Genomic DNA, 265,876 nt, shown 5'->3' on the forward strand with positions numbered 1-265,876 from the left:
ATTGCTGTTTTACATTCTCTCCATCCTTTTTTTTCAGGTTTACGTTTCACTTTCTTCTCTTAAGGACACGGGTAAAGCCCCGCGTTGCTTTGAGCAGGGTAGACCCTTTGTGTTTCGTTTCACTGCATTTGACGTACGCGCAAGCGCCGTCTCCAGAAACACGGAATGCTATGTTAAAGGTCGTTTTCCAGGTTGCCTTTTGAAGGTCCCTGAAACTTGAGTGCGCAGGTAAAGTATGGGCGCTGCGGGTGACGTAATCGCGCAGATGGGGCACGGTGATGTGCAGAAAGCCAGGCAGTAAAACTTTTTCTCTTCTAATATTGTACGCATGAAAATGTGCATATGTGACATTTATGAAAAACATTCGTATATATAGTGACTCTGTCAGGAATCATAACACCAACCAGCCACATCATAATAATTATGCTGTAATACAAAGAAAAACCTCACTCCTTTTCCAGATTCTCCTTTTCGAGTTGTTTTAGTATGAATAGAAATTGGTGGTCACCTGAGTTCCTATAGACATACCCAAACATACCATGTAAGAATTCACATTCCACAGATGTTACCAACTTGCTCGCTGTACTGCCTCCTATAGGCACTTCATTGCCGTCAATAGGTGAGTGTCTTACGACCCCCATCATTATTTGATCCACCAACCTGGGACACTGTGATTTTATCTAAATATTATTTTATTGTATCTGTCCCATGACCTCAATATGTTTAACATGTTAAATTCACAACTTCCAGTTACATCTCTTCCAAGACGTCTGTCCAATGTGGATGAAAAGGCCAAAATAGCACCATGAGTAAATCGTTTCAGAGCTGTGCCTTTACATTTAATTTAAAAATGCATGTTTTATATCATGATATAAGCAACATTTCATTTCTTACGAATAATGGAAACGGTGATCATTGCCATTCTTAGCTCTAATGGATTTGATCAAAATGCATAGTCTAAGTAACCAATTTTAATGTTGGCATGAAGGTATAATTGGCCACTTCAAACAAGAGTGGTGATCTGGCCACATTTAAACAACCACTTAGCTATTTACATATCAATAGGTACATCTCTTCTTCAATATCTTTGATGCTGCGTATTGCAAGTCGTAAATAGCGGCTACAGATGTTTAAAATTGTAGCGATCTTCAAATACATTTCCCTTCAAGCCAAGGTATAACCTTCAGCTCAGCAAAATGCTCGTGAGAGACCTGAATGGTTGTTAAGGCCAGGGAACCTTTGAAATTAGGGATAATAGTAAAAATAAAGAGACACATTTTGGAGCTGCTCGGAGGAGCATGGTATTTGGTCCAGTTGAGATGCGAAGATGTCTTCTGATTTTATTTTCTAGCGCCTTTATGAGCAGCTTCAGGTCCTGTGTTTATCCCATAAATAAATAATATTCAATAAAAGAGTGTAAATAACATGTGGTTAGAGTTAAAGTGTTTCCAATGAGGCAATGCTCACCTCTGATGGTGACCCTAAGGGGAATTTCCCCATCCCAGTGGTAAGAGGCAGCCTCTCAATAGCACATTGCCTTAAACAAAATGCCTGCGTCATAACTTAGAAATAGTTTGAAGGCTTACCATCATCCTTATCCATTGTCTCTCCACTGCTGAATGAAGGCCTAGACATGCCTTTGCCATCAGTCACATTCCTGTGATGCCACAATACAGTACAATTATATAATGCAATATGGATGTATATATCACAGGGATGAAAACAGAGGTGTTTAAAGCTTCCGTGACTGCAGGGATTCATATTCTTGGTTCTTTCGGTAAAGTCACATAGAAGGGAAACAATAAAATAATAAAAAGAAAACAATACAATTATCACGACGTTTCGATTGCAACACAAGCAATCATCATCAGGTGTGAAAACCACAGCAAGAACATTTAAAAATATATATTGCTGTGGTTTTCACACCTGATGATGATTGCTTGTGTTGCAATCGAAACGTCGTGATAATTTCATTGTTATATTTTTTTATTATTTCCATTCTACGTGACTTTACCGAAATAACCAAGAATAAGAGGTGTTTATGTCGTATAAGCAATGTGCGATCGTAATCATGCAATATGTACCACTACATAAAGCAACAAGATTATGGTACACTCTTATTTTTTCATTGAAGTTAAAACACCAATAATGTAGGTTCTGGTGCGTATCACGTTAAAATCTGCATGTAAATTATACTAATACATTTCCTGAACATTAATGGATCTCATCACTTCATCTCCACAATGGTCATCCTCTCGGGTGAGTCGCATCCTCTGGATGCAATTATCCCTTTGGTCTGCCTCAAAGAAGATCCAGTACTCTTCAGTCACATTCCAAATGGAAAAATAACCAATGCAATAGTTGTAAAATCAATCTCTTTGTTGGTTGTTATTAAACACAAATTATCATGAGAGAAAATACTATCCCCTTAATGCCGAGAGAGGCAAAGTGGAATTATGAATGACACTGTGCATCCCTACCATTAAGATACGCGAGTCGCAGCATTAAATATACGTGACAGAATTGTCATCCATGTATACACATACATACACTAATACAGTGTAATTCCAATGTCCATGTATAGATTAATTTAATGGAATGAAGTAGAAATCCCATTGAAATTGATTATCTAATTTAAAAGGTATGCATACGTAGTATTGTAAGAGGTGGTACAGGGGCGGGTCCTGAAATTGCTCGCCCATGCCATTGCTCGTGGGAAGGACCTCCACTCGAGGCAAATCTAGAGAGCGCCACTGAAGGATGTTTTAGCCTACTCTTCCACACTGGCCAGCTATCTTGGAAGAGGTGAGAGTATCCACACGTTATCCAACCACACGTGACCTTCTGATCGACTGTGGTCGACTCATATTTACTACTGGGTGGACAGAGGCAATGGGAATTTAGAAACTTGCACAATTGTTTCTAAAACACAATGGCTTGTTGATGCCTAAGCTATAGAGATCTCTGCAAAAACTTGAAAACATGATTCTAACGACATCCAGTATATATCAACAACCGCCATTCGCCACTAAGTGGCGGTGACGTCACCACGACGCTTGTGCCAGGCCATGTGCACCTTGAGGCCACGTGAAGTGTCGAACGCCCGCTGGCAGGAGGTCACGGGGCAGACCCAGGTGCCACTCAAACACCTACACGGCAATGATATGGTATTCATTAAAACAAATGCACATTTCAGATGTGGCATTGGCACATGTAATGCATGGTATGTACCTATGGGCACTGTGACCCAGTCGAGCAGACAGATCTAAAACCCAGATGTAGGGAATACATAGCTTAGCTTTCCTGTGTGTACAGAACGTTCCTAATGGTCAGCTTCCTACCGATTAGGGCTGCATTTCATTACCTTTAACAGCATGTTCTCATTTTTTTCATGTAGCTACAGTACCCTGTGCCTAAAGCTTGCCATTCAAGTTACAATCCTGGTCAGGGTCGACTCTGGCTAGCATTGCTTTGGGTTTGATAAAATCAGTAGCACCGCTTAGTTTTAAGTCAAGAGTGATCCCCTCTATAGACTGTCCCCCCCCCATCCCCCACCATGGGAATGTGAAATTTGCACCGCGGATGTTGTTGGAGATGATTTCATCATTGAAAAGGGACGTACTGTCTTGTTATTTAATTTATACGATACAATTGTTTTGTTTAAATATTCATTCAATATGTATTTGCTATTCTGGCGATTTTCTAAGAATTTCAAAAAGTGCCGTGAGAATGCAGTAAATGCATCACATAAGGACATTCCTATCTAACGCAAGTCCATAGGGTAAGTTGCTTGCTATTGTTGCTGATGTATAGTGAATAGTTGTACCCTGATGAAATATATTCATTTGATTACAAAGCATAAACATACCAAAAGGCAAAACGTTTCCTTCCAAGTTTAGTTAGGTTTTTAAGACCTCAAATATGGAGATGTCTGGGTGATGCAATGGGTTCATAATGGCCGTGCCACATGACTACGTCAAGACTGCTGAGACCCTAGGCTTGAATGTTGGTTTCAGCGACTGGCGATTAGTAAGGTTCCCAAGTCTTAGCGCAAAGTCAAAGCATCTTCTTGTTGAAACAAATAATACGGTGCTTATATCCACTGTCGGCTTCTTTCACATGCACCTCTTTCTATCAACCTTAGAAAGATTAACATTTTTCACGTTGTGCATTTGTTGTAATTATAGTATATACAATAAAAATAAGCATTGGTTGAAGTGGTTCACAACATCATGCTCTGATCCCGGCCGTCAGGGCCCAATTCCTGACCATAAGCATTTACCAGTGCTTGGTTGGGATCCGAACCTGGCCTCAGACTTCCCCAAGTCGAGGCAGCACTAAATGAGTACCCGGTGCGGTGTGTAAATGCAAATAATGTGGAGACAAAGGAATTCGTGTTTGTATTGGGGCTTACCGCACCACCTTATTATGGCCTGCGGTGACCTTAATGGGTTGTTCACTTACATCACTTAATTTACTGTGTGGCACTGTATTTTGAGAATGCTGCTTTAAATCTAAATATGTACCATTTTGTGGAAAGTCAAACAGTGCTTGTCCAATGGAGTAAATGACACAGAAGTTCGTCCACCAGGCCTTGACTGAAAATATAAATGAGCACTGCTCTAGGATAATTTGATATATTGAATGACTTTGTATTTTAAATAGTACTTGCTCTGACAGCCTGCAAGGTTAAAGTAATACACATTGTCTCTTGTATATGTATATTTGTAATAATCTGAGTTGTCATGGGTGACCTGTGAGCCCTTACCCAGCACAATCACATCCAATTACTATGTGCGCATACAACCAAATTGTGATTGTACGTACATGGGGTCATTAAATGTATCCAATTTAAATGAATTGATATAAATACACCATTTAGACACCACATATAGTTGTCTGCGAGCATGCACAAACGATGGCTGAGAGACATTCAAATGTGCCAATGAAGCTGCTGCCAGTAGTTAAAGAGTAAATGCCACCACATGCTGAATAGATTGGCCAAGTAGATTAAAGGCTGTTTCGCATTTGTAATTGCAAAATACCCAGCAGGTATGATTGCCTCAAAGCTGCAAGACATTCACGTTTCGATTAAAGTACACAATTAACAGAATAGTGGAGTGGTAGCGATGACCTTCAAAGCCAGCGACAGTTTGATTTCCAGCCATAGCTAACATCAGGGAGAGTGATGTTTGGACTGGTGCTCGGTTAACTCACACTAACCAGCATAGTGATGTGTAATAAAAGACTTCCACGACTATGCTTGTCAGAGTGCTTCTTTAATTAACGGTAGTACGGCACAGCTCAGCTCCCTCCCCCTCCGCGTGATTCCCCTCTTCTCAACACCGTAGACGAGGCGTCCCTCTCCGAGTACCTCTGTGGCTCGCTCCACTATCCCGGCCTGACTGACGGCGTGCCGGAAGGAGGGGTGAGCTCCGTTGGAGGATCCGTCACGTGGCCCTTGGCAAGGAGCAGAGATGCGGTCCAGAACCCAGGAATTCCCCCTTAATGAAAAGACTAGCCGTCCCAGCTAGAGATGAACCCAATATAAGTAATGAGGAAATGCAAGCGTGGGAAGCATGTGGTGTGTGTGCAGAGGGGTTACACCCAATAGGCTGAGGGCCCATAACAACATATAACCATGAACAAGAGATAAAACAGAACAAAGGCAGCAAAACAAGGGCATAAGAACAATGCGTGGGGAATTCAACGTAATCGAAGCGTCTTGGAGCGAGTCCGTGATGCTGGACCGGCGACAGAAACTGCCTCCTGCTCTTCCGTGGTCGGCACGCCGGGCGGCAGGGTAAGCGATGGCGGAGCAGAGGGCTCCTTTGCAGCAGGGTCAGCCCGGCCGGGGTCGCAGTTCACGTCGGCAGTCAGGGGCTCGGATACTGTGGGCGGGAAAACAGAGCCATTCGGGCGATCATCACGTCACCCCAGGTTCGTCAGACATGTCAGACTTCGGGAGTCCAATTTGTGAAGATGAAGAAGCAAGTCGAGGAGGGACAAACGGCTTCAACTGCGAGGGGTGGACGAACCAACGACGGTGGCCCGCCCGGATACACACACACTGTGGACGTTTGATTTCGACCACCTCCACAGGTCCATGCCAGGGCTTATTGCAGCTTAGGGGAGGTGCCAACGGGCACTTGAGGGCAATGTAGCCAAGCCCTGTCGCCGATGTTCTGATTTTCTTAGTGCCCAAAGCATCGCAGACCTCGCGCAACAATTTAGAGGAGAAGTTCCGACCCTGGTCCGTAAGCAGCTGTTCGGGAGCATCCTTATCCATAACATACCAGTTCAAAAACGCGTCGGCAATGGAGGCCGCCGACTGGTCCGGTAGCGGCCAAGCCATCAGCCAGCGATAAAAATATTCAACACCCACCAAAAGGAATGTATTCCCTCTAGATGTGACTGGAAAGGGCCCTAAGACATCGAGTGCCACGAACTCGTTGATACGCGAGACCGAAATTGATTGCAGCGGCCGGCGACATTTCTGCTGTGGCGGTTTCCTCCGAGCACCTGCCGTACAAGATTGCATCCATTTGGAGACATCAGCTGCCATCCCCGGCCAATAATAATCCTGTTGCAATGTCAACAGTGACTTCTGAACTTCAAGGTGTAAACATTTCTCCCTATGCAGCGCAAGAACCAACCTGGCCCGGAGGACAAGAGGAACAACAAGCCGCCAACGATCCAACGTTTCCTCCCTCCACATCAAAAGGCCATCATGAAGAATCAACCAACCACCCTCGCCAGAAGCAGAAGTCACCTGTGCATGCCCTTTCCGACGCCGCAGATCCCCTAAGGAGTCGTCAAGCAGCTGCTTGCGCATCCATATGGCACGAGGAAGCTGCAATACGCTGTCAACCGGTGCACCCGTGTCTAGAGGCTCAGAAGTGGCGACAGCAGACATTGCCGTACGCGCCTGTAAGGCAAGGGGTCCACAACGACTCGTCCCAGACAAACACAGACAACGAGGTGGTTGTGGCAGTCGCGATAAAGCATCCGCATTGGAATGGCGAGAGCCTGTACGGTAAACGACGCTGAAAAATAATTCCTGCGTAATTTCTAGCCAACGAGAGAGTTGGCCAGCTGGCAGCTAGATTTTCAAGAAGTATTGAAGAGCCGCATGATCAGTGCAGACAACTCCCTGCCATAAAGGTAAGGCCTGCATTTGCGGACGAAATATATCATGGCCAAAAATTCCCTCCGGGTAACACAATAACGACATTCCGCAGGCGAAAGGACACGGCTGCCGTACGCGACCACCTTTTCCATACCGTTCTTAATTTGAGACAGGACAGCGCCGATGCCCGTATTGCTAGCGTTGGTGTCAAGGAGAAATGGCAGCAAAAAATCAGGATACTTGAGCATGGGCGCGTTATCCAGCTGTTCATGGAGGGCAGAAAATGCAGCCTCTTCCTCCGGACCCTATCTAAACCTCTGATTTTTAGCAGTCAACACATGCAATGGTCTAGCGACCGTAGCGAAGTGCGGCATGAATCTATGATAGTATGACGGAAATCCCATGAAGCTGCACACATCCCCCAAACTCGTGGGGGTCGGCCAATCGCGGACACAGGCAGTCTTTTCAGGGTCCGTGGTGATGCCCTCAGAACTAACGATATGACCCAAATAGCGTACCGAATTCTGCAGCAAGTGACATTTGGCCGGCTTAAATTTCAAGTTAGCAGAGCGCATTCTATCGAAAATGGAGCGCAATCGCCGCAGATGTTCATCAAAAGTGCGACTGAACACAATAACGTCGTCCAAGTAAATGAGACAAGTGTCCCACTGTAAGCCGGTCAAAATGAGCTCCATTAACCACTGAAAGGTGGCCAGTGCCGAATTCAAGCCCATCGGAAGGCAGTTGAACTGGAAGAGACCTTGATGCTTGTGAAACGCAGTCTTGGGTTTGGACGAGTCGTCCAGGGGTAGCTGCCAAAACCCCAAAGACAGATCAAGAGTGGAAAAATATTGTGTGCCGGACAAGGCATCTAGAGAGTCATCCATACGTGGGAGTGGATATGCGTTGGCCACAGAAACTTTATTCAGCTTGCGGAAATCAACGCAGAATCTGAGGCTACCGTCCTTTTTGACAAGCACAACGGGCGCGCCCAAAGGGCTATTAGACGGGGAGATAATATCGGCGGCCAGCATGTCGTTGACCACCCATTGCACGCGTTCCTTCTCCACCGGGCTCAACCAGTGTCGAATAGGGCTGGACTCACCCATATCAATATGGTTGGACAACAGGGTTGTGCGCCCCAGATCGAATTTTTCCCAACAAAAAACGTCTGAAAATTCAAATAGAAGGGCACGCAATCTACTCCGTTGGTCGGAGGACAAGGATGCATTCTCCCTACACAACGCGGCAACCCATCGCTCATCCGGCACATGGCAGGGCTGAGCCGCTCCCACCAACTGCCGCGACTCAACCTCGTCATGGAAAACACGGTGGTGGCATGAGCCAACACTGTACCAGCGGGAACTATCACAACGTCCGGCCCCCGTTGAGTACCTGCAAGAATGGGGCCTGCTCGAAGCGATGGATTGTCTGTGTGCCAGAAAGTGCCAGACCTCGAGCTGCGCTATTAGACAAGGTCAAAAGGACCCCAGCCTTCGAATCAACACACCCAATCCCCTTATGATAGCGCAATGGCACAAGCATCTGGGAATCTTGACATCAACGAGGGCCTGAACTGCAGCGCCCGGTGGCGAAAGCAGCAATGGGGAGGGCAAAAAATGCAATTTGCGACCCGAAGGCATCTCCAAGCAACCTTGATCGACCAGGATCTTAATGGGCATACGTCAAAGAAAATCAGTACCCAACAAACAGGGCACAGCTAACGACCTAGAGATCAAAACCGGTCCTGATACGGCAACATCACCAATAACAATGAGGGAATCCACCTGGCCAATGATACCCACGCTGCCCCCATTAGCTGCAACACAAGCATCAACAACCGGCCTTATTTGAGTAACGGGAATTGACAACAATTGAAAAATGACATCCGAAATAATCGTAGCTAAAGCCCCCGTGTCCACCAAGATGCGAATGCTCACTCCCTGTATGGAACCGGGCACCGTCGAGGATCCCGCAGCCGCCGCGACCACACGACGCGCCAATTTCTTCCATTGTGTGAGCGAATTGGGCCAATTCCGTGTCACCGAACCCGAATGGCCGGAATTAACAACCGAATCTTGCTGTTAGCGAACAGGCACCGTGACCTGAGATGCATGAGGTTTCAAAATGGGCCGTGTATCCGACGTGTACCGACTGGCCTGCGGGTTCGGAGGATGAACTGTCGGAGGGGCAGCAGGAGCCGCAGCCGAAGATGGAGAACGAGGACGACTCCGGCATTCCCTCGCGAAGTGACCCAGCCGGCCGCATTGGTAGTAGGTGACAGCCTGCCTTTGTGACCCCCGGTCATCACAGGGACGTGGTCCTTCGGACCCCCGGCGATGAGCAGCATCACCCAGTTTCCGATCCCATTGATAAGCCGCAGCTGCTAGATCGCCGTCAGGAGACTCGTCCCCAGGCGGAATGCCGACAACCTTAGCCGGTGACCAGCCCTGTGGTTCCCCGTCACTACTAGGATCACCCGTCCACGCCGCCATCTACGACCACCGCTGCAGATTCTCGTGTGCATGAAGGCATCTAGCAGCCCATCGGGATGATTGCATCTCGTGGCCGCATGCAGGTAGAACTACTCCCATGTCCCTTGCCAGCGCTAGCATACGGTCAATTATAAGAAAGTCGAGGGCCTCCTGTTTACATCGGGGTAGGCGGCCACGGCCAACGCCATCAAAGCACTACGGTAGGCAAGGGGAGATTCTGAACTACCTCGCTTACGCTGCATAAACTTCCTCCATTTGTCTGAAGGTGGCTCATAAACTTCCTCCATCTCGGCATACGCACTTTGCAACGTTGCTTTCTTTTCCGGAGGAATAGACCTGAAGACCACCAGAGCGTCGTCATCTGACACAGTCGGTAGAGCGACTAGCGCATCCTCCTCCGTCCAGTGGACCGAACGGAACGCCGCCTCGAAACGCCAGGTGAAGGTGCTCCAGTCGCCGCCGGCCGCAATGAATTCTTTAACATGAAGAAGTCGACGGCCGCGATCGGCACTGCCCCGTATGGCAGCAGCGGCTGCCGCACCCTCCACAGCACGTGGCCCTTCGGAAATGGCGGGCTCCGCCTTCGCCGCACTGTCCAAGATGGCGGCGTCCAGCCGCGCGGGCGACTCCACGCGCGTAATGGTGGGCTGCCCCACTGCGTGAGCAATGGCGGACGACTCCTCCACGCGCGCAATAGCGGACACCCCCTCTGCATGTGCGATGGCGGACCTCACCTCAGCCGGGGAACCCGTCGGAATTGCCGCCTTAGACCCCCGATCGACGCTTCCCGAGGACGATTCAAGCGGATGCCCCACCACCGTGGACGTAGCGATGAGCGAGATCAGCTGGAGAAGTACGCCCCGCAACATCTCAAGCTGCTCCTCCACCCTTTTCGAGCCGTCGTCGACACATGAAGAAGGAGGTGCCACGACCGCGCCGCCCACCTCTGGAGCAGCAATTTCCCCTTCCGTGGCGCTTGTGACCGGGACCACGGATCCCAGGGTCGGCAGGTCCTGGGTCTCCGCCTCCTCGTCGTCAGAAGACGCAACAGGTGGGGTCTTCTTCCTGAGGTTTTTAGACGTACTTCACACTTGGTAACGTCTTGTCTTGAACGGCCACCTCTGACACCAAATGTAATAAAAGACTTCCACGACGATGCTTGTCAGAGTGCTTCTTTAATTAACGGTAGTACGGCACAGCTCAGCTCCCTCCCCCTCCGGGTGATTCCCCTCTTCTCAACACCGTAGACGAGGCATCCCTCTCCGAGTACCTCCGTGGCTCACTCCACTCTCCCGGCCTCGCCGCTGACTGACCGCGTGCCGGAAGGAGGAGTGAGCTCCGTTGGAGGATCCGCCATGTGGCCCGTGGTGAGGAGGGGATGAGCAGTGATGCGGTCCGGAACCCAGGCTTCCCACACCGACCTCGAGTCCTACCCCTCCCTCTCCTTATATCCACCCCGGCGGAGCTAGGCTCTGCTTCTAGCCACGCCCCCTCGTGGAACCTTTCCGATGGTTCCAGAACCTCTCTGTGCGACTCTGCCCGTCCTCCCTGGCCCAGATATTATCCCCCCCTTCAGATTGGATGCTGATTACATAATGGTGCCTGTCCCCATTACTCTCTGGCACCCCCCCGATGGTGCTCTCTCATTACAGATGTATGGTTAAACACCTCCGTGACCAACGTGGTATGAGGATAACTGCATCCAGCAGTGGATTTTAAAAGGGCTGTACATTATAGTCATATATTGGACAATCTAAGGTTGAGATTACAGTATGTACCAGGCAGATTAAAGTAAGTGTCCCCATGCTCAAATAAGTTGTTGTGGCACTCATTTCTGTTGGTAGCCCTGAGGCTCTGGTACATATTACAAATTCACACCAACGGGTCTAGTAACTCCTTCGGACGATCATCCTTGACATACCACAAGGTGGTATTTATTTGATTGACCCTGGAGGAATGATGGTCTGAGTCAACTCCAGGCAAGATTGTACCCACATCCTTACACACATGAGTAGGATGCTGAACCAAATTTCCATTCTGCCAATCCACATTATCAATAAAAACATATGCGATCAATACACTACCACAAGTAATGTAATGGTGTGCACAACAAAAGGTCACTGGAGCATTTGCACTTAAGCCTGTCATCTAAAAAGACCATTAATGAATACTCGCATAGATAATGATTCTGGTACCATCTATGTCCTTGGCGTACATTATTTAGAGATAAATTTCACTTTTGACTTAAAGCTTTCGTGACTGTAGGAATTCATGTTCTTGGGTCTTTCGGTAAAGTCACGTAGATAGGTTCAAATAAATATTTTTTGTTATTTTCTTTGAACCTATCTACGTGACTTTACCGAAAGACCCAAGAATATACATTTCACTCGTTATAATAGAACTCTCATCGAAGCAAGATCATCATTCTCAAATGTTTTTCGATTCTAAATTACTTTTGGGCACTTAATTAGAAAACAACAAGAGTTTCTAATAAACGTAATTGCCTTCATTGCAAAAAAATCAATGAATCAATGTCCTCCAGAATTGAGCGTGCTCTTTAAGAGATCGTCGCTGCATAGCGATGCAGCAACACGTATTATTGCTTTACTAGAGAAACTACATAGGCTCTCAGTCTCAGCTCCTATTGAAATTCAGGTCCTCATTATAAATATTTCCATTATTATGACCTATGATCCAGTCTCGAGGCGCTGGTCACAACCGTGAGTTCAAAGCTCAGTCAAGGGTCAGTTCAGCTTAGGCTTATCTCTTAGGGGTTGTGATAATGAATGTGCATGTATGTTAACTTATTTCGCACCGTACGTAGCCAACTATGCTATCGTTGTTTTGTGGGAAGTCTAAAGCGGTAATTTGTGTAATGGAATTGGCGCTTCCCATTAGGATGTTGAATGTCCACCTACTGGCTGAGGGCTACCACTTTAAATGGGCAATGCACCCACACGTATTTGAGCGGAGAGACGACCTATTGGCCTATTTTATCACCATAACACAGAGTATATACATGTGAAAATAACATTTCTGCATGGCACAATATTATATGATTAGTTGTAGCATTCACGGCCTTTGGCCAGGAAAGTCACAAAAATTGCACACGAACGACGCATTCCCGCAAACACCCGATGCTCCGTTTCGAAGTTTTATCTCATATTATTATATTATTCATCATAGAAATACAGATAAACTTGCAATGGAACGTCTGTGCCTGCGATTTGTTGATTGTGATATCGTATGCGGGGGGAATGGGAAACTGTCGTCATCGCAAAACAAATGGCAAAGTCGTGTCGGTGGGGGGCCCAAGTCGATTCTAGGGAATCGACACCGAATCGCCTCGTTCTGCAGATCGACACCAACGTAATCGAACGTCTGTCCGTGCGCCTGGCGTCGTTTTAAACCTACGCGCCCCCTGCATGAAAACGCCGGGAAAGTGCAGCGTTCGTCACAGATACAGTTCGGCGTTTATATTTATACACAACGCAAGTGTGTGTTACGGTTAAGGGAAAGGTCAAAAGGACGACATGGACGATGCCGTTAATGCCACCACTCATCATCACTTCATTCACAGTCGACACCCAATCTCCAAGGCCTAGCTTATACAGGTCTCATCACCACCATCAGCTATTAGGTCTTCCCCTTGGTAAAGTAATCACAACCTCCTCATCCCCGTTATGCCTAGAGTGCTTTTTTTGCCACATTCTATCGTGAATGTTCACTTTGCTTAACCTCTCCTGTCAATGCAATTATGAGCATCCTTCACAAGCGCCTACAAGGTCCAGAAGCATGTTTTTTCTCATTCTATTGCTAAAATTCCAGCTTTCTGAACCATACAGTAACACAAACATTATGCTTCCGTCTCAAACGCTGTTGTTATGAGGAAAATAATTAAATACAAATCTTCTACATTTGAAAGAAGCCGGAATCATTTGATTTCCCCCCCCCCCCCCCCCATGGCAATCTAACCTGGAGTCATGGCTTATGTCTGATGAATAGATAATGCGGTCTGAACATGTGCTGATGTATTAAGGACTAATTAAAGGAAGTCATGATTGTTATCAGAACAGACAATAAACCCATCCATGTCTACTTGTGGGATTTTATTTTAAAGATAAGAGGGGGTGGTGGGGGGGGATGCAATGACCTAAGGAAAAAACTAACACTGACAAGTCGGAAAGCAGAAGAATTGCGCTGACTTTAAGGATTTGCAGACATGGCATAAAACATTTGTGATCATTATTTAATACAGCTTTCCACAACAAGCTTGTTTAACGCCAGATTTTGTTGCGATGTAATGTACACAACACTATTAATAAACGTTTGTGTTTGTGTTCTTTGTTTCTTTCGGTAAAGTCACGTAGATAGAAAATCATTTTTATTTTTTTATTATTTTTATTTTATGATTTTCTATCTACGTGACTTTACCGAAACAACCAAAGAATATGAATTCATGCGGTCATGAAAGTTTTAAGTAAAAATTTTGTTTGTGTTTTAGACTATGAGTAAAACAATACAGTGTTGGGAGGTGCACTTCTTCATTGATGGTCCTAAACCAGTGTTGAAGATTCCACATTTATAATGTAGGGAAACGTCTCTAAAAGGAAAACACACATTATTCTGCATTGTATATTAAAACCAATAACGTTTAAACAAGTGCTTGGTGGTGTTTATTTTCATTGGCACCGACTAAGCGCATGAACCTCACATTTTGTGAATTTCTTTCTTGGACATCCAGGACATCCCAAGGTCTTTAACATCGACATTGCATCTCATTTGGTGGGGGGGGGGGGGCAATGGCACAGTAGATAGCACACTGCACTATTAACCCACCACCTGAGTTAGTTTCTTGGCCATGGCTAACATCAATGGCGAGTGATATTTGACCAGTCCTGACCCCCACTCTCTTCACCAACCCACACTGACCTGCATGGTGAAATATGGTCAAATAACCCCATGGCTAACACAGCATGGGGAAGTCTTCAATCAGCAGTGTATTGACAAAGAGCTAATAATGTAATTATAATTAATCGACTTTGGTTATTGCCAACAGCTATGACTTAGTGATGATCTGAATTAATAATCAGTTTTGTGCAGAGCAGCCCAGTGGCAATAATGCCTGTGCAGTGTGAAAGAGTAACACTGTTACAAGTATCATGGGACCTCCTTTGCCAGTACCAAAATATGAGAATAGGTTTCCCCCTTTTTCTGGCAACAAAATAGGTGTTGAGATGTTACAACACCAAACTAAAACCTTTTGTAAGGAATCATGTCTGCACAGTCACATAGTCACTTTAAGATGTTTTCCTGTTCATGTTTTTGTTTTTTGTTTGTTGCGGTTGCACCCGATTCTAGAGCCGAATGGCTCACAGGGCTATACCAAATAAATGGAATGAATGGAAATGGAATTAACCACAATACTTGTGGTCAGAATGCAAGCTAAAAGCATACTCTGATAATATATACATTTTTTTAATATATGCATTGTCTTTTAAACTAATTTGAGACGAGGCTCAAAAGAAAGTTGTGTCTGGTGTGGACCGATCAATTTCAAAGACAATGCATATATTATCAGAGTATGTTTTTTGTTTGCATTCTGACCACAAGTATTGTAGTTAATGCAGACATGATTCCTTGTAAAAGGTTTCAGTTTGGTGTTTTAACATCTCAACACCTGTTTTGTTGCCAGGAAAGGGGAAAACCTATTCTCATGTTACAAGTAATGCATGACTGATCAAATAACAAAAGGCAGGCTTAAGTAATTCTAAATTATATTATTATTTTGTTTTCAATATATAATCAGAGTACAGTTACACACAATGTACTGAATGATTATAAAAGTAGCTCGAGTTAATTGAAGGACAGCAAAATAAATATACCGGGCTCTTAGGCTGTGTAGCTCACACTACAAAGCCTAACATCACAATATATTGATGCCAGGGGGGTGACAGGGTAGACAATTGTCACCACCGAAAAAAAATAAAAAATCGAAAATCTGAAACATTCTGCGTATAAGTGTACGACACTCTGTCTGGCGGACTCCGTGCAACTGCATTGTCAGAGTGTGTCGCCAACCGATGGCGTCTAGTTCAACAGCCTGACTCTCTAATCATTTTTTAAATTAAAATTTGTTGAATGTCACCCCGGACTGAAAATCCTGGCTCCGCCCCTGATTGATACGCATGTTACATCGAAGAGTTATTATATATAAAATTATCCAATTAAGCCTGTTACGTTATTTTATATACCATTCACAATTTCGTCACATTACTTAAAAACCTAGACACCAATTACTTTCCAAAAGTAAACACTGCTGCTGTGACCAGGATATTCAGCCCCACTGCATCTACAGCATGGAATGCTGCCTGACTCCGAAATGTCCTCTCTCCATTTATTACCTGTCCTTACTTAATTACATGTCCCCTGAAGCGCCACTGTTTGCCCTGTGACCCAAATCCAGAAGTGACCCTTAGGAGATTTACAATTGGACCTTTTTGCAACGTAACCACAGCCAGTGGCCCCTGAGCCACGTGATTGTCTGCCCAGAGAGTAAATCTTTTCTCAGCAGCAATTGTGCCGCCTTTACAAGTGAGGCAGGCTTATCGCTGATGTTGCTTTGATTAAAAGTTAATACAAAGTTAACATGTCACCTTGTTCTACGTTAAATGTTGTATCATTGTAAAGAGTATACATAACCTTCATATATTTGTCCCTCCACATACAAAATATATGGTTTTACACATCGCATCAGCCACACGGCCTTCTGGGAGTGCGTAACCCCATCATCATTGGTTCAACACAAGCAAACTCATTACCAGTTTAAACACAGTGTCTCATCAGCAGAGCCAATCTTGTTTGACAATACACTGGTGAACTGTCAGATGTTTACCCTCGCTTTAAGATATGGGTTATTGTTCAACACATAATTATATTGTTTTCTGGCTAATGTGATGTATAGAAAAAATACTATATTTTTTTTATGTGGAGGGACGTATATATAAAGTAGGCATATTATCTGCTTATTTATTTCGTTTCTTCTTCTAAGGAATATTAGGGCTGGGCTATTTATCTACAACCAACTCACCCAAAACGGACCTGATCGTATCAGACCTCGGAAGCTAAACCTCGTTATTACTCAGACTATAGGCCACCGGTGTTGTAGGTGTGGGACTATGAGGAAACCGGGAGATAGATTTTCATGGCAAACACCCATGGCCAAGCATTACAATACAAAACTTTCCTGAAAATAATTATATTAAAGCTTTGTTGGCAAATAATTTGAATGACACTGTTGGTGGCCTTGAAACAGTGGCATATAATTCAATATCACGTCGAAAACAGGGACCAGTCTCTTCCAAAGGAAAACAATCGTATGATCTTACAAAATGGTGTTCACTTCCTTCACCCGCAGCAGAATATATTGTAGGCCTTACTGTATTTGAATATTAATATGTTTTACACTATATCTGTTTTTTTCGAAAATCATTACCATCCCTTCTGCGCAAATGAAAAGTGTATTACTTGTAGAGGCTATACTCTTTGGTTCTTTCGGTGAAGTCACGTAGGTAGAAAAATAAAATAAAAAAATAATATATCAAATCAAGATTGTAGAGGCTATACCACAACGGAGTCAGATATTCAACAATATTTCTGTATTTTTTCATAATTATCCCTGTCATAGGAACGTAGCATTTCCACAACTGAGTTCATGGCTGTCATTGGAGATGAGAACCACGCAATGCAAATCTGAGCAAGGGGACACTTTGAATTCGGTTATCAGCTCACACATTAACATTGGCAGTATCGTTTCACATCCTTGAAGCGCTTTCTCTGTCTGCCTCTTGAACGCACACCCCAACTAAGCTGGGTGTAGAAAACTTGCTTTGGGAGTCGGGAGTTGGGCATATGGACGACGTGGACGGCCCAGCGAAGCTGATGTTGGATGATCATGGCCTCAATGCTCGTGGTGTTTGTTTCGCGAGAGGACACTGATGTTAGTGCGTCTGTCTTCCCACCTGATTTTAAGGATATTCTGCAGGCAGCGATTATTATACTTCTCTCGCACTTTGAGATGTCTCCTATATGTTACCCACATCTCAGCTCTGTACAGTAAGGTAGAGATTATGACTGCTTGATAAACCTTGATCTTAGTTTTGGACCTGATGTCACGTTCATCAAACACCCTTTTCCTCAGCCGACCGAAAGCTGCACTTGCACATTTCAGACCTTTTTTTAGATGTATTTGTCGATGTCAGCATTCTGAGAAAGAAGGCTTCTGAGTTACGGGAGATGCTCAACATTTTTGCAGTCTCACTGTGGATGTAGATTGTCGGTGTTGGGGACTACTCATTGAAAACTGGTCGATGGAGGACCTTAGTATTTGAAATAAGAAGCGTCAGTTCCATTTTCTCATATGCCTCAGTAAGTACAACTACTTTGTATCATCAAACCTATGTATTTCTTAACATCATAAACATTTTAACGATTGAAAACCAAAGCGTTGCAAGGATGCAGTAAAGGTTAAGAACCACTGATCTAGAGAAATAGAAAAAACCAAAGTATATCTTCACTCAAATAAACAACGTAGCTCTGCACATTTCCATTGATAGCGCCGAGTCAATGGTGTAAATACATATTTTATGGCAGGGTGCAAAGCCCCGAGAAAAAAAATGCTAATTGAAAGCAAAGCTACGTACTTTAATGATTATCATTGTTTATACAGAGGGCAGCTGTATTGTTTGAACTGGGATGTACGAGGAGTATTTGAGTTGAATTTATTTCAAAGCAAGAGGCAGTGAACGATTGTTTAAGACCGTGCATTGAGTGTCAAAGTAAAAACATTTGGGGTTTATTGAGTGCTCAGTAACAAACTGTAAATATGTGTATTATTGAAGAGCCTCTAGAAATAAATGTTGTACTTTAACGTGCGTGATAATATTGGTGTTATATACATGTATTAACGTAGGAACAAATTAGTTTATGCCATGGACAATTCAACGTGTCTCCATATTGATATTAGCATTCTTTGGTTCTGTAGTGTTTATAATGACGAATCAACTTCTTATGAGGCACACTCTGTTTATTGTAATACTTCACTTTACACAGTCCCTAACACACAAAGGGGTATACGGTCCCCTCACCCGATACCCTAAGAAGGTACAGCCTCCGGACTTAGCTGGACCTACACACAGGTCTCTTGCTAACCTAAGGAGGTACAGCCTCCTATCTTGGCGGGACTTACACGTCTACCGCTATCCTAGAGTCCTCCAGCTGGGACCTAGGGGAGGCTATCTGACCCACCGCTGGCCCGGCGGGTCTTGACCACTGGATGCGCCGAGCTTTAGCCCTCAGAAGGACTGGAAGGCCGGGTCCAGGGGCCTGTCTATCTTCAGCCCAGGCTTCGGTCTTCATGTAGGGAGAGAACTCCCAGCGCTCTGCGCGGTCACCCTTCTTATATCCGTTTGTGGCCAGGTCTAACCAATCCCACATTCACACGTGGAACTATCTGATTGGTTCTTACCAAACTGTGGCTACGATCCACTTCACCTCGTCTGACCCCAACCGTTATTCACACAGAGAGGTAACGCTGCACTGCCCCTTTGATACCTAGTGGCAATGCAGGTTACCGAACAGTGAGTAGTTAACACCTCTACAGTTCTTTCGGTAAAGTCACGTAGAAAGAAATTAAATTAAATAATGATAGAATACGACGTTTCGATTGCAACACAAGCAACCATCATCAGGTACAAATGAATGACGAAACAAACATAGTAAACTTGGAAATATAATGCAATACAACACAGAGAGTCGACCAACACAAGAGTCAACTCCCCACCCGGTTCATTACGTTCTTCCAAAGATTTCTAAATTTGAAAGACAAAACATAGACATGGAGACACACATCCAGACACACAAGCAGAGAGAGACCCACACAGAGACAAACAGAGAGAGAAACACGCACATAGGCACACAGGATATTAGCGTTGGGCAGTGTTTATCACCACGAATGGCCCCTCAGCCAAAATATAGAAATTCGACCAGTCCCAGAGGAAGGCAGTCTCTCTCCAGAAGAGGACTCAATCCACTCTTGCCTTCCCACAAAGTGGGTCTAATTTTTATCCACCATGGTAGGATGATTAAAACACCATCAGCAAACAGGGACATTTCCTAAAAAAAAACACACACACACAGGTTGGCAATGCGCGCAGAGACCCCTGTGTCCCCCAGGGAGTCTAAGCTGTGGCAGCTGCCCCCTCGCTGAGAGGTTACTGATGACGCACCTCTCCCAGTAGCCATGGTGACACAGCATGCCACCCTATGTCATTTACAGCAAAAGCACGCTGCAGCCTAATTATGGGACCAGTTAAAATTAACACAAAGACAAACGATATCCCATTCATTCTCAAAGACCACAGGGGCAAGTGCTGTTAGCGAGTGCCTATTATGACTGGCAGGGCGCACAAGAGGGATTATGTGGCCAGCACCCACACGACCGATCGCCTCTGCTTCCCCAGTACTCTCAACCACACATTACACAACGGACTTATTTTAGGCTAAGATGACCTAGGGGAGGCCCACGGTGGGTTAAAATATATGTCCGCGTACCACGGATACTGTGCATGGCCGGGGATGGAATCCAAGCTGCCCAGCTCTGTCGTGCAGAATACACACCACGGCATCATCGTCCCCCATTCAAAAACCAGACATGCACACACAAACACATGCATAGGCATGTGCTCACTGTACCAATAAATGCAAAAGCCCTCAATCATAACACGAGTGTCAAAAAGCCAATGTAGCCACTTGCTGAAAAGCAGTATTAGGCGGTTCTCATTTCCATTGGCGATCCTGAGCCAGTGGTGAAATCTCCACATTGCTATGGCAGGACACCAGTCCACCTATAAGACAGCTGGAGCAAGAATGATGTATATGCATGTGTATATTTTACGTCCATTGTGTTCTTGTTTTATGAATAATTGTGTAACGCTTCATGATGCGATTTCACAATAACGTTCTAGTGCCCATGATTTAGAACCAGATGAGAGTACATTGAAACAACAATTATCTTTTGAAAGGGAGATCTGAAGTACAAAATAATAACATAAATTCAGCACAGACATCCAAATATAAAGATACACAATATGTATGGGAATTGTTTTCCTGTAAAATCAATGAAGCGTAGAATCTTAATATGCGGTGATAATTATGCCATTTAATAAATATAAACTAATTTAAAGTTGTTGCATGTTAACATAAATAAATATGTAAAATATCATGGGACCTCCTTTGCCAGTACAATACTTGTGGTCAGAATGCAAACAAAAACCATACTCTGATAATATATACATTATCTTTGGAACTCATTGGTCCACCACACCTAGTCTCAGACGGTGTTAAACCAGAGGACGCCAAAGTATGCGTGGTTAATGCAGACATGATTCCTTGTAAAAGGTTTCAGTTTGGTGTTTTAACATCTTAACACCTGTTTTGTTTCCAGAAAAAAGGGGAAAACCTATTCTCAAAGATGTAAAACATTTTATTGATTTTAAAATGAGTTTGCTAACTATATATACTGACGGTTTTAACATGGATTACATAACTATCTTGCATCCAACGTGTACTGTAAGTATGCATTTCAATGCTTCAGAATATGTACTGTACTCCGAGAGTGCATTTTAACATAAAAACCTGCCATAATCATGATGTGTTTATCATTATTATTATTCGTTCTTGTATACGTCAATCAAACGGCATAGGCTGTGACACTGAAAGCCAGGTCGTGTGTGAACATGCCATTTACAAACTGCCATCTGTTTGGTGCCTGCCCGAAGCCCAAGGTGCCATATATGTGTGTGTTTATGCAGTGTGATGACTGATAAGGGAATAATTGAAGTGTATCGTGACACCACATTGATGGGTGGTTTACAGCAGTGGGAGCACTAGACTTCCAATAGGAAGGTTGTGAGTTCAAATCCCAGTAAAGTATTGACTGAGTCTACTTTCGTGGGGTTGATAAAATTAGTACAATGTTATGTATTGTACTCTGGAGAGAATTGGATAATGTGGAATTTCCCCCATTGGTTCTGGGACAGAAATGGAGACAAATGTCGCTCCACGATCATCTGAGCAAAGGAGTGTGGGAGGCACTTTGATGTTGATCATAAGTGTGTGGAAGGTCCTTCCTCCATCAAATCACCGCTCCGCAAATAGCAGTGTAATTAACTGCAAAATGGTCCAGCATTTGTGAACACATGCGTGACTTCATACAGACTAATGTTGACATGCAAGTGCGATTGGTGATTACGGCGTGTGGGTTTTACCCCCAGGCTACAATCCGACTTGAAAATTTGCTTTTATATTGCATCATCTATAGATACTACAATGGTGGCTATGTCGTGCTCTCGTATTATCTGGCCCTTTCATTTGCTATTTTTATACGAGCGAGGGAGTGGAGGTTTGCAGTGCTCCCTGCTGTAAACTAAATGTCATCATGGTTGACACGATTCATGGAATCACACCTTGCCATCACTTTTTTCTTCCTGCTAGCTCTCACAACTGTTACATAGTCGATGCCCGACATCCGAGATATTCTCTTAGTGTGACATCATCTATCAATAATAATAATACTACATAATTTACTTATTTATCCAGGAAAGCCACGCTGAGTTGTCGGACTCTTTTTTCAGGAGGGTCCTGCTTTGGAGTTTGACTTTAACATTTTTTTTTACAGCCAATTAATGAGTGTTTATACACGTGGAAGGAAATCGGATCACCTGGAGAAACCCCACGTGTGCAAGGGGAAAACACTGTATTCCCAAACAGATGGCAGTTAGTTCATTTTCTGTATTGTCTTCTCCTGGTGAGCCATGGTATGGCACTTTGGAACCCACGGGAATGAAGATTCACCTCATTTGTACGATCCAGCAACCCTCACTTCCACAGTGCTGGATTGCAGGTGTACGCTACCACCAATCTCTATTTCGGTCTTGCTCTAGGTGACTGATTAGTTGGGAGCCCATTCCAATGCCTCTCTCCATGTGTCTTATGCTAAATTTCCACGGCCATTCGAAATCAGACCCCAACAATTATGGAGCCGTGTGGCTCTGTGGCATTGGTCCCTCCCGCTCCACCCTCCATCATTCCCCCACCCCGTCCCCCTCTCTTCTCTCCGTGGCTGGATGGAAACGACCAAAATATTATATTAGCAACGTTGAACATACACTTGGGTTAGGTTATACTATCACATGTTTGAAATTGTGTTTACTTGTGTAAACACATTTTTTTTCATTAGAAAAACACACGACTGACATTGACTTATGTGAGAAGACGCTTTGACCCTGCAATGTCACGCCTTCTTCCATGAGCAGCTTGGCTCACGCAGCCTCAGCAAGGTGAGCAACGTGGCCCACTACAAGTGGGCTGGATTGCTTAGTTGCAAGTGGTTTAGCACAAGCAAAGCTTGTCCAGCGAATCCAGGCCCAACCGAATTGCCTAACTAGTTCACAAACTGGACATTTTTAAGTTGTCACCAGAACATGGCATCAGCAACCTTCTCACATCCATCCTGTATGCATGCCCAACTCACCTCTACTCTTTTGCATAATAACGCTTTGTAGCCATGTCCTAGTCCAAACTTACAAGTTTCTGACCTTATCCTGCCATAACATTTCTGGCATTCTCCACATGCAACTATGCGCAATATATATTCATATATATTATATATATTATGTACACTTTATCATCACAACTTTGTCATGATGTATACTAACACTACAACATCAACTTCTAGGTTACTATTAATAACAAACCCAAGGTTCCGAGTAAACCTAATATATATTTTCAACTTTCAACTTGACACTTTCTTGAGTGTCTGTCACATTGTCGGTACCAATTGCCTTGGCCCCGTGAACGTCTTTTGTGTTTTCTTTTTTTCTCCACGAAGTAAATCGGTGGTATACAACGTCCCCACCGATGTTCACCTACAGGGTGGCCACCATTACTCATATTAGCCATTAATACAGTGAAACTTCTCTTATCTGCCTATCAATTATCTACTCTCCCTAGATTCTGAGCAAACCTAAAATATCTATTGCTCGTGCCTATTCTATGTTTTATCTCCGTATCAAGTGGTCGCAGCAAATTCTTTATCTTTCCCACACGTATGTGCGGATAGTCACATAGATAAGAGAAGTACCATCTGTGAATAAAATAACTGTAGATAAACACGGATAATAGGATCTGCCAATAATATCCTCATAACTCAACATTTCCCTTTGTGTTTACAATGAATAATGTAGATATGCATACAAATTAATGCATATAAGCATTATTGAGTACCATGTTGTAGCGGGGGGGGGGGGGGGGGTCACTCGTGGTTGTAGTCTGGAGACCTGCAAAATATGAAATTTCGCCCATTGGTTCAGAGCCAGAAATGGAGACAAGTGTCGTTCCCCGCTCATCTGAGCAGAGTTTGGGAGGCACTTTGATTTTGATAATAAGAGCGCGGAAAGCCCTTTCTTCTCTATCAAATCACTGCTCCGCAAATAGCAGTGTAATGAACTGCTAAATGGTTCAACAGTTTTGAACAGAAAGGCAGATGATATTCCAATTGCAGTAAAAATTATGAGACAATGTAAATAACATAAAATGCAATGCTCCGAAAACTCTGCAAATAGTGCCCAGATTGGGTGATAACAAAATACAGTGAGTTTTTTTACACCGCAAACAATTACATTCATTACAAAAAAGGTTACACTGTTTAATATTCAATATGCAAAATACATTCAAGGGACTATGATTGCACATCCTATGAGAGGCTATAGCTTCAAAACACACATGAATTGGATCTCTGATATGCGCTGTCCAAACACTATTGGCACACAGGTTCCCAGTGTTAAACAGAGACCAGAGGATTTAGTCATCAGGCTTGCAACGACGGAGTAAATATGCAAAGGGTTGAAGAGGTTGAATTTGACCTTCATCTGTAATCTAGCTCTGCCCTTTGTCACAATTCATGTTTTAAACATTCACACACGAGAAGCAAAACTCACTGCTACATTCAAAAGCGCATAGGAATGTGTGTATTTAAAAAGCATTATACTTCGGTGGGTTGAGTGTCCTAATCAAGGCACCCGCCTGCTGGATTTGATGTGGTTTGCGATCAAAAATAGAACAAATTATTCCCTGAAAGCATGAGGATGATGAGCTGAGAAAATCGCTGATTGAGATTTGAACTCCTAACCTTTCAGACTGCCGCCCAACTGATGTTATACCAATAAGATGACATTTCTAAAACGAGTACACAATTAATACATACAAGGCCACATTTGCTTTTTAAAACTCATAGAAAATGTTATATTAACTTATATGTTGTCTGGTGGCTTTTTTATGATACGATGTAATATATATGCGACCTTAATACGTGTTATTTTAGATAAGTTATTTATTATAATAACAATATCTTTTATTTATTAACAAAAGCCTCAAGGCCTTTTTTCAGGAGGATCTTGCCTTTGGATATGTGTGGCCAATTGATTTTTAAGTGTTTTTCATGTAGAAGAAAATCAGAATATCCAGAGAAATCTCTTGCAATCTCCAAAACCAGCAACCCACTTGTTGTGGTACAGCTTTCTTCTGGACAAATTGCAGCCAAGCGGTAAAAGAGTCTCAAGTGCATGTAGATCTCTGCATGACCCCGCAACCCCGCTTGAAAAGTGCCGATTATAACCGACGTAAGAGACCCCTACTTGTAGCATGCAGAGCGTGTCACATATGTCTTTAATACAGTAACCAAATGGGGAGAGTACTAGACTCACATTCAGAAATTTGTGAATGCTAGTGTCATTTCAGCTCATCCCTGAATAAAACGAGTGCGACTTTGTGGGAAGTCAGCAGTGGTCTTAGTGAAAAACTGGGCCCCATAATTAGAATTATAGATTTCCACCACTGGCTAATTTCTGCCAATAGAGATGAGTGGCAAACAATGCTCGCTAGAGGAGAAAGTAAAAAAAAAATACTTTCATTTTAAGGCAATATTTAAACATTTTGGACCTGGTTCATTAATTTTGTTGATAACGATCAATTGTTGGCACTTTGTCGTTAGTTTGATAGATATATTTTTGCCTATCATATTGAGTGAATTCCACTCTATCAAAGCCCGCTTGATCATTGATCAATAAAACAATCAATTGTGCTATTTTGCGTGTGCTTTAAGAACGTAAATGAGGTGAACTTTCCACCACTTATCTGTCTATCTCTTTATAGCTCATTGCAAGGTCACTTCCCAAGAGCTTTTTAGTGGATTCACTCTGGGTCACTGCTGTTTTGGCCATAAACAAAAGCCAGGGTTGTCGCTTGTTTTGAATGAGCGGCTTTGAGTCTTCCTGGGTCACTTATTTTTTTTCTGTTTAACAAAACATTCATGGATGTAATCAGTTTAAACAATACCTTGCCTGCTTTATCTAAATTCAAAAATTCAAGCACCCAACTGCATAGCATGGTCAGCAGCCTTTGGATAAGATTGGTGGCAGAATAGCAAGTAAAAGAGACAGATTGATGAGATTCTCTAATGCAGATAAGTGAGATGCATTGTGGCATCACAAGTCCCTGAAGGATGGCGATGACATGAGAATGCCTTCATCCAGCAGTGGATATATCCTGGGTGCTGATGATGTTATTCACAACAAACAGTCAATAACATTTTGATTTAAAGCTTTCGTGACTGCAGTAATTCATATTCTTAGTTTTTTCGGTAAAGTCACGTTGAAGAGAAACAACAAAATAACAAAATATATATAAAACAATAAAAAATTCTCACGACGTTTCGAGTTATGGTCGAAACGTCGTGAGAATTTTGTTATTTTGTTGTTTCTCTTCAACGTGACTTTACCGAAAAAACTAAGAATATGAATTACTGCAGTCACGAAAGCTTTAAATCAAAATGTTATTGACTGTTTGTTGTGAATAACATCAGTTATGGTCGAAACGTCGTGAGAATTTTTTATTGTTTTATATATATTTTGTTGTTTCTCTTCAACGTGACTTTACCGAAAAAACTAAGAATAGTCAATAACATTTCAAGTTACGTAACTTAAGTAAATTTACATATATATTTTAATAACTTGTATTGGAAAATCCTCACTCAGTCTCAAGTTTCCTTTTCAAGGGGTCCTGCTTGGGATGTCAGGCAGTGTGTTTTGTATTTTGTGTGTGCGATGTATCTCATGCACAGGACAGAATAAGACCTAAACTCTGCAATTAGCAACCTACTTTCTGTACTTCTAATGAAGCATGTCGCCGACCCTTCCAAAAGCAAGTTGAGCGCTCTGTCACAATATCACCTGGCTGGATACAATATAGAAAACCACCCAGAAAGCAATTTGTATTACCAATTTGTCTTAACAAACTGACCTCTGGCATAGAAATGTGGAATTTCCACCACAGGCTCAGGGCCTCTAAGATGAGTACTCCTCCATATTTGTTTCAGCAAGGACACTCATGAAACAAGTCCTACTACCACAGAAGGGCTCTTGCTACAATATGAGGCGATTTAGAAGCATTTGTGAAGCAGGCCATGCTTTGCTGATGAAAATCAAAGGAAAAACAAGTCAATAATTTGCCTGATTGTACAAATCTTCCTGGAAAACATCGTTTCGGAGAGCTCAAAGGCTTACTAACCAAATTGTTAGAAATCTACTTATTTGTAAAAAGAAAATATGACCCACATTCGATCACTTTGCAGGCTCCGTTCAATCGCATTAAAATTGTGAAAAAGTGTCTGTTATCACAGGCACGTGACACTCAGTGACCAGACCTGTTTATTTCCTTAGCTGACTGCCTTGAGGGATCTGGAGCCTCTGTTTATAGCTTGAGCTAGCGCTGCCTGCTTCAGAGAGCCTCCAATATCCTTTCCCTTCCCGTGGGAACGCGTCACTAAAAAACATTCACCCTCGTAATACTGTCTCCTTGTGTAGTGACATCGCTGGATGTCACCATGCTGTGGGTGCAGTACCGGCCCTTTGGGGCACGGTGTGTGTTTAATAATAGCGCTGGATGGCACCATGCTGGAAGTGCAGTTGCGGCCCCATATACCACGGTGTGGTCATGTGAGGCCATGGCACTCTGGTTGACCCGAGACAACACGTGATCGGTTAAGTTGACAGAGGGGCCCCAAGAGGGGGCTAAGGGAGGTCACGTGATTGGGACCCAGGTCCTTCCGGAGGGTTTTGGAAGGTGGGCGTGGCCAAGGGCGGAGCCCGCCATGCCACAGAGAATATAAGCTGGGTCCCGAGAGGGACTGGGGTTGGTTCATCCTGGGAAGCAACCCTTTGTTCTCGATCTACATTCTACGAGTCTTCCAGCACGTGGACCCGGGCAGATGCTGTTGGTCCCGGGTCTGTAGTAACATTTACGTGGTAACTAGTGTAGTTAGCCGGGTGGTCACAACCCTATGTTGTTATGCTGTTAAGGGGAAGTTGTGTGTTGGAACTAAATAAAAAGCGCTGCCTCCAAAGACTACGTCTGCGACTCAGTTGAACCCACTACGCTTGCATCATAAACACCAGCACAAATGTGTTCCTCCACATAATAACAATAGCTTACGGTTCATTAAAGAAGTTGGACTTTGAGACCTCCTAATGGCCCAAATTTTGTCAATATATTACCCCCCCCCCCCAACTTTGCTGCACCGATTCTCGAAATGCGTATGTGTTTGCTTACATGGCGAAGCACACATTTAACACTGTTCTGTTAAGTATTATGGACCTGATCCACTTTTTGGTGAATCTGCCAATTTATTCATCTACAACTGGAAACATCACCTACGTGGTATATTTTTGGCCGTTTCATTGTTGTATGAATCTAGCCAAGCATATTTAGTCAGGCGGCAAGTAGCACAATGCCAGAGCAGGATTTGTTAACCAGGCAACATTTATATTCTTGGTTCTTTCAGTAAAGTCACATATAAGGGAAACAATAAAATAATTTTTAAAAATAAAAATGTAAAACAATAAAATTCTCACGGCGTTTCGACTGCAACACAATCAATCATCATCATCAGGTGTGAAACCCACAGCAAGAAAATTTGAAAAAGTGGCGGTTATTTTTAATGTTAGCACCACGGAGAGCGATTTGACAGTTTGTTCAGATGGACGAGTCCATCTATGTTCGGAAAAGAGGAGGGGGAGACGAAATAATGGATGCGGTCTGAAAGCCACCATAAGCGTGAACAATCAATTAAGACCCGAAATGGTTTATCAAATCCTTCCAATGATTGCTAAGCCAGAATCCATCTTCTCGGTTGAAATTGTCTCTGTGTTTGTATATGTGGATAGCCTCATGAACGAATCTCTCATGGTAGCCAGATGGCTTGCAAAGAACCTCTGTCTTGGAGAAGTCAATGTCATGTGAGCCTACTGAATTATAACTGTGATCTGCCATGGCCGAGGTGTTGGTCCTATTGTGTTTTAGGGCCTGCTTTGTGTTCACGAATGCGGTCCGAGACATATCGTTTGGTTTCTCCAATGTAACTACTACCACAGAGGCAGCTTAGTTTGTAGACGCCAGGGTACTGTATGTCCGGAATCACATCTTTTACAGACGGAACCAGATCACGAATTTTATGTAATGTGTTGAATCGGACCTGGATCTTGCAACATTTGTTGAAGGAACTTTCGAATTTGTATGACATTTGGAGCTCAGAATTTCAGGTGGCGGTCGACTCACCCAATTACAGTATCCTCATCCAGGGTGTATTTTGTGGGAGATCAACAGTAGTTTCTTTGTTTAACACATAGGCTTTAGCGTCCAATATCATTTATAATAGAGGTTTTTTTGGATTAGATTGCGTAAATATATAAATGTCTCGTTAAAACCCGCCACCACCCGACACAGCCAACTAGTAAGGCTTTGTCACGTAAACAAAACATGCCCATTCGTTACTAGTACAGCACACCCGTGTATTGGAGAGCCAAGCCACAACATTTACAATCTGAGTACAATGTTTTTCCAGTAATTACAGCTAGCTTCATCAGGCGACAGCCAGATTTGTGGAGAAGTCCACCTGTTTCATTCCTTATATGGAGGCATAGATGTGGTGACCACACTTCTGCGCTCTTGCGCAAAGTGGGGGGGGGGGGGGGATTACTGAGTAAACGTACATTATGCATGTGCATTTTGCAAGTCCTTTGATCTTGTCAGACCTGTCTATTGTGTGTATGAAAATAGCCGTGTAGTGAGTGTACTTGTCACTGTGTGGTGCCGGGACTTGCGAAGTCACGGCCGGTAATGTTGTCATTACGGGCAGCCCGGGTTACAGGGTGTAATACCTGCCCTAGCGGTGGTTGGGTGAGCGCTGGTTAGCACAGAGACACCGCGAGCAGCGTGCGGTGCCGGCTCCCAGTGAGGGAGCGAGCGTCAGCCAGCCAGGGTTACTCTGGGGCATGACACTCTGGCTGACCTGTTGTCACGTGACCGAACGATACTGGAGGAGGGCCACCGGTGGACGGGGTCCGAGGGGGCGGTCACGTGGTCCCGGAGAGCTCTCGGCAACATTCGAGAAGGAGCTCGAGAAGCCTGGAAGGTGGGCGGGGCTAAGGGCGGGGCTAAAGGCTGAGCCAGCCCCAGCCCGGGAGCGTTTAACGAGAGCTCCGTGAGGAGCTCGGGGTTCTTCAAGTGTTGGTGTTGGGAGATCCACGTCGGGGAGAAGAAGCCTCTAGCCACGCGGTCCGGGACCCAGCTCGTGGTCCGGACCGGGATAGCGAACCGTGTCTAGTTCTGCCGTAGCGTGGCTAGATGGGCATTCGAGACCCGAGCGTAGGTTGTGTTATGTTGGTGCTGTTGTGTTAAATAGTGTTGCTCCCAAGTTAATGTCTGCGACTCAGTTGGACTCACTACAGCCATACCAATGGTAATCCCTATTGAAGTATGCTGCCCTTTATAGGCATGCATTTAAATAATGGATTATTTGATGATTCGCTTCCACGCAGCACTAAGGCGGTAGCTATCCAAATGGTTAAAATAAAAAAAAATGTTTCTTTCAATTTCGAAATATTCTCTAATTGGTCTTGGCCAGTAGTAGCTAGTTTTGCACAGAATTTCAATATTATCAAAATAAATTGAGTGTCCTTGTTGGCACGCGTGTTCTGCTACTGCTGACAGTTGTATTTTGGATTATTTAATATTTCTATGATGTTCTTTTAGTCTCGTGCTGATCATTCGTCCTGTTTGCCCAACATAACATTTACCACACGTGCAGTTAATCCTGTACACACCTTAACCCTGTATACACCTTCTGGCGATACATCGTACTCAGATTGTAAATGGTGTGGCTTGGCTCTCCAACACACCGGTGTGCTGTACTAGTGACGAATTGGCATGTTCTGTTTACGTGACAACCCTTACTATTTGGCTGTGTCGAGTGGTGACGGCTTTTCACGACACATTTATATATTTACGTGATCTAGCCCAAAAAACCTCTATTATGGAAGTACAGTAGCTGCTTTATGAAGAGAATGATCCCTACCATGGAAATGTGGAAATGTCTACCCCATGCTTAGGGCTGCAAACAGAGATGAGCAATGCCCAACACACCTGTCAAACATAGACTGATTAACCTTTGTCATGCCCTGAATCCAATTAAAGTATGCTCGGCAATGAGACGGCATTTAAATGAAGCTGTCACACCACATAATGTGCATTAGGTTTGCATGTAGTTGTAAATACATAAATAAATTAAGCACAAAAAAGCATTATTTTGGCTCCATGTACATGTACAAATTTAATTCAAAGTGTCTCTTATCGATATAGGAAATGGAATTGCAAAATTCTCCATTGACTGCCTGACCAAGTGGATATTTTTCATTACAGCCACCATAGTGCTTTCATTACAATATAATATGTTAATTACTAGAAAGCAATCATGAAACTAATAAAAAAAGATTCAATAATTTTCCATGTAAGGAATAACATTACATTACTTTCAAAACATAAAGTAGTCAATAATCATAGACCGATAATTATTTTCCAAAAGTATCGCTCTCAATACTGCTAAATAGATGTGAAAAGCCTGGGAACACATATCTTTCATTACTGTAGACATATTGCTCTTATTGCCATGAAACATAAACATGTGAAATATTGTTTGCAGACCGCTTTTTTCAGCACGCACTATTGAACACTCACGCTGTTTCATTTCATCCTCATTACGGTGCCTGGTTGTGGCTTTATGAAGCTTGTACATTATCTACAAATGGCAATAAAACTAGGAAAGCTCGTGTAATTTAACTCCTAAATAATTTAGGGTGGCTTTAAAAACTGGGCAACATCCGTTGATCACAAGCATTAGGATCTATGGTGAGCCACTATAGGCCACTGGGAGCATTTTGTGCTTACACAGATTCATGCTAATAGAGCAATGAAGGGTTAACGAATGTTAAATAATTGATGTTATGACAGCGGCTGCCCCTTTAACAGAAGTAGAACATATTGAGTGCAGTAATGTCAGCACTCTAAATGTGGTCTACTCAGCCGGGTGGCGCTGCGGTTGGAGCTTGTGAGTTCAATTCCGGGTCTGGGTTTGATGCAGTGTCCCCCTAGAGTTGATAAGTCATCAGTAGTTCATTTGTAGGAAGTCCACAGTGATTGGATAGGCTCAAAGCCCTCACCACATGACTATGGAATGCTCATTTCAGCACAAGGAGGCACTTTGACTTTTATTCATAAATGTCCAATTTGATAGCCTCACCGGTTATTTATTAATTTATTATTATTATTGTTTATTATTTACTTGTTAAAATAATTATAGTGTACAAATTGTATTGATCTTGAAAAGATGATGAGCTTTGTTGAGCTCTAACTGGGATGTGATCTTGAAATCCGCTGATTGTAGACTAGTGCTCAGAATAATATGAGCGGATAGCTCCAGGTGGATAACTCAGTGTTAATCAGCCAAGCAAATCAAACACCCTAAAAATAGCAATGGTGTTTCTTAACACCACGTTATTCCCCTGTCACACTTTTTACCTATGGTTGCTGAGCCTAATCAATGAGCTTAATGTGCAAGTTACATGAGGCTATTTTTGTATAATGAATTAAATCTGCAGTAAACCAAAAAATAAAGATAATTTTCATTAATTTGCATAACGTATATGCAGCGCTGCCTGTTATCAATTCAAGATCTGTGTTGAGGCAGCACTCAAGGTTAAATAATGAACCAAAGCATCTCCATAGCGGTAGGCATATTCTCATTAAATATCTATACGATAGCAATACATGCATTTGTGATTTATGGCCTCTGTACATATAGAGACTGAGGAGGGTGATTTGTGCCTGAAAGTTGAAATTATTACCAATTAAGTGTCATCATAAATTAATGTTGGTATAACGAGCAGTAGGAAAAATCGACCAACTGTTAAAAAGAGCAGTGGAAAGTCTGCAATTACCATCTGAAGGACACGAGTCAACTTTGATCTAAACAGCATTTCAAGATGCGATTTCATTTATATTCCATGTATGTCCAAATCGTATCATATTCTGTCTACTCTCCAGGGTGTCCATAAAGGTAGTATACAGTATATTATTGAATGATTATGTTTCGATTTAAAGCTTTCGTGGCTGCAATGATTCATCTTCTTTGGTTCTTTCGGTAAAGTCACGTAGAATGAGAATAAAATAATACATTGATAAAATAAAATAACACAATAATATTCTCACGACGTTTCGGCCACAACACAAGCGGCCTTCATCAGGTGAAGGGACGAGACTGTCTGGTAGGACAGCGCTGGAGTGAAAGAGCCACGTTCAGATCACGACTTTTAAGCTGTGTGAGAGGAAACAAAGCGCCTTGACAAAGGAATTAGCATATAATTTAGCATTGAAATGGCTGAGTGATTAGCTTGTGACTGGTCACAGAAATAGCTATGTTAAAAGTTAAAGCATACAGATCCGCAGAGGCACCCCTTGACAAAGGAATTAGCATAGAATTTAGCATTGAAATAGCTAAGTTAAAGCATACACATCCGCAGAGGCACCCCTTGACAAAGGAATTAGCATAGAATTTAGCATTGAAATAGCTGAGTGATTAGCTTGTAACTGGTCACAGAAATAGCTACGTTAAAGTCAGAGCATACACATTCACCGAGGCACTTAGTACAAATCAAACAGGAGAATTTAGTATTGAAATAACTAGGCGAATTTAGCATTGAAATAACTGAGTGATTAGCTAGTGACTGGTCACAGAAATGACTATGTTGAAGTCAAGGCCTACACATCTGAGCTATTCACAGTACTACATAGTGAACCAATAAAAAACTAAAATATAAATTACCTTAATGTTATCAATAAACTCTATATTCTCCAATCAGCTAAGCTACCAACAATAAGTCGTTATATATCACAATGCTATATGGCGAAAAAATGGGTGGATTCTTACCCTCAACTTCAGCACCACGGATAGCTACGGGCCCCGTTCAGACGAACGAGTTCATCCATGGTCGGAACAGAGGAGGGGGAGAGAGACAGCTGCGAGGCACTATTATACTCCATGCTGTAAACCATACCATTAACCGTGGTGTGAGAGGTATTAAGAGTCAATGCTGGCGAAAGAGCTGCGGTCTGAAGGTCATCGTAAAATACAATTAATTAAGAACAGAAATGGTTTAAAACATCTTTCCAATGGTTACTAAGCCAGAATCCATCTTCTCGGTTGAAATTGTCTCTGTGCTTGTATATGTGAATGGCCTCATGAACGAATCTCTCATGGTAGCCGGTTGGTTTGCAAAGAACCTCCGTCTTGGAGAAGTCAATGTCATGTGAGCCCACTGAATTATAACAGTGATCTGCCACGGCAGAGGAGTTCGTCCTACCGTGTTTCAAGTCTGCTTTATGTTCGCGGATGCGGTCCGAGATATGTCGTTTGGTTTCTCCAATGTAGCTACTACCACAGAGGCACTTTAGTTTGTAAACGCCCGGGTACTGTATGTCTGGAACAGCATCTTTTACAGATGGAACTAAATCACGGATTTTATGTACTGTGTTGAATCGGACCTGGATCTTGTGTTTATTCAGGATTTTGGAGATCTTTTTAGTGACCCCTGCAATGTAGGGTAAGTTGATGGTTTTGAGTGGCTCCACAAGAGGATCCTTCTTCATGACTGGAGTGATGGCTTTGCGGATTGTGTAGTCGGAGTAACCATTAGCCCTGAGAGCCTGGTGTACGTGCTTGAGTTCACTGGTAATGTGTTCCTGGTCGGAAATGCATTGGGCTCTACGGTATAGAGTCTTGATGAGGGAGTTCTTCTGGGATGGATGGTGGTGGGAATCCGGTTTCAAGTAAGCATCTGTATGGGTAGCTTTCCTGTAGACAGAGTGGCTCATTGAACCATCATGTCTCCTTTTAATTAAGACATCCAAAAAGGGTAGTTGGCCATTTTTTTCGACCTCCATGGTAAATCTGATGGCTGGGTGTATGGAATTGATGTGGTCGTGGAATTGGTCTAGAGCAGGCTAGCCATGTGGCCAGATGACAAAGGTGTCATCAACGTACCTCTTCCATAAGGTCGGGTGTAGAGTGGCAGTCTGGATGGCGTCAGTTTCAAATGTTTCCATGAATACGTTGGCTACAACCGGAGATAGGGGGGAGCCCATTGGGGTGCCCTCAGTTTGTTTGTAGAAAGTTCCATTCCAGGTGAAGAATGTGTTGGTTAAGCAATGTCTCACCAGGGGGGGTACATCAGTATGCAGTCCTTGATGAACCAGGTCTTCAATGATAGCGATGGTGTCAGGTACCGATACACCTGGTATCGACAATCAAAGGCATTTCCCTGTCCCCAGACGACCTGCTTGTCAGTTTTGATGTGGTGTCCTTGTTCACCAAAGTCCCGGTACCTGACACCATCGCTATCATTGAAGACCTGGTTCATCAAAGACTGCATACTGATGTACCCCCCCTGGTGAGACATTGCTTAACCAACACATACTTCACCTGGAATGGAACTTTCTACAAACAAACTGAGGGCACACCAATGGGCTCCCCCCTATCTCCGGTTGTAGCCAACGTATTCATGGAAAAATTTGAAACTGACGCCATCCAGACTGCCACTCTACACCCGACCTTATGGAAAAGGTACATTGATGACACCTTTGTCATCTGGCCACATGGCCAGCCTGCTCTAGACCAATTCCGCGACCACATCAATTCCATACACTCAGCCATCAGATTTACCATGGAGGTCGAAAAAGATGGCAAACTACCCTTTTTGGATGTCTTAATTAAAAGGAGACATGATGGTTCAATGAGCCACTCTGTCTACAGGAAAGCTACCCATACAGATGCTTACTTGAAACCGGATTCCCACCACCATCCATCCCAGAAGAACTCCCTCATCAAGACTCTATACCATAGAGCCCAATGCATTTCCGACCAGGAACACATTACCAGTGAACTCAAGCACGTACACCAGGCTCTCAGGGCTAATGGTTACTCCGACTACACAATCCGCAAAGCCATCACTCCAGTCATGAAGAAGGATCCTCTTGTGGAGCCACTCAAAACCATCACTCTACCCTACATTACAGGGGTCACTAAAAAGATCTCCAAAATCCTGAATAAACACAAGATCCAGGTCCGATTCAACACAGTACATAAAATCCGTGATTTAGTTCCATCTGTAAAAGATGCTGTTCCAGACATACAGTACCCGGGCGTTTACAAACTAAAGTGCCTCTGTGGTAGTAGCTACATTGGAGAAACCAAACGACATATCTCGGACCGCATCCGCGAACATAAAGCAGACTTGAAACACGGTAGGACGAACTCCTCTGCCGTGGCAGATCACTGTTATAATTCAGTGGGCTCACATGACATTGACTTCTCCAAGACGGAGGTTCTTTGCAAACCAACCGGCTACCATGAGAGATTCGTTCATGAGGCCATTCACATATACAAGCACAGAGACAATTTCAACCGAGAAGATGGATTCTGGCTTAGTAGCCATTGGAAAGATGTTTTAAACCATTTCTGTTCTTAATTAATTGTATTTTACGATGATCTTCAGACCGCAGCTCTTTCGCCAGCATTGACTCTTAATACCTCTCACACCACGGTTAATGGTATGGTTTACAACATGGAGTATAATAGCGCCTCGCAGCTGTCTCTCTCCCCCTCCTCTGTTCTGACCATGGATTAACTCGTCCGTCTGAACAGGGCCCGTAGCTATCCGTGGTGCCTAAGTTGAGGGTAAGAATCCACCCATTTTTTCGCCATATAGCATTGTGATATATAACGACTTATTGTTGGTAGCTTAGCTGATTGGAGAATATAGAGTTTATTGATAACATTAAGGTAATTTATATTTTAGTTTTATATTGGTTCACTATATAGTACTGTGAATAGCTCAGATGTGTAGGCCTTGACTTCAACATAGTCATTTCTGTGACCAGTCACTAGCTAATCACTCAGTTATTTCAATGCTAAATTCGCCTAGTTATTTCAATGCTAAATTCTCCTGTTTGATTTGTACTAAGTGCCTCGGTGAATGTGTATGCTCTGACTTTAACGTAGCTATTTCTGTGACCAGTTACAAGCTAATCACTCAGCTATTTCGATGCTAAATTCTATGCTAATTCCTTTGTCAAGGGGTGCCTCTGCGGATGTGTATGCTTTAACTTAGCTATTTCAATGCTAAATTCTATGCTAATTCCTTTGTCAAGGGGTGCCTCTGCGGATGTGTATGCTTTAACTTTTAACATAGCTATTTCTGTGACCAGTCACAAGCTAATCACTCAGCCATTTCAATGCTAAATTATATGCTAATTCCTTTGTCAAGGCGCTTTGTTTCCTCTCACACAGCTTAAAAGTCGTGATCTGAACGTGGCTCTTTCACTCCAGCGCTGTCCTACCAGACAGTCTCGTCCCTTCACCTGATGAAGGCCGCTTGTGTTGTGGCCGAAACGTCGTGAGAATATTATTGTGTTATTTTATTTTATCAATTTATTATTTTATTCTCATTCTACGTGACTTCACCGAAAGAACCAAAGAAGATAAATGATTATGGTTTGACAAAAGCTTGAACTGCGTCTTTGAAATGTTGGCAAGACATTCCTTTAAGACTTAAGTTTTTTTTTACACTTGAGTGATCCTTAACAGCACAGTAATGGAACCGTTTGAAACAATCCCACCTGAGATGGTGGCAGAGACCTGGAAGTCTCAAATCTTGATATAATTTGTAAAGATTTCGAGAGATGAAACTCACACCGTAATATCTCCTGAATACCGCCAAGCGTGTGCGGATATAGTTGAATCAACCTGGCTCAAGCTGCTGTCTAGCTATATATATACGTTTAATTTCGGATAATACCCCATGATCACCCTGTATATTCTCTCAATACGTCAATATCTAATTTGAGCATATTTGAAAAGCGATTTCATTGATAGGGTTGCTGAAATACTTCAGATAAACGATGACATCTGCAGGAATGCAATACTGCATATAAATGGAAAAGTCAGATGGTGCTGTTGGCATAGTACTTTTTGTGTATTTAGTTTGTTGCCCTTCCCCCGCACCTCCGATTAGCACGGTGAGCTACGTACATTGCAAAAGAAGTTCAACATGCATACATACAGCACTCCACTGGAATCGGAAGGGTTGAGAGTCCTAAGTCTGGCCGGTGGTCAATCCAGCGCTTCATCCCAGTGAGTACCGACTTTCAGTAAGGCAATAGTGGCCATCTTATTTGGAAATTGGCCCCCCACCATAAAAGTATGGAATTTTCATCAAAGGTTCAGGGCCACAGCAGAGACACTCCGACACTGAGTAGAGAGACACATTCTTGTTTACAATCATGTTTTCCTGTGATCTTGTTGGGATCACGGGCTATTGTTTGCAGGTATGTGCAGCTATAGCGTGGGTTGTCTCAGGAGGCACAGGTGCAGGCCGCTCCTAGGTTGACTCAGTATTAAATTAGTATCCGGTGCAATGCATCAATGACACAAGCGTTTTTACAGAAAACGGTGGGGGTTGGTGAATGGTGCAGTTATCACCTTGTGCTGTGAAACCACGGGCTGCCAAGTGACTGCCAGGCTGCCAGGTGGCTGGGAGGTGGAAGTACATCAAGCAGGCTGCTTATTTCCTTGTATGAGTGGGCTTTCTCTAGGAACTCTGGTTTCCTCCCACGTGCAAAGCATTGGCGAAACATTCAAAGACTCCTGACAGTGAGTGAGGCTACTCATGATAAATCGGGAATATCATTAGTTGTTATACTGTGAATGCTTTGTGTTAACAGTTACCATGATAGCATCAGGTTCTAATATTCATTTTTACTTCCCTATCACTGTGCTTGTATATGTTGAGACATTAGACGCCATACAAATCCAAACTGTATAGTGTGGAGCACCGATATCTTAATGAATGCCATTTGTCTCTGCTACAATGCCTGAACAATACGTAACGTGGACCCCCCCCCCCCCTAATGGAACATCTTTGCCGGTTAGAAACATTTAGGCTAGCCTGCCTACGATCCATCCTGGGTTTAACCAGGCTGGATTGTGTGAGGAGCTCACAAATCCTTGAAAGATCTGGGCAAGGTCCCATCGGTGAGCTCCTCCGGCAGGCAAGGCTGCGTTGGCTGGGTCATGCAGCCCGCATGCCCAGCCACCGCATGCCGAAACAGCTTTTGTTCAGCCGGATCGAGGGGGCTAAAAGGGCGCGGCACAGGCTGGAGAAGAGATGGAGTGATGTGGTACAGGAGGACGTGGAGCTGAGTGGACTTGCCGATGACTGGTACCAGCGGTGTCAAGATCGGCCTCTGTGGAGGAGGCTCGTGAAGGATGCTACTGGGCAGTTGGAGGCAGTTGCCCTCAAACAACAACGGAGGGCGGAGGAGCGAGGCTCACAACAACAAGCGGAGCGCCGGGTGGCTAAAGCACAGCAGGTTGGCACAGTAGGGGGCACAGGTGGTGCATCAGCCAGTCATCTCAGTCATCTTAGTCAGTCGACCCGTGGCACTTGAGTCTGCCCCGTGACCTCCTGCCAGCGGGCGTTCGACACTTCACGTGGCCTCAAGGTGCACATGGCCTGGCACAAGCGTCGTGGTGACGTCACCGCCACTTAGTGGCGAATGGCGGTTGTTGTTGAACAATACGTGCTATTAATCACTGCAACAATGCCTTCATGCTGCATGATAGTGCACTTGAGATATTGCACAACGTGTGATCAAAGCTACAAAACAGCCACTGAAAATGTCCAAGTCAATAAGTCTTCTTGCTCGAACAACAGTGGAGTGATGTTCATATTTTTTTCTCTCATTTCTGAGTGAATAGTGGCAATTACAGGTGCCAGCCTATCCATAGGACAGCCGCTGTTGAATGTATCGACCCTAGATGGATTATTAGGACAGCTGACACCCGACCGGAATTTGAACTCCTTCTGGACTGCGAGTAATCATGCACTTTTACTAGAATGCCCACCAATAAGATGCATACTCCTAATGATGCAGTAATAATACTATTGGCATAGATTGGCCGGATTAATTCATAAGATAAACTTTTAAGAACAATTTTACATTAGGTGTTGTAACATAATGCTTACATCTGATGTGATTGAAATAAGCGGGAAAAGGAGGTGAAGCTGGGATTTTAAGCATCTGCATCACACATGTGCCACTGCCCTGTAAACTGCTGCCTTTTAAATGTTTCAAAACATTCCAGGCTTGCTCATCTCCAGGCGCAACGCACATGTGAGTGGGGATTACTAACAGGAGGGTGCGTGTGGGGTGTACCTTTTGAATGTGAGAGTGCACACTCAGTGGATTGTGTGCAATGTATTAACAGGGACAGAAGTGCGGTGATGTTTACCGGCATCTACTGGTAGGAGGCCAGCACATGGACAACTGATCTCTTTGAAATGAGTGGCAACATCAGTAATAATCAGTACAAAATTAAGTCTCACCGCTCACACAAGTGTAATGACAGTAGAGTCTACATTCTGTGAGTGAACTAGTGGCCACGGGAGGTAATAACAGGGGAGTCAGCCTACAGTGCGAATGCACTAGTGGCCACGGGAGGTAATAACAGGGGAGTCAGCCTACAGTGCGAATGCACTAGTGGCCACGGGAGGTAATGACAGGAGTGTCAGCTGTGAGTGCGAAAGGGACTGGTGGCTACGGTAATTATCGAGAAGGGGAGCGCGGTCAGGTGACGGAAGAGGACGTTAGAATCTGCCGGCGGAGCGAGTGTCCAGAGTCAGCCGAGAAGATTCGACAAGGGGGGCGTGGCCTCAGGTCGTATATCAGGGGGATGTGAGGGAGACTCGGCGTTCGTGCAGTGGGGTGTCCGCCTGTGCCAAGGGAACGTGTCTTCAATAAAGAGCCATTTCAAGAGAAGTGTGTCAAGTTGGAACTCATCTGCATTGGCACCCTGTGCCACTGGTGGGAATTCTGAATTCCTGGCAAGGGACCAATCTGTCCATAGAGTAACTGTTAACTTCCCAGAAAGTGGCACTCATTTTATAATACTGTACTAAAAGGATGATTGGCTCAACCAGTCCTTGATAGAGAGTTTAAATCATGCCCTTGCAATTTGAGAGCCAAGCACTCTGACATAGGTGCCACCACGCAGAATATATTAAAAAAAACTGACATACAGCATGAAACATTGCTTTCCACGTGAATCGAGCAAGTCATGGTGTGTAAGACTGTGGCATACCAAAAATATTGTATCAATTTATCTTTGTAAGTTGTTGCTGGGCATGTTAACCGCTGCTGAGATTACTCTGTTATAGCTGTCATAGCGATTATCGTTTTCGATGAAACCCATACACAAGGAGATAAACTGTAAAGTTCCTGAAAATGTTTCAAATATTATCTGACCAAGTGACATTGTGATTAGATTACTCAAGACCCACTTAAAAAGTCCAAGTAAAAATCCTGGTCAGGGGGTCTTATTTAATCACCGTTGATTAAAGGAGTTGAATTTTTGCACATTAGTCATCCTGTGGCGAGGCTGGCCCCTGCTATTGGTGGGATTTATACCACTGGCACAATCAGGCCTGCCCGCGTACATGGGCACCCACTCACAACGGCAGGGCGACGCATTGACCTGACATTGACCTGACTCAATTTGTAACTGTCATCACACATTTATCCTCAAACTAGACAATTAGCAGATACAAGTATGAAAGTCCAAAATTCCACTTTGTTCCAATAACAGCTTCAACTTGCAGGGTTTAACCCCTTTCCTAAGCTACTCAAATAAATTAAATTTCCCACGTGTTTAAGGCACTGCAATAACTTCTAACTGTCCTCTTGCCCGTATTTAATGTCATCTCCAGAGCCTCGCAATCAGATTACCATGATTTTTTTCCAATGCCGTGTTGCAAGTGTGATTGCCTTGGTTTTCCTAAAGAGATGCTGAAGGAATGTAATCTGGAGAGCACGAGCTGGCGTGCAATCAGGTGTCTGTGTGAGTGTCTGCGTAATCAGACACTCACACAGACACACCTCATTGTCCCATACATTGGCTTATCTGTGACAAAGGCTACAATGAAATGGGAGGCAAAAACTCAGTACAGACACCTCACTGATACACGCGACAACCCAATAACCTATCGTGAAAGTATATATCCAAGAATAATGCTGTATTTTTTTAAATTAAAAAATGAAAACTAATGTGACAGTAGAAAATAAAGTCACCGTTTTTCCGTGAGCATGAAGCAATGCTCAGTCCTGGTTAACTATACTGAGCTATTGGTGGAAATTCTATATTCCTTTACCAGGAACCAATATATCTCTAAGATAACCACTCTTGGCTTTCCACAATGTAGAACTCGTTTTATTAACCCCAGAGATGATGGGCCAAATTTAACCTCTGACTGGGATTTGAACTGAAAACCATCCTGTCAGTCTAGCTTAATAATTGCAGTTCCACCTAAATAGATTAATGTACACGTCATATGTACTTTTATAATCGGTACTTTGTTGCCAATCATGTATTAAAGTGTGTCCTTCATACAAAATGTTTCCCCTTACATTTACAATGAAGATAATGCAACGCAGTGCATTTATCCATCACAAAAGGTAAGCTTCGAGTTATGCAAGGTCACTTAAAAATGGATCGTTGTTCCACATGTGCACTTGACAGACTGCACACGATCCAGAATGGTTAAACTACGTCTATTTGGATGAGTGCATACATGCATTTAATTAATACTGCATGTGTTCAGACGCATTAGCTTGGCGAGACGGACCAAACACTCATTGGTTGATTACGTTCTCCCAAAGATTGAAAGAGAGAAACCGCAGAGAGGTTTGAGATTGGGATTGGTCAGACGGTGGTGGCGTTGTCAGTCTGATGTGGCAACAACGAAAAGCGACGAGCAAAATAACAGCGAGGAGCAATATTGACGTTCACCTTCACAATACAGTAATCATGCTAATGCACTGTAGATGTATTGTTATCGTAACCCCTTTTAACATGATGAAAAATACATCACCCTATTTGGTATTTTTTTAACTGCCTCATTAAGGTGTATTCTAACTTGGAATGCTGCGAGGTAAGTCATTGTACAATAATTTCGTTGCACGTTAATTATTTAGTTTTCCTTTCATGAAATTTACTTTGAAGATACCAATAAGGAATTTTTGAGGGCAATATCAATTTTGAAATGAGTACTGGTGCACTGCTGGAATACAATGCCAAATGCTGAGCCACGAATGTAAATTCCACATTCCTACGGTGATGTTCAGTCTATGCTTCAGACAAGTAGTCACACGTAACAAGGGGAGTAATGATCCACTCTAAGCAGCCGGCGATTTTATACATTGTTGTGATCAGGAGTCGTGCTGCAGGTGTTTTCGTCGCCATCTCCGTCTTCACCATCTTGGCATCGTCAGTCAGGCAATCTGCCAGCTGTCCTGATTGGGAACTGTAGTTACTAAGTGTGAACTATTAGGCCGTGTTAGTAAACAGAGCCTCCTACTCTCAGTGTCTCCGAGTCAGTCACTACACATGCAAATACGAATCTAAAAAGATTAATCGTTACACGTACAATGCAATGCGGATGTAACGGGACCTAAAATCGTATTGATCGATGTATCATCACACCCGTAGATATTGAAGTAAGTTTATGCATTCCTAAAACAAAGAGAATGAATCAAAATAGTTAAACAAGCAGCAAAAGGTGTTTTCGATAAGAGCATTGGCATTCTTAATTTTAGATCATAAACACCACATAAGGTATTTATATTTATTATTGATATTGTTATTTTCACGTTTCGTATGACAATTAAAACAGACATGTTTAGAAAAAAAATTGCCCAAAAGGTGTCATGATTAATCTTCACTCAAAGTAGTGTTTTTTCCCCAAATACTGGGTAACGCACTTGATCTTCTCAAGGCACGCACATGGAATATAAATGCACGTCTAGAGTGCCTTCAAACATGCAGCCCATATTGTGGCTGTAGCAAATGATATTGACATCTGTACATGATGAGAAACCCCATCATAACAGGAACAGGGTAGGTACTGATTAAGCAAAGCCCCATTAAGGGCCGGTGTGAAGAGCAACATCAGCTAGAGCCGATCAGCTAGAGCTGATGTTGAGATGATGAGAACACCAAACCAGTTACTCGTTCAAAACTGAGCCTACATAAAATAGGTCCAAGGCAGATGCGTCGTGGCTAGGAAGCCACTACGACATCAATCTCATACATACACGCCCACTAAGGTCCCCTGTAGAATATAGTCACACAGACTCTTGGGGAGAGTGCTGAAAGGGTGGTGTGGTCAGTGCCATGCCTGGCCACTTTTGTCTACACTATGCTGATGTTTACACACTGCACGAGAAATGCATTTAATTCCAAGTTGACCTACCGGAGACCCAGCACAAGTTCCGATATCACTTGTTACTGATGTTACCGATGGCTGATAATCAAACCCTCTTCGCTATTTTCGGAGTGCAGTGTGGTAATTAATACACCATCACTCCATTTATATGAAGACAAAAAAGGACAAAGATCCCCCGTATAGCCTTAACAGGCTGTTGGGGCGCCTAAAAAGGCCGGCACAGCACACAAGGGGGTGGATGGCCAGCACCACGCCTGACCATCTTTGTCTCCCTAGCGGCAATGTTTACACATCGCATCAGGTACAGTACTCATTTGAGGCGGAGTCTACCTAGGGGAGCCCAAGGACCAGTTCTAATTTAGTCACTGGTGTTGGCCGCGAGCAAGAATCTAACTCGGGTGTCCGGGTCTGCAGCGCAGCGCGCTAACCGCTACACTACTGCACGTACACAAATAAAAACTGGTTCCTGTTAATAATAATTGCGTTCATAAAATACCCCATTGCTACAAGAAAGGGAGGGAGATACAGTGGGTTGGTAATCATTAGGTCACACATTTCAAAGAGTCTACTCGGCTTCAGAAGTTAAAATAAATACAAAAAAAACAGACCTGTCTAGAACTAATAGTAATACTTCAAAACACAAAATAATAACGTGGCATCTCTTCATAAAAAAAAAAAAATACATATTCACACAAACCATCAGCTCCACATCATCCCGGCAGTATATAATTTCAGCGCACATTGGTTCAATACAAGGAAACTTTGGGACCGGTGTCAATACATTTGTCTCATCGGCAGAATCAGGCTTGCTTCAATCAATGCCAGATGTTACAGGCAAGGACCCTCGCTTTCAGATATGGGTCCGAGGGATGATAAACGTCTCCTTCACATATCGGTCTCTCTGCGTACTAAAAAAAAAAAACATGTATTTTTTTTAAAACGAGATTCGAAGCTTTCGTGACTGCAGGAATTACTCTTTGGTTCGTTCGGTAAAGTCACGTAGAGAGAAATAAAATAATAATAATAATAATAGAATACGACGTTTCGATTGCAACACAAGCAATCATCATCAGGTACGAATGAAAGAGAAAACAAACCTAGTGAACTTAGAAATATAATGCAATACAACACAGAGAGTCGGCTAACATAACAGTCAACACCCTACCTGGTTGATTACGTTCTTCCAAAGATTGCTAAATTTGAGAGAGAGACAAAACACAGACACGTAGACACACAGACACACAAGCAGAGAGAGAGACAACGCAGAGATACACACAGAGAGAGAGAGACACACACATAGACAAACAGAAAGACAACGCCTCTGTGTCGAGGCCTTAAATAGAGGGGGGGGGCAGAGAGAGAGGGGGGGATTGGGGTAGAGAACAATGAGAGAGTTGTGTGGAATTCCTGCCTATAGCGGCCGGAGGAGAGACAATGGACTTATAAACAAACAAGCACGGCAACATTCAGAGAGAGAAATAGGAAGTTTGAGAAAACAAAGTAAAATTAGGAAATGTTCTGCAATGCAACACAGAAAGTCGGTTAACACACAGTCAACGCACAGTCAACGCATAGCCTGGATGATTACGTTCTCCCAAAGATTGCTAAATTAGAAGTTAAGTGTGAGTTGTGAGGGAATGCTCCCCGTAGAGGTGGTTCAAACTACATTCAAAGCTTTCGTGACTGCAGGAATAACTCCTTGGTTCTTTCGGTACCAAAGAGTAATGGGCAGGAATTCCACGCAACTATCTCACCGCTCCGTGCCGTCTCCCCTCCGGCCGCCACGGGCAGGAACTCCACACGACTCCCCCACCACCCTCCACCCCAATGTATTTTTTCAAAACAACCTATTGGCCCTACGGCCCCATGGCAGTGCATTATTTCAGCAGCATTGATTCAGTCCAAGCAACCCCTCTCACCGTATTGTTGGTCACCATCCACAGTGCCCTCCCAGCACAGTGAGACATACAAATAAAAGGGTTTCTCTCATCTTCCCCAGTGCCTACCTTCTAGCCCCAATCAGCATGGGCATTTTTCCTGTCTCCCACACACTCCTTTCTCTCTGTGTTAAGCCAAAAGCAACCCACTTGCAATGTGCTAACAGCATGACGTGGCTATGAATAAATGAACTATCATTTGAAGAAGCCAGCCCTGAGGAAATTCAACCATCAACATGGTGACCTTTGCAAAGGAAAACATTAATGATCTCATCAGAGCATGCTGTAATTAATTTTCCTAACATGTTTGGCATTCAGTGCTTCTAAGTGCGTACCTTCAGAGTACACATTGCATAATAAAACACGTGCAACTCAAATCATAAATAGTCCGAAATAGAGGAAGAATTTTGATTTAAAGCTTTCGTGACTGCAGGGATTCATATTCTTGGTTATTTCGGTAAAGTCACGTAGAAGGGAAAAAATAAAATAATAAAAATATAAAACAATAAAAGTATCACGACGTTTCGACTGCAACGCAAGCAATCATCAAGAAAATGTTCTTGCTGTGGTTTTCACACCTGATGATGATTGCTTGTGTTGCAGTCGAAACGTCGTGAGAATTTTATTTTTTATATATTTTTTATTATTTTATTGTTTCCCTTCTACGTGACTTTACCGAAAGAACCAAGAATATAGAGGAATAATTCTTCATGGCATACATTTCTGTCACGAAGGAAAGGGGGGAATGCATAGGTTTCTTGGAAGGGATATAAAGCCAATCTCACACATGCATTGCAAAGTCCCTTTTGTAAGTTCATGAAGTGTATGCAAAAACTAAGAATTTCATTCCAGTAAACCCCATTAAACCACAATCGTCACAAAACATCCTTGGATAATTAAAAAAGTTTAAGCATCTCGCTGCTCAGATGACAATGGGGGATCGCTTATCTCCATTGTTAACCCTGAATCAGTTGTGGGAAATTCACATTTTATGGTGTGGACGAAGTCTTATCCAAGGTAATCACTATTGGCTTCCCACAGAGGGTTACTTATTTTGTTGACAGAGACAAAGTGTCAGAAAAAAACTTTTTTTAAAATTTGGTATATACAGTACGTAAAAAAATGTAACTTTAAAAACTATTTTCCCTATACATTCCCATGTGTCGCCAGACTTTGTTTTGCAATGAATTGTCCTTACATCATTACACTAGCTTTAAGAAATGCATGAAAACACAGCAACATTTATCAGTGTTATTGTAAGTGTGTGAGAGAATCAGCAATGCACCACAGATATTTTAAGACCGCTGGCAAACTCGTCATGAATGTAATGACTGAAGGTGTCTATTGTTATGACTATTCTGCAAATACTGTATATGGGGCCTGATATTTTTTAATGTTGGACTATTTAAAGTTTCTCGTGAGTATTTTGCAAGAATGCTGTTGGTTTTTGTCATGAAATCAATAAATGTATATTCGTAATTCCAAAATTGACCAGTTGCATTTCACCATTTTGGAGAATGACATCCAGCAGATGACATCACAACATAATTTCTGATGTCACCTCAGTCGACTTCTCTTATCCAAACAAGTAGGCGTGCTTTTTACACGTGCAGAGTGCTAGTTCACAGACACTAGTAGGAAGTGCTGTCTCTTTTATTCCGGCCTTCACAGCCTGAGGGGATAACTATCTACCGGGTCGGGACAGCCAACATGCTGCCAGACCCACATGCTGCCGACCAGTTCCACTCCAGATAGCAGCCGCCCCGACTGTGAGTCTGAGCTCGCCTTATATCCTGAACAGCGTGGCCAGGATACGCCCTCGGCCCTGCACCCCTCTGGATCCCCCAGAGGGCCCCGTGCCTTGCCCGCAGATGCAATTGGTAGAACGGGCTGTTACCCCTAATTCTATTGTCTACCATTCTCCCAGTGGCACGCTCTACAGTGACTCATTCCATGTTACTACATCATCCACCCCACCCCCCCCTCCCGTGAAAAAAACCAGCAGTCCCGGCTGACCTCCATACATCGCGTAGCGGGATGACGAACACTGCCATATCCAGGCAACATTTCGCAATGCATGGCAACAATCCAGCCCCTAAAATAACAGCAACCAAACGACGAGTAGTGGCTGTCATCTGAACCGAACCGTCTTGAACGGGTCCTTGTTGCCGGTCCCTCGTAAGGGCCTGGCACGTGTCCCCCAGGGACTCCGGGGGTGACGAGCAGCTGGTCCAACGGGCGCGGTCCCCCCTGGGACGAAGACGGAGGAGAGGAAGAAGCGGGTGGCGGTTGTACCATCCATCCCGGTCCGCCTGTGGGCGGCACTCGCCGGCAGTTCCATGAGGCGTCAAGCCCTGGGATCCTGCGGACGGAGGAACAGAGTCTCGCAAAGGCGCAACCTCCGTAAACGTACGTCCGTCCCCGTCGGACACATCACACACCCAGTTATCAGATGGTGGAGATGAATTTCCCTCATAAGGTGGAAAATATGGTTTCAGTCGTGACGGGTGCACATACCAATGCCTGCGACCAACCTGGATCTGTACACACTGTGGCCTCCTAACCTCAATTACCTCCACCGGGCCTATGTAATTTAGGAGATGTGCCAACGGGCACCTGGGGGCAATGCAGCCATGCCCTCTCCCCAGGTTTCCACGATTTCCGATTCCTTAAGCCCAACCAATTTTTCATTTGCAGCCTGACGTTTGGCTGAATTTCCCCGGGACTCCTCCCATGCTTCCGCCAACCGCTTTAGGGTGATGCTCATCAGTCCCGGCACAGCGACTCTTTTTGCTTGGCTCAATATTTAACTGGGCTTCCATGGGGAGGAAAGGGGGGGGGGGGGTCGCATTCTCTCCCGTACATCAAAAAAACCAGGGAGAATCTGGTAGAGAAATGAGGGGCCATCCTATAGGCTGCAAGAATTCCCTGAACGTGTAGGTCCCAATCAGACTGTACTTCCGAGCTCTCTCCGAGCTTACATTTACATGCAAATTTCATCTCTAGCCACTCCCACTGACCCTTGGGCTACACTCATCGCAAACCTTTATAACTCCTTATCTTAGCAGCGCTCCCACCATATATTCTCAACAGCTCTCCCGTGATATTTCTCACCTGACGACGATTGCTTGTGTTGCAGTCGAAACGTCGTGATAATGTTATTATTTTAATTATTTTTTATTACTTGCTTTATCTACATGGCTTTACCGAAAGACCCAAAGAATATATATTCATCTTGTTCTATTTAAGACCGGAAGCAGGTGGATTGCTTCACTCTTCTGGCAAATCGCCACATGATGCTGGTTAATGAATTAAACCGGTGAAACAAAATTGGAAATTGTTGTGGATTCACTCTCCAAACCACAACGGTGGGCTGAATATAGTAATTAATTGGTGAGTTGTTTATGTGACAAACCTTACTGGCTGTGTCGGGTGGTGGAGGGTCACGACACATTTATACTTACGCGATCTAACCCAAAAACCTGTTATGAATTCTCATCGTGAACATCTCAGATTTTTTTAGAAGAAATTGAATGTGACTACATAATTTAAAACTATAGGGGGCGCTGTGGTGGAGAGATGTTAACTCCCTCGACTGGTATGCAGGAGGTCGTGGGTTCAATCGCGACCCTGACACGCCTGTATATTTGGAGTTTGCATGTTCTCCCCGTGGCTGAATTGATTTTTCTCCGGGTCCTCCGGTTTTTCCCTCCACATTTAGAAACATGCGTTTAGAGTATTTGGCTGCTATAATTTCCACGTTATAAGCCACTTCGTTGAGCAATCATTTGTGGCCAACTCTAAAAAAAGAGCTATATAGCTCAGTGGGCCTTACCTGGTCAAATAAAGCATAGCTTAGATATTGTGTGGTTTGTAGTTGTGGTTATGATGCATTGTTCATCAAGGAAGAGCAGGGATCATTAACAAAAGTAATTTTTCTAAAGTTTAATTGATGGCATCTATAAGTGAACTTACCTCAACAGGAAGATGACATTGTTGATTTCCATTAATTTCATTTACCCTAAAAAAGGGGAACTAACTGTTGAATTACTGAATATGAGCATAAATACTGGAAATTCAAAGTTAGCACTCAATCCTCGCCTGAGTCATGTCTAAATACTCGTTAAGATCCACAAGGTTCAGAGGGAAGTTTCGTGCTCCATGGAATTGTTTTGGCAGCATGGATGCATTAAAAAAAAACAGAAGGCTTGGGCAGGGGCATTCCAGATATTCACCTGTGTAATAATTGTTGTGCTAAAGTTCTCCAATAATTAGGACGCTGACCAGTTGCATTCGCATCCAAATGTGTGATCTCCTGTCACATGCCACTATTTGATTGGCTTCCAGGCCGCATTCTAAGTTGAGGAAGCTGTTTTTTTCACGACCCCAGACATTCATATCTTGCCAAGTGGCAACATATACGAGTTGCAGATTTCCAATCAGAAGGTCACAAGTTAAAATCTTATTCTGGAATCCACTCAGTCCATCATCAATTCACTGTGGATATTAAAATGACTATCCCAATTGTGATAGCTAAGGCTATTACCGTGATAATGTAGAATGTGGAATATCTACAACTGGATTAGAGCTATCAATGGAGATGAGTAGTGGTACAATGCTGATTTAAGCACGGAGACCATTTGCCTTTTAAAAATATGACCCAATATTAGGGAACCTTTTTTTACTGAAGGCAATATTCCCAACTTTTCCAAAGTACTACATTATATAATTATGTTTAGAAATGTAATTTGATATGTTTTGTTACACATAGAGTGCAGTGCTTCCTTCTGTGATCAGGCAGTATTAATAATGACAGTGGTGAGATGTTTGTGGATTATTGTTTTTATGTTAGTAACATGCCAACCAGAGCATTCCAAACAGAGTTTGGAGTGTAATCAATTTACGTAATAAATGCGAATGTTAAAACAAAGTGTTGAAAGGGCTGAGTGCTTGCACGGATTCCACTTGTCATGTTCACTAATGGCGTTAATGGATTTTTTTCCTGCAGCACCCATTATCCACATTCCACTGGCACAATGTACTGCAAGCATATTTACAGCCCACGACATTAAAAAGTACATTAAACTGCGCTTTTATCCTACTATAGCGCAGCACTCAGGTGGAAAATGTAACATCATAATTTCATTAGGCCGTAAAATTTGTTTTGTAACTTCAAATAACCATTCATCACTCAGATTGTGTTATTATTTAAATCTGCTCTTATTCCAGTCTCACTTGCTTTCAAAGTATAATTCATCATGTAAGATATCACAAAAGGTTCAAGTGTCTTCTACCTAAAACATTTATTGCAGCTGCATTCATCGTCATGTTTTGCCCTGCCCCAGAGGTATAAATTCGACAATTGATAAACGATAGTTCTCAGAGCTTACCAAGACTAAATAAAGTTTAAAAAACTACATTTTATTTGATTATTACCATGAGTGACAGAAACCCGGAGTCGAACCCAGAAATTCCATCTCTGTGCACTGGCATGCCACATGACCATCCAGCGTTGTCTTAGTCATACAATTAAGAGGCTTTCAAACATTGACCGAGAACATTTTAATTCTAAGATTCTGACAACAATGAATATGTACCAAACTACATTGCACAAGGTGTCTCTAATCAGAGTTAGCAGAAATATGAAGAAAAATACCCATCGTCTTATACCATTTCATAACCCCTTGAAAATAACATTATTTATAAAAACAACATTCCAATGGCAGCCCCCACTGCCTTATACCCCTTGAATGGTGGCAGATGCATCCATGGAAACGGTTGCTCAGTTTATCCCAGACTCTGTGCCGTGACCAGTAGAGATGGCTCGGCTAATTGAGTGGTCGGGGTGCTACAAACACCCCAGAGGTTATTCTGTAAGGTAAAGGTTCTCTGTATAAGCAGATATGGTTATTTTCACAGTCTCAAATTTTTTACTGTGTGCACGGGCACACGTACACCCCAGACGTGGTGCCTATAAGTCGCAATTTATTTGCCTACCCTTGAAAGCTGTTCAAATCAGTCCCAAGTCTCTTTTTTATCAGAATAGGTCCTTTGTATACTTGGTCCGTTTTTTTACTTGTTTTATATATATCTTTTGCAATGCACTTATGAGGCTGCTCAACGCACAATTGTAAGATCATGAATATGCATGCAGCCCGTCGTTCCTCCTCAGTGCTTAAAAGTACCACTTGAGGAAACATAAAGAGTGGCCGTTTCCAGAGATACATGTTCTGCCATGATTATGTAATGACAATAGAGCCTGCATGCGGTATGAGGGGACTAGTGGCCACGGGAGGTGATGACAGGGAAGGCAGCCTACAGTACGAGTGCACTAGTGGCCACGGGAGCTAATGACAGGGGTATCAGTTGTGAGTGTGAAGGGACTGGTAGCTACGGGAATGTACGAGAAGAGAGCGTGGTCAGGTGACGGAAGAGGATGGTAGAGTCTGCCAGTAGATGGAGTGTCCAGAGTCAGCGAGAATGATCAAGAAGGGGGGCGTGGCCTCGTTTAGAGATACAAGGGAGATGCGAGGGAGACTCGGGGCTGTTGCAGTGGGATCTCCGCCTGATGCCAAGTGAACGTGTCTTCAATAAAGTGCCATCTCAAGAGAAGTGTGTCGAGTCGTCATTACACAAGCAACAGTTGGAACTCATCTTCATTGGGAGAACAGCCAAAGGAGTTCACCCAATGCCCAATGCTTATTTGAGCCGGGAGCCATGGACATTTTCTCGTGGAAAGTCCGTGCCCAAAGAAAACCCAAACAAGTGGAGGAAAAATGCTCAAACACTGCTATACAACTAGGTCAGAAACCGACTTGCTGTACTGGCTCACACATGGCTGCCCAGCAATTGCTTTTACCCATGGTCAGACCAGGAATTATTTTAAAAGTGGTGCTTCAACACAGGAGCTCTGGTACAGGTGCCGCGGCATGGACGCCACTTTTTACATTGCGTGAACAGCCGGAACCTCAGCACCACTCCAGTTACGGTGCAGGTCCGGTAGATTTAAAATTGGTCGTGAAAATGAGCTGAAATATCCTGGAATGTATTGGTCGTGAAAATGAGCTGAAATATCCTGGAATGTATTGTCCTAAGTCTCAGCAGAGATGTGACAGCATCCCCTCTCTCGCGTTTGCTCGTGCATTCTGCATAAACAGAATAGCTCCACGTTTAACTACAGGAAACTATCCTTTCAAGGGCGAGCAGTTCTCTATCACAGTCATGTGAGCTTTGGCCAGGAATTAAGAATACAACTAAAGTGCTCTTGATATGGGCTGAGTTTTGGGCATTAATATTGAACGTTAAGAATATTAAAGGTGCCTTATTTTTCCCTGATGTGACTTCACTGTCCACGGCTCACACATGCATGCACACAGTTTGAAAAACCCCGCACGCGTTACTCCACTACACATGAAATGCTATGAGTTGAAATTCATAGATAGTGGACGTAGCTGGGGTGCTGTAACAGAGGGAAGAGGAAATGGCTGCATTGGTGTACAGAGGGCAAGGGAATGGGAGTGGAGTGACATGAAAAGGTAGAGGTATGTAAGAGTGAGATCATCGAGTATCCTGAAAAGGCTTAGTAAAAATCTTGTCATCAATTCAGAATTGTGTTGGAAGCATGTGGAGAGATCCCAATATTGCAGTGGTGTGGGGGTGTAGGTGTGTATTCTCGACCGCGTGTGTTCCTTGTGTCCCCTGACACACATTTTTGTTAATTTGCTTTTTGCATCCCAGTGCGGCATGAGGTGGTGCATGGATTACCGGCTCCCAGAGCAACACCGCGTTTATTTTACTTTATATTTATTTATTTTTTGGGAAAAGTGTACAGAAACCCAGAGCATCCATTAATCACAGAGGCAAGTGCAACCTTGCCTGCCAAGGTTACACTTACAGGATAATCAAACAACTATTGTGGGCCATTCCCTTGACGGTATTGGCCAGCACCCAGCAATCACTGTTGCCCCTCTGGGACCACAAGACGTTGGATTTATATAGAACTAGCGGGAAGTACCCGGCGTTGCCCAGGTCTTAAAAATATTTCAAAACTACTCTTAAAAATCTAACAGCAATGCGTACTGACTGTGGTGGTACCTGCTATGATTACAGCAGTGCATACCGACTGTGGTGGAACCTGCTATCACTACAGTAGTACATGCTGACTCTATAGCCGTAATTATCGACTCTATAGCACAAAGTACTCACCTGACAGAGTGGCATGGTGAGGCCTAGTCCCGTGCAGAGCCTCCGGCCTCGCCTAGATTGTCCAGCCGGCCAAGGTGGCACCTTGGCAGGCTGGGGCTGGGCTGCTGCCCCCCCCCCCCCCCCCCCCCCGCAGCCACGATCTCCCCGGCCGCTCTGCAGTAATAGCTACGGCCTATAGTGGTAGCATCTAGCGACTGTATAGTGGTAACTACACACATCGGGGTGGGGGGGACATCACACAGTGAAGAATGTACCTGAGCGTTTAGTGTATTTTTAAAGCATTTTCAACGCGAAAGAAAATGTCCCCCTCACTCCCACCGAAGGCGTGCGACTTGGCATGGGCCACCACCACCCCCCCCCCCCCCCCCCGCCACGAAAGGCGCGTGAGTTGGTACGGTCGTGTGCGCGGGATAGAGGAATACCGCTTGCTCACCGCGGGGCTTACGGCGTGGTACCTGACTTTGTTTTTACGTAAACCCCACCGTTGGAGAGCCAAGCGCGCGACCACACACAAACCCACAAACCCCGCCACAATATTTCACTTTGATATAGAGAGATAATACACAAAGATGGCCATATACGGTTTACACGCTGAAGTAAGCAATATAGACTGTTGGGGCAAGTGCTGTTAGTAAACACTTATTTATTACTAAACTTTTTTTATTTTAATAGGTAAAGCCCACTGAGCTATGAAGCTCTTTTCCAGAAGCGACCTGGCCACAAATTGCAATTCAACGAAGTGGCGTATCACGTGGAAACTTAAAGGAGCCAAATACTCTAAATCCATTTTTCTAAATGTGGAGGGAAAACACGAGGAGCCAGAGAAAAAGCCATGCGACCATGGAGAGAACATGCAAACTCCAAATATACAGGTGTACACACTGTACTGGGTGTTGGTATATTACAGTTCACCTGGGAAAGTCTAGTTTTGGGTCAGATTCAATTTTCCACTTGTGTTGTGCATCTTAATCTGGATCTCCAGGATTGTAATGCTGTGTGTAAACCACAATACTGCCACTGGCGGGCAGAAGAGCAGGGCTACATATCGTGAAATTATTAGTTAAATATTGTGCTAAGACGACTCAGTGCCATCATAAAATGCATTTACAATTTGGATTAATATAGGATCCAAATATAACCGCATCTCAAAATGCAACTGTCATCATCATCCTCTCTCTGTTGTCAGTCACATGATGAGGCTGCTGCACCACTTTGTGGGAATTCAACAGTGGAGGGACCGGTTATGAGCACTGCCTGAGGCTCATTTGCACAGTTATGAGCACTGCTCATTTGCACAGGGGACACTTTGACCTTCTTATGTATCACAAGGAATCTGGGTAGTTGAGCAGTCAAAATAAGCTCCCCTTTGCCACAGTTCAATTCAAAATGCAGCCAACTTGTGATTTATGCGACGCTATACCAAGGGACATCTTCTGCTGTAAAGTGCATGTTAAAGACTCCGTTCATATGTAACATATACTGTTGTGTAATTTGTGGAAATGTTTGGTAGCTTTTGCCGATGTAGATTTTAATATCAATTGTAATCTAATTTAGCAAAATGTGTATGCCATTTTTTTAGGCCATCTAGAAGTACTAGCAGGAATCTTGAAATTTTGACACGCTTGACCAATATGCTCTGATATGTTGGCACTTATCTGCTTTTGTAGGAGATGGATTACTTAAATTTCAATTGAACATGTATTTATATGACAGAGGACTAAAGTAGGATTTCATTGTTGATAATATCAACTGCAAATGTAGATATAGAATTGAAAGTTGCTGCCAAATGATCCACGTCAATACGGTATTTAAAATATTTTCTTTAGATCTAATTGCCTTTAACAAATATAAGTTGACCATCTCTGGGGAAGTTAAACAAGTTGGAGATATAATGGATGAGTAAAACTGATTAATCACACTTAAACATAAGTTTAAATCACCGAACAGACATAAATAAGATGTAAATGTATCCAATCGTTAGAAACTATTCGTTCTGGATGTTCATTAAAAATGGTTATTTGGTGGACATTTAGAATTTCATGTCTATTTTTTTATCTGAGATATATATTACATGCTTTTCTTTATCCTTTAAATAAAGGGTTAACAACTTAATCTGATGTACTTTGTCTCCTCCAAGGACAAATGGATGCTAATATATAACATATATAGTACACGCATGGCAACATTTAAGATGGCCACAAGGCTTTCCATGTGTTGGGGTCATGCCACTGTGAGGTGGTCAGTTGGTGGAAGTGCTGAATGTTACTCCCGTGTATGTATGGGTTTTCTCTGGGTATTATATATATATTTTCCCCCACATGCCAAACAAATCATTAAGGGAATTGGCCAATCATCCTAACGCAAGACCCCCTCAATAAAGAGTGTTTGGCTTTAAATAGTTGGCGTTAAAATTAGTATTTGTATCACTTTGTTCAAATAAAGAAGCAAAGTATCACAATGTATAAACAAGTATGAGACTGCCAGTCATAGCCATTGCTGGCCATGAACTAGCGATTAAAATTCCATATTCCTATGGTGAGAGCCAAGCTTCATGAAGCAACCCATGTTGACTTTCCACAGAGTGGTATGCACTCATTTTATCAATAATGGATAGATGATGTTCTAAGTCAACCCCTGATGTGGATTTAAATCGATAATGTTCTTATTGTGAATCTAGTGTTCCAACCACAGTGCCACTTGTATGGATGGTTGGATGGTTATATGAAGGACATTGAGAAGTGTTTTGAGAGAATATAAATACACCTAGGACACACTCTTACAATTTGCACATGGTTCACTGATTTGACTTACATTCTATTCTGTACAGGACAGGCGGAGTGTCTTCACCATGTTATGCGGGAGTTTGATAACGTCACAAGTCATCCCATATGGCAGCACATTTGACTCATACAAATGAAATAGCTTTGTTGAGGGATATGCATGACTTGACATTCAAATCGCAATAATTTGATGTTTATGATAGAACCTAGATTCGCAGATGGAAGATTTATTTACGTATGCCCAGGTGAGCACCCACTGAACTCTCTTTTGCAAGAAGAATCTGAAGTAAAATACTTGAAGATGGTGGAACAATTTTGCGGATTAAATAATTCAAAATAAAAGGTTTGCAAATGTATTGCAAATTGTTGGAAACGTTTCTAAGCAATACAGTAATTGTAAGCTTGCCAGGTCATATCCTGGCCATGGATTGACAGCCCATCATCCCTCTGTGTTTGTTGAGTTCCACTTGGTGGAACTTGTTGATATTGAATACCACTTGGTCGTACTCAATAACCATTGGTAATCCTATGGAGAGATTGCTCCCTATTATAAAAAAGGTGGAATTTCCACCACTGTAGCACAGGCCTGCCAACAGAGATGAACGGGACTCAGGAGGCATTGAGAATAGAGACACAGTGTGACTCATGCAGTTGGTCACCCAAACGCTGCGACTCCTCAAGTTATCAACACTGTATTACAAGGGCGATGTTGAAAAGCTGCAGTCAACCTTGCGAAAGTTGATCTCGGGGTTTTTTGCACGTTCGGCATGATGCTCTGAGGACCAACACAAAATCCGGTGTCGTGGAAATCCCTGACTGATGACTCTCGCGGGACGCCAATTACGCAGCCGTCCTTTTCGACCGGGGAGCCTGGGCTGCCCGTGCTTCTTTGCACCCTGGGCCGTGCTCTCGCTCACCACCCATCTCCTCCCTCCCAGGGCCCAGGGGGCTCATACATAACCCTGAAGCCAGCAGAGAATGACCGGAGGCGCAGGTGGCTGAGTGGAGAAAGAACGCTGCTCCCCGAGATTGCCCGCCGTACATCGAGGAACCATCTGCTGCTATTCCTCCATTAGTTTAGGACGTAACCTGTTACTAGTAATACATACCTGTAATCATATTACTATAGGCAGCCGTAATCCTGCATTACTATATTTTAGCGTATGTTCATATTTGTGATACTTAGCGTGCAATGGCTGATTGCTTTTTTATGATTAGGTTGATTTCCTTTCAATGTTTTAGTCTTCCAAAAAGAACTAAAAGGGGAAATTATTGCCAGCAGCTGGTGTTAATATGACAGCAGCCAATACATAAAGCTCAACCTACAATTCCTACACAGGGCTTTTATTTTTCATGTTAAATAATAACCAAGTATATATCAACATGAATTCAGTCATCACACAGCAGTAATCAAGTAATCAGACTACATTTCTTGGAAAATGACTAATGCATCTTCTTGGTTCTTTCGGTAAAGTCACGTAGAATGGAAATAAAATAATAAAACTCAAACATAATAAAATAATATTCTCACGACGTTTCGACCACAACACAAGTAGCCTTCCTCAGGTGAAGAAACAGAACTGTCGGGAAGAGAGCGCTGTCTTCCCGACAGTTCTGTTTCTTCACCTGAGGAAGGCTACTTGTGTTGTGGCCGAAACGTCGTGAGAATTTTATTTTATTATGTTTTATTTTTATTATTTTATTTCCATTCTACGTGACTTTACCGAAAGAACCAAGAAGATGAATCCCTGCAGTCACGAAAGCTTTAAATCGAAAAATAACTAATGCAGTCATAAGACACTGCTTCATTTTCAAAAGCAGCCCTCCCAAAACTCAAATAAAATATTCTGAAATGGCTTAACGGGTTTCCATGCTGTTCAATACGACTCCAAAAGGATACCTCACAACCTTTCTCTAAAGCCCAGTTCGCTTTTAAGCAACAATTTGTTTGCTAGAGAATGATGCGCTTTCCTTGCTTACGAATACAATTTTACAGTGATTACACAAACGCATTTTGAGGTGTTCACAAAAGCCAAATTAAATCACTATAATCTGCTAATATTTTGGCCTCTGAAAACAATTTAAATGTTTCATTATTGTTAATTGTTTTGCACATTTACCACATACATATACGCATTTAGAAACTTTTTTTCTCAAAATAGCGACCAAAAAATTCCCAGTCTCAGATTTTATAATGTTTCGAAACATGTTATGGCTGTTACTTTACAGTAGCTTTACAGATTTCTTGGTAGGGCTGACAAAAGTTCCTCAAGAGAACAATGCTAATTTGAAAGGGTCGTGGGTATGGGTTAGCAATCATATGGGACACGTGACCACCATGAAAGACCAGCTCACTGTATCACAAAGCCAACTATGGTGTAAGCGTAGGGAAAACCACATCGAACAATGTTCTTGTGCTGTTATTGGTAACTAGGTTGACCCCATCAACTCACTCACCCTGCTTGTCAACTCAGATTAATCAAAGGCGGTTGCCCAGACTCAAACTCATGATATTTGCAGTGCCAGCTGAGTGTGTTGAAAGTATATTTCCCCTCTGAAGCACACAGCGAGCGCATTTGAAAGCAATAACTATTTGTGCATCAAGTATTGACCATGCAAGAATTAACTTGTTAGCATTATTTTGACAATCAAATCTCATTTGCAATTTGTGCAAAGTTAATCTAACATAACTTCCCCAACACTCCTATCTGTACTGTTAATGTGCGTGAGTGTGGAATTAAATATTTAAATACAAGCAACACCAAAATACCACCAGAATCACATTGAAATTTTTATTCAGTTTTTCAGTTTATTTATTTTGGTATAGCCCTGTGAGCCATTCGGCTCTTGAATCGGGTGCGACCACAACAAAAACAAAAACGCGAACAAGAAACGGTGCACCTCAGCTGCGTGGTACAACTAGCTTATTTCAATTAATAAATGATCTGGCCGGTGAAAGCGGACAGGATTTTCATCCCACACTTAGAAGATCAGTCGTAAGTGGAACAGGGCCATTATGGCGGCTGACCTGTGCCCACACTGTGCTGAACTGGGCCGGATTTTTCCATTTCCCTCCCACACAAGCGCACCTTCCCCCTTTCCACATTCATCGTGACCTAGTTTCGGACAGCAGGAGGACACGCACACCCCTGCAGGGCAAAAATCTAAACGAAATGTTTGGTGGTAGGGTCAGCAACCAATATTTGAAGCACTTTGATTAAAAAAAGTTTAGCGCATACATTTGCTCGTGTTTCGTTGAAAATGTTATTTTTAATTTTTTAATTTTCGTTAAACGAGCGAACAAGGTGGGTTACGTCACGATGCGAGGTTTTCGTCGCCGCAGTGAACTCGCGATATTGTGACCGGTTCTCGAGTCAATGTTCAGCAACACGACCAGGAGTGTCCCGTCAAAGCGAGGCTATTGCACATGGCATCGTGCCTTCACATCGTGGGGACGCAGCAGCAGCAGCAGCACAGAAGCGGCCTGGGAAGAGCCTGGGATTGACGTGCAATTAACGTGCCACGGTCACGAGTCACCATAAACCTTCCCAGCGCCAAGTGGTCATGCAGTGATTAAGGAGAGGGTACCTTTTTTCAAACCCCTCCCATCTCCAAGCCGAACATAAATCACTTAAAATTATTGATAACGTGAAGCCATTTTTCAAACGTGGATGAATGTACTTAGATTTTGCCGCAATTTATCTTTAAAGATTTGCCATTAATCTGAGCAGTTAATTTCATGTCTTTCACTGTTATCCTTTATTAAAACACCATCTGGCTGAGATGCAGCTCAGCTGGCAGAGAAGAATGGATTTCAATCACAAGATTGTGATTTCAAATCCCGACAACAGTGTATTCGACCCCATCACCATTGGTACTCAGGGGTCGCTAAAATGAGCATCACTTTGTGAAGCAATGTTCTGTATTCGTTCTACGCATTAAATAGTACCCGCCATAGAAATTTGTAAGTTAAACCATTACCCCAGGGCTACTAAAGGAGTTGTGCACCAACGAATGTTAATTTTTGCTTTTTTTCCATTTGTAAAATGTGCTACTTGTATAAAGTGCCATGGTCCACAACGTCACCTTTTGCATATGAGTTATTTTAAAGCAGTGTGTATTGAAGCGTGGGTTCTGTTTTTACCTTCATTAAATGGACAAGTGATTATAATGAAACTTAAAACATCCGTTGATAGCACTGCCTGAAAAAGAAATATGTAAAATTTGGTTACGCTTTGGACAATGGCCCTTCTTCATAGCACAGAGAGGCCAGAGAGGTAGGAAGCTGATTACAGGTTCACTTAAAAGTGCTGCGATTTTATTGTTAACTGCAGTACAGCATTGGCCAGTGGCACTGTGGTCACAGTACACAACTCGCAATCAGCCCATCACCGCCTCGGGGTCAATAATATGATATTCCACTTTGTACCAAGTCACAGAGATGCTGCCGTGGTGTACCAGTTAGCACACTTTAACCGACAATCCAAAGTCATCGGTTCGATTTCATTTCCTGGCAGGGCAGTTGAAACAATGGGCAATCTTATTTTGTCTCCACCAAGCACCACTTCTGTCCACCCAGCAGTATGAACCACATTCGATCTGCAGGTCACAAGTGGTGGGGGCAATTGTGGGTACTCCGACCTCTTCTAAGATGTCTGGCCAGCGTAGAAGGATAGGCCAAATACCTTCTTTCTAGGGCTCCCTCTAGTGGAAGCTCTTCCGCCAGTGGTGGCGTGAACAAAACATTTCAGGTCTTCTTTGACCATTACCAAGCAAGCCAAGAGTAGCCATCCTTTGGAAAGACTGGTTCCCATCATGAGAATATGAAATTTACACAAACGGACTCGGGTCCATGATTAGCGGCGAGCGCTGCACCGTTGGTCAATTGAGCAGCAGGGGAACACTTTGGGTCTCGATTAATGTTGAGCTTGTTTTTTTGCACGTTTGCGGAATTCCGAGGTTGTGTGGAAATTCCGCAAAAAATATTTTGTGGATCACATGGAGATTTATGAATCTCTCAAACCCACTGGGGGCTGTGAGAGGGCCAGGAAAATACAGTGCAACAATGACCTGGAATTGATTTTCTGAGGTACTCCAGTGTTTTTTCTTTGCCGATGCCAAATAAACTTTAAAAAACGAGTCTAAGTACTCAGTGCATCTTTCCCAGGGACACTGCCTCCACTGCATCGTCTTTGTCTCCATCATCGGTTGCAAAAAAAAAATGGCACAAGCAACCACAACAGTAGCCTAACTATCATCATCATAACCATCGTCACCTGCAGAAGTAGAAGCAGCATCCATTTATCATAATCGGCACTCATATATCACCATTGATATAATAATCATTCACATCGTTATCCTCATCACCGTGCCATCTTCGTGTGTGTTTTTGTGAGTGGGCCTCATTGCAGCAAAATGTGATTAAAGCTTTCAGTATATATGAAGAACATTTTCGGAAATTGAGGTACCAAACATGCCCGTGAAATGTAATGGCATTGGCCACCATGCTCTCAGTGCTTCTCAAACGAGCCACGCCTTTACATCGTGATTGCTGCGATTCCGGAAATTTGCAAACAATTGTGCGCAAATACACCATGCAAAATGTTCCCACCAACATCAGCTCAGCCCAAACCCTGCCAACTTCGGGCCATTCTGCAATGGGGTCATGATTGAGGGTGAAATCGTTCTGTTTTTGTACAGAATCAGTTATATTTGAGTTGAAATGTTTTTACGTTTCTGATTTTATCAATTGCCATTGCACCAAAAGTGAGGGAATTATGGCAAAATATAGCTAATAAGTTGCAGTGATGTTTACGAAGCCCCAGAACTGTTGCTCAGGGTCGCTGCTCATCGTGGCTGTTAAACCTATCTGTGCGTGTCTGCTGTTCAATGCGAGTATGTTAAATGACATAACGCCTCAAGGCAAAGTTACTTCTGAGATATTAGAGGATGTCTTTATCAGGTGGGTGTAAAAAATGTGAAGTGCTAAAGCAGGGCTGAAAACCTTTTTGAAACATGTGCAAGCTGTATAATTGCTGCTGTTTGTGTGTTTGTTACACGATTGGAATATAACAATTTCAAATAAAGGTTGGGGGTCCATCAATCTTGTCATTCCACTTGGGTTGATAAAATGAATGGTAACAAGGAACAGTAAAATGGAGTTATGGTACCTGCCATGTGAATGTGGAATTTTCACCAATGACTCAATGGCACAAATCGAGGTGTGTGCCACCTGTTGCTCGTTTGGGTATGGAGAGATTTTGACTTGATTGAATGTATCAGCATTTATTCATGATAGATGTTTGTATCTTTCCCCAAATTTGAACTCATTGTGCTGTCGGTGTTGTGTCACGAGACAAAGGTCTCCAGTGTGATCGCAGTTGTCATTGCAACCCTCCATGTTAGAGAATGACCAGTGTAAATAGATATTGCAGAACTACATGTGAGAACCATTCAAGTGACCTCAAATCCACATTGTAGGGGGTAGCATTTCCCCACTTGCCCTGCTACAATTCTCCAGAGCTGAACAAAAGTGAACCAGATCTTACTTATTCTTGGTTCTTTCGGTAAAGTCACGTAGAAGGGAAACAATTAAATAATAAAAATATAAAACGATACAATTCTCACGACGTTTCGACTGCAACACAAGCAATCATCAAGAAAATGTTCTTGCTGTGGTTTTCACACCTGATGATGATTGCTTGTGTTGCAGTCGAAACGTCGTGAGAATTTAATTGTTTTATATTTTTATTATTTTAATGTTTCCCTTCTACGTGACTTTACCGAAAGAACCCAGAATAGTAATCCCTGCAGTCACGAAAGCTTTAAATCAAAATTCAAATCTTACTTGATTAATGAGAACCGGGTTTAATCACAGACAGCTGCCTGGATTTGAACCGAGAGCCTCAGCCGTGGCAGCTCAGTGCTCTGACCTCTGCGCCACCTGGCCTCTTAATAATAAACTTATTTTTAAAGGAAAGGCAGGGATGGGAGGCAAGACGCTTTTTTTTTTACAAAATTGGATTGTAGTGTACAATGACGTTATATTACATGCAATTACATTTAAATTATATATTCATCTTGACTTCAATTGAATTGCACAATTTAAATTAATTACATGCAGTTTAAATTGACTTGTGATAACCATAGCAACTAAAATAACATTATTTTATTATTTTATTGTTTCCCTTTAACGTGACTTTACCGAAAGAACTAAGAATAAGAATTACTGCAGTCACGAAAGCTTTAAATCAAATTTTAAAATAAAATTGTTTCCGTTTAAAGCTCCAAAATCGTAGCTGTCATCGATGAAAATATCTACAAGTGTTTCAGACATTTCGACGGTGTACTATTGGTTTTGCTTTATTTTTGAAACACATTCTACTCCAGTACTGTTCTGTGTACTAACAATGATCGTACTTTCTTGTGATGGTGTTGTAAATGTAAGGGATAACACGATCGGGCATTTTCATGCACTCTTGAGCCGAGAGGTGCCATGCGCATCTCCTTCTGTGGGACTGATTGTATGCTGGATCATTCTACTCTCCTATGGCAGGGGCAGTCTACCCACAGGACAACCACTGGTTGACTTTCCATAAAAGTGGTACTCATTTTATATCGATCAAGAAGGGATGATGGGACTGAGCAAAACTCTGACCTCCAAATGTGGAAAAGGGACTGTGATATAAATTGATCATCGTGCAGAACAAAATTGGAGGATCAATGAGTCTTGTGACACAGATTCATAAGACCAAGAGCCTTGTTGTCAAGCCAATTTTGTGGATCAAACGAATTCGATTTAATAGTGATGTCACCGTCAGACTCACATGGTTTTTCCGACGTGGTTCCAGGATTCAATTACATTATAATCTCTCTGGCTGATGAAGAATAACTACAACCGCTTTTGAGACGTGACCACGAAAATAGACCATTAACAAACTCAGCGTATTTGTTGGATTTATTCATACAAACAAGACTTGACTGTGGGTGCTGTGAAATATGAGCACCACTTTGAGGGAAGTCAACTAACTGTATTTGGTGGTTATTCTATGAACAGACAGGTTCTAGCTATACGATTGTGGTGTTCCCACCACTGACTCAGGCAACCAATGGAGCTGGGGCCGCATTCGAAGCATTACAGCTCTGCTGCTGCTAACTGCTGGACGTATTTGAGTCTATGATTTTATGGCCTTAAGTCAACGGAGCTCAACCTCTCTTGGGCCTGCTCCTTCTTTTTTAGGCCCCGCCCTATTCTATTTAAGCTCCACCCCTTAATTTGAGAAGAGGAAGACTTTGACTTTGAAGAGCCCTTGAGATAGAATGTTCTTTTTATTTGATGACTTTTTTCAGTGGAAAATCTCAAGACAACAAAAAAAACAAGAGAGTTCTGCCCACTGGAAGTAATTTCTCAAATGTTCACCATATCAAGTTATATTTTATTCACATAAATGTTGGTTGCAATGTCTCAAATTAATTGATTCTTCTCCGAAAAACGTCAACTATCCTCATCTAAAAGTCACATAATCTCCTTCCTTAATTAAGTGGGGGGTGAATTTCCTATCTCTATTTGCAGGCCTTAAAATTGTCACAAGTGGTGACAATATTCCACATTCCTATGATGAGGACCATTCCATAGGACAACTACTGTTGCCAACCACTTCCCTTATGGAGGTGACCTGTCCTTGGTTGATGAAGGTGGTCCGATTGACTCTGTTTCAATCAGTGCCAAGTTAAGAAGGTGAGCCAAGGTCTGTAAACAAAGATGCACATGTTTTTCACGGTGAGCTAAGGAGATGTAAATGGCAGAAGTGATTCACTTTGGAATGTGTGGCGCGTGCCTTTCCCAGGTGCAGTTTTTTTTTCCAGGTTATTGACTTTCTGGCCAAATTTTCTGTCCTGTTAAACATCATTCATTCGTGTTATTCGTTCCTTTTGTTTATTCATAAAGGCTCGTTATTTTATATTCTTTTATCAGTGGCCATACTTGCACGCTTCAGCACACCAAACATGTTATACCAGCACTTTTCAGAACATTTTTAACCGAAAGCAACACGAGTATTTCTGAGAAGAAATGGCAGTCCGCGTGGGCCGCAGGACAAATCGTTTCACAGTGGTAGTGACAAATCCATGTTGGCCACTGACTATTACTCTCTTATGAGAATGCTACCAAATCCCTTTCTAGCTAAACTCTCACGACAAAAAGATTCGTGTGTGGGAATGGCCCCAGACGACAATGTGATTCATGAATTGAGAGACCTAATTTTACGTAACACCTTTATTTGCGTGCTGTATAAAAGTCACAAGGGTGACAATCCACTTTGTCACACTTGAGAATGAAGATTAATCACGGTTGAACCCAGATTCTCGGCGAACTTTTGTCGTAGGCCACACCGCTGTCCTACATCGCACTTCCACTGTGACCCAAAGGCATTTTCAGTCAAGCAAACATTCCCAACAATTCATTCAGACTAACACACCTGGTGGTAAGAGATAACTCAGATGATACCCACTTTCTTGATATCATCACTTACCTTTGCCCCTAAATCCCTGAATACTTTTGTTAGGTCAGCCTGGTCTCTTACATTCAGATATGCACATTCCTGGCATCTTATGTTTCATCATCATTGATCTACTAACTGCTCGATTAAGACATCTACACGCCATCATCAATGCAACAATCCAAAGAATCTCCTGAATACGAGCTTATGCCAGCACTCCATCTGCGGGGATGTGTTTCCTCCTTTGGCTGCCACTCTGCAATTAGTCTCAATCACCAGGCATCATCCACTTAGCGATGTGTCCTTACCAAGACCATTTACATTTCTTAATAGTCAATATGACCTCTAACTTACATTTGTTCTTTAATCCATATGATCCTCTTCTTGTCTCTCAGTGTAAAGTAACTGCAAACGTGCACCTCTTCATGCTTCCTTGTGCACTTTTCAGGTTCTATTGAATGTTCTTTGTCAATGTCCATGGTGTTCACCGCTTTACTCTTACATGCAAAACATACTCAGTCAGGGATTGGTCACACATCCTAGGCAGTCCCCTCGTAAAAAAATAATCTTGAAACTAAGTGAGCATGTACAGGGAAAATAAAGAACTATCGCTGATATTATATGCTGGTGATATACAAGAATATGTTCTTGGAATAGTAACATTTCTAATTATTTCAAGAGAGAACAAGGACTACCATCATTATAATGCACCTGTATTTGAATACCATTCCAAATGAAAATGCACCACAACATTCAAATAATCTCCAACCTGGTTGCTTTTTTGCGGATAGCATAGGAGACTCACAATTGTAAGTTCCAAGTCTTAGTCGTTGTCGGGGCCGGTTGAAAGAGCAGATCATTGCTCTAGGTTTCATAAATTTAGTACGACTTAATGGGGCCTCAACAGTGGTTGTCCTATGTAGGGAATCGTCCTGACTTGCTGGAATGTGTAATGGCCACATTTGGTTCCTACCAATCAATAAACGTATATAATTAAGCCGACACAGCTATGCTCACCAAACGTGTAATTTTCATATGGATACAAAAGGCTGGTTGATGTTGAATGCTGAGCAGTGGGGCATGTTGAAGGCCAGAGGTTAACAGACCGTGTGCTCAATAATAACAAAAACAGGACAAACGAATGGAAACACTAACTCTGCTGAACATAATTTAAACGATTTACGAGGCATAAAATTGGACAGTAAAACCGCATTTACTGGAATTGAAATCTGATAACCTATTTCCAATTCAACCATAAAAACATATACTTTAAATAATATTGTGCATCTTCAAAATGTTTGCCTCGTGTTATTAATCTCTAAAAGAGTTAGGTGCGTAAATGCCACTTTTTTAATCTTGGATAAAGTACCTTACTTTTGACCGTGACTTTTCTTTCACCACTTCACTTCAAATGAAATACTGGATAATGCAGGATTTTTTTTTAAATCAGTGATCATATCCATATTATTGGGTCTTTCGGTAAAGTCACGTAGATAGTTTTATCTCGATTTAAAGCTTTCATGACTGCAGGGATTCATATTCTTGGTTCTTTCGGTAAAGTCACGTAGAAGGGAAATAAGAAACTAATATAAATAAAACACGTAGATAGGTTCAAATAAAATAACAAAAAAATTACGAAAAATGACGACGTTTCGATCGCATCACAAGCGATCGAAACGTCGTGGGTTTTTTTTGTTATTTTCTTTGAACCTACCCACGTCACTTTACTGAAAGACCCAAGAATATGAATTCCTGCAGTAGCGAAAGCTTTAAGTCAAGATTTGATCATATCCACTTAGTTGCTGGATTAACAGCAGAATTGTTGCGTGCATTTTAAGACTCAATCCAACCACTCAGTGCTTTGCAGGATTATGATGGTAAATAAAAAAAAATACATATTGCGGTACACATAGTACAGTGATGGTAAATAACAAAACATGTACTGTGGTACACATACAAAAACACAATAACACACACGTAGAAAGAGGCTACGTGATGGCATTTAGATGTAAACACAGCAATTAGGGAGGGGTGTTGATCTGTCTATACTGACCTTTGAGTGTCTTCTTTGATTGCTGCTAATTTTCTTTGATTATCGTGACATCTCCAAATTGGGAATAGGACAAACATCCCCTCCTAAACAATTCTGAAACACAGGATTTTTCCGTATTGAAAAGTATTTTTTAAATACTGACATGTTTTACCAATGGTGCCATAGTTGTTTATATCGGATGTAAACAAATATCCTAAGCAGAGTGCAAGCTCATCTCAGAGAAGGACCCAAGAAGATGACACTAGAGAATTACCCCGGAGGCCACTTCAATAGGCCTCTCTCAACACTGGTCGATGCTCCTTCATGCTTTGTCGGGTAAGGTTTGCACATGCAGGGCATCTGCTACACACAAATCAAAGTGTCACCATTTTCAAAAATGCACGAGACGGTTCTTATCTCAATTGAAGGCCCTGAGCTAGAAGGTGGAAATTCCACATTTTTATTGGCAGGCTCCAGTCTCTGCATAGGATGACTATTCTATTCTATTTAGGATTTATACAGTGCCCTTTCCAGGCTCCTTCCAAATGGTTCATATTTTTATCAACACCGAATGGATGAAAGATCCAAGCGCTCTATTCAACAGATACACATTTTTAAACTACTGTATTTAACACTTTTAGTCTCGATTCCATGAGGGCCAATGTTAAATTATGTCGATCAGTAAAGTTCAATAGCAAAAATGAATGCATCAACTGAATTGCATCATGATGCTAAACACACAGCCACAACATTTAACGCATTGAATGTGCAGCAGAGGCCCTCAAAATGCATTCAGACACATTCATAAGATAAGGTTGACTAAGATCCATCCATAAAATTTCACCAACTGGGGTCTGTAAACCAGCACACAAACCAAACCATGTCCTGCACTTTGCCCTAGGGAAACATCAGTACAATCGGGTAGTCATTCGATTATATTTTGCGTGAAAGGGCTGTTATGTGTCGTGGAGGATATCTTGTCAGGGTGAGTATATTTTTACGTATTAGGTGATGCTGATGACATGTGATATTTTCATAACACTTGAGGCTTGGTGAGCTGTTTAAATCCTATGACCTCACCACTAACAGTAATCATCTCTCTCCCTTGCTTCAGGCCATTGGGTATTTCATATATACATCTCAATTATGACATTATTAATGCAGTGAATTACAGCACTATATGGAATATATATTGCTCATCATAACTGGCTGGTTATCTTGAACTAGAAAGTTGGGACTTCAAATTCCAGTTAAAGTCAACTAAATCAATTATACCCCTGGAGTCTATATATATATTGTATTTAGTTTGTTGTCCTTCCCCCGAAACTCCGATTAGCATGGTTGCATACATACCGTGCGAAAGAAGTTCAACATACATACATACATAATAAGAATGATACAAATCATGAGAATAACGTGAATGATGTTGTCCAGAATAGCCTCCTTGAGTCTCAATATATTTTGTTTAGGAAACTGCATTGGGATGTTGTGATAATGAAATTTAGAAGTGTTTCTAAATGTGGGAGGAAACCTGAGTACCTGGAGAAAAATTGGGCATTTGAGGGAATAACAAAGCTTTTCACAGATGGATTCAATAATGCACGTGTTGTACTGCTTACTCTTGCACTAGATTATTAGTATGCACCACCAGAGCCGACTGACATATCGGGGAGAGTAAATATCAGATGTCTTGTTGATAAACTTGGTCCGACCGTAGGAATGTGGAATTTGCATCACGAGCTCAGGATTGCCACATAGTGCTTTTCTTCGATTTTAACATTCACTATCAACTTTCACCATTGTTATTACTTGTTATTGATCATTGGCTGCACGGATGTGAAACTCGTATAATTATAATTTATGCATTTAGATTGTGAGTTCTGACTATAGTGCCACCTGGCAAGGTAAGGTGTGTATCGAGCCAAAAGGCTTACATTTGATGCATGCACGGACAGGCATTGAGTAGTATCCATTTGTTGACGGCCTTGAACCACTTGTGGAAAATCCACGTTCAAATAGCAAGGGCTGCCCAATGTTAACTTAGGAAAATTAGTAATTGTATTGACCTCAGTAGGATGAAGGGCTGAGTCGACCTCCAACCAGGATTTCAACTCAAGATATTTGATTTGTCAGTCAAGCACTCGTACCACAGCTAAACGCCAGATAAAGAGTCAATAATATGACAAGCTTTTATTGAATTTTAAACGTACATCAATATATATTACAACATATATGGTAAACGATCTTTATTTGTTGAAAATCTCCTTTTACTACTGCTTCATCAAAGTGAATTAAGTTGTCAAGTTACTTTTTATTTTATTTTTTTTACTCTCCCAGCTCTCAGAGGCCACGCCGTTCGATCCACAAACCAGCACACCTCACGCCAACTCTGGAGCCTTGCGTCGACTGTTCTGTTAAACTGATTATCACAGCAGTAAATTGAGGCCAAATAGCATTATCTGTCTCATCAAGGACGTCCTGATGTGTGCCCGTTCCCCAGTGATGGCCTCAGCTGAGGCTTTTGTTCACGATAATCACATTTTCTGTGACTTAATGTGCAGCAACGATCCATCTGCAAGGCCGTTGCTAAAGCAATCAGTCGTTGCCATGGTCACTGAAACAAAACAAATGATGGAATAAACGATACGGGCTTGTTCCGAGAGATTGTAGTTATCCTTTCTAAATGCTACTGCCGGTCTTAATGGAATAATTGGTACAATTGAGAGTCACTAAGTGTTGGTAAGGGTTGCTTGAGAGGGATTACTGATTTCACTATGTAGCACCATTTGTGCTCATAGGTAGTGTTATTTCGTAATTGCTTATGCTGAAAAAGAATAGAAAATGGCTATTATTCCCCACAAACTTTGCTTTTGTGACCAGGACAGTGATATTTTGAAATTTACCTATTTTCAATGAGAAAACGGGCGAATATGTATATATTCGTTCACAAAGTCAGAAAAAACATGGATCAAAATTTACATGTATTTATACTAAAGTAATACAAAAATGACTACAAAAGATTTAGAAGTGAGTAGTTTTTCGATATTTACGATTACACTGTAAATCACTTTCACGAATCAGCCCCCAAATGTAGTCTCCCATCATGTTCTCGTTAAACTGTCCTTGGTAGCGGCGTTCAAAGTCCAGTATATCCTGGTGGAAGCGCTCGCCTTGCTCCTCCGAGTAGGCTCCCATGAATTTATCAAGATGAGCATCAAGGATATGGACTTTAAGGGACATCCTACAGCCCATTGTGCCGTAGTTCTTCACCAGTCTCAACCAGCTCCACATAGTTTCCGACCTTGTGATTGCCCAGGAAGCCACGAACCACTGCGACAAAGCTGTTCCAAGTCGCTTTCTCCTTACTAGTGAGCTTCTTGGGGAATTTATTGCACTCCAGGATCTTCTTCATCTGTGGTCTGACGAAGACACCGGCTTTGACTTTTGCCTCAGACAGCTTAGGGAAGAAGTCTTGAAAGTACTTGAAAGCTGCCTACTCCTTGTCTACAACTCTGACAAATTGTTTCATAAGGTCCGATTTGATGTGCAGTGGTGGCATCAGCACCTTCCGGGGGTCCACCAGTGGCTCCCGCTTGACATTGTTCCTCCTCACAGAGAATTTGGTCCGCTGTGGCCAGTCCCGCCTGTGGTAGTGCGCCTTGGTGTACCTGCTGTCCCAAAGGCAAAGATGGCAGGGAAACTTGGTAAAACTGCCTTGGAGACTCATCAGGAATGCCACCATTTTCAAGTCTCCGATGACGTCCCAGCCGTACTCATACTTCAAGGCGTCCAGCAAGGTCTTGATGCTGTTGTCATCCTCTTTGAGGTGCACTGAGTGAGCCAGGGGAAGAGACGGGCACTTATACCATTATGGAGCAGCACGGCTTTGAGGCTCCTGGATGAGCTGTCAATGAAGATGCGCCAATCATTCTGGTTACCGGCGATACCGATTGCCTCAAACAGACTGGTCACATTGTGGCAGAAGTAGAGCCCATCTTTACGGGTGAAGAAGCTGCAAAAAGGTTGGTGACGCTTCATCTGATCTGCGACTTGCACACTTTCATCCAACAAGTTCCACTGCTTGAGCCTAGACGTCAAAAGCTCGGCATTGGACTTGGTGAGACCAAAATCTCTGATCAAGTCGTTGAGGTCTTTTTGGTTGGGGTAGTATGGGTTTCTCTCCTCAGCTCTACTTCTGAAATTGTCACCTGGATCTACAACGTCTTCCTCGCTCTCTGATTTGCTGCTCTCTTCTAAAGACGGCTGCTCTCTCTCTGGAGGAGTGGGTACGGGGAGCTCATGGCAGTGTGGCACCGGGGCGATGGATGAAGGAAGGTCCGGATACGTGATAGCAGGTGCATTCTTACCAGTCCGACGTTTGGAAGGGTCCACCATGCAGAAGTAGCAGTTGCTTGAGTGGTCAGTGGGTTCCAGCCAAATTCTTGGGATAGTGAACTTCATGGCTCTCTTTTCCCCTCTGTACCATCCTACAAAAATACATTTATTTCACCCATGACTAATGTGTCAGAGATTCTCGCAACATTTTTCATTTCTGATATATTTTTTCAATAACATTGAAAATTGTAAAACATTTAAAAATAAAAAAAAGTTTTACAATTTACATTTTTTTTAAAAAATTTTAAAACATAAAATTTCGAGCAACAATTGTCCATCTTACCTTCCAGAGGTTTTTTTGCATTGCTCGCAGGTGAAATGAGGTGCCCAGGGTTTGTCTTAATCCCCAACAGGCATGCCAAAAAATGCCTTGTAGGCCTCAACCATCTTAGCAGATGCTTCCACAGAGTACTTTGTCGCTCTTGTCTTGATAAATTGGCCGCAGACATAGCAAAATGCGTCTGCCGGATGCTTGCAGCCTCTTGATGCCATCTCAGAAAAAATCAGATATGTATTCACTTAGGCAGCTGGAACTAAACTGAACTGGTGGGCTTAAGGCCCCTGTATTTATACTACTATTTATATTACTGGAAAGTTCTAGAATGTTCTAGACGTTACTCAGCACTGAATCTATCTGGAATGTTCTGGAAAATAGGTAAATTTCAAAATATCACTGTCCTGGTCACAAAAGCAAAGTTTATGGGAAATAATAGCCATTTTCTGTACTTTTGAGGCATAAGCAATTAGGAAATAACACTTACTACCCAGGAACAAAAAAGAAACAAAAATTGTTACAGTGTTATAACTTGCGGCTGTAGAAGTAATGGGACGTAATAGGCGTTTTCAAAGGAAAGTAATCTGATTACTCGATCACTTTCATAGCGCTTGAAACATTCGGTTTGTTTAAAACAAGTCATAATTGCATTCTTTTGTGATTGCGTAATTGGCATTGTAGCTTGAACTACAGTATATACATTGGCATCAGCTGTCTTGTCACTTATTAGTGGCATTTTAAATAACGTTTCACTTCATATTAAGTTTAGAAAATCGTTAAACGTATTCAACTGGTACTTTTGATTTAAAGCTTTCGTGACTGCAGTCATTCATATTCTTAGCTCTTTCGGTAAAGTCACGTTGAAGGGAAACAATAAAATAATAATATATATAACAATAAATGACGACCGTTTGTGTTATGGTCGAAACGTCGTGAGAATTTTTACTGTTTTATATATATGTTATTATTTTATTGTTTCCCTTCAACGTGACTTTACCGAAAGCACTAAGAATATCAACTGGTACTTGTTAAGTAATTGTAACATGATTACAAAATGCAAATCGAGTAATAATACAGGATTGCCAGAATCTGCCTTTGGTAAATCTGATTACAGTGACGTGTTACTTTGCGATGTGTTGCTCTCCGACACGGCACGCAGCACCGCTAGCGACACGCAGAGCACGTGATCATCGCACACGAAGAGGTGTGGACTGGGCGACTCGGCACAACTTATGCATTTCCATCTTAAGCTGGTCCAGGAGATGGACCACCACATTCAGCCCAATTTAAATTGTTCCCCGGATCACTGAAGTTGAGATATAAGTTGGGCCGATAACGAGTTGGCACAAGCGCCAGTCTGGTATACTGAGCAAATGCCTTGTTGCTCAATGGCTCAGTTTAGCCCTGACGATGCAACGTGTCCATTTACTTTTATTTTACCCAAGAAAGCCTCACTGAGTCTGAGGACATTTTTTTCTTCTTCCAGAGGGGCCTAAATTGTAATGTTCACCAAATTCCCGAATGAGTCAACAGCACCAACACTTTCGATATACTGGATTACCTGGAAAAAGTCCACACACACACACGCAACAAAAGTCACGTAGACTTTCGGTAAAGTCTACGTGACTTTACCGAAAAAAACAAAGATTAATTCCTGCAGTCACGAAGCACCAAATCTAGTTTGAACTTTGTATTGCTCAAAAAGCAATAAGAATAGGTCAACAACCTTCCTGATTTACTGCCACTGACAACCCCCAATTTATGCTTTTGGACTATAGTGGAAACACCTGTTCATAAAAGCACGTAATAAATCCAGAATGGCATATGAAGAGGTGGTGTGGTGGCTAGCAACTATGTCCAAGAGGCTACCTTTGTCTCCCTAGTGCTGATATTTACACACCACACCGGGTACTCCTTTAAGACTAAGTTGACCTAGGAAAGGCATATAACTGTTTTCTATACCGATTACAACGGATTTCTGCATGGCCAGGAATCCAACTCAGATTGTTGGGAATAGTAGCACAGCACACTGACACACGTGGCCTGCACATACAGGAATACGGGCACACTTCTAAGCCTCTTCTCTTTATGCGTCACCTGCAACCAGGTGAAATCCTAATCCACATACACAATGCGACAGGTACATTCTACAAGAAATACTTGTCACCTGCGTAGCAGAGTGAATGAGTGGGTGAACTGGAGTGGAATAAGTCATGAGTCGCAAGGGTTGGTGTGGCATAACTCCTTTAGAGAGTGTTTTCTTTTCTAAGGACTGGGTGTGTGAATGGGTAGTTTAAAATATGAGAAGGTGTCTTGCAGTTATGGATGAGACAAGTAAAATTGCGTAACATTCGAGTGCGTGCAGAACTCATATATTTTGATAAGCGTTTATTTTATAAACATAGCCAAGTCAAAGTGAGTATTTATCTTCATGCTCAAATGCACAATGGGGGTAGTATTTATCCCTATCGGCAGCCCTGAATAACTAGTGTAAGCTATTATTATTTCTATTAAAATATTTCAATTGCGAAATCCATTGAGATGGAACATCTCGTTTGCAAGGTTGTCGATTGACACATACATTGCAAACCTGTACAGTGGTGACATTCCATTTTTTTTACATATAAATAATACGGAATGCAGTCATACAGTGAATATCACAGTCAGTCAAAGACATACGCAGCATATTGCTACATAAATAATTCAATTTGGCACACCGCTGGTTCGTGTCGGAAAAATATTTCAAAGGCAACGTTTCAGGCAATGGCCCTCGTGTTGAGTTTTTCGTTTGATTTGTGCAACACCAACAATGCAGCAGCATCGCCGAAGGATCGGTTCCTGCAGATTGTAGCCGAGTTGTAACAGTCGCAAATTCCACCACTCGGCATTACCACTGTTGAGGAATCGGCATCGCAAAACATGTTACAAATTTTGACTGATTAGAGGGATGTGTTTGGAATTTGTATTTTCAGCTTTGTGAGCTACGTGAGCACGAACTAAAACAGCAACAAAAATCATCAAAAGTAAAACAAAAATACAGCTGCATAGAGTGATTATCTAAAACACACAAAAAAGCATAAACATATTGCAAGCAAAACTCAAATTTACAACATACGTAATTCCATGCTGATTACATTAAAAATCGCTCAAAGCGTCGTGAGCTTTACGCATTTCGCATATGCCGTATATTTTTGACTGAGGCTTTTGTTATCTGGCTGGCAAGTTGCATTTATTTTTCACGTCTCCAGAAGAAGCCGCTGTGAACGCTGCTGCTTGGCACGCTGCAAGCACGAACGTTTCACTAAAGCTGAGTGGATTAATCAATGTATGCTGCAGATATGGCCTGCTGGCAGGCAGTGCAACTGCATTCCCGAACGCGCAAGCGTGTACCTGTCTGTGTGGGACTGTGGGTTCCCTTGAAGGAACACTGCATACCTCCCGGAGGCACGGGGCATGGGTCAAAGGGAGGAATTTAAGATTGGGGTGGTTGTTGTCAGTGGCGTATCTGAGAGAAGGTGCCATATTGAATCTAGGAGCCAATTAATCTCAATGGGGTTTTAATTTTAATTCTTGCTTTCGGTGAAGCGAGGTGTGGATTGCTTCGTCACGTAAGAGTGGCATCTCATTTTTTTCGTGTTTTTTTAAATAATCCGTGCCGTAATTTAATGATAATTGGGCATCACTAAGATTATTGTGGCCCAGGATAGGTGTTAATTAGGAAACACCTCAAAACAGCAAGCATATGCTTTTAATCAAGATATTGAAGCATGCGCTATTAATATGTAAGGCACAGAAAGCATCAGCATTGTTAAATTATATGAACAAGTGGTCTTATTCTTCATACATAATTGTGTATATGATGTTAGTGTATGGATGGTGTGTGCGTGGTACAGTGGTTATCTCACTGTTCAACGCTTTAGCAAACTGAGTTCCATACATGGATGCGCACTTTCAGTGGCAATTGCTGGCTAAACCTGTCTTTGGCCTCCAGCAGGTCAACTCAGACTTAAATGAATACATGATACAGATGACCAGGCATAATGATAGCCCTCCCCCTCATTTGCTTGCCAGCCTTCATAAGTGCATGCTAACAGCATGTGTATAGTCACTATAAACTATGTGTTATGAATTACATTTTGGATATTTCTTCATTTGCAATCTTAATATTTATTTCAAATCCCAGTCAAGTTCAAATCCCAGTCAAGAGTTGATTCAGCTATCATCCATCTGGGGCCTATAAAATGAGGACTACTTTGTTTTGTGAGGCGTCAACGGTGGTTATCCTACAGGTGAAGTAATGTTCACATCATGGGGATGTGGAAGTTCCACTGCTGCCTCAGGCCTACTAATAAAAGAAAGCACAGTTTCGTGCACATTTCACTCGTCCTGAATGAACGTATTTCATGTTCAATATTCCTGTGAATCTCATTAATTTCAAACAACACACAGGAACGTGTAAAAAGCACTCGGCTTTTGTGCATTATGCAAGAGCCAGATTCATTTTCTTAAGAAACGCGTCATGGTCCTCTTATGTTCGGAACCTCATTGCAGATAAGCAAAGCTCCCACACAAGCACTTTAAAAAGGACACATGGATGTTGTAGCAAGTGTATATCACTAATACATAAGCACATCCTGAGATTAGGAGAGGTAGCATGCAAGTTACCTTGCGTGCCGTAGAGCAGCTCGCTGATGTGCGCTTGCTTCAGGTGCAACTCATTACTGATTAACCATTCATTGCTGATCTATTCTTAAGTTAGCCTAATGTTTAATTATGAATCAAAATCCTGGCCTGGCTCAGCTGTTGGTGAGTGAAGGCCCCACATAGCTATAGTGGGGGGGGGTCAGTCTCCCCAAAGGAGTCTCATTCTTCTTGACGGGGAGCAAGAACTGCAATTTTACATTGAGATGGTTTAGCCAGACATTTGCGTCAGGATGCCTCCTTCGTGTTTGTGAATCGGGAATCGAGTTCCATGGACTGTTCTGGGTGACCACCGGAGGTTTTATAATTTTCCATTTGTTCCTCAAGTATCCACATCTGCCTTTCCAAAGACAAAGGAGAGGTATGCAACTCAGTTGGGGCCCTGAGCAATGAGTGTAAATTCCACATTTCTCCTGAGGACAACCACTCTTCGTTGATTTATAAATATGGTACTCAATTTGTCGACCTTCGAAAGGATGATAAAATGGGCTGAGTTGATTCCAACTGGGATTTGACATTGCGATCTTCTGTTTGTGAGTGAAGAGATTTAATACCAACTCCACTTAGCCAGATGGGAGGTAAAGTGGCCAATTCAAACATCATTAGAGAGGTGGCTTGGACATTCAGCAATCCCTCCTAATTGTGTTCCTTAGCATGGCAGCAGAACGTTAAGCCTGTATTTATGTGCACAGTCATGAACACTCTATGTTATGCAAGAGCGAGTGGCATGGCATGTACTTTTCTGCTGATGAATGCTAACCAGCTGCATTTAGCTGGAAATCATCCAACAACCAATCCATCCTTGACAAGGCCTTCTATACATTTAGCGAGTGAAAAGGCGAGGGACCATGCGTGTAACTGAGTTAGCGAGTTTAGTGAACAAGAACATTATACCTATTTTCCAACGTGCAAGTAAGCCATGCCAGGTCCATGCCAAACCAGACTTGCTCGGCTCTTGAGGCGTCAATTTGTTTGTTTTTTTCCCGCTGCAGAAGCCGATCCCGTGCAGCTAATGTCTCGTGAATGAGAAAAGACGCATATAGATAACGTGATGACGCTGTTTCTTCACGGCGCAGTGATTGATGTCACACGCAATGAACACGTCACTAGCCGAACCCTGACCCTGTTTGACCCTGAGCCAGATTCAGATTTTTTTTGTAGAGCGAGCATTTCTGTTTGGTTCCAGCTCTACATTGAAAATAGCCGTTGGTAAACTATCTATACCGTAAGGGCCCTGTCGCTGGTGTGATGGAAAAAAGGGGCATTAGTGAATGAAAAAGCAAGAGAGCAAGTAAGCATTTGAGTGAGTGGGTTAGTGAGTGAGTAGATGAGTGAGTTAGTGAGTGAGTAAGTAGATGAGTGAGTGGGTTAGTGAGTGAATAGATGAGTGAGTTAGTGAGTGAGTCGATGAGTGAGTGAGTTAGTGAGTAGATGAGTGAGTGGGTTAGTGAGTGAGTAAATGAGTGAGTTAGTGAGTGAGTAGATGAGTGAGTGGGTTAGTGAGTGAGTAGATGAGTGAGTTAGTTAGTGAGTAGATGAGTGAGTGGGTTAATGAGTGAGTAAATGAGTGAGTTAGTGAGTGAGTAGATGAGTGAGTGAGTTAGTGAGTGAGTAAATGAGTGAGTTAGTGAGTGAGTAGATGAGTGAGTGAGTTAGTGAGTGAGTAGATGAGTGAGTGGGTTAGTGAGTGAGTAGATGAGTGAGTGGGTTAGTGAGTGAGTAGATGAGTGAGTGGGTTAGTGAGTGAGTAGATGAGTGAGTGGGTTAGTGAGTGAGTAAATGAGTGAGTTAGTGAGTGAGTGAGTCAAAATGAACTAGGCCATGATTGGTATACTATTATCTATCATTCGTTGTAATGAAGGTAGAAACACATTTTCTTTTATTTTGTAAGCCATACTGGGTTTGGTAGCACATTGTCTGCAATGCAGCACTGAGTTGAGCTTAGTGCTGTGCGACTCAATGTGGCTCTGAATAAGAGTGGTGCAGCAATTCAGTTTCTGTCTATGCTATTCTGTCATATGCCTGGGTGTTTTTTTTTAGATAAATTCTGGTTTCTTTCAGTGTGCAATTCATAAATAAGGAAATCTATAACTATTCAAATGAAATGGATCGACCGCACATCTCAACATACGACCCTCATGAAAAAAAAAATCTTTAGACCCGGTTTGTGCGATTCTTGGTTAACCAAACTAGTATGGAAAACATTCTGTGATTAATGTTCAACCCCAATGGGTACACAGTGTTGGAGAGTAAATATTACCAAAGCAGATTAGGGGCTGTCCATAAATGACGTCACGCACCTGGGGGGGGGGGTCAGACATTTGTGACGATGTGTGACGATGGGGGGGGGGGGGGGTTGAGAAATGTGACGTCACATCAAAATGCCCAACTTTAAATAAATATAGAAAACACGTTCTACTTAATTGAATAGACTTTTTTTTAAATAAATGTTTTCTCCTACAACATCAGAGTGCAGCGCCACATTAAATACGCAACTACAATGACAATAGTTTAAAGCGATTTGAAGCAAGTGTTTTTTGTGGGGGGGGGGCAGAGCTTTGTGACGTCATATTTGAGGGGGAGGGGGTCTGACTTTTTGTGACGCCGTGTGACGAAGGGGGGAGGGGGGTCAAAAATCGTCGAAAATCGCGTGACGTCATTTATGGACGGCCCATTATGGTGTTCTTTGCACACAGCCTCCTATCTACAAACAAGTTTCATTTTGAAGAACCGGCCATACAATCCTGCTGCAGGGTACTCCCGAAAAATAATATTGAGACTCGGCGCAGCCTGATTGCTTTGATAGGGGACATAAATATAACAACCGGGCTGTATAAGCCTCTGAGGCATGATGGACCTCATGCCTGCTAATGCAGTGGGCCAAACGGGAATGCACTCAAAAGGAGTTGCAGAAACGTTTTGATGCCAGCATGATGTACGCATAGGCACTGTGCTGTACCCGAGTGGCAATGTCTGTTTCCATTTTGCATGTGTTAGATATGGCAATGAAAGTCCAGATGCGGTAGAGGGTTGAGGGGAGATTTGGTGGTGCAGTAGTTAGAGAGCTCAGCTCGCATTGACTTCAGGGTAACAGCAATTAATCACCTCCAAGATTAGTAAAAATGAGTACCACTTTGTTAGAAGTCAAAGGTGGCCTACCTCTGGGTCAACTAATAGACGAGTTGTACTATGCTATTCCTGGCGTGAGTCACGGAACAATTACAATTTTAAACAATTCGAGTCTTGATTGGTATCTTAAGATGTTTTTTTTTCACCGATTTACCTGTGTGTCTATACTCTGTCATCATTATCATCATCATCATCGGGCATGATGATAATGATGATAATGATGATAATGAAAACGTGACAGGAAGCCAGTATGCGTAGACAAAGCCAAAATATACAAGAGAATAGCAGCGAAAATCCAGATAGATCAGCAGCCTACTCGCTGCACGACATTGCAGTCCTCCAAGTGGTTGGTTGCCTCTCACACAAGGTGGTTCCATTCGTGTATGATCTGTTAACCTCGCCACCGGATGCAAGTTTTCACACCTGACACACAAATACAAATAAATCCTCCGTTGAGCCTTTGTGGTCCCCAGCGGCGATGTGTACACGTTGCACCAGGTACTCATTTGAGGCCGAGTCGACCTAGAGGGGGGGGAGGGGCCCAGGACCCTGTTCAGACAATCGTCACCGGTGTTGGCCGTGAGCGGGAATCAAATTAGAGTCGCCGGGTTCGTAGCGCGGCGCAATAACCACGCCACCACCGCTCCCCACCTGATACACAACACGCAACACGCACGCGGAAAAATGCTTGAAAATAATAATAAAAAATATTTCCCCCCCAAACAGTTTAAAAACACATTCTTATTAGCATTCACCATCACCCCCCAAAAAACTCTCCCCATTGAGCTCTCACCTAACAGTCATGCTGGACAGAATGTAAGCCCCCCCCCCTCGTCACAAAAAGTCAGACCCCCCCCTCTCAAATATGACGTCACAAAGCTCTGCCCCCCCAAAAAAAAATATAAAACATGCTTCAAATCGCTTTAGTCTATTGTCATTGTAGTGCGTATTTAATGTGGCGCTGCACTCTGATGTTGTAGGAGAAAACATTTATTAAAAAGTCTATTTAATTAAGTAGAACGTGTTGTGTCTATATTTATTTAAAGTTGCGCATTATGATGTGACGTCACATTTCTCAACCCACCCCCCCCCCCTCGTATTCTTGGTTCTTTCGGTAAAGCCACGTTGAAGGGAAACAACAAAATAATAAAATATAAATAACATTGTTTTATATTTTTATTATTTTATAAAATATAAATAACATTGTTTTATATTTTTATTATTTTATTGTTTCCCTTCAACGTGACTTTACCGAAAGAACCAAGATTATGTATCACTGCAGTCACGAAAGCTTTAAATCACCCCCCCCGCCCCCTCGTCACACATCGTCACAAACGTCTGACTCCCCCCCCCCCGCCCCGCCCCCCCTAGGTGCGTGACGTCACTTATGGACGGCCCTCAAGTCTTGAAGAGTTCCAAGTGGAAGCGCCGCTGGCGTGCTGCGGCGCGTGCCGCTCTGTCGCGCAGTGTGCTCATCGTCGTGTGTTGGGGGGGGGGGGGAAAGCGTCATCAATTTTCATGGTTCCTCAGCTGTGCCACGGCGAGCGGGCAGGAAGGACCCACAAGAGAAGGAAATCCTGTGAGCAAAAAAACAGATGCCTCGCCAGTTCGTGCAAAGTTGGTTTCACTAATGCGAAGTTGGCCGCTTTCTGGTAGACCATCGGCTGTCCCCCATCCTGCCATTGTCCGTGAATTGAGGAGGCAGTGAGCTACAGTGTGTGTGTGTGTCGAGGTTATATTGTTAAGGGGGTGTCAGGCCAGTTTCCTCTTTTGGGCATCCGTTGAGATATGAGTACATTTTTGCACTTTATCTGCTTAGTAATTCCCGTTTGTACTTGAATTTTGCGCTCGAGTCAACTTCACACATGTTGAACATTTATCCAGCTGCGTCGTACTATGGAAGACTGCCAAACATCTTAGTGAAAAGGTTACAAGTTCAATTGTGTGTATGGATCGACCCAGATGAATATTACTGCCATGCAATAAACCTTTTTTTTGTGTATTAGGGTGTGTGGGAACGTGCACCCCCTAGTGTGTGTGTGTGGATGAGGTCACTTCAATGGATCTCAAAGTAAGTCTGTGGTATCTCCTTCTGTGGGACTCTCTAAGAGGTCACTTCAATGGATCTCAAAGTAAGTCTGTGGTATCTCCTTCTGTGGGACTCTCTGAGACGTAGGGTGACCCATTGCTCTGAGAACTCCGTCTAATGACATATCACCAATAGTATATTCAAGATAAAATTGGAAAATAGACATAAAATGCTTGTATCACTTTGTGGTAAGCAAACAGTATTTACCATACGGAAAAGAACGGTTCACCGAGTTGCAATGTGGAATGACCAACAGTGACCGAGGGGCACTAATGGAGATGAGTGCCTCCTGACACTCACATTAAATTTGTTTTGAGGAGGCTCTGAGTAAGAATGGCTCGCACGGAAGCAACCGTTGGCATCGTGATGTGATGTTTGTCCCCAAGTACAGCGAAAACATAGTCCTGTTAACTCGGTATTTAGTCTATAAAGGGCCCGAAAGGCAGAACAAAATCTCCTTGGTTTGATAGGGTATGTGCACATGGAGCAAAAATTGGCTCGTCGCCGAAATATATCCAAATGCCAATAACTGGGATTCTTGTTTGGACGGCCCCAGCCTTGACGAGGTCATTTCAAGCATGCCAGGAAAGTTATGAGCATATGAGTTACACCCACAGTACTAACGCCAGCACCAGCTGTAAATATTGACTATGTAAACACACACATAGGCATCGAGAGAGTTGTGTTCAAATGTAGTTGCATTTGTGATCTTAAAAAAGTAGGTAAAATGCATAAGTGGATGTTAGAAATGAGTCCTCCGTGAGTTTTTCGAGCTTGGTATTTTCGAAATGCATATAAATTCAATTAGAACAAAAGAAATATAGTCTTAATAAAACCTCAACCAGTATGTACGACGTGTATACATGCATAAATAAAGGTATCTTCCTGCTCAACTGAACATTCAGCAATACTCATTTTTGCTGGCAGCCCTGAATCAATAGTGGAAATTCCATATGCCTACGACAGGAACCAGTCTCTCCATAGGAAAGTCACTATTTACATGCCACGAGAAGTGCAGCCTTTATCAGGTATCGTACTAATTTTATCTCCCATGGAAGACTGACAATGATGATGACTGTGGTGAGTTCACTCAGAACGGTGGTAGAAGTTGCACATTTCTATGGCAGGGCGCATCCCTGCACAAGGCAACCACTGTTGACTCAATATGATGTATAATTGCACCCAGTATCGATAAAGACTTGAGTGCAAGTTAAGTCACGTAAGAAAGTATAATCTGTACATGCTGAGGCAAGTAGGTCCCTTTTTGGGAATGAGTCACCAGAAAATGAGGCTCGACATTTTTTTTTTTCCTGAATAACCAAACAATTTTACGACCTCACCATTTCTCACGTTCGTGCAGCCTTCGGAAACACAGAACACGTCCAAATGCACACGAAGCATTTTGTCATTCTGAGTCAGACAACAAATTTATGGATGGCTGTCATTAGGCATGGCCTTTTGCCTGCATGTGGATTTTCATGGACTTTTTCTTCCTGTGGGGAATAGACTAAACATTTGGTGCACTGGTGCATCCCTATTGCGCAGCCTAGTGGGGTATTTTATGTCCTGGGGCAGCCTAAATGCCCTAATGTGTTATATTTTTTACGTGTACTCCCATGCTCTACCCTACCAAGGAATGTCCTTGAATGTCCTACAGCTCCCACTGCCCTGGTGTGTCCTGGCATGGCCGATGGTGTCCTTAAATATCCAGTGTCCCTTCATATTTCCCTATTGTATAATGCAGCTTGCATCCCAGAGAGGACTAGTTTATGCCATGTGGGGAGGGATACTCTTTGCAAAGCATGAGTCTTTGATCGAGTTTTTATCCAATATTTGATGTATTTAAAGTAATCTGAGTCGTGATATATATTTTTTTGTTCTAATGAAAACATATTGAGTTGGTCTAACCTCAAAAATGCTACGCTTTGCAGCAGATCTGTATTCTGCGGTCTCAGTATTAACTCAACTGCTGACAACAGCATGCTCCCTTTAAATTTATATTTGGAATTGTTTTTTTATATATTTAATCGAAATGAAAGTAATCCTACAATGAATTACCCAATGTATGCTGAGCAAATAGTAATCTGGTTGCATACTGAAATTGGAAGAGTAATAATACAGAATTAGTAATGCACGCTCAGAATACAACTCTCCAACACTGGGTGTATGCCTCATGGAATCTGCAGAACGAAGCTCATTATGTTGTCTATGTATATATAAAGTCACCATTTTGTTCCACCAAGTCTCAACTGTCATAACTGAAAGTGGTTCTTATTCAAAATCACTTTGATCAGCACTTGCAGCACAAACCTTCGGTTCCTCTATCGTGAATTCCACTGTATTACAGCGAAGCCAAAAGTGAGAATCAAAAATTGTATTTATCTATGAGAAATTCAATGAGCCTATGTAGCTCTTTTTCACATATGTCCAGTAGGGGTGGGTCAGAAAGTTACAAATTCAAGTGTCTCCCAGTTCAAATGAGCTTGCTGGCAGGGCAGTATTTTGATGAAAGAAGCCAGCAAGTTGAGCTCATGGAACTGACTCAATGTAAAGCATTGGCGCCCAGACACTGCATACAGCAGGGTCTATCTCTGTGCCGCTTTGTAGAAGAAGAAGAATATTATCCATACGTACGGACTTCAACTGAACTAAACTATCTTTATTTACCAGGTAAGGCCCTCTGAGATATATAGCTCTTTTTTCAGAAGCGACCTGGCCACATAAGTGGCTAATCACGTGGAAATATAACGCAGCCAAATACTCTAAACGCACGTTTCTACATGTGGAGAGAAAAACCGGACGACCCGGAGAAAATCCACACGACCACGAAGAGAACACGAAAACTCCAAATATACAGGCGTCAGGGTCAGGATCGAACCCACAACCTCCTGTATGCCAGGCGAGGTAGTTAAAATCTCGCCACCGCTGCACTCCCGATTAGCTAACACTTGATTAGTTAACACTTGATTGGTGGACACTGTTACCATGAGAACCACATCACGCGCAGATGAGATAACCCCACTACCGAGGCTACCAGTTCTCTGAAACATCCCACCCCACCAAAAGCTGGCCACCAAGCTGCATGCGGCACCAGAGCTACTGCTTCACATCGACATCTTTAAGCCCTCCGCCCTTGCGTCTGAAGTCCTAATGCCCGTTTGCACTGCTGGGGTGAGGAATGGAGACACATGGATGTGCCTAACAAGGACCTCATTAGTGATCCGCCAATGCAGGTGCCCAGCTTCGACCTCCCAAGGCATCGGTGGATTCAGTTGAACCGCTACTGCCGTGACCACGGGGTGTGCGCAGATGTGGAACACCGATGGGGCCTACAGTGAGGGAAAAAAGTATTTGATCCCCTGCTGATTTTTTTTTTACGTTTGCCCACTGACAAAGAAATGATCAGTCTATAATTTTAATGGTAGGTTTATTTGAACAGTGAGAGACAGAATAACAACAAGAAAATGCAGAAAAACGCATGTCAAAAATGTTCTAAATTGATTTGCATTTGAATGAGGGAAATAAGTATTTGACCCCTCTACAAAACATGACTTAGTACTTGGTGGCAAAACCCTTGCTGACAATCACAGGAGCACTCCCTTTAAGAGTGTGCTCTTAAGCTCAGCTCGTTACCTGTATAAAAGACACCTGGGAGCCAGAAATCTTTCTGATTGAGAGGGGGTCAAATACTTATTTCCCTCATTAAAATGCAAATCAATTTATAACATTTTTGACATGCGTTTTTCTGGATTTTTTTGTGGTCATTCTATCTCTCACTGTTCAAATAAACCTACCATTAAAATTATAGACTGATCATTTCTTTGTCAGTGGGCAAACGTACAAAATCAGCAGGGGATCAAATACTTTTTTCCCTCACTGTACGTGACAGCTGCCTACTGTGTGAATGTGGGGAGCAGGAGACTACATCACACGCCGTGTCTGGATGTGAAGTGTGATGACAGGGCGCACAGGGAAGTCTTGCTGCACTGCATGCTCTAGAGGAGGAGGAAGAGGCTGTATTGTGGCTCTGTGGCCACGTGGGCTGACGTCCACTCAGAGGTCATTGTTTAATGCTGTGTGACTGTGCAGTCACGTGTAACAGCATTCTCTAAATAAATATGCAGTGCTCATCACCATTTGTGATACTTCGTCAACGGTGGGAATTCCATATTACAGAGAGTGTTTCCCCTTTGGGTAAACATCAGAAAATAACTGTTATTTTCTCACAAATTTGCCTAATTTTATCAAACCTGAATTCGGATGCTGATGCGCTGATGTGCAACCCCTAACTGGGATTTAAATATATGCAATATATCCTCCTTTAAATGCATTCAAATTCATATATATTAAAATGCCAGCTGAGTGCACCTTTACATCTACATGTATTAAAACACACACACACACTTTTACCTCCCCTTCTCATCCAAAACGTATGAAAATGTATTCTCTATAAGGCGCAATCTGCTGCTATGGCCTGGGGTTCATTGGCCCCGTCTGCCTCATCGGGGGAGAGGTTGGTGGGGAGAAATTTGTCATCAGAGCCAACATGACAAGACATGTAGACACAATTACTCACCAAGCACCCCCGGCATGCGAGCCTGCCCATGCACACACCTCAGGAATTAAATTAAATAAAATGAGACGCACACTTACCACTCCTGCACATACAATTTGTACTAAAATGTTCACGGCAATATATGGGAATTTGCAAAGAGATGCTGCTGTGTGCACGTGTTTGTGTGTGCGCACATGTATTTGTACATGTGCAGTGGGGTGTCGTGTTGCAGTGGCTCTCACAAGGCACTACAATCCTAGATAAGTATGATCAAACAACCCCCATGGCTATTATGGCATGGGAAGGCCTTCATCCAGCACTGGATTGACAAAGGGCTTTACAAAAACAAAGATCCCCCGTATAGCCTTACAAGACTGTTGGGGCGAGTGCTGTTAACGAGCACCTAAGAAGGCCGGCAGCCACACGAGGGGATGGGTGGCCAGCACCATCCCTGATGACCGCCTTTGTCTCCCCAGTGGCGATGTTTGCACACTGCACCAGGTGCTCATTTGAGGCTGAGTCGACCTAGGCGAGGCCCAGGACCGATTCAGATCATCGTCACCGGTGTTCGTGGCGGCACGCTAACCGTTGCGCTACAGCTCCCCACTAAAGGGCTGTACATAGACACATGCACGCACGTGCACATTGCAGTTAAAGTCATATCGAAGGGGGATCCCTGCTCAAACGAGCATTTGCATGGTGCTCATCTCCGTTGGGGGCCCTGGGACAGCAGTTAATATTCCACATTCATACTGAGAGAGCCAGTCCTCTCCAATGGACATCCATTCCACGGAATTCACACAGTGATTCTCATTTGCTTCACCTTGGAGAGTTGATGAACTTAGCGACCCCCTGTCTGGGGTTTAACCTCATGACCACCAAATGTGAGTCAAGTGCTATAACCACAGCAGTGCCCGGCCAGATGAATGCAAATTCACAAAGTTTTGTATGAAATACGATTAATGAAGTGGAAACAGGAAATGATAAATACCTGCATTTTGGAAATCCCATTACTTTTTAAACAAATATATAGAGTATATTAGTCTTGAAATCCTTCCGAACAGATAACAGCGATTTTTGCCAATAAATGAAGGGCATTTTTTACTCCTGATAAAATGCTGTGATTTGTTTTTATGCCGTTGACCTGAACAAACCACGTTTGTGTCCCTTGCAATAAGGCAAACAAGTGCGTGCATGCATACATGCATGTAGATGTGTGTATCATGAGACCTCCTTTGCCAGTACCAAAATATCAGAATAGGTTTTTCCCCTTTTTTCTGGCAACAAAACTGAAACCTTTTTACGAGGAATCATGTCTGCATTAACCACAATACTCGTGGTCAGAATGCAAACATAAAACACACTCTGCTAATATATGCATTGTCCTTGAAACTGACCAATCAAACTGACCAATCAGTTTCAAGGACAATGCATATGTTATCAGTGTGTTTTTGTTTGCATTTTGACAAGTATTGTGGTTAATGCAGATATGATTCCTTGTAAAAAAAAAAAGTTTCAGTTTTGTTGCCGGAAAAAAAGGGGAAAATCCTATTCATTAGATGTGTGTACATGTGCTTCATAGGTGCTCGCAAAACAGCACTTGCCCGAGCAGTCTGTTTAAGGCTATACGGGGGATATTTGTCTTTGCACGTGTCTGTGTGCACGCTTGCATATATCCGTGTGTGTTTTGTGTGCGATCGTGACGATGTTCAGGCGAAAGTAATGGATTTGAAGGGAAACCACACAACCCGCCGGCACAGTCATGTAGGGGCTTGGTTGCTGTCAGGGTGAGTAACTGATGATAGCTATTTCCCAATTCTAAAGATGCCCCCTGGGATACGGTCTGAGCTTTGTTGATGCGTGTGACAACCACTGGGCCCAGGGGCTTCTATCAGCTAAAGCTGTGCACACATTGGGCATATTCGCAAAGGTGCTTAGAGTCACAACCCACAACATGTACTGCATGTCCTGAGTCCCATCGCCTGCTCTCCAACCCATAAACGTCCCAAAACCAGAAATACCATGTCCTCCTCATCCAAATTTAAATATAACTAAACCCATCGCACTGCCCGCACAAGTGCGTAGCTTGATGGCTTTTTTAAAGCAGAGATGTGCAGCGTTATGGGGAGTGACTTCTGAAAGGCGCTTGGTATCGGATTACTGATGAGGCAAGGTTTCAGAAGTGATGTAACAACAACCCTGTCGTTGGTATTTTCTATGTTATCTAATAGAACCACTTTTGTTATGTTTCTGCAAGTTAACTGCATTAGATGTTTTTTTTTTTAACTATGGGATTAGTACCACTGCAGATTTGAGGTATAACAGTGTGGGATCTACACAGTATGCTTTGACTTTTGCTGCACTTGCATGAATCTAAGCTGCTTACATGATGATCATTTACCCACTCTAAGTTTGTTGGAGTAAGTTACTTATTAAATAAGAAAGAATACAAATGATTCAACTGGTCTATGTCACGTAAATTAATCTGATAACACACTCAATTGGGGTATTATGTACAGTCATGGAATAAGCATTACCTGCTGTAATTTTATGACTTAAATACACTACTCTTTGGATGTCTATTGTTCCAATTTGACTATTATCAAGATCAAACACTGTACATTTCATTTCAAACACTGAACATGTGTGTAGTCATGAATGCAATCGTTCTTATAACGCATGTTAAATTAATTCACGACAATTGCCCCAGGTATTTTAAACTGAACTAGAGTGCAGTATTACGTTTTACTACTACTATTGGTACGGCATTGCAATGTAAACAAGTTTATTGTTTATTTGCGCACTGTTTTTTTGTACTCTTAGTATTTACGGCTGGATTGCACAGTTGGTCCATCAACTCGCGAACGGAAGCGGCCGAGGCCAAATCCCAGCCGAGGGTTGACTCACCCCTCTGGGGGTCGATTATATCGGTACCACTTCGTCGGGAAAGTCAACCAAAAATACTTTTCCTGTCATGGGAATGTGAACTTTTCACCAATGCCTTACATCTTAACGGGGATGCACTTTGAGTTGATGTTCATGCGAATATTTTGAAGACCATCTTAGTTATACTATTTATACAATGCTTACATGCGGAACGGTGATTGTTCAATCGAAACTTGACCCATAAATATAATCAGAATCTGTTCCAAATCTGTACAGACAGCTGCAGTTTTACAGGGCAGCATATATACATTTACACTCAAGTTGTTTTAAAGAAAAAAATACATTTAGTTTGGGAATAACCACAATTTTACGAGTGAGTTATCAAATTTAGATGCAAGTTGATATTCTCAAGTAAACACTGGGGGTTTCAGGACCTCAATCTTCACTGAAGCCTTGAATCAGTCTAAACGCAAGTAATGCATAACCCGGTAAGAGCCCAATTCACATGGCTTGGAAAACATAACAACTGGGCCGATGCCAGCTTCAACGTTCTTACGTCTGTTAACCAAAAAAAGAATCAACGCCTGCCAATGCAGCATCACCAACTAATTATTATTTTTCACACATTGCTGCTGGTACATCGGCATGATTGGCTCAGCAGAGGCGCAGGTGGTGTTTGTGAGTGGCAGCACCACTTCCCAACTGAATAATTCTGGTACCAAACAAGCAAATCTGAAATTTCTGAATGTTCTCGTCTTTCATTAGAACCACACTAATTACTCCCATTCAGCTGTTGTTGTTGGTTTGAGGCTCCACACCACACCTTACTGGGTCTTTCCCACGTCATTACTTGTGGGTACATGGGCGTACTGTTCTAAAAACCCCAGGGCTTTGACGAGATTGGGGTTTTGTTTGATTTTATTATTTATTTTCATGAGACGATTAGACGTACACACACATACCTTAACGTGCACTTCATAGTATGTTCATGTGTATTTGAAATGCTATTGTTTGCATATTAGTATGGTTTCTAAAGGAAGAGAATGCTGCGTAAATTATCCCCAAAGACTTTTCCTGATCTATGCTTCTCACAAACGAATGTGTTTTTGATTAAGAATGTATACCTATTTTTGATATCACAGTTTTAGCATCAACTGAAAAATCAACAAATTAACGTGCACACATATCAAAATATGTATACACACAATCTCCGTCCACGCTCATACATTTGTCGTGACATCGCTGGATGTCAACAGGCTGTGGGTGCAGTACCGGCCCTAGAGGGGCCCGGTGTGTGCTGAACAATAGCGCTGGATGGCACCACGCCTTAAGTGCAGTGCCGACCCCTACAGGACGGGGTGTGTGGGTGCCGACCGAAGGATGAGGTTGTGTGAGGCCATGGCACTCTGGTTGACCCGGGAGGACACGTGACTGGTTAAGTTGACAAAGGGGCCCCAAAAGGGGGCTAGGGGGCGAGGTCACGTGATTGGGACCCAGATCCTTCCCGAGGATTCTGGAAGGTGGACATGGCCAAGGGCGGAGCCGACTACGCCACAGATAATATAAGCCGGGCCCCAAGAGGGACCAGGGTTGTTCATCCTGGAAGAAACCTTTCGTCAACGTTCTCAGTTCAACGAGTCTCCAAAACGTGAACCCGAGCCGAAGTCATTGGTCCCGGTCCGTAGTAGCAGTTGCGTTGTAACTAGTGTAGTTAGCCTGGTGGTCACCACCAGGTTAACTACACCAGTCACGTGGTAACTAGTGTAGCTAGCCTGGTGGTCACCACCCGGCTAACTACAGCAGTCACGTTGTAACTAGTGTAATAACTAGTGTAGTTAGCCTGGTGGTCACCACCAGGCTAACTATACCAGTCACTTGGTAACTAGTGTAGTTAGCCTGGTGGTCACCACCTGGCTAACTACACCAGTCACGTGGTAACTAGTGTAGCTAGCCTGGTGGTCACCACCTGGCTAACTACACCAGTCACGTGGTAACTAGTGTAGCTAGCTAGGTGGTGGTCACCACCTGGCTAACTACACCAGTCACGTGGTAACTAGTGTAGTTAGCCTGGTGGTCACCACCTGGCTAACAACACCAGTCACGTGGTAACTAGTGTAGTTAGCCTGGTGGTCACCACCTGGCTAACTACACAAGTCACGTGGTAACTAGTGTAGTTAGCCTGGTGGTCACCACCTGGCTAACAACACCAGTCACGTGGTAACTAGTGTAGTAATGTAGTAACTAGTGTAGTTAGCCTGGTGGTCACCACCTGGCTAACTATACCAGTCACGTGGTAACTAGTGTAGTTAGCCGGGTGGTCACCACCTGGCTAACTACACCAGTCACGTTATAACTAGTGTAGTAACTAGTGTAGTAGTAGCTAGTGTAGTAACTAGTGTAGTAGCTAGTGTAGTAACTAGTGTAGTAGCTAGTATAGTAACTAGTGTAGTAACTAGTGTAGTTAGCCTGGTGGTCACCACCTTAGGTTGTTATTCTGTTAAGGGGAAGTTACCCCGTGTGTTGGAACTGAATAAATGTGTTGCCTCCAAGTCTACGTCTGCGACTCAGTTGAACCCACTACACATTTAAACATACAGCAACATTACTGCCTTTCGCCAATAATTATCGGTGAGATCACCACAACATTTGTGCTATTCTAGGTACACTCTGAGGCTGATCGGAGTGGAGAGTGTTGGCATGAGTGTACAACACACATGCTCAAATGTGTAGTGAGTCCAACTGAGTCACAGACGTTAACTTGGAAGCAACACTATTTATTAACACGACAAGAACGAACATAACACAACACTATGCTCGGGTCTCGAATGCCCATCTAGCCACGCTACGGCAGAACTAGACACGGTTCGCTATCCCGGTCCGGACCACGAGCTGGGTCCCAGACCGCGTGGCTAGAGGCTTCTTCTCCCCGACGTGGATCTCCCAACACCAACACTTGAAGAACCCCGAGCTCCTCACGGAGCTCTCGTTAAACGCTCCCGGGCTGGGGCTGGCTCAGCCCTTAGCCCCGCCCTTAGCCCCGCCCACCTTCCAGGCTTCTCGAGCTCCTTCTCGAATGTTGCCGAGAGCTCTCCGGGACCACGTGACCGCCCCCTCGGACCCCGTCCACCGGTGGCCCCCCTCCAGTATCGTCCGGTCACGTGACAACAGGTCAGCCAGAGTATCATGCCCCAGAGTAACCCTGGCTGGCTGACGTTCCCTCCCTCACTGGGAGCCGGCACCGCACGCTGCTCGCGGTGCCTCGGCGCTAACCAGCGCTCACCCAACGACCGCTAGGGCAGGTACTACACCCCGTAACCCGGGCTGCCCGTAATGACAACATTACCGGCTTCGCAAGTCCCGGCACCACACAGTGACAAGTACAGTCACTACACATGCATACACACAATGCACATACATACACGCATACACATTGCACGTATTCGCCCACATACGCGCACACTGTGCTAAGGCGCAAAATGTTAAAAAATTAATATTTTCAAATCTTTAAGTTTATTTATGGATATTATTCAAGAAATATCCCAGTTAACTCATATTGTAAAAATACAAGTGTATAACCGATTTAGCCCTCGCTAAGGGAATGTGGAATTTCCATCACTGGCTCAGTTCCACCAAGAGAGACGAGCGATCTTCCAGTCAGCTTGAGCATGGTGACACGTTGACCTTTGCTTTTCACTTATAGTCTGTTGTCGCATTTTCACTCAATGCATGACAGCTTCACCATGATTGGGGATGTCTCAAAGCCACAATAGGATTGAAAAAAATTGGACTGCGTTGTAATGATTATTTAATCATTATAATCATTTTCTGATCTGCGACTTGCACACTTTGATCCAACAAGTTCCACTGCTTGAGTCTACACGTCAAAAGCTCGGCATTGGACTTGGTGCGACCAAGATCTCTGATCAAGTCGTTGAGGTCATTTTGGTTGGGGTAGTATGGGTTTCTCTCCTCAGCTCTACTTCTGAAATTGTCATCTGGATCTACAATGTCTCCCTCGCTCTCTGACTTGCTGCTCTCTTCTAAAGACGGCTGCTCTCTCTCCGGAGGAGTGGGTACGGAGAGCTCATGGCAATGTGGCACCGGGGCGATGGATGAAGGTCCGGAAAATGTGATAGCAGGTGCATTCTTGCCAGTCCGACGTTTGGAAGGGTCCACCATGCAGAAGTAGCAGTTGCTTGAGTGGTCAGTGGGTTCACGCCAAATTCTTGAGATAGCGAACTTCATGGCTCTCTTTTCCCTTCTGTACCATCCTACAAAAACACATTTATTTCACCCATGACTAATGTGTCAGAGATTCTCGCAACATTTTTCAAATATGATATTTTTTTAAATAACATTAAAATTGTAAAAAAAAAACTTTTACAATTTAAAATTTTTAACAAATTTTATAACGTAAAATTCCGAGTAAGAATTGTCCATCTTACCTTCCAGAGTTTTTTTTCCATAGCTCGCAGGTGAAATGAGGTGCCCAGGGTTTGTCTTGATCCCCGACAGGCATGCCGAAATATGCCTTGTAGGCCTCACACATCTTAGCAGATGCTTCCACAGAGTACTTTTTCACTCGTCTTGATACATTGGCCACAGCAAAATGCATCTGCCGGTTGCTTGCAGTCTCTTGATGCCATATCAGAAAAATGCAGATATGTATCCACTTAGACAGCTGGAATTAAACTGAACTGGTGGGCTTAAGGCCCCTGTATTTATACTATTTATATTACTGGAAAATTCTAGAATGTTCTAGAAGTTACTCCAAGTTTACTCAGCACTGAATCTATCTGGAATGTTCTGGAAAATATGTAAATTTCAAAATATCACTGTCCTGGTCACAAAAGCAAAGTTAGTGGGGAATAATAGCCATTTTCTGTACTTTTGAGGCATAAGCAATTAGGAAATAACACTTACTACCCAGGAACAACAAACAATTGTTAAACAGTGTTATCCCTAATAAGGGTGAAACCGGTTCAGTTGTCTCTCTCTTATGCCTCAATCTTAAAAGGCCTTTTCAAGATCCAATTTCGTGTTGGATATACATCTCTTTTGATTTAAAGCTTTCGTGACTGCAGTAATTCATATTCTTAGCTCTTTCGTTAAAGTCACGTTGAAGGGAAACAAGAAAATAATAATAAAATAATAATAAAATATATATATTTTATTGTTTCCCTTCAACGTGACTTTACCGAAAGAACTAAGAATATACATCTCTTGTACAGGGTGATGAAACGTCTCTATGCAATAAATGGCTCCGCACACAACCTTCAAACCATGAACTGAAGTGAATATGAAAAGATCCCATTTTACAACACAATACATGCAGAAGAACTGAATAGTGCATCTCAGGACATGTGTTGAGGGTGGATGGTCAAAGGCTCCAAAAGTTTGCAAATATTGTGAATCTGTAAAAAAAAACCTGTTGTGCTGCACACTACTGTCTCCTTGTGCATTGCCGAGTTTACGAATGGTGGTGGATCACGCCGAAATGGAGCCATAATCTGCATGAAAATTACGTGCTATGTGAAAATATTTTATGTTACCAGGTAAGGCCCACTAAGATGGACAGCTCTTTTTCAGAAGCGACCTGGCCACAAATGACAGCCCAATGAAGTGGCTTATCACGTGGACATGTATAGAAGCCAAATACCCGAAGCGCATGTTTCTTCAATGTGGAAGGAAAAAAACCGGACGACCCGGAGAAAAATCCACACGCCAACGGAGAGACCATGCAAACTCCAAATTTAAAGGCGTCAGGGTTCAGGATCAAACCCACGGACTCCTGCATACCAGGCGAGGTAGTTAACGCCTCGCCAAGGCAGTATAGCAAGTATGTTTCTTATGTTCTTACTTGGTACGTGTTTTATCAGGGGCGTTCAACTTCCACCAATGTGTGTCGATAAAAAATGGGACAATCCGAATCAGAATCCTCCATTCTCTTTGGTTCTTTCGGTAAAGTCACGTAGGTATATATATAAATAGACGTAGGTATATTTTATATCTACGTGACTTTACCGAAAGAACCAAAGAGTATGGATTCCTGCAGTCACGAACGCTTCAAATCAAGATAGAATCATCCATATACAGGAGACTTGAGACTCAATGAGAACATTCCTGTCCTGAGCAACAAGAGTCGCTCACTCATCACACACGCTAATGATGACGCTACGGTTATAAAAATAAGATGGTCCCAACAACAGAATTGTTAACTTCACAACATTTATTACTACAACTTCGCAACAAAGGAGTTCTCGTACACAAACACACCACATGCTACATGTACAATCCACTGACACATCAGCGCCACATTTCAATGCAGCTGTGCACCGCCCCCCCCCCTCTACAAATTAACGCCTGCTTTTAAAAACTAAGCCCCCTTTAAATAAAGTTGTTAATCAACAGGATCCTGTGTTCTATCTATTTTAAGCAGTACATTGAGCAAGTGCACAAGCCGGATTGGAACACCAAACACAACTTACTGGATTATTGCGTCACTTCGTCTGTGTATCGTTTACAGGCTTGGGTTGGGGTATTTGAAGGATGAATTAGTTTAGGATAATTTACACACGAGCACTACAGGCTTAATGCTATTGCGATATATCAGATGCACGTGCTATGACTGTGACTACCACTAGCAAGCAACACATTGCTGACAACTCACAAGATACGGTGGTAAAGTGCACTAGATAGTGAAAATATCAGCAAATACTAATTCCTATTTCGTTCTTTTTATCATCTTCATTTAAGCACTAAGTCTGGACTGTATTGCAGAATTAAGAGTTACTTTTTTTGCACAGAAACAGATTTGTTGCCCAACGTTGGCAAAGCTTTGTGTTTCTCTTGGAAAGGTAAAAGGTAAAATAGATTTGCTGGGCTTGCACGTGCTAAATTGTGTTTTCTTTTTTATCAACAGGAGGGTGGGATTTCCCCCAAAAACAAATACTTTGCATGGGTCCTTAATCTTCCTTTTGTCCCCAGCTTTCTTTGCAGCTTTGCCGCTTGCTTCACCAAACCGACCTTTTGTTAAGAGCAAAACGGCTTCTTTTTTTCATCCTGCTACAAAGCAAAAAAAATACCTGGAAAATTCGACACAATCACAGAATTCAATAGATTCCCAGCCACCTCAGTGGTCAACAGAGCACCTGAGGCTTCAGAAAATTACGACACGGAGGCTGCATTTGACGAACAGTTGTCTGCTACAGAGCAACGATGTAAAAGCAGAAATGTGGAATACATGACTAAAGCAAACACAGCAGCAGGGAATTGCCTATAAACGGCAGATAATTTGAAAATTAATGCAATAAAACTCTTTCAATATTGAAGCTCTCTTTTGAGGAATGTTTCTACTTTTGATCATGCGACCACAAGCAGCCAATCAAAAATCTGTCTGCCTTCACATTTGAATACGAATTTTTTTAAATACTGGGGATGCTTTTATATTCAAGCTGGCTGCAGGGATTGAATGGCCACCTCAAAACACAAGCACCGAGTCTGTACCAGCGAGATCCTTGATTCTAAACCAGGCATTAACCATCTGTGAATAAGGTCAAGTATGCATGCATGCATGTTAAACTTTTTTCACACCGTACATAGCCCACGGTGCTAATCGGAGGTAGCGAGTTGGATTCATCTCGGTCATCAAGGAGTGCATAAGAAACCCTGTGCTGCGTATTAAATTACGTTTCAATTTAACTCAGCCTCGTCCAGCTCTGAGGACTACATTTTATTGTAATCAAATGTGACAAGCACTCTTCAGAGACATTATGAAGTGGGCATGGGTATTAGGTTAGCAAAGCTTGTTGAAGTGAATCCATAAGAAATGCTGCAATGTCATCTTCTGGTGCATATCCTAACACTTTCAAATTCAAAACATCTATTCGACTAATGACTCAACTCCAACGGTACTATTTATGGTTATATTTGGCCATAGAAATACACCAAAAATGGCTTAGAAGCCAGAGACTCCACAGCATGCAGTTTGCCAAACTTCTTGACATCAACTGTAAGGAGACTCTCAATGTTCTGAGGTCTTAAGTACAACCCATATTCTAGAAATCAAAGTCAATGTTATTGGAGGTTGGCTACAGTTAGAGCGAAGATGACCACAAATTGAGGAAATCGGGTTCAGTGACTGGAGGGAAATGTGAAAATTACTTATTTTCCTGGCAAAAATCACGATTAATGTTGACACTATGGCAAGGCAATATTGACAAATACGAAATCGTGCCAGGAACTTTGTTTCGTGGATAGATTAATGTATGCTTAACAAATAAATAAATGTCCATACTTATTTATGCAATAAATATACTTACTGCTTAGGGAAGCTGTGGTTAGAGTGGCTGGCCTCCATCATAAGGTTTTGAATTTAAATCCAGTCGGGTGTCAACTCAAATGTTTTCCAAATTCATTATCATCCTCAGCCATGATCTATCCATTGTTGGAAATGAGCACTGGAGTGAAAATTACCACTTCTGCCTATCATGATTTGTTGAGGCTTACAATGCCAGGTAAAGGATGTGTGAACAAGGATGTGCGAATAGAACCACATGGCCCTATATGGGCTAGAGGATGGATACGGTTTGGCCTGAGATTATGGTAAGGTCAAGGGTGTTCCTTGCATCACAATTATTTTGAACCGGCAGTATTTTGTTCAGCAGTGCTGCCCCATTTTCTTCATTTGATCGTGGAGATACTTTGATTTGTGAAATAATAAGATAAAATTAACTGAATACCTTTCCCTTGTTTGAAAATTATCACATCAGTTTTACTCAAACTTCAGCCTCATATTCACATGAAGTGGTATGCCAAATGTGGCAACAAAGCACAGCGATTAGCCCAGAAACATAATAAGTATGGTTTGTTTGAATGACTTGCATGCCAACACTTGAAACAGGGTGATTACCGGAGAGAGTCTGAACCAGAGATACTGAATACCGGGTGTCTTTCTGTTCATATCACATTCTATAACAAAGAACTGTTGCAAAGTATAGCCAGCATTTATCATGAACTCAAACTCTGCTGGGCACAACTCAGGTAATTTACTCTGTCGGGACATCGGGCAGCAAATGTAAGAAGAATACACGAGGCAACTTTAATTCTGACAAGAGCTTCAAAATCTTATCCTCAAAGCTGCGACTAGCGACCACTGCAATCTGTCCACAGGTCACCTCAACAAATCACCAGTTGTATCTGTGGTCACTGCAACCTAGTGATCCACTGCAATCAAAATAGTCAAGGAAATACATAAGGGCATACTGATACAATGTGCCACGTGTCCCATCTGCTCTAAAAAAAAAACAAGATAGCATGCTAAAGCAATGATACACGAAAAATTGCATTCGAATGAGGACTTTTTAGACAGACAGCTATAGATTGTTGCTGTGGCTCTTTAAAGATGGCAAATGTGAAGATTTATGTAGCCGTGTTAACAGCTGCACGCATGTCAAATCTTTAAAAAAAAAAAGGCACATCACGAGAAACATATGGCCCAGCACAATCTGTGATCGTAGCAGCACAAACGACTGGAGCGTTACTATCGGGTTTAGTGGTAGGGGTGTTCGCTATGTCGAGCATAACACTGCCAACACAGCCCAGCATCTCACATGCAAAAAAAGGTGATACAGCAGTGCAGGTAATATCCACATGGAGTTAAGCATGAATAAACGTGGAGCAGTGATAGTTAAGCCACCAGTAATGGAACGGCATCGTGAAGCGAACCAGTTAAGCGCTCCTATCTCCACCCTTCCATGTACAGTGCTGTATTTAATTACCAAGCCTAATTAAACGGAGGTCTATTTCTTTCGTTTCCAACAAAAGCAAACATTCCCTCATTTGTGAAACATGTATGCTGTCACTGGCAAATTAATCAATCAACAAATATTTTTTTTGCGCGTGAAACAAAAGAATTGCATAGCAACCCCTGTAACTGCACTCACATTTAGGTGCTCAGTGTTCAGCATATACTGAGAATGTTGAGGTTTTTTTACATTTACAGGGATCACCATGGAGTAAATGACTCATGTAGAATAAATAATTAGTTAATGTTGTGTGGCGCAAAAAAAATTTTACCGGACAATAATTTTAAATCATCCCTCGACCTGTTTGTTTTTGATGATTTAGGAAATGAGAGGAACTGAGTGACCCCTAAAATGGTGGCAGGTAATGATGCGCATATGAAGCAGATATCAGTGATCACATTCCTCGTAGCTTCGTTCTTTCCTTAATCAAATTGCTTGTGGCCTTTATTGAGTTTGTTAGCATCTCACGGTGCTCACATCTTAACACAATTGACCATTCAAAATAAAAGCACCGTGCAAGTTAACTTTTAAGTCACTCTCCTCTGCTTCAAATTGGGCTGTGATTTTAAACGACAGCCACCACTTCTTCCATCTGTTCGAATTTTTAGTGAAACGGGGAAGAGACTGTGTGCTTCCAAGTTCCCATTTCATTTATTTGTGTGTGAAACCCACGGCATAAAATTTAAGGAAAACATTTAACAGTGCTTTTTTGGTAACCACCTAATCAATCAATGCTTTGCATTAATTCAAGACAGCCTCGACGCCCACCAATACATCTATATATTGTGCTTTGGCCCATCTGTGCTCCGGGTTTAAACATCCATTTATTGAGCTCGATGCTAATTTTAGAACTATCCTGCTAATTACGTGCATTAGCATCGCATCTGCACCGCATCACGGTGTGGCAATCCAGAATAACTAAAACAGTTTGCACGCAGAGAGCGCTGTCCAATGGCTCGCGTAACCTCCGTGTGGGATACGTGTAATAAGACGAAACGGTGGCCTTTAAATTACGCAATATCGATTTCAAAACATTTATATCACATGGCGTTAGGGTTGTAGTCAGGCATAGGACTAAGTGACCGGAATACAGAAGCTGCGGTGGCATCTAGGTTATGTTTAGAGGTTAGTGTGTGGCTCAGGTTAAGGTCGATTCAAATTAAATATTGGGTTAAGTTTAGTTCACAAGACAATGCATCTGCAGAAACTAGTTAATGCCAGGCAAGGTTACTGTTCATATCACATTCAGCACACTTGTCTTTTGCTTATTAAAGGTCCAAACGTGGCTGTTCCTGCATAATTCCAAGGCTCTACACAATTATTTCTTCATTTAACAAATGTGAGTCTGCATTATAGGAGGTCATGACTGTATCAGACAATTAGCCCTTAGACTATGGGGTTCGCCTTCTCTGTTGTTTATAATTTTAGATGAAACCAGGTTCTAATGTTTGGGTAATTCTTGGTATTTTTTATGTATATACGACTGCACGAAAATATTCCCAAGAGACACGTTATACAAATTTATATTGTTTCATTGAATGTGGCCTAGTCCACCATGAGGAATAATTTTAGGCTAGTGCATTTGGATTGCATCGGTAATTGTTAGCATCAGATCGGATGGTAAGATGCTGTGTCTATCGCGCATGACTCACTATTGAGAGTTCAAATTCTGGTTAGGAGTAAACCGAACACATAACCATTATTCCATGATCAAATCAGCGGTGGGTTCTCCAGGAAACCAGCCTGTAATGTGGAATTTCCACTCCTGTCTCAGGATCCACAACTGAGATGAACACCATCCCCTTTCCTCGTTTGAGCAGGCATATACTTTGACTTGACTGATCTGCTTAGTATCAGGGTTACGCTACCTGGAGGCCAGTGTTATAGGGTGAATGTATGGTGTAAGACTTAATAGGGCTTTAATATTCGACTACGTTGCCGACAGGAATGAGCTTAGAACTTGGGTGCCTCAGCAGCCCGCCGAGCTGCCACATGCTCCAGGTGCCCCTCAAGGTCCGAGATGTCGTAGCTGGTGCGGTACTTGGCCAGGATCTTGAGCATGGGTCTCAACTTCAGCCACCACTGCTCAGCTGGGATGCGTCGTCTGTGAAGGCATAGATCACCTGTTAGGCTTCAAGAGAAAAAAATATATTATAGGATATTTTTCAGAAAATGGCTCTTTTTCACAGCACATTGATCAGCAACCTGCTTATTGTACTAAAATAAACACTCATGTTAATTCTGTATCACCAGATAAAAAAATAAATGTTCAGTTTACTGGCCTGTTCGTTTTCCTAGACTTGTGTGAACCAGCATATTTGTTTAAGCAACCATTTTTTAGAATGGTCACGACCTTCTGGGTCTCATCAGCAAAGTAGGACAGAGTTAACATAAGTCGAGAGAAGCCAGCAGGCTGATATCTTTATTTGGAGATACAAAGGGGGAGATCGATATGTTAATTTTACTACCCATAACGTTCCACAATAGCGCAGAAAAGTGTTGTTTATGCTTATTGTACGGTCTTGCACAGACCACTTGACAGACCTGCACTTTGATGTCTTAGGCATATGATGAGCTCAGCGTGACCCACCAATCGGATTGTTCAAGAGCTGGATTAGAGGCCAGCATGCATCTGCACATGGTGGTATTAAATTATATAGGTGTTTGGTGACATTTTAAAGCCTCTGACCCTCATCACAATGGGTAAGGTTGAGAACAAATATTGCCTCTGTACACAGTGAACTAAGTAGCAAGGAGTTTATTGATGCAATTTTGCTTCTGGAGGCAAAATAAAACAATTTGTTCCAATGACGGGAGACAGAGCATGCTCATTTGAAGGTCAGCAAATACAATCTCATACTCACGCACATAAAAACAGACTCTCATCCCAAGAAGCAAACAATATGCGTAAAATAAATGCTCACAAGACCAACTCTCATCACGAGGACACCGCTCGCCTTTGGCATCTGTCCAGCTAACTGTTGCTCTAAGGATCTATAAAGCTGTTCATAAATGCCACTGGTGGATTTTATTTGCTTAAGAGTTAAACAGCAAAACCAATGGAGATAATGCCGAGAATTTATCTTTGAATTATATTAACGAGTTTGTATCAAACTTCTGCCTGTGGCAGTCGGACAGATGGATGGATCATAAAGATGTGTCAAAACCACGGTGCCCGAGATCTTGAGTTTGAATTTGGGTTTCAGCCACCTGTGACTCAGCTGCGTTCTCAAGTGCAGTTAGTTGATTTCTATTCTATTTTGTATTCATAAATCGCCTTCCACCAAGGCGCTTAACAATGCTTGCTGATTACAGTACAAAATGGCAAGATAAGGGATGGGGATCGGGTAGTCACTGGGGAGACTAGGGTGGAGGGAGCGTGGTGGAGGCTGCGGCGGTGGAGGCATTAAGGGCGTTAGGTGGTGCTGGTAGGGGTAGCGGAAGAGGAGGTGAAAAGGCAAGAGAAAAGAGATAGGACCTGAGGGCAGTGCGAAAAGAGGAAAGCGAGGGTGAGAGTCGGATGTGGAGAGGGAGTTTGTCCCAGTGTAAGGGGGCAAGCAGAGAGAATGAGCGAAAGCGAGATTGGGCGCAGGGTGGAGGAACAGCAAGAAGATGAGAAGCTTGTGACCGGAGCGGGCATGATGGGACATATAAGAAAACAAGAGAAGACAGGTAAGAGGGGCCAGTTCATGCAAAGTTTTGAAAACGGAGGTGAGTAATTTAAATAGGCGGAGGTGATAGATAGAAGGAGAGGGAAGCAATGAGAGGAGAATGGGAGGTTAAAGACAGCGGTGTGTGCGACTGAGTTTAATTTGTTGTCGAGGGGCAAGGGCGTAGGCAGGGAGACCGATCAGGACGAGTGAAGAATAAGGGGAGTGCACAAAAAGCTTGACGGCGGTGATGATGATGATGAGGGGCCGAATTTTCCTGATATTGAAAAGATGGAAGCGGCATGTGCGAGCGGTGTTGGCCATGTGGGAAGCGAAGGAAAGAGAGGAATCAAAGGTGACGCCAAGAATTTGGACGGAAGCAATCGGAGTTGGACTGAGCAGAGGGAAAGATACGGATGGGGGATGAGGAGAGCGAGAGGCGGGAAAGTGGTCTGGTCACAAATTACTAAAAAATCTCATGAAAATTAATTTGTGCTTGCACAGATTCCAAGTCTAAAATCCCCTCAAAATTGTTTTTTTTTTATTCTGACACACCGTAAGACACGTGAGGCTATGCCCACCGAGTGTGGATCCGAGCTTACTGAAGTGACTTAATTCGAGGTTTTTGTGGAAGATATTTTCTGGGGCAGTTGCTTGACATGATGTCATGCCACAATGCTCACTGGCAAAATTCCAGATAATATTTTCTCATTGCGAGCAATGACACAAATGACAGAAATATTATACAATTGGAATATTTTTTTATATATTTCACTCAAAATCACAGCTCCTGTGCCCATGTACATACACTCACTGGCTTCCAATTGCATGCAGTGTGCGCATTGCTATTCCTCACCTAGAAGCATGACAAATACATATTACATAACTCTGAAAAAAAACTGGAGCCAAGTTACAACTGCTATGGATTAGAATACTTCTAATTTGTGCAATTGCTTGCACGCAAACACAAAGATCCAGATTTCACCTCAGATTAGCACGGTTGGCTAGGTACGTTGCAAAATAAGTTCAATAGACATGCAGTTTATTTAGTCTTGCAGACTGTCAGGGTAAGTGCTTTCCAAATTAAAATGTCTTACTGATGAAACAAGCACGGTTGGAAATTCCACATGGCCAAAATGCAGGCCAGTATGTCCTGAAAGGAAACTAGTGTCGATTTCTGACAAAGTGGTAGTCATTTTACCAACCCTGGAGAAAATATGGGCTGTGTTGATCTGCAACTACAACTTAAAACCTTCCATTTGTAAGACGAGCATTCTGCTACAGCCTCATTGAGCCAAGCATGCAGTCAAATGGTTCTCAGATATATCCATCTCAAACCTTCCCAGTGTTTTAAATACAACACATATATATAACGAGATCGTCAACAGTTTCTGGCTATTACCTTCGCCTAGAACAGCCATTGGCCAAAACGTTGTGTACTGTTATATTATTTGGTTAAAATCAATGTGAACAAGCTGCTGAAACCAAGTATATTTAATTTTCCCTCTACAATTAATATAGCCGCCACTTCCAGATTATTTTACTGATAAATGCGTCCAATTGTTTACGCATATATATTACACTAGCAGGTGTACCCGTTCTTCACAACGGAAAATAATCAGTTTATTCCTAGTTTAAAGTTTATTCAATGAACGAATAAAGATGATGATGTTGCATGGTTCTTTGCGTTACCCGAAAAACAACGCAGAGTTGACCATGCGTCGTTTCTTATGGGGAGTTAGATTTGTTACGGCAGGCCCTCTTGACTACTGCCGTGTTTGAGAATTGTAATGTATGGGGAGTTATGGGGAGTTATATTTCTCCCGGAAGGCCCCCTTTGGCTACTGGCATCATTGGTATACCATTATCCCTAAAGCAATGCTTCTTTGTAGACAATATTGCTAGTCTTTCCTGTAGGAGCTAGTATGAACAAATTGTCTTTGTCACTAACTCTAGAGCAAGCCACACAAAGATGACCATGAGAAAAGCATGAATGCCGTAAATCGATTCCAGCTACTTTGAATGACTGTCCCTGAGCTTTGGTAATAGTCATTGCCAAACAGGATTTAACCAGGAACTGCATACGCTTGAACTCAAAAGGGTAATCACTTGGAATAAGTGGTATGCGAGGTATGAATACGCATTGTCCTGCAGCACAGCCACTTAATATTGTCGACTCTATGACATAAGGTTTTAAGCTGCGCACTTGTAGCCTGGTTCCATTACAAAGAGTTGGAGCGTTGAGATTTCGCAGCAACATAATTGGGGTCCCGTGCTTGAGTTTTAGTCTGTGAGGGGGCAGGCCTGGTGGATTCAAGGAGTTAACAAACTCTACAGGGCAGTTAACAGCGTAGTCTTCTTTCAATGCAGTGTCTACTGACTCGTAGATCTTCTCCTCTCCTGGAATCTCACTTATTATAAAACACAATCAAATCGCAGATATCCGATTTTTGAAAGCTGTTCTGAGGGCTATTATGCCACCCATTTGTGCGGGAAACATGGCCTACGCGGAGGGCTGGGGAGGGATGACGTCAGCAGGCACATTGCGTAACGCTGCCGCATGCGGGTGACATCACAGATGTGACGTGAGCGCTCACTTTCCTTGCAAAATATATACATTATTGCGCTCCCCACCCCCCCTCCCCAAAATACAAAAATGTATTTTTAGACTTGTAGCATTGCGTACGGTCTGTACGCTACCCACATGCGAATTTAAAAGTTTGTAGCATGTTGGGAAGTATGCAAAACGATACAGGTAACTCCGGAAGGGAATGACGCGAGAGCTGAAAATTGTCGCGTTCCCTTAGAAATTCCAGACAGCGTAAGCTGTGAAAATTCCATGACGTCTGAGCTCAGCGTTGGAGAGTTTTTGCTGCTTCACACAAACAGATGTATTTTCTGCTTTATATTTAATAGAGAGCTGAAAATAGCCGCGTTGACTTAGAAAATCGAGACAGCTACGTACCGCACATTTGTGCAGGAGACACAGGCCTATGCGGAGGGGTTGGGGGGGGGGGATGCGGGACGTCAGCAGGCACACTGCGTAACGCTGCCGCATGTGTGTGACATCACAGTTGTGACGTCACCCGCTCACTTACCATGCAAAATATATCCATTATTGCGCCCCCCCCCCCACCAAAAAAATTACAAAAATCTATTTTTATAATTGTTGCATTGTGTACAGTTTGGAAACTACCCACATCCAAAATTTCAAGTTTGTTGCATGCATGTCAGGAAGTATGCTAAACATTTCGAACACACACACATTCACAAATTTCCCTTTCATATATATAAATAATGGTGATGTGTGATTTTAAGGTATGACATATAAGGTAAACCAGCGGTGCAATGTGAAACTACTCACTACAAATAGTGGTATGGCTTCTGCATATGCTTCAAACGCAAATAAAATATAAATATCACACGGCATTGCTCTCAATTCATTTGCACATAATGCAGAATATCTGTAACGGCGAGTCTCTGTTTACTACACAAACACGCCGAGCTTTTAGTTTCAATAAACCTGCCCCAAAATAGAGCTGGGCAAAATGCGTGCACTGTGACCAAGTGAACACAAGACAAATAAATGCCCTATGACCACACAAATTCTGGGGAAAAAACACACCCCCTGTGACCTCTCTGTCTTGGGGCAAACACGAGCCCCCATGAATGCATTGTCCTGGAGCAAATACATGTCATGTGACCACCTCTACCTTCAAGGCAAATGCATGCCCTATGACCTTGCAATCGTGTCTCAACACATTGCTAGAATCACTGCGTAAATACATGGAAGTGGAATACAAGATGTCGCCACCCCACCCATAGCAGCAAAGCAGGAAACAATGTAATAATTCAACTTAACTGCCAGCAGTAAACAATTTCATATTTGAATATACTTACATAAGAGAGAACAGTCGTCAAATGTCATGCTGTATTGAAAATCACAGAACTGTGAATGGAGAGGCATATTACATGGAAAGCATTTTTTTTACACAAAGACCCTAAATTCATATGGAACAGAATGCACACATACAAATACGCCCAATAAGCCCTATAGGATATAGCAGTCAGTGCTGTTAGCAAGCATCTATTTAGGGCCACACATCACAGTGGGGTCAGTGACCAGCAACATGCCCTTTTCTATCATCGTCTCGCTAGTGCTGAGATTCACACATTCGTCCTTGTTCTTGTTTAAGGCTGAACTAATAATGCAAGAGAGGCCGGGCAAGGTTTCAGATGCCACTTTCCACTGCGATGTGCCACATGGCCATAAATCAGAACTGGACCGCTGCGATTCTGATTGTAGCCCAGTGCAGAAACCATTATACCTGTTGAGATAAATACACATATAAGCAGGCAGCTCAATTCCAGTGAGTAATTGGGACTGTATACTAGACACAAGCATCTATGGATAACAAGACTCATTACCTACATAGGATATGGTGCATGACATGTAAATGTCATAATGTGACCATAAATACGATTAAACACATTGATGATTCATCCTTCAACAGGTGTTGGCAACTACAACATTTTGCAATTCATCTTGATGCCAACTTCAGTAGCATGTCTTTATTTGCAAAAGTGTATAAAGTACAGTTGGCGATGACATGTCCCAGCGGTAATGCATTTTTATTCACCGCTTGTTGCAGAGGCTCTCGGTTCGAATACAGCGGCCGCCCTGGTTATGACTGAAGCTACGCGTGCTGTCCGCTTCACAGCGGATATTAAAATTCCCGTAACGTGGGGCATCGGGCCCCATTTCCCTTTGTTCTTTCCTTTTCATGTGGTTCCACCGCACCAGAATGGGTGTCCGCGGATTTTTTGTATCCTGTTACTGGAACTTTTTAGCGTGGTATGTCGGCCCGAATATTGTTGGAATAAAAACCTTTTTTTTTTATTCCTGTGATGTCTTTCGCAAAAGTGGCCCATTGCGTCCCGCGTCATTGTCCAAATAAAAAAAATTACCTGCAAATTACTCAATGGACGTGAAACATATAGTTGATATTGTTTGACTTGCCTCACACTGGGATTTTTGCACACAGCGTTGTAATACGGTGTGGGGGGGGGGGGGGTTCTGGAAGATTTGCTGGTTTATCCCAGGATGTTTCTGTTGCGCGTCGTCGCTTAAAGATGTTTCTCTGTTCATATTTTGTTTGTTGCGGTTGCACCCGGCTCAAGAGCCGCATGGCTCACAGGGCTATACCTAATAAATTAAACTTGAAAACTTGAAAAAGTATCACCCACTTCCTGACAAACTACAATGTGTGGGCAATTATTAGACCAGCTTCTGACCGCCTTCCCACTCTAACAAGCGAGATGGACTGAACGGCCTCCTCTTGGTAGCAACCTTTCGGATGTCAGTGATACCTTTGACCCCATTTACAATCTGGAAAAGTCGACAGCGACTGACGTGACGTAAATACTAGCTACAGGAATGTGGAACCTCCACCTCTGGTTCAGGACAAATGTTGAAGATGAGCACATTTAGATGCTTTGGTTTAAAAAAAGTATGTCATTATGTAATCACTTGTGTAAGTTCTAGCATAGTGGCGGAGCTGGTGGACAATGCTGTGTACTACACTGGAGTGGTATGTTACGATGCACGAGACAAATATCTCCCATTCGCCTGAACAGACTTTTATGGCTGTTAGCAAGTAGTACCTATGAAGGCTGACATGGCACACAACGGGGAAGGTGGCTAGCACCACGCCTAGCCACCTTTGTCTCCCTACTGACAATGTTTACACACCACACCAGATACTCATTTGAAGCTGAGTCAACGTACGGGAGGCCCTGTTTCAGATAATCGCCGTAAGCGGAAATCTAACTCGGGGTCACTGGGTTTGTAGCACAGTGCGCTAATCACTGCACCACCACTCCCCACAAGCCACAGGCATCCTAGGTGTGCTAGCGTGAACTGTGGTTAACTGCATACTCTGTTTAAGTGCATACCATCAACCTGGCCCTGAAGCTATCCAGATAACTGCAGATGGCTCCACTTGCTTACTGTGGCTTGTGCACACATTTGTCATTACCAGAGCACAAAACCCATCAGGACAGCGAATTAAAAAGTATCAAGTGGGGCATCACCAAAACGTCAAAACAACAAATTCGAACTGGGACGTGTTAACGTGGTTGTAACACCAGTCACAATGCTGCTCGATTTGAACTCGTTCTTCGGTGACTTAAGCAATATTTTTTTTCAGTTTAAATCAATGAACGGAGCCAAACTTAATCGAGAGCACTCGTCCGCTAAAAAGAAGCGATCTGCACGTCACTGCTGCTCCTGGTCTTCATGGCGGGAAGCATTTCAATCACACGGACAAACCAACAAATTGGGTTAACACGTACCCGCACATGAACGCCTCCGGCAAAACAGTAGGTAGAGGCTAGGCATTCGACAATGCATCGAATTGTCAATTAAAATACATTTTTATGCTGGTGATACATGCAAACAAATTGTGTGCATGGAAAGTTATTTTTTTCGATTCATGTAAATCCTCTAGCCACTACAGATTCTACACATACCACAATGGCAATACAATTATTGATCACTTGAATGAATCGTGACAAGTGAAAAAAATCACGGGACGGGCCAATCATTACATGATTAGCATGCACCATACAAACTAAACTTAACACAGTTGTCCTTTAATAATAATGGTGGCAATATCACCTTGTCAAAAAAGATCCCCCCCCCCCCGTTTGAACAATTGGATGTTGGCAAAAACCTATTCAGGAGGATAATAGGTGGGGCATGCACAGACGCCTTTGTTTCACCGGTACTAGTGTTATATACACACCACCACCGCCACCACTGCCACCACCGTGATCATTTCCATACACTGCACCAAGTATCATTTGAAGCTGCATCAAATGTGAGGTGGCCCAGGCCAGATGCGGACAGTGAATTGTCACTGGTGCTGTGCACGGCCATAAATTAGCATTGTGGTATTTGCACCACTTACTTAGGGCTGTCAGAAGTAAAGATCAGTTTAACACATCGGCTTTCGTGACCAATATAATCCATAATACAGGGTTTTTTTGGGTTAGATCGCGTAAATATATAAATGTGGCTGTCGCCTGATGAAGCTGGTTGTAATTACTGGCGAAACATCGTACTCAGATTTTAAATGTTGTGGCTTCGCTCTCCAACACAACGGTGTGCTATACTAGTGACGAATTGGCATGTTCTGTTTACGTGACAACCCTTACTAGTTGGCTGTGTCGGGTGGTAGCAGGTTTAACGACACATTTAAATATTTACACGCTCTAACCCAAAAAAAAACGGTATTATAGAAGTGAAGATCACTGACAGATACGGCGGGATGCTTTACAACTTCATACAATGAAACAAGATGGGCTTTTAATCTAAACAAAGCAGGAATGGCCCCCTTTTGTACTTCACAGATGAAAGATGATTTTTTTCTTTCAGTTGAGTACAAGAAGGCCTACTGAATCATGTTATTTCCCACTGATCAAGAGTAATGGGAGAATTATACGCAGCAACATGTGCACATACGGACAACGTTGCTTTAAGGTTTAACCGACAACATGCATGTAGAACATACTGTAACTGACTACACCTGTAGCAAACAACAAAGGCTGCCTTTCTTTAATGTTGGGATTGGTCTCTGGTGATGAACGGCACTGGTAAAAACAGAGTAAATGTTTGATATCATTCACGCTGTGTATACCTTACTTGAAAATATATTCGAAACAAGGGTCATGTTTTAATTTTAAGTACTCAGCCAATTCAAGGAATCCTGTTGAGAATATCAAAAGCATCAGGAGATATACTACACTCCATCTTGGCCAGCTGCGTTCTTAACACTTTCCAACTAAGATTGAAATACATAAGTTACTTGTATTGCTCTCCTTACAATTTTGCATTCGTTGTGTCCATCAGCCTTTAGCATGGGGTCAATGTTACTCATAAAGATGATCTTACGTGAATGAAATGTGAGTCAAAATCCTGTTGTTATTTGGGACTCACCCGATAGAAAACCAGCCAAATTGATCAAAACCTTCCCAAAAAAATGGGGCTTAGAAAACCAGTGACAAGGGGACAACCCTTTGCTTGCCAAGGCAATAACATCACACACCACGCACACACTTTTCGGTGCATTTCTTTTACGATAAAAACAATATTTATTTCACCAGGTAAGGCCCACTGAGCTAAATAACTCATTTTCAGTAGCAACCTGGCCACAAATGATAGCTCAATAAAGTGGCTTATCAAGTGGAAATGTACAGCAGCAAATACTCTTCACGCATGTTTATAAGTGTGGAGAGAAAAACCGGTGGACCCGGAGAAAATCCACACAACCACAGGGAGAACATGCAAACTTCAAATATACAGACGTCAGGATCGGGATTGAGCCCATGACCTCCTGTATACCACGCGAGCGAGTTAACATCTCGCCACCATGCCACCATGGCAATGACTTTTCAAAGGGGGTCCTCCCACCGCTGCTCACCCGGCACACTCGCAGAGCACACGGTATGGCAAAACAAACCCCACCAGCGTCGCACGTGTTCGTCGAGGGTCAAGTCACGACCCAGCAATTTATTTTCCACGGCCACGTTCCAAATGAGTACCGCAACCCCAGCGCAAGGTGTGCATGTGTGCAGAGAGGGAGGGTAAAAAAAGCGCAGCGTCCAAGTCATCGCTCTTCAATTCCGACCGTTCCGCTCCTCGCAGACGTTGAACGTGATGGAATTAAGCATAGGACGCAAAGGGGGAAAATAATATTCACGGCGATTCGTAGCATGCATACGGGATGACTACACACTGAGCAACACCCTCGGTGCAGAGATTAGGCCAAGGACTCGATGGCCCATCCCATGAACATCACAGCAATGCAATCAGTCTTAGATTGCGTGTTTAGGGTGGGGTGTAAAGAAGCATTATTATTATGTCAATTGAAATTCATTCTTATGCTCACAATACATGCACCTAATTACGTGCATGAACTGGTGATATCTGATTTCGAAGCCTTGTATGTTATGTATGTAGAACTTCTTTCGCATCATACACAGCCAACCATGTTGTAAGAGTGAACTAAACATGAAAGAATTTGCCGCAACAAGAGGCTGCTATATTCAAAACAAAGTTTTAAAGAATCTACTCTTCAAATGAACTGCAACCCATTGAATCTTGGTTCACTGAAATACGAAGGAATACATCGTTACAGGCAATATGTTGCGGCAATAATGTGCACCTCTCTGGGTGTTGAGTGAAGGCCGTCTGGAACGCGTTATTGTGTTTGAATTAAGGTATATATTTTGGACTAAATAACCCCCTTTGTAAGGTTAAACAGGTCAACCGTAGTGTTAAAAGATGGGTGTTTCAGACATGAGTAAAGTTTGTATTTCTGTCCAGGTCAGGGAGCAGGAATTCAACAAAAAAACTGAAAAAAGGCTTCTGAGCACTGAATATGGGGGCATGCAGAGGATGAAGTTTGGAATAGAATGTCACAAAAACCATTGCAGATTTAATTATGAACCAGATGTTGCGATGAGTGGGGCATGAATACAGTACGGAGAGATAGATGTTTACTGAAACAGGCATCAAAGAGACATCATGAAGTTGGCAACCAAGGGAAAGATGAGACTGGGATAGCAGACCATGGAGTTTGGTTGTCCACTGTGCAAAAGTTGCAGGATCTAAGAAAAGGAAGGCATCCATGGTATGGTGTGTGTCCCTACCACGGCATATCCTATTAATGTGACGTTGAGTAGTGTCAAGCACAGTTTTGGCGATATGCTGTAAATCTGGACAGATGGCTGTGTTAAACACCTTCAGCCAGTCGAGATACTGGATGTGAATGTTGGTTTCCAACACCTTTGATTGACTGATGATCATGCATTGTGTAAGGTGGTATATTAACCCTTGGATATTCTACAGAGGTGACAGGGGTTTGATTGAGAGCTTATAAATATTTGACTTTTATTTCAGTAAACAAAAACCCACAAATAAGGTGAAATAACACTAAAAAAAACAGATACCTTCTGTACCGCATTCTCAGGGGCCACCACGCAGCCCACGTTCCCGTACGGTGTTCAAGATCAACAAAGGTACGAGTGAGGGCTCCCGATTAACAGGTTCAAGAGAAAGACACGAACCAGTGGATTTGATAACATCGACCCCAGGATAAAAGGGGGCTCAGGGGGCCCATTCACGGGACTGCATGGGGGCGCACGCTAGGAGCGTCGCTTTAACTCGACCCCCCCCCCCCCCCCCCGTTCGCAACTCACTCAAAGTCGGTGCGCTCCTTCAGCGAGTTGACGGGCTGGAACACGATGGCTCGGCGCTGCATTCCCAGTAGACACACCGAGTCGTCAGAGTTGGCAAACACTCGACCTGCACACGCAAAGGCACGCGCGTGCGCACACAGAGAGCACCTGTTCAGGGCGGCATGGCACACGATGGGGGAGGTGCAATCGGCACCTTGCACGCCACGCCGCCCCAGCGAATGCGTTCACGCAATGCGTTCACATAAGGGTATGTTGACCTACGCGAGGCGCAGAGCAGGTTTGATTCCAATCAACACAAATCGCATATAGTGGCTGGGATGATCTTGCAAAGTGCGCGAGCCGTTGAACCACGATCACCCATCACACACGTACACAATACATAGACCAGAGGCGCAGTGCTGTGCCATGAGTCTGACAATCAGCGTTCAATAGACGACCACGGCTAAGATCCGTGCAGAGTTGTATCTTAATTGGTCCTGAACCCCTGCTTCACATCAACCAGGTACTGACGACCGTGGGGAAGTATGGTCAAACAACCCCCCATGCATGACTATGCATAGGCGAGACTTTTATCCAGCAGGGGGTTGACAATGGGCTGCGAATAATTATGACATTATACACACGTACGAGCAAAACACACGGGCAGACGCACCCGGTTATGTTAACTATATACGCACACGTGTGTACACGCACACGAGTGTACAAGCCGACACACGCGCATGGGCGTATGACAACATTCGCACAAACACTGTCATTATGCTCTGCAACTTATATTAAATTTACCCTATAGACAAAGATCCCCCATATAGACTTTAACAGACGGTTAGGGCAAGTGCTGTTAGCGAGCACCTATGAAGGCCGGCACAGCACACGAGGGGGTGGGTGGCCAACACCAAGCACCGGGTGCTCATTTGAGGCCGAGTTGACTTATACGTTATGCACACACACACACTGAGTACATCAACAAAGGGCACATCCCTGCAACTACAAACACATGTGGGCGTAGGCAGGAATGCCCACATGCTGGTAAAATCACCCAGCTGCACGGTTATACTGGTAGGAACCTCCTGGTTACACCACCAGCCCACAGGGGATTATTGTGTCCGTCCGTCCTGCATCCAAAAATGGGAGGGGAGGGGCTGGGTGGAGAGGGGAGGGTGGGGAGGGGCTGGGTGGGGAGGGTGGGGCTGGGTGGGGAGGGGAGGGTGGGGGGCTGGGTGGGGCTGGGTGGGGAGGGTGGGGCTGGGTGGAGGGTGGGAGGGGTGGGGAGGGGCTGGGTGGGGAGGGGAGGGTGGGGAGGGGCTGGGTGGGGAGGGTGGGGAGGGGCTGGGTGGGGAGGGTGGGGAGGGGCTGGGTGGGGAGGGTGGGGCTGAGTGGAGGGTGGGAGGGGTGGGGCTGGGTGGGGAGGGGCTGGTCACCCCGTGGTGCCCTTATAAAACTCAACGTTTAACCTACTCACGCCGGCTTGTGCCCGACCTCACAGTCGGGCATATTTGCGGAATACACCACACCGCCGTTGACCCTGGCCATTGACCGAGCAACCCAACGTTCCTACCAGCTCCCTCCGCAGGAATGTGTTGTTTCCTTGCATCTTTGACACTTTATTTTCTCAAAAAAAATCCACATTCCTAGGGTGAGGGCCAGTGTTTTCCAAAGGGCGATCACTGTTGACTTTTCACGGGGTACTTTTTTTGCTTTATCAACTTCAGAAGGACGACGGTTAGAGTTGACCTCCACAAGGAATTTAAACTTGCAGCCTTCCGATTACAAGTCAAGCACCACACGGGCAGGATTACGCACGTGTATATCCAGCATGCATTTAATGATGTAACGAATACCGCAATACCTATATAAACAAAGTAGATGCGTTCCTGGAGCTTCGTTAGAACATTTAAACTTCGTCTGTTGCATTACTTATAGCATTAGTACTATGATGATGCGTTCCCAGCCTTCGTAACTAACCATTTCATACTATGAACACTTCATATCATACCAATCATATTGTAAACAAATGCAATGTAAATTAAGAAATATAAATTTTATACTGTATAGTACTGAAATGAAACAAAACTGACATGATTAAAATAAAACAGTGCACTCTACTGTCAAATATATTTACACCACCAGTGGAGTCTTCAGGTTGCATTGCCCACCAGACACTACAGCTCCATAAAGTACTGCTCTGCTACACGCCGACTGGCCAAGACAAATGTAAACAAACAGTCTTACGGCCCATCGTGATGCACAGCACTCAAAAAACGTAGCTTATTATCATTTGATTCTTTATTTATGAAGGACTGTAGATGGGCAATCGTTAATTTCTGTTTGTGTCATTTTTTTTTACCGTGAAAATAATGGTCACAACATCCGAAGTTCCTTACACTGAAACTCCGCACCTCAAATATTCGAATATCGAGGTTATTACTGTCATCAATTTAAATAGATTCTTAAGCTCATGATGCATTCATAAAATGCGCGAGTAACAATACATTATTTACGAGCTGTGCAAATTATACGGAATTATATGCTGAAAAAAAAAACCGAGGCTAACATTAAATATCGATTTAAAGCTTTGTGTGACTGCAAGGATTCATCTTCTTTGGTTCTTTCGGTAAAGTCACGTAGAATGAGAACAATAGAAAAAATAAGATAATAAAATTCTCACGACGTTTCAGGCAACAACACACAGAGCTGTCGGCCCGACAGTTCTGTTCCTTCACCTGAAGAAGGCTACTTGTGTCGTGGCCGAAACGTCGTGAGAATGTTATCGTCTTAGTTTGTTTTATTCTCATTCTACGTGACTTTACCGAAAGGACCAAGAAGATAGGCTAACATTGCAAACAAAACCTGCCGAACAAACAACACAGACACACTGACAAACAATGCAGATGAGATTGTAAAATTAGACAAAAAGATTAGTTTACAACAAAAAAAACCCTACCCTCAATCACAACATAATGTATTGTACAAGACTGTACAAGCATGACAAGCATGATTCAATTAAGGGTACACGCGTTATAATTAAGTGGGAGGTGGGGGGGGCACTCCGATAGGGACGGGGCCGAGCGAGGTACGAGGTCGGGGTACTTGCTCGGGGACTAGGGGGACGACCAGAGGTGGACGACATCGGGGGCCCGACTGTTCGAGATCACCAAAGTGGAAACCTTGGGGGGTTTTACCGTTCAAGGCTCAACTTGGTGAAAACCACGAGGGCCGGTGATAGCCGTAGCAATTACGAGTGTGGCGGTCGTTACACTCGGACTCTATATACGTTCGGAGAAAATAAAGCTCTCCTCTGAAAATGGATGTCACCAAGGAACTTCTTTACACATGTAATCGTCAGGGTAAGGGGGTCTCTCTCTCTCTCCCCCGTCTATGCACGTGTAAGATACGGACGGCATGTTCGCATGCCACGCGCGCGTCTGCTTGCTGTGTGCAGGCGTGTGCGCGTTCACATAAACAAACTCAAAACGATGCACCGCCGCTCCAGTCAACCCGCGTCTGTTGACGGTGAAAATAAGCAGCATATGCACACGAAAATATGATCACAAAATTCCATTCACACCGTGTATACATTTTTTTTTTACGCGCGAAAGCTAAGCGGACATTTAATGAATTTAAAAAATGAAAACATGGAAATGTCAAACAGATTTTTGATTGCTACGGCAAAGAACAAGTATAAAGCAATGTTTTCTGAGTAACATGGCACGGTAATCAAAGCTACAGCGAGCGCTCGAGTTGAGCATTCCGGGCGAAACATTAAGTAAATAACCTTCCATTCTAAATTAAGCATGACAATAAAATATATATATTCCAGGTGGCCTTCCAGACCTGTTTATCAAAGAGATTTTGTTTAAAAGTGAAAACTCCGGATCAGTTTTGCCCTCAATGGGCTCATCAGCAATCAGTTGAGCCGAACAACTATTGCTGGTTTTCCAGAATTTGCTAAAACCTTGTCTGGTAAAAAAAAAAAAGTATTTCCACGTTTCTGGAATACTGTACCCTTGCCACTCATCTAGAGCTTGGTTCTCTCCCTTCACTCCCCCTCTTTATGTCCCTGTTAGAACAAAACACAGCGCATACTTGCACCTGTACAAACTTTATTCTGGCGCCAATTGCTCCCACATGATTGCACTGGGTTTTTTTTACACAATTTGTATGTGTTTATGTCACTTAGATTAAAATATAGAACTTAACTTGCGCATGTAACTACATTTCTCTTTCTACCTCTTGCTGTCATTCTATACTTGGGGGGGGGGGGTTTATTAGTCTGTGCTTTGTTTACGACCATTGACTACCTCGTTTTGTTAGTTGTGCAATATTAAGAAGGACTCGTTGTGTGCAATGTTTATGTGTTTTGTCGGTGCTGCTATGCTCATGCACCACGGATCTTCCTTGTAAAATATCCGGGCAACTAGCTAAACAGGATCATCCGTGTAACAAATGAAATAAACCCAATCTCAAGAGATGATTTATTTGCTTTGTTGCAAGTAATCAGATTTGCAAAGGCAAGTATAGATAATCGTTGTGATTTCTTCCATTTCAATGTATAATCAGATGCTCATTACTTACCAAGGAAGAGTTGATTACTTTCCATGGGTACTTCGCTGTTTTAAAACTCATGATTCATTTCCACAGAGTGGATAAATGCAAGGACATCCACAGTCGATGGCATTACAGATCACCCAACAAAGCCCTACACAGCACGAGTACCATTTTGTGGAATGTCAGAGTTGCAACCATCATTGAAATGTGGGGGCAGGTGAAATAACCCAGCAGTTGCATGTGGCAGGGGTTCGCATCACGATTGGAATCCAACAGGCCACCGTGGTTAATACTGCAGAAGTGGTTAATACTGCAGAAGTATTAACCACACAATACATGTCTGCATCACAGCGGGTGTTAACGATCCCAGGTTGCCATTTCAAGAACAGTAGGCCATTGAATGCTGGCATCACTCAACATTTGCCAAATTAAAAAAAGCCTTGTAAAATACTTAATTGAGAAACACAAACCAATAGCCAACTCCGACTGCAAATCAACTTGGCAGGATCCTCCAAAAAAGGGTATTGACGCTCAGTGGGGCTTTTCTGGGTAAGCAATAATAATGACTTCGGGCTCCAATAGAATTCCATTATGCCCCACTGAGCATGCTTCAAATTTAACCTTTAAATCATGTAATGCTTGAAAATACCAAATAAAAAAGTTTTGCAAGACTTTGAAAACCTAGAGTAATACTTAATTATAATCAGAGACCAATTACTTTTAAAAAGTAACCTTTCCAACACTGAGTGTAATACACCACAAAGAGTGAATAAACACGCTATGTAAATTACTCTTTGGTTTTTTCGGTAAAGTCATGTATAAATAAGAAATAATAAAATAACATAATAGCGTACGACGTTTCGGTTGCAACACAAGCAGCCGTCATCAGGTACAGAAGAGCTAAATTTACGAGAGAGGGGAAACACATAACCTCAGATGTATATACAGACACCCAAGTAGGGGGAACTAACACAGATACAACAGGGGACACAGAGAGAGAAGCATACCAAACAGACAGGGTTTAGCAAAATTTGGAAACCATATAAAACAACACAGACGGTCGGTCAAAACACAATTAACGCATAGTCCAGTTGATCACGCTATTTCAAAGATTGCTAAATTGCAAGTTAAGTATGAAACTCAAAATACAGACCGCACACACACACACAGACATCCAAGTAGAGCGAACCAGCACAGAGACAAGCACACAGTGAAGTCGCCTTAAATAGGCAGAGAAGGTAAGGCTGAGAGACAATGGGACAAAATTAGCATGAGGTATGCATGGAACAAAGTGGGCGAGCGGCAGCACACAATGGGACAAATCAGCATGAGGTATGCATGGAGCAAAGTGGGGTGCGGCAGCACCCACTCGGAAACAACAAGGCCCACACACAGGCAGAGACAGCACAGAGACACAAATCCAAGCCAAGACACAAAGGCAGATACACAAGCAGAGACAACACAAGCTTTCGTGGGGAGCGATAGTGTAGCGGTTAGCGCGCTGCACTATGAACCTGGCGACCCGGGTTCGATTCCCGCTGACGGCCAACACCAGTGACTATTATCTAAACCGGTCCCGGGCCTCCCCTAGGTCGACTCAGTGTGTAAACATCGCCACTAGGGAGACAAAGGCGGTCGGGCGTGGTGCTGGCCACCCACCCCCTCGTGTACCGTTCCGGCCTTCATAGGTGCTCGCTAACTGCACTTGCACCTACAGTTTGTTAAGGCTATATGGGGGATCTTTGTCTATTATCTTTGGTCTGTATTTTGAGTTTCATACTTAACTTGCAATTTAGCAATCTTTGAAATAGCGTGATCAACCGGACTATGCGTTAATTGTGTTTTGACCGACCGTCTGTGTTGCTTTATATGGTTTACAAGTTTTGCTAAACCCTGTTTGTTTGGTATGCTTCTCTCTGTGTCCCCTGTTGTATCTGTGTTAGTTCCCCCTACTTGGGTGTCTGTATATACATCTGGGGTTATGTGTTTCCCCTCTCTCGTAAATTTAGCTCTTCTGTACCTGATGATGGCTGCTTGTGTTGCAACCGAAACGTCGTACGCTATTATGTTATCATATCATTTCTTATTTATACGTGACTTTACCGAAAAAAAAACAAAGAGTAATTCCTGCAGTCACGAAAGCTTCAAATCACGCTATGCAAAGCCCATTCCATTGCAGTGTTTATCACATGAAATATTGGCCCCCGTACTTACATCAAGCCATCTCCTTCACCGCCTCGATTATATAACGCCTAAAAGCTAACATGTGTCCTGCACAGCTCTCAACAAATTGTAACTCGGTTGACAAAACCAGCCGGTGATCTGCTCGTGTAGAGTTCCCTCTTGGACCAGCACACCATTGGCAGCAGCATACTGCAGGGGTTTTTTTTTTTAAACAATTTCACTTGCCAAACATCAACATAGAAACAAAAACAATACGCTTGTACATCGCGCCGTGTTTGCGAGGTTGGCATCTGCCTTCAGCGTTCATTGAATGGACAAATTTAGTCTCCCTTCTTTTTTTTAATTATGTATTTATTATTGTTAAACTTCGTTCACACCGTACGTTAACCAAACGCGCTAATCAGAGGCACGCAGGAAGGACGACAAACAAAACACAAGGAGGAGTTTGCAATCTGCGGCGAGCCAAAAGCCGCTGCAAGGATTACAGGAGTTCGCGTGATGGTTTATGCTCCTTGACCAAATCGGCAAGGTATTGTGGTTCATTTAAACTATTGAGCGGAGGGGAAGGGGGGAAGACGGGGATGAGAAGGGGGATTTGTTGGGAGTCTGCGTGAGGGGCAGAGCGAGTGCCCATCTGTTGTTTCTCTGGTTACTTGTGTTACAGCGTATTGGCCCGGTGAGTGAAGGGTTGATTCGTGGAATTTCCAGGTGTGTGGGATTGTATCTTGGGTAGTGATGCTAACGATTTTGAGGATTATGTTTTGCTGCAAATTTAGTCCTTGTGGTTTCAGGCATATTTCTGTGGTGGGTGAGAGTGAGGTAGTATTGCTTCGGTTGAAATATTTTATTATTTGTATTATTCACGAATTAAATTCCTGAATGTCTAGACAGGACCAGTGTGTTTTGGTCAAACGTCTCTCTCTTCTGCACAGTGGGATATGATCCATGTAAACATGAAATTGTATGAAGTGGAGCGGTGGATACGTTCTTCTCCAAACGTCATTTCAGTGTGTGTTCTTCGTAGCGAGGATGGGGGAATTGTATTTCGGAAAGTTTTTTTCTGTGTTTGGTCTAAGAGGCTTATTCCATCTAACCAGGATTTTCAAATCTTATGCAATAGCTGTGCAGCTATTACATTGAGAGATGTTGCGTGTGGTTTGATGTTTTTCTCACACCTGTTCAGCACGCTCCTGATATGAAGGCATTTGTCGAAGTGTTGATGGGAGATATTGTATAGGTCTAATAGGTTTTGAAATGTCTTCATAACTCCATGTGTGTGAATGAGGTCTCCTATTTTCTGTCTTCATGCGTTGGGATCAGGGAGAGTACGATTAGCTTTTGGAGATTTCTCCACATCCAGATTGTACCGTATATGGTCCAGAGGGTATTGGTCGCGAAAGCATACGTGTTAAACTGGTCCAGAGGGGTTTCAGTCCGTGGTGTTTATATTTGCGATGGAGAATACTACTTCCTGCTCGGCTCCATGAGGATACATAGGCTTCCTCCCAATTTTACCATGTGCTCTTGAGTTCTTATAATAGCTAACCATGGATCGTGTGGAACTCCCATTGCAAAGTAAAATTGCTAAAAGTCTGGTGGTGATAGCCCCACCTCTGGCTTTCGCTTAAGTGAGTGTTTCTTTGTCTGTCATTTTGTGGCCCCAATGGAATGAAGATATGCCAGAGTGTAGTTGGGCAAAGGAGTGTTTAGATGTTCGTGTAAGGTCGCATAATGTAGTTTTACCAGACTTTGGTTTTCTTTTTAGAACATGTACATGTTTTCTTCATTTAATGTTGTTAACCACTGGTGGCAAGTGATGGTATTTGAACAATATGCTAGTTATGGTCCATAGCAGATAGGTATCCATTAACTGTTTTTTTTCCCCCCAGATGCAAATCTGAGAATGAGACATGTCATAACAAAAGGTTTCCTCAAACTATTCAGAGATGTGAAGCCCAGACTATAGCACATACACATGTGAAGCATCGCCTCTCTGTACAGCCGTGCACCTGTCTGTTTTCTTGATGAGTTCTCGCCATATACAGTGCGTGGGGTGGTGGTATTCACTCCTATATAGCGCCAATGACCCACGAATGTGTCATGAGTAAATGTTAATAAATAATCATGCATTTCCCTTACCTTGGAAAACCCCACTCGGTGAAGACTCTTTTTCAGGAGGCTTCAACAATTGAATGTTTTGGGCAATTCCATTAATGAATGATTGGCATGTTAGAAGATTACCCAGATAAACCCCATACATAAGAAGGGAGCATTCAAATCTGCACAATCACAGTTTCAAGAATCCATTGCTATATTCCAACCTTCTGCCTAGTCCACAGCAAAACTCTACCACAATTCCTGATATTCCTGGGAAATCTCCCAGCCAAGTCTGTCTCTGCTTAGCATCTGAGATCTGATATCAAGTACATTCAGAGCCATTTGGTCATCAGCAAACGATCAAGGAATGCTAGACAAATGTAGAAATCTGTCATGAGCAGGACTTCACTGAAAAATACATCAGAATTTAGACTATATTGAGTTTTTTTATATATTGAAAACCAATGCTACAATTTCTGAATAGGTGGTGCTGTGGTCAGAATGTTTAACAATTGGAAGGTTGTGACTTCCAATCCTTCAAGGGGGTCAAACTCAGCAGCATTATCCCTAAGGGCTCAATAAAACGATAACCACTTTGTAGGAAGCAGACCATGGAGATGCCAGGAAATGAGAATGTGGAATGTCTACAACTGGCTTAAGGCCAAGAGATGTTGACTTGATGTTTTTGCTCATCATCATTACTCTTTAGTGAAATGAGCACCTCGTGGAGAGATTACACCTTTCGATGGTCAACAGAATACTGCCATAGCAATGTGGAATTTTCACAATTAGCTCAAGACCACCAATGGAGATGAGCACCACCAACAGTTCTATGAGTATCAGGACACTCTGGTTTGATCATACAACAACCACGTTTTTATTCGTGTTTGAAGTGTAGAAAACACTGTTACTACCCTAAAAAATGTGACTCGCACACTGCATCCCGTCACATCAGAAACACGCATAAGATCCACCCACCAGACCACACTGCAGCTGATCAATAGAGAATAAGAATTCCATTGCAGAAACAGCAAGCTCCCATGTTTTTAACCAGGTCTGCATTTATAATGAGACGTTACATTCTAATGATTATTACGGCTAGGTCTCTGATGTAAAGGAACATTTTATTAGCCGACATTTAGAGGAGAATATGCAGCATACAGACGAACATTTGTGCTTTGATACTGTAAAAATCTGGCTTTCTGGTCGCAATCACGATCGAGCTTGAGGCAGCTTTCATTTCTCCCCAAACCTTGCGTTTGGGAGTGCGAGTAAAATGGCCATCACTGAAATTGGCATCGGAGATTCCGAGAATGATGTGAGGAGTTTGCTCCTTTGCTCCATCCGCAATAATATGCACATTTTATACGTATGTATGTTGAACGTCTATCGCATCATACATGGCCAGCTATGCTAATCGGAGGTGCGGGGGAAGGACAACAAACTAAATACAAAAACCGAATTATAAAGAAATTAGTTTTCAATCTAGATTTAAAAGTGCATAGCTCCAGTGGCTTCCTAATATTTTTTTTACAAAGGCAGCTTCAAAAGTCACAGCGTATGTGAATTACTTAATCTATGGGAAAAAATCTACCTGAATTGGCCCAAATTTTCCAGATCTAGATAGCCAGCGAGGTTTCAGCTTGGTTAGCACTTATAAGAGAGACTACCCTGTGTAGTCAGGTGGGCTATAAAGGCGGTGAGGCAATGGCAGTACAGCGATGGTTACCTGAAACCATGTGTATAGTGTTTTGAGTGCTGTCCCTTTGTAAGCATTGGTTTTCTCTGGGTTATTACAATCCAATTTACATAGCACCAATCGGCTTCAAGACAATATCCTAATGTAACATTATTGGCTATCATTTACCCACATGTTGTTTCTGCACCATTTGTAACTGCACCTTATTGCTAATGTTACGGGAAAAAATAAATGCCAGATGTGTTGTTTGGGGCAGCACTGGGGCAGCATGCATCCTTGTAAACTAGGCCACCCTGAGGGTTTCGTGGCCGAAGGATTTGTAATTAAGGTTAACTTATTACTGGGGGAATTCCTTATAAATTGCAGATGGGAAAACTTAAAAAAGGCCGTGAGAAAAATCCAGTAATTTAAAAACCACTCAGCCACGCCAGCATTTTAAGTAAAGGCCCCAGGCAGTGTGTGCTCCACCCTCCTGGTACTGCAGACACATACTTCTGCACACTACTGCTGCAGACACCAAGGGAAGTCTAGGCCCTTTGACCACTGCTTTTAATTGAAATTGAATTCCACTGCAATCATACATTAACAATACATCTGCACTACGTGTAATCAATGGATCATGCAGAGATCATCTTGTGCTGCGATACTTGGTTTCCTCCCACAAGCAATCACTCTCACTGAAGTGGCTAAACATAACAATGTAGAACACTCCATGAAATAAATGATTGAGAATGAGCTAGGCTTTCCTTGATATAGGATACTGTTTACTTGCACTAATTTATCACGCAAAGCTGTTTGCAAACGGTTTACTTCCTTCTGTACACTTCTTTGTAATAATTTATATATACTGTATATAATTTTATTGTGTGTATAAGCTTCTAGGCCTAGAAAAAAGAACAATTATTGACAAGTGGTATAATTCTAACCAGAATGACTAGTGTAAGGATATAGGGAAATAATATGGGCTGACTGACCTTACACCTTCAGGGAATGGTAAATCTTTAAAGCTTTCGTGACTGCAGGGATTCATATTATTGGTTCTTTCGGTAAAATCACGTATAAGGGAAACAATAAAATAATAAAAAATATAAAACAATAAAATTTTCACGACGTTTCGACTGCAACACAAGCAATCATCATCTGGTGTGAAAACCACAGCAAGAAAATTTTCTTGAGAATTTTATTGTTTTATATTTTTATTATTTTATTGTTTCCCTTATACGTGACTTTACCGAATGAACCAAGAATAAGAATAATGGTACTCAATGGAGTTTACAAACTTGTGCCCCATAGTGTGGAAAAGCAACCGGAAAATTAACACTTGCTCAGCGTGAAACTGTGACATTTTACTCGTAAATAAAGGCGACTAAAGTAGGGTTCTTCCTTCACAGCCTCAATTCAGCACCTGGCAAAACTAAAAATGCACGTGCTCTTTTAAATGACAGCGCACCCCACGATGAAAGTTGGAGATAAGAGAATAAAATTATGCGGTCCTGTGCTCATGATGAAACGCCGCACAGAAGCGCTGTCAAACATAATGAATGCACATGATTAGGAAAGATGTAAAAACATGGGAAGCAATATTACCTACAAAGGTTTGCTACAAAGGTAATGGATTGTGGCACAAATGACAGCTCTTTAAGGGTCAGCACTGGCACCCGATGCATTTCTCATTTGTTGACGCCAAATATGTTTCCGGTGCCATTTTGAAAGTGGCATTTAGCTGGGAGGTGGTGGTTCACCATACAAGTACACAACGAAACACGGCGAGTGGTTCTGCCACGATTTGCATGCGAGAATGAAAAATGGTAAATTGGAGTTTAAATAAAAAATTACAATGACTATTTGACAATGTTTTTCAGTCTCGCCACAGTGAAGGAATTCTGATGAATATGTCAATCAAAGGTTTAAAACGAGTCTCGTGATTATGAAAATAGTATTGCTCTATCCCTTGAATGTTATTTTGAATAAACAGCAGGTGCTGATGCCAGACAGTTCAAGGCACAGCCAATGGCCAGTCATATTTTGCTTATACAACACTGTTATCTTTACAGACATGATACCTTGTGACTAACAAATTATCGTTATTTCCCTCTTTACTGCAAATAGTATAATGTGATAATGGTTAATGCGTTGCACAGCACATTCTTTTCTGACTGCAGTCCAAAATGCGAAGTTGATCTCCTTTATTTAACCAGATGATGAATGAAACCCACTGAGGCTCGTGAAATATTGCCTCCTGCAAGGGTGACATGGCAATGTACTGTGCCTTCGGTTGATGCTTGCCAAGTGCAATAATTATTGCAAGCTTGAGGTTTTTTGACCATTGTTGTCCTTCCCCCGTGCCTCCGATTAACACGGTTGGCTACGTACGGTGCAAAAGAAGTTCTACATGCGTACACGAATAAACCACGCGTGAAAATAATGACGGAAACATGGTTCCCCCCCCAGTACTCTTCATGATCTCGCCCTCCATAGTGATCTTAGCGCTTCTTCCTACGTGCGCTGTGCGGATGTTGTAAAACATTGGTCCAGACGCTGGGAAGGAGCGCCACCTACTGCACCTCAAGTGTTGGACGTGTTGAGTGAAACGAGCACGAATCTACCTCGACCAAAGAAAAGCAAAGCACGCGCACACACGCACACAAAGCGCGTAGGTGGACACGTGGCTCAACAGCTCATAACCCTCATGTCAGAACACTAAACAGGTTAATATCTACATCCTTAGTTTTTTCGGTAAAGTCACGTTGAAGAGAAACAACAAAATAATAAAATATATATAAAAAATAAAAAAATTCTCACGACGTTTCGACCATAACTCAAACGGTCGTCTTCAGGTGTGTTGGTTCGCATAAATTAATTTTTAAACGGCGCATTTATTTATTTATTTTAAAAAACGTTTGCGCCACGCGCAACGATTTGGCAGTTTACCCAGGACTAGTCCATCTATATTCTGAAAAGAGGAGGGGGGAGACGAAATTTTTTTATAATGTATGCTGTCTGAAAGCCACTGTAAGCGTGAACAATCAATTAAGACCTGAAATGGTTTATCAAATCTTTCCAATGATTGCTAAGATAGAATCCATCTTCTTGGTTTTATATATATTTTATTATTTTGTTGTTTCTCTTCAACGTGACTTTACCGAAAAAAACTAAGGATATGAATTACTGCAGTCACGAAAGCTTTAAATCAAAAGGTTAATATCTGGCTGTCAGCTGCTCGCAAGTCCCTTATTTCTCAAGTCCTATGTTGTTGATGGTCACCGATGACTGCAAAAACAACAACAACAAAAAGTCACCATGTAAAATGTGGCTTTTCAATAGCATTTGCATGTTGGATTTCTAAGTTCCCTAGGATTAAGGCACACTTTTCAGGGCACGCGAGGGCCCTGCATCCACTGTTCTACTGAAACAAGATTATGAACTGGCTCATTGTAAAACAGCTCTGAGAAGGAAATGTTTTTCCCATGAAGTGACACTGACAGCACAAATAACATTTTCTTTCAACAGTTAAAAGGCAATTAAAGTTGTAATCCCAAATACTGCCCAGTTAAACACGCCACTAATAATAGGGCTGAATAAATGCCCCTTTTTCTCAAGCGAGTGAAGCGTTTACACAGTGCTTGCTCCTCTGCTTCGCCCCTCATAAATGTCAACACTGAAAGCAGCTTATGTTAATATGGAATTGTTCACTCCTGTCCTGGGACTCCTAAATTAGAGGATCTCTGTTCCATCAAAGACAAAAGTATTTTTTTTTTTACAAATCAAACGCAGTCATAAAGATCCTTCATGATGCTCAGTTATCAAAGACTAACACCCCCAAAGGACTAAAGAAAACAATTTACATAGTTTGTTTACAGTGGACTGCAGGGAAAGGGTTTTGCAAAAACCACTCAGCTGCACTATATCACGAGCAATATATGCAACAAATGACCTTCCATTAACATCTGTGGACTTTTTAGACTGTTTTGGTTTTGCGCTGAAGGCCCATGCTGTAAGGATAAGGCAATTGCCAATAAACACCTTGTAAAACCAGCAATGTTAGTCAGCATGCCTTACTACGAATGTGCCCCCAGAACGATGAAACTAGTCCAGAGTTAACGTTAACGTATGCAAGCAAACGATGCTGATTTACTAATGGAAAGACCACTATGCCAATAAGCTGAAGCCTTTTCATTTAGATCATGCTAAATACATATTGTTTTTTGGAGGCGTGGATACAAGGTGATTTACTTATTTTATTAACCAGAATGTTCTACTGGAGCATTAGATAAGATGTCCTCCAGTATCTCTAAAGTTGGGTTGCAAGTTAAGTGCCATTGATGTAAGTGCATGACCCAGATTTGCCCTGTGAATGCGGGCTAAACAAACCTGCGGGCAGGTTCACAATGGCCTGCAATTCTAGTAAACAACAGAGCCCAGGTGTAATGTGAGTTGAGTAAATTAATAGTCAAACACGTTCTATAGTGTTTAAATGACAATAGAAGTGCAAGTTATGGCATCACAATACTAACTAAAAGGCCTACAAGGCTCAGGGCTGTGGAATCTAGAATACAAACGTGGGTAGGATCTCAGGAAAGGAGACGGAGTAGGAACGGGACATTAACTTTTAGAGTAAATTCCAGACAACTATAAATTTGCATTGCCACAGATATAATCTTTATGATGACAGGCTGCCCAGATACTCAAACTAAGTTAAAGGGCAGCTGAAAAGAAGTTGATATTATTTTGGGTAACAATTTCACAAAAATGCTTACACAAATGCACATGTTAAAATAAGTAATCACCTGTACTTAAACCAACCACTGGACACTGAACTTTGAAATAAAGTTTGCCCTATTTTCACACTGAACAAATGAGCAGTGGGATGTGGAACACCAACATCTTACCCCCAACCACACCCACACATATAGTGGTGTCATCTGAGGGTAACCTACGAACAACACGCAACAACCTCAACGCACCACACTGACACACTAATCTATAAGCACAACATAAAATAATCATTCAGCATCATTGTGGGAAATTTAAATTAATAAAATAAATAACACCTCCTTCCCAATATTTGTCTCCCCATTTAAAATATTTAAACTATTTCAACCATTTTTATTTTACCAGGTAAGGCCCACAGAGCTATATAGCTCTTTTTCAGAAGCAACCTGGCCACAAATGAGCGCTCAAGAAAGTGGCTCATCACGTGGAAATTTAGAGCAGCCTAATACTCTAAATGCGTGTCGATTCTAATTGTGGAGGGGAAAACCAAAATACCTGTAGAAAAATCCACACGACCACGGCGAGAACATGCAAACTCAAAATATACGCGTGTCAGGGTCGAGAACGAACCCACTATCTCCTTTATACCAGGCGAATTAGTTAACATCTCACCATCCTGGCGTCCTACACTTCACTATGTTTCAAGACTTTGATTAGTTATTTGTTACATAACCAATTGGCAACACTACAAGTAAGCTTACACAAATCTACCTACATACACAAAGAAATGGGTTTAAGTTTCTGCAAATTGCAAAACATTCCGCTAAGTTTCCACAATTGTCTCATTGCTCAACGTTCGCTCAGCAGCAAGTGGCATTGTAAAGATGTTATCTTCACCAATGCAAATTAGGAGCTGCCTGGAATTTCCCTTCCACTTGAGTGCACCTTTATCCTTCCTCCTCCCCTCCCCCATTGCCACAAACCCCCATTCCACATTTCACAACCACTCGTAAAATACAAGTTCTGCTCAACAAAAGCACAGAGATCAGATTTTCTGCAAAACAATGAGAAAACGTGTGTGGCACGACCAACAGAACATATTTCGTGAAAAAATTTAAGTTTAGACGTAAAATAGTTTAAGTCCATGAAGGCATTATGGGAGAGAAAAACAACGTGTTCATATATTAACACATCCTTATAACAGCAACATATATAAATACACTGACGTTTCAGTCAATGGTCCTTGTTCAGAGCAGCGATTTAAGAAGTTATGTGGTTCTCTATGTGTTTCAAAGATTTATGTGATCAGGTCGTTCAATAGCAGAACACTCAACTCATAATGAAAAGGCCAAGCGTTTAAATTCTGATCCAAGGCCCACTCAGTCCTTCATTTCTCTGGGGTAGAAAATAGAACCTCTTTCTGGGAGATCAACTATGGTTGTCCTGCCCAATGTTCATTTGAGTGCAGCGACACTCTGACTTGTTTCTTTTACTCACTGCAGAAATGTTTTTTTTAGATCAACCACATTTGGTCACGTGACCAGAAAACAAAAAACAGACAATATAGGGCATTTGATTTTCAAGACCACAAAGCTTGAAAAGTCATATACAACTGTGCATATAAATCGGTAGCTACATCCTGTGCTCAAATATGTAAGAGACCCCCCCCCCCCCACCTACTTAGTGCCTTCACAAACACATGCTCCATGTCATTTTACACAATCTTCTTATGCAACCCCTGCAATGTGTAACTCCAATAAAATACAACCCCATGCTGCTGCCAAAACCATGGGCTTTATGAGATATTGCCTCCAATTGAGCACAGTGGCAATGTGACTTCGTAGCGTATAGACGGGTCAGTGCATACATTGCATGTTAGCACATCTTGCTCCCTTCGTATGGAACTGAGTAAATAAAAAACACCATCTATACAAAAAAAATCCTCATTAAATGTGCCTGCGCCCGAGCTTCTGCTGCCACAGAAATTCTCAAACATTGAAAAATGTGATCTCAGAATCAGAAAGCCCGAAGTGTATAAGTAAACGATATTGGCTAGTCGACCTTACATGGCCAAGTGATAGATGTTTATGACAACTCACGAGGAAACCCACAACTCAAACATTAGAACAAAGCCCAGTGGTCATCCTATGCAGTTACTGGCCCCAGATACAGGAATGTGTAATTTCCACCACTGGCTCTGAGTAGGGTCACACATTTAAATCCCGGACATAACACTCTGGCCAATGAGAATGCAAAAATAGCCCACTGCTTCTCTGTTCATTTCGCTAAACTCAGACAGAAACACCGGGAGAGCGACACATATAAACAGAAGACAGAAATTAGTTGAATCTGAAGTCGACTTACATTTCTGCTCCATAAGCAAACCGATTTCCAAGTATAGCTGTGGAGAGGGTGGAGCGTGCACAGGCAGCGGGCTATGTACAGTGAGGTAAAAAAGTATTTGATCCCCTGTTGATTTTGTAAGTTTTCCCACTGACAAAGAAATGATTAGTCTATAATTTTAATGATAAGTTTATTTGAACAGTGAGAGACAGAATAACAACAAAAAAATCCAGAAAAATGCATGTCAAAAATGTTATGAATTGATTTGCATTTTAATGAGGGAAATAAGTATTTGACCCCTCTGCAAAACATGACTTAGTACTTGGTCGCAAAAACCCTTGTTGGCAATCACAGAGGTCAGACGTTCTTGTAGTTGGCCACCAGGTTTGCACACATCTCAGGAGGGATTTTGTCCCACTCCTCTTTGCAGATCTTCTTCAAGTCATTAAGGTTTCGAGGCTGACGTTTGGCAACTCGAACCTTCAGCTCCCTCCACAGATTTTCTATGGGATTAAGGTCTGGAGACTGGCTAGGCCACTCCAGGACCTTAATGTGCTTCTTCTTGAGCCACTCCTTTGTTGCCTTGGCCGTGTGTTTTGGGTCATTGTCATGCTGGAATACCCATCCACGACCCATTTTCAATGCCCTGGCTGAGGGAAGGAGGTTCTCACCCAAGATTTGACGGTACATGGCCCCGTCCATTGTCCCTTTGATGCGGTGAAGTTGCCCTGTCCCCTTAGCAGAAAAACACCCCCAAAGCATGTTTCGACCTCCATGTTTGATGGTGGGGATGGTGTTCTTGGGGTCATAGGCAGCATTCCTCCACCTCCAAACACGGCGAGTTGAGTTGATGCAAAAGAGCTCCATTTTGGTCTCATCTTTCACCCAGTTGTCCTCTGAATCATTCAGATGTTCATTGGAAAACTTCAGACAGGCATGTGTATGTGCTTTCTTGAGCAGGGGGACCTTGCGGGCGCTGCATGATTTCAGTCCTTCACGGCGTAGTGTTACCAATTGTTTTCTTGGTGACTATGGTCCCAGCTGCCTTGAGATCATTGACAAGATCCTCCCGTGTAGTTCTGGGCTGATTCCTCACCGTTCTCGTCATGATCATTGCAACTCTACGAGGTGAGATCTTGCATGGAGCCCCAGGCCGAGGGAGATTGACAGTTCTTTGGTGTTTCTTCAATTTGCGAATAATCGCACCAACTGTTGTCACCTTCTCACCAAGCTGCTTGGCAATGGTCTTGTAGCCCATTCCAGCCTTGTGTAGGTCTACAATCTTGTCCCTGACATCCTTGGAGGGCTCTTGGGTCTTGGCCATGGTGGAGAGTTTGGAATCTGATTGATTGATTTCTTCTGTGGACAGATGCCTTTTATACAGGTAACAAGCTGAGATGAGGAGCACTCCCTTTAAGAGTGTGCTCCTAATCTCAGCTCGTTACCTGTATAAAAGACACCTGGGAGCCAGAAATCTCTGATTGAGAGGGGGTCAAATACTTATTTCCCTCATTAAAATGCAAATCAATTTATAACATTTTCTGACATGCGTTTTTCTGGATTTTTTTGTTGTCATTCTGTCTCTCACTGTTTCAAATAAACCTACCATTAAAATTATAGACTGATCATTTCTTTGTCAGTGGGCAAACGTACAAAATCAGCGGGGGATCAAATACTTTTTTCCCCTCACTGTAACAGGAGGGATGGCGCTCCTTCAGCTCTGGCCGAAGCTGATGCCGGCACGACTGCGAGCTGCTTGCCACAAGGAAACGTCAGGACACGCACCTTGCCTGTAGCACTCCTGCAGCTTCTTGGAGACCCACTGCACACCCTTGGCAGCAATCTTGGTGCCGAAGTTCCTGTCAAATGGGGAGGGACAGCCGCCCTGCCAGCACGAACACAGCAGCAGTGGAAACAACAGGAAGGTATCTTTAATGGCCCTTTAACAAACACCAGCTGGCATGGTGATGCACCCCTGTCGGAAACTTTTGGAGGCTGGGTTGGTGAACCTCACAAATGTCATCCTGTGCTGATAAACTCCCAACCAACTGGGCTATGAGGTTGTTTGGTGATGGCCGTAAAACAAGTGGAGTTATAACCCTTTGGGTGTGGACTTTTGAATGTATTCCCTTTGTATGCATGGATTTCTTTTCCAGGAATGGCAGTTTCGCCCAAAGTTGAAAAACAGTCATGATAATGGAAATAACCAAACATCCCAAGGAAAGTTTTGAAAACAGTGAGGCTTGTAAATATGAAGTAAATATTTAATGGTAATTTCATTTGGTTGTAACACTATCTCCACTTGTGGACTTAATCATTACAAATGATGTACTGCTTTGTTTCAGGTAATATACCCTACTCTTTATTATTTTAATGTTGGCTGAATTTCAGTGAACAACTTTTATAGGGCAGAGTGCCATCTAGGGCCACCAACGTAGATGAGCCATGAACACACGTTGACTCTTTGTATGTGATCAAACAAATACCCGAACCCATAAATTAATGTATTTTGTAGTATAATTCACCGGTTAGGTGGCTCAGCAGTATAGCAAATGGCTCGCAATCTGAAAGTTGCGAGTTCTAATCCTGGTATTGCATTGATCCTTCCCATCATCTTTCTGGAGTCGATAAAAAAAGTAGCAATTCTTGGAGAAATCAACAGTGGTTGTTCTATGGATAAACTCACCCCCATCATGGGAATGAGGAATTTCCACCATTAGCTCAGGGTTGCCTTCATGCTTATTTTAGCAGAATATAACCAAACAGCTGTGTAGCTCATTTGGGGCGATCCAAAGTTTCTGATATATATAACACAAAATAATCACTAGCGTCATGGTGGAAAACATAAATAACGTAAAAAATGTGTGCTTTTCATATAGCTGTCTCTCCACAAAGAATGTGTTTTTTTTTTACACAAGCCATCGGGTCCCAAAGGTTATCATAATAACTGAAGGGGGAGTGGTTAGAATGAGCAGCATTGTCCACGTGTGTGTGTGTGCTTCACCTGCTGCATGTGCCCCAGCACATTCTTCCGGCAGTCAAACACCCCTTTCCCTTCAGCCGAGTACAGGTGGTAGATGAAATCTGTCGTGTAGTTGGGGTTGCAGTTCTCGTTTCTGGTTGGATATTCAGACAGCAAACGGCACACGGCAATTGCATTGAAAATCTTCAACACTCATTCAGAAGAAGGCGGCGGTAGTGTGTTTTATTGTGTAGGTTCAAGAGCCGGAACTTGACAGGGCAACGAGAGAAGACGTTTGTTTCTGGCCTTTGGGCATAGGTAATATGTGGAGGGGGCGCTAAGGATTTTGTGACAAAACAGAGGAAGCCATTTGAGGTCAGGAATAGAATGCAGATGTACAAATAAGAAACGGTGGCAAAAGTTTGATAACCAGGGAAGTAAAAGGTAACCTTATAATAAAGAAATGTACGTAAATCATGCAACAGTTGAAAGAAGGACTGCAAGGTGTAGCGAGATAAAAAGCAATGGCTACAATGACCTCTTCATTACCGCTACTCGATTCCCTTACAGTGATGATTCCCTAATGTCAATGACAACACTTAAGGCAAAGCGGATCTCACCGAATTACGAGCCCACGGTGAATGTTCCCTTTCATCTTCTCCGTCAGATGCTCCACATTCATCTGCAGACGAAGGCACAGAAAACACCCGGTACTGGGTTTGAAGACATTGTGCACACTTAAGTGAGATTCAACAGCACTCGCAAAACTCCAACATGTGCCATGGAACACGCAGACAGATATTACCCATTGGCCCAATCATACAAAACAAAGACAAAGATTGCTCAGATATCACTCACCACTGATGTTAGCAATGGCCGGGTATCGAAGCCATGTGACCGAGTTCGTCAATCAATCAAGTCTTTGTTTCTATAGCACTATTTCGTGCAAAAGGATGCCATTTAAAGTGCGGTACAGATTAAAAAAAAAAAACATTGTTCATTGACTAAATCACAAGAATAAAAGCAAATTCCATACAAAACAAAAGAACATTATAATAAATTACTGTTGAAGGAATATAAGAAAATAACACTATCAAAGAATCTTAAGTAAAAGCAAGTTTTAAAAGGTGAGTTTTAGGATTTAACTTAAAACTGCTTAATGATTGTGAAGCCCTCAGATCCCCTGGCAAACTGTTCCACCAGGCGAAGACCATACACACTAAAGGCCGCTTCTCCATGAGTTTTGGTCCTGGCCCTTGGGATGACTAAAAGACCGGAACCGGATAATCTGAGGGATCTTGTTGGTTCATATCTACAAAGCATAGAAGACATGTATGCTGGTGCCAAACCATTCAACGATTTAAAAACCCATAACAGAATTTTACAATTAATCCGATGACTGACTGGCAGCCAGTGCAAGGACCGTAAAATAGGTGTTAGATGGGAGCTCTTCCTGGTTTCTGTGACCACCTGTGCTGCTGCATTCTGAATCAGTTGTAGGTGACACATTGCCTTTTTCGGAAGACCGGAAAAAAGAGCATTGCTGTAGTCAAGTCTGCTGGTAATAAAAGCATGAATCAGTTTCTCAGTAGTTAACCGAAAGAGAAAATGTTTAGCTATATTTTTAACATGATAAAATGCCGTTTTGGTGATATATTTGATGTGAGCTTCAAAGTTAAAATCCTGATCAAACAAAATACCTAAGTTTTTAACCTGCAGTTTGCCATTTTCTGTCAGCGAGCAAACATTTGTGAGCAGTTTATCTCTTTGGGCTTTTGCTCCAATTACCAGGACCTCTGCTTTGTCTTTGTTAAGTGCCAGGAAATTCAGTGCCATCCACATTTTAATATCATCAATGCAATTCATAAGGGTATCGATGCGGCTTACATCAATCGGAGATACCGAAATGTATAGTTGCGTATTGTAGGCATAGCAATGAAAATCAATCTCATGTTTCCTGATGATATCGCCTCGTGGTAGCATATAGAGACTGAATAAAACAGGTCCCAGAATGGAGCCATGTGGAACACGACACATAATTTATGTCTTTTAGGACGACAGATCACCTATGGATACGAATGGATACGAATGGATACGAATTGCTCTCTGCTGGTCAAATAGCTCTAATACCAATTTGCAACTGTACCGGAGAGGCCGACCCATCTCTTGAATCTGTCAAAAATAATATTGTGATCAACCGTGTCAAACGCTGCGCTAAGGTCCGAAAGCACAAGGACGGATATTTTTTTGTCATCAGTGTTTAATCTTAAATCATTAACAACCTTAATAAGTGCAGTTTTCAGTTCACACTGGAGTGTGCTAATCACTGAACCACCATTCCACAAGAACAACAGTCGCCATTTACCACTAAGTGGCAGTGACATCACCACAGTTCTTGTGCCAGGCAAAATGAACTTTGAGGCCATGTGAAGATCTAAGGCTCACTCCACACGACATGCAAGATAAGATAAAGACCCCCTCATAGCCGTAACAGACTTTTGGAGCGAATGCTGTTAGCGATCACCTATGAAGGCCAGCACGGTACGCAAGGGGGTGGGTGGCCAGCAACCACGCCCGACCGCCTTTATCTCCCCAGTGGTGAGCTTTACACACTGCACCAAGTACCCCTTTGAGGCTGAAACGACCTAGGGGAGGCCCCAGGACCGGTTCAGATAATCGTCACTGGTGTTGGATGTGAGCAGCAAAGTGAACTTGGGTCACCGGGTTCATAGCACAGTGTGCTAACCGCTACGGTACCGCTCCCCACTACGCACACACACGCGTCAACCGACTCCCCGCCCTCTGCTCCAGCAACCAAGGCCTCCTGCGAAATCCCCCAGTCAAACTCCTTTCAATGGGAAACCAACACACACACACACATAGCAGCGGAGGCTGCACCGCACACCTGCAGGTCTCGGATGCTGAAGGGCTCCTCGTAGATGTAGGCGGCGTCCGCTCCAGCAGCCAGGCCGCTCATGGTGGCCAGGTACCCGCAGTAGCCACCCATCGTCTCGATGATGAACACGCGGTGCTTCGTGCCGCTCGCCGACTGCTTGATGCGGTCGCACGTCTGCTCCCAGCAGGGCGGTCGCACGCAGGAAACGAGGAACTCAGCGGCCATTTTTTCCCCGCGGGGTGCCCCCCCCCCCTCCCCTCCCATTGAACCTTGCTGTGAATTGAGCTGAAACATCTCAAGCCTAAGCAGCCTCTTATTCGTGCGACCCAAAGGAACTTCTCTCGGATTTGCACTAATGCCTCTGCTAATGTAGACCTTTCTGAAGTTAGGAAGTCACTGGAGTTATGCACTTTTAATTATGCTAATTTCTTTTCACCGATTTTTGTGTTTAGTTTGCTTAACTTCCCCCCCCCGCAACTTCGATTAGTGTGGTTGGCTACGTACAGTGCAAAAGAAGTTAAACATAATACATACTCCAAGAAATGCAAGTTCCTCTCTTGAGCAAAGCCAATGTGATTATCAAACAGCAACTGCTAAAACTCTTTACACCATTAGACATCCCAGCAATGCAGCGCTACATCCACATTTGGGGTGATGTACCAGTCAACTTTAACACTTTTTGATTGAATCCAATTAAAAAAAAAGCTCTTTGCCCTATTCAAGGACTACATGTGTCTACTTTTCTTGGCCCTCCTATCTCACTGCTGCACTGGTGAAGATGCACCACTTAGTGGAAACTCAACAGTGCCCATTCTATTGGGAGACTGTGCTCTAGAACGGCAGCTCGGTGTTTGCAGACGTACGTGCACCTTGTTTAACCATGGGGACACGTTGAGTTCTCTTGAGCCAAACGTGGTGGTGCACTGCTGAGGACAGGAGTTGGTAACTCATGCAGATTTGTCAAACTCCCAGCTTGCTGAGCTATGAGATGGCTAGCAGAAGGCAAAACAAGCAAGTGGACTTGTTGCAGACCTTTAAATATTATAGCCTAGTATGCTTTGGTTCAGTCTCGTTTCCTCGTAATACTTATAAAAAAAGAAATTTGGCAAACATCCAAATTGAAGACTGTCCTAATAAGTAATATTTAAAACAAACTTTTTTTTTAACACGCTTTAATCAAATTTACCGTACTAGCAATGTAAGAACTCCACGACTCCAGGAAGTGGCCCCGAAGCTTGCCATAACGTAAGGGGACCGTGGTGATTTACAGCCAACGTCAGTTGAGCGTGGACAATTATTACACCCAAGCCGAAACATAACATATAAAAAATTATGTTTAAAAATATATTTGATTTTTAATGATAGAATATAGTATTGTCATCACTATGACATAAGTATACCAAGTTTGCAGTCGATACCACATTGGGAAATGGGTAAAAATCGAGTTACAAGATTTGAGGATACAACAGACAGAGTGGGTTAATAAAAAGCGTGTAATAAAAATAGTTTGCGACTCGGTGAGGCTCTCCTGGATAGAGCGTTCCACCCCTTCACTCGTTTCCCCGTCTCTCCCCGCAGGCCCCCCACCTCCACGATGGCATTGAGGGCCGTGTCTGTGCCGATGGAGAAGTCCGTGCCGGGCACGTTGTTGCTGATGGTGGCGGGAATGACGCACATGGGGATGCACAGTTCCTCAAACTTGCTCCGCCCGCTCGCCAGCTGCATGGCTCCTTCAAGGGCCTGGAAAGTATGCCATTTAGCACATTAGCTTGAGTCCGTTTATTAAATTCTCCACGTTCAAGCAGCAGCTGAGTTATGTACGGGATTTGGGAGCAGCGTGAAAGCAGATATGTTGTCAGGATGAAGTTACTCAATCGCATTGATTTTCCTCAACGTGAAAATTAATCTGTAAAAGCAAAATAATTTCAAGGATAGCAAATAGAAAATGTGTTGTCTTATTTCTTGAAAAAAATGTCTGTTCTGCCCCATGGCAGGTATGGGGGTGTTGATTACACACACCTCTGCAAGTAAAGAACTCGACCTGTTGGTGAAATGGTTAGGAAACGAATATGCAGAGTACGCAAAGAGGATCTGGTTGGCAAACATAGACGACCCTGCCTCAAGCCTGCATGCGGTGTGGGAGAGGCTCTCGGAATGCTATGGTAGCCCAGAAACCATTGAGAAAGCTCTCTTCAAAAAGTTGCAGAACTTTCCAAAAAAATCTCTGGTCGAGAGAATAAAAGATTCCGAGAGCTTGGAGATCTTCTGATGGAGCTTGAATCAACCCAGGCTGACCCCTACTTACCATGTCTCATTTTTTTGAATACCTACCATGGAGTGAATCCCATTGTAGAGAAATTGCCATTCGACGTGCAGGAAAAATGGATAACAGAGGGTTCAAGATACAAGTCAGAGCATCAGGTTGCATTCCCCCCATTCTCTTTTTTCTCAAAGTTTATCCGCAACTGGCTAGGACCAGAAATGACCCGAGTTTCATATTTGGCACCACGGGGCTCTCCAGTCCAGATCTCCCAAAAATTGAAAGAGCAACTTCGAGTCGAGAAACAGCGAGAGTGCCAATCTCCGTACACAAGACCGAGGTCTCTCCTACGATATTTGCAAACTTTGTCCAGGCAACCATCACAAAGAAGAAGAAAGAAGATCCAGAAAGGCAATCCCCATTGCATAATAAACCTCACTCCCTCCAATAAATGCTGTGAGTTCAGGAAGAAGCCACTGAAAGAGTGGAAGAATATCCTGAAATAATTTGGAGTGTGCTTAAAATGCTGTGCTTCTACAAACCACCTTGCAAGGGATTGCAAGGCAGATATCAAGTGTGAGGAATGTGGCAGCGACAAACACACAACTGCTCTGCACACATTTTACTCCAAACCTGGTGGCACTAAGGCTTCCGATCCCGAAGCAGAGCACGGCGGGGAGCAAGGTGAGACTTCGTCAGTCACAACCAAATGCACAGACAACTGTGGAGAAGGCTTCAAAGGAAATCTTGCTCAAAGATATGCCTCGTCCGAGTGTATCACAAAGGACATCCTGAAAGGGCAGTAAGGATGTACGCCATAATGGACGATCAGAGCAACAAGTCTTTGGCAAGGTCAGAGGTTCTTTGATCAGCTAAGCGTAGGTGGGAATTCCTTTCCATACACGCTCAGAACATGCTCAGGACTGATGGAGACAGCAGAAAGAAGAGCGAGTGGCCTCATGGTGGAAACCATGGATAGCACCATGAAGCTGGCCCTTCCTGCGGTGATCGAGTGCAATGAGATACCGGACGACAGGAGCGAGATTCCCACGCTCGAAGTCGCACGTCACCACCCACACCTGAAGCCCATAGCAGAGTTCATCCCGCCATTGGATCACGGGGCAGATTTTACTTCTGCTTGGCAGGGACATGCTGAGAGTGCACAAGGTTCGCGATCATCGCAACGGACCTCACGAGGCTCCCTATATGCCCAGAGACTTGACCTTGGATGGGTCATCGTAGGTGATGTCCGTCTCAATGTAACACACAAACCAGACCGCATTAGCACGTTCAGGGCGAGTGTGCTCAAGAATGGACGCACGTCGCTCTTCAAGACGTGCCCCAACCACTTCACGATGAAAGAGAAACAGGAAGAGAGAAGTCAAAGGCTGTACCATGCGGACTTACGAAGAAACCTCCACGCTGGAAACACAAGAAGATGATGTTGGACATACGGCGTTCGTGACAACGAAGGACGACGACAAACCTGCTCCATCGCTAGAGGATAAAGAATTCTTGAAAATAATGGACAGAGGGTTCTTCCAAGATGAGTCAAACAGCTGGATTGCCCTTCTGGCATTTCATAATCCCAGATGCCGGTTACCCAACAATAGAGAGCAAGCCCTCTCACGGCTCAACTCGTTGCGCCGTACCTTGGACAAGAAACCAGAGATGAAAACTAATTTTGTATCCTTCATGAAAAACATATTTCACAGTGGTCATGCTGAAGCAGCCCCTCCTCTAGAAGAAAGAGTGGAATTGCTAGTACTTACCAATCTTTGGTGTTTATCACCCGAAGAAGCCTGATCAGATCAGAGTGGTGTTCGATTCCAGTGCTCAATTTAAGGGCGTTCCCTTGAACAACGTAATGCTCACCGGACCGGACTTGACCAACAGTCTCCTAGGATTACTCATCCGTTTCAGAAAGGAGTCAATCCCTGTAACAGCCGACATTAAACAAATGTTCCACTGCTTCATTGTCTTGAGAAGACAGAAATTCTCAGATTTCTGTGGTACCGCAATAACGTTGATGATCGAATTGTTGAATATAGAATGAAGGTACATGTCTTCGGCAACAGCCAATTCCCAGCGGTAGCCACCTATGGACTTAGGAGGACCGCGCAAGAAGGAGAACGGGAATTTGGGGAAGATGCCAAGGCATTTGTAGAGCTAGATTTCTACGTTGACGATGCACTCAAATCAATGCCCACGGCCTCAGAAGCCATCAATCTGCTCCAAAGGACGCAAGGAATGTTAGCTACTACTAACCTGAGACTTCACAAGATAGCGTCCAGCAACGCAGAAGTGATTAAAGAGTTTCTTTCAGACGATCATTCAAAGGACTTGAAAGACTTGGACCTTAACGTCGACACACCACCAATCCAACGCAGCCTTGGACTGAGTTGGGACTCGAAAGCGGACACATTCACATTCTGAGCAGCAATTGGAGAGAAGCCTAACACTCGACGTATTATCTTTATCGATGGTAAACAGCCTGTATGTTCCACTAGGATTTTTAGCGCTGGTCACCATTCAAGGCCATTGGATACTCAGGGATCTTTGTGCTGATATACAAGACTGGGATATCCCATTGCCTGAGGAAAGGCAACAAGAATGGGAAACTTGGGGAAGTTCCTTAGAGGCACTTGAGCAGCTACAGATTCCGCGTTCCTACACGCCGACATACCTTTCCGTAACCCAACATAAGGAGCTACATGTGTTTGCAGATGCTTCTATGATGGCCGTAGCCGCCGTAGCTTACCTAAAAACCACAAGTGCAGAAGGGATCCAGCACGTTGGGTTCATCTTAGGCAAGGCCAAATTGGCCCCGCAACCAGAAAATACCATCCCAAAGCTTGAGCTGTGTGGAACCGTTCTAGCTAGAGAAGTGACGGAACTGATCTTAGACGAATTAGACATTAAACTGGATGTGGTTAAGTCCTACACGGACAGCAAGGTCGTACTAGGCTACATAAACAACCAAACCAGAAGGTCCTACACCTACATCAGCAACAGGGTGGAACGCATCAGGAGGTCGAAGCAGCCGGAGCAATGGAATTACGTTCCAACTGAACAGAATCCATCAGATCTCGCAACTAGGTCCGTCCCTGCATCTCTGCTGAAGCAAACCATCTGGCCGACGGGTCCAGCGTTCCTCTTACGACGTGACGGTGGCCCATGTACTACCAAAGAGACTTTTGGACTCGTAGAGCCCGAGTCAGACAAGGAGATTCGTCCTCAAGTGACAACTTTTGTCACAAATGTGCCACCAAGAAGTCCACTGAGTCCACACCATTTTGATCATTTCTCTAAATGGACGACGCTCATGCGAGCGATAGCACATCTAATGCATATCGCAGACTGCCTCCATTGCCCGATGAGAGGCACCACTGGTAGCTGCAATGGGTGGCATCACTGCACAGTGCCACGCACCGAAGATGAGCTTTCCAGAACAAGGAAATTAATCTTCCGTTGTGTGCAACATGCAGCTTATGCAAGTGAGATCAAGTCCATCAACGAGGAAAAAGACCTCCCTAGGGTCAGCTCCCTCAGGAAGTTAAACCCCAGGATGGACAAAGACGGCTTGCTCAGGATCGGTGATCGGCTAGGGAATGAAAAATTAGATGAGAATGAACGAAACCCCCTCATAATCCCAAGCCAGAGCCACATCGCAATTTTACTTGTGCGCTACTACCACGAGAAGGTCAAGCACCAAGGTCGGCACTTCACAGAAGGCGCAATCCGATCTGCAGGGTTGTGGATCGTTGGAGCAAAGAGGTGCATCACCAGCACAATTCACAAATGTATTAGGTGTCACAAGCTACGTGAAAAACAGGAAGAAAAAAATGACAGACCTCCCAGCTGATCAACTCAGTATGGAACCTCCCTTCACCTCTGTAGGGATCGACGTGTTTGGACCGTGAAAAGTCATCTCCTGATGCACCAGAGGAGGGCTCGCGAACAGCAAACGTTGGGCAGTGCTGTTCACCTGTATGAGTACACGAGCAGTACACATCGAAGTAATCGACTCCATGGACTCTTTGAGCTTTATAAACGCACTCCAGAGATTCTTTGCCATCAGAGGGCCGGCCAAGCAACTCCATTCTGATTGTGGAACAAATTTCACCGGAGCATGTAAAGAGCTGAAGATCAATACAGAAAATGTTGAAGATGATTCTGTAGGGAAATACCTTAGTGACCAGGGCTGCACATGGATCTTCAATCCTCCTCACTCTTCGCATAAAGGCGGAGCCTGGGAACGCATGAGCGGGATTGCTCGACTCCATGCTGTGTGATGTCAGGTCCACACGGCTCTCTCACGAGGTCTTGACCACTCTCACGGCCGAGGTCTCAGCTATAATTAACTCAAGACCCCTGATCCCCGTCTCAACCGACCCGGAGTCACCATTCATTTTGACTCCTGCTACACTTCTTACCCAGAAGACAGACGTGCTCACAGCACCCACCGAGGAGGCCAGCATTACAGACATCTACAGACGTCAATGGAGATAAGTGCAGAGCTTCGCCAACATGTTCTGGCGTCGCTGGAAAAACTAGTACCTTGCGAGACTTCAAGTGCGCAGCAAGAGGCAGTCGAGCAGACCAGACATCCAAGAAGGTGACCTTGTCCTACTGAAGGACAACCAAGTCAAACGGAATGAGTGGCCAATGGGCTGCATCCTCAAGACGATTCCCAAAGCTGATGGGAAAGTTTGAAAGGTTGAGGTTATGATAGCGAAGCAAGGTGTCGCAAGAACTTTCGTCAGGCCTATAGCTGAGACGGTGTTACTTCTCTCTCGCAAAGATATGGCCAAATAAGTTGACCCGTTGAAGTTTGTTGTACATTTGTTTATGAGATAGGAAAATAAATGGTGGTATCTCCTAGATACCAGACGGGGAGTGTTCTGCCCCATGGCAGGTATGGGGGTGTTACACAGGAACTTCCTGATATGGTGTTGAGTTTGGTCACGTGACCAGGAAGTTACGATTTAAGATTCTCTAAGCCATGAGGCAGGGTGTCAGCCACTACACAGAGTACAAAATGGAGGCACAAATAGCGTCTCGGTGAAGACAGGTGCATCTGTTCATTGTGGGACTTTAAGAAGCATTGTCTGTAAGTTTGTTTATGTTCTTATAATACGGGGAATGCTGTTATAATGTTAGGATTGCCGTTATAATGCTGTAAATGCCTTCATAATGCTGTTAAATTGTTATGATAAATATGAGGCCTAGTTAACAACGAAGCCTGCCACTTGCATTATTGTGAATGTTACTTTAAAATGGATAAGTCAAGTCAGACTTGTACCCATGTAACTTTAATGCGATCTTTAGAGCAAGGATGAAGAAGTATCTCATCCACAGTTCAGTGTTATGTGCAGCGCTGTACATTTAGGCTGCAGTATGGTGATTACACGATGTGACCTTATTTAACACAGTAGCTTATTCTCTTGTGTAGATATTCAGTTCTATGTAGGTGCCTGGTCCATTCAGGACCTATTGTTGAGTTTCATGTTATCTAAGACAATGTTATGATGCTCCTTGTGTTCATTCATTGTATCGATATTGCAAGTATTAACAGATGCTGTATTTTGTGCTGTGTTTTTCCATCAGTTTTACTTCATTCTATTAATTAAATACGTTTGGAGTCGGATGTTCACCCTGGCTCTGAAGGTTTATTGAATGCGAGGTTATCTACTCGGATAGTGGTGCAACGCAGCACACAGCGAGGCTGAGAGAATGTCACTTGACCAAGTCCCTCTCTTGAGTGATATTCTATTAAAATACCCCACCCATTGGATTAGAATAATTGAGCTGATTGAACTCAAATCGAAAAACACAAGAGGTGGATTTAAAGTTTGAGAAGGGGACACGTGGTCTAAGAAATAATTGAATGAGAATATGAATAATCCACGGTGCAAGCTTTCAAAGCCAATGCTTTAAAATAATTATACCAGTCTTCCATTCAACCCCCACAATGGATAAGACATGAGGGAGAATTCAAGCGCATTCTGCAGCCCTTACCTCAAATCCACCAATGATCAGTAGGGCAGATATGGAGTGTTTTTGGATCTGTTCGACGATTTTGTCCAAAAACTTGTTAGGAAGGGTCCTGTGGAACATACACAAAGCACCCGTGCTCCTTCATCATTCCAGAGTATTCACTTCCCATAAAAGTATCGTGCATGGAATTCCAAACCTGCATTTCATAGCATTCCAACTCCGGGCCACACACGGTTCAGTACATTACGGTAGTTTTGTGTTAATATCTGGCTGGGTGACGGGATGATTGGTACAATTGGCTCAGATTCACAATGTAGTGTGTTCAAATTCTGACCATGAGTAAACACCCCATCATACTCTCAGGGTCAATCAGTGGTTATCATTTGAAGAGACTGGCCTTAACCACGGTAATGTGGAAATATGACCGAGTCTCAGGGCCATGAATGGAGAAGAGTGCCACACCATTGCTAAGTTGAGCATGAAGACGATTGCATTTCACTTTCAATGATATCACCAAGTATATCCCAAATAATACTATTGGATATTTATATTCTTGGTTCTATTGGAGTCAAGTTATGAGGCGAAAAATAAAGTTTTGAAATTTCAAAGACATTAGTATGTATGTAGATCTGGTCCCTTCACCTGATGAAGGCCGCTTGTGTTGTGGCCGAAACGTCGTGATTTTTGTTGTTTTATTTTTTTACCTACGTGGCTTTACCGAATAGAACCAAAGAGTATGTATGTAGAACTTATTTTGCACCATACGAAGCCAACCGTGTTAATCGAAGGTAAGGGAGAAGGACAACAAACTAAACACAGTTCTAAAGATATTAGTTTTCAATTTTTTAATTTTTAAAAAATTGCATTGTATCACGTGAATGAACAGTTTCCGAAAGACCACTCTGTGTTTCCCACGTGTCGTTGCAGTAATGGCAGAAAGCCGTGCCATCACTTCGAGTGAGTGTTGGTTTAGCGTGCTGTGGAACTCACCGTTTGGTGCCCAGCGTAGCGCCTCCACGTCCAGTCCATCCACCAACATCACCCCAACCAAACTCCTCCACCTATGTTCACACACAACACTTGATTGTGTTCAAATCGTTGCATTCAAGTCGAATTGTCTTAAGGAGAGAGACACTTTTTTGGAAAAATTACAACAAAAAGCAGAACCATCACATAGTATCAGAGAACAGCCCGTGGAAGGCTGCAGTAGTCACTTAAACAATGCTCTCTGATCAAACATCAAGCAGTGCACTCTTACAAGCCCTGCAAAGTGAGTTTGTCACATGGAAAACCAGAACTTTAGTCCTCAGAGCTGCAATAAACAACATTTCATATGGTGGGGGATATCCCTGCAGTCCTCGGTTTCCCGGTTTTGACTATCAACTTCCTCCACTTGAGAACCACTTTTAATTACACGTGGCTGTAACATGGACACAAACCAAGTATCGCATCAACAACGGCTCAATGTTTCATTGTCACATAGCCATAATGAACCCTCTCCGCCAACCGGCTAGTTCTAACACACGTAAGATAGTGTTTATGTATGTTGAACTTCCTTCACACCGTAAATAGCCAACCGTGCTAATAAGAGGTGTGGGAAATCCAGAGGTCCATTCACCATTTGGATACCGGTGGCTATTATTGGGGGGGGGGGGCATGAAGGCTAATGGTTCCATGGGAAATCAACCAATGGTTAAGGAGGGTCTTGTGATGGCAAAGGAGATGGCGCGGGGTGGTACCTGTCCCTTGGCGAGACCCTCAAAGCCATCGTGTACCGCGTACATGCGGTGGCCCTCCGAGATGCCCACCCGGATCGCCGCACGGACTGCCGCATTCATGCCGGCCGCGGGAGCACCCACGCACAGCACTGCCACGGAGAAGCCGCTCTGCGCACACACGGACCGGCACACAGGGTAGAGCAAGCGACGGGAGGTACCAGAGCAGTGGCAGAGGGAATATCAGAATAAGAATATTTATTTATACTGGAGGAATCCGGTGAGCTCTAAAGCTATTTTTCACAGATGTTCTGTAGGAACGTTACAACAACAAACAGTACAACAACACGTGATAGTAGTACATAGTACAAGAGGGGTAAACAAATTACCTAAACACATACAAATAAAACTAAACCATTCCCTTCCTACCAGGCAAAGCCCAGTGAGGTATTTTTCAGAAGCGACCTGGCCACAGATGATAGCTCAACAAATTGGCCCATCATTTTGACATTTATAGCACCAAAATAATCTAAATAATGTCAATGCATATAACAAAGTGTATAACAGTTAAATTTCGATTTAAAGCTTTCGTGACTGCAAGGATTCATCTTCTTTGGTTCTTTCGGTAAAGTCACGTAGAATGAGAATAAAATAATAAATTGATAAAATAACACAAAATTCTCACGACGTTTCGGCCACAACACAAGCAGCCTTCATCAGGTGAAGGGACGAGACTGTCTGGAGGACAGCGCTGGAGCGAACACAGCCAAGCTCATTCTACGTGACTTTATCGAAAGAACCAAAGAAGATGTATAACAGTTATTGGTCTCAGTGCTGCCAAGCAGTACTAAAAAGTACTGTATGATAGGTTCCCACGATATGTTAAAAGCAGGCCAGAGATATGCACACGCGAGAACCGTGCCATTCCAAAGCACAGTCTCATTTCCTTCTTATTGTTTACACTGTCCATCAGTTGTACCATCCACATAACCTCTCGCTTTCTACAGCCCCGTCAACTTCATCTCCCTACCTCTCTGCGGCTTCGTGACTGACCGTCTTGAAGACAGAAATCTAGGTGAGGTCAGCTCGGTGATGGTGGTCAGAAATCTGCGTTTTCAAATGATCTTGTAAACAAAGTTGAGTGCTATCTTGGATGCAAAGTTAAAGTGCCTTCATGCTCAAAGTGCCTTCATGAGAAATGGGTAGTACACATTTTCATTGGCAGCCCTCAGTTCGTGGTTAAAATTCCACACTTTCACATTCTCTGACGTGGCGCGATGATATACGTTTTCACTTCCCCAAGGGAAATCAGAGCATCTCTAAAAATGCAATGTAAAAACATTGAAACCTTAAAGAACCATGATCAGTGTTGCAAAATAGATATGTTTGATTAAAATCTTTAGTCATGAAAAGAAAACCCACCATGTAAGTAAAATATACTGAGATGTTATTGTCCAAAGGCAAGCAGAACAACAAACCTTCTTGATCTCCGATTTCTTGTGCGCCAACAAGCGGTATATGTTCAGGTTATTCTCAAAGCTCCTAAGGAGACAAAGAGAGAAGATACAGATCATAGCTGGGATGATTAGCCGATTACAGGGACTTCTCTACTTACGAACCAGTGAGTTTCCAGAGGTCTGTTCGTAAGTCGATTTGTTCATAAGCCCAACTTTACTCCTGTCGATTCCAAACATGTTGTACGGCATGTACATTAAACATGGGGAATGGCTTGAACAGTTGTATAATCTCCTGTAAATGTAGATGCCACTGGTTCTTCATGTTCTGCAGATGTAGATTTCACTGGTTCCTTTATGTTCTGCAGATGGAGATGCAAATTCCCTTTGGTGCTCGTGTTTCCTCTCTACTCTCTTGAACAAAATTACCAAAAGATGTGTGCACAGTTGCTCTCTTCTTCTCTTCATACATCAACTTGTAACAGGCAATAGCATCGTGAAAGCTGCCAACACCTCCGTAAACCTCTCAGTGTTTCGGTCCCGAGACTCAAAACAAGCCAGTGCTCGACACCGAACAACCACCGCCATGTATTGCGCGGCGGTTGAATTTACGACTCTATCTTTTGATCTTATCTCTGAAAGCTCGCAAGTTGAATGTTCGTAAGTAGAAGAGTCCCCTCTATATCAATTTGTCGACTAAAAATGATAATTTACTAATTGCAGCTGTCACTACATTCTGTCGCCCGAAGGTGAGAAACTCCTACAAGCCATATAAAGCATGACGCGGGTAATGATATCGATGAGATCACCATCCTCAGCTCATCACTTTCCGTCCAGCAGCACATTTTTGAAACAGAGGTAAGACTTTTTTCACCCCAACATTTATTTTGAAAGGTCGATTGATAGATCCAATTATCTGTACAGTAATCGTTCACCAGCCCAAAGACATTGAAGGTGATGAGCACGACAACATTACTTGCTTGAGCAGAGACACACTGTAAATGTCATATTTCTCTCATCTCCTAACAGCAGTTGAATTTTCATCTCATTCTGGGTTATAATGTTACACATTACACCACAGACAGCAATTATACATGAGCATGTTACCATATCCCTGAGTGCTATTGGCTGAAGTGCACAGGTCTTGTGGTGATGCCACGAGAAAATAACACCAATCCTAATTGATTCTGTGTAAGCAACCCTGAAACCTGGTCGTCTGCATGCAGTTCTTCAAACTGCTGATCCATAAAATGTGCTGTGGCCTTTGTGTCTTCCGGGTATCAAGATAACAGATGTAAAGGAACAGCCAGATCGGGGCTATTTTCACTTATTTCCGGAGCACTCCCAAGGACCATTACACCCGATGAGACGTCTCCTGCCATAAAAGCAGCCACCCATTACGAATTTGATTGGCATCTGCAGATCGAATGGAAATATAATAAGCTAGACACAACAGCCAATTACACATGATTTCATACAATTCGCTTCACTCGATGGAAATTAACCACTACTTCACATTGTGATGTAAGGAAGTCAGAAACATTCTTTTTTTTTATCACGTACTCTTATGAGTCCAGTCCATCACAAATGCGTGCAAAATTGTGAATCCATAATAAATGCGAGCGCAATAGAAATTCATTGAGCAGCCAAGCATGCCGTATTTTCTCAAATTTTTTTTAAATCAACCTCTCGTGTTTTATGTTGTCTTTCAAAAGGTGATGAATTCAACTCCTGATCAATGGTGAACTCAGTCAAATCATCCCTGCCAAATTGATCAAAGGAGTACACTATAGGAATAGGTTTTACCCTTTTAACTGGCACAAAAACTGACACCTTTATTCAAGGCATCATGTTTGCAATAACCACAAAACAAGCAGTCAAAATGCAAACAAAAAAGACAACTCTGATAATAATAATAATATGCACTGTCCTTGAATTTGATTGGTCCACACCCGAGACGGCTTTTCTTAGAGCCTAGTCTCCATTGGTGTTGGACCAGAAGACGCCAAAAGGCGTACAACTCAAAAACAGCGCACTACGAGCCCTCAATACTCTGATAGTGCGCTGTTTTTGAGTTGTACGCCTTTTGGTGTCTTCTGGTCCAACACCAATGGAGACTAGGCTCTAAGAAAAGCCGTCTCGGGTATGGACCAATCAAATTCAAGGACAGTGCATATTATTATTATTATCAGAGTTGTCTTTTTTTTGCATTTTGACTGCTTGTGTTGTGGTTATTGCAAACATGATGCCTTGAATAAAGGTGTCAGTTTTTGTGCCAGTTAAAAGGGTAAAACCTATCCCTATATCTTGTTACTGGCAAAGGAGGTCTCATAAGGAGTACACTACTTTGTGAGAAGGTAATAGTGGGTTGTACTCGCTCAGGGGCTGCCAATGTAGAGGGGACCATTCCACAATGGAAAGTTCTCAAATAGCAGTGTCCTCATAGCTGAACAGAAGAAAATGTAAGAAAACACACAAGGTGGCCAACAGTCACACTTGCAATGGGTACTACTTTATGAAATGAGCTTGATGGGAAACATGGACACGCACACATACCTGCCACGCAGCTTGACAGCCTCGTCAAACCTGCATTCGTCCATCGCTTTCTGCACATCTTTAGTCTGTGGGGGAGGGGGCGGAGGATGAAAGGGGAGCACTGTAATCATTGCAATCTTTTACATTCAAGAAACCTTCTCCCCCACCCGATAGATCACCAATCAACAAGACTTAGAGCGGAAAAATTGAGTCTCATGTCTCTTCAGCATGTTTAGAATATGCAACATTAGTTAAAAATAGGGTTTTGCATGCTGATAAATGTAATACGTTACAGGTAGTTCACAACATGGGAGACACAGATGTATTTCATCCTCATAAAGGCTCATCAGAATGCCACGGATAGTGCACAATGTCATACCCATAACACGATGGCCATTTTTTATGGGATGAGTTTTTTGTGCAGTCGTCAGTGATGTAAACTTGAGAAATCGGTTTAAATATGTGTAAGAAACCCAGATTCAAACTCAGCATCTCATAAGTGCCAGCTCAGTGCTCTAACAGCCATGATGAGCCCCCTTTAATCATCTGGCCACCTCACTTTTCGAAGCAATTCACGGGCATATCTTCGTAAAAAACCAATGCGTCTCCATGCTGAAATCAATTTAATGTTGAGTGGCGCTCATCTTTGTAGATGGCTCAGAGCCAGTGCTAGAAATTACGTGTTCCTATGGTAGGAACCAGTTACACTATAAGTAAAGCACTGTTGAAATCTTACAAAGTGTTAAATTCCCCATTTATCAACCACGGGATGGGATGTTGGGGACGAATTTGCCACCAATCTGGACTCGCACTTGCAATGTTGCGATTGCGAGCCGAGTGCGCCGATCACGGTGCGACGCCACGCGACCGGATTGCAGCGAGCCCACGTGTCCTACGAGTGCCGCCCAGACGAACGGGCACGTAGCAGGGTCCAGCGCCGTCCCCTACCATCTCAACGCACTCCATGAGGGGCAGCCGCACCGCCTGGTTCCCGGAGAGCGACACCACACAGGCAGGCGTGTCCGCGGCGGCCTCCAACAACGCCAGCACGGCCTCCACGCCCATGCGGCTGCCCTGTAGCCATGGATGCACACGCGCGCGCGCGCACACATGAACACGCACATGCAAAGGTCGGTATTTTTTTGGCGCTTTAAAACTTTCCACATCGCCATACAGAGAACGGAATCGGGACGCCGCCTCATGTCAGGTCAGCAATCGTACCAGGATGCGGTCGAAGGCGGAAGGCGTCCCCCCACGCTGCACGTGTCCTAGGATGGTCACCCGCGTGTCAAAGCCCAGACACTTTTTAATCAGCTGTAGAGAAGATTACACAGCAAGCAACATCCAGAGTTTATTTCAGAAAAACAGACTCTAACCCATAAATTAGTTATTCTATGTCAAAGAAAACGTTTCCCACTTGTCAGACAAGCCTCTTGAGGGCACTCTTTTTTGCAGATGAGCCTGAGCTCATGATACAAATTCCACATTCCCAAGGTAGGGGTCAGGCTCGCTCCTTACGATAACCACTGCTGACTTCCCACAATTAATCACAAAGGGTTTATCGGCTGAGTCAAGTTAAAATCACAGCTGGGAACCGAGTTCTGATTATTATAACAACTAAAATTATGTTTGTGATTCTACCCTGAACCACAGCACCACTTTTCAGTTCCGTGAGTGGGAAATGAGAATTAATCAAAAGACTTGGCGACAAAACGTTCAGGCGTGCAGCCAAAGTGCCCTCTGGCGACATCACAGCCACTTGCATTCTCAATGTGAAAACCCTGCCTAGATCATCACACAAGATGCATTGTTGGGAGTCTCTCCATCTGGAAATTCACCTCAATGCACTGAGGTGAATTTGAAAGAGGCACACTGTTCTGTGGCTACTTTTGCTATTTTGGTGCCATGTTTTTTTTTTAAGCACCAAGGGTCTGATGCTTATAATTAACTTCGTACATATATATTCAGCAGTGTGGCTAAAAAAAGTGTTCAGCTTTGCTACAGAGGTGTAATACCATCCATGGAACCACAATGCCCCCTCCTCGCCTGTCGGATGGAGTCGGAGGTGATGGGCTTGCCGTGCCGGTCAATGGCCCCCTCCGCCACGATGACGATGTTCAGTCGCACTCCGCGGCCCCGCGTCTGCAGCAAAAATTGAGATGTACCAACGTACTGTATGTACAGTGAGGGGAAAACAAGTATTTGATGACCCTGCTGATTTTGTACGTTTGCCCACTGACAAAGAAACGATCGGTCTATCATTTTAATGGTAGGTTTATTTGAACAGTGAGAGACAGAATGACAACAAACAAAATCCAGAAAAACGCATGTCAAAAATGTTATACATTGATGTGTCCACAGAGGATACCTTAGACCATAACGATTGGTCTCGAACTTAAAATGAAATGCAATATTAAATGTCCGTGGCAAGGATGCTTTACTCTTTTTTCTGATAACATCCCTTGTCAGCTGGACAAGACTGATAGGGCATGTGCTGTTAGTGAGCACCTACTGATGCTGGCATTGCACAGCGATCGTTCAAATTACGATCGGGCATTCCATGCACAGCCCCGCCTAACCCACTCTGTGTTTACGGGCCGGCACTAATCTGCTCTGACGTTCGTGTGGTGCTCACATCAGACAGCGTACTGCACATTTTGTCCTCCCATCCATCCTCAGGAGGGCACTCAGGAATAAAAGTCCAGTCAGCACCACACACCAGCGCTGTCACCAGTGCCAGGTACCTGCGCATACACAAACACAGAAGACAAATGCAATAAAATGCCATTTAGCCCGGAACACTATTATCGTGTTATTAGTGAGCACCAATGAAGGCTGGCACGATACACCAGATAATAGTGTGGCCAGCATCATGCTCAGCAGCCTTGAACTCCTAATTTTTTATGTTCAAACACCGCACCAGATAAAATCATTTGTGTTTGACTGAACCTAGGAAAGGCCCACATGGTGCTTTCCACATTTCTTATCTACTGCCTGGAAATGAACCCAGATGATTGGATTGTAGCACAGTGCACTAACTACTGCTCCACACATGCACGCACACATGTGCTTACATTGTACACGTACGATTAAACATACCAAAAAACTAAATTGGCCAAACTTCCAAAGAGGAATCCTCTTGGAAAATAATCCTGCAAGACTCGGTGATTAAAAGACTATAATGTAAGTATGTATGTTGAACTTCTTTGGCACCGTACATTAAGAACCGTGCTAATCAGTTCAGCTCATTAATCGGAGGTGCGGGTGAAGGACAACAAACTAAACACAAAAAGCAGTTCTAAAGAAATAAGTTTTCAATCTAGATTCAAAATTGCATAGCTCCAGTGGCTTCTTAATATCGGAAGAGCATTCTAGACGGCCGCAGAAGCATACCTGAAAGCGCACGATGTAGTGATTGTCTTTGTTCGATGGTTCACCAAAAGCTGCTGCGAGGATAACCAAAATTTGCGTGATGGTTTATGCACATAATAAGCACATGCACATGTATCTTGCATGCATGCAGGCACTCATACCTACCCGCAGTGTCTGCCCATCACCTCCAGGACAAAGGAGCGCTGGTGGCTGTAAACAAATAAAAACATTTGTTAGTCACATGGAAATAAACTTTTTTTCCCAATATGCAGTGCACACCCATTGTGAATCGTTATTAGTATAAAGTAAAAACACGTTTTTTGGGCCAAGCTACAGCAGCGCCTGACTCCAGTTTAAGTCCTGGTCAGAAGTCAACTCTATTTCTTCATCTCTCCAGCGTCCATTAAAAAGGTACCACTTTGTAGGATTTCAAACAGTGGTTGTCCAATAGATAACATCGCTACTTCTATAGGAATATACAGTTTCAACCATTGGTTACAAACGGTTGGCCGTAGGAGATGAGCACTGCCATAAGATTTTCTGATATCCGAGAGAAGGCATAAGACTTGTTGAACGGAGCCTCTCGACCATCTCCTCCACTGCATCTGAAGACACAATTGGATTCAGATGCTCAAAGGAAGACGCAACCAAGAAAACTGCTCTTGATTTTAGATTGATGATATCCGAGCTTCAAACATGAAGGGATTCCCTTTAATGAGAAAAAACTGAAATCCGTGATCAATTATGTTATGGCGCCCTCTAGTGGCATAACTAATGTGTGGAGTGGAAGATGGCGGCCTTCACAAAGCCCTCTGTTGAGCGGGAAATCACGACGAAATGCCGTGAACGCGGCGGCCGAAAATCGATCATCGATCTCAGAGTCTCCAGAGCAACAAGACAGGCCACGAACACCACTATTGTGTGACTTCCATAAATTTCAATGAGATGGAGGCTTGGAACACGACGACGCCACGGATGTGCAACGCATGGTGGAACCCAGCCATACTAAGCCAAAGTAAATTCAGCATCATGCCTATTAAGTTTTAAACCCATGACGGCTGTGCTCATTCTTTGAATGACATAGATGGATTTTCATATGATTTAGCATCGATTTCTGAAGCAGCAAATTTTAACTGACACTTTACCACAGATTGGTCTTATTTTGGTAAAACTAAAACAACCCAAACAACAATTTGATTGTCTGCCCACACAGATCTCAAACTGCATTGTACTGTATCCAGCCTACATGAATATGCATTTTAGTGCACACATGTGATGAACTCAATCTTCATTTGCACTGAGTGCTGTGCTAAGGGTTGGCATCAACATGGTGACGAACTCGTGTGATGGGTTGTGAGCTGTGCTTAGGTCTGAATTTATTCATCCGTGAGTGTGTGAGCGATGCATTAGAACCGGATTGCGTTGGATGCTGCACCCCAATCTCCGTAAACTAGCGCGCGTCCATGCGTACGTTACCTCTGCGCTGTGGTTGTGATAGCGTCCACCACCTCGATGATGCGGTGCAGTGCCGAGTCCGTGCCGATCGTCATGTCGGTGCCGCAGAAGTCATTGTCGATGGAGCCGACCATTCCCACGATGTTGAGGTGCGTGAACTTCTGTGCCATCTCCCCCGTTATCTGGTCTGCCCGTGGGGAAAGCAGCAGAAGCAATATGACCTCCTTTCTGCCACAACTTACGGGACCCCCACTGCGATTCAGTTCTATTGCCCAGACTTCGCAGTCTGCGGCTGGGCAGATTGTTGCTAAACTAAGACAAACATCAAGGTGTTTCCATGATCAAATGAGTGAGGAACAGTGCGCATCCCCATTGGCAGCCCACAGCTAGCCATAGAAATGTCAAGACTCTTTTGGCAGGGATGAGAACAATCTTCAAGCGGTATTAAACAAGGACCTATATTATAGTCTGAGCTCTACTTGATAGTCTGTTGTTTTAATTAAAAATGTGCTCAATATATTACCAAATTACTAAAAAATACAAGATCTGGCATTTAGTTTATTTGAACATAAAATGCAAGTGTTATTAGAAAACACTTATTAAAGCCAACGTTCGATACAGAGGCGTGGTGTGACCAGAACCAACACCCAGCTACCTTGGCCTTTCCAGTGTGAATATTTCCCACCACACCAGGCACACATTTAAGACAGTCCACTGGGGGGAGACACAGAACAGCCTGAGACACAACGTACCAATGATGCCACTGATGTTATCCATGACCAGGAAGTTAACCAAATGTTTAGGCAATTTGCTAAACAATAAACCACCACACCTTACATACATGTAGTGTCATTTATGTGGGTACCGTTGTGTAGCGACAGTACCATGTGGGTGGTACTGTATGGGCAGAGCCTCTCCCTGGCACCAGATGGGCATACCAGGGGAGAGGCTGGGTAAACAGGAAGGGGCACGTGACGGGATGAGGTGCGAACGAGGTCCAGGGTTGAGGATGAGAGGAACACATGAGGTGGGCCCTGAACCCTCACGAAGGATCTGGAAGAGAGGCGTGGCCAAGGGCGGGCCTGGCCACACCGTAAGGATAAAGGCCGAGCCCCGGGGGGGACTGGGGCTCGTCCTGGCTGAGATGAAACCTTCGTCGTCATGGTCTTCGGTCTCCGGGCGTCGCACACGTGGACCAGGCAGCGTGTTGGCTGACCTGGTCCGATTTAGTAGTTGCCCCGTCCAGAATGTAAATAGCCATCTACTCCAAGTGTACATAGCTAAGTGTAGGAACGGTGGGTTACCACCTTATGTCGTTATCCCGTTAAGAGTAATGTGATGTTAGTTAATAAACGTGTTGCCTCCCAATTTCTGGTGTGCGCCCTGATTGAACCCATTACACATATACTGTATACACACACATGAGTATACATACAAAGATTTGTAATACAGGAAAGTGCTGTTAGCAAGCACCTGCATGCAATACCCAGCCATAAAGATTATAAGTGGGCCGTTTCATCTTAACATACATTAGGACTCCCCTACAGTATCTCGTTCATAAAATGAGTATCAGCCAGGTACGTGCTTAGATCCGTGGTATTTTTGAGACGTGCTATAGCACGCTACAGATAGTCATACCAGGCAGAGAAAGCTAGCCAAAAGCAAGGCTAGTTCTGGCCATACTTCCCCTAAGAGAGCAACGCCGACCTTAGCATACACTCACTGATGCAAACTTCCGCACACGCACGCACGCGCACAACACGCTTGCTCGCGCTCTCCCACCGTTGTTGACCAGCTCCTCGAGCAGACCGCTCCACTCCTCGCGGAAGAGGTTGGCCCCCGTGAGGCTGCCATCACCGCCGATCACACAGAGGTTTGAGATGCCGCGCTGCACCAGGTTCAATGCCGCCTTCAGCCGCCCCTCGCGCTCGCGGAAGTCCTTGCAGCGAGCGCTGCCGATCACCGTGCCACCCTGCAGTCCGCACACACATGCGCGCGCGCCCATACGTACGCAAAACAAAGACAACGTTCCCCCCCCCCCCCCCCCCATAGAGCCTTAACAAGACTGTGGGGGCAAGTGATGTTAGCGACCACCTATGAAGGCCGGCATGGCGCATGAGGGGGTGGTTTGCCATCACCACGCCCGGTCACCTTTGTCTCCCCAATGCTCATGCTTACACGCCGCACAGGGTACTCATTTAAGGTTGAGTCGACCTCGGGGAGGCCCTGGACTGGTTCAGATATATCGCCACTGTTATTAGTTGTGAACAGAAACCAAACTCGGTTTACGGGATTGATTGCGCAACGTGCGAACAACTGCGCCACCACTCCCCGCCCGCAAAGCCAAAGATCCCAATATAGCCTGTGCAGATTGTTGGGGCAGATGCTGTTAGCGAGCACCTTTGAAGGCTGGCATGACAAACGAGGGGGTGGGTGGGCAGCACCACGCCCGACCACCTTTGTCTCCCGAGTGGCGATATTTACACACCATTGCAACAAGGAACTCATTTGAGGCCAAATCGGCCTAGGAGAGGCCCAGGACCGGTTCAGATATTTGTCACAGTGTTGGCTATGAGCGGGAATCAAACTCTGGCAGCTGGGTTCATAGTGCAGCGTGCTAACCGCTACACCACTGCTCCTCACAAAGACAAATATCCCCGTATAGCCTCAGCAGACTGTTGGGACAAGTGCTGTTAGCGAGCACCTACATACATACACGCATATATTCACAGAAACATGTGCATATATACACACAAACATGGGCATCTGTACTGGGGAAAGGGAGGCCAGGTAAAGGGATTTACAGACTGTATGGATAACAGAGGAGGAGAATGAGCAATCTTCCACAACAAGCCAAATGCTGACTGGGGGGACTTCAACACAAAACGTTGTTTTGTCAAGCAGAGAGCGTGCATGCGGGGGGGGGGGGGTAAAGTGGCTTGAGTGGGGGAAAGGTATGACCGTGTGGAGGAGAATAAAGTGAGATGAGGGGGGAGAGGTAGGCAGGAGCGAGTCCACAGATGATCGTGAAGATGATGTATATATGCATGTTGAACTTCTTTCGCACCATATGAGGTGCAGGGGAAGGACAACAAACGAACCACAAATGTATCCAGGATTGGATTGAGATCAGTATAGTCAGGCGATCTGGAGTTAAGGTATTGTGGGAGACTGTAGATGAGAGTTACATTTGTCGTGTCCGGATGTGGTAACAGGTGTCACGATGGGAATCTGAATATTAGAGGCATGTGCACGTTCATGGAATGGTAGCGACATTCCCATACAATCTAACTTTAATCACAGGTCAGCCACTACTCATTAATTTTCATACCAATGTCCCTGCGCAATAAGCATTGGCATATTGCTCATGGCTCAGGCACTTGTGCAAGTATTTCTAGACGAAGTCTGTGGGGGCCATGGTGTGGATACCGCGTGCGAGCATGTATTGGTACCAGTTGCAGGATGCTGGAGACACGGTCCCACGAAGCCTCCTGGATATGCTCCCCTCCATCCACCATACCCTGGTAGCCCTGCCGATCACAAATACACAGACAGACAGACAAAGGTCCCCCATTAACTTTATGGACTTTTGGAGCAAGTGCTGCTAGGGAACAAGTAGTAAGGCTAGTACGACATTCAAGCGAGCCATGTGGCTAAACCCACGTTCGGGACTTCTTCATGCCGACGTTCACACATTTAAGACCAAGTCAACTTAAAGGAGACCCATTACAGGTTTAGTTATCACCTGTCAACAAATATGTACTGCATGGCCGGTAATCAAATAACGATGATCAGGATCATAACGCGTACACAAATTACTATACCAACGTTCGTCCACATACAGGAGCAGCCGCCATTCATCACAAAGTGAGGGTGACGTCGCAACAGCGCTTGTGCCAGGCGAGGTGCACTTTTAAGGCCGTGTGAAGTGTTGAAGGCTCAGTGGCATGTCACAGGACAGACCCGGGTATCATGGGTTAATGACTGGCAAATGCAACGCCTATGCTCCCCAATATGCTAGCTTTAAGTAATTTAGTCACCCGGTACTCTGCTCATTTTTGTGAATGTTGCTCCTCTGCCCTCCATTGTTGTTGGAGGGCGACTGCCTCCAACTGTCCAATAGCATCGTTCTCAGGACCCCTCTACAGAAGCTGACACTGCTTCGTACCAGTCATTAGGAAGTTCAATCAGTTTCAAATCCTCCGATATACATCAGCCCATCTCCCTTCCAGCCTGTACCATGCCTGTTTAGCCCCCTCTATCAGAAACCGCTTGGCTCGGGACGCTGGCCAACACAACCTCGCCTGCCGGAGGAATTCACTGATATATCAAAGATGTGTGAACTCATAACACAATGTAGCCCGATGAATCCCAAGATTAAATTAATGTTTAAGTTGGCACAAGTATTATTTTAAAGGGGTCCATGTTTTTGAAGTATAAAAAAGAGAGGGCATAATTTTAGTAGAGACCCAAAAATGTATGCGGAGCACGAGGCTAGGAGCTTCCACACAGTATTACACAGACAATGAAAAGATAATGCTGATCGACTGATTCAAAGCGATATCTCTGCTGTCCAACAGGAACTGGTCATGAGCACACTGCCAAGGTAAAGGCACTCCTCCACTCTCTCCACAACTGCCCCAGTGTGCATGGAGAGTTCAGCGTGTGGAGTGTTTGATGACATTCCAAAAAGACCCAGACAGGTGCTTTGTGCTCCTGAACGTGAAAGGGCTCCACCTCTCCGCGGGAGACCTATCTTGGACGCAGTACTTCTCCTGACCGCCGTGCCCATAACTGTTCTCAATCAATGGCCATCATCACTTCTTGGAACGAGTCCTGTCAATGCCAGTACAATATGTGTCTTTAACATGTGCGCGTACTTTCATCCATGTGCTCTTCTTTCTCTCGGTCAATGTAATTCCAGGCATGCATCTCTCCCTGCTTTTTTGCACATTTTTCCTTTTCGATCCATACGTCGTAATAAGCAAAAAATTTTAACTGATTAAAACACTGCTGTCTCTTCCAAATGTGTCACTCTGACATATTTCCGATTAATTAACGAATATGTTTTAGGGACCTTTTGCTTTGTTCATAGTCATTCTGCATGTAGCTTTGCAACTTCATTAATTATTATACATTTCTTTTTTATTTAAAGCTTTTGTGACTGCAGGGATTCATATTCTTGGTTCTTGATGACATTCCAAATATAAAACAATAATTTTATTGTTTTATATTTGTATAATTTTATTGTTTCCCTTCTACGTGACTTTACCGAAAGAACCAAGAATATTATACATTTCCATACGCGCAGCCAACATGATTGATTTGTATACGTTTTTTGGATGCAATTGTCAATAACATTAAAACAATCTAATGACATGAACAATCCGAATATAAATCTAAGCTATAAGGACTCGTGCTTATAGTAACCAATTTAGAGCCACTATACAAATCTCTAAAAATACAGGCTAATTGGGATCCTTGGCCGCATTAATGAAGCTTGACCTATTCCTAGAAAGGTCACAAGCGACAGTACAAATTAAAAACCATATTGTACAAACCGCACATTCATGGTGAGATCCAAGCGTAGCACTACAATGTTACACAAAGAAACCAACAGTTCCCTAGGTTACATAAAAACATAGGTTTGTGTGTAACCTTTGGGAGGTGTCCATTTGCTAGTCACGAAACGCCCCCCCCGCCCCCCATATTCAAGGTCATTTCTGAATATAATAATATATCTGTCTATGACAAAAATACAACAGAGGTTAGGCCAGGACAGTGATCATCACAAAAATGGGATTGCATCATTCTGAGCAGGCACAGTGGTAAGGATGTGAGGTGCATACTAATAAATCCGTTTTGTTAAACCAACGTGCAGCGCCCAATTCGTCGGGAAGAATGCGGCATGACGTCAACCATGAATATATTCTCACGTAAATAAATTAGCATATCGACACAGAAGCTGTTATATTATAATTTGAATCCTGCTACTGTACTGCCAGGAAATGCCACTGCCAGGAACTATGCTCAACGAAACAGAGTGCAGAAATGCCTTTAATTACCTGACAATCCAGTTTCCATGACATTTTGCTCGCAAATGCCAAGTTACGGCTCAGAAAAAAAAACGAAGCCAAGTTTTCACAAAATCCCCTGCATTGTTCATGAAGGCGAACGCTCAGGCAAATTAAATACATTCCATTCACTCCACTTGGTCTTAACTGATTACGAAGTCAGAAAGCTTGAATGCAACCTGACCTTACTGGAGTCAACAAAGGAACGCATTCGAGCTCAGCTGCAAACAGAATATCCTCATCAAAAGGACAGAATTGGCTCAAGTGTAGACTTTTTCAAGTCAAAGTAGATTTTCACATGAAAGTAGGAAATATGTTCAAGCATCTGACCTCGAAAGCCCAATAGCATGTTATGAACTTCATGGCAGGATAGCGTAAGCAACTTGAAAATTTGGAACGCATTCTTTGGCTCTCTCGGTAAAAGCCATGTAGATATGTAGATATGTGGCTTTACCGAAAGACCCAAAGAATAGGAATTCCTGCAGTCACGAAAAGCTTTGAGTCAAGTTTGGAACACGATAAGAAAATAAAGTAAACACTACAACAAGTCGGGCACATTCATACAATGCAGAAGAGCAGCTTACGAGGAAAGGCAGAGACACAGCATAATTTTCACAAATGTTACACACAAAAACGTCAGCAACTCCAATACATATAACCCTGTGGCCATCACACATTATAATGAGCGAGTCGCATACCGTTACAACTTTTAGAGGTCCCATAATACATTTGCGACACTCTCGCTTACATAAAACGCCGCGTTCTCCTTGGTAGTCTGCAGCTCGGTACGACTCACCGATGAGCCTTTGTGAGGGTGAAACCTATTCCTATTTCCCACACTGTGAACAGCCAATTACATTTCTGCAGGGCTTATCATCTGAAAGATTGAACTGTGTTCGTCCGTAAGTGAAGGTCAGCTCTTTATTGAATCTATTTATTCTAGATTTGAAGTTTTCGTGACTGCAATGGTCCATACTCTTTGGTTCTTTCGGTAAAAGTCACGTAGGTAAAAATAAAGATTAATTTTATTTGTATTTTTACCTACGTGACTTTACCGAAAGAACCAATCTATTTATTGTTTATAAATCTCACTGAAGCAACATTCAAAGTGTTTCCCTTCAGAAACAAAAATGGGGTGAAATTGGTATATTTGAGTTGCAGTAGAACACCCATATTCCCATGGCAGGGGGCTCATTCCTTCATAATGCAACCGCTATCAACTTCTCATCACGTGGAACGTAAAAGGTTAACTCTGGGGGAGGGGGGGGTACAGCTTTAGAAGACTCCTAACGAGAACTAGAATTATTATCACTCTGATTGTGAGTCAAACGCTCTTACCACGGCACCACGTGGTCGGATTCATGGGGGGGGGGGTTGTTCCACTGTAACAGGAAAGAGGATTTGTTTAGCAAGTAGTGTCTACAGTTCCTGAGCAGGCACATCCGCTTATATTGCTGTTCTTTCTGAGTCCCTGAATTTCCAATAATTGTAAATCAGCCATGCAATATCCAATGTTGGGTGCACCATCGATTTTGATGTAAAGTCGAAAGTGCAATGCAATGTAACTTTCAGTTGACATTGGTTGTGAGAGAATTTAATTAAAGACGTATTTCCAATCTAAATCTGGAACGGTTGTGCTGTGTTCAGAGCACATGATTCGCAATCATGACATAGCCAGTTCAAATCCAGGCCTTGCACTGACTCAGCCTATCATTAATTCCCTTCCAGATTGCTAAAATGAATACCACTTTGTAGGGATTGAACAACACCTCGTTTTGCACCTCTGATTATCACGGTTGGCTACATATGGTGTGAACGAAGTTCAACATACATGCAACAGTTGTAATTTTGAATAGACTGATCCATTCCATGGGAATGTGAAATGTTTAACAAATCACCGCAGTGCTTATCTGAGCAGACTATTTGACTTCACTAATGCAGTAAAATTCCACTCCATAAAATAACAATTCTTGCTTCCTTTCAAACTCGATCATTATCTAACACGACCGTCGTTACAAGTCTACTTGCCTTCAACCACAAGAAAACCCACTTCCGCCATACCACAGCAAAATATAACTTGACCGATTCATTATGAGATCATGCCAACTGTTTGGCAGTGCACTACTAATGACTTTCAAAAGGTAAGACTAGAAGCAAACCCACCAGTGCTATTTATAATGCCACTCAAAGACAGTCCGTTTACACTTTTAAGCGCAGCTTGCTCTCCAAACCAATTCAATGGATAAGGATCATTGATTTGTATCACAAATGAAGGCGAAAGCAGCCAGTCTACGTGTAAATGTGCACATCTTCTTGGTAGAGCCAGAGCGTGCTCCAAGTTGAACAGCAACACTGTAGATGTTTTATGTCTATTGTGGTACTTTTAAGGCCCTGTGTCCAGTTGCATAACACTTCCTGAAGTGAAATTGCTCCATTAAAGGGCACACCAATTTACATTGCAAATTAGGGGAAAATATCACTTCAGATATAATTATGCAACCGACCACTGGTGTTTTGTCAATCCTCAGAGAGTTTCACACAGTTCTTGGGAGCTTAAAACTCCCGATAATAAATTCAAGGAAGCGGATCTCACAGATAAATCACCCAGAGGTGATTAAATGCTGGTTACCAAAGGGATTGGTCAAAACAATATTTATTTTTCAACACCTGGTCTATTGGGTGAATCACAGTACTCACAAGGACTGCGCAGGATAGACGGAGTAGGTATCAGAGACCACTGGCTCAAATCTGGGAGCCAGCTAAATTTAAATCAGATTCTCAAATGTGGAGTTAATTGTCTCAGCCCAATTACGAATTACTTCACTAAATATTTATTTTTTAGGATATTATAGACTGTGATGTTTTAGTTCATAACTGAACGCTCGATTACAATTTAAAATATTGAAGGACTAACGCGTGTGTAGCCATCGTTAAACAAGAGAACGAACGAGTGCCATCCAGTGATGAGCAATGGCAAACCACTCGTCACTCTAACACATGACTCTACATTTACGTAACCTTTCCACAAAATACCCCACATATTCAGTTGACAATTAATAATACACAATATAATCACTGCCCATGTACCATATTTACGTTTTAATACTTATTTCAAAGTATTACCGCAAGGTTTAATCCGAGTCCATCATCACGGAGTAGAGGTGCAAGGCTCAGGCTTGTGGATGTGGAAGGCTGAAGAGATATTCTAATCGGCTTGAAGAGTTAAAACATTTTTCGCAAAATGTGAAAACAAGAGAGAGAGAGAGCGCAAGCCTTGGCAGAGCAATGTGCAACGACCAAGTCATCCACTCCTGTGGGTTCACCGAATTCCATACAGCAGATAAATATATACCATACAGCAAGTGTACAATTGCATGTCAATTGTATTTTTTACACTGGTTGCGAATAACTGATTACATTTCCCGGTGTTAATTAGCGCATCTAAAATGTCCTTACACATGGTTAACACAGTGCACTATGGTCGACTCGTGTAATCAGAATGAATGGGTACACGGTGGCTCTCCAGCACGCAGCTTTGTCTCTGAACTGCTCATGTTTCCATTTCGTGTTGCCTTTGTCTACACAATGCCTTTAACATTTACCATAGAGTATTGCACTTTGAAAACACGAGCATAACGCACCGCTTGCATCCTCTACAAGTTTATCAGTAGAAATACACAATAGCTGGAATTTCATATCAGTAGCATACATGTACGAATTCAGAATGACCTTCATTATAACGGTTGACAATTCATGTGTAGAAATGTACACAAATACCAAGTGACAAGTGAAAGAATCAAAGGTAAACTTCATAATAGAACAAGTAGAACTTTAATAAAGTCCAGGAAAGAACCAAAAAGAAAATACTACTTATCGCTGCCAGAGCGATAGCTTATCCAACCGGATGGAACAGTGGCCAGAACACACGACTCACGGACGTGCCAAGTTCAAAACCTGGTCAGGGTCCAAATAAATGTTTTACCGTCACGGAGTTAATAGAGTCAGTAGCATGTTGTAATAAGTTAATGGCACTCCATGGTATGACTGCATCACAGGAATATGGAATATCACGAGCAGGTCAGGTAACCAACATGGACGAGCAGTACTGATTTGCTCATTTGTACCGGGAGAAGCTTGACTTTCAGGGCTCTTTGCCAGTAGTGGGAATTCGATTTTATTATCATGTGGACAATAACCCTCAAATAATAACAATTGCTACTATGTGAGTATTGGATCCACATGCCTCGGTGGAAGGGTTCATTGTGCTCATTTGCACACACAACAAACACAACTGATAATGGAGACGTGGCCACCCGAGAACCCATACTTGTCAGAGGCCAAGATTTTCACAGTACCTCGTAGATGAAGTAGACCTTTGCTCCAACGTAGATGCCCATCCGCACCACCGCCCTCACTGCAGCATTCATCCCTGCACAGCGTTAAACACACACACAGATTCCTCAATTCACCGTTTGGACTGTAAAGCCAATACAGTTATAGAGGACCTGTTACGTCCAGTCGTCAAACACCCAAAAGCCTTTGAGCTCCCGATTGCCGACGCTTAAACACCGTACCAGGTATTCACTTTAGGCCGAGTCGACCTAAAGGAAAACCACTTTTTTCCACAGGCTTCGGATTCTCACAGCCAACATGTCTCAAGTCGAGAGCCACTGTATTCTGCCAAGGATATCTGAGAATGCAGATGCACTGGCCTTCTTCAAACAACCCCAAAGTGGCACTTTCCCAGTATGCCCATCTTGCTACTGGGTATCTTGCAAATCTTGCAACACCAGCTTCGTATGCTCCTTTTTGAGCATCTGTTTCCAGTTGCTGGAAAAGTCTTTTAGGCCCGAGAGATGTTCTTTCTCTCAGATATTATATTGAAAGGATTTCTGGATCTCAGATGCAATGGAAACTTAATATTGTAAATTAAAATTAACTGTTCATTACTCCATTTGTTTCAACAACACCATGTATGCAGTTATACCTGTTCTTATTGCTTGGTTATTTGGACTAAATGGGAGTAAATGTCAACGTGCATTTTTTTTCTTTTTTGTAAAAAATATCATTGCTGCAGCATTACTGTACCGTTATTGAACAACGCAGCACGAAAGCAATCCTACTTTCAGCGAACAATGCTGCTCTGACTGTGATTTTGGTCAAGTGCCCCATGTTAAAGAGTGCACCACCACACCCTGCACACACCCTTACACAGTGAGTACACGCGCGGTCACGTCTAAAACTCTAAGAACCACCAACTCGTAAGTCAAGTCGGCCGTCGGTTTCAATTTTCTAATCAAATAAATAATGAATGGTGCGCAAGCATGCGCGAATGCACATTCGCACACGATGTCAGCAGACAGCCGACTGGGTTGGGAGAGGCTGGGCTGGGACTGGGTGCAAGTGTAAACCCCAAGGGGTCCCAGAAAATGACTATAGGTCATTCAATGCGTGCGCATAATAAGTTACCGCTTTTCCGCACAAATAGAAATGTCTTGCAAAAACAAACATTTTACGTACTCAAAAAATTCACGACGTTTCGGCCACAACACAAGTGGCCTTCATCAGGTGAAGGGACCAGACTGTCTAGAGGGCAGCGCTAGACAGTCTGGTCCCTTCACCTGATGAAGGCCACTTGTGTTGTGGCCGAAACGTCGTGAATTTTGTTTTATTTTTTACCTACGTGACTTTACCGAATAGAACCAAAGAGTATGGATCCATGTGCATTGGGACATTGGACCCACATGGATGTAGGGTGGTCATAAAAATACAATACAGCAAGTAGGACACTGTGCTACCATCACGTACTTTTGAATCTAATTCCATGCGTGTGTGAGATTTCTCCAAACATGCCAAAAACAGTTAATAAACCAGCCATTGGCCAAATATCCAAATGCAGGACCTTCTTCAGGAAATCAGTCTTAAAGGACAATGAGGTTTTCCTGGTATAATTGAATGAAGGATATTATTCGTAGGAAATGTTTCGTGCCACTGGTGCAGCCAAGAGGTTCAAAAACAGAGAATGATTCAGTCCATTCATTGTCCCTCTCCAGAGCTTGGCACCACTTTTGCTCGCACTCAACTGTTCTGCCTAAGGCTTTTGAAGCCAGTCTACGTAACAAATGTGTCCATGGAAAACCATGCCTTTTACAAAATGTTTCAAACACATTTCACTTCTACCCCAGGTCTATATAGACTGAAAAACTTTGGGAATCATAATAAGCCATGATCCGTCCACTGCTGGATGAAATATATAAATGTGTCGTTAAAAACCGCCACTACCCGATATAGCCAACTAGTAAGGGTTGTCAGGTAAACAGAACATGCCAATTCGTCACTCGTACAGCACACCGGTGTGTTGGAGAGCCAAGCCACAACATTTAAAATCGGAGTACGACGTTTCGTCAGTAATCACAACTAGCTTCATCAGACGAAAGCCAGATTTGTGGATAAATCTTACTGTTTCGTTCCTTATATAGAGGCGTAGATGTGGTGACCACGCTTCTGCGCTCTTGCACAATGTGGGGGGGGGGGGGGTGATTACTGAGGCAAAGTACATGATGCATTATGCGAGCCCTTTGAACTTGTACTTCCTGTATATTGTGTTTATTAAAATAGGCCTACCAACGGTAATCCCTAATGAAGTACGCTGCCCTTTGTAGGCATGCATTTAAATAATGTATTATTTGATTATTCGCTTCCATGCAGCACTAAGGCAGTAGCTATCCTAACGGTTAAAGTTATTTTGATTTATTTCGATTTCGATAGATTCTCTAATTAGTCTTGGCCAGTCGTAGCTAGTTTTGCACAAAACTTCAACATTATCAAAATCAATTGAGTGTCCTTGTTGGCACGCGTGTTCTGCTACTGATGACAGTTGTATTTGGAAGAATTTAATATTTCTCTGATGTTATTTTAGTCTCGTGCTGATCATTCGTCCCGTTTGCCCAACATAACATTGCCACACGTGCAGTACACACCTTCTGTTGATAGCTTCAGTAATACATATTTTGTACCAGATATTAATTTCTGTATTTTATGTACCGTGCCAAATCTGACTCGGATGTTTTGTTTTTCCAAATATCTGGCTAGTTTATCAGTTACTCCCGCAATGTACGGTATTTTGATCGTTTTAATTACTTGGGCAGTTTCAATGCTGTTGATATTGGATTTGGTTTTGGTATTCAATGTCCTGTTGAATTGTGTATCATTGTAACTGTTCATTTGCAGCGCTTCTTTAACATGTTGAATTTCACTTCTCAGACTGTCACCATCTGACACTTTCTTAGCTCGATGAATGAGGGTCTTGATAAGAGCAGATTTCTATGCAGGGTGATGGTGTGACTGCATTCAGATAGGCGTCAGTATGCGTTTTCTTTCGGTAAACACTTTGTGTTATTTTACCATTTCGACTCCGTCCGAGCAGAATATCCAGAAATGGTAGAGTTCTGTCGGCTTCCACTTCCATGGTGAACTGGATGGATGGGTTTTGCGAGTTGAGATGATTTAGAAATGCGTTCAGTGTATCTTTGCCGTGTGGCCAGACCGCCAATGGGTCATCCACATATCTAAACCAAGCAGAAGGTTTTAGTGTGCTTGAAGCTATTGCTTTTCTTTCATAATCTTCCACGTACAAATTCGCTATCACAGAAGACAAAGGAGAGCCCATTGCTGCTCCTTTCTTTTGTTTATAGAAGTCACCTCGCCACAAGAAATGTAACACATTTTAGAAATATATTTTTAAGCACAATGTTTATTTCTTTTCGTTAAGTTCAGCAGTTCAGCAGTGTACATCTCCATGTCCATTTTTTTATTTTACTGTACATTTGATGAACCTCCATGGTGTGCTTAAAACAGCACACTAAAGAGGCTGTGTTAAGTTAGGCCCTTAAAATATCTTAAGCAAAAGCCTACATCAATTTTCTTCGGGTTCTCCGGGTTTTCCTTCCACATTTAGAATCAACATGCGTTTAGTATTTGGATTATATACATTTACACGTGATTGGCCATTTCGTTGAGCTGTCATTTGTGGCCAGGTCGCTTCTGAAAAAGAGTAGCTCAGTGGGCCTTACCTGGTAAGATAAAAAGTTTAGCACCAGTAGCACATTCTGTGAAAAGAAATCTAAATTCCATTTCCAATCATGGGCGTTTTTACTTTGAGCTGGGCCCAACTAAATAGGGCCATATGTGTACAATAAATATTTACTGATTGAAGGAAACAACACTGATCACTCTCCAAAGAGTGAAGAAGCATCGTAAGGGTAGAGATTATTGTTCTGACCATTGTTCTGTACCAGCATCCTCTAGGAGTTACAAAAACAGGTCCTGTGTTGCTTAATATAATTGTGAAATTGCAATCTCGCATTGGACAGCCCAGGATACACTGCCTTACTTCGTCTATATCTACAAACAATAGCTACTTGGGGGTGGGCAGGGGGGTTGGCAGCATTGTCCTTGTTACCTCAGAAGAAAATGTACAAGTTCAATCAAGACCAGAAGGACAGCACCAGATAAATACAGTGGTCGAACAAGGGCATACAACGTCACCGAGCTCGCTCTCAACACAGCAACAATGCTGTACTGTATGCGTCGCCATTCCTCCAAACAGTGTGTGCACAGCAGGCAGGGTTGCCGTGGCACAGTGGGGGGGAAATTGCTGCAGACTTTGTGTATTGGTTCAAAAGGCTTAAAAGCAGGGGTCGGCAGCAGCCCGCGGCTCCTTAAGGACTGTTTCGTGACTCGTATTCGCATGCATTGCGGCTCTAGAAACATTCAGCTTTTCACCGAATCTGAAAAATGCCTCTTCCTGTCAATTTTTGGTTCCCGACCCCTGGCTTTTGAAAGAGGCAGGACAATGTTTCCATGCAATCTACAGAAGAAATGTTGTCCATGTTTGATCATGTTCACAACTTGGTAACGTTTAAAGTATGCACGTGAATGGTTGCAATGATTTCAGAATGGTTTCCATTAGTTATGGACTCAATTTCAGGTTTAAAATGCATTTCCCACTTACGTGAAAGTCAACTGAATGTAAAATTAATTGCATTTGTAATATCAGTGCCCTTTATTTACGGCACAGCGTCTTTTATTTGAAGATCTCAAACCGTCTATATGAACATTTATTCATGCTATGATAGCTACAATTCCGACCAAGTTTCATTGACAAAGATTGACACTGATAACAATACAAATACAAATTATCCAAATAAAAGCATCCACATCAGTGGAAATACACTGCAATGTCTTATTTTTCATGGAATATCAAGTGTCTGCAGTTGCCTCTTATCTGGTTTGCAATACATAACCTAATTGAATTGCATTTTATTTAGATTACTGTGTATCCATTATGTGCAGATTTAATTTGCTTGTAAATTGATATGAACGCAGTTTTTCAAGTGTCAGTACCACATAGGTCAGGACAGTTCCTGCCAGCGCCAAGGGTGTACTTGGGTCATAGGTCACCTTGCCATAATCCGATCAGGCACCAATGTCTTAAAGGTCTGACAGCAGCTCAACTCCCATCATGGGTTCAAGGCCTCTTAAAGTTAGTGACACTCTCACACTCATTGAACTGGGGCTTGGCAATGTATAAGCTGCCTAGGGGCCTGTTTTAGGCACCCAGGTACACACTTGTGTGATGTGTCGGCCTTTAATAGGTGCCTGCTAAAGCACTTGCCCCAACAGTATGTTAAAGGCTACACGGGATATCTTTGTCTTTGGAACCATAAATAACAAATGTAAAAACTGAACCAAAGACTGAAAATGGGGGCGAGTTAAGTTTGAGAGGTGGCATTAGGGTCAAATTTATGGGCAGGGATAGGGCTATTAAGGATATGGGATAGGGCTATTGTTAAGGATATGGGATAGGGCTAAAGGCTAGGTTGTGCACTCTGCCACTTAACATTTGCCCAGACACATACCGCCCAGTATGGCCTCTTCACTTTTTTCCCCACTTTCTCTTCTGATGTATAAGCAGCTGGCAAGCTTTCGTGCAGCCCCAGAATGATGCAAATGGGCCTTTACACTGATGTACAGTGCAGCGCTGTGAGTGCACTCCAATAGGAGAAATGGAGCTAAATGAATGTGCAGTGCAAAACATGTGAATTGTGCCTTGCACATGAAAGATGTTACCTCAGTTCTGTTTAATTTATGTTCGTGCGCGTTTTAATCCAACAAGTGTCACATTATTTAAATCTCTCTCTTTCAACATTGCACAAATTCAGAGGTAACCTACATTGTAGCAATCCGGCTTTAGAAAATGGTTTCCAATCCAATAATTCTATTCACTAAGCTATATTATTAAATCTAGGAATACAAATTTCAGGGTATTCTACGATTCTAAGGAGACACATTCATTTATTCAACTTCAAAATAAGTGATTCACTGTGTTAACCTTTACGGTCTGCAAACTAATAGACTACATTGGCCATGGCACGGACAGTAGTTTAATTATTTAAAATCATCCTTAAGCCCAGGGGGATGTACTCTATAAAGCCCTGTCTGGTGTACTGGCAGATGTCACCTCTGTGCGTACCATGGAATATTGCGGACGGCAAATCTTTGCTGCACACAAAGGAATGTAATGTTTATTTAGTGCACGGTCAAAGAGGGAACATCTAAACCAATGCAAGCAACTGTTGCAAATGCTTTTGTGGTGGTTATGCACGCCTGTGATCCAGCACTGTGGAGGCGAGCTGAGGCCGATCACAATTGTTGTGAAAACTCCCTTCCCGTGGACAATCGAGGTGCCATACCCTGACTTACCAAGAGAATGCAGTACAGAAAATGAAGACTTCACCTGTTCTAATCCGTATGAGTGTTGCCTCTTCATACACGTGGGTTTTCTCCGGGAGCTCTGCTTTCCTTCCGCATGTAAACACTCATTCATTGGCCGATAACATACACACACGGAGGATCGCAGAGTTTGGGGTGGAATGTGAATACAGCTCACCGCGGCTGCCTTGCCCGCTCGTTTGTAGTTCCTCGCGCCTCGGACTCATTCTCTCTCATCGAGTGTGAGCAAATACCTCTACAGCGCGTCGCAAGTCGAAATTCCAAATAACCTAAGAACAGAATCCATAGCCGAACCACTTAATAAGACGTCACCAAAAGCATATTTTACGGCGACTATTCGACTGTGATAAGATTTTGATTACCTTCTTTACCGAAAGAACCAAAGAAGATGAATCATTGCAGTCACGAAAGCTTTAAATCGAAATTTTGATTACCGTGCACGTTCTGCTGATTCATGAATTCTGAGATTGTTTCCTCCATACCATGTCGCCACGCCACGTGTGTGTGCAGTTTCACAACTAAGCACAGTGGGGTGGGGATGCCAAGATTCTTTGAGATCGGTCTGGGCATACGAGGACAACGATAGGTGTTTATATATAGTTGTATATACAGCTGCTATTTCCGGTATGAAAAGCAGCTTGCAGGTGTAACAATCCTTGCTGGGGGTTTAGTGCAAAGTGCTGCATCTGCGAATCATGCACCCATGGCACGGGATCGTATATCCATTGGATAAAAGTGGTACTTATCTACTACCGGAGAACGATGGGCTCAGTCAACCATGGCCAAGATTTGAATTCCCAACCTTTCGATTGTGCTAAAGGCGATCAAACAGTATCAGAGAGACTGATTCCCTTGCTGTGGCTGTTCCACCTGATGAAGATTGCTTGTGTTGCGATCGAAACGTCGTGACTCCTTTTATTTTATTTCTACCCACGTGACTTTACCTAAAGAACCAAAGAGTATGATTCCCTTGGGTTGAGACAATGTTAAAACGGAGTACAGTACCCGTAACGTGTGGTCTATCTCAAGTGTGGACACTCCACATGGTGGGATAGGGTGGTCAGAACCAAGCTAAATTGGTCCTCATTAACAGGACTTGTCCAAACAGTCCTCGCAAGGCTGAAAATGTCTGCATGTGTTCCAGAGTTTGTGTGTTTGTCTTTGTTCAATAGTGTCTTGTGTGCTCCAGAGCCTGTGTGTTGGAGGTATGTGTGTGTGGGGCCGGAGCGGTAGTGTAGCGGTTAGCGCGCTGCACTGCGAACCCGAGTTCAACGAATTCAATTCCCACTCATGACCAATACCAGTGACGATTATCTGTACCGGTCCTGAGCCTCCCCTAAGTCGACTTAGCCTCATATGAGTTCCTGGTCCGTGCGTGGTGCTGGCCACCCACCCCGTCGTGTGTCGTGCCGGCCTTCATAGACGCTCGATAACAGAACTTGCCACAACACTCTGTTAAGGCTATACAGGGCCTCTTTGTCTTTGGTATACATGTGGCTGGAAAACGTGCCCATTCACAACCACGAAACCGCCACCACACCCTTGTTAAATACAGCTGCACTGCTAAGCCAAAACGTTTCACTGCTGCTGCTGCATAAGATTTCCAGAAGGATTAACCAGCTGAGCAAACGCAACGGCTGCAATCGCAGCCACTGTAATAACAATAGAGGCAGCCACTGTAATAACAATAGTGGCAGGCGTAGAAGAGGGCACACGTTATGCTGCGGCATGAAGCCGGCACCATTGCGCACCAGACGCATCGTCACGTGCCGCTGGACTTTTATTCGGGAAGCATGCAGAGGGGATGCATTGTGGACATCGTTTAATAAGGCAAATTCATATGGGAAGATGTATGCACACAAGCCTGCGCGTTGCATTAAGCATGCAACATTTTTGTTGGTCTTAATAGTTGCGTTATGCATATACCTTAACATTCGGTAATATAAGGTGATGTGTTAAATTACTGAATTATCACGGTGCTACTGCACTTCACCACATTGTACCATACATTAACGATGCATTCTCGAGAAACCGTGATATTTTGCCACGTGAATCATGCCCACTCACGTAGGAACAGGTTTGACCTGTAAACATTCAAACAACTGCAAACATGAAAATCCAGATGACTAATCGATTCGCATTTTCGTGCTCCAGTGGACTTACAGATTATTTCACTCGTACTGTACCTCTCGCATAAAGAACTTCCTGCTGCTCCACCCATAAACCACGCCAGGGATATGACACAAAACACAATTCTCGACACGCTTCAGGAACTCTTGTTGCGAATTTTGATCTCTCTGCTCTCATAATGGTAGACCTGCAACTTTTACAATGTGGCCCTCTGGATATGCAACAGAGGGTTTCTCTGCGACATCCGTTGACCTCCACTCTGTGTTCGGCAGACCTCAATTCTCAGACGACTGATACTCCTGTTCAAAAATACTAACCTCTTCGCCCCAACCACGAACTTCTGTTGCGACCGAGGGCCTGTGCGTTTCAACTACAGAAAAAGCTCCCAGCGTGGGAAATCTCAACTTCAACCACGGAACTTATTTCAAACACGGATCGTTATTCTATATGGGCCCCTGGTGTACGTGTGTATACTACCTGTCGACCCATACGGGTTTACCCCGTATTCTTGTACAAGGGAATTGAGTTTTCAGGTCCATACGGCGTACATCTGTTTCGATACGGGCAAATCATATTTTTTACATCATGAGACTTTGTCGGATGTACGTTGGGATTTATGAGTGCACGGGATGACCAAAAAGGTCTGAATTGGTCACAAAAATAAGGTAGGCACTGATAAAGGGGTTGCCGGGTATGCATGTGTACGTGTCTTTTCCACCGTGCAAATCGCACCACATGCGTCATTAAAAACCACATTTCTCATTCACCCAAGCACGGACATCACATTTACAACTCTGAACATCTCTCTCTCTGCACCGCAGATCTCCCTCGTTCAGCCATTTGACCGCTCCGCTCAAAGCACAGAACCTCCCCGGGGGCTCCAATCCGCCCTCTTTTTTACAAAACGCATGCTTCGGTTAAGTCTAACGGCACACCCTCCAGGAAGAGACAACAAAAAAAACACCCGCTCTTCTTCAACCATGGACCTCTGTGCGAGTCGCGCCGCACCCAACCAAGAAGACCATCGCTTCTGGGTCCCGAAAACATCGTAAACCGCGTGGGTCAAAAGTGAGAGCGTCCACCGATCAACAGCAACACGCATCGCCACAGATCTCACCTTGGGCATCTCCTCCGCTTGTCAGCACCCCGATCGCCCGTCCAGCCCCAGAGAGGCTCTCAAGGAACTTCTTATCGCTGGGAGCCATCTCCTCGAAATGTCCTTCCTACGAACGCGGCGACGGCGGCGGCGACTGCAACGCTCTGAATGAACGCCCGTGAGAGGTGTGCACTTGGGATCCTCGACCGAACCTAATGCCTACATGAAACCCACCCACCACCACCCACCACCCCCCCAAAGAAAACACAATACTGTGTGATAGCGCACCAGACGGCTCTCTCTCTGGCTCTCTCTCTCTGTCTCTCTTGCTGGCCTAATGAGAAGATGGGAGAGACGAACGGCGAAGAAGGTCGCGGCCGCCAAACAGAGGAGGTTTGCGGTACGACGCCGATCCGCAGTGGTGGACGCACCGAGACCCGCCACATCAGCTGTCTGCGGCGGTGACGTCACACTCGGCGTGCTGCCCCCTGCTGGCTGACGTCACGGGATGCGCACGCAAGCCTGGAACCACCAGGTGTCTCGTGACCCACGATTAATTGACCCCCCCCCCGCCCCCCACAACGTGTTATTTTTTTCCTCCAGAATGCATGTTAATTTCTGTTTTAAATCACCCTTACTGAAGAAGAAGATTAAGAAGAAGATGATGAAGAAGAAGAGGAAGAAGAAGACGAAGAAGTTAATAGTTTCATTTATTTTGGTATAGCCATGTGAGCCATTCGGCTCTTGAATCGGGTGCAACCGCAACAAACAACAAACATGAACAAGAAAACATCTTAAAGTGACTATGTGACTGTGCAAACAGAAAATCCAGGAAAAAACATCTAAATACTCCTGAAATAGCACCGTACACCAACGCTGTGTGCAAAAATCCCAGTGGGATGCAAGTCAAAATAACAACAACCACAAGACAACTAAGATTAAGGCCATCAGTCTAACTCCGTACTACAATAAACAAAAACATGGCCAAACCAAAAAACTTTTAGAAATCACCAAAATAAAGCCATAAATGCAATGTAACAGTTATCATAGGTACTGTGACCGAATTTTTTTTACAATAAACTACATAAAGAGGGAGAAGACGCAATACGTTTTACATAATTAAAATCGGGGGTCACTTCGACATCGGGAACCAATCTGTAGTTTAAGGAGAGCCGGGTTGTGGTGGTGATTGTGGTTGATGGTGGTGTTGGTGGGGAGTGGTGGTGTAGCGGTGAGCACGCTGCGATACGAACCCCTTCACGGCCAACACCAGTGACGAATTATCTGAACCGGTCATGGTCCTTCCCTAGGTCGACTCAGCCTCAAATGAATACCTGGTGGGGTGCGTAAACATCGCCATTAGGGAGACAAAGGCGGTCGGGCGTGGTGCTGGCCACTCACCCCCTCGTGTACCGTTTCGACCTTCACAGATGCTCACTAACGGCACTTGCTCCTACAGTCTGTTAAATACTATATGGGGGGGGGGGTATTTGTCTTTATTACATAATAGTATTTGGAGAGATGACAATTTGAGGGAAGCCTTCATCCAGTTGTAGATTGATCATGGCTGATGATGGTGGTGAATTTGGCATGCAGAAAATATGAATACTGTACAGTATAAAGTCGGGTGAAAGTGTCTCCTTGTTCGTGATGAATGACCATTGCGTGCATCATAATCAGTGCTTGTTGCAAGCCCATCTGGGAACAATATGGGAAAACGTGTTTTACGGCCCTCGAAATGATCCATTCCTGGTAATGTGACAGACGAGATCTAGTCAAGAGACAACGATTTAGTGAGACGACATGGGAAAAGAGATTTAGTGATATGAAAGGTGAGATATGTAGTGAAATTATAAGATACAGAGATGGCATCAGATGAGAGTAGGTACATGTCGTGAAGATAGAGATGTAGAAATTATCGATACAAGTTTTAGTGGTTTAGAGACAGTAAGGCAACATGGATATAGATATATTCAGACAAGAATTGAGAAGTATGGTAGGATATTTCCAAGATGAGTTAAGGGAAATGAAAAATATATTCTTCAGCCACAGGAGACTGAGGAATAATTCAGATGAGATGGGAGAGATTACATGAGCTAGATGTATTGAGATGAGAGAAATATGTATACATACGGTAAGAGAAAGGTATCATAGGAGATGCAACAAGATGAGAGATGTATTTTGTAGTAAAACAGGAGAGATACGTTTTCAAAAGAGATATGACAGACAGCAAAGATATATTTGGAGAATGGCAGGAGGATACTCTACTCACAATGCCATCGGATATCGTTAGTTACAAGGATTCAGTCCCCACCCTCAGCGATGACCACCTCCAGTAGATCACATGACTACTAGACAAGCTACATAACGTATTTATATCAGAGTTATATCAAATACATAACGTTTAATACTTAACGGAATAAAATAATATCTATCGTGTCATTATAATCATTTGATGTTTATATCGATTAGGCTGTGAATTTGAACACATTTTTGGTGCATTGCTACATTTTCCCTAATCTGCAGCCCCTGATCTACTTGGGGCCCTACAATGTTACTTTGTTAATGCCTTGCATTGCCACGGACCATAACTACCACCGTCATCAACACCATGGACTGTGAGATGGTGGCTTCAATGGTGGAAGATTTACATACCCATTCCCACATAGGCAAACTACTTTTGACTTCCCACGAAATTGTGCTCGTTATATAAACTTTTTGAGGAATTATGGGCTACTTGCTGCTGACCTGGAGGTGAAAACTTTATAAAATACGAAATAGCATTCGTGTATTACAGTGAGGGAAAAAAGTATTTGATCCCCTGCTGATTTTGTACGTTTGCCCACTGACAAAGAAATGATCAGTCTGTAATTTTAATGGTAGGTTTATTTGAACAGTGAGAGACAGAATAACAACAACAAAATTCAGAAAAACGCATGTCAAAAATGTTTCAAATTGATTTGCATTTTAATGAGGGAAATAAGTATTTGACCCCTCTGCAAAACATGACTTAGTACTTGGTGGCAAACTCCGTGTTGGCAATCACAGAGGTCAGACGTTTCTTGTAGTTGGCCACCAGGTTTGCACACATCTCAGGAGGGATTTTGTCCCACTCCTCTTTGCAGATCTTCTCCAAGTCATTAAGGTTTCGAGGCTGACTTTTGGCAACTCGAACCTTCAGCTCCCTCCACAGATTTTCTATGGGATTAAGGTTTGGAGACTGGCTAGGCTACTCCAGGACCTTAATGTGCTTCTTCTAGAGCCACTCCTTTGTTGCCTTGGCCATGTAGTTTGGGTCATTGTCATGCTGGAATACCCATCCACGACCCATTTTCAATTCCCTGGCTGACGGAAGGAGGTTCTCACCCAAGATTTGACAGTACATGGCCCCGTCCATCGTCCCTTTGATGTGGTGAAGTTGTCCTATCCCCTTAGCAGAAAAACACCCCCAAAGCATAATGTTTCCACCTCCATGTTTGACGGTGGGGATGGTGTTCTTGGGGTCATAGGCAGCATTCCTCCTCCTCCAAACACGGCGAGTTGAGTTGATGCCAAAGAGCTCCATTTTGGTCTCATCTGACCACAACACTTTCACCAAGTTGTCTTCTGAATCATTCAGATGTTCATTGGCAAACTTCAGACGGGCATGTATATATGCATTCTTGAGCAGGGGGACCTTGCGGGCGCTGCAGGATTTCAGTCCTTCATGGCATAGTGTGTTACCAATTGTTTTCTTGGTGACTATGGTCCCAGCTGCCTTGAGATCATTGACAAGATCCTCCCGTGTAGTTCTGGGCTGATTCCTCACCGTTTTCATGATCATTGCAACTCCACGAGGTGAGATCTTGCATGGAGCCCCAGGCCGAGGGAGATTGACAGTTCTTTTGTGTTTCTTCCATTTGCGAATAATCGCACCAATTGTTGTCACCTTCTCACCATGCTGCTTGGCAATGGTCTTGTAGCCCATTCCAGCCTTGTGTAGGTCTACAATCTTGTCCCTGACATCCTTATGAGAGCTCTTTGGTCTTGGCCTTGGTGGTGGAATCTGATTGATTGCTTCTGTGGACAGGTGTCTTTTATACAGGTAACAAGCTGAGATTTGGAGCACTCCCTTTAATAGTGTGCTCCTAATCTCAGCTCGTTACCTGTATAAAAGGCACCTGGGAGCCAGAAATCTTTCTGATTGAGAGGAGGTCAAATACTTATTTCCCTCATTAAAATGCAAATCAATTTATAACATTTTTGACATGCGTTTTTCTGAATTGTTTTTGTTGTTATTCTGTCTCTCACTGTTCAAATAAACCTACAATTAAAATTACAGACTGATCATTTATTTGTCAGTGGGTAAACGTACAAAATCAGCAGGGGATCAAATACTTTTTTCGCTCACTGTATGTTGAACTTCTTTTTGCACCATACATTGCCAACCGTGCTAATGGGAGATGTAATTCATCAGCATTCCAGAGGCATAAGGGACAAGACGGTAAACACAGCAGATTATTTCCCTTCACACCAACATTTGTAAACTCCCCCCCGCCCCCGTGCCGGTCCTCTACAGCATTTTATGCTAATTCCTTTGTCAAGGCGTTTTTTTTGTTTCCTCTCACACAGCTTAAAGGACGCGACCTGGGCTTGGCTGTCTTCACTCCAACGCTGTCCTCTGGACAGTACGGTCCCTTCACCTGATGAAGGCCAATTCTGTTGTGGCCGAAACGTCGTGATTTTTGTTGTTTTATTTTTTACCTACGTGACTTTACCGAATTGAACCAAAGAGTAAAGACGGTAAACCTCATATTAACAATAGGTAAAAACACAGCAGAAATAAAACATTATTGGCAAGTGGTATACTCCATGCATGAAAATTGTATTTGGGAGCACGTGGAGGAGTGGTTATCTATTACAACATAAAGAGTGGTTTAACATAACATGGTGTGATATGGAAGGCAACGACATACTTTTCTTCCAAATTATATGATATTCTATTATCGGCTTCAGGTAATGATGTGAAAACATTCCCTTTTGGAACTCTCCCAGCTAGCATTGCAACCACCCCCTTTCAGACAGAGGCCCCAGGTGTACGGTTTTTTTTCACATCACATCACATCATTTTATGAGCAAAACTGGATTGTTGATACCCTGCAAGGTGGTATTTGGCTGAGCTGACATGCCAAGTGGGATTGCAACTCACGACATTCTGATTTCGAGCTGCCCACTAATCACAGCCCCATCCAGCCAATTTATGAGAACGAATGGATTGTTGTTACAAATACGCATATAATTTTCACATACTGTAATTGTGTACATTGCATTAACAAACACGGTTTATTCAACAGCATGTAATGTTTCATGCTAAAACAATGCATTTTTTATTCGTGTGATTTTCGCAGGTTCACAATACTGTACTGCAGTGCCATATAATAATCTCAATGCATTCAAATGATCTCAGAAAGGATTATACGCGACATGTCTTTCATTTTGCTCAGTAATACATGAAGTGCAGTATTCATGTAAGTGATCAGAAACTACAGCAGAATACCAATTCTCGTTTCGGTCAGTCACGCTGACAACAATTTCCTCTGCCCAGCCCATTTAAAGCGTCAGACATTAATCGGACATGAGCATATTTAAATCATGCAATCATTTGACTTGCACTTACAAGCTAAAGTGCACACAGTACATTTTGTACAGTACATTTTGGCAGAACAGTGTCAGTTTGTATACAGTATAGCAAACACAGAAACGTTCTGTGCTGGTCCTTTACATTTTCAAAGCAGTGTGGGCAACGGAGTCACGTCAAATATAAGACTAGGTAGTCTCCCTACGTAAGCAAACAAGGAATGGTGCTCATAACCATCAGCGGCCCTGAGTCAGTAATGGGCAGTCCACATTCCCAAATTAGACTTGTGTCTCCATGTACACGATACCCAAATGGTGTCCCCTAAAGAACAAGATAGAACCACAATATATTATTCAGACAGAATGTGACATTGTTTACAGTTTCATACAAATCTCTCAACAAAAATCACATATCCCAGTATTCCCACCGTTCCTCAGATGACGAGGAAGTTCCAGATGTCACACTTCCCTCATAGTATATGCGACTAGGTTGAAACATAATTAGCAAACCTATTTAGTAAATTTCGATTTAAAGCTTTCGTGACTGCAAGGATTCATCTTCTTTGGTTCTTTCGGTAAAGTCATGTAGAATGAGAATAAAATAATAAATTGATAAAATAAAATATCACAATAAAATTCTCACGACGTTTCGGCCACAACACAAGCGGCCTTCGTCAGGTGAAGCGCTGTCCTCCAGACAGTCTCGTCCCTTCACCTGACGAAGGCCGCTTGTGTTGTGGCCGAAACGTCGTGAGAATTTTATTGTGTTATTTTATTTTATCAATTTATTGTTTTATTCTCATTCTACGTGACTCTATTTAGTAAATGTTTATATGGATATGAAATACCGCAATCATATAATGATGCCTCAATTATTCTATGAAAAAAGTAATACAATTGACTTGAAGTATGTGCGAATGTCATGGTCCAAATGTACTCAATTGGAATATACTGTACATAACAATCACTGCCCCCTCCTGCAAAGATTTGGCAGGGCTTTAAAAAGAGTCGTGATACAGAGTGAGGCTTTCATGGGTAAAATAAGCGTTATACTGTAATAATTAAAGGTGTCAGAATTTAAATGAAGTGCTTACGTATATGTATGTAGATTGAACTTCTTTCGCAGCGTACATAGCCAACCGTGCTAATCGAAGGTGCGGGGCAAGGACAATAGACTACACACACACAACGTACCCACTCCAATGCTGCAACCCTCTGGAAATTCCAGAGAATCGTGGAAATTATACGTCTCCACATCCACCAGGATCTCAGTAACGTCGCTTGCCACTGCTTGAATTCGCAAAGCCCTTTCGGCCCACGAGGTTAACCATGAACAATACAACTTCAACCCTGATCATGATGCATGGAAAGTCAAATGGAGTTCAAAAGGAGTCACAAACACCCCTGTGAAAGACCCGACGCAGAAGTTCCCTGGCTTCGATCTTTGCTAATCTTATAAGCCACAACCATTAAACCGCATCCACACGAACCCTGGCAGATACGGATACTTAATGCACAAAATGGAACATTAACAAATCTCTGGTGTGCGACTGCGATCACCCAGAACCGACCATAGAACATATAACGACTCAATGGCCGATTCATCATCACAGCGATGCACTATACTGCTCCAGCATGATGCAATAATTATCTGGCTCAAACACCTCATGGAAAATTAGAGTTGTTGCTCTACTTTAAGATCAGCCTTACGAGAAACACAGAGTTAGGCCACAAGGTGGCGGCTCATGTCGATAATTCTCAAATATGCGAATGAATGCTGAATGTAGGCTAGCTTCGATCTTCTACGGGCACCAACAAGCACAATCCCCACCACAGCCACCGTCAATCATCATCACTACTATGCTCACCATCATCACTTATATTCTCACCAAAGACTAAGATTCCCGATATAGCCTTTTAACAGACTGTCAGGGCAAGTGCTGTTGTGAAGGTCGGAACGGCACACGAGGAGATAAATGGCCAACACCACTCCCTCCCCCAGTGGCAATGCAGGGTGCTTCAAAAAAATGTTAACACTCATTATGGGACTACCGTTTTTAATGGAAACCTGAACGGATAAGACACTGTAACGTGACAACAAATGTATGTTAATAGCTTCACAGATGCGTTTTTTCTTATGTGGGCCGAGTGAGGCGTGGGGTGCATAGGACTGAGTTATGACTATGCTTTTTACGTTGCAGGCCACTTGAGTACATGAATACATATTCTTGGTTCTTTCGGTAAAGTCACGTAGAAGGGAAACAATAAAATAATAAAACATTTCACACCTGATGTTAATTGCTTGTGTTGCATTCGAAACGTCGTGAGAATTTTAATGTTTAATATCTTTATTATTTTATTGTTTCCCTTCTACGTGACTTTACCGAAAGAACCAAGAATATGAATCACTGCAGTCACGAAAGCTTTAAATAAAAATGTTACATGAATACATTTCGATTTAAATCTGTCGTGACTGCAGGGATTCATATTCTTCGTTCTTTCGGTAGAGTGATGAAGGAAGCTTGTGTTGCCTCCGAAACGTCGTGATTTAATTTAGTTGCTTTTATATATTTATTTACCTACATGACTTTACCGAAAGAACCAAAAAGTATGGATCCTTGCAGTCACGAAAACTTAAAATCTAGAATAAAAATAAAACACATGTTTTTTTTCCCTTCTACGTGACTTTACCGAAAGAACCAAGTACATGAATACATTTCGATTTAAAGCTTTCGTGACTGCAAGGATTCATCTTCTTTAGTTCTTTCGGTAAAGTCACGTAGAATGATAATTTTATTGTGTTATTTTATTTTATTATTTTATTATTTTATTCTCATTCTACGTGACTTTACCGAAAGAACCAAAGAAGATACATGATTACAGCTTTCCACTGATGCTCGCCCGGGTTTATCGGTAGAAAGTGAAATCTGAAACGGAACTAGGCCACCTTCAACGGAATGTCAAGAGGTCGTGAGATTTGATTCACCACACTGGTCAGTTGCAGGTTGACGGAATGAGGCATTCTTGCATGAGTGGATTGAAAAAGAGCTGTACAGGTGCACTCTTTGTGATTGTTAGGGATGAGATGTCATTAAAAAAATGATACAGTTTCTCGAACCATCTTTGTTCTTTTTTAATATAAACGTCAAAATACACTAAAATATCGGGGGCCTGGGGGAGGACTTTAGTGATTTTTCGATGTGTTTTATTTATTAACGATTTACAGGATATAGATATTCAAAAGCCTATGCTTATTATCGAAGAAAATAATTTATCATAAAATACCAAAAACTGAAAATCGAAAGGCACAAACACAGCAGCAAACGTGCAATTTTGGGCCAACATTGGCGTGTGTTTGGAACTATTGGACAAACGTTGGCCCAATGTTCCATGTTTACCGGGCAGTTGCAGAGTCAACTCTCAACGTCTACTTTCCAATATTAACTTCATGTGCCTGTCAACGACGTCTGCTGGCTCCTTTTAAGCAGCCGCGTGTGAGCATTTTACGCGAGTCTTTATAACGCCGCATATCTCACGTACGTCGTATGGGGGACTCATATCATGCCTCCGCGTGAGTTGTTACTCTGGAGACAAGGGGATCCGTTGATCGATGTTCGCTCCCTGCGTTAACGACATTGGTTGTGATTTTTCACGAAAGGGTGTGTGAATGAACGCTTGCCATTTTCCACTGCAGCTCGGCCTCGGCAGACGAGCGCGGAAACGAGAACGCAGCAAGTGGACAGCTGTGAGAAACGGAAGCGTGGGGCCGACAAGAATTGCGAAGGTTGGGATATTTTGTATATTTAGGACTTTTATTTCGTGTGAGAAAAATACAGCATCGTTAAAGCAAAACACGCACGTGCCGATGTCAAAACACCAACTTGCAACCAAGACGACATCGAAGTTACCGATCATTCATTGTATTCCCCTCCCCACCACCCCCATTCCAATTGTCAATGGCATTCCTCGTGTTTGAAGAGGTGAGCGTTCACTGGTTGTTTGCCTGGCTTCGCACGTACGATGCCGCAGCCTTAAAAGCGAAGGGCGGAACTCAGCGTGCTCACTCCGTTCCCACCCGAGGGCAAAATCCCTCGCCACAATTCACACAACCCTTACGTTGTGCAGACTGATAGGCAGGTGAATAGCTGAACGTACATATAGGCGCATCGACAGACACACACACACACAGGCGGACAGACGGACACACAGTCGGATTGATTAATATAGAGGTGGACAGATAGATGGACGCGCAGTGAATATTCACGCAGGCAGATTATTTGAAGATCTGACTAGTGGACACACACGTGTGGACAGGAGTATTTATAGACATACCGGAGGGTGGATATACACAGCAAAATTACACGCGTGGTGAGAAGTGGAGACTTACACAGACCGGCACTCAACATATTCAGACAGCTGGCCAGAGAGACAAATACAGCCGGACTCAGACAGGTGGACAGGGAGAAAAGTTGCGAGTTAGTAAGTGTGGCATATTGCCAGACACAGACAATGATAAGAATAACCTTTTATTTATAGTTAACCAGCTAACTATAAACAAAACCCACATAAACAGTCTACCTAGCAGAAATACAGTCCACAAGGGCAGACAGTAAGAAGAGTCTGTCTAACCAAGACTCATATAGACCTTAGTCATCCTACACGACCTTCATATATACATACATTCATAAAGACAGCCTCAACAGCATCTAGACAATTTACAAATACTGCAGTAGACAGTATACCGAAGTCATATAGACAGCCGACATAACAGCCACATCGACAGCTCGACTACGTGACAATCATATCATACAGACAGGCAAACAAACCACGCAGTCATATAGGACATTCGAACAAGGCAGTAAAGACATAGCAATCATATAGACAGCCGGCATGCCCAACATCAGCCTCGGCAGCATAGCGTGGCCCTCACCCTCCTGCTGTGACAATAAATCCGACAACGCATCCATCCCCACGGCGGATCCTTACCAGGGTTCAGGGTACCTAATCTACCAGGTAAGAACCACTGTGATATCGCCATTAATGTATCCATGAGACCTTCATTCATTTTAAAGAGGGTCCTGAATTGAAATGGTTGTAAAACGCGTGAGTGTTTCGTAATTGATTTGTTATTTCTTTGCCAAGAGGTTGTGGCAGGGAAACCGTAATCTTGTACCAGCGGCGTGCCATGAACTTGAAGTTACCAGCCAACCTTGCAATCTACGAAAGTTTCACAGGATGAAAGGAATCGGACGGCCGTTATCCTCTCAAAATTCGAAACACGCTGGTGGCAGATTGGACCACAAACCGCGATCCCTAGAAGTGGACAGGGCTAATGGAGAGCTGCAGTAAAACAAAAGAGGCTGCAGAGAGAGAAAAGTTGAGCTGCAGATCGACAGGGGGAGATGGAATGGGAAAAGCAGAGCTCTGGAGGGGAAACGGAGATGCCGAGTAAAAACTGTATGCACGGAGGGAAAACGTAGCGGCAGAGCTGCAGGGAAAATCGGAAGTAAAAATCCTTTTATTTTACAATATATTTATGTTATACAAACTAGTTGTGTATACTCTTTGGTTCTATTCGGTAAAGTCACGTAGGTAAAAAAATAAAACAAAAATCACGACGTTTCGGCCACAACACAAGTAGCCTTCTTCAGGTGAAGGAACAGAACTGTCGGGACGACTGTGGCTGTTATGTCGGCTGTCTATATGACTTCGGTATACTGTCTACTGCAGTATTTGTAAATTGTCTAGATGCTGTTGAGTAGTAGGCTGTCTTTATGAATGTATGTATATATGAAGGTCGTGTAAGATGACTAAGGTTTATGAGTCTTGGTTAGACAGAACAGAACTGTCGGAACGACTGTTCCTTCACCTGAAGAAGGCTACTTGTGTTGTGGCCGAAACGTCGTGATTTTTGTTGTTTTATTTTTTTACCTACGTGACTTTACCGAATAGAACCAAAGAGTATGGATCCTTGCAGTCACGAAAGCTTCAAATCTAGAATAAACTAGTTGTGGTTACTTGGTTTGTTGAGCAGAAAAGTAAATTAGTTTTTTTGTTACTTGAATAACATAGACCCATTTGGCAAATGTGCCGTTTGGGTTTTTAGAAAACATCGTCTCGTATAAACCATATATCTTTTTGCAGGTTAATCAAGTAACGAGTCAATTGCCTTGCTTCCCGTGCATTAGAGCCGTGGGGCTTATTACTCCAAAAAATCCGCAGCGCACTGCGTTGGTGCCAATTTTCTTTTTGCGCATCATATCAGAATCAAAATCTTCGTTTTGACTGGAGGAATCCGATGAGATTCGAAGACCGTTTTCACAGATGTCCAGGATGGGCGGGTCAGCGAGTTACAGGAGCAGGACTAACCTCAGGTGCACTGTGGATCACATGATCCACGATGTGGTCCGCCTATACAGTATCAACTCGGATTTTTGGATTCCTACTGCACAGTTGATCAGTTCAACTCGTACAACAATTTTACAGCAGAGCTTGTGGGAAAGTGCACACCTTACCGTGTAAAGAATAGAAAGGCCGCTTTAAAATGTAAAAAGTCCCGTGAACAATGTCTTCTGTGGGCTGTTCTCTGACATACGAGGCTCGCTTATGTATGTTGAACTTCTTTCGCACTGCACGTAGCCAATCGTGCTAATTATAGATGCGGGCATTATATTTTAAAATTGAGTCTTCATTTCAACATGCAGACAGCACCGATGGAATACATTGGAGGGAGGGAGGGGGGAACTATGATTGATTACATTATAAGGCGTAATTTTATTGCATATGTGCCTATAATCAAGGTCAAGTAATGTACTATTATCCACTTGTGAACAGATTGTGCTAATTTCATCAACCATCTTCAGTCCTTCCCAAGTCATTATCTCTCAGTAATCCAGGGTAAAATACCACTGAGCACTTGCAAATGACCCGATTTCATCGCTGTACTTCGCCGTTGTTTACAAACCACGTGTCATAACAGATAGTACTTGTTTACGTAACATAACAACTATGAAGTATAACAGGAGAATTGAAAGTAGTAATTATTTCTAATTACTATATAAGAAAACGCCCTTCCAATATGTATGTTGAACTTCTTTTTCATCATACGCAGCCAACCGTACTAATCGGTGGTGCAAAATTCTGTGTTGTAACATCTTAAATGTCTAAAATGTATAACATTACTTGTTGTGGAACTGGCTCCCACCACAGATATTAAAAATACGAATAACCATGGAATGAAGGCTGCTAGTGGAGATAGCCATGGCCCGTTGCCCACTAGAACAGAATTGTTCTGACATCTGACGTGCACGTTCCTTGCAGACAGAGCAGCTTATCACGCTGTGGGTCCTCTTTGTGCTCGTGATGTGCGGGAATGTTGTGGTGCTCCTTCTCGCCATACCTGCTCGTCAAGCAAAGCCACGGATGACCTTCTTTGCCATAAACCTGGCAATCACTGGTAGGACTTTCCCGCAACAGCACAGTTACTGATACAGCCCGAGGGGCGTTGGGGTGGGTGGAGGTTGTTTCATAAGAAAAAGGGGACCAGATCCTCCTGTTCACCATCAGTGATCCCTGCGACAGAGACCCTAGGCATTTGGTGTTGGATATCTCTTGCATAAAGGTTGTTTTTAATAATAACTCAAGGCATGCGTTACCATAAATAGTTCATCTTACGATCTCTCCAATATCAGCCAAGTCAGCACAGGAGTGGTTCACTCTAGGCTCTACTGTGTATGACAAATATGAATGTGGGAATCTAAAATCTGAGTTTCGTGCACTAACTAAAATATATCACATACTAGCGAGAAGTACACGGCGTTGTCCGTGGGAAAAATATATTTCAAAACTTATCTTAAAAACATAACATATACATTCACAAATACGAAGCTATTGTGAAAGCCCAGCGTGCTGTTTGTCTGTCCATTTGTCCGTCAACAAAATTATAAGAGGTTTGCAGAAGTCCAAAAAGTTATAGAAAGTGGGGGGTAAATAGTTGATCTAAAAGGTTTCCGAAAATTGTCGACCCACCCCCCCTCAAAAATATTTTTTACCCCCGCGTAGGCATATATACCTATACACCCAACATAAAATAGTGTGAGTAGTATGTAGTGACTATAGTAGTATCTGACTCTGCAGTAGTATCTGGCTCTACAGTAGTATCTACTGACTCTATAGTAGTGTTGTGCAGTAGAACCACGCGGAGACGAGGAATACTATAAGGGCTGTTGCCATTTATTAAATCACTGTCACACTCGACATCTTACGCTCACACCAGTGTAGGTGTACTCTATCTCGGTCCTTTAGCCCGGACACTGAATACTATTTGGGTCCTACCCTCGGCTAACCCTTGGCTCTCCCACTCGTCTGCCCGGAGCGGGGATTCAGCCAACACCGCTCCGCGATGGGGAGGGAGAGAACCCCTGCAGCCGATCCTTACCCTGGCTCCCCATGATGACCAAGCCTTCGTCACAGGGTCCCCCTTAAGAACTCCTTGGGCGGCTCCTCCCCCCAGCTTGGACCCGCCCCTGTTTCCGAAAGTGCTCTCCGAAGCCCCCTACGCAACCCGAAACGTTACGTCATCCTTGACTGTCAACCCGCTCGCACCTTCTTCTGTTCGCCCCCTCATTGGTTACTCACAATACTTCTCTACAGTAGTATCTACTGACTCTATAGTAGTATCTACTGACTGTACAGTATTATCTATTGAGCCCAGTGGTAGCTACTGACTGTATAGTAGTATCTACTGACTGTAGCAGTAACTAATGACCGTAGTAGTATCTACTGACCCTAAAGTAGTATCTACCAACTCTATAGTAGTAACTACTAAATGTATAGTAGTACCTGCTGACTCTATAGTAGTATCTACTGACTATAGTAGTAACTACTGACTCCATAGTAGTATCTGCTGACTCTATAGTAGCATCTGCAGACTCTAGAGCAGTATCTACTGACTCTATAGTCATATCTACCGACTCTGCAGCAATATATTCTGACTATAGTGGTATCTACTGACTGTAGTATTATCTACTGACTATAGTAGTATCTACCGACCCCTACGGTAGTATCTACTGACTCTATAGAAGCATCTACTGACTCAATAGCATCTACCGACTCAATAGTAGTAACTACTGATGGTAGTAGTATCCACTGACTATTGTAGTAACTACTAACTATACAGTAGTATCTACTGACTCTATAGTAGTATCTACTGACTGTAGTAGTATCTACTAACTGGATAGTAGTGTAGTGGTTCACATCAGTTTTTGTGACTGCAGGAATCCATACTCTTTGGTTCTTTCGGTAAAGTCACTTAGGTAGAAAATAATGGATCACGACGTTTCGATCGCAACACAAGCGATCATCATCAGGTGAGACAATTACAGCAGGAAAACTGCTGAAGCAGGCAAGAGAGCTACTGTGACAAGAGGTTATATAGGTCTGAGCTGGGAGCAACCCAAGGGTACGTGGGCAGGGCTAGAGATGGAAGAGAGAGGGGGGCGAGGCAGCAAGATCGGTGGCAGCCAGAGAGCTCGCCAAGGGAAGAGAGATGGGGGGGTTGGGGGTGGGGCAGAGCAAGATCGGTGGGGGCCGGAGAGCTCGCCAGGGGGAGAGAGAGGGGGGAGTTGCGGGTGGGGCAGAGCAAGATCGGTGGGGGCCGGAGAGCTCACCAGGGGAGAGAGAGGGGGGAGTTGCGGGTGGGGCAGAGCAAGATTGGTGGGGGCCGGAGAGCTCGCCAGGGGGAGAGAGAGGGGGGTTGGGGGTGGGGCAGAGCAAGATCGGTGGTGGCCGGAGAGTTCACCAGGGGGAGAGAGAGGGAGGGGGTTGGAGGTGGGGCAGATCAAGATCGGCGGCAGGGGGGAGAGAGAGGGGGGATGGGGTTTGGGCAGAATTAAGAGAGGGGAAGCAAGGGGGGAGAGAGAGGGGTCGGGCATAGATAATTGGTGGTAGGAGGAAGTTGTGTCTGCGGCAGCAGTTACATTGGGGAAACAAAACGACATGTCTCAGACCGTGTTCGCAAACACAAAGCAGATTTGAAACACAGCAGAACCAATACCTCTGCCGTGGCTGATCACTGTTTTAACGCGGTGGGCTCACACGACATTGTTTTTTTCCGAGACCAAGGTACTCTGCAAACCTTCGGGCTATCTTCAAAGATTTGTCCATGAAGCCATCCAGATGTATAAACACAGACACAATTTCAACCGAGAAGATGGATACAAGCTGAGCAATCATTGGAAGGACGTTATTAACCTCTTGTCACGGCAGCTCTCTCGCCTGCTTCAGCAGTTTTCCTGCTGTAATTGTCTCTCCTGATGACAATCGCTTGTGTTGTGATCGAAACGTCGTGATCTATTATTTTCTACCTACGTGACTTTACCAAAAGAACCAAAGAGTATAGGCAGAGACTTCTTAGAAGAAACAAGTTTATTTAACAATAAAGCCCTAACCACGAAGGGATATATCTGCCCCTTCACCAGCTACCCTAGGGAGGTATCTCCTCCGGGCTAGCTAACCCTAACTCACACGGGGTAGCTATCTCGGACCGGACCCCGGCTCGGGTCCGGGTCTTGTAGTCGGGCAGGTCTTCTCCAGGTGATGGCTTTGGTCTTGATTCTTGCAACAGCCAGCTGGACCCGTCCAGGGCTCCGGCTTATATTGCCCGTGGCGGGGCTTACTCTGCCCCTGGCCACGCCCCCCTTCTCGAGCCTTCGAGAGGGACCTGGTCCTGGTCCCGAGGTGCCCCAGCCCCTTCTTTGGGGCCCCTGGACCGGTACCTCCGGTCACCAGGCCTCCGCGTTCACATGGAGTGCCATGACCCCTGTGTACCCCTGCACCATCCCTAGTGCAGGGGTACACAGGGGGCAGGGGTGCTGGACCTTCCCGCTGACTTCCAAGGTTGAAGATGCTTCCAAGTTCCGACGGCTGCTACCGGTGCATCAGTTCACTGCTGCAGGAGAAGATTGGACGGATTTTCATCGTCGATTCGAGGCCGCCTACATCTCAGTGGGATGGACATCCCGGGAGGCGCTTCAAGCTCTTCCCATGCCCCTCGAGCTCACCTACACCGAGATGGCCACTATTTTTGATCCCCCATCTAATGTTCAAAGAAGATTCAGGCTGCGGCGACAGGGTGAGAGCAAGATGCCGCTGGCCTATCGCAGTGCCCTCCTCGCCTTGGGGCACACGACTTTCCCTCGCATGGACAGAGTCGCCTTGGATTCCCTCGCCTTGGAATGGCTTCTCTCCTTGGCTCAGGAGTTGGGGTTCACCCTCGCGGTAGCAGAGGGAGATGACCTGACTCCTCTGCAGGTGGCCCGTGGCATCCAAGCACACCTCAACCTTAAAGACTGGCCGGCGGTGGTGGCCAGGGCAACGGAGTCAGCCGTGGACGAGCAGGCATGTGCCTCCTTTGCCCGGGGAACGGAGGAAAGAAGCGCTGGCCTGTGCCCATCAGCACGGGATTGGCGCCTCAGGCTGAGCCAGCTCTATAGTCGTATCCACCGACTCTACAATAGTATATATCAACTATATAATAGTATCTAGTAAGTAAACAAAGTGCCATGGTGAGGCCTAGTCCCCTAGATTGCCCAGCCGGCTGAGGTGGCACCTTGGCAGGCTGGGGCTGGGCTGCTATACCCCCCACCCCAACGCCCGCTCTACAGTAGCAGTAACTACAAACTATACAGTAGTATCCACCTACTCTACAGTTGTATAAACAGACACTATAAAAGTATATATCGACTCTATAATACTAATTTCACAGAGTATAGTGGTGAGGCCTAGTCCCGTGCAAAGCCCCCGGCCTCATCTAGATTGCCCAGCCGGCCGAGGTGGCACCTTGGCAGGCTGGGGCTGGGCTACTGCCCCCCCCCCGCCCTCGCCATCCCCCCGCCCACTCTACAATATTATCTAAGGACTATAATAGTAGTATCTACCGATCCTATAGTAGTAAATGCACACATTGGGGAGAAGAGGACATCACACTGTGAAGAATTGACCTTAGCGTTGTGTATTTTGTGTTGTTGCATTTTTTTTACGCGAATGAGAATTCCCCCCCACCGATCGTGTGTGTGCGTTGCTAGGGCAACCACCACAATGGAGCCGGCTTGCTCGCGCACGTGTGCTCTGGCGCCACGATGTGCTTATTAAAGGGAATAAATTGGTAATTTAACTACTTTAAAGTTGACAGATGTGAAATACGAATAGCGCTTTTTCGTCCCAGGGCATACGGCGTGGTATCCGTGTACTCTTTTGATATGGAAACCCCACAGTTTGTCAGTTAAAAACGTCTCAAGGTGCCCGCGCAGACAGACATGCAGACGCACACGCACAAACACAGACAGACAAAAATGTACTTATATAGGTAAGATTGATCTTAGGCCAGCTTCCTATGGTAGGGGTCAGTCTCGTAATAGTGTAGTGTCAACGCTGGAGAGTTGACCCATTAACTTCCGGGATGTCCCGGAACGCCACCAACCTAAAAAAACAAAGAATAATTCCTGCAGTCACGAAAGCTCCAAATTCAAGTTTCAACCACCTCTTCGGGGAGGTATGAGGTATGTGTCTTTGTGTTCTCTAACTGGTGTGTTTACCTTCGTGTTCTTGACATAGGTTTATGTCTCTGTGTGTTGTCTCTGCCTGTGTTTGTGCCTTGGGTTTCCGAGTGTGTGCCGTTTGCTCTGCTGCCTCCGCGCCGCCCCTTGCTGCATGCTTCGTGCTAATTTGTGTCCCATTGTCTCGCCGATCATGTTTGGTTTCTTCCTTGGCCCTCGTGCCGCGTTCGAATTTGTTGCCCCGTTACAGAGATGATGCTTCACTGTGTGCCTGTCTCTCTCCATGTGTCTCTGTGCTAACTCGTTCTGCTTGGATGCCTATATATGTGTATGCGGTCTGTATATTTTTTAGATTTTAAATTTCACACTTAACTTACAATTTAGCAATCTTTGAAATAACGTAATCAACCTGACCTTGCGTTAACTGTGTTTTGACCGACCGTCTGTGTTGCGTTATATGGTTTCCAAATCTTGCTAAAACCTGTTTGATTTAGTGTGCTCCCACGTTTCTCTCTCTCTCTGTATCCCCTGTTGTATCTGTGTCTGTATATATATCTACAGTTATGTGTCTCCTCTCTCTCGTAAATTTAGCTCTTCTGTACCTGATGATGATTGCTTGTGTTGCAATCGAAACGTCGTACACTATTATGTTATTTTATTATTTCTACGTGTCTTATTTTATTTTATTATTATTTTATTCTCATTCTACGTTACTTTACCGAAAGAACCAAAGAAGATGAATCCTTGCGGTCACAAAAGCTTTAAATCGAAATCATTCTCATAATGTTTAGTGTTTCATAATTTGCTGTTCATTGCTTGGTTTTTCAACGTTAAAATATTGCTGTATTTGAATTGAATGTGTGTCCACTTTCTGAGTATTTTACAGATCTCCTAACAGGATTAGTGACCATCCTTACAGATATCATCTGGAGATATACTGGAGAGTTTCTTGCCAATGAGGCCATGTGTCGGATTGTGCGATATCTGCAGGTAAGCCTCATTCCCTTGGTAATTAAATATCACCACGATGTACCCAGGAAAGTACTGTATGTCTTAAAGCGGTGTGCCCACTGAAGATGAAACAAGACACAGTTGCAGTGCTGCTTGAGTAGTCAATCTTCAGCTGTGACATGTTCTTTCAGAGTGTTCCCATGTACAGGTTTTAAGGTGCTGCTCTCCTAGAAAAAATAAATCTGGGCAAGTAGCCTTTTAGAATATGCAATGATGTTCTGTCAACAACTCGTCAGTTCTGCAACATTTTTATTAACTTGTCAACCTGTCCAAACATTTTCAATGAGGTTGATTGGCTAAGATAATTCAACTACATTGGAATCCATAGTGGTCGTTTCATAGCTAAACACCTTTTATTTACTTATACAGTAAAGTGGCACTGAACCTTAAGACTCTTTTTTTCAGGAGGGTCCTGCATTCGGTTGTCTGACAAATTCCATTATTGATTGTTTGGCATGTGGCAGGAAACCTTCGTACCCAAAAAACAACACCACAATGTATGCTATACCATTGTGTTAATATCTTGAGGACATTGATCACATTAGTTTACATGAAGAGCAAAGGAGATGAAGGAAGAGGAACAGGGAGGGGAGAGGAGATATTCACCTGCAATTATAAACTAAACGACAAACTATTTTTATTTCACCAGGTAACGCCCACTGAGCTATATAGCTCTTTTTCAGAGCGAACTGGTCACAAATGAAAGCTCAACGAAGTGGCTTATCACGTGACATTTCATAGCAACAAAATACTCTAAATGCATGTTTATGAATGTGAAGGGGGAAACCGGAGGACCCGGAGAAAAATCCACGTAACCACGGGGAGAACGTACAAGCTCCAAATATACAGGCTTCAGGGTCAGGATCGAATCCAAGACCTTGTGCATACCAATTGAGGGAATTAATATCTATGCTACCGTGGCACCTAGAAAAGTCAGAGGAGACCAGCCACTTGTCTCGTCAATCTCAACATCAGCTGGTCAAACTGCCATGCCCATCCCATCCTGTCAGCAAAGTGAGATAACTTTGAATATTAATTTAATGAGAACTTCTGCTTACATCTTGCAGCTGTTGCCCCTCCATGTGGCCTATCGATCACTTTGTGGGAATTCAGCCAGGTTACTCATTCTCTCCTATTAAATTTAGTCCAATTAATGTAATCTAGAATGACGCATTGCCTATAAAAAATGATCACAGAAGCTTAAAAATACGGCAATAACCACGGTTATATAATAGAGCAAGCTATTGAGAAATAGGACGAAAAAAAACCTGCACCATAATTGGTGAACAGCATGTAATCTTAGATTTTGAAAGGAAGTTGAACTCTTAGTTAATTTTTTTTATGATTGCTTTATGTTGTCTCATATTCACATGAAAAAAAGCCTTTCCAGTAAATATTACAGTATAAATTATTCATGGGAAGATAATTCTCATTAAAAGCCTTTTCAATTCATGAGAAGATAATTATCATTAAAAGCCTTTTCAATTACCAATCTGAGTATTCATAATTTGTCAAAGATGTGATTACGCTAAATGAGTAATACGTTGATGCACTTATCCGTTTGGTTTTTCATGGTACGTGGAAACACATTAATTCTCTCTATTATTTGAGCAGCTCACTTAATTGTTCAGAATGTAAAACCAAGTTTAATATTTTTGTCTACATCCTGCTCCCTCCAACTTACTGAGCAGTAGACATTGCAGTAACAATGATTTGTTCAACCAGAGAAACGTCAATTCAGTCTCAATATTCTTGTTCGATGCAAATGGAAACCAGAGTATCTAGAAAGCTGCATTTTTACAAGGTAAAAATAAATTATGTGCGGATAGGTGAGCAACCTTCTTGCTGTACTGCCTATTGCAGGCATCTCAATGCTTCTGTGGATGGCTCCTGATTCAAATGGCGCCGTCCCGGCTGTCCCATACATTGAGCATGTGCCACCACACTCACAATTGACAAAACACTGTTTTGAAGGCCACAGCACTATTCCGCGCTAAGGAGCAATGGGGACACTGATTTCTGCACACAAGCAGTGTACCACTGAGGCTGCACCGACTGCACGCAGCTTCTGATCTGGCTCGAACCAGTACCAGTTGGGAGCCATTGAGGACAGACGCGTGCATCTGCACCATGTGTGTTGATGGACCTAGTCAGACGCTTCTTGTGTAAGGGTTTCGAGTTGAAGTTTGAGGAAAAATGGAACCTATTTAGATGCCGACACCCAGGTCCAATGGCAAACTATATTTAAAGCAATTAACGTGCAGCCACAAAACTGGACATAAGCTCTAGATTTGAAGCTTTCGTGACTGCAAGGATCCATACTCTTTGGTTCTATTCGGTAAAATCACGTAGGTAAAAAATAAAACGACAAAAATCACGACGTTTCGGCCACAACACAAGCGGCCTTCATCAGGTGAAGGGACCAGACTGTCTCGAGGACAGCGCTGGAGTGAAACACAGCCAAGCTCAGACCGCGACCTTTAAGCTGTGTGAGAGTAATTAAGGTGCCTTGACAAAGGAATTAGCATAAAAAATTGCATTTTAATAGGCGGCCTTAGCATGATGAAAAGTAGGGAGGGGGTCGACCTGTACAGGCTGGCAAGGGGGCACGGCAGCGTCCACATGCTGGTGGTGTGAAAAGGGGATTTTAAGCTGCGAAAGTTTGGGGTACCACTACTTGAAAAATATACTGTACCATTGAAAAATTAGTTTAATGTTTGGTTCGATTTAGAACATCTTTCCAATGGTTGCTTAATTTGAAACCATCTTTTCGGTTGAAATTGTGTCTGTGTTTGTAGATCTGAATTGCCTCGTGAACAAATGTCTGATAAAAAAACTCGTGGGTTTGCAAAGAACCTTGGTATCGGAGAAAATTATATCGTGATCACCCACAGCGTTGTAACAGTGATCAGCTACGGCAGAAGAATTCGTTCTGCCGTATTTCAAATCTAATTTGTGCTCGCGAATTCGGTCAGAGACATGTCGCTTCGTCTCCCCGATATAGCAATCACCGCAGGTACAACTCAATTTGTAAACCCCGGGGTACTGTAAGTCAGGAATGACATCCTTCACGGATGGGATCAGATCACGAATTTTGTGTACTGTATTGAACCGGGCCTGGATCGTGTGTTTGTTTAGAATTTTGGAAATCTTTTTAGTAACGCCTGCTATATATGGTAGTGTGATGGTTTTGACCGGAGTATCAAGTGGTTGTTTCTGTATAGAGGGAGAAACAGCTTGGCGGATGGTACGGTCAGAGTATCCATTCCTTTTGAGGGCCAGGTGTACATGTTTTAATTCACTGGTCAGGTGGTGTTGGTCCGAAATGCAATGAGCCCTATGGTATAAAGTTTTGATGAGAGAATTCTTCTGAGCTGGGTGGTGGTGGGAATCAGGCTTTAAGTAGGAATCCGTGTGGGTGGGTTTCCTGTAGACAGAATGCCCCAACGAGCCATCAGGTCTCCTCTCAAACAGAACATCCAAGAATGGTAGCCTGCCATCCTTCTCCACTTCCATGGTGAATTTGATGGCGGGATGTCTGGAATTGATGTGGTGTAGGAAAAGGTTCAGAGCTGGGAGGCCATGTGGCCAAATGACGAAAGTGTCATCCACATATCTCTTCCACAGGGAAGGTCTGAGGGTGGAAGTCTGGATGGCGTCCGATTCAAATTTCTCCATGAAAACATTGGCTATCACTGGTGACAAGGGGGAACCCATGGGAGTACCCTCATTTTGCTTGTAGAAGGAACCATTCCAAGTAAAGTAGGTGTTGGTGAGGCAGTGCCTGACCAGAGTAGGTACCTCGGGTTTAGTCCATGTACCAAATTTTCAATTATATCAATGGTATCAGGTACCGTGACCTTGGTGAACAAGGAGACCACATCGAAGCTGACAAGGATATCCTCAGGGGACAGTACAACGTCCTTGACCATAGAAACCAATTGGGCCGAGTTAAGTACTGCTGAGGAGGTCTTGCCAGTGAAAGGTAGCAAGGTATCCGACAGAAAACGTGCCAGCTTATAGGTAGGGGAGTTGATCGTGGATACGATGGGTCGTAGTGGAGTGCCTTCCTTATGAATATTTGGAAGACCATAGAATCTAGGTGGTCTTGCAGCAGAAGGTTTTAGGGAGGGATGTTTAGTTGGTTCGATTAGGGAGGTCGAACTTGTGATGATCTTGTTGGTTTTCATAGTTATATACCGATAGATGATATCATTTCTCAGGTCGATGTAGCTCTCAAAGGTATAGGACACATCCAAGCAGACGTCGCGAGAGCTGAAATAGCTACTATTCTTAAGAATGCTAAAAAAACCCGTTAGCAACATCAGCAAGGATGAACGCTCTGAACTCGCGAAATTAAAAGAGAGACATGATATAGTCATCCTCTCAGCCGACAAGGGCAATGCCACTGTAATTATGGATAAAAACTCATACAACAATAAAATTCAGGACTTACTCAATCATGGTAGTTACTCAAAAATAAAAAAATGACCCTACTAATAGCCTAACTATAAAAACCAACAAGATCATCCCTCGCTAAAACCTTCTGCTGCAAGACCACCTAGATTCTATGGTCTTCCAAAGATGCATAAGGAAGGCACTCCACTACGACCCATCGTATCCACGATCAACTCCCCTACCTATAAGCTGGCACGTTTTCTGTCGGATACCTTGCTACCTTTCACTGACAAGACCTCCTCAGCAGTACTTAACTCGGCCCAATTGGTTTCTATGGTCAAGGATGTTGTACTGTCCCCTGAGGATATCCTTGTCAGCTTCGATGTGGTCTCCTTGTTCACCAAGGTCCCGGTACCTGATACCATTGATATAATTGAAAATTTGGTACAACATGGACTAAACCCCGAGGTACCTACTCTGGTCAGGCACTGCCTCACCAACACCTACTTTACTTGGAATGGTTCCTTCTACAAGAAAAATGAGGGTACTCCCATGGGTTCCCCCTTGTCACCAGTGATAGCCAATGTTTTCATGGAAAAATTTGAATCGGACGCCATCCAGACTTCCACCCTCAGACCTTCCCTGTGGAAGAGATATGTGGATGACACTTTCGTCATTTGGCCACATGGCCTCCCAGCTCTGAACCTTTTCCTACACCACATCAATTCCAGACATCCCGCCATCAAATTCACCATGGAAGTGGAGAAGGATGGCAGGCTACCATTCTTGGATGTTCTGTTTGAGAGGAGATCTGATGGCTCGTTGGGGCATTCTGTCTACAGGAAACCCACCCACACGGATTCCTACTTGAAGCCTGATTCCCACCACCACCCAGCTCAGAAGAATTCTCTCATCAAAACTTTATACCATAGGGCTCATTGCATTTCGGACCAACACCACCTGACCAGTGAATTAAAACATGTACACCTGGCCCTCAAAAGGAATGGATACTCTGACCGTACCATCCGCCAAGCTGTTTCTCCCTCCATACAGAAACAACCACTTGATACTCCGGTCAAAACCATCACACTATCATATATAGCAGGCGTTACTAAAAAGATTTCCAAAATTCTAAACAAACACAAGATCCAGGTCCGGTTCAATACAGTACACAAAATTCGTGATCTGATCCCATCCGTGAAGGATGTCATTCCTGACTTACAGTACCCCGGGGTTTACAAATTGAGTTGTACCTGCGGTGATTGCTATATCGGGGAGACGAAGCGACCTGTCTCTGACCGAATTCGCGAGCACAAATCAGATTTGAAACACGGCAGAACGAATTCTTCTGCCGTAGCTGATCACTGTTACAACGCTGTGGGTGATCACGATATAATTTTCTCCGATACCAAGGTTCTTTGCAAACCCACGGGTTTTTTTTATCAGAGATTTGTTCACGAGGCAATTCAGATCTACAAACACAGACACAATTTCAACCGAGAAGATGGTTTCAAATTAAGCAACCATTGGAAAGATGTTCTAAATCGAACCAAACATTAAACTAATTTTTCAATGGTACAGTATATTTTTCAAGTAGTGGTACCCCAAACTTTCGCAGCTTAAAATCCCCTTTTCTCACCACCAGCATGTGGACGCTGCCGTGCAACCTCACCAGCCTGCACAGGTCGACCCCCTCCCTACCTTTCATCATGCTAAGTCCGCCTATTAAAATGCAATTTTTTATGCTAATCCCTTTGTCAAGGCACCTTAATTACTCTCACACAGCTTAAAGGTCGCGGTCTGAGCTTGGCTGTGTTTCACTCCAGCGCTGTCCTCGAGACAGTCTGGTCCCTTCACCTGATGAAGGCCGCTTGTGTTGTGGCTGAAACGTCGTGATTTTTGTTGTTTTATTTTTTACCTACGTGACTTTACCGAATAGAACCAAAGAGTATGGACATAAGCTCTACAGTTCTGGAGCGCAACATTTCCATATATGGACTGGTTTCTTTTTCCACCTTAACCGAAGCTACCGACTCATTAATTTCTCCAAGATTATAAGAATTCATTACATGTATGGTTTTCCAAAACTGCAAAGGATTGTTATGATGGGTTTATCTCATCATTATTCATGTAATTACTGGGAAGGACCCACTCAGCAGATGATTGACCTGATTTAACACGTGGTATATATTATTTTTTTCACGCTAAATTACAGTCATTTATTCAAGTAGACTTGCAAATACTGGGATTGACTCATCCTTTGGCTGAATGGCTTTGCTTAACACATTCCCCACATTTTCCCACAGTGACGGTTTTTCTTCTTTCCCAGGTGGTACTTTTGTACGCTTCCACATATGTGTTGGTATCTTTGAGCATAGACCGTTACCTGGCCATCGTGCATCCCATGAAATTTTCAAGAACAGGTAACATTTCCACCACTGAAATACATTCATGTCGTGAGGGTGAAGTGGCGATTTAGCTCACTGTGCTATGAAGTTGGTAACCTCAGTTTAATTCTAGGTCATGGCTAAAATAATTGGATAGTGATATCTGAAGTGATATTGGGCCCTGCTTCACCAACATGCACTGACCAACTAAGATTTGAACTAACAACCTTCTGATTGCAGATCTAGCGAGATTATGTTTATACATTTTTCACAATTTTTAAGTTGTCTTTTAGGTTTCATATCTGAAGATTTTTATATAAGAGTTGAATATATAATTAACGAGTCTTTTGCCCGTCCAAGGACGGGTGTATTGCAGTAAATCTGAAACTTGCAAGCGAAAAGCAGACTGCGATGTGATATTCATTGAATCAATTCGTGTGCAATTTGTAAGGCCACGGTGACACAGACTTATTTCATGTAAAGGTTATTAACCCTTGTTCATCATGACGTCCTTTTTACTTCTATGTCTCAATAGCGTTACGGAGATCGCGTGACTTGAGGGTTCTGCCTTTGTAGTGAGGGTTGAGTTGATGCTGAGGAGGGGGGAGGAGGCGCCTCGCCCCCCCATGTGGAGTGACGTCACCCGCTAATTATTATTAATGGCGGGGGGATGTCCATTTGGAGGACGTCACAAAATGTCGTGGTTTTTGTTTTTATTTTATTTGTATTACTGAAAGAACCAGAATAAGTCTACATTATAGACTGCCAGTACGCTCACTCAGGTTAAGAACAAGGCTACAGTCTACATTATAGACTGCCAGTGTGCTCACTCAGTTTAATAACCATTGCTACAGTCTACATCATAGACTGCCAATACCCTCACCAGCTTAAAAACCAGGCTAAAGTCTACATTATAGACTGCCAGTACACTCACCGAGATTAAGAACCAGGCTACAGTCTACATTATAGACTGCCAGTACACTCACTCCGATTAAGAACCAGGCTACAGTCTGCATCAGTGGTTTTTAGTTTTTTAAATTATATTTATTATTTATATTGTATTTGTATTGTTTTATTCACTTCATATTATTGTTTTCTATCTACATGACTTTACCGAAAGAACCCAAGAATAGGACGTCACCTGTTCATGATTATTAATTAGGGGGGCTGTTCGATATGGAGTGATGTCACCTTATGATTATTAATTAGGGGGGGGTCCATGTGGAGGACGTAACCTGTTCATGATTAAATTTTGATTTAAAGCTTTCGTGACTGCAGTAATTCATATTCTTAGCTCTTTCGGTAAAGTCACGTTGAAGGGAAACAATAAAATAATAAAATATATATTAATGAGTGGGGCTGGTCGACGTGGAGTGACGTCACGCATGGAACACAGACATTCTTGGCTCATTATAGTAATATCTATTTGGTAATTTTTTACATACTAAGGGAACATGAATGATTCTTTCCACTGGGCCGTGACATTCAGTGATTTTTTTTTATACAGTTACACGGAGACTGCATATGCACCCATACAAGTCAAATGTTAACTGTCATACACACTCATTTGGAATGGAATATTCGTAGAAAAAAGGTAAATTATCTGCAATCCTTAAACGATGCTTCTTCTCCCAGACTTCATATTTATAATCTTTAAACTGTTCCCAATAATGCACGGGTATATTTCAGATAATAGATTAGCATTGCTAGTACATCATAAAATATACATTTGTATCGACATTTTAACATTCAAAGGTAATGGATGTTTATTTGGGCAACTGAGATAGTAAGCGAGGCAATATTGTACGTGAAATATAGACTACTAGTAGGAAGTATCCGGCGTTGCCTGGGCGAAAAAGACACGCACACACACATCGACTTACAGTAGACACACACACAGACATCGACCCACACACAAACACATCAACTTACACACAAACATATGGACTCACACAGAGACATCCGCTTTAGATACACACACATGGAGTTACACACAAATATGGACTAACACGCACACATATGGACTCACACACACATACACATCGACGTACACACACATTGACTGACACACATAGACACACACACAGTGACTTACACACTCACATGGAACCATGCACACACATCGAATAACACACATCGACTCACACACGCACACATAGACTCACACACACATTGCCCTACACATACATACACATATGGACTCACACACACACAGACATAGATTTTAGATACACACACATGGACTTACAACAACAACCACCATTCGCCATTAAGTGGCGGTGACGTCACCACGACGCTTGTGCCAGGCCATGTGCACCTTGAGGCCACGTGAAGTGTCGAACGCCCGCTGGCAGGAGGTCACGGGGCAGACCCAGGTGCCACGGGTTGACTGACTGAGATGACTGAGACAACTAGCTGATGTACCACCTGTGCCCCCTACTGTGCCAAAATAACACAACAACAACCGCCATTCGCCACTAAGTGGCGGTGACGTCACCACGACGCTTGTGCCAGGCCATGTGCACATTGAGGCCACGTGGAGTGTCGAACGCCCGCTGGCAGGAGGTCATAGGGCAGACCCAGGTGCCACGGGTCGACTGACTGAGATGACTGGCTGATGCACCACCTGTGCCCCCTACTGTGACAACCTAACACACCCACATATGGACACACACATACACATCGACGTACACACACACATCGACTGACACACATAGACACACACACAGTGACTTACACACTCACATGGAACCATGCACACATATCGACTAACACACACACATCGACTAACACACACAAGGCGACTGACACACACACATAGACTGACACGCACAGTTGGACTGACACGCACACATCGACGTACACACAGACATCTGGCGTTGCGCAGGTAAAAAAGACAAACATATCGACTTACACACACATGGACCTAAACGCACACACATTTGGACTCAATCACACACATTGACTCACTCAGCAATCCCCGATAATGCCACAGCTAGAGCAATTTTCTGTCTCTGGCGAGCCTTAGCGGGGAGCAGTTTGAAAACAAAGGTCTTCCCAGATTTGTAGTCTCAATGTCTTCTAAGATTTTCGTGTGGGCTTATATTTGTGCATTCATCAGCTTTGGTTAATTTTCCTCAATAAATTTAAGAAGCTGTAAAGCATAATAGCATATTTAACGTAGGATCTCTTGAGCAAGGGCATGGAGGTTGTCCCCGTGGGGCGTTGGTAGTCCCATAGACGCGAGGTCTTTTCCACCAATGGAGTGCAGTTTGTCCTGAAGGAGGATGAGAGCCTGTTTGAAGATGACATCAGAAAAGTTGACGTCGAGGTTTGGATTTTGTCATTGAGCTCCGTGAAGGATGTCCTCACTCATGCCCTCTTTATATTTTTGCCAGAGTCCCATGGGGTTAGATGGGCTGCAAACTTGAAGATTTATGCAGAAGAGCATTGTCAGTTAGAAAGGGGACTGACCAACAGAAGCTTCTGTCATAGCTTTATGAAGATGATGATCATGTGCAAGAATTGCACGAAGATTGCAAGCTTCCCTCTATGTTTGACAGACAACTCCTTCCACTGTATAGAGGTCTTTGAAAGATTTGTGCCCTTTGGCAACATGGAGAAACATTGAGAGAAAGTAGCACTGCTGATTGTTGGGATGAATTGTGTAGACTCGTCCTAAGGCATCCGATTCACCATCAGCAGCACGACGCTTCACATTTTTTAGCAGTCCATGTATAGTAGGAGGGAACTTAATGGTAGAGCAGGTTGGCAGCAAATGGGTCACTTGGGCACAAAACAAAGAACGCCATCAGGGTGGCATCTTGTGGAGCCAGGGCTTGTTGTTGGAAATTTCCTTTGGTGACGTAGATGCGTTGACCATTTTGGAGGTGAAGTGCCAAATGGACGACTGTGGGCGAACGGAAATGGATGGGGAAGCCAAGAATTCAGCAAATGGGCTCATTGTTGCTGATGTATGTTGCTTGGAAAAAAAAGTTTGAGCTCATGCACACTTTGCGCCTCTATTTTGTGAGGCAAAGACAGCGATGTAAGAGCCTTTGTTGATGTATTGGCAAACAAATTTGATGGCTTTTTTTAGAATAGCAGAATTTAACGCATTAAAGTGCTCCTGGAAGATATTGCACAGAAGAGGGCAGTAGTGAATGATCCAGCGGTTGTGGACCTTAATTAGCGAGTTAGTAGCAGGTCTGAGCGTTGTTTGAATTCCACCATGCTCAGTATTTCTGTGATGACATTGAGGATAGCCATCATGGGCCGACTGAGTGTCTTTCAAGTAGTTCTGTGGATACCTCTTGGTACAGCTGTAATCTTGCATACATGGCGCATTTGCATAGAACTGGCCACATGGACCATGGACCATTTGGTTGCAGACCACATAGAAAAAGGGCAGGGTCTTGATGGGGGTGAGGTAGCACAGCACTGATAAATGTGTCAATGTGACTTGCATGAATTGTTTCCCTCATCCATAACGAAATGTGAGCATGAGGAAGACAACGTTTTTGCCACCCAATAGTGTGCAAGTTACTGCTTGTCTATCCAAAGACGCCACCTTCATTGGTCGTAATAGGCAAGATGAGGTCATAAACTTTGAGTTTTAAGACCCTCGCTAAGATGTCATGTCTGTCTGGTGGCTTTTGGTTTGGATAAAGGTAAACCTGGATCTCCTTTCATTTGGGATTGAAAGTGAAGGTGATGAGATGGGGAATGGCATATTGGCTGATGTACGTCATGGCATCCTGAGTCTTCTCATGCATATATCTTGGTGGAGCTGTGAAGAATGAAGGCAAAACAAGTAATCTGCCCACATTGTGAGCGTTTGCATCTCCTTCGGCATTGATGGCATTCCAGAGATGAGCATACTGTTCACACGCAGGCGGTTTTGATTCAGTTGAATGTAAAGAATGCGCTCACTCTCAATGTTGGCATACTCATCGACAACATACTGGTGAAAGAGGTTGGCGCACCATAATATGCGGTTTCCTCCTCTGTCTATGATCACGAAGGAATATAAGTTTTTTTAGAGGAGACAGTTTTGTGAGGATGTCTTTGTCCTGCAGATTTGTAATTGGAGGAATCTTGACGTGGTACCCATCTTGGCCTTGCGACAGGAAAATGTGTTAATGTAGGGCATCGTATGCTTTGTTAGTGTCAGGAAATCGATCGATGATGTTTTCTTGGTATGGAAGAACAATGTCTCTCTCTCAATGTCCCTCACCCACCGTAAGAAAGCAAGGTCAACAATATTTGAACCTCCCTGCGTGCTCCCTGCTTTGGTGGAAAGTAAAGGTGCGATAAGGCAAAATTTAAACGAGTGATGTTCCCACAAATGTAACATATTAGTCAGCATCGCAATACTACGTATCAGTAAAACGTGTGACGTGAGCAATCGAAACAATAGAAATGCATTGAAGAAATTAGCTGAAATAAGTGCACATCAAAGAGCAGCAGTACGCACAGGTAAGTTGAGAAGCAGACTACAGTCTAAATTATAGACTGCCAGTACGCTGACTCAATGACATAAGCATTGCTACAGTCAAAATAAAAAGCTGGCAATACGGTCAGCAGCTGAAAAAGCAGGATACAGTCGACATGAAAGGCTGGCAGTAGACTGAATGTGGCAAAGAAGCAGGCAACAGATTATAGACTGGCATACACTCCTAATTGGCAAAAGCTAAATTAGCAGTGTAGATAATAGTGGCAGTGCACTGACGTTAAGTAATGAGCAGGCAGCAGGTCACAGCACAGACTGGCAGTACACCGTCTCAGCGTCATAAAAACACAGCTAAAAAAGGAAAAATTTAGCAACCTAATAATGAAAATGTAGTTTTGTGCACACAAACATTATTGTAATATCTGCCAACTTATTTGTTTCATAATAGTAAAAAATGAACCTGAGTTCTTATCTGCACACAAACATTATTATTGTAATATTTGCCAACTTATTTGTTTCATAATAGTAAAAAATGAACCTGAGTTCTTATCTGCACACAAACATTATTATTGTAATATTTGCCAACTTATTTGTTTAATAATAGTAAACAATGAACCTGAGTTATTAGTGAAAGATTAAATAAAATGTTACTTTACATTGCCGTGGTGAGGCCTAGTCCCATGCAGAGCCCGCGGCCTCATCTAGATTTTGCCAGGCTGGGCCACTACCCCCCCCCCCCCCCCGCGCTACAAATTTACTATTTAATCACTATAATTTTAGTATCTACCGACCCTATAATAGTAAGTACACATATTGAGGTGGAGGGGGAGAGAAGAGGACGTGACACTTTGATGAATTTACCTCAGCGTTGCGTGTAAATTTTTTGCATTTTGAACGCGAATGAGAAATTTCCCCCACCCTCTGGCGTCTGTGCGTTTCCAGGGGCAACTCGTGTCAGCGTTTCGCGCATGCGCAGCAGAGAGCCGGGCGGCAAAGTAAATAAATAAATATAGATAAATCGCACCAAAACGCTATTTTAACCACTTTCAAGTTTAGGGATGGAAAAATGGAATAGCCTATTCCTACCGTGGGGCCCAGCAATTTTTTTTCGACGCGAACCCCACGGTCGGAGAGCCAAATCCCCCGCAAGCGAGCATACGCAGACAGACAGACAGACAAAAATGCCTTTTATAGGTTAGATAATACTTCGTCAGGAAGAGGGAGTGCAAATAAAATTTTAATGCAGTCGTTATATTCAAAACGCTTGAGAATTTCGAATAAGAATTTTAAAAAGGTAAGTACTATTATTCCTATTCTTAGTTCTTTCGGTAAAGTCACGTTGAAGGGAAACAACAAAATAATAAAATATATATAAATATATATATATATAAAAATGTATAAATATATATTCTTATTTGTAATAAAAATAATAAAATATATAAATATATAGATATATTTTATTATTTTGTTGTTTCCCTTCAACGTGACTTTACCGAAAGAACTAAGAATATGAATTACTGCAGTCACGAAAGCTTTCAATCAAAATTTACTATTATTCCTGTCATATCAATCGACAGAATTTTAAATCACACATTTGTTTATGAAATATAATTTTTTAGTATCAGTATTTTTATGTTACGATAACATTTATGATAATATAGATGGAAAAGTTTTTGGGTACAAAGATATTAAACAGCCATTTTTGAGCATGGAGGGATAATGAATCACGGAGTACCTACTAGATAGACCTCATTCAGCAAGCGTACAATAGCCAACGCGGCCTCCACGATTCATTATTCCTCTATGAAATTTTAGTTCTTTGTACCCAGAAAATGGCGTCATGCTTCCTTTCGCCATTGTCCTACTATGAACCATGAGTGACTGAATTTAACCATTTAGGATCTTTCATTTAACTACGGAGTTCCCTTATGGAAATGATTTTTTTTTAAACAGCTCACGATTCAGTATATCGTGTGCACGATTTAGTATTTGATGCGAAAAAAATTAATAGTTTTTTTATTCCATGAAAGAGCATTTTGCTTCTCCATGGGAGAATGGAGAAGTATACACTTTGTAAATTTTTTGAATGATTGTTATTAAACATTTTGATTCTAATGATTCTACTAGGGCTTTTCATTCTGTGGAATGAATATGTGATTATTGTAATTGTACTCTCCATTTTGCTTCATTCCACTACAAAGTTTCAAGTCTTTTTTATAGTTATAATTACTTTTAATATTTGATCATTTTAAGATAATTTCAATATAATATTCTGAACATCTGCAGTTTTAGTTAGACGATGAATATTTCAAGTGAATTTTATGCAACATTTCAGCTTTCCAACGCCTCCTTTTTAATACATGTTTTCTCCTACAACATCAGAGTGCAGCGCCACATTAAATACGCACTACAATGACAATAGTTTAAAGTGATTTGAAGCATGTTTTATTTTCAAAATGGAAATATGGTTTTAGGGGGGGGGGCAGAGCTTTGTGACGTCATATTTGAGGGGGGTCTGACTTTTGTGACGCCGTGTGACGAGGGGGGGAGGGGGGTTAAAAAAACGGCCAAAGTCGCGTGACGTCATTTATGGACGGCCCCTTAGCGATTTGTCGTATTATCTGGCTGTATAGTAAATGAAAATTTACAATTATTTTACAATGCAAATTAAACATTTGTGTTTTTATATTTATGTTTTTTTATTTAGGGCCCCTTTATAATATATGCTACAGGCACTAGCTTAATCCGCCACTGCTGCTTTTGATTTCATTAAATCACAAAACAGGTGAGCAAGAGGGTGATCTTTTTTTTTCTTATTTACTTGGATTTCACAATATAGTTACGCGTTTCCTTACTTTCTCATCAACCCAGCATATAAAAGTATTTTAAAATGAAAGCTTATTTATCATATGATAGAGTAAAACATTTCAGTCATTAATAAAACATATATACAATTCGGAGGCTATTTGTACTTATTTTTACACACCAAAAAAATCCTGAAAATACATTTGTGGGGAAAGTACATCATCATAGTTACTTAAACAGTTTTTTTAAGTGATGCTGTATTTAGGATTCAAGTTTTAAAATATCAGTGGCGATATATGTTATATCAATCTTGATTTGAAGCTTTATATGTTATAATCCATTTTTGTGTGAACGCATTACACCCTCTCACCAGATTCAGGGGCGGAGCCAGGATTTTGACTTTGGGGGGGGGGGGGTGCTGACTTCAATATTCTGAGAGATCTCAGTGTGTTTATGTTTTCCAATGGGCGCCACAAATGTACAAAACAAATTTTATTGGATTTGAACGCGGAGTTTATTAATAGGCCGGAGCCGCTGATGTGGCTAATAAGTTCGATAAGTTCGAAGGGCTGCCGCTCAAGCAGCCTGCAGGGCAGCACAAGGTGGCAGCATAAGGTGGCAGCCTGCAGGGCAGCACAAGGTGGCAGCCTGCAGGGCAGCACAAGGTGACAGCCTGCAGGGCAGCACAAGGTGGCAGCCTGCAGGGCAGCACGAGGTGGCAGCCTGCAGGGCAGCACAAGGTGGCAGCCTGCAGGGCATCATAAGGTGGCAGCCAGCAGGGCAGCACAAGGTGGCAGCCTGCAGGGCAGCACAAGGTGGCAGCCTGCAGGGCAGCATAATGTGGCAGCCTGCAGGGCAGCAGCACAAGGTGGCAGCACAAGGTGGCAGCCTGCAGAGCAGCACAAGGTGGCAGCCTGCAGCATTTTGCAGCAGCAGGATATCCGGTTATCCCGATTACCGATTTTCCCAAAATTTCAGGGGGGGCTAAGCCCCCCCCCCCCCCAGCCCCCCCTGTGGCTCCGCCCCTGACCAGATTTGTACATATCAAAGTCGCAGTAATTTCATGCTTGAGCATTGGACTTTGGTTACTCCATTAGTGTTACTTTGTCATTCGTGAAAAAGCTACATTCCGGTAGGGCTAGGAACAGTCTGTCTATAGGAAAACGACTGACGATTTCCAACAATAAAGAACTTAGTTTACCTATTAGGAAATTATGAGCTAATTTAACTGAGATTTCAACCCCGAGGCGTCTGATGCTGAGCAAGATTTACCAGAAGAGATAATGGCGGATCGGCGAGATTGGTGATGGAGAAAACCTGCCCAAAAGGAAAACTGCTGCAGGGAGCGGTTTAAGAGATCAGCTCACGTGCATAAATGCATCCCAATGCTGTATCGGTCATGGAGATATCAATCGCTTGGTTCACACACAGTTGTAGCACACCCATTGCCATCCCCATGATTCCCCAAACAAATTGTGATTGGCAGCACAAGTATGTTACGAAGAGCAGTAATTTGCATGATGGTACTCCACGAAAAAATCACTATGCGACATGACTGAATTCGAATTTTAAGTGCCGTCTCACGTTTACTTTTGCGGCGTGCAGACATGCGCTCTCGTCAGCTGGTAGCGGCTGCCTGGTGCCTCTCTTTGCTGTTTGCGTCGCCAACGATCGCCCTGTACACACTGAAGCTGCTGCCTAACGGGGAGCAGCAATGCTGGGTCGTGTGGGCAGACAAGGAGATCTTCTGGACGAGCTACATGACCACAGTGGCCTGCTTGGTGTTCTTCATTCCGCTCACTGTCATCTGGTCAGCCACACCGCATTCACATTGTACAAACGATATTTGACAGAAAAAAAAGGGGGAAAACCCCTATTATTATATTTTGTTGTACCGGCAAAGAGGTCTAATGATGTAGATGCTCACCCCGAGCCCTCGTTACTTTGATAGTGCATTGTCTTTGAGCTGTGTGACGCCTTTTGGCGTCATCTGGTCGAGCACGAATTGGGTCGAGGCTCAAAAGAAAGCCGTCCCTTGGTGTGGACCAATCAGTTTCAAGGACAATGCATCATATATTATCATAGTATGTTTTTTGTTTGCATTTGACTTGCATGTTTTGTGGTTAATGCAGACATGAATCCTCGTAAAAAGGTTTCAGTTTTGTTGCCAGAAAAAAGGGGAAAAACCCTATTATGATATTTATATTTTCCACAAATGAACAACACATAATCCTTCGACCAGAACACTCTCCATGCTCTAATTAAGCTGAGCAACGTAGGATACTGCTTAAAGCTATGCTAATGTTGTGTAGTAATTCCATATGCATTTATTAAGATTGGACACTATCCAGTCATGATAATACAGTAACTACATCTATGTACCTGTTGTACGGAATTGGGTAAACCCTTTCTCTCCTTCAATTTTGTATTTATTTTCCAAAAACAAATTATTCAAGCCCATGATAATCAGTCTGTTTTTGGGGTTTAAGAATCAGACTTCCATCCTCTGCTTCACGGTGATGGTGACTCAGATTACATTTCAGTACCTGTAGTAGAGTATATTTTAAGTGTTGTTTCAGGAGAAATCTGATAATCTGCGGTGACATGGGGGATGACCTACTCACGGATCCGGTAATTCACGGCAGACCGCAAAAAGACCCAATGGCAGTGCACCGCGGATTTAAGGACGAATTAGCCACAGAATTCTGTTACTCTCCGCGGGGAAAAAATGCGAATTACAGGAAAAGCATGACACCTGACTATCAACTCCTGTAATCCTGAAGCCCAAATGAAGCAAATCCGGCCTATGGATCCATGTTAAATGGTTTTTGCATTCTTGAGACTTAAAATCCAAGTGGAAAAAAAGAAAAAAATCTTGATTACTGAACAAGTCACGTCACCGCAGTTAGTCTGTGTATCGTAAACAAAAAGTATATATGTCAGTGTTCTTTTCATTTACCGTGCTCTGTGTGTTTGTGAAGTGTGGTGTATTTTTTCATAGTACGTACCATCTGGAGAAAAAGCAGCAATGCAGAAAATGTCTTGAAATGCAGACCAGTTGCAACCACTGGCAACAATGATGGTACGTACCTCAATTGCTGGCCACACAAGCTCTAGCGAAGGGATGTACAGTACTTTAGGCAGGGCTATAGTAATTGCCATCGATTACATTAAATTGCATTTGTTGTGCACATTCCAATTGGTCTTAATTTTTTTAATCATCATAAGCCATGATCAATGTTCCCTGGATGAAGGCTTCCCCCAATCCAATTATGTAATAAAGACAAAGATCCCCCGTATAGCTTTCAACATACTGTTGGGGCAAGTGCTGTTAGCGAGCACCTATGAAGGCCGGAAAGGTACACGAGGGGATGGGTGGCCAGCACCATGCCTGACTGCCTTTGTCTCCCCAGTAGCGATTTTTATACACCGCACCAGGTAGTCATTTGAGGCCGAATCGACCTAGGGGAAGCCCAAGACCGGTTCAGATAATTGTCACTAGTGTTGGCCGTGAGTGGGAATCAAATTGGTGTGTGTCACCGGGTTCGTAGTGCAGCGCGCTAACCGCCACACCACCGCTCCCAAGCACCTACACACAAACTGAATTAATCGCTCCATCTCCCTGTTAGACGTCCTCTTGGATGCATTCCATTCCTTCGCTGCCACTATTCTTGACCATCGGCCATCATACGCTTGGAAGCATTTTCTAATGTGCCCGCTATATTAGATCCTGATTGTATTGTTTAATGAAGTTGAGCACTGCCCCATACTTGAATAATCATTAGATATGTTTTTTTTTATTAACCCTTTCGTAATTTTCTCACAGGTTACGATGGTGTTCAGGTTGACATTTTGCCTCTAGAAACATACAGGAAGGCAAAAATGAAGACCATTAAATACAGCCTAGCTGTCATATTTGGTAAGCATGTTCATAGCATATTAAACATGCTCTTTTGTTCGTGGGACTGAGATTTCACTTAATTTGTGCACCACACAATATATAGGCAATGTTACCAAGAACAAGAATACCAGCTTAGCAACCGCAAAACGGTGAAGTGGAATAAAGCATGGCATATTATGCTTTTGGATATTGGTTAAGTGGTTAAAAAATAGCAGATACTGGTAATGCTGTATTATTACTCCCCTCCAGAATGTGATCAGATCATCTGTGTTGTTATGTATCATGCAGTGGTGAATTATCAGCACTAATTCTTTGTTTTAATTGTTTTTAACAAAAGTATTAAAATAATTTAAAAATGAGATGTAATATGGTCATGTCTGCATGCAGACAATTTACATAGGGCAGCCCTCGGGTCACGAACATAATTCCTTCCTGAGACCCGTTCGAAAATAGGAACACAATATTGCACTTTATTTAATTACCCATATGGTCAGTTATAAAATGTGTTACGGTTCAAGAAAAAGGGAATCATTTTTAAAATTCATAATTAAGATTAAAAAGATATTGTACATTTGCATGCAACACTGTAAAAAAATAGTGTAGAGTAAATAAAACATAAAATGAAGTAACATACATTGAAAAAAACGTTTTATTTTCACTTACCTTGAGTGCTGATGCTAGCTTGTAGTTAGAAGGGGGGGCAAATGAGTGACCACAATTGCACACACACAGACACACAAAGACACGCATACACCCCAACGATCCCCCGTGTAGCCTTAACAGACTGCTGGGGCAAGTGCTGTTAGCGAGCACCTATGAAGGCCCTTACGCCACACGAAGGGTGAGTGGCCAGCGCCATGCCCGGCCGCCTTTGCCTCCCCAGTGGCGATGTTTACTACACACCGCAGCACGTACTTATTTGAAGCTGAGTCGACCTAGGGGAGGCCCAGGCCCCATTTGAATAATCCTCACTGGTGTTGGCCGTGATCGGGAATTAAACTTTGGTCGCCAGGTTGGTAGCGGAGCGCGTTAATCATTGCACCACTGCTCCCCACACACAGACACACACGCGCGCGTACACAAAGACAAAGACCCCGTATATCCTTAACAGACTAGCAGCAAGTGCTGTTAGTGAGTAGCACTTATGAAGGCCACACGAGGGGTGGGTGGCTAACGCCACGCCTGGCCACCTTTGTCTCCCCAGTGGTGATGTTTACACACCAGGTACTTCTGTTGGCCGTAAGCAAGAATTTAACTTGGGTCGCTGCTTTGTGACATCACCACGGCGCATGTGCCAGGCCAGGTGCACTTTGAGGCCACGTGAAGTGTCGAAGGCTCGCTGCTGACAGGTGGTCTTGGGACAGACCCAGCAGGTGCCATGGGTTGGCTGACTTAGATGACCTGTAGATGCAACACTAGCTGTACCCCCTACCTGTGCCAACTTGCTGCATTTTAGCCACCCGGCACGCAACTCGTTGCTGTGAGCGTCATTCCTCCGCCCTCGGTTGTTGCTGGAGGGCGACTGCCTCCAACTGGCCAGCAGCAGCAGTAGCGTCCTTCACAAGCCTCCTTCACAGAGGCCGATCTTGACACCGCTGGTACCAGTCATGGGCAAGTCCACTCAGCTCCACATCCTCCTGTGCCGCATCAGCTCCGTCTCTTCTCCAGCCCGTGTTGTGCCTATTTAGCCCCCTCGGTCCGGCCAAACAGAAGCTGTTTGGGTATGTGGTGACTGGGTATGCGGGTGACATGACCCAGCCAACGCAGCCCTTGCCTGTCAGAGGAGCTCACAGATGGGAATGTGTTCAGATCTTTCAAGGATATGTGAGCTCACACAAGCCAGCCTGGTTAAACCCGGGATGGATCGTAGGCAGGACAGCCTGAATGTTTCTAACCGGCGCAGATGTACCATTAGAGGGGTGTTGTATATGTGGGTGTTATGAAAATTGATGAAAAATAATGAAAATTAAATGAAATTAGAAATGTGCATAAGGTATCTGAATTTATGTTAATGTATGTAATTATGCATCTAAATTATGCTAATTCGAGAGATAATCGTATTAATTTATGCGAGTGGGTGTTGTTATGTTAATGACAGCCTTTCTGATAATCAGGCCCCGCCTCGTTGACAAGGGTCTGTTATCAATCGGGACAATGCAATTAATTGTATGCAGTTATGCTAGTGTCAAGAGTCAACTCGGCTTCGTGGTTTAACTTCGTATTATCGATCAGGATAATACAATGATTCTCGCTTTAGCATTTACCGAGTATGGATTAGAGTTTATGTTAGGTCCCCAAGTTCATATCTCAATTAGAGTGTTTGTGTAAGGTCACCAAGTTCATATCTCATCGCAGAACCAGATCTTATGCATAGATTTCAGGAAAGAATCACACGACCACTTCTGCATTAATCAATTTATTTATAATTAAACCTTAACTCTAAAAGATACAACTCTCGGCTTGGGATTACAACACAGTATCAACACAGTCTCATCAATGACTGGGTTGTTTCACTTTGACACCAGCACCTGTGGTTAATTCCGTCGCGTAACGCGAGCTGTTGGTGAGAGAGAGAGAGTCGTTAAAACATGCATATGCTAATATAAATAAAACCTTAACTTTATAATAAATGATTATACTTGAATTGTTCACGCAGTACCACACTTATTCATAGATCCATAAGCAACCCTTATCACGTTGTTAGCACATTAGGTCACGGAACAGTTGAGTATTCTGTAGAGTACGCGAGTACGTGCGCGATCAGTAACGAAAAGTACTTAAAGATTATATGACGATATTAATACGAAAAAGGCGATCAAAAACAGTTATTATTCCCAAAGGCACAAATATCTCAACAGATCCATCGGGTAGATTTATATGATTACCGCAATGGCTTAGGGTGAGGGGGTGCAGTGGGGTGTGCTCTCTCCCCTGATATCCTTATCTTGGACTAACGTTTAATTAATTGTGGACCAGATCGCCTGATAAGGAAGCCGGTTGGATACTCTATTCCCCCCCCCGCCCCACGTGAGCATAGCTCCGTGGTGAAGGTGTCAAGGATTCATTCGTATTGATGGATCGGTTGGTGCTTATGCGATTATAAGTACAGCCCAAAACAAAATATTAAGGATGAAATATTACGAATATACTTATAAACGACGGAGTGTTCACTCGATATGCCACGATGCCTTCACAGCCACTTATGGACTATGGACTTGAGTATTGGCTTCTGGTTAAGGACCCGTGTATGTTTGAGTGATATGAATTGTTTTGAATAGTCAGAGTTTGGAGTTGAGTCTTAGGTCAAGTGAACGCCTGATTTGACGTGTAGTGGAGCAGTGTGCGTCATACGGATCAGTTGATTAGGCTCGGGCCACACTGGTTGACGTAGGCTGACCAGCTGACACGTTGTTGTAGTTGTGAGGGCGTACACAGCATGCTCGTAGCGTGTGCGCGGGAGGTGACGTCGGCTTGTCAGCTGGCCCACGTTGTTGTAGTTGATGGTGTACACAGCACCCTCGTAGCATGCGCGGGAGGGGAGTTGGCTTGGCAGCTGGCCCGGTTGTTGCAGTCGCGATTGCGTACACAGCACGCTCGTAGCGTGCGCAGGAGGGGAGTCGGCTCGGCACGGTTGCGCAATCGGCGCTGGCGATGCACGTTTGTAGTCTTGTCGCTAAACAGCGACCCTCGCCACCCCGGCGGGCGGCAGGGACTTCTTCTGCGTCTGTAGGAATGAGTTGGGCTGGCAAGCTGGTCTTGTCAGCTTGCTGATGAGTTAGGTTGATAAGCTGGCGAGCGGGACTTGCTCGCTTGCAGACAAGATGGGGAGCCGCTCCGATGAGTTGAGCCCCGATGATGATGAGTCGAGCCGACCAGTGGTCGCAGCTCGCTCTTGAGCCGACCCGCAGGTCGAACTCTTGCTGATGAGATGGCGAGCTCAGCTGATGGGCTCAGCTGAGCTGAGCTCAGCCGAGCCGAACCGGACTCCGATGAGCCAGCCGAACTCTCTGGTGAGCCGACCCACCGGTCGAACTGAACTTTCAATGCGGCAGCGTCCTCTTTTATGCCAAAATCCTTCCTCTTGACTCCTCCCCACAAGGTGGGGCTTCTTTTGAATTTATCGGTGTCTCGTGGCCTGGAGCGTGTGTCCGTCTGTGTGTCCTTGTGTATGTGTATCCCTGTGTGCGTCATTTACGGCCTTGTTCTATTGATTCCTCTTTCCATAGACCATCAAAAACAGCAGGTGTTACAAATCGTATCAAGGCGTCTTTGTCTGTGTGGCACAACCTTGAGGGAGGCGGGATTTTCCCCTGTGTGACCGACTCTCAACGCTTCCCAGACCCAGGCCCCCTCTTTTCATACCATCAAAACAACAGGCATTTCAAATAATCTCACAGGCGTCTTTGTCTGTGTTGCACAACCTGGAAGGAGGGGCGACGTTTCCCACATATGACCTTTACCGACGCACGGAGAAATGGTTAAGTTTTCCTTAAGTTAACATTTCCATCACAGACTTACAGTTATGATTCTACACGTGACTCGAGGTCTGCTGTGTTTGCTGTGTCAGTCTTCCTTCGTGGCTCTTGACTTTAGCTCCAGGGAAAGTGCTCTCATAAGCGTATGTATACTCTCATCATGTACGGCAGGGAGACAAAGGCGACCGGGAGACCCTCTTATTCATTTGCCCTCGGTTTAACATCGCTCAAGTCTCTGCAAGGCCATGCCAGCGGGACATAGCTCATGGCCTTTAGATGAAACTCCCTGTCCCACTCTCTCGCTGTCTGTCTCAGTTTCTGCCCCATTTTCGTGCAACTGCTAGCTTTAGCACAAACACCCGATGGGGTCTCTCCCGCCCTTGCTTCAGGGCTGCGCCTTTATCCGGACTACACCGCCATGCGTCTCAAGGCTCCTCATTAATTTCGTCATTCCGTCTGGCTGTGGTGAAGTGTTATCTATCGGTTCTCAGCCTTGTGAGTACAGGTGGCAGCAATAATGAGTCGGCTCTGATTCTTTCCACTCTTATCTCTAACGTGCCGAGCTCAGTTTCATACGCTGCATTCAGTGTTGCCTCTCTCTCACGCTACGATTTAGACAAAGGCGCCTCTGCTCCTCTGCCATTGCCCTTGATTCAACACTGCCCTATTATTTGCCTATGTGCTAAGGTTAGGGAATTCGTCTTGACTCTAGTAAAATTCTGTGTTTGTCATACGCTTCGGTCAGGTTGTACAGAAACTTATTAAAGACGAATTAACATTCAGTATTGGATTAGTAAATGGGCAATAATTCATTGCTGTAGCTCGTAGCCTTGTCTCCAATTGCAGCGAGCACGAGGATCGATAGTTTAGCCTACTCCTGTTGTCGAATTCCGAACTTTAACCTTACTTTAAAGCAATGCAGTGTAACTGGATGACCTTTTTGACTTACCTATGTCTGTGGCTACTGTGAACTCTCCGTGACCCTAGGCACCGCTTGCTCTCAGCTGTGTGTGTGTTTTTTTTTAAAACGGCCCGTGCTGGTTGGAAGGTTGTCCTTGGGGCCTATTATTTATCCAACTTATTTATTTAATTATAAGGTGGAGTGTTAGTGTCAATGTTCTGTCTGCCTCATTATTTAATTTCAAAACAATGGTCCTCTAATGGCCTCCACGTGCGGTTTGTTTAGGTTAGCCCTACCTTGCACACAGATAGCCTGTGATAATTGCCTTGCAATTTCCCCAACCCAATTATTGCCAAGGTCTGCTGCTGAGTTCGTTAGCACGCTCTTATCTCCGCTTTCACCCACTACGGGAGGACAAGGCGTCTTTTTGGCTTACGTGTTGTTTTTCAGTTACTATGCTCTTATGTTTTATTCATTAATTATTTTTAAAAAGAGTATAAATGTATAAGCGAATTTCTTGTTAGTATTAATTTTGGAAAAAGGCGCATATCCAACAGGGGTCCATGTTTCACAAGCATAGAGAAGTGAGGGCGTGACTGTGACCGAGAAGACCCGAAGCTTCGTGCGGAGCGACAGACCACGTAGCTTCCACACAGCGTTGTGCAGCCGCTCCCCACACACACACATGCGTGTGCAACAACAACAACCACCATTCGCCACTAAGTGGTGGTGACGTCACCACGGCACTTGTGCCAGGCTATGTGCACATTAAGACCATGTGAAGTGTCAAATGCCCACAGTCAGGAGGTCACGGGGCAGACCCAGGTGCCATGGGTCGACTGACTGAGATGACTGGCCGATGCACCACCTGTGCCTCCTACTGTACCAACTTGCTGTGTTTTATCCACCCGGCGCTCCGCTCGTTGTTGTGAGTGTCGCTCCTCTGCCCTCCATTATTGCTGGAGGGCGACTGCCTCCAACTGCCCAGCAGCAGCGTCCTTCACGAGCCTCCTCCACAGAGGCCAATCTTGATACCGCTGGTACCAGTGGTCGGGAAGTCCACTCAGCTCCACATTCTCTTGTGCCACATCACTCCATCTCTTCCCTAGCCCTTGCCATGCCCATTTAGCCCCCTCTATCTGGCCAAACAAAAGCTGCTCAGGCATGCGGTGGCTGGGCATGCAGGCTACATGACCCACGTCCACCCCGCCGCCCTCGCTGGGCAGGTAGGGCGCTACGTTCGCCCCCTCCACTCCCTCCTTTATCGCATCGCTCAGCTCCCACCGGGCCCTTGCCGTTCGGGTGGTCGGTCCTCCCGCGCTAGTGCCCTCTTGGAGAGACATGGCTAAAGCGCTGGCTCACCGCCGCACGGGGTTTCTCCCCACACGTCCACATACACCACCACTAATGCGAAGGCGGCTGCACGAAAGCGCGTGCCCTTGCTGGCGCTTGTATTCTAATATGCGCCCGTACCACGACTAGCACTATAGCGGCAGCGCGAACGCGCACGCTTCTGAAGGCGGTTTATACCCTAACCCGCGCACGCACTATGACCAACACTATAGCGGCAGCGCGAACACGCGCGCCCCTGCTGAGGTTTGTATTCTAACATGCGCACGCCCCACGGTTAACACTACAGCAGCGGCGCAAACATGCGCACACCTGCAGGCGATTATTTAAATGAGCTCTAGTGCTGCGGCCCTGCCCTCGCCGCTCGTCTGCCCACGCAGCTGCTCCACACAAAGGCGCAAATATGCACGCCAGCGGGTGGTTATCCGCTACCCCGCACCCGCACTAAGACACGCTCTAAAGCGGCTGCACGAGCATGTGCACGTCGGTGGGTGGTTGTATCCCAAACCACATCCACACAAAGGCTAGCGCTAAACGGCTGCGCGAATATGCGTGCCGGCGGGTGGTTATCCGCTCCCCCGCGCTAAGACGTGCTCTAAAGCGGCTGCACGAACACACACACTCAAGTCACAAACACTGCGCCGAAGCTCTGTGCTGATGTCTTTATTCGCGGCGCAAAACTCTGCACTGCCCGGAGGAAATATTCTACGAGTAGATCTAACCCAAAATCTCTATTTTGGAGAGCCTATCCTATCACAATCCAATTCCCCAAGTACCTACGCGCCCTGTTACGTACCTCGCAGCCGTTCTCACGGCGTCACATGGACGCGGACAGAGGCGGAGGGACGGAGATGGGAGAGAACCTTGCCTATCACTGTCTCGTGGCGGCACACGCTGACGTCTCACGTACACTGCGAGCGGCTTGAAGAGGCGGGCTGTCAGGGAGTTGGTCTGGGTCACCAAGCGGCTGGAGATTAGAAGACCCTGAACTGTTTCGGGTTCCCCTTTTTATGCCCTGTGAGTTCGAAAATCCAGGGTTACATTATGTCATCCTGCACAGAAAACTTTTCGCTCCCGTTACCTAGAGCAGTTTGTTACGCTGTTTCCTGGCCCATTGTCTCTGCACCCACATTCCTTACCCCTGACTCAGCCGGTTTATTCTGGGAGGCCGCCCAGCTGGCGAATACACACCCGCAAGTGTGCACTAGGATTTTCCCCCTGACCTCATCGTCTGCGCTGCTCGGCTAATATTTCACCCTGGCCCCTCCCCAGTGCTGTGAGTGGGAAACTGCGGGACTTCCCACCTAGGGGCCCTTCGGATGAAAACCCGTGGTGCCAGACAATCCCCCGCCACAACACTACGTGTGTGTGTGCGGCGTGTGTGCGTTCAGGGCAGGAGTAGGGGGGGAGTCGCGGTGCTTGCGGAGTGGCTCCGCGGCCGTGGCACCACAAGTAACATACTCATGCTGCTGGCCTCGGAGCCACACGGGGTTGAGCCACACGCCCGTGCACACCGCAGCTGTTGCGAATAAAGGGGACGCGAATCGTGCTATCACCTGCGAGCAATTTACTATCAGCTGCACTGCGGTGACCGCACGCTTCCATCTGCACGCAATTAACTCTTAACGCACACGCCTGTGCACACCATGGCCCCGCTAACAAAAGGAGGCTGCGAGCACGCTCACATCTGCACGATTACCTCACTCGCGCAAACATGGTAGCAATCTCGCGATCACGATCCCGCATTCACTCTCGCCGCGCGTTCCCCCACTGCTATCCAGGACTCAGCTTGCACACGCAGTCGCCACATACAGAAATCGCAGACACCACACCACATATGCTTTGTGCTCACTTTTATTCTCGGCGCACACCACAATCCTTTAAAGTAAGCTACCCATTCAGCACTACCCAGAGGGAGTATCTTGCGAGAAGAGCCTAGCCTACTACTGCCTACACACCCAGTCACTCAAGCATCCTGCCACGTACCTCGTAACTGTACGCACGGCGTCACATGGACGCTGTCAGTGGCTAAAGAAGGCAGGATGGCAGGGGGGTCTTGACGGCCAAGATGTTGAAGATGAATTCCTTGAACAGCCCCCGGGCTCCCCTTTTAATCCCCCTGACTTCAAAAGCCTGATGTCGCATCGTACCATGCGGCCAATTGTGCGCCTACCTGTGGTTTCTGCTCGGGTTTTTGCCCTTAAATGGATCGTCGCACCCAGGGCTCCCGCGATCCATTGTCGGCCCTTCCGCACTCAAGAATCCAGTACTCACCCTCGTTAATCCGGATTAACACCCGACTAGCGAATACACACCCTACGGGTGTATATTTCGTGTGGGGGTCAGGGGGGGCGGGAATCGTGGCGCTGCGCTCCCCTGACCTCATCGTCTGCTTTTCTAGCTTTTTCCGCCCCGGCATGAATGACTCATTGTGGCTAGACCGGTAACCTTTTTGCGCCCATACACTCTTAAGCCAATTCAGGGGCACCGCGATGTAAATTGTCCTGCGAGGGTCGGCCAATCCCCTGGCACCGGGAAGCCGTGGGACTCTCCTCATAGGGACCCTTTGGATTAAAACCTGTTGTGCCAAGCAATCCCATGCCAGGAGACTACGTGTGTGCACTGCGTGTGTGTACTCAGTGTGAGGGACAGGGTGGGTCGCAGCGCTTGCAGTGTGGCTTCGAAGCCTTGGTACCCCATATACACAGACGCACAAGCTCCTGGCTCAAGGCTGACTCGTTACATCTCGCAGAGGATCGCTCCACCAAACAAAATAGTTACGTGGTTCAGTTTGCAAGTGCGAGTTTGCATTTTAAGTCAGTGTTTAAAAAAATATGTAGTTGTCTTGGAAACTGTTTTGTGAGTGCGGGTGTTTATCAGACAGGTGCGCATAAGTCGAGGACTGCCTGTACATCGTAATCAGGTTGAATTATTTTGATTGTGCTTAATACAATAGTGTTCCAATTCTTATATAACTTCAACGACCATAATGTGTCACTTGACATTTGATTTTGTTTTAAAATATATTATTTATACGAGCCGATAGCCTGTAGAAAGATGTATCTGTTAACAAATGTGCTCGGTTCTCATTCCCAGCGTTTGTGCTGTGCTGGAGCCCGTACTTCATGTTTGACATTCTGGACAACTTCTACCTCCTGGCCGAGACAGAGGAACGTAATTTTGCACTGCTCATCATTCAGAACCTGCCTGCGCTCAACAGCGCCATCAACCCATTGGTGTACTGTGCATTCAGTGACAATGCCTGCCACTGCATCCGGTGAGAAATTGCTGTACGCCGCCTTTTTAGTCTAGTTCTCGATGTATTTGCTAACGAGTTCCTCGCAGGCATTATTGTTCAGGTGTGTCAAGTGGTGTAGTAACTACTCAAAAGTGTGGGCAGGATTTGGAGCAGGCTGACTGTAAAACAGAAAACCTTTGCCCATCGCTACGTTCTCGAAATGGCTGCGATCGGCAAATCCGCGATCCCCAAACTCAAAGTCAAATGTAAAAACTAGGGATTGGTTCATGGTTCGAAATGCAACACACCCTCCTTTTGTTTTATGTTACCCTACAGCAACCCAAACATTAAACAGGAATTATTTACAACTAGCAGGAACCCGCGGAACTTCCGCGAGGATTTGGGCAATCCCTGATTTACGAAGGGGGTCTGTTCCAAAAACATACATACATACACTAACTTTCACACGCGCACACAAAGATCCCCTGTATAGCCTTAACAGACTGTTGGGGCAAGTGCTGTTAGCGAGCAGCACATCTCAAGGCCGGAACGGCACACAAGAGGGTGGGTGGCCAGCTCTACGCCGGACCGCCTTTGTCTCCCGAGTGGCAATGTTTATACACCGCACCCGGTACGCATTTGAGGCTGAGTGGACATAGGTTATAGGGGATAATCGTCAGAGCTGTTAATGCACACACAAATATTCAAAGAATAAAAAGGATATGTAGTATGGTCATGCCTGCGGCAGTCAATTTACATAGGGCAGTCCTCAGGTCACAAATCTAATTAGTTCCTAAGGCCCGTTCATAAGTCGAATGGTTCCTAAGTGGGAACACAATAATGAATTGTATTTAAATGCCCATACGGTCAGTATTGTAAAATGTGTTACAGTTCAACAAAAAATGTAACCATTGTTAAACTCATAATTAAGAAATATTGCACATTTGCATGTAACACTAAACAAATACTACTGTATATAGTAAATAAAACATAAAGTAACATAAATAAAAAACTGTTTTTATTTTAACTTACCTTGAGTCCTGATGCTAGCTTGTCGTGGGAAGAGGGGCAATGAGTCACCATAATTGCACACACACGGGGCACCCTATATCAACCCAACATTAAACAGGAATTATTCAGAACTAGCAAGAACCTGCGGAACTTCCGCGAGGATTTGGGCAGTCCCCGATTTACGAAGGGGGTCTGTTCCAAAGCCAAAAAAAGAAAAAAATCTCCCATATAGCCTTAGACTGTTGGGGCAAGTGCTGTTAGCGAGCACCTATGAAGGCCGGCACGGCTCATGAGGGGGCAGGTGGCCAGCACCACGTCCGGCCACCTTGTCTCTCCCCTGTGGCGATATTTTACCGCACCTCACCAGGCACTCATTTGAGGCTGGGTCGACCTAGAGGAGGCCCATGACCGGTTCAGGTAATTGTAACTGGTGTTGACCGTGAGCTGGAATCGAACACACATCGCTGGTTTCGTAGCGCAGCACGCTAACTGCTCCACTACGGCTCCCCAGGCACACAAAGACACACACGCCAAGCGACACCACTTCCCCCAACAGGCTGTTGGTGTGGTAGTGTAGCGGTTTGCGCGCTGCGCTACGAAAGCGGCGACCTGAGTTCGATTCTTGCCAAAGGTCAACACCAGCACCTGGTGTTTAAACATCGCCACTGGGGAGACAAATGTGGCCGGGCGTGGTGTTCGCCACCTGCCCCCTCGTGAGCCGCGCCGGCCTTCATACAATGTTAAATGCAAATGTGGAATATTTATAATTAATTAGTGTAACAATGCTTCCCTTTTTGTTGAACCGTAGCACATTTCATAACACTGACCCTACGGGCATTTAAATACAGTGCATTCGGCGTTCCGACTTACGAACGTGTCTCAGGAACGAATTAGATTCGTAACCCTAGGGCTGCCCATACTCAGTTAATGTCATGTAAAATTTGGAAATATGAAGATAACATTTAAATATCAAATGTAACCAGTGTTGTGCATCGCAGTTAGGAATCAAATTCCATTTTCGGGTTTTGTACTAAATGCATGAATCACTACATTTAAATTTTGACTTAAAACGTTCGTGACTGTAGGAATTAACATTATTTGGTTCGTTCAGCAAAGTCACGTATATAGAAAATAATAATAATAACAATTATAATTTTAAAAAAACCTCACGACGTTTCGATCGCAACACAAGCGGTCGTCATCAGGCGGAGAGAAAAGGGGGGCAAGCCTCCAACTGCAACTGTTTATAAAGCCTTGAAATGGGCGCAGACGAGCCAAAGCTGTGAGTGGGCAGGGCACAAGAGCCGTGGAGCCAGCGGTGAGCGGCGCAGTCCAAGTGTGTCAGCAGCATGGGCGGGGCAGCCAATGCTAATGCAGGAGAAGACGAATGGGGAAAGAGAGGGGGCGGAGATAGGAGAAGAGAGAGGGGGGCAGAAACAGGGAGGGAGAAGGGGCAGGATAGGAGGAGAGAAGGGGGGCAGAGATAAGGGGAGAGAGAGGGGGGCAGAGACAGGGGGCAGAGATAGGGGAGAGAGATAGGGGGAGAGAGGGGGTAGTGATAGGGGGGAGAGAGAGGGGGTAGAGATAAGGGGAGAGAGAAGGGGGGTAGAGGTAGGGGGAGAGAGAGGAGGGTAGAGATGGGGGGATAGAGGGGGTAGAGAGAGAGAGAGATGGGGGCATTGCACCTCGCTCCACACATTCACACTGCTGACGGTGGAGGTTGACAAGAAATTACAAATCAAGTCATGACCCAAAGTGGTTGATGAAGCTTTCCAATGATTGCTGAGTTTATAACCGTCTCCCCACAACTGCACCGTTTTACTTACACGGTTAAACATCTGCCATATTTTTGTAATTCTGTTTATGGATTTCATGAAACAATGAGTTAATTTTGACTTAAAACTTTTGTGACTGCAGAAATGCATATTCTATGGTTCTTTCGGTAAAGCCACATAGATTAAAAAAATATATAATCACAATAAAGTAATATTAATAAAGTGAATAAAAATATCACGACATTTCGATCGCAACACAAGCGGTCGTCATCAGGAACAGGGAGGCTAGCCTCTGAGGGAAAGCTGTTTACAAAGGTGGTTTAGAGATTGGCGGGGCAGCTAATGTTAATGTAGGAGAGGGCTCCGACACCAGCAGTAGGTCTACACCAATCAAAGCATTGCACCTCGCTCCACACACCCACACTGCTGACGGTGTAGGTTGACAACCTCGACAACCTCCCCCGTCAGCAGTGTGGGTGTGTGGAGCGAGATGCAATGCTTTGATTGGTGTAGACCTACTGCCGGTGTCGGAGCTTTCTCCTACATTACCATTAGTTGTCCCACCCATCTATAAACCTTTGTAAACAGTCTGCCTCAGCAGCTTTCCCTCTTTTTTTCTCCTGATGACGATTGCTTGTGCTGCGATCGAAACGTCGTGATATTTTTATTATTTTTTATTCACTTCATTTTCATTGTTATTATTTTTTCTATCTACGTGACTTCACCATAGAAAATGGGTTCATTGTGTACCCTATATCCATAACTATTAATGGATGAATTTCGATTTAAAGCTTTCGTGACTGCAGGGATTCATCTTCTTGGTTCTTTCGGTAAAGTCACGTAGAATGGGGATAAAATAATAAAAATAAAACATTAAAATAAAATTCTCACGACGTTTCGGCCACAACACAAGTAGCCTTCCTCAGGTGAAGAAACAGAACTGTCGGGAAGACAGCGCTTTAGTGAACACTGCCAAGCTTGGCAGCGTCTTTTAAGCTGGGTGGGAGGAGCAGAGCGCCTTGACGAAGGAGTTTACATATCAACAGAAGGATTTAGCATTGAAATAGCTGTGTTAATGTGTTGGATTAGCAGGATGTTAAAGTCAGAAATTAGCATGTAACTGGGAGATTAGCACCACGGAAAGCGACGAGCTTTGTTCAGACGGACGAGTCCATCTATGTTCGGAACGGAGGAGGGGGGAGAGAATTTAGCATTGAAATAGCTGTGTTAATGTGTTGGATTAGCAGGATGTTAAAGTCAGAATGTTAGTGTGAGGGATTAGCATGTCGGTTTCTTTTTTTCTTTTCAATGTTGGCACCACATAAAGTGACGAGCTTTGTTCAGATGGACGAGTCCATCTATGTTCGGAACGGAGGAGGGTGGGGGGGGGGAAGAGGGAGAAACAACCACGATGCGCTGCTCTGTCCTGTGTTGCGTTACAACTATGCTATAAACTAGACTACTATACATTACAATATTATACCTTCCAATCTAAACTACATTGTATAATATCGTATACACAGCCCAATGTAAGCTCTAACATTAGGCATTATATTGATATGCCTTCAACTAAACTTTTTTCTAAATTACACGACTATACACCGTAATATACACTGCCATAGACAAACCCCACCCTTGAATTATACAATGCGTCACTATACACTGCCCTATACTTTAGACTATAAAATATTAGACTTGTAATATTACACTATGTATTATTCTACCAACCCTACTGTATACCACACTGCTGTATATTCACTATACAATTCCGATACTATATATTGCCTTATGAATTATGTTAAACATTACATTGTTATACTATTTATTATTATACAACATGTTATAAACCATACCATTGACTGTGGTGTGAAAGGTACTAAGAGGCCGTGCCAGCGAATGGACTGCGGTCTGAAAGTGACCGTAAAATACAATCAATCAAGAACCGAAATGGTTTATAACGTCTTTCCAATGGTTACTAAGCTAGAATCTATCTTCTCGGTTGAAATTGTCTCTGTGTTTGTATATGTGGATGGCCTCATGAACGAATCTCTCATGGTAGCCGGATCGCTTGCAGAGAACCTTCGTCTTGGAGAAGTCAATGTCATGTGAGCCCACTGAATTATAACAGTGATCTGCCACGGCTGAGGTGTTATCCTACCTTGTTTAAAGTCTGCTTTATGTTCACGGATGCGGTCCGAGAGATGTCGTTTTGTTTCTCCAATGTAGCTGCTACCACAGAGGCAACTTAGTTTGTAGACGCCCGGGTACTGTATATCTGGAACCACATCTTTTACCGACGGAACCAGATCATGGATTTTATGTACTGTGTGGAGATGCATTGGGCTCTATGGTATAGAGTCTTGATGAGGGAATTCTTCTGGGATGGATGGTGGTGGGAATCCGGTTTTAAGTAAGCATCCGTATGGGTAGCTTTCCTGTAGACAGAGTGGCTCATTGAACCATCAGGTATCCTTTTAATTAGGACATCCAAAAAGGGTAGCTTGCCATCTTTTTCGACTTTCATGGTAAATCTGATGGCTGGGTGTATGGAATTGATGTGGTCGAGGAATTGGTCTAGAGCAGGCCAGCCATGTGGCCAGATGACAAAAGTGTCATCCACGTACCTCTTCCATAAGGTCGGGCGTAGAGTGGCAGTCTGGATGGCGTCAGTCTCAAATTTTTCCATGAAAACGTTGGTTACAACCGGAGATAGGGGGGAGCCCATTGGGGTGCCCTCAGTTTGTTTGTAGAAAGTTCCATTCCAGGTGAAGTATGTGTTGGCTAAGCAGTGTCTCACCAGGGGGGGGGGGGTACATCAGTATGCAGTCCTTGATGAACCAAGTCTTCAATGATTGCGATGGTGTCAGGTACAGGAACTTTGGTGAATAAGGAAACCACATCAAAACGGACAAGCAGGTCGTCTGGGGACAGGGAAATTCCCTTGATTGTCAATGGATGCGCACCATTTTCTCTACCACCATTTGAGTAACGATTGTTGAAATCAATAGATTCAAACCCACGCGTGAAAAATACTTGTAGTGGTAATGTGATCGATGTAAGGCAAGAGTAACTGGCATTTAGAAGGGAATCATTAAAGTAATTATTTAAAACATGAAAAGGAAAACAATTTATTTTTAAAAACCTACATAATGAGACCTCCTTTGCCAGTACCAAAAAGTAAGAATAGGTTTTCCCCCTTTTTTCTGGCAACCAAACTGAAACCTTTTTTTTACAAGGAATCATGTCTGCATTAACCACAATACTTGTGGTCAGAATGCAAAAAAAACACTCTGATAATATATGCATTGTCCTTGAAACTGATTGGTCCACGCCAGAGACAGCTTTTTTTAGCCTCGTCTCACACGGTGCTAGACCAGAGGACGCCAAAATGTGTACAGCTCAAAGACAATGCCACTATCAACGTAATGAGAGCTCGGGGTAAGAGCATCTACATCATGAGACCTCCTTTGCCAATACCGAAATATCAGAATAGGTTTTTCCCCTTCTTTCTGAAAACAAAACTGAAACCTTTTGCGAGGAATCATGTCTGCATTAACCACAATACTTGTGGTCAGAATGCAAACAAAAAATACACTCTGATGTGGACCAATCAGACAGTGCATATATTATCAGAGTATATTTTTTGTTTTCATTCTCACCACAAGTATTGTGGCTAATGCAGACATGATTCATTGTAAAAATGTTTCAGTTTGGTGTTTTATCAACTTAACAACTGTTTTGTTGCCAGAAAAAAGGGGAAAACCCTATTCTCATATTTTGGTACTGGCAAAGCAGGTCCCATGATGAAGAGGAAGTGTTTGTTTAATGAATTTATCCAAAAAGTATTTTTTTAAATGTATGAAGTAACAAAATGGTATTTCATTCTAAGCTTGTTTACAAACACACATTTGAATAATTTTCTGTTAAGTCACTCTCACACCTGCAATATACATAAAATCATTCATACACAACTGACTGCTGGCATATGGTCAAATAACATGGTGCATACAGTATTTACGTGTATTTACACTCATGTAATGACACGTGCCAACATAAACATTTAATTGGTGCCTTGAGCCAAAATTTCCCAGTATTTGAGTCATATTTCTTATTAGCAACAAGTACAGCCCATTCAGGACCAAATCGTTTGAAAATATGAAATGCGATATCAAGCTGAAGGGAAGGTCATACATAGTATCGGCTGATGAATGTCACTGTACTCTTTGTATCCCCTGGTGTATCTGTGTTAATTCCCTCTACTTAAGGTGTCTGTATATACATCTGCGGTTATGTGTTTCCTCTCTCTCTTAAATTTAGCTCTTCCTGTACCTGATGATGACTGCTTGTGTTGCAAGCGAAACGTCGTACGCTATTATGTAATTTTATTATTTCTTATTTCTACATGACTTTACCGAAAAAACCAAAGAGTAATTCCTGCAGTCACGAAAGCGCCAAATCAAATGTCACTGTAGTCTGGTATTGCAAAATTCCCATCTAATAGCATATTTACAATTAACGTGAAATTGCTTTTTTTTAATGTTATTGAAATATGGCAATATTCCATCATTAACCTGCCAAGGTTGAGTAGTCGTACAGACCCAGCAATCTGTATTTGATTTCCGACCACAGTGGTGCTTTCTGTTTTATATACCTGCATCCTCTGTTCCCCTCACGTCTACCAACCCTTCCAGAACGTGTTTCAGCAGGCCCAATGCGCCCACTTAAGAATAATTCAGTTTTTTTCTTCATAACGTGGAAACAAATTATGCAGGCATATGCCATCTATTTTACAGTTTACGTGTGGAATTCCCAGCATGTAATTCATCTAAAACGCTGCATGCACATACATACGCAGTACGTACATTTAATGGTTTCAGATCTGGTCACAGCATCATCTCTTCACAGCTCTTACAGGAGAGAATGACATTGGGTCAAGAGTGTCTTCAATGGATTCACAAATAATTTAATGGAACAACAACGTGGCTTATATCCAGACCCAGTTGATGCCCATCATTTCTGGAATCACTTGGCTTCCCATTCGGGTCTAAATTAAATATGGACTGTAGCTGAATGAGGAAAATGTATGAATAAGCCCAATAACAAATCCCTCTTATTTTTCACACTGACTGTTGGGAGTGGAAATGCATGTATGTGATTCTGTAACTGCCATTTTCCATCACCCTTGTCTTGTACACACAGGTTGGGGCTAAAGACATCATGGGTGTCCCCCGTGCGTCTGCGGAAGCGCCAGCATGACCCGCGCTGTCTGGACCGTCGTAATTGCTCCACACACATTCCAAGGGTGTCTACAAGCCCAGGCAGGCAAGATGCTTTGAGGCACAACGATGCCACCGAAATCTCCTCATCGGACATCATCCTTACATTCCTATCTGAGACGTCATCTATCAAACAGCAGTCAGCACATGCTGTACTGCCCAGGGAAAACGTTTGTGTGCAATAGGAGGTTCTTTTGTGGCCTTTTTAGCTGTTGTGATAACACGTGCCTGTGCATTTCTGGTTCAAACCTTTCACACGCTGTACTCGACATGGCATTAGTAGCTTTGGCCAGAGCATCTTGACCTTCATGGACCTAAACGTCGATATAAACTTTGCATTTTGATCCACGTTATCTATTTCTGACAACTTGACGTAAACTTAAGAGGGAAAAATACTCTCATAATTATTCTCATCGTAATATTTACGAGGCATATTTCACTATATTATGTCAGTTAGTGCTGTTTTCAGTGTTTAACAATTGGAGAGACGGGTTTATGAAGTCCTAGCTGGTGGACCATTCAGCCCATCGTCGCTTAAGGGCCAATGGCTGTCCTATAACTGGACTGGTCTTTGCCCACACGAAATAATGACAATTCCATGAATGCACGACATCATATTGAGATTAATTCCACCCAATGTCAGAATATTTTGTTTTCACATCCTAAAAGTATTACAGTCAAATTATAATAATACGGTTAAACACTTTTCTATCCACGATTTCTGGATTCGCGAGTTTCGCATATCCACGAGTTGCGAAATGTATATTAATTCCCTATTTGCGACACGTCGGACTCCAGCTTTCGCGAGTGTACCGTGCGAGACCACCTCCACCGGGGAGGTGTGGGCAGAATTTGACATTGGGAACTGTGAAGTCCTCAGTCTCGCAGTAATCCCGCTCTGAACTCGCTACTGAACTGTTTTTTTTTTATGACTTTATACGTACTTGCAGTCAACTCGTTTATACATTTTGGTGTAAACGAGTCGATTGTGAGCACTCCCTAGAGTGCTAAAATTATAACACCTGTGCGTTGTTATCAAACACCTGCGTCTCCCGAGGAGTCATCCTCTTGAATTCACAACCACCTCCATCGTCGTCAAATCATCATCACAAAAAGTAATAAATAAATAAACACGTTTTTTTTTATTTATGGTAGTCATTGTTATTAAAAAAATACCATCCCCCCCCCATGTTCACTCGTATCAGCAATATAACCCCATTTCTCCCCATTGAAACATAGTTTCTGCATTTGCGAATTCTGTATTCACGAGTGTTTTCAACAACGTAACCCTCGCGGATAGAGAGGATTTATTTTACGCGTGTTCGTGTATCTATAACGAACCAGAACAGACGTATGTATGTAGGTATGTTCAACTTCTTTTGAGCCATACATAGACAGCCGCGCTTATCGGAGGTGTGGGGGAAGGACAACAAACTAAACACAAAAAATCAGTACTAAAGAAAAGTGTTCTCAATTTAGATTTAGAAGTGCATAGCCCCAGTGGCTTCCTAATATCGGAAGGAAGAGCGTTCCAGACGGCCGCAGAAAACTGAAAAGAAACAAGTTAACACGTTTAGTCAAGTTCCTTCCGACAAACAGAAAGGTCGTGCATCCATTCAGCTTAATCGTACTGTACTTGCAGTGGGTAGAGCGTTACAACCTCGCTGTGTTTGATGAAGTTTTGCTCCATTCGTCTGTACAAGCCTTGATCGTGTGTCTGTCTCTCGAATGCTCTTTCCCAGTGTTTCCTGAAAACAATTGAGTAGATAGTTTTGCTTTGTTCTTGTCGATATTTTTATCGATAAAATGTATTGTAATTGAGATATAATCGTGAATAATTGTAATGTATTTTCAGCATATATGCATATAGATATGAAAAATCGATCTTTCCGTATGAAACCATCAGTTTCTCTACATATTCGCCATCCTTTTACTACGGAAGTTCCGTGGGTTCCTGCTCGTGAAGTATATATTACAGTACCATCAATTTACCACACCTGAAAAATAGTACATGTCATAACTTTGTAAGAATAAATTTGCCTTCGGACCATTGCACAAAACAGATGACTGCCTGCATGTGTCATTCATGTCATGTGGCCTTCCAATATGCAATTTGTAGCAGAAATCAACACGCTTTGGTCATTTCCATAGCACAGCTGGATATATTCAGTGATAATTTTAGTTTTTTTTATATATATTGATGGAGTAGCGGGGTGGCTCAGACGTCAGAGCTCTCAGCAGGCACTGCGGAGATCAATCATTTGGGTCTGAATATTGACAGCCACCTGTGATTAAACAGAGTTCCCATGCATAACGCGTTTATGAACTGCATACAAAAAAAACATGTTGAATTTGCTTCTGCACTTGACTTTGCTAAATTACAGCTCTTTATTGAGAATTAAAATAACAAGTTGTTTTGGGACATGACTTTCATGTGCAGATCAGGTGTGGTTAGTGGTCCACACTACTGTGTGGACGAGCGATAACATGAAGGGATCTCAAAAGGTATGGCTCTGTGATATCCACTTCCACGTGCCGAACTATAATATGAAGGCTTTACTGCACTTCGAGATATCTGAATGGATACTCTGTCTCACGATATGAAGCCATAAATGTGGGAGAAGATTAAAACGACATTGTCGGTCATGATTTATCCACTTCTGGACGAAGGCCTCCAAGTTGTCACCTCTCATGGTCTCATAATGTCACAATCCATCGAGTGCCTGAATACAGAGTGCTCTCAATACTTCATCTCTGCAGTAGTCATCCTTTCTGGCTACGACTCCACAGTTTAAACCAACAGCCATCACCCCTGTGGCGCTTAGCCTCTTGCCTGCTTTCACAGGCTCACCTTTATCGGCGTCACTTATATTTTTGGTCAGCCAGATGACTGCTGTGTATATTGTGGGTCAAGTCTTGCGACAACATTCGAGACCATTCACCTGAGGGTTGGTCGGCCTTATTTTTAGGCAAGCCACCCCGCCAGTTATCAGGCAGTAGCGTATCTCTAGAACACCACGGTGCACTCACAATATCTTACAGGATGACCCCTTTATCCCGACACACCTAAGCCTATGCGTTCCTGAACACACACACACACACCCTTAAATAAGGCACGTTTAGCCTTAGATGGGGTTGACCACCCGCTTTGGGCTACATTCGCAACACCCTGACTCCAGGTGAAGCTCGATCCCGTGCGTCGTGGACCACCACCGGCCTGACACCATCGCCAGAGCAAGTGGCGTCAGAGGCAGCCTCCTTGCTCCTCTCCGCTCCCCTTCTGCTTAAGTTCCTTTGCCCGTCCCTGCTCCCCACCGGGTGTCCACTGAAATTCACACAGGCACTGTTAATTACAGACCCCAGCGTCTTACAAAAAATATATTTCTTTTAATAACCACGCTCTAACCACACAGTCTTGCCGAGCTGCTACTTACAGCCTGAAGCTTGGCCGTTTCCTTGGACCGCTCCTGTTCACTGCTGGCTGGAGCTCGAGAGCAGAGATGCTTGGAGCTGGGGTCTTCCTCCATTCACCCTCTATTGTATGGTGGGTGGAGGGGGGTCCCTATTCATAGGAAGCTGGGCTTTTTTCACACTCAATTACAATTGACACCTTGTTTTCTATATTCTTGGGTCTTTTGGTAAAGTCACATAGATAGGTTCAAAGAAAAGAACAAAAAACTACGACGTTTCGATCGCAACGCAAGCGGTGGTCTTCAGGAAAAGGGGGTTTAGCTTCCAAGGCAAACTGTTTATAAGGGTTTGAAATGGGCGTAGCCTAAATGTCAGCAGCCAATGATAATGTGAGTGGTGGGCAGCCAACCCGACGGTGGTTTGTTTTCCACCAATCAAAGGGCTGCCAGGTGAAAATTAGCATGTTAAAGAGAGATTAGCATGTTAATGGCAGATCGAAGAGCCGCAACCAAAGGGTCGGCGTGTGAAGTGACTGTGAAAGCGCAAGTTTGAAATGGGCGTAAAGCACAACTAACATCGGAAGGTGGTAGGATGGGAACATCATAGCCAATTATGACTTAAACTGGTTGATAACGTCCTTCCAATGATTGCTCAGTTTGTACCCATCTTCTCGGATGAAATTGTGTCTGTGTCTATATATATGGATGGCTTCATGAACGAATCTTTGTTGATAGCCAGTGGGCTTGCAAAGTACCTTCATCTTAGAGAAATCAATTTTGTGTGAGCCCACCGCATTAAAACAATGATCAGCCACGGCCGAGGTATTGGTCCTACCATGTTTCAGATCTGCCTTATGTTCACGAACACGGTCCGAGACATGTCGCTTAGTTTCCCCAATGTAACTACTGCCGCAGACACAGCTTAGTTTGTAGACGCCGGGGTATTGCATGTCAGGGATCACATCCTTCACAGATGGGATCAGAACACGAATTTTATGTACTGTGTTAAATCGAACCTGGATCTTGCGTTTGCTCATGATTTTGGAAATCTTTTGGTGACTCCTGCTATGTATGGCAAGGCGATGATTTTGATTGGGTCCTCAGATGGTTCTTTGCCAACGGTTGGGGTGATAGCTTTACAGATTGTGTAGTCTGAATATCCATTCATCTTGAGAGCTTGGTGTACATGTTCCAGTTCACTGGCTAGGTGATGACGGTCAGAAATACATCGAGCTCTATGGTGTAGAGCAGGGGTGTCCAAAGTTTTTTTAGTGAGGGCCAAATACAGAAAAATAAACAAAAGGCCGGGCCACACACTAGAGGTGACATATTGACGCGTGAATACTGCGTGTATTTCTAACTCACCTATAATGTGAAGAGCATTGCACTCGGTGGGAGCAGTGATGCTGTCCTTTGGATTGAAGGATGGCTGACATGTCAGGAGAAAGTTTGGTGGTTGAGACACGAAGGACTTCACAGAGATGGCTATCAGTCATTCTGGTTCTCAGTCTGCTTTTGTTCTGATTTAACAGAGAAAGTGTTTGTTCACATATGTATGTTGAGCCGAACAGGCCCATCATTCTTTTTGCGTGGCGTCTCATCAGAGGAAACTTGGCATTATCCAAACTCTGATAGAAGTCAGGGAGGGAGAGAAGCTGATGTTGACTCTTCAGAGAATCATCACATTGCATTTCAATCAGTTCTAACTGCAGATTCTCTTCCACTTCTTCTGCATCCACCAGGAAGGGGGTCGAGAAGAGCTTGATTTGTTTTTCAATGACAGAAAAATCTTGGAAACGTTGGTTGAATTCTGTCACGAGAGATACAATCACATATTTCTCCTTTTTAGCAGAAAGGTCGGCCTTTGGAAAAGCAGACTTGATTTCAGACAGGCGCAGGGAAGTGTGCAGCATTAAAGCTTCGTAGTTGTGTCTCAAACAGGCGGAGCTTTTCACAGAAGGCTTTCATGTGCGCATACTGGTGTGGCACCAGCTGTTCTTTGCCTTGTAGGTTCTTGTTCAGTGTATTCAGATGATGAGTAAGATCAACTAAAAATGCCAGGTCTGCCAGCCACAGAGGGTCACTCAGTTCATGAAGAGGTCGGCCCTTCTCTTTCAAAAACTGGTCGATTTCTGATCTCAGCTAATAAAACCGCTGCAGCACAGAGCCGCGGCTGAGCCAGCGCACATCAGAGTGGTAGAGTACATCCCCGTATTCAGCATCCACATCAGATAGGAAAGCTTGAAATTCTCTGTGGTACAGTCCTCTAGCTCGAATTATGTTGACAGTTTTTACAACAGTGTTCATTACATCGCCCAGCTCGACAGTCTTGGCACACAGTGCTTCTTGGTGGATTATACAGTGCATCCTAACAGCCTCACCTCCGCTCTCTTTTACCTTGGCACACACCATCGATGCCATTCCTTTGCGCTCGCCCATCATGGCCGGAGCTCCATCCGTTGTTACTCCACAGAGCTTGTCCCATTTAAGCCCCACCATTTCAACTGCCTCTGACACAGCTTAAAAAATATCTCTACCCGTCGTTGTGCCTTTTAGGCTCATCATATCAAGCAGTTCCTCCGTACAGCAAAAATTATCATCTACTCCCCGCAAAAAAATTAACAGCTGCGCGGTGTCTGTGGCATCTGTGCTCTCGTCGCATGCTATCGAGTAAAAATCAAAAGCACAAGCTTTGTCTCTCAGCTAAAGTTTCAAGTTAGCTGACAAGTCCTCGATTCTCCGCACCACTGTATTTCTGGATAAGCTCACGCTGTTGAAATCCTGCACTTTTTGCGGGCACATTATTTCTGTGACTTTGATGAGGCACTGCTTTATGAAATCACCGTCTGAGAACGGTTTGCCGTGCTGGGCAATAAGTTTAGTGACTTCATAGCTTGCTGTTGTGGCGTTTTCCTGTATTTGGTTAGCACGAAAAAAAAATTGTTATTGAGCTTGCAGGCTAGCCGCCATTTGCTTGACTTTCTGTGTTCGTTCAGCACCGGTGTACGATGTGTAGCTCTGATGTTTGGTCTCATCGTGCCGACGGACATTATACTCTTTCATCACAGCAACATCTTCATTGCAAATCAAACAGACACACTTTCCGTTGATTTCTTTGAAAAAATATTCATTTTCCCACCGTGTTTGAAATCTTCTACACTCACTTGCTATTTTGCGTTTCTTCGGTGCTGCCATTTCTGGTGACTCGCGGTAAAAGTTTTTCTTTGCTTAATTTTGTTTAGTGGAGAAGCACGGTTTTCCGTGGCTGGCTCCATCTAGTGTTGAAACTGAGAAGTGCAACAGAGTTGAGCTCAAGCTTCTTGTGCGGGCCATATTCAATTATATTTTCAGAATTTGCTGCGGGTCAATAAAAACTGGACCGCAGGCCGCAGTTGGCCCGCGGGCCGTAGTTTGGACACCCCTGGTGTAGAGTTTTGATGAGGGAATTCTTCTGGGATGGATGGTGGTGGGAGTCAGGTTTTAGGTAGGCATCAGTGACGTGCGGTGAGGTCAATGGCTGGGGAGGCACTGGCTAGTAGTGTCAGAGCCAGATTCACACACTAGGGGGTGTGGGGTCACGGAGGGGGCGTGGCCTCACTGAGGGGGGCGTGTCGTCACTGAGGCGGACATGTTAGACACGTCCCCCTCAGTGAGGCAGATGTGATAGCTGCCTCCCCTGGTGCTTTTTCATTGCAATTTAATGACGAGACCAGCGAGCCTAAATATCTTAATACACATATGTGAAATAAGTTACCTGGAGTATGGAAGGCGAGGACATGAAATGAAGGGGTCTACAAACATTACATTGGTGACACACTGAGATAGTAACAGGCACGCGCTTATTGCCCGCGCTCCATCCAGTTACTGAGGGGTTGCGCAATCACAGGGGAGGCTGAGCTCGTCGCTGCCTCACCTCTCGTCTCTTCCTGTATTTGCAGCGGAGCTCCACAAATTTGGCGATTTTGACAATAAAAACCATTGTAATCGTACAGAAATGACATTTATAACACAGATCAGTGGAAAAATCTTAATATTTATTTCATTTGATTATTCTTTTTTTTACTTTTCGTAACAGCTATTTTCATTGGAGTATGACAGGTGAGGCTCTGCCTCCCCTGCCTCCCCTGATCGCACGTCCCTGGTAGGCATCCGTATGGGTGGCTTTCCTGTAGACAGTGTCCCATTGAGCCATCTGGTCTCTTTTCAATTAAAACCTTGTTTGCTGCACGCTTTTATAATTTTCAATTACTCCCTTTCCCTATACAGGTGGACCACACATTGTATTTTCCCTTGTTACTCATCTGCGCTATGTGACAACACCTTCTCGAGAGATGTGATACTTAAATAAATACGGTGTGTCTTAACTTGTGTATGGTCTCTGATCAATGTGTTGATATTTTGTCTCATTCCAGGCATGCATCTCCCAGTGTTTATTTGAGCAATTTTCAGCCTTTGTTCCATTTCTTTGTTCATGTCCAGTTTCTGGTCGATATGTGATCGCAGGTAATTTTCACAGACATAACCATTCCCACGTAGGCTTTCGCGACAAATATCATCCATAATAGAGGTTTTTGGGTTAGATCACGTCAATATATAAATGTGTCATTAAAACCCGCCACCACCCAACACAGCCAACTAGTAAGGGTTCTCACATACGAAAAACATGCCAATTTGTCACTAGTACAGCACACCGGTGTGTTGGAGAGCCAAGCCACAACATGTACAATCTGAGTACGACGTTTCGCCAGTAATTACAACTAGCTTCATCAGGCGACAGCCAGATTTGTGGAGAAGTCTTACTGTTTCTTTCCTTATATAGAGGCGTAGATGTGCTGACCACGCAGTTGCGCTCTTGCACAATGTGGGGGGGGGGGGGTGATTACTGAGGCAACGTACATTATGCATGTGCACAAATCAACAGGGCATTTAATACCAAAACCAAAGCAAATAACAAGAGCATTAAAACTGCCCAAGTAATTAAAACGATCAATATACCGTACATTGCGGGAATAACTGATAAACTAGCCAGATGTTTGGAAAAACAAAACATCCGAGTCAGATTTGGCACGGTACATAAAATACAGAAATTAATATCTGGTACAAAAGATGTATTACCGAAGCTACTCTTTGGTTCTTTCTGTAAAGCCACGTTGAAAGAAAAATAAATGAAATAATAGCATACGACGTTTCGACTGCAACACAAGCAATCATCATAAGGTACAAATGAAAGAGAAAACAAAGTAAACTTAGAAATATAATGCAATACAACACAGAGAGTCGGCTAACATAACAGTCAACACCCTACCTGGTTGATTACGTTCTTCCAAAGATTGCTAAATTTGAGAGAGAGACAAAACATAGACACGAAGACACATAGACAGACAAGCAGAGAGAGACAACACAGAGACACAGAGAGAGACACACAACATAGACACACAGAGAGAGATAACACAGAGAGAGACACAGGCACACAGAGGCTGGCCTCCAATAGGGGCGTGTAAGAACGTTACAACAAACAATACAAAAACACATGATAGGATTGCAAAGTACAAGAAAGGTAAACAACTCTCCCAAACACAGACAAATAAAACTAAACCACCCCCATCCTACCAGACAAAGCCCAGTGACTTATTTTTCAAAAGCGACTTAGCCACAAATGATAGCTCAACAAAGTGGCTTATCATTTGAACATTTATAGCAGCAAAATAATATAAATAGTCGAAACGCATGTGGAGGGAAAAACCGGAGGACCCGGTGAACAACATCCACGTGACCACAGTAAGAATATGCATATCGAAGTGCAGAATGATAAAGTGGGTTTAGTCTGTTTAGTGATTCATTATTAGCCGATATGTAAGCAGCATCACCGCAGTCAAACAATGGTAGAATGTCTTCTTTGGTTCTTTCGGTAAAGTCACATAGAATGAGAATAAAATAATAAAATAAAATAAGACAATAAAATTCTCACGACGTTTCGGGGACAACACAAGTAGCCTTCTTCAGGTGAAGGAACAAAACTGTCGGGACGACAGAGCTTCAATGAACGCTGCTAAGATTCGTTGCATCTTTTAAGCTGGTTGAGAGAAGTGAGGCACCTTGACAAAGGGCTTTACATATCAAACAGGAGAATTTAGCATTGAAATAGCTGAGGGATTAGCTTGTGACTGATCACAGAAATAGCTATGTTAAAGTCAAAGCCTACACATCCACAGAAGCACCTAGTACAAATCAAACAGGAGAATTTAGCATTGAAATAGCTGAGGGATTAGCTTGTGACTGGTCACAGAAATAGCTTTGTTAAAGTCAAAGCCTACACATCCACAGAGGCACCTCGTACATGGACGCCAAAGGGGCTGCAACAACTCAACTATCATACAGTAAACCGATGTGAAAAACCTAAGTCTAAATTACATCAATATAATAAATGTACTCAATATATTCTTCAATAAGCTGAGCTATTAACAGCAACTGGGTATACACTACACTATATAATGAATACCATATAGTAAACAGATACAAATATATACGTATAAACTACCTCAATGTTATCAATAAACTCAATATATTCTCAAATCAGCTGAGCTACCAACAATAAGTCGTTATATATCACAATGCTATATGGCGAAAAAATGGGTGGATTCTTACCCTCAATGTCAGCACCACGGACAGCTACGAGCCCCGTTCAGACGGACGAGTCCATCCATGGTCGGAATGGAGGAAGGAGGAGAGAAACAGCTGCGAGGCGCTGTTATACTCCATGTTATCAACCATACCATTAACCGTGGTGTGAGAGGTATTTAGAGTCAATGCCAGCGAAAGAGCTGCGGTCTGAAGGTCACCGTAAAATACAATTAATTAAGAACCGAAATGGTTTAAACATCTTTCCAATGGTTACTAAGCCAGAATCCATCTTCTCAGTTGAAATTGTCTCTGTGCCTGTATATGTGGATGGCCTCATGTCATGGCAGAGGAGTTCGTTCTACCGTGTTTCAAGTCTGCTTTATGTTCGCGGATGCAGTCCGAGAAATGTCGTTTGGTTTCTCTAATGTAGCTACTACCACAGAGGCACTTTAGTTTGTAAACGCCCGTGGCAGATCACTGTTATAATTCAGTGGGCTCACATGACATTGACTTCTCCAAGACGGAGGTTCTTTGCAAGCCAACCGGCTACCATGAGAGATTCGTTCATGAGGCCATCCACATATACAAGCACAGAGACAATTTCAACCGAGAAGATGGATTCTGGCTTAGTAACCATTGGAAAGATGTTTTAAACCATTTTGGTTCTTAATTAATTGTATTTTACGGTGACCTTCAGACCGCAGCTCTTTCGCTGGCATTGACTCTTAATACCTCTCACACCATGGTTAATGGTATGGTTTATAACATGGAGTATAACAGCGCCTCGCAGCTGTTTCTCTCCTCCCTCCTCCGTTCCGACCATGGATGGACTCGTCCGTCTGAACGGGGCTCGTAGCTGTCCGTGGTGCTGACGTTGAGGGTAAGAATCCATCCTTTTTTTCGCCATATAACATTGTGATATATAACGACTTATTGTTGGTAGCTCAGCTGATTGGAGAATATATTGAGTTTATTGATAACATTGAAGTTTATATTTTAGTTTTTTTCATCTGTTTACTATATAGTATTCATTATATAGTGTAGTGTATACCCAGTTACTGTTAATAGCTCAGCTTATTGAAGAATATATTGAGTACATTTGTTATATTGATGTAATTTAGACTTAGATTTTTTCACATCGGTTTACTGTATGATAGTTGAGTTGTTGCAGCCCCTTTGCCGTCCATGTACGAGGTGCCTCTGTGGATGTGTAGGCTTTGACTTTAACATAGCTATTTCTGTAACCAGTCACAAGCTAATCCCTCAGCTATTTCAATGCTAAATTCTCCTGTTTGATTTGTACTAGGTGCCTCTGTGGATGTGTAGGCTTTGACTTTAACATAGCTATTTCTGTGACCAGTCACAAGCTAATCCCTCAGCTATTTCAATGCTAAATTCTCCTGTTTTATATGTAAACCCCTTTGTCAAGGTGCCTCACTTCTCTCAACCAGCTTAAAAGACGCTACGAATCTTAGCAGCGTTCATTGAAGCTCTGTCGTCCCAACAGTTGTTCCTTCACCTGAAGAAGGCTACTTGTGATGTGGCCGAAACGTCGTGATAATTTTATTGTCTTATTTTATTTTATTATTTTATTCTCATTCTACGTGACTTTACCGAAAGAACCAAAGAAGATGAATCCTTGCAGTCACGAAAGCTTTAAATCGAAATTTAATGGTAGAATGATAGCTTCACCAATATGCAGGTGTAATCAAATGGGAAAATAATGTTTGTTTCTATATGTAGAGACTTAAATGTCATCTCTAGGGCGTGTACGCCAGCTACGCCCACATCCAGTAAATGTGTATGTTACGTACCTCTCTCTCTGGCGCCGGCGGAGACATGGCGGGGAAGCGGGCCCTAGAGAGCAGGGTCTCATCGCAATGAGAGAGAGAGGGGACGTTGCCGACACGGGATAGTGAAGGGGGCCCGAAAAAGGGGGCTTGAAGGACACGTGACGCTGGCCCTGGTTCCGTCGGAGGAGATCGAGCAGGGGGCGTGGCTGGAGGCAGAGCGAGGCCGCGCTCAAGAGGATAAGAGGGAGGGGGAAGGTGGGGTCGTGGTTGTCTGGGAGAGGGGACCCACCGTGGACGTCGTCGCTTCGTCTGGGATCTTCAGTCGGCGGTCGTCGGGGAAGTTATGTTAGCTGGAGATAACCAAGAGTGTAGTTAACCCATAGCCCTGTTAGTTGTTTAATAAATTGTGGTGCCTCCAGATCTCTGTGTGTGTCTCGTGAGTCACGATACATCATAACCTATAAAAGTCATTTTTTTGTCTGTCTGTCGGCCGTCTGCGCACGCACGCACGCTCGCTCCGCAGGGGATTTGGCTCTCGGACCGTGGGGTTTACGCCGGTGAAAATAGACTATTCCGTTATCCCATCCCTAAACTTTAAAGTAGTTAAAATCTTGCTTTTGTGCGATTTATCATTATTTACTTTTGCCGCCCGGCGCGGAAAAAAGCACGCTACTGCGCATGCGCTAAACGCTGGCAGGGGTTGCCCCTGGCAACGCATGCACACCGTCGCTGCAGGGTGGGGGCCATTTCTCATTCGCGTGCCAAAATGCATACAAATGTATACACAACGCTGAGGTAAATTCATCAAAGTGTCACATCCTCTTCTCTCCCCACCCCAATGTGTGCACTTGCTATTATAGAGTCGCTAGATACTAAAATTATAGCGCCTAGACAGGATTATTCTAGCGCGGGGGGGGGGGAGTTGGGGTAGCGGCCCAGGCCCCAGGCTCGGCCGGCTGGGCAATCTAGGCGAGGCCGGGGGCTCTGCACGGGGTTAGGCCTCACCACGCCACTTTGTCAGGTGAGGACTTTGTGCTTTCGAGTCGATATACACTGCTACTAGCGGGAAACACCCAGCGTTACCCGGGGCAAAAACAGATTATAAAACTTCTGAAAACTTAAAAACATAACATACAAATTAAAATAAAACTCACTAATTAAAAATTAAACCCAAGCGAGCCAAGAATCGATTCTTTAAATCACGCAAAGGAATCGAAGGTTGTAGATTACTTTAGAATCGCCCTATTCCCGTGTAATATAAGTTGGTTGCATGTCGCAAAGTATGCTTAACATTTCGAACAGACACATTCACAATTTTCTCTTTTATATATAAGATAGATAGAGTTAGCATGTACTACTGTAGTGATAGCAGGTACAATCACAGTCTGTATGCACTGCTGGAGTGATAGCAAGTACCACCACAGTATGCACTACTGTAATCATAGCAGGTACCACCACAATCAGTATCCACTGCTGTAATCATAGCAGGTACCACCACAGCAGTATGCACTGCTGTGATAATAGCAGGTACCAAAAAAAGAGGTGGGGCAATGTGGTACGATCGGACATAATGGCCCGAGGAGTAGAAAGAGAGATGGTGAAGAACAGGGCAGTGTGGAGAAGATTGGCAAGGACAGCGAACCCCACATGAGTGGGACAAACGCATGGAAGAAGAAGAAGACCTTTCCCGGCACACTGAGGAGGGAGATGCTCCTGTAGCTGTTACAGTCTGTGTGGTCCCCCTTCTTAAAGAGGGGGACCTGTTGTATACCTGCTTTTTCCAAAAAAAATATTAAAAGTGATATTGCCTGTTTCAATGTAACAGTTTTTTTCTTTTCTCAAACGCATTCCGAGAGTTAAGGAACAATGAAAGAAAAACAGCGAGGCTTAAAGCGCCAATGTGGACTGATGAGAGTGCTGGGAAAGCCCCGAAATTCGCTTCTCAAGGAAAACTGCAATAAAGGAGACAACACATGGCAGACAATAGATGGAAAGGACACACAGCAGGGACAACCAGTCAAAAGGGTAAGGGTAGGACAAAGCTCGGAGAGGAACAATTACAGCATCACAGGGAGCAAGGGTCCTCCACCGGACAACGGGATCCACACAAGGGTGGTTTATCATTACAAGTGCGGGCTGAGGAAAGTTTAAAAGTTCAGCAGTAGAGTCACAAGCCTAGCCATACTTTCAACATTATCATATCAAAACATAACTTGAGAATAAGAAGTGCGGGTCCTTGGCAATACAGATGGGGAACAAAAGGTTAATAGGACCCTCAGAATATCCTTGGTAACAATTAATGTATGCCACAAATCTTGGTTAAGCATAAACCGAATAACAAATTATGGTACTATTAGACCTAGAATCATTCAGAAGAGATACAATACGAATTATGTCAATCCTCCACGACCAAAATAGCATGCATTCCAGGGGCATAACCAGAGCCTGCCAAACTGCCTTTGTCTTCCCAGTGGTAGCAGGAAGTTATGTTATGCAGGGGGTGCCTTCCTGATATATCAAGTACCATGCGAGAGTTCCAACCGCAACGTGAATGCTGCGAACGCTGCTCAAAGCGTGAACCAAACATGGCGGTGGTGAAGACACGCACACCTGCACACAAAAAGGGTCACGAGCTCAAGGCCACAGCTGCTGCTTTGTGAGAGCAAAATCATAAAGGACACCTGCTTCTTTGTGAGAGGAAATCAAAAGATCGGAAACTGACAAATGACGAGCCAAACGAAAATCCGAGCCTTTGTGAAAAGGAAGCAAGAGGTGGAGAAAATATCGGTTATAAGGAATAACTCAAACCACACAAGTTAGATCTGTTTCAGGCAAACTTTGGGACTTGCCCTCGTGACTGGCAATGATAGGGAGCTCTGCACTGGCAGACTACGCATCATAGGAAGGTTTTTATTTTCATACGTGTCATTGGGGGAGCCACTGCTCCCCCAATGACTTAATGAGACTGCCCCCCTGTGGGGAGGTCGCTTTATACATCCATCACACACGATCATACACATTAATAATACTCCTACACTCAAACACAAACATAGATGATAGATGATGCCTTCTGCCGCCATGTCCAAGCGAGAGCCGGCCACCATTTCGCCCACAGCGGGCGCAGCTGGTGGCCACCATTTTGTCGATAGAACAGGAGCTGGTTGGTGCCAAAATCGAGTCGCCCTCAGTGGCGCTCATGGGAGCATCATTCCAGCCAAGGAAATTGCCTCCCGTCCGCGAGTCTGTAGCGGCGGGGGGCGACTAGATGGCGTTTCAACGCCGCTTCGAAGTGGCTTACGCTTCCGTCGGCTGGACGGAAGCGGTGGCGCTACAGGCTCTGCTGACGGCGCTAGATGACGACTCCTTGGCTGCGTTCAAGGCCATCCCGGAGGCAGATCGGGCGACTCTACCTCGGGCATATGCCCAAATGACCGCCATCTTTGACCCACCTTCCAACGCCCGCAGGAGGTTCTTGCTGTGGAGGAGGGGGTGGCCGAGATGCCTCACGCCTTCCACAGCGCGCTGCTGGCCTTGGGCCAAGCAACTTATCTTCACATGGACCGGGCGGCGCTCGATTCCTTGGCGCTGGAGAAGTTGCTGTCGCTGGTGCAGGAATTGAGCGTCGCCCTCTCCATCACGGAGGAAGACGACCTGTCATCTCTGAAGGTGGCCCGGTGTATACAGGCGCAATTTTGATTTGAAGCTTTGGTGATTGCAGGAATCCATGCTCTCTGGTTCTTTCGGTAAAGTCACGTCGATAGAAAAAAAATCAAAGAACATGACGTTTCGGTCACAACACAAGAGTCCGTCATCAGGTGAGAAAGAATGATCTGCTTTTGTGGCTTTATATAGGCACGGGAGGGCGGAAGGGGGGGGTTGTAGAGTCGTGGCTGCAGGAGTTCACGGGGGGAGAGGGAGGAGGGTTTGTGGCGTGCAGGGACGGGTGGGGGCTGGAGAAATTAGCAGGTCCATGAGCTTGAGTCGTGGCTGCAGGAGTTCACGGGGGGGGGGGGGAGGAGGGGGGAAGGTTTGTGGCGTGCAGGAACAGGTGGGGGCTAGAGAAATTAGCATGTCAATGAGCTTGAATTAGTAAACGAAAATAGCACGGGTGTAAGAGTGAGAATCACAGCAGTTAAAACTTAACGTGGTTTATCACGTCCTTCCAATGATTGCTCAATCTGAATCCATCTTCTCGATTAAAGTTTTGTGTTTGTATATCTGGATGGCTTAATGAACAAATCTCTGATGTTAGCCCGAGGGTTTGCAGAGCACTTTAGTCTTGGGAAAAAACAATGTCATGTGTGCCCACAGCGTTGAAACAATGATCCGCCACCTCCGAGGTGTTGGTTCTACCGTGTTTCAAATCCGCTTTGTGTTCGCGAACCTGGTCAGAGACATGTCGGTTCGTTTCACCAATGTAACTGCTGCCGCAGACACAACTCAGCTTATAGACGCCAGGACATTGCATGTCCGGAATCGCATCCTTCACCGATGGCATCAAATCACGGATTTTGTGTACTGTATTGAACCGAACTTCGATCTTGTGTTTGTTCAAGATTTTGGAAATCCTTTTGGTGACCCCTGCTATGTATGGCAAGGTAATTGTTTTGATTTGGTCCTCAGATGGTTCTGTACCCATGGTTGGAGATACAGCTTTGCTGTGCGATCAGAATATCCATTCCTCCTCAGAGCCTGGCATACATGCTCAAGCTTACTGGCTAGGTGGTGCTGGTCAGAGATGCAACAAGCCCTATGGTGTAGTGTTTTGATGAGGGAATTCTTCTGGGCTGGATGGTGGTGGAAGTCAGGCTTTAGATAGGAATCTGTGTGGGTGGCTTTCCTATAGACAGTGTCCCAACGAGCCATCAGGTCTCTTCTCGATCAAAACATCTAGGAATGGTAGCTTGCCATCATGTTACACTTCCATGGTGAATTTGATAGATGGGTGTATGGGACTGATGTGGTTGAGAAATTGGTACAGTGCCGGCAGGCCATGTGGCCAGATGACGAACGTGTCATCTATGTATCACTTCCACAAGGAAGGACATCGGTTAGATGTCTGTATGGCATCTGTCTCAAATTTATCCATGAAAACATTCGCTACCACTGGTGATAGGGGAGAGCCCATTGGGGTACCTTCATTCTGATTGTAGAAAGAACCGTTACAGGTGAAGTAAGTGTTGGTAAGGCAGTGCCTTATCAACGAAGGTAAATCAGGATTCAGTCTCCGTTGGACCAGGTCTTCAATGATTGCAATAGTATCAGGTACAGGTACCTTGGTGAAGAGAGAGACTACATCGAAACTCACAAGCAAATTCTCCGGGGACAGTGATATGTCCTTGATAGTGAAACCAAGTGGGCCGAATTAAGTACAGCTGAGGCGGTCTTGCCCATGAAGGGAAGCAGAGTCTCAGACATAAATCGTGCCAGTCTGTAAGTGGGTGAGTTGATGGTGGAGACGATAGGACGGAGTGGAGTGCCCTCTTTATGGATTTTTGGAAGGCCATAAAATATGGGTGGTCTAGCAGCTGAAGGTTTTAAAGAGAGCCCCCACCCGTCCCTGCATGCCACAAACCCTCCCCCCTCTCCGCCCCCCCCGCCCCCGTGAACTCCTGGAGCCACGACGCAAGCTCATGGACATGCTAATTTCTCCGGACCCCATCTGTCCCTGCACGCCACAAAGCCTCTCCACTGTGGACTCCTGCAGCCACAACTCAAGCTCATGGACATGCTAATTTCTCCGGACCCCACCCGTCCCTGCACGCCACAAAGCCTCCCCCCTCTCCACTGTGGACTCCTGCAGCTACGACTCAAGCTCATGGACATGCTAATTTTTCCAGCCCCCACCTGTCCCTGCACACCACAAACCCTCCCCCCTCTCCCCCCCGTGAAGTCCTGCAGCCACGACTCCACAAACCCCCCCTCCCCCACGACCGAAACGTCGTATTCTTTTATTATTATTTTCTATCGACATGACTTTACTGAAAGAACCAGAGAGTATACAGGCGCACCTTAACCTGCGGCAGTGGCCCAAGGTGGCTGCTTGCGCGGGGGAGCCTGCAGATCTGGAGGGGCCTGCACCACGGGAGCCGGAGCAGGTGTGCGCATCGTTCGTCCAGGGCCCATGCGGGACGGGAGTCAAGGGACGGCTGCCGGAGCAGGAGTGGCGAGAGAGGGACCTCCTTCCAGTGTGGAGGTCCACGACCGCCTGTTTCAAGTGCGGACAGCTGGGCCACATCGCCAGGGGACTCCGGAACAGCATCAGATCATCAACCTCGCCTTCGACATCCTTCACCCCGCCGACATCCGCTTCCTCGGCCTCACAGGCAAGTCATGACACATCAGACACTCGGTCGCAACCGTCACCTCACGCATCTCGGTTGTTGCACGCGTCCAATTTGCACGTCGCCATCTCTTGTCGATGGGCAGACTTGGGCATCGGACGGGTGGTCATGTTGCATAGAACAGTGGAGTTAATTGAAGCACCGTGTTGTGGCAGCTGCGGCGGGTTCGTCTGCAGTGGTGGGGTTTATCCAGGGGGTAGACACGGGAGCTTCGGCTACCATCATTTCGGGGCCCATTTTTAATTTGTTGCCACCGAGAACCTGTTGTCTCATCCTGGTTGCGAGCACTTGTGTTGCCGCAATCGGCAGAAGTTTGGGAATTGTGGGACAGATAGTGGCGAGGGTCCAGATAGGGGAAATTTAGTTAACCGGGCTGGTGTTGGTCTCCAAGACATTGTCTGTTCCCTGTCTTCTGGGCACCGATATTTTGGGGAGGATGCCCTTCAAGATCCTTGTAGTTCAAGGATGTGTTGAAATGCCGTCGGGGTAGCGGTTGGCCTTTTTATAGTCCCCTACTCGGCTGGCAGCGGCTAACGCTACAGTCCAGGCCCTGGCAAGGGAATCTGTTACGATTCCGCCAAGTTCACGGATGCTGCTGCCCTTACAGTCCTCTTATCCTCATCTAATACAGCGACTCGGGGGAGTTGTCAGAACCCCAATAGCAGGTCCAATGTGGAAAAGAAACGCACCCCCACTCGAGCGTCCAGTGACTCATGCATTCTAGGAAGCGGGGAAGCATCAGCTACAGAAATTTTGTTAACACAACGAAAGTCTGCATAAAATCTCAAGGACCCATTGTCCTTTTTCATGAGCATGATGGCGGCTCCCCATGGGCTGGTGGAAGGAGAGATTATGTCTGCGGCTAACATGTTATTAACGGCCAATTTGACATGATCCTTTTCGGTGGGACTCAGCCGAAACAAATTCTGGCGGATAGGGGTGGCGTCACCCGTGTCAATGTGGGGACGCAGCAAGTTAGTGCACCTAATGTCATACTTGTGTTTGCTGTAGACATCCGAAAAATCAAGCAAAATAGTGCGCAATTTAGCTCGTTGTGGTTCGGACAGGTCACTGGTTCCGGAACAAAGCAAGTCAAGCCAAACCTCATCATGGCCCGAATGTGGATGCGTGGTAGGAACAATTCCTACATGCCCTATCACTGGTTCCTCTAGGGGTGCCGGCGTCGCATGGGCGAGCACGGTCCCCTGGGGAACCACGGCTGTCCACAATCCGGCATTAAGGACCATGATGAAGGGGTCCCTGCTACCCTCCACCAAAGTCTGCACAGCCACCAGGTCCAACCCCTTAGCCGCGGCGTTGGACGGCCCCAACAAATCAGATAGACCCGCGGCAAAAGGTTTACGTAACCGGAGAGGCACCAACATTTGAGTACCCGGCGGCACACGCACCGTCTGAGTAACCAGTGCCTCCACCGTAGCGCAGGCTGTGCGCAATTTAGTATAGGAGGGCAGGAACGCCATGCGTCGGCCCAAGGGAAGCTCGATGCATCCCTGGTCGATCAGGATTTTAATCGGCATTCTAGCCAAAAAGTCCGTCCCTAACAAACACAGAACTGCGAGAGAGGATGAGACCAAAATCGGGCCGGATGATTTGATGTCACCGATGCAAATTTGTGCCCGGATTTGACCAATTATGCCAAGCGATCCACCCGTTGGCTGCAAAATATGGGATGTCGACCGGTTGCAACGGCCGACATTGGATGGGGAGAATATTATAAATGAGGTCGGATACGATTGTTGCCGATGCTCCTGTATCGACCAGTACGCGAACCTGGACACCCTCGATGGAACCCATAACGACGGACAAGCCGACCGAGGCAGCAAGAACCCTATGGGCCAGCTTGGACCACTGACCAGGTCTGAGCGCCCGCTCCAACCTGACGCCACCCGATGATCCGACGCCTGAAATTCGACAAACGTTCGGTGTGTGGAGTGTGGAGCGCTCTAACTTCAGAGTCGTAATCAGGGCAGCGAGGGCGTCGTCGTCCAGGGCCGCTGGAAGCGTGCACAGCGCCTCCTCCTCGGTCCAATTGGACATCTCTTAGTGGGCGAGGAACCGTCACTCGAACGCCCCCCAGTCGCCGTCTGCTGCCGAGAACTCCTTCAAAGTAGGCAGGTGCTGTTGGAATGAAGGCGCCGTCCCCGGCAGCCGTTGTTCATTTTTTATGCCGTCGCCATGGGTAGTGAAGGGAATGGCGGCTCCCACTGACGGTCGCACTGCTCCTGACGTGGTGCCCGCTTGTTGGTCCCGGCAGCGCCCGTCGGCTGGTGATGATGCGGCATCCCTGATTGGGCCACATTGTCCACGTGGTATGCCTGGCTTCCGTGCCCGGTGGAAACACCACCGCCCATGGCGGCAATTTCAAATTGCGGCGCGGCCCTGGTGGCGGGAGCGGCCATTGGTCGCTGGTCCTCCCCGCGCTCTTCTTCAGCCGCTGGCCCCCCGCGATTAATTTCTTCAATTATCGAGGCCGCGGCATGGAGCAACTTGGCGAGGCGGGGGTGAGCAGCTCGGAGCACACCCCCTGCTGGTGGCAACGCGTCCGGTGGCTGCAGCGGTTGTTGACCCACCGGCAGCGCCTCGACGTCCTCTGCCGAGCCCGCTGGTCCCGCCGCAGCAGAGTCGTCAACGTCTTCCAGGTCCCGTACGCAATTCTTCCTTCTTGTGTCCATGGCTGTAGTTGTGTTCACTCCTAACACCAGTTGTAGTGGGTTCTTTATGACAGCGGAGGCGTATTGCTAGAGGCAACACGATTTATTACAAGGCCCTTATACAGCACAATGCAGCCAAACACTTGAAGGGGTAACGGCCCCTTCACCCGCTGCCTGAGCAGGTATGCCTCCGGACTGACTTGCCCTACACCTGGGGCTAGGGTCTCGGGCTCCTCCGACTAAGGGTGTCCTAGGGGAGGCTAGCTATTAGGGCTATTATGGTAGAATATCATAGATCGTGCTACACAAAAAATATAAACGTTAATTTCTTCAAAATTATAATTTAAAAACATCTTAAATCGAACCTATTTTTCATGATATAATATTTATTTGTATGCCATATTATGATTAATGCTTTCATTTACTTCTAGATTTGAAGCTTTCGTGACTGCAAGGATTCATACTCTTTGGTTTTTTCGGTAAAGTCACGTAGGTGAATGAAAACTTAATTAAATCACGACGTTTCGGAGGCAACACAAGCTTCAGACAAAAAAATAATACGGAAATTGATATCCTGCATAACAACCAATTTTGTATAATCAATATAAACATCCACATACATTGACAATTTAAAGTAACAAAGCCAACATTTTGAAATTGGAACCATTATATACTTGTGGGCATTGTTCTGAAGTCGCTGACTCCCTGCCTATTTAGTGAATGACAGTGGATAATGGTGAAAAATGTTACCCTTGATAGTGTGCAATTGGAGAAAACAGGATGTGAGTGTTTATAACGGCTGCATGAAGGCGCTCGGCTGCCACGGGAAGGCAGTTGGCCAACGTTGCCACGGGGAATGGGAGCGTGACGCGGCTGGGGAACATTGAGAGCGGCCGGGCGCAGGAAGGCCGTTGGTGTAAACACATTCCTGCGGAGGGAGCTGGTAGGAACGTTGGTTTGCTCGGTCAATGGCCAGGGTCAACGGCGGCACGTGGTGTATTCCGCAAATATGCGGAATACACCACGCAAATATGCGGAATACACCAAGCCGGCGTGAGTATGCGTGACCAGCCCCTCCCCACCCAGCCCCACCCCTCCAACCCCCCACCCAGACCCACCCTCTCCATCCAGCCCTTCCCCACCCAGCCCCTTCCCACCCTCCCCACCCAGCCCCTCCCCTCACCACCCAGCCCCTCCCTCCCTCCCCACCCTCCCCACCCTCCCCTCCCCACCCAGCCCCACCCTCCCCATCCAGCCCCTCCTCTTCCCACCCAGCCCCTCCCCACCCTCCCCTCCCCACCCAGCCCCTCCCCAACCAGCCCCTCCCTCCCCACCCAGCCCCTCCCCACCCTCCCCTCTCCACCCAGCCCCACCCCTCTCCACCCAGCCCCTCCCCTCTCCACCCAGCCCCTCCCCACCCTCCCCACCCAGCCCCTCCCCACCCAGCCCCTCCCCTCTCCACCCAACCCCACCCCTCCCATTTTTGGATGCACGACGGACGGACACAATAATCCCCTGTGGGCTGGTGTAACCAGGAGGTTCCTACCAGTATTAACGTAGGGCGTGGACCGGAATTGAAGAGACCGGTACCGGTCAATCACATAGAGGAATCTTCCGGACAGAATGTTCTGGAAGGGTCGCGAGGGCTATATAAGATGAGCAAACGAGCTCGGAGGGGCAGTGGGCTGAAGATAGAAGACAAGACAAGTTGAAGCCGGACCCGCATGGGCTAGCTAGAGTATCCCTGAGTGGGAGTGGTCAATGTGTGGGCTCGTATAGGCTAGGGAGAGGGACGCTAGGGGTGTGAGCGCAGTCCATACGTCGGCACGCTTAACCCCCGGGGCTGCCGTGGTAATCGACCCGCTGAGAGAGCGAGACACGGCAGCCGAAAAGGGGCGAGGAAAGGATTGTCAAGAGTGAGACTGGGAGGCGGCGAGTGAGAGAGCGAATGAGCGGCGCACGGCAGAAACCCGGCATGCTGCAACAAGTGTTGTAAAATTGACATTGTGAATAAAGTGTTTCCCTTCAAAGTGTTTCCCTTCAACGTGACTTTACCGAAAGAACCAAGAATATAGATGGACTCGTCCATCTAAACCAGGGGTCACCAAACTACGGCCCGCGGGCCGTAGTTTAAATGTTAAATATGTTTAGAATACTAGGAGATCTTCACGCGTGCGGAGACCTCCTGACTGCTATGTTCCTTAAATTTACTATTTTAAATTATTGTATCTAGATTTTCTTGTTTATTGTGTAGAGGAGTAAAATGGGGACGTGACGTCATGTGTGCCGTCTAGTGCGATGACATCACGGAACGTGGCGTCATGCGCGCTGGGCGGCTCGATGACATCATGTCTCCTCTAGTATTTAAGGGGGACCCCGTGACGAAAGCAGGGTCACTGTGGGAATGGGTAGAGTGAGAAGGGTGGAGAGGGAACCACGGGTAGAGAGGGATCGACGAAGAGTCAGGAGTGAAGCCGGTGGTAGCCGTAGGAGGTGCTGCTCTTCCCAGTCGGTGGGGTTGGCAAGTTCCCCCATCCGACTCGAGGGAGAGAGACCGGAGCTAGCCGGGCTAGACCAGGACTTAGTGTAGGACCCCTAACCCCTGGGAAGTTGTCACACCCTTTGTGTTATTGCACTATACTTAATAAACCTTTGGCGAAAGCCCTTACCTTCAAGTCGTCTCCGAGTCGTCGTCGGGAACTCCTCAACAACTGGTGTCAGAGTGTCTGCCCTGCCGCCACTATGTCAACATCGGGAGCGGCGCGCAAGAACCCACCGACGGGATGATCGGAGGATGAAGACGGCATGGAGGAGGCTTCGGCAGTGACCCCGGAGTCCGGGGCCCCGGTGACGGCCCCTGAGAAGAGGAAGGGGACAGAGCGGGAGGAGAAGGCGTCCGGGGGTGCCAGCGCTCCGCCGCCGGGCGCGGGGAGCGCGTTCGCGGGGCAGCTGGAGCTGCTGACGCAGGCGATGGCGAAGCTCGGCGCCCGAATCAACATGGAGAAGGCGTCCGGGGGTGCCAGCGCGCCGCCGCCGGGGGCGGGGAGCGCATTCGCGGAGCTGCTGGAGCCGCTCACACGGGCGATGGAGCAGCTCTGCGCCCAAGTCAACGTGGTGAAGGCGTCCAGGAGTGCCAGCGCGCCGCCGCCGGGCGCGGTGAGTGCATTCGCGGGGCAGCTGGAGCTGCTCGCGCGGCCGATGGCACAGCTCTGCGCCCAGATCGAGGAGGTGGAGGCAAAGGTGCGCATTTTGGATGGGAGCGGCGGATTCCCGCCAACCCGCTTCCCGCTAATTTAAAGATTGGCGCCATGTTCCCGATGGGGCGCCGCGGGAGGCGGCCGCCATTTTGGCTGCGACGCCGCTGGCGACGGCCATGTTGGTTGGGGCACCGCAGGCGGCCACCATTTTGGCTGCGACGCCACAAGCGGCCGCCATTGTTGATGTGACGCCGCATGCCGGCGCCATGGGCGCCACGACGCCGCTCTCCACCTTGGGTGCCGCCACGCACGCGGGGTCTGCTGTCAGTGATGCCACAGCTCCGCACCACGCTGCGCCCGCCGGGGAGGCCCCAGGTACGGCCGGGGCTCCGTACCTCGCCGCGCGGCGTGGGTTTCCGCCGGCGTCACCGCGGCTCCGGAGTGGGCCGAGGGTCACGCCGCAGCTCCGCACCTCGGTGTGCCAGCGGGTTTGGCCGCGCCCGCCGCCGCGGCTCCACATGTCGCCGCGGTCGCGGGGTGGGCCGCCGGCTACGCCGCGGCCCCTCTTCTCGCCGCGCCTGGGGGGTGGGCCACCGACGCTGCCGCGGCTCTGCACCTCGCAGTGCTGCGCATTGCCGTGCCGATGCCACGGCTGCGCATCTCGCCGCGGGGTGGGCTGCAGGAGCCGCCGCTCGGGCCAGCGTGCACCTGGGGTTTTGGTTGCGGAGGCGGGAGGGGGGGGGAGCCTCCACTCGCCCTCCGCAGCTCACTCCTGGTGCTGCCACGAGTGGCCTGCCCCGGTCTGGAGGGAGGAGTGCTGGGCTGCTGCAGCTCTCCTGGGGCCTGTCACTAGCTGGCGCGGTGCCTGGCCTGGCGGTTGATGCCGCATGGGGAGGCGGTCCTGCAGCGCGTGTGCGCTGGGGCAGGCGGTCTGTGAAGACCAGATGGACCGCTGCCGTCGGCCTCCAGCCCTCATCGCCAAATTGTCGGTTTATGTGTTGTCGGGGCTGCCCAAGTGTCGGTTGTTGTGTTACGTTTGGGCTGCCAAATTGTCGTTACCGAGTGATGTGGGCTTCGTAAATTTGACTTTATTGTTGTCGGGCTGCCCTGGTGTTGTGTTTGGTTCTGGGCGCGGTCCGTCTTCGTAGCCACTTCCATGGGGTTGTCAGTTGTTGTAAATGTGGTTGTTTGGGTTCCGGCACTCCTCTACTTTTATGTTCTTACAGCCGTGTTGGCTGAATTCTTTTTCACAGGGGGTGGTAATGTAGAGGAGTAAAATGGGGACGTGACGTCATGTGTGCCGTCTAGTGCGATGACGTCACGGAACGTGGCGTCATGCGCGCTGGGCGGCTCGATGACATCATGTCTCCTCTAGTATTTAACGGGGATCCCGTGACGAAAGCAGGGTCACTGTGGGAACGGGTAGAGTGAGAAGGGTGGAGAGGGAACTAGGGGTAGAGAGGGATCGACGAAGAGTCAGGAGTGAAGCCGGTGGTAGCCGTAGGAGGTGCTGCTCTTCCCAGTCAGTGGGGTTGGAAAGTTCCCCCATCCGACTCGAGGGAGAGAGACCGGAGCTAACCGGGCTGGACCAGGGAAGTTGTCACACCCTTTGTGTTATTGTACTATACTTAATAAACCTTTGGCGAAAGCCCTTACCTTCAAGTCGTCTCCGAGTTGTCGTCGGGAACTCCTCAACAATTGTAATGTTTGCTTATTTCGCGCCATCCCAAGTCCTTCCCCGGCTCGTGGTAGCTCCGCCTACGCTCTGACGTTACATGGTTTCCATGGCAACGTCATGGCAACACGTTACCATGGTTTCCATGGCAACACACACAAACACGCATCTTTCCTGCCCCCAGATTTTCCAGCTGTCAACACAAGTCCGACGCTCCAGAAATATTTTTTTATTATGCGGCCCACGCTCGTCATTCTTTCAGTTATCCGGCCCACTGTGAAGTTTGGTGACCCCTGATCTAAACAAACTGTCAAATCGCTATCTGTGGTGCTAACGTTTAAAAATAAATAAATAAAACCGCCACTTCTTTCAAATGTTCTTACCGTTGGTTTTCACACCTGATGATGACTGCTTGTGTTGCAGTCGAAACGTCGTGAGAAATGTATTGTTTTATATATATTTTATTATTTTATTGTTTCCCTTCTACGTGACTTTACCGAAAGGACCAAGAATATGAAACACTACACATGTAGAATGTGGAATAACGAGGGCATGGTGGGTCGTGTGGGTTCGTCACCCCGGCACGACTCTCCATGGGGGCACCGCCCGAATGAGTAGCTCAAATTGTTGGCGGGGTAAAACATTGTGTAGGCACCACAGCAGCAGGGGGTATCCTGGGTACAAAGAGCTTTAGCTATGGCTCTGTACAAATTAGAATACAATTATATGGCTGTTATCTGTTTCTGCCTGGCAAGTGGAAGGTATAATAATAATCAAATAATATTGCACATCAAACATGAAAACACATGTGGGCTGCAATGTTCCATGCTTTATCTCAATTTAGCGAACCTGAATTGGTTCAATTTATTTTCTGCACCATAAAGTGCTGCTGACCATAAATTACCATGTTAGTGCTGTCCATTTTTCTGAGATTGTTTATAGAGTAAAATGTACTTTAAAAATCACGTGATTTGCTGTCTAATTGAATGTTGTAATTTTTTCATAAGCCATATTCCAACAGTGCTGTCGGTCATCGCGTGAAGTGATGCAAACGTTCCAATAATGTCAAGACATGGTCTCACTGTGCTCTTTACGTCAAGTACGGCACCATGTCCCTAGCCATTGCAGAGGAGTATGCATCTTCTGACACTAACCCAAGGGGTACCTCCTGGCAATCGACAAGCGAGTATCCTTCCCATTAATAATAATAACCCCTATTTTACAAAGCGCCTTTCATATTGTCATATCTCAAAGCGCTGTAGGTAAAAATAAAAGTACTCACAAGTATAGATAAAATATAAGCGAAAGAGAAAGTTAATAATAACATTATCAATTCCAATGAAATGAAAAACTATGATCAGACAACTCAATTATTTTTAAATATTAAGTTACAGGAAAAGCCTGTACAAATTGATGCATTTTAATATGTGACTTAAAAAGTGAAACAGACTCAGAATCCCCAATGGATCAATGAAAGGGATTCCACAATCACGGAACCTGGCTGCAGAAGACTCCATCTCCCAGAGAACATCACAGTCTTATCTTTGGAATGATAAGTATACATGATTCAGCTGCAGTGGTACATATAACTTGAGCAGATCGGCAAGATATGTATGAACCAATCCATTTATAATGACGACTTCGACGCACTTGTCTTGAGATGGTTTCTTTATTTAAAGAGCCACGTGCTCACACTCGAACATGCAGAGACCCCATTGCGACAGCCCCAAGTCTCCCACGCATATCCATTATATACAGTCCGAGGCCACGCTCCCATTCTCGAACCTTTGCGCTGATTCTAGACCGCTCGCTCTACCAGCAGACTACCGTCCTCTTCCGTCACCTGGCCACGCTCCTATTCTCGATCATTCCCGTAGCCAGCAGTCCATTCGTCCTGCAGGCTGACTCCTCTGTCATTACCTCCCGTGACCACGAGTCCACTCACACCGTAGGTTGACTCTACTGTCATTACACATTCAAGGACTTAAACGTAAGAAGCAGAATCTTGAAGTTGATTCTGTACTTTATTGGGAGCCAGTGCAGCGATGAAAGAATAGAAGTAAGATGGTCATACGTTTTAGATCTGGTTAAAACCCAGGCAGCTGAGTTTTGAATATATTAAAATCTATATTTTTAAAAAAGTTTATAAACGCCAGCAAGACATTACAGTAATCCAACCTAGATTAAATAAAGGCATGCACCAGCCTCTCGGCATCAGGAAGGGACAACATACATCTTAGTCGAGCTATGTTGCGTAAATGACAAACGGGATTTTGATAATATTACATAAGTGACCTTCAAATGTTCTTCTGGGGTCTAGAGTAACACCCACGTTTCTGACCTCAGAGGAAGACCAAATTCTATTACCGCCCATGGCCATATTAACACAATCCAATTTACGCACTTGATGTGGAGAGCCCCAACAACACAAGCTGTGTCGTGTCACAATTTAATTTAATAATGTTTAGGTGCATCCACGACTTGAATTCAGCAAGACAACATGATAGTATAACGCTTGCTGCAGCCAAACCTATAGCAATTCCTTTAATTCTCCACCTACCAGATAAACATGTTTGGTACAATTAACCACGGAGAATTGAGCTTCACTAAACTGTTACTATACTCTTTGGTTCTATTCGGTAAAGTCACGTAGGTAAAAAATTAAACAACAAAAAATCACGACGTTTCGGCCACAACACAAGTGGCCTTCATCAGGTGAAGGGACCGTACTGTCCAGAGGACAGCGTTGGAGTGAAGACAGCCAAGCCCAGGTCGCGTCCTTTAAGCTGTGTGGGAGGAAACAAAAAAAAACGCCTTGACAAAGGAATTAGCATAAAATGCTGTAGAGGACCGGCACGGAGGGGGGGGGGGGGGGGAGTTTACAAATGTTGGTGTGAAGGGAAATAAGCTGGGAAACAAAAAACGCCTTGACAAAGGAATTGGCATAAAATGCTGTAGAGGACCAGCACGGGTGGGGGGGGGGGGGGGGGGAGTTTGCAAATGTTGGTGTGAAAGGAAATAAACTGCTGTGAACGTTTGGGATACACTACTTGAATAAATATACTGTACCATTGAAAATCAGTTTAATGTTTGGTATGATTTAGAACATCTTTCCAATGATTGCTTAATTTGAAACCATCTCGGTTGAAATTGTGTCTGTGTTTGTAAATCTGAATTGCCTCGTGGATAAATCTCTGATGAAAAAACCCGTGGGTTTGCAGAGGACCTTGGTATCGATACCAAGGGGTTTTTACCAGAGATTTATCCACGAGGCAATTCAGATTTACAAACACAGGCACAATTTCAACCGAGAAGATGGTTTCAAATTAAGCAATCATTGGAAAGATGTTCTAAATCATACCAAACATTAAACTGATTTTCAATGGTACAGTATATTTATTCAAGTAGTGTATCCCAAACTTTCACAGCAGCTTATTTCCCTTCACACCAACATTTGCAAACTCCCCCCCCCCCCACCCGTGCCGGTCCTCTACAGCATTTTATGCCAATTCCTTTGTCAAGGCGTTTTTTGTTTCCTCCCACACAGCTTAAAGGACGCGACCTGGGCTTGGCTGTCTTCACTCCAACGCTGTCCTCTGGACAGTACGGTCCCTTCACCTGATGAAGGCCACTTGTGTTGTGGCCGAAACGTCGTGATTTTTTGTTGTTTTATTTTTTACCTACGTGACTTTACCGAAGAGAACTAAAGAGTATGGATCCTTGCAGTCACGAAAGCTTCAAATCTAGAATAAACTGTTACTCTTTGGTTTTTTTCGGTAAAGTCACGTAGAAATAAGAAAAATAAAATTACATAATATATGACGTTTCGATTGCAACACAAGCAATCATCATCAGGTAGAGGAAACACATAACCGCATATATATACAGACCCTAAGTAGAGGGAATTAACACAGATATACCAGGGGATACAGAGAGATGGAACATCACACTAAATCAAACAGGGTTTATCAAAATTTGGAAACTATATAAAGCAACACAGACGGTCGGTTAAAACACAATTAACGCATGGTTTGGTTGAATATGCTGTTTCAAAGATTGTTAAATTGTAAGTTAAGTGTGAAATTTAAGATAGTGATGGAATACTTACCGTAGAGAGACCTATGGGGGGAGACATGCGCACAGTTAAGAAGTAAATCAACTCTGTACCGAGGCTTTAAATAGCTAGAGATGGAGGGGCTGGGACTTATAGACAATGGGACACACATTAGCATGATATAAGTTGTCAGGCACACAGAGAGGGGGCGCAGCAGCACACATTTAGAGGCACCCAGGTACACAACTATATGTAGAGACAACACAGCGACATAAATCCAATTCAAGACACAAGGCAGGCACACCAGCAGAGAACACAAAGACATAGATTTCATACCTCCCCGAAGAGGTGGTTAAAACTATATTTGATGCTTTCGTGACTGCAGGAATTAATCTTTGGTTTTTTTCGGTAAAGTCACGTAGAAATAAGAAAAATACAAATAAAATTACATAATAAACGACGTTTCGATTGCAACACAAGCAATCATCATCAGGTAGAGGAAACACATAACCGCAGATATATATACAGACCTTAAGTAGAGGGAATTAACACAGATATACCAGGGGATACAGAGAGACGGAACATCACACTAAATCAAACAGGGTTTAGCAAAATTTGGAAACTATATAAAGCAACACAGACGGTCGGTTAAAACACAATTAACGCGTGGTTTGGTTGAATACGCTGTTTCTAAGATTGTTAAATTGTAAGTTAAGTGTGAAATTTAAGATAGTGATGGAATACTTACCGTAGAGAGACCTATGGGGGGAGACATGCGCACAGTTAAGAAGTAAATCAACTCTGTACCGAGGCTTTAAATAGCTAGAGATGGAGGGGCTGGGACTTATAGACAATGGGACACACATTAGCATGATATAAGTTGTCAGGCACACAGAGAGGGGGCGCAGCAGCGCACATTTAGAGGCACCCAGGTACACAACTATATGTAGAGACAACACAGCGACATAAATCCAATTCAAGACACAAGGCAGGCACACCAGCAGAGAACACAAAGACATAGATTTCATACCTCCCCGAAGAGGTGGTTAAAACTATATTTGATGCTTTCGTGACTGCAGGAATTAATCTTTGGTTTTTTTCGGTAAAGTCACGTAGAAATAAGAAAAATACAAATAAAATTACATAATAAACGACGTTTCGATTGCAACACAAGCAATCATCATCAGGTAGAGGAAACACATAACCGCAGATATATATACAGACCTTAAGTAGAGGGAATTAACACATATATACCAGGGGATACAGAGAGACAGAACATCACACTAAATCAAAAGGGGTTTAGCAAAATTTGGAAACTATATAAAGCAACACAGACGGTCGGTTAAAACACAATTAACGCGTGGTTTGGTTGAATACGCTGTTTCTAAGATTTTTAAATTGTAAGTTAAGTGTGAAATTTAAGATAGTGATATAATACTTACTGTAGAGAGACCTATGGGGGAAGACACGCGCACAGTTAAGAAGTAAAGCAACTCTGCACCGAGGCTTTAAATAGCTAGAGATGGAGGGGCTGGGACTCATAGACAATGGGACACAAATTAGCATGATATAAGTTGTCAGGCATCTGAAGATGCATTCTATAAATGAGAAGGGAAACAAAGACATCAAGGTAGAAAGGGGGTGTGGATGGCCAGGGCTCGGACATATATGAAAGCCTGGAGCAAAAACAATCAGAAGCCAGGCTCACAACAAGCCCCAGCATTTCGGGCTAACCAGGGGAGCCAGGGTAAGCAACCGCAAGTCCCAAAGCATTCTCTGGGGAGATAGAAGAACCCTTAGCTAATTCGTCCCAGAGGCATCTCAGAGGGCATGACCAGGGAAAGTTTGAGTTGGGCATGGGCAACCTCATTGGTCATCTTTTCCAATCCAATTGTATGTGTGTAGGTGAGCAACATGTGAACCTGGATCTTTTTTACGTATTTTATACTTTATGCTTTTAAATACTCAAAATCAACGTACATGCTCAAACAATCCATGTTGGTCTTGATAGTCTGCCTCATCTGCTGCCTCATCTAGAGTGTTAGTTCAGTTGGGCTAAATAAGGTATTGTGAAACAAGTGAAATATAATTTTGTCATGTCTTGATCATCCACAGATATCATGTGACTCAGCAGCAGGTGTGCAGATACCTTATTTCATCCCTGGAGCCTATTTCATCCCTGGAGCCTGCAACGTGATTGTGATTGATGCTTTAAAAAATACAGGATCTGGTGAACACAGTGCATGCTTGATCTTGTTGACAGATTTCAAAAATGTGTCAAAAGGTCAGCCATATAGAATTCGGCAATTTGTATTGGATTTAGTAAATTTCTCCCAGTGCAGAAATGGAGAGCATTTGGCGAATTTGAAACGTATTTAATCATACAACTGAAATCACTTTTCTCAATGGGCTTGCGTCCGTATTTACCAAAGAAAAATACATTGTTCTGATGTGATTAGACACCTGGTAAAATAAAGGTTGTGCAAAACAGCATTTGGTCTGTCAGTCGCTAAATGTGTTGGAGCTTATCTTTCCTTTCAAGGAGTGATTACACACTTTCAAATTAATTTTGCATCTCAGATTAAACAGTACATTTTAAATCCCTCTGATGGCAACAGCAAACAAAAAATGGAAAAAAGATGCAAATTCTGAATTAAATATATCAGTGATTAATTTCCAATTATTTTCACAGTAATGTAGCTTCTTAATGTTACAAAAACAATGAAAGATTCGAAACTGTGTTGTATCAGTTGTGCTAATGATAATTCCTTATCAGTATATTTTCTATCGCACATGATTTCAACCATACATTTACACGTTGAAATGTAATCATACTTCGTATTTATATTACATTTGGGCCATGATGCAAAAAACTATTTTAGCATAAATTATAATCCCAAAAATATGTGCACATACACACCATCTCAGGTCACTCTTGCATATGAGACTATCCTTGTTTCCTGAGTTCTCAC

General features: G+C 44.0%; 2 protein-coding genes and 2 long non-coding RNA genes across 4 annotated transcripts; 2 read left to right on the forward strand and 2 right to left on the reverse strand.

Annotated features, from left to right (window-relative positions):
• Window positions 1-97,156: 97,156 nt before the first annotated feature.
• On the reverse strand, window positions 97,157-177,452 carry LOC116945286 (ATP-dependent 6-phosphofructokinase, platelet type-like). Its single transcript, XM_032959689.2, has 22 exons — window positions 177,010-177,452; window positions 167,324-167,397; window positions 160,347-160,424; window positions 158,677-158,866; window positions 156,916-157,081; window positions 155,605-155,649; window positions 154,703-154,811; window positions 154,114-154,209; window positions 153,289-153,381; window positions 153,016-153,141; window positions 152,089-152,153; window positions 149,557-149,620; window positions 148,103-148,249; window positions 147,354-147,424; window positions 146,385-146,472; window positions 139,691-139,843; window positions 138,113-138,277; window positions 135,828-135,889; window positions 135,250-135,361; window positions 134,031-134,130; window positions 114,665-114,770; window positions 97,157-102,855 (listed from the first exon to the last, which is right to left on the reverse strand). The coding sequence occupies exons 1-22, from the start codon at window positions 177,095-177,097 to the stop codon at window positions 102,705-102,707; spliced, it is 2,349 nt and encodes a 782-aa protein (XP_032815580.1). The 5' UTR covers window positions 177,098-177,452; the 3' UTR covers window positions 97,157-102,704.
• Window positions 177,453-185,933: 8,481 nt separating this feature from the next.
• NPSR1 (neuropeptide S receptor 1) lies at window positions 185,934-235,202 on the forward strand. The gene is made up of 9 exons (XM_032959675.2): window positions 185,934-187,617; window positions 189,925-190,060; window positions 196,045-196,148; window positions 202,897-202,990; window positions 212,817-213,021; window positions 214,193-214,293; window positions 215,038-215,130; window positions 224,935-225,115; window positions 233,062-235,202. Exons 1-9 carry the CDS (start codon window positions 187,495-187,497, stop codon window positions 233,321-233,323), a joined length of 1,299 nt encoding a protein of 432 aa, XP_032815566.2. The 5' UTR covers window positions 185,934-187,494; the 3' UTR covers window positions 233,324-235,202.
• On the forward strand, window positions 217,288-217,922 carry LOC142929635 (uncharacterized). Its single transcript, XR_012945825.1, has 2 exons — window positions 217,288-217,402; window positions 217,442-217,922. It is a non-coding gene; the product is annotated as an uncharacterized LOC142929635 (long non-coding RNA).
• LOC142929634 (uncharacterized) lies at window positions 217,513-223,139 on the reverse strand. Its single transcript, XR_012945824.1, has 2 exons — window positions 218,464-223,139; window positions 217,513-217,669 (listed from the first exon to the last, which is right to left on the reverse strand). It is a non-coding gene; the product is annotated as an uncharacterized LOC142929634 (long non-coding RNA).
• Window positions 235,203-265,876: the final 30,674 nt, after the last annotated feature.

The sequence above is a fragment of the Petromyzon marinus genome, chromosome 2, assembly GCF_048934315.1.
Source record: "Petromyzon marinus isolate PM22_M1 ecotype Great Lakes invasive population chromosome 2, UKy_Petmar_22M1.pri1.0, whole genome shotgun sequence".
Taxonomy (NCBI): domain Eukaryota; kingdom Metazoa; phylum Chordata; class Hyperoartia; order Petromyzontiformes; family Petromyzontidae; genus Petromyzon; species Petromyzon marinus.

Bases quoted from the DNA above. Each gene is read 5' to 3' on its own strand.
- LOC116945286 (XM_032959689.2), bottom strand. From the start codon at position 177,097: ATGGCTCCCAGCGATAAGAAGTTCCTTGAGAGCCTCTCTGGGGCTGGA. The intron at 155,650-156,915 runs GTAACGTACGCA...ATTTGTTTACAG, and splicing joins ATCACAACCACAGCGCAGAG to CCACCAGCGCTCCTTTGTCC. The intron at 154,812-155,604 runs GTAGGTATGAGT...GTGTATGCGCAG, and splicing joins GTGATGGGCAGACACTGCGG to GTACCTGGCACTGGTGACAG.
- NPSR1 (XM_032959675.2), top strand. From the start codon at position 187,495: ATGCCCAACATCAGCCTCGGCAGCATAGCGTGGCCCTCACCCTCCTGC. The intron at 213,022-214,192 runs GTCAGCCACACC...GTGTTTGTGAAG, and splicing joins ATTCCGCTCACTGTCATCTG to TGTGGTGTATTTTTTCATAG. The intron at 215,131-224,934 runs GTAAGCATGTTC...TCTCATTCCCAG, and splicing joins CAGCCTAGCTGTCATATTTG to CGTTTGTGCTGTGCTGGAGC.